The sequence below is a fragment of the Macaca mulatta genome, chromosome 11, assembly GCF_049350105.2.
Source record: "Macaca mulatta isolate MMU2019108-1 chromosome 11, T2T-MMU8v2.0, whole genome shotgun sequence".
In the NCBI taxonomy this organism is placed as follows: domain Eukaryota; kingdom Metazoa; phylum Chordata; class Mammalia; order Primates; family Cercopithecidae; genus Macaca; species Macaca mulatta.
The window spans coordinates 33,512,156-33,800,513 of NC_133416.1; the positions used below are offsets into that span (position 1 = coordinate 33,512,156).

At 41.9% G+C, this 288,358-nt stretch overlaps 1 protein-coding gene, 3 non-coding genes and 2 pseudogenes across 15 annotated transcripts; 4 read left to right on the forward strand and 2 right to left on the reverse strand.

Moving 5' to 3' along the window:
- Positions 1 to 19,398: 19,398 nt before the first annotated feature.
- Positions 19,399 to 19,500, forward strand: LOC114671150 (U6 spliceosomal RNA). Its single transcript, XR_003721045.2, has one exon. It is a non-coding gene; the product is annotated as a U6 spliceosomal RNA (small nuclear RNA).
- Positions 19,501 to 29,915: 10,415 nt separating this feature from the next.
- On the reverse strand, positions 29,916 to 238,492 carry DENND5B (DENN domain containing 5B). 12 transcript variants are annotated; one of them, XM_077953821.1, is made up of 23 exons: positions 238,185 to 238,492; positions 171,638 to 171,733; positions 150,046 to 150,111; positions 146,256 to 146,365; positions 129,327 to 129,993; positions 111,722 to 111,909; positions 103,792 to 104,328; positions 100,022 to 100,253; positions 95,539 to 95,689; positions 84,580 to 84,673; positions 77,845 to 77,976; positions 76,090 to 76,242; positions 75,148 to 75,226; positions 65,899 to 65,980; positions 63,962 to 64,090; positions 59,792 to 59,913; positions 53,190 to 53,335; positions 50,011 to 50,129; positions 48,545 to 48,732; positions 43,695 to 43,777; positions 43,348 to 43,474; positions 40,105 to 40,279; positions 38,015 to 38,581 (listed from the first exon to the last, which is right to left on the reverse strand). In XM_077953821.1, exons 4-23 carry the CDS (start codon positions 146,256 to 146,258, stop codon positions 38,398 to 38,400), a joined length of 3,591 nt encoding a protein of 1,196 aa, XP_077809947.1. In that variant the 5' UTR covers positions 146,259 to 146,365; positions 150,046 to 150,111; positions 171,638 to 171,733; positions 238,185 to 238,492; the 3' UTR covers positions 38,015 to 38,397. The 12 variants fall into 12 exon arrangements, with proteins under 12 accessions (XP_077809950.1, XP_077809951.1, XP_077809947.1 ...); XM_077953822.1 differs by lacking the exon at positions 238,185 to 238,492 and adding an exon at positions 172,224 to 172,517; XM_077953826.1 differs by lacking the exon at positions 171,638 to 171,733 and having other exon boundaries at positions 129,858 to 129,993.
- Positions 46,777 to 46,884, forward strand: LOC114671114 (U6 spliceosomal RNA). The gene has a single exon (XR_003721010.1). It is a non-coding gene; the product is annotated as a U6 spliceosomal RNA (small nuclear RNA).
- On the forward strand, positions 102,015 to 102,118 carry LOC114671217 (small nucleolar RNA U13). Its single transcript, XR_003721102.1, has one exon. It is a non-coding gene; the product is annotated as a small nucleolar RNA U13 (small nucleolar RNA).
- On the forward strand, positions 127,193 to 127,833 carry LOC144332971 (large ribosomal subunit protein uL30m pseudogene; annotated as a pseudogene).
- Positions 238,493 to 241,397: 2,905 nt separating the features above from the next.
- Positions 241,398 to 241,507, reverse strand: LOC114671250 (U5 spliceosomal RNA; annotated as a pseudogene).
- Positions 241,508 to 288,358: the final 46,851 nt, after the last annotated feature.

The following is a 288,358-nucleotide window of genomic DNA, read 5'->3' on the forward strand; positions in this document are numbered from 1 at the left end:
ATCACAGCATTGCATTCTAGCCTGGGAGACAAGAGCAAAACTCCATCTCAAAAAAGAAAGAAGAGAAAGAGAAAGAGAGGAAGAGAGGAAGAGAGGAAGGAAGGAAGGAAGGAAGGAAGGAAGGAAGGAAGGAAGGAAGGAAGAGAGAGAAAGAAAGAAAAAGAAAGAAAGACAGAAGGAAGGAAGGAAAGGAAAGAAGGAAAGAACTTGAGAAGCTTTTTCTCTTCTACACTTTCAATTGGTTGGATGAGGTCCATTCACATTATTGAAGATAGTTTACTTAAAGTCAGCTGATTGTAGACATTAACCACAGGGTACCTTCACAGCAACACCTAGATTAGTGTTTGATTAAAAACATTACAGCCTGGGCATGGTGACTCACGCCTGTAATTCCAGCCCTTTGGGAAGCAGAGGAGAGTGGATCAGTTGAGGTCAGGAGTTGAAGACCAGCCTGGCCAACATGGCAAAACCTTGTCTGTACTAAAAACACAAAAATTAGCCAGGCATGGTGGTGGGCGCCTGTAATCCCAGCTACTCAGAAGGCTGTGGCAGGAGAATCGCTGGAACCCAGGAGATGGAGGTTGCAGTGAGCCGAGATCGAGCCACTGCACTCCAGCCTGGGTGACAGAGGGAGACTCTGTCTTGAAAAATGACAACAACAACAACAAACAAACAAACAAAAAAACAATAAATTAGCCAGGTATGGTGGTGCACACCTGTAGTCCCAGCTACTTGGGAGGCTGAGGCAAGATGAGCCATACCTGCACCATTATACTCCAGCCTGGGTGACAGAGTAAGACCATGTCTAAAAAAAAAAAAAAAAAGAAAAGAAAAGAAAAGAAAAAGAAAAAAGAAAGAAAGAAAAAGAATGTCCAAAGTTTTTAGGCGCATCCACATTCTTCCCTTGTCCTACTCTTAACAATTGCACACATATTTCTAACAACTGGTTGGGGTTAGGGATGCAATGTGTGGCTATGTAAGGAAGGTCTGCATAGGGATTACCAATGACCTTGGCCCTATACATACAATACTTGAGATAAAAGTAATCCCAATGAAGTATTACCCTGCCTGTTAGAAAGAGCAGTCTGTTGACCAAGAAATGAATAATCAGTCACTGACAAGAGTAGAAGAAAGAGCAAGAGGCCAGGCACAGTGGCTCATGCCTATATTCCCAGCACTTTGGGAGGTCGAGGTGGGTGGATCACCTGAGGTCAGGAGTTTGAGACCAGCCTGGCCAACATGGCGAAACCCTGGCTCTACTAAAAATACAAAAATTAGCCGGGTATGGTGGTGCACGCGTGTAATCGCAGCTACTGAGGAGGCTGAGGAAGGAGAATCGCTTGAACCCAGGAGGTGGAGGTTGCAGTGAGCCGAGATCACGCCACTGCACTCCAGCCTGAGCAATGAGAGCGAGACTTCATCTCAGAAAAAAAAAAAAAAGATAGAAGAAAAAAAAAAAAGAGCAAGAAATTCTGTGAGAAATTTTTCTGAAACATGAAGAATTGCCGCCTTCGTTTGGGCAGGGACATGCTGACTGGTTAATGCACTTGCTTCAGTCAATTGAAATTTAAGCAATTAATGTAACCGTGAGCACAGGTTTACAAGTTTTCTCCATTTGACATAAGATTTATTTATCTGGGTTGATGTTTTCCTGAGTTTCATTTCTATTTTTAGGTTTGGGTTTCTTTCTAAGGGACATGTGGATACGACTTGTAAATTATAAGCTTGGCGTTTTGGCAACTGCAACAACAAAAACCTGAAGCATGAAGATTAAAAACCCCGCCTGGCCTGGACGCACTTCACTTACTCTGTTAGATTGGTAACTTGTTGCCAACAGAAACTTAAATAAGCACTTTCTGCAATTAATATGGTAACTACCATTAATGGCTTTGTTTTCTCCAGACAAGCCAAAAGCACTGGCATTAGTCTTTAGTCTCGATGAACTGGTTCTGACAAATGAAAAGCATGGGAAACAGACTAGCACCCAGCAGTGAATCTAGCTGCAAAATGCTTTTTGGTCCTCCAAGGTGAATTAAAATCTTGAACTTAGAAACCAATATGACAGACTTTATTTAGTGTGTCAGAAATGACTGGTGACACAAGCTTTGTAACCTCCAGTCCAAAACTTACTAAACATGCAGACCACTCTCCACAACCCCTGGGGCACCAAGCCTCAAGGACGCTCCCTGGCTCTCCAGAGCCAGATTGGTGGCACTTCATCCTCTCCCAAAAGACTTCCCTTGGATTCTTCATACCTCTAGGGGTCTCTAACCCACTTTCCTACATGCAGCTGCAGACCTACAGCTAAGGTGGGACTCAGGGACCGGGAGAATGAATGTTCTCTTTGGGCTTTAGTCCAAGTACATTAACTACTTTATCTACTTTATCTCTACCTCACACTATCCCTGTAAACTAAGCATTATTCTTATCATCCTCATTTTATCACTGAGCTAAATGAGCTTGAGAGAAATGAAGTAGCACACTGCCAGTCTCACAGCTAGTTAAGTGGTGGAAATGGGCTCCTACTCAGGTCTCTTGAATTCAAACATGGCAGGCTTCATTAATCTGCATTGTAAACCAGGATTTTACCTACTTAGTTTATACCAGATAATTTCCTGAGAAAGGGTTGCCTCTTCTCAGTTTGTCTGTACTAAGTGTGTGTGGAGGAGTCCGACAGCTTACCCACGCAGTGAACATCTCCCAAGACATTTTGTACTTAGTGCCAACAAGGGAGGACCAACCTGGGCTTTAATCTCCTTGGTGTGATAAGAGAGAGATGGATCATTTAATAAGCATAGTGCTGCAGTTAGGGGGTGCAGGTAGGCACAGCAGCTTCGGGGGAGATGAGGTCCTGGCTCACAGGTCCTGAGTTCCCAGATAGCGCGATGAGCTGCCAGTTCCCTTCCAGCGCCAGCAGTAACACATCACAGGGCAACGTGGCTTTACCTTTCTCCAGGGGAATTTCATACCCATGGTCTCACTTAAACTTCAAACACCATACTCAGAAAATAAAGTTGCGAGGAAACTTTTTCTTTCTTCTTTCTTTTTTTTTTCTTTCTTTTGAGACGGAGTTTCACTCTTGTTGCCCAGGCTGGAGTGAAATGGCACGATCTCGGCCTGTTCCTGGCTAATTGCAGTTAATAAATGCATAATACTAGTCTGAGTGTCCACAGGAACCAGACTGTTTCTTAGTCTCCCTTGAACTTGTGAGGACATGAGCTGAATAATTTGCAGTGACAATTGATCTATGAAAGATTCCCAAATGACAAATTCAGGACACTCACTCACAAGTGCCATTCGGAGATGGTGGTACCCCCACCACTCCGCTGAGGAAGCTCTTGATATGGCCATCAGAAGCACTTCTGTTGGCCAAATCCAGTAAAAAATTTTCTGTTTATTTATTTACGTTTTTTGGCAAGGTCTTGCTCTGTCGCCCAGGCTGGAGTGCAGTGGCGCGATCGCGGCTGATGGCAGCCTTGACCTCCTAGCTTCAAGCCAGCTTCCCACGTCAGCCTCCTGAGTAGCTGGGACTGTAGGTGCAAGTCACCACACTTGGCTAATTTTTGGTAGACATGGAGTCTCACTATGTTGACCAAGCTGGCCTCGAGTTCCTGGGGCTCAAGCGTTCCTCCCATCTTGGCCTCCCAAAGTACTGGGATTACAGGCACAAGATACCATGCCCAGCCCAATAAACATTTTTCTTTTTTCTTTTTTTTTTTGAGACGGAGTCTCGCTCTGTCGCCCAGGCTGGAGTGCAGTGGCCGGATCTCAGCTCACTGCAAGCTCCGCCTCCCGGGTTCACGCCATTCTCCTGCCTCAGCCTCCCGAGTAGCTGGGACTACAGGCGCCGCCACCTCGCCCGGCTAGTTTTTTGTATTTTTTAGTGGAGACGGGGTTTCACCATGTTAGCCCATGTTGGGATGGTTTCGATCTCCTGACCTCGTGATCCGCCCGTCTTGGCCTCCCAAAGTGTTGGGATTACAGGCTTGAGCCACCGCACCAGGCCAACATTTTTCTTTTCTTTTCTTTCTTTTTTTTTTTTTTTTTTGAGATGGATTTTTGCTCTTGTTGCCCACGCTAGAGTGCAATGGTAGGATCTCGGCTGACTGCAACTTCCGCCTCCCAGGTTCAAGCGATTCTCTTGCCTCAGCCTCTCGAGTAGCTGGGATTACAGGAATGCGCCACCACGCCAGGCTAATTTTGTATTTTTAGTAGAGAGGGGGTTTCTCCATGTTGGTCAGGCTGGTCTCAATCTCCCGACCTCACGTGATCCGCCCGCATGGGCCTCCCAAAGTGCTGGGATTACAGGCGTGAGCCACTGCGTCCGGCAATATTTTTCAATCTTCATCATATTGGAGGTTAGTAATTCACACATGTGACTAGTGGCCTCCTTATAACACTCTTTTTGGTACCTGTGACACTATACTGCCTTGGATTTTCTGTCACCCGTCTGCGGTACCTTTTCCGTTTTCTTTGTTAACTCTTTGGCTTGTACCCAACAATTTATTTTATTTTATTTTATTTTATTTTTTGAGACGGAGTCTCGCTCTGTCACCCAGGCTGGAGTGCAGTGGCGCGATCTCAGCTCACTGCAAGCTCCGCCTCCCGGGTTCACGCCATTCTCCTGCCTCAGCCTCCCGAGTAGCTGGGACTACAGGCGCCCGCCACCAAGCCCGGCTAATTTTTTGTATTTTTAGTAGAGACGGGGTTTCACCGTGGTCTCGATCTTCTGACCTTGTGATCCGCCAGCCTCGTCCTCCCAAAGTGTTGGGATTACAGGCATGAGCCACGGGGCCTGGCCGTACCCAACTATTAAATGTAGTGAATTCCTCCAATGTCAGTCTCAGGGTCCTCTTCTTTTCTCATTATATACTTTCTGCTTGGGCAGTCTCACCCCTTCCTATTGGTTTTTTCAGTGATTCGCAGATTTATACCACTAACCTAGTTTTTTCATATATCATGAGATACATATATCTAACTAGTGTTTAATATCTCCACTTGGAAGTCCTACAGGCATCTGACACCTAACATGACAAAACTGAAGCCAGTCTTTGATCTTCATTGCCCTTCTCCTTGCAGCATCCTTCGTTACTTCTCAACTCAGCTAATGGCACTACCAACCCCCAGAAACACAAGCCAGTAACCTGGAAGCCATCCTTGATAGCTCCCTCTCCGTCACCTACCACATCCACACCATGTCTAGTGTCATTGGTTCTATCTCCAACATGTCTCAAATCCATACTTCTCTGCCATCACCTGGTCCAAACTAGCATCTTCTCTCCCCTTACCTATCTCCTATAATCTCCTAACTGGTCTCTCTTCTCTTTTGTCCTTCTTCCATTAATTGTCTTTTTTAAAGGTAATTTAGAGCATGAATTAAAATTCGTCAGTAGCTTTCCATTGCACTAGGATAGAATCTAGAATCCTTACTCAGGCCTTTCTCTATTCCTCTAGGCTCTTTTCAAGCCATTTTTTCCCTCCCTAACTATGCTTCAGCCACACTTCTCCTTCATTTATAGCCAAGCTCTTTCTGACCATAGGGCCTTTGCATACACTGTTTCCTTTGCCTGGAATTATCTTCCCTCCTCTTGCCTTGCCTTGCCATTCTCCTTCCCCATACACTAGTTGCCTGGCTAACTTCTACTCCCTTTCAGGCCTCCATATTCTCCACTCAGAGAAACCCTTCTTAACCTTCCAATCTAAAATAGGTCCTGCTGGGTATGGTGACTGATGCCTGTAAACCCAGCACTTTGGGAGGCTGAGGTGGGAGGATCACTTGACACCAGGAGTTCCAGATCAGCCTGGGTTACATAGCAAGACCCCATCTCTATAAAAAATAAAATACATCCCTCCTTGTCCTTCTTTCTCATAACTTTTCATTCATAATGTTTACTACAGTTTGAAATTATAATTGTACATTTATTGGTATATTAATTTGTTCAGTATCTTTTTTCCCCATAGACTGAAAGTTCCCTGGGAGCACAAATCACATGTCTTCTGTGTACTGCAGTGTGCCCACCCACACTTACCAAAGTGCCTGCGACATAGTAGGCCTTTAATAATTGTTGAGCCGGGCGCAGTGGCTCAAGCCTGTAATCCCAGCACTTTGGGAGGCCGAGATGGGCGGATCACAAGGTCAGGAGATCGAGACCATCCTGGCTAACACGGTGAAACCCTGTCTCTACTAAAAAATACAAAAAACTAGCTGGGCGAGGTGGCAGGCGCCTGTAGTCCCAGCTACTCAGGAGGCTGAGGCAGGAGAATGACGCCTCCCTCCGCCGGGAGGCGGAGCTTGCAGTGAGCTGAGATCCGGCCACTGCACTCCAGCCTGGGCAACAGAGTGAGACTCCCTCTCAAAAAAATAAAATAATAATAATAATAATAATAATTGTTGAATGAATAAATTCATGTCCTCCTGATAGGCATACTTGATGGTGAAACTAGACATCAGAGCCTGATGCCAGTAAATATTTAAGTCAGTTATATAGTTTGACTGTGTCCCCACCCAAATCTCATCTTGACCTGTGGTTCCCACAATCCCTACATGTCGTGGGAAGGACCCAGTGGAAGGTGATTGAATCACGGGGGCGGTGACCCTCATGCTGTTCTTGTGATAGTGAGTGGGTTATTTTCCCTGGCTTTGCTCAGCACTTCTCCTTGCTGCTGCCATGTGAAGAAGGACATCTTTGCTTCCCCTTCTGTCATAATTGTAAGTTTCCTGAGGCCTCCCCAGCCACACTGGAACTGAGTCAATTATACCTCTTTCCTTTATAAATTACCCAGTCTTGGGTACATTTTTATTACCAACAAGAGAATGGACTAATATAGTCAGCTTGTGTAGATCCCCTTGGCTGGGATTCTAGGCTCACCAACCAGCTTTTTGATAATTTCCTTTTTTTTTTTTTTTTTTTTTTTGAGCGAGTCTCACTCTGTCGCCAGGCTGAAGTGCAGTGGCGTGATCTGGGCTCACTGCAACCTCCGCCTCCTGGGTTCAAGCGATTCTTCTGCCTCAGCCTCCCAAGTAGCTGTGGCTACAGGCATGCGCCACCACGCCCAGCTAATTTTTGTATTTTTAGTAGAGATGGGGTTTCACCATGTTGGCCAGGATGGTCTTGATCTATTTACCTCATAATCCGCCCACCTCGGCCTCCCAAAATGCTGGGATTACAGGCATGAGCTACCTCACTGGCTGATAATTTGCCTTTTCATTTTTAATTTAAATAGCTTCAGGTCCCACAGAGGCTGTAATTGATCTTTAACGCCCAAATTCCTGATATGCTGGCTGTCCTAGAGAGCCACACGCCTCAGTCCCTGAAGGATCCCCAACTACTTCTCAGGGTCCACTTCTCCACCCAGCCCTCTGCTCCTCTGGAAAGATGTTGTATGTCCCCAGGGGCTCTCCTCAGGCTTTCCCAAATGATCAAGACCTCAAGGATCCACTTAATGCTCTGTCCCTTTCCTCCTCACTATGCTACAGGTTTCTCCTAGGACCCTTTTTGTTCCAAAAACCCAATTCAAACTAGTTGACCACAAAGGAGACCTGGTTAATTCTCATAACGCTGGATGCACCAGGGCCAAACCTTAAGGAAAGCTGGAATCAAGAACCTCTAAGCTATCTGGCTCTTGCCCTCTGCCTCTCATCCCAGCTCCTCTCCTCCTGTTGGCTTCATCTTCTCTTTTTTCAGACAACTTCTCTCCATGTATTTGGGGATGTAGCTGCTGCAGTTCCAAGGTTTTGTGCCCAAGTCCTGCATCCCAGACAGGAAAGAATCTTCCGCCACCAGGTCCATTTAGAAAAATCTGAGGGAAGGTCATTAATTGACCAGTCACATGCCCAGCTTGGGTTACATCTCAGTCCTGTGTGGCCAAGGGTGTGGACTCGCAGGTGTGGAATGGTGAGGAAGTTTCCCATAGGAAGGGAGGAGGGAGGTGCAGTGCCAGAAGAAGAGAAAAGATATGAAGCAGTGTGAGCAGATGCCCACTACACTATCCTTTGTGCAGAAATAATGAGATTGCCTTTATGGGTTGAATTGTGTCCCCCAAAAAGATACGTTTAGGCCATGTGTGGTGGCTCACACCTGTAATCCCAGCACTTTGGGAGGCCAAGGCAGGAACATCACTTGAGCCCAGGAGTTCGAGACCAGCCTGGGCAACATGGTGAGACCCCCGTCTCTACAAAAAATGAAAAAATTAGCTGGGTGTGGTGGCGGAAGCCCATGGTCCCAGCTACTCAGGAGGCTGAGGAGGGAGGATCACTTGTGCTTAGAAGGTACAGACTGCAGTGAGCCATTATTTTACCACTGCACTATAGTCTGGGTAATAGAGTGAGACCCTCAAAAAAAAATGTTAACTTTGCTGCTAATTAATTTAAGATTCTGAATCTGTAAAGGCAAAGGCCAACCTTCCTGGGCCTGTCTGGAGGTGTCTAACAGAAAGCTAGATGACCAGACGACATCTGTCTCCATGGCATCACCGTGTTCCTTTCTATGGATAAAATGGGTCCAGGGGCCAGGCGAGGTGGCTTATGCCTGTAATCCCAGCTACTCGGGAGGCGAAGGCACGAGAAACACTTGAACCCAGGAGGCGGAGGTTTCAGTGAGCTGAGATGGTACCACTGCACTCCAGCCTGGGAGACAGAGTGAGACATTGTTTCAAAAATTAAAAAATAACAAATGAAACAGGCTGGGCACGGTGGCTCACACCTGTAATTCCAGCACTTTGGGAGGCTGAGGCGGGCAGATCGTGAGGTCAGGAGTTCAAGACCAGTCTGGCCAACATGGTGAAACTCCGTCTCTACTAAAAGTACAAAAATTAGCTGGGCATGGTGGCAGGTGCCCGTAATCCCAGCTCCTCAGGAGGCTGAGACAGCAGAATTGCTTGAACCTGGGAGGAGGAGGTTGCAGTGAGCCGAGATTGTACTCCAGCCTAGTGACAGAGCGAGACTGTCTCAAAAAATAAAATAAAATAAAATGGATTCAGGTGATAACACTCTTTCCTACCTATGGCCCCGTCCCTCTATCCTAACAGGGGTCCTCTGATTGAGGATTAGGACTAAACGTGGCTGTTTTCCCACTTTATCCCTCATGGCTGCTGTAATTTTTATCTTTATTTTTATCCTATAGAAAGTAAAATACTCCCAATAGATTAACTCTACTGTTATGTAGTTTTTGCTTCAAATGCAAAGAATATTTGTCCTTGGGTATAATTTTTTGTGACCCTACGTGGTTGCGAGTGTCTGTTGGTGTGCATGGATGCTTTGCTTCAAATGAGTTGCCTTTACAACGTGATAACCTTGTACCATATGTCAGGCAAATATCTTGGCCATAATTCACAGGCAACTGACACATCAATAGATTCTCTGCCCGTTCTCATTGTGGAGAGTCTGTGTTAGTGGCCTTTGTCTACCATGGAACTGACAGAGGGGCAGGATTAGCTCACTGACGCTCGGAACACAAGTGACGAGGGATTTCATGAAAACAAAGCCAAACAAACGAGGCGGCTTCCGCGGGCACCTGGCTGAATAAATTAAACTTGATTGAATCCTCTATTATAATGACGACAGAAAAAGAGGTAAAATATGCCTTCCCTAATGAGTTTCTTTACAGTCATTTACTATTTAAAACTTGCTATCCCAGGAAGGCAGCCATCGCGTAAGACTGCTTTGACTGGGTCTCGAAGGCTCTGTAAAATCTCTGGGCTTACAGAAGCATTGTGCATACTTCCCGCAAGCATAGTTACTGGACAATGTTGCTTTAAAGCCAAGCTAGCAAGGGAACCCTACACTCTCTTCCTCTTGGCCTGCCCTAGGTTCTGAGTGGTCACATGAAGATGGCCTCAAAGCAGGAGAAACTAATGTGCCAAGCAGGGAAAACACTTCTGTCTCCCAGGCTGGTGTGCCGTGGTGTGATCATGGCTCACTGCAGCCTTGATCTCCTGGGCTCAAGCAATTCTCCTGCCTCAGGTCCCAGAATAGCTGGGACTACAGGCTGCGCCAGCACACGCCACTACATTTTGTATTTTTAGTAGAGACAGGGTTTAGCCATGTTGCCCAGGCTGGTCTGGAGCTCCTGGGTTCAAGCAATCCACCCACCTCAGCCTCTCAAAGTGCTGGGATTACAGTCGTGAACCACCCCACCCAGCCATTTTTTTTTTCTTTTGAGACAGGATCTTGCTCTGTTTCTCCTGCTGGAGTGCAGTGGCACACTCATGGCTCACTGTAGCTTCGACAGCCCAGGCTCAGGTAATCCACTTCAGCCTCCAGAGTAGCTGGGACAACAGGTGTGCCCGCTAAGCCTGGCTAATTTTATTTTTGTAGAGATGGGGTCTCACTGTGTTGCCAAGGCTGGGCTTGAACTTCTGGGCTCAAGTAATTCTCCTGTCTGGGCATCCTGAAGTACTGGGATTAACAAGTGTGAGCCACTGCACCCCGCCTCCAATAAAACTTAATAAATTCTAACAGTTACTTCCCCAAGCATTGAAAACTCTTCTACAACACGAGTTTTAATGATGGCATAACATTCCATATAGATTTTCATGATTTATTTAACAAAGGCTTTAATGTTGGACATTTAGTTTCTCTTTATTTGCTTACCTCAACTGGTGCTCATAATTATTTTGTAACAATTTTTTTTTTAAGACGGAATCTCACGCTGCCACCCAGGCGGGAGTACAGTAGTAAGAGCTCAGCTCACTGGACCCTCCGCTTCCTGGGTACAAGTGATTCTCCTGCCTCAGCCTCCTGAACAGCTGGGACTACAGGCGCCCGCCACCACGCCCAGCTAATTTTTGGATTTTTAGTAGAGATGGGGTTTCACCATATTGGCCAGGGTGCTCTTGAACTCCTGACCTTGTGATCTGCCCGCCTTGGCCACCCAAAGTGCTGGGATTACAGGCGTGAGCCACCATGCCTGGCCTATAGAAATTATTTTTAAAGTGGGGATGAGAAAAAAAAAAGAAAAAATAAATGAAGTGGGGATAAGAAAAAGAAAGATTGCTCATAGGCCATTCAGAGATTATAACTGCCCTCATTATTATATATGCTTTTCAGGCTTATGATTACCTTTATTATTTATTTATTTATATTTTTTATTTTCTTGAGACAGAGTCTTGCTCTGTCATCACCCATGCTGGAGTGTGGTGGTGCGATCTCAGCTCACTGCAAACTCCACCTCCCAGGTTCAAGTGATTCTCCTGCCTCAGCCTCCCAAGTAGCTGGGATTATAGGCATGTGCCACAACACCTAGCTAATTTTTGTTTTGTTTTGTTTTTAGACGGAGTCTTGCTCTGTTGCCCAGGCTGGAGTGCAGTGGCATGATCTTGGCTCACTGCAACCTCCACCTCCTGGGTTCAAGCAATTCTCCTGCCTCAGCCTCCTGAGTAGCTGGGATTACAGGCATGTGCCACCACGCCCGGCTAATTTTTGTATTTTTAGTAGAGACAGGGTTTGACTATGTTGGTCAGGCTGGTCTCGAACTCCTGACCTCGTGATCTGCCTGCCTCGGCCTCCCAAAGTACTGGGATTACAGGCATAAGCTACCACGTCCAGCCTAATTTTTGTATTTTTAGTAGAGACAGGCTTTGCCATGTTGGCCAGGCTGTGTTATCACCTTTAAATAAAGCTGGGGTTACATTGTACATCCTATTTTGTAACTTGAATTTTCACTTACCACAGTGATAAAGGTCTTCTTCCCCTCTGAGGTCCTAAACTTAGAATTGCTGGTCTCTGACTTCCATTATTCTAGTTTAACTTCTGTCTTCCGACTGTCTCACATCTACTCCCATAAGGGAGACTGCACTGACCATCTGGTCCTCTTGGCATTTTATTTCTTACTATAAAACTACAAATTGGCACCTGGCTTGCACATCAGTCTCTTAGGAGTTTGGTTACTGTTAGCTCCCACTGTGAGCCTGAGTGATCACCTCAAGTATTCTAGCAAAATAGGAGGGTTGGGGCCCTCCAAAGCTGAGAATTTGGGCATTATGACCTAAATAAAGTAACACAATACTGTCTGAGCAACTAGTCAAACCCAACCAGCCTCCTTCTCTGACAACTTTATTTTGCTTTCTTTAAGTGCCCTACCAATTATTATAAGTGATGACTGGTATGTATCATTTTAAATGGCAAACAACTCTAAATGGCTTGGTGGAGGGCAAGTTCAGACATCGTCGCTGGAGACTGGCTGAGAGTAGAAGCCCCTTTGCAGTGTTCTTTGAAGTGCTGACTTTAGTTACACAAAATGCTAAATTGCCTCTCCCACTGTCAAAATAGCCTTTTATACCTCTTCCTGTTTATGCTATCAATGAGTTAATATGTAGGCTTCAGAACTCAATTTTGATCTGCTCTTGATAAAACCTTGGTTTACAGAACTACAGTAGTTTTTCACATTGTTGAGAAAAAGTTGAACTATTGTAGTAATGGATTTTCTGTGTGTATAGAAACTCCTATGATTGATTTAATTTTTTTTTTTTTGGAACGAAGTTTCGCTCTTGTTGCCCAAATTGGAGTGCAATGGCGTGATCTCAGCTTACTGCAACCTCTGCCTCCCGGGTTCAAGCGATTCTCCTGCCTCAGCCTCCTGAGTAGCTGGGATTACAGGCGCCTGCCACCACGCCTAGCTAATTTTTTTTATATTTAGTAGAGATGGGGTTTCACCATGTTGACCAGGCTGGTCTTGAACTTCTGACCTCAGGTGATCCACCTGCCTTGACCTCCCAAAGTGCTGGGATTATAGGCGTGAGCCACCACGACTGCCTGGCTTTCTTTTTTTTTTTTTTTTTTGAGACAGAGTCTTGCTTTGTCACCCAGGCTGGAGTGATCTCAGCTCACTGCAACCTCCACCTCCCGGATTCAAGTGATTCTCCTGCCTCAGCCTCCCAAGTAGCTGGGATTATAGGCACCCACCACCACGCTAATTTTTGTATTTTTTGGTAGAGATGGGGTTTCACCATGTTGCCCACGGCTGGTCTCCAACTCCTGACCTCAAGTGATCTACCCTCCTCGGCCTCCCAAAGTGCTGGGATTACAGGCGTGAGCCGCCGCACCCAACCTTGATTTAAATTTCTAAAAATCTCAACATAATGTGTTTGGCTGTTATTCTTATTATGCTTAGACTCAGGCACTAGCACATACTAGACCTAATCTTGACTGATTTGAAAAGACTGCTGAAATCCATGATTTGCTACCAATTCTCTGTGTCTGCTGTGGCCAATATAAAGAAACTTGGATGCACTTAATTTATGAAGACAAGCATTTGCTGATCTGGAAGTTGAATGATACATGTGAATCCAATGATGCTGTACCCCTGCAGATAATGGCAGGCTGGATGTAGCGTGTTAGCCGTCATATTCTGTGTGATCCCTGTAATGGGGGCACTTCCCTTCCATCGTGGCGAGGCCAAAGCAGAGGTACACAGACCTGAACACAAACATGAAAAACACCTTATCACGTGGGAGTCCGGGGCAGGCTCGGGCACATCCATTCCTCTGGCATTTGAGCAGCTGTTTTCCACAGCATTAACGCAGCACAGCAGGGTAAGTCAGATTAAAAACCAATAAGAGTAGTCTCCTCATACCACCCTCAACTTCTTCCTACTTCACCAAAAAACCAATAAAAGACTGAATGTGGCCCTTTGTCAGCTAGACCTCAAAATCTTCTTTGCTTTATATGCGTATTTCCAATAAAAAACTACAAAGATTGTTAAAAGTCCTTTTATTTTTATTTATTTATTTATTTATTTATTTTTAGAGCCAGGGTCTCACTGTGTTGCCCAGGCTGGAGTTCAGTGGTGCAATCATAGCTCAATGCATCCTCCAACTCCTGAGCTCAAGTGATCCTCCCACTTCAGCCTCCAGAGAAGCTGGGACTATAGGTGCATGCTACCATGTCAGGCTAATGCTTTTGGTTTTTTAAGAGTTTTGTTGAGTCAGGGTCTTGCTATGTTGCCCAGGCTGGTCTCAAACTGCTAGCTTTAAGCAGTCCTCCTGCCTCAGTCTCCCAAAGGGTTGATATTACAGGCATGAGCCACTGTGCCTGGCCTTATGGTCCTTTTGAAACACAAGACAAGAAACATTTGGCCGTGTGTGGTGGCTCACGCCTGTAATTCCAGCACTTTGGGAGGCCAAGGTAGGCGGATCACCTGAGGTCAGGAGTCTGAGACCAGCCTGGTCAACATGGTGAGATCCCATCTCTACTAAAAATACAAAAATTGCCAGGCGCGGTGGCTCGTGCCTGTAATCCCAGCACTTTGGGAGGCCAAGGCAGGTGGATCACGAAGTCAGGAGTTCAAGACCAGCCTGGCCAAGATGGTGAAGCCACATCTCTACTAAAAATACAAAAAATTAGCTGGGCATGGTGACACGTGACTGTAATCCCAGTTACTCGGGAGGCTGAGGCAGAGAATTGCTTAAAATCCAGGAGGCGGAGGTTTCAGTGAGCCAGTATCTCGCCACTGCACTCTAGCCTGGGCAACAGAGCGAGACTCTGTTTCAAAAAAAATAAAATAAAATAAAAATAAAAATACAAAAATCAGCTGGGCACCTGTAATCCCAGCTACTCAGGAGGCTGAGGCAGGCGAATCGCTTGAACCCGGGAGGGCGGAGGTTGCAGTGAGCCGATATCACACCATTGCCCTCCAGCCTGGGCAACAGAGCGAAACTCAATCTCAAAAAAAAAAAAAGGAAACATTTATTGAACACCTAGTACATTCCATGCACTGTAGTGTGTGTAGTTTTATTTAATTTCATCTCTGCACAACCCTGGGAAACGGTCTATTAGCAGACGCAGAGGATAAGGCATAGGACAATCAGGTAACACACGCAGGGCCAAATATCGTAAGTGGCAGAATTCAAATTAAAGCCACCTTCCAAGCCATGTCCTTCCCATCATCACAATACTGCATGTCTACAGCACAGTTGATGGGCATAACCCTTCTTAGCAACAGCAAGCAGCTGAGCAGAAAGTAATTGCAGGAGGCAGAGCCAAGAGGAAAACTGCTGAGAGTGCTGACAGTAGGTGGAGAGAACAGAAGCACACACCGTAGGGTGCAATCTTAGTGAGCTTTGTTTTCCTCCAATAGAGGTGAGTTCAGACCCAGGCGTGTCTCTCAAACATTCATTCCCCCTGCTTGGGCACCGTAGACTTGAAGGATTGGACTCAGGAGTGGGGGAGGACACAGGGGAAGTTGCTTTCCTGGCGTGAGGACTCCGGCCACAGTGGTAGTGTATAGCAAGTACAGGGTAACAGAAGGGCCAGCAGGAGGACACGGTGCAATGGTGTACCAAGGGACAGGAGAGTGAATCAGAGCCACAGGACAGAGCTCCACCCGTTTCCAGGGAGGTGCCTGGGGGGCTCCCGGAAGCCAAAGGCAGCGCCCAGAGGCAGTGTGAAGAGGCCTTCCTCAGACCTCAGGGTTTGGGCAGGGATAGTGGGTGACCTGTGTGCCGGCTCTCCGGAAACTGAAAGCAGCAAGAGACGCTTGGGCTCCATTTTTAGTTTTTCTGGTTTGTTTTGTTTTGTTTTTTGCAGGCACTCAGTGGTTAGCTGGAAATAAAGGTGGAGGAACTGGGCAGTTCAAAGGTAGAGACGGCTTCCCCCAGCCCCGCCCCACCTCCCCTTTCACTCAGAAAAGCCACAAAAGCGTGGCCCCAGGGTGTGTGTGAAAGGAGGGAGGAGTGACTCCACCTAGCTCCTCTGGAGTAGAGGGAGGCTGTGGGCCTGGTGTCGTGCGCGCATGCCTGCGTGTGCCTGTGTGTGTGCGTGCTTGCCAGGTGCTCAAGGGTCGGGGGAGCTGGCCGAGAAGACTGAGGAGATGGAGGAAGGTGGAGGGAAGTGTAATAGAAGGAGGTGGAGGAAGGTGGAGGGAAGTGTAATAGAAGGAGGTGGAGGAAGGTGGAGGGAAGTGTAATAGAAGGAGGTGGAGGAAGGTGGCTGCTGTAGAGCTTTGGCTCTGGCTGGCCCGATCCTCTTTCTGAAGTTGCAGCTGCACTTCGGGGCCAGGCACTGTTGACACTGTGGGTATAAACGTGTGGCCAGCAGCAGAATAGAGACTCAGTCTTGAGAAAGAAAGTGGTGACTTCCCCCTCCTCCTTCCTTCTTTCCTCTACAGAGTCTGCCATCTGGGGGCAGAGATATGGGCAAGCCCTCATTATAATACTAGCAGTGAAGGGCTGGGCATGACAGGTGGAAACCCCATTGGCTCTAGAACTCAGGGCATGGAATTTGGTATGGTGGCAGGCAGGGGTCCAGAGGTGGTGTTCTCTTTTTTTTTTTTTTTTTTTTTTTGAGACGGAGTCTCACGCTGTCGCCCAGGCTGGAGTGCAGTGGTGCGATCTCGGCTCACTGCAAGCTCCGCCTCCTGGGTTCACGCCATTCTCCTGCCTCAGCCTCCTGAGTAGCTAGGACTACAGGCGCCCGCCACCGCGCCCGGCTAATTTTTTGTATTTTTAGTAGAGACGGGGTTTCACTGTGGTCTCGATCTCCTGACCTTGTGATCCGCCCGCCTCGGCCTCCCAAAGTGCTGGGATTACAGGCTTGAGCCACCGCGCCCGGCCGAGGTGGTGTTCTCTATCTCTGTGTAACGAAGTAGCTTAAGGTATAGCAGTTTGAGAGAAGAAATGTTTATTATCTCACAATTTCTTTGGGTCATAAATACGGGTATGGCTTAGCTGGGTGCTTTCTGGCTGAAGGTGTTTCATGAGGTTACAGTCATGCCACCAGCTGGGGCTGCCATCTCATCTGAAGGCTCAACACTGGGGGACCGAAGTCCAAGCTCCCTCACTGGTCACCAGCAGGATTCAGTTCTTCGAAGGCTGTCATTTAGAAGCCTCCCTCTGTCCCTCCTTACAGGTCCTTCTCACAGGGCACTTCGTGACATGGCAGTTGACTTTCTGGAGACCATCCAAGTGAGAAAGAGCCCTTAGAAAGAAGTGACAGTCTTTATGTAACCTAATCTCAGAAGTGATGTCTCATCCCTTCTGCAAGGTTCTATCATTCAAAATTGCATCAGTAAATCCAGCTCACTCAAGGGAAAGGGATTCCTAGGAGGTAGGGGTCACTGTGGGCCATTCTAGAGGCTGCATGTCACAGCATCCAAGCTGAGCCCTACAGAGTGACAGGAGTTCATCAGGCAGCGAGGCAGGAGGGAGCTGAGGGACGGCAGGTGCAGTGAACCGTGGCTGTAACTCAGTATGGCCGCACAGAGAGCGCTGCCTGACGGTGAGGGGTGCCGTGGAGAGCCCAGCAGGGCCCAGAACTTGTACCATCTTTTAACCCGAGTTTGCAAGGGTGGACTTTATCCTGCAAGCGTGAAGAGCCTAAAGCTGGAGGCTCACAGTTAAGATTTGGCTTTAAAAAGATTACACTCCTGGCCCAGCTCGGTGGCTCATGTCTGTAATTCCAGCACTCTGGGAGGCTGAGGTAGGCGGGTCACCTGAGGTCAGGAGTTCGAGACCAGCCTGGCCAACATGTTGAAACCCTGGCTCTACTAAAAATACAAAAAAATTATCTGGGCAAGGTGGTGGGTGCTTGTAATCCCAGCTATGAGGGAGGCTGAGGCAGGAGAATCGCTTGAACCCAGGAGGTGGAGGAGGTTGCAGTGAGCCGAGATGGCGCCGCTGCACTCCAGCCTGGGTGACAGAGCGAGACTGTATCTGAAAGAAATGAAAGGAAAGAAAAAGAAAGGAAAAAAAAAGAAATGAAAACAAGGAAGGTTACCACTGCTGTGGGAGAATGGATTGAAGGGAGTAAAAGAGCAGAGGGAGGCCAACTGGCGGGGTGAGGCGGATGCGGGGATTGCACTGAGGAGCTGGAGAGGCCAAATGGCTGGCGGCAGTGCTGCTGCAGAGCTGGTGTCACTGGGTGTAGGAACTGACTGCTATGTCTGTCTTCCTCCTCGGGAACATAAGCTCAATGAGGACAGGGATACTTGTTTGTAGTCTCTGGTATCCCCAGTGTTTAGGACAGTGGTGCTAGATGGATGACTAGGACACCCCCAGGTTTCTGGCTTGAGTAACTGGGCGGAGCTATTCTCTAAGCTGTGAGGCACAGAGGGCAAACATGGATAGGAACTTAACATTTGAGAAATACTGAGCTTGAGGTGCTTTGTAGGCCATCTGAGAATAAATGCTTAGTAGGCAGTTGACGTGCGGGGATCTGGAAAGCCTCTCAAAGAAATGGTGAGAGATGGAGACTTGAGAATCCAAGCACCTAGACACCAATGATGGGAGTAGTTAACATGGCCCTAGGACCCTTCCCCAGAGTTTCTAGGACACCTTATGCAGCAACGTTGCTTGCTTTGAAAGATAGTAAAGGAAGAAAGTCTTGCCAATTGTCATTCACAAAAGAAAGTCGAAAATATGTTGCCAGAGAGGGGAGGAGAAAGCCAGGAATCACAGGAAGCCAGAAGAGAGTTTCAGGTACTGTGAGAACAGCACAGTAGGTTAGATAAGGACTGAAAGGAGGCCAGTGAGTTGAAGCCCACTGTGGGTGGGGAGGAAGGAGAAAAGGAATGTTTTCCAGAAATGCAAAGCACTACTTAATATTTATTTTATTTTATTTTTTTGAGACGGAGTCTCGCTCTGTTACCCAGGCTGGAGTGCAGTGGCGCAATCTCTGCTCACTGCAACCTCTGCCTCCCAGGTTCAAGTGATTCTCCTGCCTCAGCCTCCAGAGTACCTGGGATTACAGGCACCCACCAACACGCCTGGCTAATTTTTGTATTTTTAGTAGAGACAGGGTTTCACCATATTAGCCAGGCTGGTCTCGAACTCCTGACCTTGTGATCCGCCCACCTCAACCTCCCAAAGTGCTGGGATTACAGGCGTGAGCCACCGTACTCGGCCTATTTTATATTATACTTATTTTATTTTATTTCTCGCTCTGTTATTCAGGCCGAAGTGCAGTGGTACAATCATGGCTCACTACAGCCTCCACCTCCTAATTCTCAAGCAATCCTCCCACCCCAGCCTCCCAGAGTGCTGGGATTACAGATGTAAGCCACTACACCTGGCCTCCATTACTTAAAAATTGTTTAAATTAAAGGCTGGGCGCAGTGGCTCACACCTATAATCGCAGCACTTTGGGAGGCCGAGGCAGGAGGATCACCTGCGGTCAGGAGTTTGAGAGCAGCCTGGCCAGCATGGTGAAACCCCGTCTCTACTAAAAATAAAAAAATTAGCTGGGCATAGTGGTGGGTGCCTGTAATCCCAGCTACTTGGGAGGCTGAGGCTGGAGAATCCCTTGAACCCAGGAGGCAGAGGTTGCAATGAGCAGAGATCATGCCATTGCACTCCAGCCTGGGCAACTGAGTGAAATTCTGCCTCAAAAAAAAAAAAAAAAAAAAAAAGATTAAAATTAAAACTGTCACTTCTGAACACCATTAAAAAACAAAGTGCCTGCTTCGGCAGTACATATACTAAAATTGGAACATTGGAACCATAACAGAGAAGATTAGCATGGCTCCTGCAAAAGATGACAGGCAAATTCATCAAGCATTCCTCTTATTATTATTATTTTTGAGACAGTGTTTCACTCCTATCACCACAGCTGGAGTACAGTGGTGTGATCTCAGCTCACTGCAACCTCCACCTTCCGGGCTCAATGGATTCTTCTGCCTCAGCCTCTGGAGTAGCTGGGACTATAGGCATGCACCACTGTGCTCGGCTAATTTTTGTATTTTTGGTAGAGGCGGGGTTTCACTATGTTACCCAGGCTGGTTTCGAACTCCTGAGCTCAAGCGATCCACCCGCCTCAGTCTCCTAAAGTGCTGGGATTACAGGTATGAGCCACTGTGCCCAGCCTCATATTTTTTATATTCATTTTGAAAAAAAAAACAACATACAAAATATAGATAAGCATTTAGATCACAAGTTCCTCAAACTGGTCTTTGTCGCAGCAATTTAGGAATCACCTAGGTGGTTTTTAAAAATACATGTTCTGCCGGGCATGGTGGCTCATGCCTGTAATCCCAGCACTTTGGGAGTCCGAGGCGGGTGGATCATGAGGTCAGGAGATCGAGACCATCCTGGCCAACACGGTGAAACCCCGTCTCTACTAAAAATACAAAAAAATTAGCCGGGCATGGTGGCGGGCATCTGTAATCCCAGCTACTCTGGGAGACTGAGGCAGGAGAATGGCATGAACCTGGGAGGCGGAGCTTGCAGTGAACTGAGATTGCACCACTGCACTCCAGCCTGGGAACAGAGTAAGACTCCGTCTCAAAAAAAAAAAAAAAAAAAATACAGATTCTGGGTTTGCCCCAGTTCCATAAAATTCACCTCTCAAGGGTGAAGCAGGAGAAAACTATTTTTTAATGTGCCAAGTGACTTTGAAGTGTGACAAGTTTTTCAAACATTTTATTTGGAGTTTTCTGCTTTTATTATTTTTAATTGACACATAATAATTGCATATATTTATGCGGTGCCATGTAAGATTTTGATATAGGCACACAATGTGTAATGATCTAATCAGGGTAATTAACATATCCATAACCTCAAAGGGTTTTGAATCACTCATTTAAACCTCTAATACTCATTTTTGCTTTGACTTTAAGCCCTTTTAGAATAAATAAAGCGATACAAAATATTCATAGATTACTAAACTGTTAGAAGCCAATTGTTACATTTAAGACTTTAATAGGGAACTTAAAGCAATCAAGAAAATAAACTCTCCACAAAGTTTTAAAAAACAACTATAAAATACATCCTGTAGGCCAGGTGCAGTGGCTCAATCCCAGAACTTCGGGAGACGGAGGCAGGCGGATCACCTGAGGTCAGGAGTTCCAGACCAATATGGAGAAACCCCTTCCCTACTAAAAATACAAAATTAGCCGGGTGTGGTGGCGCATGCCTGTAATCCCAGCTACTCGAGAGGCTGTAATTCCAGCTACCCAGGAGGTGGAGGTTGCGGTGAGCTGAGATTGCACCACAGCACTCCAGCCTGGGCAACAAGAGTGAAACTCTGTCTCCAAAAATAAATAAATAAATAAATAAAATCTTGCAGGTTTATTATCAAGAAAATGCTGATGACTATAATTAGGACTATAAATTTAGTTGAGAGTGAGAGCTAGATTAGTAAATAAAATTGTCTGTAAACATTTGTAAATCAGTCATCCTCCTGGGTACGGTTTGTGCTTAAGTGAAGAGCAGGGACAGCTACTGGCTCTGGATGGGGGAGAAGTCTTCCTTGTTTCATAGTCAAGGAAAGCTCCCAGCTGACCACCAACCTCTTCTCTTGGAAAACGCCACAGCTACCTTCTTGCCATTTCTAGAGCAATTTTCCAGCCTGAGTTGCACGACTGCCTCCATTTCCTCACCACTCTTGTTTGTCCCTGGCAGTTCACTTTGATTCTCAAAAGTCCATTAAAAACCCTTTCCAGGTCCTCGGGGATCCCTGGCCATGTAAGCTCTGCAACCAACAAGCAGCTTTTCTAGTACAAAGTCTCTAGAGCTTTCCACAGCCTCTAGCTCGGTCTCTTCCTCTCCAGGCTGGCCACAGACCCCCAGGGACCTATCTGCCATCTCTTGTAAATATCTTTCTAAATTCCCCACTCCCCCTCCCGCCTTTTCCACGACTTTTGAGTTGCAGTAGTTTGCCCAGTTCCCCTTTTCCTTGTAGTCTTTAAATATAAGTCCACAGGTTTTTCATTTGTTTATAGGATTTACTCTCCATCAGGAAATGAAAATAAACATAGGGAAGTTGATAAGTCACAGCTCCCCACCCCCAGCCCTTGCTCAGGGGAAGCCTCTCTAGCAAGGCTCAGATGTTTCCATCTTAAGGTTAAATCACACCGAACAATAGACGCCCTTTGGTTTCACCTCAGTGGGCGGGATGTGCCTGGTTTCATGGATCTCCTGCCCAACACAGGATTTCTCTGGACTCCTTAGAGTGTTTCTTCAAAACTAGTTCAATCTTGATCTAATTAGTCCCCAAAGAGATGCAAACCAAACGAGATACAATTTTTGTTCTCTCAAGAGGGCACACAAATAAAAAATAAAAATTAAGCCTGATAATAGCCTGTTTGGGCCAGCTTGCTGGGAAGCGGACTCCTTTTTATACTGCGGGAGGGGTTCAGAATCAAGAGTCTTAAATATGTGTATCCCCTTCAACCCAGTAATCCCACTTCTAGGAACATATCCTGAGGAAATAATCAAGATGTGCAGTCAAGAACTGATGAACAAAATATACTCACTGCAGAGCCATAATTGAGAAGAACTGGAAAGGACTTACATGCCTCCCAGGTGGGGCTTGGCTCTGCAAATCCTCATCTGACTATGATGGAATGGGGTGCATCCAGTCATGCAGTCATCCGTGCCACAAGTAGTTATTCAGTACCTACTCTGCGTTAGGTAAACAATGCAGAGTATTGTTAACTTGGCTGGGTAAACAGGTAAGTTTTCGGCCCCTCCCCCGCCGGAAAATCCATGATCTCCTAAAGTAAAGCACTTTAAAATTGTTCACATTATTTTTGTGTGTGTATGTGTGTGTGTGTGTGTGTGTGTGTGTGTGTGTGTGTGTGAAGGGGCACTTCATCGCCCTCCACCTCTCATCCCCCACACCGCTAGCAGTTGCCAAATTCAAATAATTTTTCCTTCAATGCCTTTCCCATGTGACCTCTCCTTTTCTTTCAAAAGCAAATCCTAAGTCTGGGAGGTAACCCGATCACCGCGGAAAGAACGCCGACATGGAAATCTTCGGATTGGTTTCTCGTTCCAGGAAGTTGCGCTACTTTGGGCAAATCACGTCATCTCTGGGACTGTTTCTAATCAGAATAAAGAAAGGGCTGGACCAATCTTTCAGATCCTTTGAATCCAATGGACTTTTTGGCCTTATGACGGAACCGTCTGTAGATGAGAGTATCTGAACCCCAGTTAAAGGGAAGGGGACAGTGAAGCCCTGGAAGATCTGGGGCATTTTCCTGGACACCAAAAAGGCAAAGGGCTGTCTAGAGTGAAAGTATAAGACAGACAGGCCCTGTTACAGGAAGGTCCCTGCACTCTGCTCTTCTCCCCGAGCCAACCCCAAACTCTATCAAGCAGGCCTGTCATCCATCCAGGTGCGATGTAATATTAAGAAGCATCAGCTAACGATTATTGGTGCTACTAGGGGCAGGCGATTTGCGGTTCCTTCACTTTCGCACAAAAGTATGAGGTCTGTTTTACTATTCCCATTCTAAAGGCAAAATGGAAGCTCACAGCGGTTAGAGAACTAATGGGAAGTGACAGGTCTATTTGCCACCTTTATACTGGCCAGTCTTCTTTTTTCTCAAAGGGCGGGATGGGGGAGCAGCCTCCCGTGTTATCACCCTCTCCGGCAGAACACAGAAGCATAGGTCATTATGGTAATAAGGGTTTGTTGATTACCAACTGGGAGACAGATATGAGGTAAATCACAAGCATGTAGGTTAGCAGGGCTGCAGAAGTTTGTAAATAAATGATCTCAGAATCTCCTGCAGCCCCGTTCTTTCATTGGTAACCTACCTCCTCCCTGCCCTCATCCCCGTAGCGCCCTTCCCCCATTAGGGTGAAGGGTCAGCTCTAAAAATGCAGTCAGGAAGGAACAATGAGAGTCCTCTCCCCTCCTGGGAGAAATGCAATTTGCATCCCAGATGAGCTCAGATTGGTGAAGCCTCGTTTGGACTCTGATCCTTGCAGTAAGGATCTGCTCTGGGAATCTCCTGTGACCTATTGAGGTTTGCTGCTCCAAAGGAATAAGGAGTCTTTGACATTAATGTCCATTTAACTCAGGGATCTAAAAAGGCAGGTTAGTGTTAGAGTTCTATGGGCACCCCAAAATTGTACCTAAGAGTGTGTGTGTGCATCCATAATGTGTGTTTTCCTGGGGATGGTGTAGCTTTCTTGAGATTGTCAAAGGAATTCAGAGCTGCCCAAAGGTTAAAAACTTGTGTGACAAGTGAGTGTGATGAAGGAGGAACAGTGGTGCAAATCCTGTTGGGGGGGGGAATGACTTAACAAACCCAGACGTGGGGGTGGGAGGGAAATAATTCAGGTGAGACTCCATTCACAGGTAGGATTCTTTTTTCTTTTTTGTAGGTAACATTTTTTGTTTTCTTCCGTGTGCCAGGCATTGTTCTAAACTAAATATACAAGGCCAGGTGCAGTGGCTAACTCCTGTAATTCCAACACTTTGAGAAGCCGAGGTGGGTGGGTCACTTGAGGTCAGGAGTTCGAGACCAGCCTCATCAACATGGTGAAACCCCAGCTCTACTAAAAATAGAAAAATTAGCCAGGCATGGTGGCTGGTGCCTGTAGTCTCAGCTGCTTGGGAGGCTGAGGCAGGAGAATCTCTTGAACCCCGGAGGAGGATGTTGCAGTGAGCTGAGATTGCACCACTGCACTCCAGCCTGGGCAACTGAGAAGACTGTCTCAAAAATAAAAACTAAAAAAAAATAAAGATAAACAAATAAACTAAAATCTATGAGAATTAGGTAATTCTGTATCTCTCTTTTTCTTTTTTTTTTTTGAGACAGAGTCTCGCTCTGTCACCCAGGCTGGAGTGCAGTGCTCCTATCTCGGCTCACTGCAAGCTCCGCCTCCCGGATTCATGCCATTCTCCTGCCTCAGCCTCCCGAGTAGCTGGGACTACAGGTGCTCGCCACCATGCCCGGCTAATTTTTTTATATTTTTAGTAGAGACGGGGTTTCACCGTGTTAGCCAGGATGGTTTCGATCTCCTGACCTTGTGATCCACCCGCCTCGGCCTCCCAAAGTGCTGGGATTACAGGCGTGAGCCACCGCGCCCGGCCTCCTTTTTTTTATTTTTGACATAGTTTTGCTCTTATCCCCCAGACTGGAGTGCAGTGGTGCGATCTTGGCTTACTGCAACCTCCACCTCCCGGGTTCAAGTGATTCTCCTGCCTCAGCCTCCCAAGTAGCTGGAGTTACAGGTGCACACCACTAGGACTGGCTAATTTTTGTGTTTTTTTAGTAGAGACGGGGTTACACCATGTTGGCCAGGCTGGTCTTGAACTCCTGACCTCAGGTGATCCACCTGCCTTGGCCTCCCAAAGTTCTGGGATTACAGGAGTGAGCCACCGCGCCCAGCCTAATTTATTTATTTTTTTTTTAGAGATGAGTCTCGCTCTGTTGCCAGGCTGGAGTGCAGTGGCGCGGTATCAGCTCACTGCAAGCTCCACCTTCCAGGTTCAAGCGATTCTCCTGCCTCAGCCTCCCAAGTAGCTGGGACTACTGGCGCATGCCACCATGCACAGCTAATCTGTAATTTTAGTAGAGATGGGGTTTCACCATTTTGGCCAGGATGGTCTTGATCTCTTGACCTCGTGATCTGCCCACCTTGGCCTCCCAAAGTGCTTGGATTACAAGCGTGAGCCACCGCGCCCGGCCTAAATTTTAAACTCTTTGTAGAGACAGGGTCTTGCTATGTTGCTCAGAATGTTCTCAAACTCCTGAGCTCAAGCAATCCTCCTGCCTTGGCCTCCTGAAGTGCTGGGATTAAAGGCATGACCCACCGTGTCCAGCCTTTTGTGGGCTTTTTGACATTGTTTTATGTTTTTCTTTGGTGAAGTGCCTTTTCAAATCATTTGCCCTTTTTTTGTTGTTGGGCTGTTTATCTTATTACTGCATTTTGAGGGTTCATTATATACTCTGGATACAAGCCCTTTGCCAGATATGTGTGTTGCTAATATTCTCTACCAGTCTGTGGCTTATCTTTGCATTCTCCTAAATTTCTTTCAGAGAGCATACATTCTGGCAGAAGAGTTCTTAGTCCTGGGCCTGGCAGATTTATTTCTTTCAGGACCCGAGGCCTCTGCTGCAAACATGTACCACCAGATCTTTGGTCAGAATATGAAGCATATGAGCTTGATCATTGTTATGGTCACAACTTTTGTATCCCCTCAAAATTCGTATGTTGAAACCTAATCTCCAATGTGATAGTGTTAAGAGTTGGGGCCGTTTGAGAGGTGACGAATGGGCTTCGCGCCCTTATAAAAGAGGGCCAAAGGAGATTGTTTACCCCTTCCACCATGTGAGTGCACAGCTGTAAGACACCATCTGTGAGGAATAGGCTCTCACCAGATACTAGCACCTCGCTCTTGGACTTCCCAGCTTCCACAATTATGAGACATAAATGTCTGTTGTTTATTTTATTTATTTATTTATTTTTGAGACATTGTTTTGCTCTTGTTGCCCGGGCTAGAGTGCAATGGCACAACACTGCAACCTTCACCTCCCAGGTTCAAGCAATTTTCCTGTCTCAGCCTCCCGAGTAGCTGGGATCACAGCCACCCACCACCATGCCCAACTAATTTCTGTATTTTTAGTAGAGACAGGGTTTCATCGTACTGGTCAGGTTGGTCTCGAACTCTGATCTCATGTGATCCGCCCACTTCGGTCTCCCAAAGTGCTGGGATTACAGGCGTGAGCCATCGCACCCAACCTGTTGTTTATTCTTTATAAGTCATCCCGCATATGGTATTTTTTTTTTCTTTTTTTGAGACAGGGTCTTGCTCTGTCACCCAGGCTAGAGTACAGTGACATGATCACGGCTCACTGCAGCTTCAACCTCCTGAGCTCAAAACAATGCTCCCACCTCAGCTTTTCAAATATCTGGGACAACAGATGTGTGACACCATGCCTGGCTAATTTTTTGATTATTTGTAGAAATGGGGTCTCCCTATGTTGCCCAGGCTGGTATTTTCTTATAGAAGCCTGAATGGACAAAGACACTGTCCATCTTTTTCTTTTTCTTTTTTTTTTGAGACAGAGTCTTGCTCTATCACCCAGGCTGGAGTGTAGTGGTGCAGTCTCAGCTTGCTGCAACCTCCACCTCCTGGGTTCAAGTGATTCTCCTGCCTCAGCCACCCGAATAGCTGGGATTACAGGCACGTGCCACCACACCCGGCTAATTTCTGTATTTTTAGTAGAGACGGGGTTTCGCCATGTTGGCCAGGCTGGTCTCAAACTCCTGACCTCAGGTGATCCACCTGTGTTGGCCTCCCAAAGTGTTGGATTACAGGTGTGAGCCACTGCGCCTGGCCCATCTTTTTTTTTTTTTTTTTTTTGGAGAGAGAGAGAGAGAGTTTTGCTGTGTTGCTCAGGCTGATCTCAAACTCCTGGCCTCAAGTGATTCCCCCACCTTGGCCTCCTACAGGATGTAATCCCATGCCTGGCCATTCTTAAATTTTATGATGTCCTCACACTTGTAATCCCAGCACTTTGGGAGGACAAGGCAGGTGCATCAACTGAGGTCAGGAGTTCGAGACTAGCCATGCCAACATGGTGAAACCCCGTCTCTACTAAAAATAACAAAAATTAGCCAGATGTGGTGGCTAGTGCCTGTAATCCCAGCTATCCCGGTGGCTGAGGCATGAGAATCGCTTAAACTGGGAGGCAGAGGTTGCAGTGAGCTGAGATCGCGCCACTGCACTCTAGCCCGGCAGACAGAGAGACACGCTTTGTCTCGGAGAAAAAAAAAAAAGTTTTGTGAAGTCCACTTTATCAAGTTTTTATGTACTGTATTTCCTTGTTGTAGCTAAGAAATATTTGGTGAAAAAGATTTTCCCTGTTTTATTTTATTTGTTTCAGTGTCTCGCTCTGTCACCCAGGCTGGAGTGCAGTAGTATGATCTCGGCTGAATGCAACCTCCAACTCCTGGGTTCGAGTGATTCTCCTGCCTCAGCCTCCTGAGTGGTTTGGGATTACAGGCCCTTGCCACCACACCCAGATTTTTTTCACGTAATTTTTGTATTTTTTGGTAGAGATAGGGTTTTATCACGTTGACTGGGCTGCTCTCCAAAGTACTGACCTCAAGTGATCTGTCTGCTTCAGGCTCCCAAAGTGCTAGGATTACAGGCATCAGCCACTGCGCCCAGCCTGACCAATCTTGATAAATGATTTTTGTGTACTTGGAAAGAATGCGTATTCTGCTGTTGTTTTGTTGGACAATATTTCTTTTTTGAGACGGAGTCTCACTCTGTCACCCAGGCTGGAGTGCAGTGGCATGATCTTGGCTCACTGAAACCTCTACCCCCTGGGTTCAAGCAATTCTCCTGCCTCAGTCTCCTGAGTAGCTGAGACTACAAGCGCACGCCACCATGCCTGGCTAATTTTCGTATTTTTAGTAGAGACGGGGTTTCACCATGCTGGCCAGGCTGGTCTTGAACTCCTGACCTCGTGATCCACCCGCCTCAGCCTCCCAAAGTGCTGGGCTTACAGGTGTGAGCCACTGTGCCCGGCCCTGATTTTCTATTCTATCAATTATTGACAACAGGATCTGACTATAATTGAAGATTTGTCTATTTCTCATTGATTCCATCAAGTTTTTTTTCCTTCTTCATGTTTTGAAGCTTTTTTTTTTTTTTTTTGAGACGGAGTCTTACTCTGTCACCCAGGCTGAAGTGCAGTGGCGCGATCTCCGCTCACTGCAAGCTCCGCCTCTCGCGTTCACGCCATTCTCCTGCCTCAGCCTCCCCAGCAGCTGGGACTACACGCACATGCCGCTATGCCCGGCTAATTTTTTTGTACTTTTAGTAGAGACTGGGTTTCACCGTTGTTAGCCAGGATGGTCTCGATCTCCTGACTTCGTGATCCACCTGCCTCGGCCTCCCAAAGTGCTGGGATTACAGGCGTGAACCACCACACCCAGCCTTTTTTTGTTATTTTTGAGTAGGATATAAGTGAGAAATTCAAGAAAATTTTGAGGCATTTAAGAACACAGGTTGGCCAGGCGCGGTGGCTCATACCTGTAATCCTAGCACTTTGGGAGGCTGAGACAGGTGGATTACTTGAGGTCAGGCGTTTGAAACCAGCCTGGCCAATATGATGAAACCGTGTCTCTACTAAAAATACAAAAAAAACTAGCCAGATGTGGTGGCACATGCCTGTAATCCCAGCTACTTGGGAGGCTGAGGCAGGAGAATTGCTTGAACCCGGGAGGCAGAGGTTGCAGTGAGCCGAGATCATGCCACTGCACTCCAGCCCGGGCGACAGGGCAAAACTCCATCTCAAAAAAAACACAACAAAACAGTTTATAGGTTAAGCAAATGACAGACCTCAGGATTATATTATTCTAGGGAACACAGAGCATCTGGCCCACAAGCCAGCCCTCATCAGAGTGACTTATTTTTAGGCTTTGCAACCCACATTAATTGCTCTTTTTTTTTTTTCCTTTTTTCCACGTTTTAAAATTGTATATATTTGAATCGAAGTACATGTCAGGATAAAGAATCAAAAGAATTATCAAAAATATTAGGCTGAATCCTATGAAGTTGTTAACAACGCCTTTGACCTTTAAAAGAGGTAATTTCTTTTTTTTTTTTTTTTTTTTTTTTTGAGACGAAGTCTTGCTCTGTCACCCAGGCTGGAGTGCAGTGGCCGGATCTCAGCTCACTGCAAGCTCCGCCTCCCAGGTTTACGCCATTCTCCTGCCTCAGCCTCCCGAATAGCTGGGACTACAGGCGCCCACCACCTCGCCCGGCTAGCTTTTTGTATTTTTTAGTAGAGACGGGGTTTCACCGTGTTAGCCAGGAAGGTCTCGATCTCCTGACCTCGTGATCCACCCGTCTCGGCCTCCCAAAGTGCTGGGATTACAGGCTTGAGCCACCGCGCCCGGCAAAGAGGTAATTTCTTACAAAATAAGGATATTTGTTCATTATAGTTTTTTTGGAATAGAGAAACACTGGGAGCTATTTAGATGTCTTCTTTTTCTTTCTATTTATTTATTTAATTTATTTATTTAGTAGAAAGACAGGGTCTTACTATGTTCCCCAGGCTGGTCTTGAACTCCTGGGCTCCAGTGATCCTCCTGCCTCATCTTCCCAAAGTGCTGGGATTACAGGCTTGAGTCACCGTGCCTGTAATGTTTTTCATCATAACATTGTTCAGAATAGTGAAAAAAATGAGAGTAATCTAAATGTCAAACAAATAAATCATGCCACATCCATATCACAAAATTAAAATCAATGTTTTAGATTTAATAACTCACTCCCTTTGTGTTCTCATGAACACATGATTTAATATTGGTTTCATGACATTAAGTTCCATTTATACATGCTGGAAACTTCCAAATTTATATCTAACGTCCAACTATAGCTCCCCAAATCCAGCCCAAGACATTGAATTTCCTCTGTAGTGTCCCGGCAAGTTCTGGAGTATGTCACCTCCTCATGGATGCATCCTTGGCACCTGGGGGCAGATTCCAAACAAGTCCACTTCTTTTAAATGTCTCAGTAAACTTTTTTTTTTTTTTTTTTAGAATGGGTCTCACTCTGTTGCCCAGACTGGAGTGCAGTGGCATGATCTCGGCTCACTGCAAACTTTACCTCTGGGGCTCAAGCGATCCTCTCACCTCAGCCCTGCAGGTAGGTGGGAACACAGGCACATGCCACCACGCCAGGCTAATTTTTTGTATTTTAGTAGAGACGGGGTCTTGCCACATTGCCCAGGCTGGTCTCAAACTCCTAGGCTCAAGGAATCCGACTGCCTCAGCCTCCCACAGTGCTGAGATGACAGGTGTGAGCCGCTGTGCTCAGCCTCAGTAAACTTCTTTGCCACCGGGTCTGGTTCAACCTCAGGCAGGGGGGCTCATTTAGATTTGCCTTGACTCAGCCCTATGGTTTTTTTTTTTTGGTGGGGGGATGAAGTCTCACTCTGTCACCCAGGCTGGAGTGCAGTAGCGTGATCTCGGCTCACTGCAACCTCTGCCTCCCAGGTTCAAGCGATTCCCCTGCCTCAGCCTCCAGAGTAGCTGGGACTACAGGCTCGCGCCATCATGCCCGGCTAATTTTTTGTATTTTTAGTAGAGATGGGGTTTCACCGTGTTAGCCATGATGGTCTCGATCTCCTGACCTTGTGATCCGCCTGCCTCGGCCTCCCAAAGTGCTGGGATTACAGGTGTGAGCCACCGTGCTCAGCTGACTCAGCCCTATAGTTAATAGCTGCTCCCCATAAATGCTTTTCTTATAATCTTTAAGAGTTTTGTTTTCATCACCTGGCATCAGATCCTCCATTATTCCAATTTCTTGTTATTGTTTGTGATAGGTAATCTTAGGTCAACTTTGCTGGGCCAGGGTGCCCAGAAACTTGGTCAAACATTATTCTGGATACTACTGTGAAGGTGTTTTTGGATGAGATTATACTTTTTTTTTTTTTGAGATGGAGTCTTGCTCTGCCACCCAGGCTGGAGTGCTATGGCGTGGTCTCAGCTCACTGCAACTTTTGCCTCCTGGCTTCAAGCAATTCTCTTGCCTCAGCCTCCTGAGTAGCTGGGATTACAGGCCTATGCCACCATGCCCATCTGATTTTTGTATTTTTAGTAGAGGCGAGGTTTCACCATGTTGGCCAGGCTGGTCTTGAACGCCTGACCCTGTGATCTGCCCACCTCAGCCTCCCAAAGTGCTGGGATTACAGTGCCCGGCGAGATTAACATTTTAATTGGTGGACTTCGAGTAAAGCAAATTACTATCCGTAATATGGGTGGGCCTTATCCAATCAGTTTAAGGCCTTAATATAAAAAAGACTGACTTCCTCCTGAGCAAGAAGAAATTCTGCCAGCAGACTGCCTTTTGGCTTGAACTGTCTCTTCTCTGATGGCCCACAATAAAGATTTAGACTCCCCAGGCCTCCACAATTGTGTGAGCCAAATCCTTAAAATGTTTCTCTATCTATACATGTCCTATTAGTTCTGTTTCTCTGGAGAACCCTAACACATTAATCTTTTATTTTTATTTTTTTGAGACAGTCTCTCTCTGTTGCCCAAACTGGAGTGCAGTGGCATGATCTCGGCTCGCTGCAACCTCTGCCTCCCAGGTTCAAGCGATTCTCCTCCCTCAGCCTCCAGAGTAGCTATGGTTACAGGCATGCGCGACCACACCCAGCTACTTCTTGTACTTTTAGTAGAGACAGGATTTCACCATGTTGGTCAGGCTAGTCTCGAACTCCTGACCTGGTGATCCACCCCCCCCCCCCCCACCCCGCCTTTGGCATCCCAAAGTGCTGGGATTACAGGTGTGACCCACCGCGCCTGGCCTACATTATTCTTTACATTCAGCTACCCCAGTTCAAATTGCTGTGTGGTTTCTGTCTCCTGATTGGACTGTGATGAATACATTATTATTCTCTCCTCAACTCCCAATCCATATGTGCAGATACTTACCTAGCATCTCTATCTGGATGTCTAATAGGTATCTCAAAAGCATCACAAACTTCTTATCCCCAAAAGTAGCTCTTGATGCTCCTCCTACAAACTTGTTTTTTTTTCTTTTGAGTTGCAGCGAGCCAAGATTGTGCCACTGCACTCCAGCCTGGTGAAAGAGCGAGACTCCATCTCAAAAAAAAAAAAAAAAAAAAAAGAATTTCATGGGTTTTTTTTTTTTTTTTTTGAGACGGAGTCTCACGCTGTTGCCCAGGCTGGAGTGCAGTGGCGCGATCTCGGCTCACTGCAAGCTCCGCCTCCCGGGTTCCCGCCATTCTCCTGCCTCAGCCTCCTGAGTAGCTGGGACTACAGGCGCCCGCCACCGCGCCCGGCTAATTTTTTGTATTTTTAGTAGAGACGGGGTTTCACTGTGGTCTCGATCTCCTGACCTTGTGATCCGCCCGCCTCGGCCTCCCAAAGTGCTGGGATTACAGGCTTGAGCCACCGCGCCCGGCCAATTTCATGGGTTTTTGTTTGTTTGTTTTAAGTCTCACTCCTGTTCCCCCAGACTGGAGTGCCATGGCGTGATCTCAGCTCACTGCAACCTCTGCCTCCCAGGTTCAAGCGATTCTCCTGCCTCAGCCTCCCAAGTAGCTGGGATTACAGGCGACTGCCACCATGCCTGGCTAATTTTTGTATTTTTAGTAGAGACAGGGTTTCACCATGTTGGCCAGCCTAGTCTTGAACTCCTGACCTCAGGTGATCCACCCGCCTTGGCCTCCCAAAATGCTGGGATTCAGGCCTTCCCCTTTTAATGATATATTTTGATGACCAGAAATTCTTAATTTTTATATAGTCAGTTGTTTTTTACAGCAAAGCACCTGTGAGCATAGTCAAATTTATCACACTTATCCTTTATAATTTAAATGTCTTACTTAAGAAAACTTCCCTTTCCCAAGTTAATAAGTACATTTGATATTTTCTCCTAAAAATTATGTTCCATCTTTCACATTTAGGTTGTTAAGCCACCAATAATTGATTTTTCTGTATGGTGTGAGGTAGGGTTCAAATTTTCACCCCTTACTCAGAAGGCTGTTTTTCTACATAATAGTTTCGGTTTGATCTCCCTGCTTTCTGGAATCTCTTATCCTATGAAACACTATCAAGATTCTACAACAATGAAGCAAAACAAAGTATCAATCCCACAGTTTTATTTGTAAAGAACAAAGCATGAAAAGTCATATTTAAAGGTACTCCCAAACCTGAAAAACCCACGTCAGTTTATCTGATATGTATGTTAAAGTGCTTAATATCACAATACTCTTTTAAATTTTATATTATGTTCAGATGAGAAAAAAAATCCAGTTCTGATGCATTTTGTTAACAATACAAAGAAAAACAATATAATTTAAATTGAGAAATGCTAATTTGAAAAGAAAGATACACAGGGTACATTTATATATGATTCAAGTGTAACACAGAGCATTCTAAATGTTTCACACCCTCATTTGATTGACAACAGGAACTCCTTACTATACTTCTCTATTGTTGACAAGACTTGGTGTTTAGAATCAAGGTTGGATTCACACACAAGTACATTCAGGTAAATTAGAACAAGCATGATTCCCTCCTACATAATCCAAGGATACCCTGGATCCCTTCGAATGAGGAAAAATTTTATTTGAGGTTTTTTTCTTCCCTTTATCTTGATGTGATATATCTCTGAAGCCAATCTTTATCTTGTCCTTGAGAGGGTGAACAACTCTAATCAGATTTTGGAGATGAGGTTCTTCTTAGATTCTTTTGATCACACTACATCAGCAACCACTTCAAAAAGCTTAGAATTCAGCTGATTCAAGGGATTTGTAAGTTTATTTTAATAGGAATAAAGGACCTAGTAGTTTATTATCCTTTTCTGTCTCCTATTTATGCTAAACATTAAAGTAATAAATACTTATGTAAGAAACAGACTTCAAAAGACATGGATGACTTGGAAATAGGATTCACTATAAAAGTAGAGAAGGGCTCAAGACTCTCAATCAGTGAAGGTGTGTTAATACTGAAATATAAATAGCTAAAGTTCAGATTGTCTTTTCAACATAGTGAAAAGGATAGACTAGTTTCTGTAAACCTCACAGAAAATATTCACAGTTCCCTAAATGAAAAAATCATAATTTTTAGCAGAAAGAAGGTATTTCATTATGAAGATCCACACTCCTAATGTTGTGAAATAAATATTTCCCTGGAAATTTGAGGTCCTTGTCTGTCACCTCATGTTTCAAAATACCTTAGGGATGTCAACGTATACTACACATAAGCTGTCGTATAGTCTTGAACCTCTCTTTTTCACTTACATGAACATATAACGGTGCTTTATTGCCAAAAAAGGAAATATGAGCAATTCAGTATTTCCCCCATATCATTCATATAGTGTGATAGAAGTTCATTAAAATAATTTTTTAAAAAGCCATGTGAAAGTAAATACCACAGGGTTACAAAAGGTACAAAAATGTGTGAAACATTTAAATTTCAGAGGGAAATCCACACTTCTGCAAGGTTTAAGTTTCTCATATCAAATTCTCATTCCCAGTGGAAAACAGGGCAGGGAGGGTTGGGAGGCTTTTGTCCTCAGTAGCCTGCTTTTTCCCACTTAGGACTCCACTTTATACTACTTCACACTGACTCGCAGTCATTTTTAAGGCATATGACTCCCGACCAGGGCACAGATCTCACACATACTTCCAACGTCAGTGTAATGCCACTGTGTCATAAAGGTCGAGATTAGGGGTTTCAGGACATATGAAAAACATTGGGAAAATAAATATTTCAAGAGGTAATACTTTTGGCAATTTAATTTTAAAACAACTTCTTCACCAGCTATTACTATGCAAAAATAATCATTATGGTCCCAGGCATTTAATTTATTTGCAGGAAAAAACAAAACAAACTAAATGTTGATTTTTTTATTTAACTTTTGAGACATGATCCTAAAGCAATATATTAATTTGAAAAATTACCACAGCAGAAAACATGCCTCTATGTGGGTATGGTCCTTCCAAAAGTCAGCTTAAAAGTCAAGCATTTATTCTAAGCATTCTTCTACTACAGTTGTACTCAAACTTTTGGTATAACTTAGAGACAGTTATGAGCCACATAAAAACTAAGTCCTTTGTTCTGTTATTTTGAGATGGGATTTCCATATGTTACCCAGGCTGGACTCAAACTCCTAGGTTTAAGTGATCCTCCTGCCTTGGCTTCCCAAGCAGCTGGGACTACAGGTGTGTACTGCCATGCCCAGCATGTCTTATTTCTTTATAGCTGCACTTCTTATGTGACCCCAAACTCAGCCTAAGCATCCTTTTTATTGATCAAACTTGGATCCTAAGGACTATTTCCAAATATTTAAATTTATTCTTAAAGGCCAGGATTGACCACCATTGGGAATATTCAAAAGAATGGGGGTACCGGCCATTCAAGCAGCTCACACAAAGAGGGCCCCACACGTTTATAGCATGGGCTGTATCAACAGAATAAGTACATGGGCTCACAAGGTGACTAAAGGACCCATCATCCAAGAGGATGTGTCAGTTCTGATGTGTTTTATTAAAATCATTTCACTATTACAGTCATATTACACAAAGGCATGAAGATGAAATTTTAGGTGTAACTTTTTTGGGGGTATTACTTTTTAAAGTAACGGTTTTATTCATGGGCCCCAAATCCAACTTTGCTCTCAGTTTTTTTTTTTGAGACAGAGTCTCACTCTTGTCACCCAGGCTGGAGTGCAGTGGCACAATCTCGGCTCACTGCAACCTCCACACCTCCTGCATTTAAGCAATTCTCCTGCTTCAGCCTCCTGAGTTGCTGGAATTACAGGCCCTGCCACCACCCCCTGGATAATTTTTGTCTATTTTTTTTTTTTTTTTTTTTTTAGTAGAGACAGGGTTTCACCATGTTGGCCAGTCTGGTCTCGAACTCCTGACTGACCTCAGATGATCCACCCGCCTCAGCCTCCCAAAGTGTCGGGATTACAGGCGTTAGCCACTGCACCTGGCCTGCTCCCAGTTTTTACAAGATGTTAATTCCCAACAATCTGAGAGCAATGTGTTAATATGAATATTAATTCTACTAAATGAATATTCATCCTTATTTCCTCCTTGTGTAGGTAGATGAATAAAGATCCAATAGTTTAAATAGAAAGACTACTGGTAAGAATGCCAGAAGGTCAGTCTCATGCCGCCTGGTGAAATCAAACAAACAAACAAACAAACAAACATGAATTCTAGAGCTTGTGTTGTCAGTGACCAGCTGTGGGGTAAGTGTAAGATTTAATCTCTCTATTCCTTAAGTGTTCCCTTCTACAAAGTAAGAAGGCTGGACGAGGTGCGTCAATCCTAGCACACTAACCTAAGTCATCCCCCTGGTTGCCTAGACCTGTCAGGAGCATGGCCTTATGAAGATACAAGCATGAAATCCTGGGTTGGACCCCTCTATAGTTTCTGATCACTAAACACAGTAGGAGCCCAGTGTAAAACAGGTTCTGGATATCTCCCACGATAGACTTCCCAGGTCCCTGGAAGAGCTGTACCATTGTAGACACACTTTAGCCTCAGGCAAACAAATTTCTGGTCTACCAAGAACCATCTTCTTAAACCATTTCCATGGGTTTTTAAATACAGCTGTCAACTCTCCTTTTCCTCAAGCATGAAGTCAATGTTAAAAGAGGCTGTCCTTGGCTGAATACAGTGTTTGATAAAGGGAGTTAGGCACTTGTTTCACTAGTTTCTTCCTCCAGGAAATAAGGTTAACAATACAGTTGGTCAAAGCTCAGCACCCTCAGATTGCACAAGGATACTGACGCCATGGCTTTGCTTTTCAGCCACAACTGGGAATAAAACTAGGAGCTCTGCTGAGGCAATTTTGCTGCTAAAAATGTACAAATGCCTAATTAGCATTACAGGACCTACCAGAAGATGAGGACTTAAGAGTAACTAGCCAATACTACATTTACTTAACTTCTTTATAAACTATCAAACTGGAAAGTTACTCACAACTTTTGGTCCTTCAAAATTGTTGCCACCTCTTGTTTTGCTTCCATTTTATCAGCCTGTGCCGCCAGTGGCTTTTAGCTTCTCTGGGTCAGTTGTTTTACATTATTACTCCCCTTCCTACAAAGGAACATAAAGCTTGCCCTGAAACACCCAGAAAGGGTTCATTCTCTCTCTCCTTCTGTTATTTGCATTATCATGGTCAACAAATGCTTCCACAAAAACATTCCAAGCCACACAGAACCCTCCTCCTCCTTAGACATTCCTTCCATTTCCTGAGGGGGGATGGGCCCTGGAGAGGTGGGTGATTAGGCCCTAAAAAAGACAGAGCTCGTGGTTATCCTTAAGAGGTAGACCACTGCAGAGTTTAGATGGCCACATTAAAAGTACAGAATCAAACTGCTGTTTGCAATTCTTATGACTATGAATCTAACACTGAAATTCACATCTCCCCAACATACCTCAAATAACAAGAATAAAAATGCCAAGAATGAAGTTAGTCTAGGCTAATCTTTCCAAAGTGTAAAGAAGTTATAATCCCACAATTGAACACACTTCTCAGGGCTTTGTATGTTCTCTTTCCAGTTCAGCCAAGCTCCTGGGGTCTAGTGTTAAAAATACTCCAATTCTATCATCTTGTGTGGACTGAAATTTTTTTCCAAAAGACTGGAGAAGTGACTAACAATTCGAATATATAAAACAGTTTGTAACTTAAAAGATACAAGTGCAGACTACCAGTACAGTAGGTAAACATGTGTGCATTCACAATACAAAGGATCAGACTCCAAGATGGATGGCTACTACGTAACAATGCATTCTGGGTTTCTTTGTGATACCTGGAGGAAAAAAAAAGCCCGACTGGGTTGCACTGTATTTACATCTTTACTGGCTTCTTCCTGGCTAGCACCACTCTTCCCCCCCAACCCCCAACATTTTTAAGCTACTTATTTTAAGTCACAGGAATATTCAATCTAAGAAAAGCATCTTATTCGAGTAATATAATTTCTTAAAGAAGATAGCATATTTACACACATCTAACACATGAAAATACTCTATTTTATACTAAATTCCAGGTTCAAATGAACTACAATACAACATTTTGCCTTGTCTGTAGAGTGAGGATTGTTCCAAATGGGGCATATGTTGGACTGCCCCTGCAGTGACTCACTACTGTCAGACAAGTCCAAATCGGTCCCCTAGTTGGGGAAGGAGCAAGGTTTGGACTGAGAGTTTCTAGACAGTTGGGTTACACGTCCACTCCTTTGATGAGTGATCCTTCTAGGACTATGGTGAAGTCCTGAATGGTCTGCAGAATTCGGATAAGGGAGTTGACAGTCATGCGGTCTCGCAGGAGAGCGCTCTCTTCATACATTCGAGTGATGGCTGGACACTCAGCTAACAATGGAATCCACTGTGGGAGCAGGCGATCCCTACAGATCCAAACAGAAACAATTCCTAAGCACTGCTGGCCTCACTGCAGAACAAGGCACACAGTGGAGCCTGTGTGAATGGGTAAGTGTGGGGCCTGATGGTACAAAATCTATCTAAGCTAAGAGGTCAGGAGAGAGGAAATCAAAGCCAAGAAGTTGAATATTTTCTGGTAAAACAAACAGTGATGAGATAGTGTAAAGCTAAAGGGAAAATCCATTATTTTAAACCCAATTTAATTACATTAGAGAGTCTATGCACATTAAAGACATTCTCTATTCTGATTTTACCACCTTTAGAAAGAGGCAGAATGTCATTTTCTATGTCTTTTTTTTTTTTTTTAATAGGAGTGTTACTCTGTGGCAAGGCATGCCACAGTATACTGACCTTTTGGAAGAAAGACTACACTAAACTGTAGAGATTTGCTTTTTATTTTTTTAACTTATACAACGTAACAGGGTGAGGAACAAAATCAAAGCAGAAAAACATTAAGTAGATTTTATAAACCAGATGAGAGTTTGCATTGGGCTAATAAATCAGGAGAGTATAGAGATAAAAGGAGATAAAGATCATGCTCAAAAGAAATTTTAAAAGCACAGCTAAAACTGGGCTCCTTTTATGAAGAAGAAATACAGAACTTAGTTCTGTAAACCAGCTGTTTCAGGAGGATAAAACCTCACATCTTCAATTTTTCCTGATCAAACCTGACATTAGTAACCCATTGCTAAGTTCCTAAGACATCCTTATTGAGCATCCCCAACCAGGCCATCTTCAGTCTCAGGTTGGGGCTCTTAAGGTTCAGGAAAAAACAAATACTACATGGGTAACTTAAAAAAAGAAAACTAAAGGTCTCTATGTTTCATTTCTTACAATTCTGAGAGCTGTTTTAAAAGTAATGGATTGTATCGCTCCTATGTGCTACTTTCAAAAAATAAAGGGGTAGGAAATAGTCTTAGAGAGAAGATGATATATAGCAAGAATCCCATAACATTATTAAATGTAAATATAGTGGTATATATACACTATATAAGGTTTACATAGCAAATATGTACGGTGTATGTGTCTAATTATCTAGCAACCTCTCTACTACCCATCTATCTGTGGAGCCAGTATAGAGTCATGGTGGAGACCTTGGGCTCTGCAGTGGGACAGGGTGTGAACTCAGCTCTGTCCCATTTTTCTGTGTGTCCTTGGGAAAGCCTGCTAACTTATGTGTGCCTCATCTATTTTCTACTTTCTTATCTTTAAAATGAGAAAATCGTTCGCTACCTCATGTAGTGGTAGTGGTGAATTAAACTCGAGGGAGGAGGCAGAGGTTGCAGTGAGCCAAGATTACGCCACGGCACTACAGCCTGGGCGATGGAGTGAGACTCTGTCTCAAAAGAAAAAGTAAAAGGAAAGAAAGTAACCCAAAGGAGAGCTCTGGAAGGGGTATGATCTGGTATAACCTTTTCTGGACTCTAGTTCAACATGTAACAGTTCAACGTGTAACAAAGATAGGAAAAATAAAACACTGGTTTTGTACCTTGTTCCAAGGCAAACTAAAATCTGGAATTTGCCATCCTTCCCAATGTTCCTGGGTGCAGTATTAATAGCATTTACATAGTGGCAGAAAGTTTTACAGGATGATTTCTGAATAAGGACATCATCTTCATTATCTAGAATCTGGTCAGTTGTTTCAAAATAAGCAACCACTTTCTCTGAGGAAAAAAGTCAGAATTACATCACAATATATGTCAACACTTCATATATAGAAAGATTCATCACTTAATTTATTATGGAAACACTAATGATGCTTTGCATACAGTCAGTGCTGAAGCCAATATCATTACTTTATCATTGATTTCAGGGGTCCATGTTTCATGGTAGAACAATAAATACGTTCCCAGGAATTTCTTTTCTTTTTCTTTTTTTTTTTTTTTTGAGACGGAATCTCGCTCTGTCGCCAAAGCTGGAGTGCAGTGGCCTGATCTCAGCTCACTGCAAGCTCTGCCTCCCGGGTTTACGCCATTCTCCTGCCTCAGCCTCCTGAGTAGCTGCGACTACAGGCGCCCGCCACCTTGCCTGGCTAGTTTTTTGTATTTTTTAGTAGAGACGGGGTTTCACCGTGTTAGCCAGGATGGTCTCGATCTCCTGACCTCATGATCCGCCCATCTCGGCCTCCCTAAGTGCTGGGATTACAGGCTTGAGCCACCGCGCCCAGCCAGGAATTTATTTTCTAATCTAGACTGCATTCCAGAAGACTATAAAGTTTACTCCCTTTAAAATACTTTCATGAAACAGAAACTGGCAAAAAAGAAAAGAAAAATAGCATCTTCTGTTGAGACTGGAACCTTCTAGGAGTAACCAGCAATGACGTGGTAGCCACTGAAATAATACCCCCTGTGTTCTACTTACAGAATGACTTGCTAACACTTTGCAACAAGACCCTTGAAATGTACCTGAATAAGTATCTGACAAAGACAGACATATGTATATACACAAGAAGCAGAAGCAGTAAGATTCTAGGCATTCCAGAAGAAAAAAAACCTGTGGGCCTATTTCTATCAACTTTCCTTTTTTTTTGTCTATTCTAAGTTAGAGGAAATAAACTACTTCATCTAGGCCTTATTTAGAAAACACAAAATGATTAATTGCCCATTTAAAGAAACTATGAATTCTGGAAGAGCTGCATACCAAAAGAAAGATTACAAAGTTTAGCAAGCTAGAGCAGAAACACTCCAAAAGAGCTTTCTGTGATTATGAAAATGTTCTCCATCTACAAGGTCCAATTTGGTAGCCACGTGTGGCTACTGAGCACTTGAAATGTGGCCAGTGTTATTAAGAAAATGAAATTTACATTTGATTTAAATTAAATACATTTGGCCACGCGTGGTGGCTCACACCTGTAATCCCAGCACTTTGGGAGGCCAAGGCGGGCAGATCACCTGAGGTTAGGAGTTCGAGACCAGCCTAGCCAGCATGGTGAAACCCCGTCTCTACTAAAAATACAAAAATTAGCTGGGCGTGGTGGCAGGCACCTGTAATCCCAGCTACTTGGGCTGAGGCAGGAGAATTGCTTGAACCTAGGAGGCAGAGGTTGCGGTGAGCCAAGATCACACCATTGCACTCCAGCCTGGGCAACAGAGTGAGACTCTGTCTAAAACAAACAAAAAAATTAAATAGATTTAAAATTTAAACGGCTATGTGTGGCTAATGGTTACTATACTGGACAACACAGAGCTAGAGAAATCCTTTTACAAAAACTGGCCAGGTGCAGTGCTCATACCTGTAATCCCAGCACCTTGGGAGGCCAACCTGGGTGGATCACTTGAGAACAGAATTTGGGACCAGCGTGGCCAACATGGCAAAACCCCGTCTCTACTAAAAATACAAAAATTAGGGGTGTGGTGGCAGGCACCTGTAATCCCAACTACTCAGTGACTGAGGCAGGAGAATCGCTTGAACCCAGGAGGCAGAGGTTGCAGTGAGCTGAGATGGGGCCACTGCACTCCAGCCTGGGCAGCAGAGTGAAACTCCATCTCAAACAAACAAAAAAGTTCTATCATGTCACTCCTTAGCTCAAAGCCTTCCAACAGCTTCCAATTTCATTCAGGATAAAGGCTGAGGTCATTCCAATCACCTAGAAGGCCCTACACAACCTGGCACTGACACTAAACACCACCTCCCCGAGTCTCCTACTCTCTCTCTCTCGCTGTGCTCCAGTCACACTGGTCTTGGAGTTCCATGGAAACACTTCCGCCTTGGGGCTTAGCACTCGTAGTGCTGTCAACCTGGAGTCCCTCTTCCCAGATATCTACATGGCTTACTTCCTCACCTACATGAAGTCTATGCTCCAATATACCTTGACATTCAGCACAGTCTAAAACCACCCATTAAAAAGACCACCCGTTTAAATCCCCACTTTATTTCCTTTTATACTGCTCTATTTCTTTCCAGATCAATGGTCACATTTCTGACATACCATATGAATTACATTATTTGTTATGTTTTTGTGTATTGTTTGTTTCCCACACTAACCTAAGTTTGTCAACCACAGGGATTTCTGTTTTGTTTATTAATGTATATCTTGAGCAACTCGAATAATATTTGGAATATTGTACATATTATAATTTGTTGAGTGAATGAAAAACAAAGACAGTACTTGATATTTATTATTATTATATATACTTTTTGAGACAGGGTCTCACTCTGTTGCCCAGGCTGGAGTGCAGTGGCTTGATCATGGCTGACTGTAGCCTTCACCTCCTGGGCTCCTGGGCTCAAGTGATGCTGCTGCCTCAGGTTCTCAGGTAGCTGGAACCACAGGTGTTTGCTAGCACACTCAGCTAATTTAATATTTATTTAAAAATATATATATACCTTTGCCAGGCACGGTGGCTCATTCCTGTAATCCCAGCACTTTGGGAGGCTGAGGCGGGTGGATCACGAGGTCAGGAGTTCAAGACCAGCCTGGCCAATATGGTAAAACCCCTTCTCTAGTAAAAATACGAAAATTAGTTGGGCATGGTGGTGCACACCTGTAGTCCCAGCTGCCTGGGAGGCTGAGGCAGGAGAATCGTTTGAACCCAGGAGAAGGAGGGTTGCAGTGAGCCAGGATTATGCCACTGCACTCCAGCTTGGGCAACAGAGTAAGACTCCGTCTCAAAAAAAGAAAAAAATATATATATACCCTTATCACTAACCCTTATTCACTCAGATTCCTGGGTCTGTGAGTTCCTAAGAAACACTTCAGTGACCTTAAAGTATATACATCTGCTTTATTTACCTATGAAGTCCCAGATGAAGACATTCTTGTGAAAGATGCGGGCAGATTTGAACCCATGGTGGAAAACCTGCTCAAGGGCTGCAACCAGGCCATTTTCTCCACATAGCAACACGGTGAGGCTTCCTCTCTGTGGGGCATAACACACAGTGTCAAAGAAAAATCTCCTGCATCTATGTCTAAGAAAAACACTAGAGAAGCAAGTGCTGAATGTAGCTATATGAAGCATATTTTTACAGCTACCAGAAAGCTTACAAATGAAAATTCAAGCACCCCATATTGCCTTGTGTATCACATATAAAAGCATCTTTAAAAGTCCCACTATACTAAGTTTTATAGCCCATAAATACCTCTTTTTCAGGTTTATGAAAATGTTTCACAATATTATTCACAGCTTCTCCAATTCCTTCTTGGATCTGCCCAGCATTGGGTTCTGTAAAATAATAAACAGTGGCTGCATTCTCATGGGAGATAAATAAACCAAAGTACTATGGGACATCAACTGTGTCCACCTAGGCAGGAAGTACATCACCAGAGCAGGCTGGCTTTGCCAGGGGCTCTATAGAACTTGCCTCTGGCCAGTTTGGCCAAGTGGGAGGCATCCTGGCAAAATGGAAAATAATCCAAGAGATCCCTAGATTCAAATCCCAGCATTACCATCTGCAATCTATAACCCTAGCCTAGTGTCTAACTTCCTCTGAGTTTTCAGTTTCCTCAACTGAAAATAGGGAAAACACACACCTCATTGGGAAAACTGGTAAGTTATAGGAGTAAACAACTTAGCATGGTGCCTGTCACAAAATGCAAGCAAGCCCCCAAATATGAGAAGCAAGGCTGGGAAGTCCCAGCATCACTCCTCAAATGTTCCCTTATGCTACGTACCTATGAGCCCGTTAGTGAGCATAGACTAAGGCTTGAGGCGCTCTGGATAGCTAACCTGGAGTTTGAAGATTTGTTATTGTGTTTAAAATAAGGGGAAAATGCCAGGTACCCTGTGGCATCCAGGCCTGAAGCCCAGAACTCCCTCCCTTCCTGGCTAGTCAATCTGTCTCAGCACTGCTTCCTTCTGCCAGCCAGCACTTGCTCTTCTAGGCTACTTTCCTGAGGGATAGGTTGGTGGGCTGCTTGAATGGGACCTAAATCACTTTTGTCCACCAAATCTAAGGAATGGTTTGTTTTTTAAAAAAGGTGGTAAACATTTCAGAAGTAGGTAACAAGAGAAAAGGTATATAGTTTGGATTTTCTTGTAGTTCTAATTTACTTATCACACTATAAAGGAAAACCCATACATCCTCATGTTTAAGAATCTCTGAATTCATACTGCTGAAGGATTTCTTGCATAAACATTTCTTTCAGTGAAATTCAAGGTTTTTTCTACACTAATGCATAAAAATTGTTAAAATGAAAACCTCCTATAATTGAAGTACTGATACTACGACCTCTTGTTCCTAGTAGTTTCTTTACCCAGTAGCTTTTTGTTTTTTTACCTTTACCTTTCTCTATTTCTTCTTTTAGACATCAAGTCTATTTTGAAACCTGTCACCCATTCCAAAAGAGCCTTGATCAATATTATTTTAAAACTGACTTAAAAAATTTTCAGTTCTCTGAATACCATCTTACATATAACATACTGTGAGAAAATACCGTTATCCATTTCTGAGTCTTGGGTCATTCAGACTTTTCTGCTTATAGAGTGAGAAAAGAAAGTATGATAAAAAAAAATGGGGGATAAAAGCCTTTCAAATAATACCCCCATAAAATTGGACTGACTCAGCTGTTATAATAATTTGGATGGATTGAGCTGAAACCTACTTTTAAATTTTAAATCAGCATAATTAAAATTCACCATATACTAAAAGTCACCAATTTTGATGAGCTTTGACAAATGGACAGTCATGTAACCACCACCACAATCATGATATGGAACATTTCCATCATTCCTGAAAGTTACCCTGTGCTCTTTTCAGTTACCTTCCTTAGCTCCTAACTCCTGGCAACCACTGATCTGCTTTCTATTATTATATTGCTTTTATAGAGATCTGATATATAAACAGATACATATCACTATCTGTTTATCCTTTCACCAGTTGACGGATATTGGGATTGTTTCCATCTTTGGCTATTACGAATAAAGCTCTAAGAACATCTGCGTACAAGTCTGCATAGATATATGTATTCATTTCTCTTGTGTACATATCTAGGAGTGAGATTGCTGGGCCAAGGGTATGGTAAGCGTACATGTATCTTTATAAATGCCAAGATGTTTTTTATTTTGTATTCCCACTAGCAATGCATGAGCTTTCTGTTACTCCACATCCTTACCAATATTTGTTGCTATAAGTGCTTTAAATTGGTTGGGCGCAGTGGCTCGCGCCTGCAATCACAGCACTCTGGCAGGCTGAGGCGGGAGGATCATCTGAGGTCAGGAGTTCAAGACCAGCCTGGCCAACATGGTGAAACCCCATCCCTACCCAAAATACAAAATTAGCCTCTCGTGGCAGTGCATACCCGTAATCCCAGCTACTTGGGAGGCTGAGGCAGGAGAATCGCTTGAACCTGGGAAGCGGAGGTTGCAGTGAGATGAGACTGTACCACTGCACTCCAGCCCCGCCAACAAGAGCGAAACTCAGTCAAAAAACAAACAAACAAAAACAAAAACAAAAAAACTGCACACATGGTTAATACACAATCATGTGCTAGCAAATGGATAGAGACTAATAGAACCTAGGGAAACTACTTTGTTAATAAACTAAGGACCTATTAGGTACCTTTGTTATTCTACTTGTGGTTATAATCTATAGCTAAAAAGCCCCGTCACTGATAAACTTCTGTAACTTTTCCCTAAATACTGCCTCTATATTCATGTTCTGTGGCTGCCTTCTGTGGCTGCTGTAACAGACTCAAAAATTTGGTGGCTTAAGTGACAGAAATACATTTTATTGCAGTTCTGGGGGCCAGAAGTCAAAATTTAGTTATCACTGGGCAAAAGAAAAAAAAAAAAGCAAGGTGTCAGCAGGGCTGCATTCCCTTGAAATTCTAGGGGAAAATCCCTTCCTTGCCTCTTTTAGCTTCTGGTGGCTGTTGGCATTGTTTTTTTTTTTTTTTTGAGACGGAGTCTCGCTCTGTTGCCTAGGCTGTAGTGCATGTAGTGCAGTGGCCAGATCTCAGCTCACTGCAACCTCCACCTCCCAGATTTAAGCAATTCTCCTGTCTCAGCCTCCCAAGTAGCTAGGATTACAGGTGCACGCTACCATGTCCGGCTAATTTTTGTATTTTTAGTAGAGATGAGTCAGGCTGGCCTCAAACTCCTGACCTCAGGTGATCCAACTCAGCCTCCCAAAGTGCTGGCTGGGATTACAGGCGTGAGCCATAGCGCCCGGCCGGCATTCCTTGGTTTTTTTTTTTTTTAAGACATAGTCATGCTTGCTTCACATATACTTGCAGCACATATACTAAAAAATTGGAACAATACAAAGAAGATTATTAGCATGGCCCCTGCACAAGGATGACAAGCAAATTTGTGAAGCATTCCATATTTTCCTCAATACTTGAATATGGAACATACGCACAGGAGAAGGAAATAACATTGCACTTTATAAACACTGTATTGTAAGTGGAAAATGCAATGTCTTAAATAAAACTATTTAAAATTGGCACCAAAAAAAAAAACCAAAAAAAGACAAGAGTGTCACTCTGTCACTCAAGCTGGAATGCAGTGGCATGAGCTCGGCTCACTGCAACCTCTACCTCCTGGGTTAAAGCAATCCTCATGCCTCAGCCTCCTGAGTAGCTGGGATTACAGGCATGCACCACATGCCTGGTTAATGTTTTTTTTTTTTTTTAGTAGAGACGGAGTTTTGCTATGTTGGCCTCAAACTCCTGACCTCAAGTGATCTGCCCACTTTGGCCTCCCAAAGTGTTGGGAAAGAATACATATGATTGCATTTAGGGTCCATGTAGGTGATCCAGGACAATCTCCTTATTTCAAGATCCCTATCACATCTGCAAAAATCCTTTTTCCAAATAAGGCAACATTTATAGATTCTAGAGGTTAGAATTTTACATTTTTGGGAGACATTATTTAGTCTATTAAAGCCTACATTAGTAATTTAGTCTATTAAAGCCTACATTAGTATAAATTAGGAAGTTTACTATATGCTAAAAATGGCATGTGAACATAGTATAATACTCATAAAATTAACTCCTTTATAGTATTTTGTTTCATCCCTACTATAGGAAGAAAATTGGAACAGAAGGGGTAGAAGGAAATTTTAATCTCTTAGAATAAGAGACACTGGGGCAGGCGCAGTGGCTCACGCCTCTAATCCCAGAACTTTCAGAGGCAAGGCGGGCAGATCTCAAGGTCAAGAGATTGAGACCAGCCTGGCCAACATGGGGAAACCCCGTCTCTATCAAAAATATAAAAAATTAGCCAGGTGTGGTGGCGGGCACCTGTGATCCCAGCTACTTGGGAGGCTGAGGCAGGAGAATTGTTTGAACCTGGGAGGCAGGGGTTGCAGAGAGCTGAGATCGCACCACTGCACTGCAGCCTGGGTGACAGAGCAAGACTCCTTAAAAAAAAAAAAAAAAAAAAAGGCTAGATATGGCTATCTGGGAGTACTGTAACATACAACTATTATTATTTCTCCTTTAAGTTTCAGGCAAGGCCAGATGTGGTGGCACATGGCTGCAATGCCAGCACTTTGGGAGGCTGAGGCAGGCAGATTGCTTGAGCTCAGCAGTTCAAGACCAGCCTGGGCAACATGGCGAAAGGCAGTCTATAAAAAAAATACAAAAATTAGCCGGGTGTGATGAGGTGTGGCTATAGTCCCAGCTACTTGGAAAGCTGAGGTGGGAGGATCATTTGAACACAGGGGGCAGAGGCTGCAGTGAGCTGAGACTGTGCCACTGCATTCTAGCCTGGGTGACAGAGTGAAATCTTGTCTCAAAAAATAAAAGTTTCAGGTAAAATATTTACTTATATTTCCACAGCTTAATAAAAACAGAGCATGCAGGTTTTCTAAAAAGATAGATTTTAACTCTAAACTCTTCCAGCTTTTGAATATTTATGAATTTTCCTCAACTTTCAAATTCTTTTTTAAATCTCCTCACTACATTCATTAACACAACTGTTTTCTATCAAATGGTCACATGAAGCCTACATCATATGAGCACATAGGAAAAATTTAAATATACTTACTGTTGTTTTTTCCTGTCAGTGAAGTGATGCTCAATCTCCTAGCCGTGGTGGGTGACTTCTGCTGGGGTGGAGTCCGACACTGCTTTACTAGATCATCATCTGATGCTGATGTCATCAATTCTCCAATAAGAATTCTCTCCAGGCTCCCATCATCAATGCCTTTCCCCAGCCACCGTCCACATGGGAATCTGGTAGGACAGAGAACAAATTTTTTATTTTTATTTTTTTTTTGAGACAGGGTTCTTGTTCAGCCCCCTGAGTAGCTGGGACTACAGGTGTGCACCAACACACCTGGCTAACTTTTGTGTTTTTCGTAGAGAGAAGGTCTCATTACATTGCCTATGCTGGTCTTGAACTCCTGGCCTCAAGTGATCCTTCCATCTCAGTTTCCCAAAGTGTGGGGAGGATTACACAGGTGTGAGCCATTGCACCCGGTCAGAGTATTTTCAAACTAGAAATTAATTTGGGAGTTAAGGCACAGAAGAAAAGAGGACAATGTTTCCACAGAGTAGTATTGGCTGTGATTAGTGGAATCCAAGAGATCTTTTCCTCCTACTGAAATTATTTTAGGCTCTTTTTGATTTTCTTTTATTCTGAGAGTTATATTAATCTTTCCAACATTTGTGGACTAAGCAATAGCAGCAAACATCTGTTGTTTTAAAGTTTTTTGAGGCTGGGCATGGTGGCTCATGCCTGTAATCCCAGCACTTTGGGAGGCCAAGGCGGGTGGATCACTTGAGGTTGAGACCAGCCTGGCCAATACAGCGAAACTCCTATCTCTACTAAAAATACAGAAATTAGCCGGGTATGGTGGCGGGTACCTGTAACCCCAGCTACTTGGGAGGCTGAAGCACGAGAATTGCTTGAACCTGGGAGGCAGAGGTTGCAGTGAGCCGAGATAGTGCCACTGCACTCCAGCCTGGGCAACAAGAGTGAAACTCTGTCTCAAAAAAAAAAAAAAAGAAAAAAAAAAGAAAAAAAAAGAAAAAAAAGTTTTTTGGGGGGCAATTTTGTATGACATAAACAAAAAAAAATTGTCCCCCTCCCCTGGAAAAAAAAAAAACCCTAAAATTCAGAAGGCAGCAGAAGAACTCAAACGATCTTTTTTTTGAGATAGAGTTTCACCTTGTTGCCCAGGCTGGAGTGCAATGGAGCAATCTCGGTTCACTGCAATCTCCGCCTCCTGGGTTTGAGCGACTCTCCTGCCTCAACCTCCCAAGTATCTGGGATTACAGGCATACGCCACCATGCCCCACTAATTTTTTTTATTTAGTAGAGATGAGGTTTCACCATGTTCGTGAGGCTGGTCTCAAACTCCTGACCTCAGGTGATCCACCCGTCTTGGCCTCTCAAAGTGCTGGGATTACAGGTGTGAGCCACCGTGCCCAGCCTACAATTCTTAAACTTTTTCTTATCTGAAGAGTCTTAAAACAAAGAATTCTGAGTTCCCAAGGCCATTTACTTACCTGTATGTATGTCCTGTGATTTCATTTCTGACCATGACACAATCCACTAGCCATTTGGCTAACAGTCCAGAGTTATCGTGACCAATCTGAACAGTGGTCAGCTTCCCCAAGTTCTGGCACTGTAGGGACAGGACTTTAGGTTATTTAGTACTCAATCCCATCCTGTTACATCTCAGCTTTACAGGTACTTTGGTTCCGTCTAATTTAACAACTGCATAGACAAACCCTGAATAATGTATTCAGCTATGCACTAGAGAAATATATTCACATGTATTCCTTGCTCTCAGAGAACTCCCACATAATGAGATAGGAGACATATGGACATTAACTACCAAATGAGGGGGACTGCACACAGTGCTAGATTAGAGATATAAAAAGTGCTAGAAGAACGCTGGGGAAGGAACAGTTACTTCTACTTGGGGAACCCACAAACAACATTGACACAGTGACTTGTGCCTTGAAGGATGAGAAGAATTTCAAAAAACAGGAAAAAGATGCTATTTAGATTTAGTTACAGAGAGGCCAAGAAAACAATTATAGGTTTTAAAAATCACTGATTTTTTTTTTTTTTTTTTTTTTGAGACAGAGTCTCGCTCTATTGCCCAGGCTGGAGTGCAGTGGCTAGATCTCAGCTCACTGCAAGCTCCGCCTCCTGGGTTTACGCCATTCTCCTGCCTCAGCCTCCCGAGTAGCTGGGACTACAGGTGCCCGCCACCTCGCCCGGCTAGTTTTTTTTTGTATTTTTTAGTAGAGACGGGTTTCACTGTGTTAGCCAGGATGGTCTCAATCTCCTGACCTTGTGATCTGCCCGTCTCGGACTCCCAAAGTGCTGGGATTACAGGCTTGAGTCACCGCGCCCAGCCAATATTCTTTCTTTAAAAAAAATTTTTTTTGTGTGGGTACACAGTAGGTATATATATTTATAGGGTACATGAGATGTTGACATTTTTCTGTTCCAATAAGATACTCAGGCAGAACTGACCTCAGACCTCATATACTAGAAGTCTTCGAAGCTATTTTTTAACAGGCATAGCTATCAGTAAGTTATCTTCACTGGCCCTTTGTGGACAAGTACAAAATAAAGCAATGATAATAGGAATAGTAAAAATGAATACTAATTAAATTCTGACTTCTAAAATCTGATAATGAAAAGATCACTGACCCCAACTATGTGCTGGATGAGAACATCAGAATTATAAGTTCTTTTTTTGGTTAATTTTAATTTTTAATTTTTATGGGTACCTAGTAGATGTGTATATTTATGGATTAATTGAGATATTTTGATATAGGCATGCAATGCCTAATAACTGTATCAGGGTAAATGGGGTATCTGTCACCTCAAACATTTATCATTTGTGTGACAATCCAATTATGCTCTTTTAAGTTATTTTAAAATGTACAGTTAAATTATTTTTGACTATAGTCACCCTGTTGTGCTAGTGAATACTAGGTCTTATTCACTCTATTTTTTTGTATCCATTAGAGCTACGAGTTTTTTTTTTTTTTTTTTTGAGATGGAGTTTCACTCTCATTGCCCAGGCTGGAGTGCAATGGCGCAATCTCAGCTAACCACAACCTTTGCCTCCCGGGTTCAAGCGATTCTCCTGCCTGAGCCTCCTGAGTAGCTGGGATTGCAGGCATGTGCCACCATGCCCGGCTAATTTTTGTGTTTTTAGTAGAGATGGGGTTTCTCCATGTTGGTCAGGCTGGCCTCGAACTCCCGACCTCAGGTGATCTGCCCTCCTTGGCCTCCCAAAGTGCTGGGATTACAGGCGTGAGTCACTGTGCCTGGCCAGAGCTACGAGTTCTTAAAGCACTTTTTTCTTTGTAGCTCAGTGAGAAGGTATCACCATACTCTAGCTTAGGGATGATGGCATCTTGAATTAGTTGTACTGTAGAGATGGAAAGAAGTAGGTAGACATGACAGACACAGCTTAGAAATGGCAATGATGGGGTTTTTTAACGTAGTTCCATTATTGGTAGATGAAGAAAAGCCAAGGGTTTTAATATTTTATATACAGGTGGCTTTGAGTCTACTGCATGGATAAGGCCAAACTGGGCTCCTGGGGCAGGGGGGTGGTATCATGACTCTAAGTGGAAACTGCTATTTCGAGACCCCAAGGAACATGAGAATGGGACATTCAGTTAGTACCATTTCCTTCCTCAAACACAACAGTTATTTGTCCTCTTCCTCCACCAAGATCAACCTGTGTACAGGCTTAACCACATGGAACTATCTCACCAAGTAAGACCTGGAAATTGACTACAATATTAAAAGGTTGTTTATTTTGTTTTTTGAGACAGAGTCTCACTCTGTCATCCAGGCTGGAGTGCAGTGACACAATCTTGGCTCACTACAACCTCTGTCTCCTGGGCTCAAGTGACCTCAGCCTTGCAAGTACCTGGACTACAGGTGCATGCCACCATGCCCAGCTAATTTTTGTATTTTCTGTAGAGATGGGGTCTCACTATGTTGCCCAGGCTGGTTGTCTCAAAGTCCAGGGCTCAAGCAATCTGCTTGCCTTGGTCTCCCAAAGTGTTGAGATTATAGGCATGACTCACTGCGCCTGGCCAAAAGGCATTTTTATAGAATCACTCTATAAATGTCACCATGTGGTCTAAAATCTGTAAGTAGACGCTTGAACCCAAGAGGTGGGGGTTGCAATGAGTGGAGATCACACCACTGCACTCCAGCCTGAGCGAAAGAGCAAGACTCTGTCTCAAAAAAATAAAAATAAAAATAAATAAAAAATAAAAAATAATAAAATAAAATCCATAAGCGTGAATATCAGCTCTCCTGTCCTTTTGCCAAAGGATGACCAGGTTTGGGCAGAAAGCATTTTACAGTAGGGAAGAGAACCACTGTGGGGAAAACATTTATTTGAACATTTCTTGCTTGCTAGGATCTGTGCTAGGCCCTGAAAATAATGGGAGAAGACCTGGAAAGCCTCAAAGCACACCACTACAAGTGAAAAATAGAGCTTAACAATGAAAATGTAAAACAAACAAATTAGTATAAGCTGCTTAAGACAACTTTTGACATATAATCACAAAAATGATCCTGCACGCTTTGAATGTTCCTCTGTTTTGATTCAAGGAAAAATGAAAAAGCCAGACAGAATCCATCTGTAAAACTACACGTGATACATTCTGCTAGGAAAGGTGTTAGCTGAACCTACCTCAAAGGTCATTTCGAGGAGGTTTTTGGGAATCTGCATTACTCCTGTGTCTCCTAGCTCTCCTGATACACAGATCCAAGGGTTTGATGTGATTATTGCATTGCTCAGCTTTTTGATTGGGATGATCACTGACCTATATGGAATCACTGAAAGAAAAATGCAGAAATTAATAAAAAAGTGGGAATAAAATTCTCCTTATAACAATATATTAAGAACTCTATTGGTTTTCATTGATAATTTGCTTTTTATGATCTATCAAGATGTACTTACATGAAAAGTTGATATCAAAACCTTTCAGTCTAGAAAGATGAGATCTAGTTTGCAAACCAGAAGTTTCAATACTTGCAGCAATGGTTTTCACAGCATGTGTATCATCATGTATGTATGATGCATATATCACCATTAAATGTATGAACAATCTCAAGCATTAGTACCAGAATACCTAAAGATATGAACACTGACTGTGTATATTGTGTTTTCATTGCTTAAATTTTCTTAAAAACTAATTTTGTACCAAAATTGAGTAGAAATGAACATGATTATTGACATGGTTTTATATAAAAAGAGGGGTGGATGACTTTTTGGACAGTACTGTTTCTTGGGCAATGCTTTAAAGCGCTGCATTTCAGAACTTTCCCGTCCCAAGTTTACAGAACAATATGCAAAAACCACAAATAATAAACAATGGCACCTCCACTCTGGACATACCGTGAAGTCTATAAACCACAACTTGGAAAGCTATTAAGGTGACTCAGGTGCAAGAGGAGCCCGGGGAGGCTCTTCCACAGACACACCACTAGATGTCACTGCCCTATTACCGTCCTTTGCTCAAATGTGGAAGCACGAGAGGTCAGACGTTACGCATGTCCTCCCTTCTTTTTTTTTTTTTTTTTTTTTTTCAGACAGTCTCGCTCTTGTTGCCCAGGCTGGAGTGCAATGGTGCGATCTGGGCTCACTGCAACCTCTGCCTCCCAGGTTCAAGTGATTCTCCTGACTCAGCCTCTTGAGTTAGCTGGGATTACAGGCGCCTGCCACCACACCCGGCTAAATTTTGTACTGTTAGTAGAGAGATGGGGTTTCATCATGTTGGCCAGGATGGTCTCCAACTCCTAACTTCAGGTGAGCCACTGTGCCCATCCCTCCCTTCTCTTTTTAAAAAATGGGAACAGGGCCGGGCATGGTGGCTCAGGACTGTAATCACAGCACTTTGGACGGTAAAGGCAGGTGAATCACTTGATGTCAGGAGTTCGAGACTAGCCTGGCCATCATGGTGAAACCCTATCTCTACTAAAAATATGAAAAAAAAATTAGCTGGGTGTCGTGGTGTGCACCTGTAATCCCAGCTACTTGGGAGGCTGAGGCAGGAGAATCGCTTGAACCTGGGAGGCAGAGGTTGCGGTGAGCCGAGACTGCACTACTGCACTCCAGCCTGGGCAACAGAGTGAGACTCTGTCTCAAAAAAAAAAAAAAAAAGAAAATGGCTGGGTGTGGTGGTTCACGCCTGTAATCCCAGCACTTTGGGAGGCCAAGGTGGGTAGATCACAAGGTCATGAGTTCGAGACCAGCCTGATCAACATGGTGAAACCCCGTCTCTACTAAAAATACAAAAATTAGCCAGGTGTGGTGGCACACACCTGTAATCCCAACTACTCAGGAGGCTGAGGCAGGAGAATCGCTTGAACCCAGGAGGCAGAGGTTGCAGTGAGCCGAGATCACGCCATTGCACTCCAGCCTAGGCAACAGGAGTGAAACTCCATCTCAAAAAAAAAAAAAAAAAAAAAAAAAAAAAAAAAAAATTGGGGACGGGCCAGGCACGGGAGCTCATGTCTGTTATCCTACCTAGCAACTTGGGAGGCTGAGGTGGGCAGATCACTTGTGCTCAGGAGTTCAAGATCAGCCTGGGCAACAAAGTGAGACCTTGTCTCTATAAAAAATAAAAAAAAATAATTAGCCAGGCCTGGTGGTACACACTTGTAGTCCCAGCTACTCAGGAGGATGGGGGCGGGGAATCCCTTGAGCCAGGGAGGTCAAGGATGCAGTGAACTCTGATCCCACTACTGCACTCCAGTCTGGGCAACAGAGTAAGACCCTGTCTCAAAACAAAAAGGGGGGAGATGGCTTAAGCACATAAGCATTTTTGTCCATCACAGCCATACATTTCTGGTTTTTTGTTTGTTGGTTTTCTGGAGACAGGATTTAGCTCTGTCACCCGGTCTGAAGTGCAGCAGCCCAATCAGCGTTTACTGCAGCACTGACCCCTGGGGCTCATCCACCTCAGCCTCCCCAGTAGCTGGGACTATAGGTGCATGCTACCACACCTGGCTAACTTTATTTATCTATTTAGAGATAGAGTTTCGCTCTTGTCGCCCCGGCTGGAGTGTAGTGGCATGTTCTTGGCTCACTGCAACCTCTGCCTCCTGGATTCAAGTGATTCTCCAGCCTCAGCCTCCCAAGTAGCTGGGATTACAGGCGTCTGCCACCTTGCCCGGCTAATTTTTGTATTTTTAGTAGAGAAGGGGTTTCGCATAGCCGGCCCCTAGCTAACTTTTTAATTGTTCTTTTGTTGAGACAGGGTCTCATTATTTTACCCAAGCTGGTCTCGAACGGGACTCAAGTGATCCTCTTGCCTTGGCCTCTCAAAGCGCTGGGACTCCAGGCATGAGCCACTGCACCTGGCCTGTTTTGAAATTTTGAAATTTTTTTTGAGACAGGGTCTTGCTCTGTCACTCAGGGTATAGTGGCACGATCTCAGCTTACTGCAATCTCCATCTCCTAGGCTCAAGTGATCCTCCCACCTTAGCCTCTCAAGTAGCTGGGACGAGAGGTGTGCACCACTACGCCCAGCTATTTTTTTGTAGTTTTAGTAGAGACAGGGTTTTGTCATGTTGCCCAGGCTGGTCTCAAACTCCTAAGCTCAAGAGATCTGCCCACCTTGGCCTCCCAAAGTGTTAAGATTACAGGCATGAGCCACCTGCCATGTATTTATGTATGTATGTGTGCATGTATTTATTTTTGAGACAGAGTTTCACTCTATCTCCCAGGCTGGAGTGCAGTGGTGCAATCTCGGCTCACTGCAACCTCTGCCACCCGGGTTCAAGCAATTCTCCTGTCTCAGTCTCCAAAGAAGATGGGAATACAGGGACCTGCCACCGTGCCTAATTTTTGTACTTTTAGTAGAGGCGGGGTTTTATAATCTTGGCCAGGCTGGTCTTGAACTCCTGACCACGTGATCTACCAACCAATGCCTCCCAAAGTGCTGGGATTACAGGTGTGAGCCACCGCACCCGGTCACTATTTATTTATTTTTTGAGAAGGAGTCTTGCTGTCATGCCCAGGCTTGAGTGCAGTGGGGCGATTTCAGCTTACTGCAACCTCTGCCTCCCAGGTTCAAGCAATTCTCCTACCTCAGTCTCTGGAGTAGCTGGGATTACAGGCGTGCGCCCAAAACGCCCAGCTAATTTTTGTACTTTTAGTAGAGACAAGGTTTCCCCATGTTGGCCAGGCTGGTCTCGACCTCCTGACCTCAGGTGATACACCGCCTCGGCCTCCCAAAGTGCTAGGATTACAGGTGTGGGCCACCATGCCCAGCCATTTTGTTTGTTTGTTTGTTTAAACTAGGGTAGAATCAATATTTTTTGTTATCCTTGGGATTTCTGCCCATTTGATCATAAGCGGGGGTGTTAGAAGCCCTCCTTGAAAGATCTACAAGTAGGATGAAAAACATTTACTGAAGAAGATGCCTAGATACAGCCTCACAGTATGAGCTCATGGTTCAGTGCACTCTTAGATGAGGAAAACAAATGAAATAAATGGTTCATTTCCCTAATTTTACATAAAATACTTTATGTTAGGTGAATAGTCTCCCTTTGTGTCCTTTTATTTTGCTTTAGGATAGGAAAATGTCAGAGAAAAGGCCATACTTTCATGGTTTAGTAATCATCAGAGTCAAATGGGTTTTGAAACTGAAAGCAGAAGAGGTTAGCGTAAGACTTTATTTTAGGTGCCAGAGGCTTCTCTCATTTCTTGCACTGATAAGAAAATCTGCAGAAAAAAGGCATGTTTAGGGTCAGCAGTTCTGTGGCTGCAAAAGGCCCACAGATGCACAACGGTGATTTCATAGTTCAAGTATGAAAAAGCAACATGATTAAAAATTTCTTTCATGAAGAATTCCTCAAACTGAGAGTTACTCAGATGAAGAGACATCTACAGATATAAGAAGGATCTTAGGACTCCTCTACTGCTATTTCTTCTTATTTATTTAGAGACAGAGTCTCACCCTGTTACCCAGGCGTGATCTTGGCTCACTGCCACCTCTGCCTCTCGGGTTCAAGTGATTCTCCCACATCAGCCTCCCGAGTAGCTGGGACTACAAGCATGTGCCACCATGTCTGGCTAATTTTTATATTTTTTGGTAGAGATGAGGTTTCACCATGTTGACCAGGTCAGTCTCGAACTCCTGACCTCTCACGTTATCCACCGCCTTGGCCTCCCAAAGTGCTGGGATTACAGGTGTGAGCCATTGTGCCTGGCCTCTTTGATTTTAAAACTGTATGTAACGTTTTAGTTTCTTATACCTGCAGTAACCTAATCAATGCCTTGACAGGCATTACAGGCTGGCCTAATCCCCATTCCAATTCCCTTTTCCTTTGTCTGCCATTACCAGAGACTGGAAAGCCAAAACCTACATAATTCTGGTCAGTGAAATGTTAGTGATATTTATTGAGATTTTTTGGAAAATTATGTCTTTCTAGCACAGATCCTGCCCCTCCTTGGCACTCTCTCCTTCCTGTTGGAAGGTATACTGAGAACAGCCATGTTGAAACCATGAGGTAACTAGCACACACAGAGCATGTCTAAGGGGAAAAAGACAATGAGCCTGGGTCCGTGACAGCACTGCCCACTGCCTACTTTGAGACCTTTATTATGTAAGTGAAATCATTAAGCTGTAAACCACTGGTTTTCAAGTTTCTGATACTTGCAGCTAAATGCAATTCCTAATTGATACAAGTAAAAATTCTCCAAAGTAAGGAAGAGGACCCACTGCAAATAAGAATTAGCAACGAAGGAAAGAATAAACACTATCATTCAGCTTTCTATAAAAAATACATCTCTTGGCCAGGCTCGGTGGTTCACGCCTGTAATCCTAGCACTTTGGGAGGCTGAGGCGGGTGGATCACCTGAGGTCAGAAGTTTGACCTGGCCAACATGGTGAAACCCTGTCTTCACTAAAAACACAAAAATTAGCCGGGCATGGTGACACATGCCTACATATAGTCTTGTGATTTGGGAGGCTAAGGCAGGAGAATCGCTTGATCCCAGGAGGTGGAGGTTGCACTCCAGCCTGGGTGACAGAGCCAGACACCATCTCAAAAAAACCAAAAACAACAACAAAATCTCCAGGTCAAGCGTGGTGGCTCATGCCTGTAATCCCAGCACTTTGGGAGGCTGAGGCAGGTGGGTCACTTGAGGTCAGGAGTTCAAGACCAGCCTGGCCAACATGGTGAAACCCCATCTCTACTAAAAATACAAAAATTAGCCAGGTGTGGTGGGGCGTGCCTGTAATTCCAGCTACTCAGGAGGCTGAGGCACAAGAATCCCTAGAACCCAGGAGGTGGAGGCTGCGGTGAGCTGAGATCATGCCACTGAATTCTAGCCTGGGTGACGGAGTGCGACTCTGTCTCAAAAAAAAAAAAAAAATCTCCAATCAGCATTTCCTTCCAAAGTTGAATGATGTCCAATTATATAAGTTTATTATTATCACACAGTTACTTTCAACTTATGTGTTAAGATATTGGAATATTTACTTAATAAAACATTCCGGCCGGGCGTGGTGGCTCACGCCTGTAATCCCAGCACTTTGGGAGGCCGAGGTGGGCGGATCACAAGGTCAGGAAATCGAGACCATGGTGAAACCCCGTCTCTACTAAAAATAGAAAAAATTAGCCGGGCGCAGGGGCGGGTGCCTGTAGTACCAGCTACTCGGGAGGCTGAGGCAGGAGAATGGCGTGAACCCGGGAGGCGGAGCTTGCAGTGAGCCGAGATCGCGCCACTGCACTCCAGCCTGGGCGACAGAGCGAGACTCCGTCTCAAAAAAAAAAAAAAAATAAAAAATAAAACATTCCTTTTCACATCTGTTGTAGGTAACATTTCCTATCCAAGACTGGGTTTCTTGGGAAGCAATCTCTGAGTCAGAAATTAGCATGCACAATGCTGCTCCTGGGACCAACATGTGAGAAGGAAAGCAGGATTGGTTAAGCAAGATGTTAAGCTTCAACGCAGTCTCAATGAAGTTCTCATCTATCTAACCCCCATGGTGAGCTCCCGGACAGCTCTTTGTTCAGTCATGGGATGCTGGCTGGCACTGGCAGAAGGGATCATCTTGTGAGGTACTTTTCTTCAGTAAGGCATTCTCCACAGCCTGACAGTCAAGGGTTTCCTGTAGCACTCCTAGCATTTGGGGAATATCCTTTATTCCTAAACATAGATCTGGGGGGATGTCACAATGTCACATACACTATGGCATATCTTGCTTTAAAAAACATAAATGCTTTTATTCCATTAGCCACCTCAGTAACCCTTAACAGTCAATTCTCTAAACTTACTGATAGTAGTGAACACACTGGTGAAGCAGAAATAGTCCACAGCATTGAGAGAAAGAAGGTGGTAAAGAAACTGCTCTCTTTCTTCTTCACAACGTAGAAAAGCGTATCGCTTATAAAGCTTCCTAGGAAAGGGTAAGACAAGCACAAGACAGTAGTATCAAAGAAAAAAAAACAAGACAGTAGTATCATGTATTTTTCATTATGTCTTTTTTTTTTTTTTAAGACAGAGTTTTTCTCTTTTTGCCCAGGCTGGAGTGCAATGATGCAATCTCAGCTCACTGCAACCTCCGCCTCCTGGGTTCAGGTGATTCTCCTGCCTCAGCCTCATGAGTAGCTGGGATTACAGACATGTGCCACTACGCCAGGCTAATTTTTGTATTTTTAGTAGGGATGGGGTTTCAACATGTTGGCCAGGCTGGTCTCAAACTCCTGACCTCTGGTGATCCATCTGCCTCTGCCTCCCAAAGTGCTGGGATTACCGGTGTGAGCCACTGGACCTGGCCATTTTTTTTTCTTTTGTTTCTTTCCCATTATGTCTTCTTTTTTCCAAGATGGGGTCTCGCTATATTGCCCAGGCTGGTCTTGAACTCTTGGACTCAAGTGATCCTCCTGCCTCAGTCTCCCAAAATGTTGGGATTACAGGCATGAGCCACTGGGCCTGGCCCTCATTAAGCCTTGACTAAAAATAAATAGCTCCTCTTAGACAAACACCTTTAATCTTGAAAAAATAGATTCACATCTATTTCAATTCATAAAATGGATATATAAACAGTTAATAAAACATTTTTAACCTAAAGAGTAATTAAGAAAAAAATGCATCTATTTTATCAAACTAATAAAGACTTAAAAGTGATGACCAGTATTGACAAGGAAGAAATGAATGCCATTCTCACAGTTGGTGGGACTGAAAATTTCAGGAAAGCAATTCAGGTAACAATTATTTTAAACCAATCATACCCCTTGACTCATCAACTTCACTTTTAGGACTCAGTCCTAAAGATACAGATGAAATGGGGCAAAGATTTCATTAAACAGCTACATTTAAGCACTTTCCCAAGTGTTTTATAGGTATTAATACATTTCATTCTCACTCTATGAGGTAAGTCTATCAGTGCCTTTTTTATTTTTTTGAGATGAGGTCTTGTTCTGTCACCGAGGTCATGGTAGTACAGCGCCGACTTAGTAACAGCTCACTGCAGCCTCGACCTCCTGGGCTTGAGTGTGCCTCCCACCTCAGCCTCCCAAGTTGCTGGGACCACAAGTGCATGCTACCACGCCCAGCTAATTTTTTATTTTTAGTAGAGATGGGGTCTCACTATATTGCCCAGGCTGGTCTTGAACTCCTAGGCTTAAGCAATCCTCCCACCTTGGCCTCTCAAAGTGTTGGGATTACAGGAGTGAGCCACCTGACCCAGCCTAGTGTCATTTTACAGATGGGGAAGAGATACAGGAAAGTTAAATATCTTGTCCAAGGTCATTCAAACACTAAATAGGGAAGGCAATATTTGAACACAAGCATTCAGACCTCAGAGTTTAAACTCTTGTGATATGGTGAAATGTTTATGGTACACTGTTAAGCTAATAAAAAGGATGATACTGAATTGCAAATACAGTATATCTTAGTAAGAGAACATGCATAGAAGAAAAGTACAGAAGAAAATGTGAAATATTTAGTGTTCTTTATAAGCAGGATCGTAAGTGGTTATCATTTTCCTCTTTGTACTTTGGCCACTATGAGCATAAATCACTTTTTTTTTGGGGGGGGGACAGAGTTTCACTCTTATTGCCCAGGCTGGAGTGCAATGGCACAATCTCGGCTCACTGTAACCTCTCGTCTCCCAGGTTCAAGTGATTCTCCTGCCTCAGCCTCCCAAGTAGCTGGGATTACAGGCATGTGCCACCACGCCCGGCTAATTTTGTATTTGTAGTAGAGATGGGGTTTCTCTATGTTGGTCAGGCTAGTCTTGAACTCCTGATCTCTGGTGATCCGCCCGCCTCAGCTTCCCAAAGTGCTAGGATTACAGCTGTGAGCCACCACACCCAGCCTGTTTTTTTTTTTTTCTTTTTGAGACGGAGTCTTGCTCTGTTGCCAAGCTGCATGGAGTGCATTGGCGCGATCTCGGCTCACTGCAACCTCCGCCTTCGGGTTCAAGTGATTCTCCTGCCTCCCCTCCCGAGTAGCTGGGATTACAGGCGTGCGCCACCACACCCAGCTAATTTTTGTATTTTTAGTAGAGACGGGGTTTCACCATGTTGGCCAGGATGGTCTCGATTTTATGACCTCATGATCTGCCCACCTTGGCCTCCCAAAGTGCTGGGATTACAGATGTGAGCCACTGTGCCTGGCCAGTAACTTTTTATAATTGGAAAAAAAAAACCACAAAACCATGCCAGTTTTAAGAAAACAAGGTCAGATTCGCAGGCTGTATGTGACACTTCATTCTTTATCAAATCTACTCTTTGGACATTAAGAATCATCTGAAAATGCTCCAGGGGGTATGTAATCCAAGTGTGATATGTACAAATACAAAACTACAAAAAGCACCGGGTTACTATGATGGGACTCTAATAGACTGTCATGTTTGAGGTCTTTGTTTAATTCTCTGCCTAACTTTGCTCCTGAGAAGTCAAAGTTCTTAGCCTTCAAATTAGCACTAATGTAAATATAAGCGCAATATATTTCATCCAAGATAGCTTTTTTTTTTTTTTTTTTTTTTTTTGGAGACAGGGTCTCGCTCTGTTGCCCAGGTTAGAGTGCAGTGGCACAACCTTGGCTCAAGTGATTCTCCTGAGTGTCTAAGTATCTAAGAGGCTTCTCCTGAGCCTCTAAGTAGCTGGGAATACACGTGCATGCCACCATGCCCGACTAATTTTTGTATTTTTTGTAGAGACAGGGTTCTGCCATGTTGGCTAGGCTGGTCTCAAACTCCTGACCTCAAGTGATCTGCCCACCTTGGCCTCCCAAAGTGTTGGGATTACAGGTGTGAGCCACTGCACTTGACCTCGAAGAGGGTTTCTTGATAGAGTAAACGGAAGAAATTAAAACGGTTAACAATTAATTGACATGTACTTGACTGGTTTCCTGGCTCTAAACCAGTGGTCCCCAACCTTTTTGGCACCAGGGACCGGTTTCATGGAAGATAATTTTCCCACGGCTGTCGCAGGGGCTGGGGAGGGGGAGGTGGATTCAGAATAAAATTGTTGCACCTCAGATCATCAGTCATTAGAGTCTCATAAGGAGCAGGCAGCCTAGATCCCTCACATGCGCAGTTCGCAATAGGGTTTGTGCTCCTCTGAGAATCTAATGCTGCTGATCTGACAGGAGGTGGAGCTTAGGCGGTAATGCTTGCTTGCCCTCGGCTCATCTCCTGCTGTGCAGCCCTGGTTCCTAACAGGCCACGGACCAGTACCGGTCCGTGGCCCAAGGGCTGGGAACCCTTGCTCTAAACTGCTGAATGCAAGGCTCTCAGAAGAAGCCCTTTACTGGGACCTCCTCACAGAACTTGATTATTTTTTTCTTTTTTTACTCCAGGTTTTATCTGTGTATTTTACAATATAACATAAGGTTTATATAAACTTAACCTATCTTTTGGATGTTACTGTCAGCTTGTATGAACTAGCTAGCTTTCTGCCTGATTCTGGCAGGGCTTTTTCTTTTTTTTTTTTTTGAGACAGTCTCGCACTGTCGCCCAGACTGGAGCGCAGTGACGCGATCTCGGCTCACTGCAACCTCCCACCTCCCAAGTTCAAGTGATTCTCCTGCCTCAGCCTCCTGAATAGCCATGACTACAGGTGTGCGCCACCATGCCCTGCTAATTTTTGTATTTTTTGTAGAGATGGGGTTTCACCATGTTACCCAAGCTGGTCTTGAATTCCTGGACTCAAGTGATCCGCCCACTTTGGCCTCCCAAAATGTTAGGATTACAGGCAACAGCCACCACACCCAACTGCAATCTGGCCTTTGGCTGTTATGTTTGGTGTGTCCTCCCTGAAACGATCAAGTATTACATCAAGACAGAGTTCTCAAAGCACATGCCTGTTAGATAAAGAAGAATGCACGTGCACAGGAAACAGCACTTCATACTGAAGAAGCCAGTCTGTCAGTTTACGCAACTTGCTTTGTATGCACAAGGGTATAGAAACAGAAATGTATCAAAGATGGTATCTTACTTGGTAAGTGGTTGGTTAGAAAGCAACTGCTTAAGATGCTGGGACAAGAGCTTCTTTTCTAGAGACAGTCTTATCCATGCCCGAGCTCGTCCAACATCAGTCTTGATCTCACTCATGTTTTGAATATGCCTAAAGAATAGTGGTAACAGCAAAGATGTAGATCTTAAGGATAATGCTGACTAGAAAAGAAGTAAAGAGTGAACAGTACTGGGCACAGAAAGGTTATTTTATACTTAAAGGGAGCAGTCGATAATATACAATTGATGTTGATTAAATCTTTGAAGGTTCCATCTGAATCATGAAGTTAGTCTCACATCATAATTGCCATTACAACACAAGCACACAGACAATGTCATAAGATAAAGCATTTAACACTCATTCACTCTTTCAGGCTTCATTATGTCCTTGTTGAAGAGTCATAGATACCTGTAAATAAATATTTCTGATTCTCAAAAAAAAGTAATGAAACAGGGTGAATACTTAAGTAGCTTTTCAAAGTAACTGTTCTATATCATAATTAAATATCAGCCACAACTTTAATCCACTGAATTACTTTTCAAGTTGCACTGGACAACATATGGAAAATATGAAATCTTACGTTCTATGGCATTAGAGAAAATAAGCCAGACTGCACTGATAATCTTTAATTGGCTAATTATTTAAAAATACAGGGTCTCGCTATGTTGCCCAGGATGGTCTCAATCTTTCGGTCTCAAGTGATCCTCTTCCCTCAGCCTCCCAAAGTGTATGACCCACTGCACTCGGATCTTATAATATTGCTTTAAACCCACACATTGTAAAGGTTGACTAAGTATTGTACCTAAAATATTTAAAAGATAAAAGCCTCTGCCTTCCTCATTCAATAAATCTGTGTTAGGTATCTTGATGTCTTCTAACGATTTCTTAACAGTAATTGCAAGTGATGATTCTCAGATCTGTATTTGCTTCAAACTAAGTCTACCTGATTGCAATTGTTCTGCCACATATCCTGCCATTATTTGCAGATTTTTTCTTCTGTATCGGTGGGCAGCAGGTATTTAAGGCAATTTAAAAAACTGAACAAAAGAAGCTATAAAAGAGTTTAGGATGGGCACAATGGCTCATGTCTGTAATCCCAGCCCTTTGGGAGGCCAAGGCGGGAGAATCACTTGAGGCCAGGAGTTCAAGGTCAGCCTGGGCAATATTAGATCCCATCTTGGCCGGGTACAGTGGCTCACGCCTGTAATCCCAGCACTTTGGGAGGCCCAGGCGGGTGGATCACGAGGTCAGATCAAGATCATCCTGGCTAACATGGTAAAACCCTGTCTCTACTAAAAACACAAAAAATTTGCCAGGAATGGTGGCACATGCCTGTAGTCTCAGCTACTCAGGAGGCTGAGGGAGGAGAATTACTTGAACCTGGGAGGCGGAGGTTGCAGTGACCTGAGATCGTGACACTGCACTCCAGCCTGGACAACAGAGTGAGACTCCATCTCAAAAACAAAAAACAAAAAACAAACAAAAAAAACCCTGTCTCTAGTGAAAATCAAAAAAATTAGCTGGGCGTGGTGGCAGGTGCCTGTAATTCCAGTGACTTGGGAGGCTGAGGCAGAAGGATTGCTTGAGCCTGGGAAGTTGAGGCTGCAGAGAGTGGCGATTTCACCACCGAACTCCAGCCTGGGTGACAAAGCAAGACCCTGTCGCTAAAGTAAAATAAAATAAAAAAGTTTAGAGATGCTTTAAAACTCTTCTCAGCTGCATCTTCCATTTGAATTTAATGTCAGGAAACAATACAATGGTACAAAAATAAAATAAATGAAACCATAAAAATACTTTCTTCAGAATTACATAAGCCAAAAATACACATAGCCATAATTATTTGAGCAATTTAGTTAAAAGCCACAAAATACTTCAAAAAGTTATCACCACATGCTAACACATGTACTAATAACAAATACCTCATGTCCTGGATAAGAGAGACCCTGAGTGTTGGCAACATAACTCCTGACTCAGATTTTCTTCTTTCTGGTCCGAGGGCAACTATGTAGAAAAATATCAGCAAAATATTAGAAAAGTAAAAAATATACATGGTTCATACTAAATACTTTGAAACTGCTTTGATAAGAAAAAATTTTAACAATTTATATCATCTAGCCCAAAATGTCAAAGAACAAATTTTAAAGAAAATAGGGTCTTGCTCTGTCACTGAGCTTGGAGTGCAGTGTGCAGTGGTGTGATTGTGGCTCACTGCAGCCTCGACCTCCTGGGCTCCAGCAATCCTCCCAACGTAGCCCTGTCCAGAGTACCTGGGATTACAGGTGTGCACCACCACACATGGCTCATTTTAAAAATTTTTTGTAGAGACGGGGTCTTCCTATGTCTGGGCTATTTTATTAACACAGTAAATCAGCTATTTTCTTCTCTTTTCTTTTTTTTTTTTTTTGAGATGGAGTTTTGCTCTTGTTGCCTAGGCTGGAGTGCAATGGTGCGATCTCAGCTCACCGCAACCTCCACCTCCTGTGTCCAAGTGATTCTCCCATCTCAGTCTCTCGAGTAGCTGGGATTATAGGCATGCACTACCATACCTGGCTATTTTTTTGTATTTTTAGGACAGACAGGGTTTCTCCATGTTGGTCAGGCTGGTCTCAAACTCCCAATCTGAGGTGATCCGCCTGCCTCGGCCTCCCAAAGTGCTGGAATTACAGACGTGAGCCACTGTGCCCAGACCCAGCTATTTTCTTTCTATGTAATCTGGAACTGCTTTTGGAAATTTTAAACGAATCACAAAAGACCACCTAGCAAACGATGCAATGCATACAAATTCTGGCCATAAGGACCAGGCACTTTTTTTTTTTTTTTTTAAAACATAGTCTTGCTCTTGCCCAGGCTGAAGTGCAGTGGTGTGATCTTGGCTCACTGCAACCTCTGCCTCCTTGGTTCAAGCAATTCTCATGCCTCAGCCTCCCGAGCAGCTGGGACTACAGGCGTGCGCCACCACGCCCAGCTAATTTTTGTATTTTTTAGTAGAGACGTAGTTTCACCATGTTGACCAGATGGTCTTGAACTCCTGAACTCAAGTGATCCGCCCGCCTTGGTCTCCCAAAGTGCTGGGAATACAGGTGTTAGCCACCATGCCTGGCCAGTTACTTTCTAGTTACTCATTCTAATAGCTCTAGATGATTACATGAAAGCAATGTATATAAATTAAGCTACTAAAAATGTGAAACATCTCTGGGCTCATGAATTGAAGTCACACAATTAAACTCTTGAAGAGTGAAAAAAAATCCTGTGTGCTCAGTCCTGGAATCCCAACACTTTGGGAGGCCAAGGCAGGAGGATTACTTGAGCCCACGACTTCAAGACCAGCCTGGGAAACATAGAAAGACCCCGGTTTTGCAAATAATTATATGGGTTTGGACAATGGGAAGCTAAATATATATATATGTCTTTTTTTCAATTAGCTTTTTTTTTTTAATAGCTGAGCATGGTGGTGTTCACCTGTAGTACCAGTTGCTTGGGAGGCTGAGGTGGGAGGATCACCTGAGCTTACCACTGCACTCCAGCCTGGGCAACAGAAGGAGATTGTCTCTTGAAAAAAAAAAAAAAAAAAAAAAGAGGCTGGGCACAGTGGCTCACGCCTGTAATCCCAACACTTTGGGAGGCCAAGGCAGACGGATCACGAGGTCAGGAGATCAAGACTACCCTGGCTAACATGGTGAAACCCCATCTCTACTAAAAAATACAAAAATTAGCTGGGCTTGGTGGTGGGCACCTGTAGTCCCAGCTACTCAGAAGGCTGAGGCAGGAGAGTGGCGTGAACCCGGGAGGCAGAGCTTGCAGTGAGCCAAGATTGTCCCACTGCACTCCAGCCTGGGCGACAGAGCGAGTCTCTGTCTCAAAAAAAAATCTAAGATTTCAGGCTCTTCAGTCTGGTAAGTTTCTACCTTGAAGTTCAGAGTCCAAACTACAGTAATTATAGCATGCAAAGTGAGTAATCTAAATAGACACTAAGTATAATGTCCATGAGTATTCTCTTATGAAGCCTTAATAGCTAACATTTATGAAAGAATAGCTAACATTTATGATAGCTAACAATTATGGGATTACAGGTGCATGCCACCACACCTAGCTAATTTTTGTACTTTTTGTAGAGATGGGGTTTTGTCTCTATGTATGAAAGAAGGAAAGATTATTCTCATACAGCAACAGCTAAGCAAAGATCTATTGGCTAATATATTGTAGTTGCAGTGTTTGCTCTCATGCTCAAGGAGAGGCCATGGAGTTTAGGCCTTTCATTTCTATCTTCTCATCTATAAATATAAATGAAATTCCAACATCATACTCAGCAAATACACCTATATAAGTAGAACTGAGAATGCAAATTTTTGCTATATATTAAACCTATCATTTTCTGAGTTTTTAGATTCTTTCTACTTTGGGGGGCTGGGATACAATACCAAAACACATAAATATATATGAAGTTGGCACTAAAGGAAGATAGGGAACATTTTGGTGTATTATGATCCCTATGCTTTTGACACTGGCAGGTATAAATGAGTACCGATGGGGTTGCCAGAAGGAAGAGGCCAATCTAAAAGCACTACTTTCGAGGGTCTTCCATACCATGTGATGATAAATAGGACATTCGTTGTGGCGATTTTGGGAGTTTCAGTGGGGCACTAGACCCATTCATCTTGACACCCAGGAGGTAATAAATGCTGAGGAAACTGTTCCAGACTTGCAGGGAATGTGTTATGTGTTACTGAACAAAGCGCATCTTTTTTTTTTTTTTTTTTTTTTAGATAGAGTCTCACTCTGTAGCCCAGGTTGGAGTGCAGCAGCATGATCTTGCGTCACTGCAGCCTCCATCTCCAGGCTCAGTGATCCTCCAACCTCAGCCTCTTGATAGCTGGGATTACAGGTGCGTGCCACCACACCTGGCTAATTTTTGTATTTTTTGTAGAGACAGGGTTTTGTTTCTATGTTTATGTTGCTCAGGCTGGACTCAAACTCTTGGACTCAAGCAGTCTGCCTGCCTCGGCCTCCCAAAGTGCTGGGATTACAGGCACGAGCCATCACACCCGGCCACATCTTTCTTTTTGAGGACAAAGTGAGATGGCTCAGAGAATGCCTCTGTACTCCAGATGATTAGACAAAATGAAAGATGGCCACACAGGCGGTAAGAAATAGATTGACGGAGGAAAAAAGGGGATTTGAAACCATAATTAACAAGTTGGCTAGAAGGAAACATGACAACCAGAAGTAATCATGCCTCTCAAACTAGAGAGCAAGTGAGAAACTTCGTTTTAAATAATAAGAGATGGGGGTCTCACTATGTTGCTCAGGCCGGTCTCAAACACCTGGCTCAAGGAATCCTCCCATCTTGGCCCCCTAAAGTGCTGGAATTACATGTGTGAGCCAGTGTGCTTGGCAATTCCTGTTGTTTAAACTACTCAGTTTGTGGTACTCTATTATGGTGGCCCTAGGAAATGAATGTGGTAATTTATTAGTGACTCTGGAGAGAAGAGTTTAAAAGCCTGTGAGCAGAGGGCAGATTTGGGGTTTGGAAATGGAACCACTTCTTTTATCTAGAGACCTAAAATCTAAGATTTCCATGAAGCCTACTCCAGCTAGAAGAGAATTTTATAAACTATTTAAATGTATACTTCCATTACTATTTCTTAATTGAAAATACTCAAACAATAGGCCACTTTCTCCTTCAAAATAAAGATTCATGGATTTAATTCTTGGCTACAAGAATTTGCTCATCTGCCTGAATCAAACTACAAAATTAGCCGGATGTGGTGGCGCATGCCTGTAATCCCAGCTACTCGAGAGGCTGAGGCAGGAGAATCGCTTGAACGTGGGAGGTGTAGGTTGCAGTGAGCCGAGATCATGCCATTGCATCCAGTCTCGGCAACAAGAGTGAGCGAAACTCCGTCTCAAAAAAAAAAAAAAAAAAAAAAAAAAAAGAATGAACACAAGTTAAACATTTTGTTTACTTTCTATTTGGAGTGGTGAATTTTATAAATGTAGCACAGATAGCAGTTTTTGAGGGCAGAGATTGTATATTTCTACAGAACCATGTACAGTCTATAGGTAGGTAAGTAATTAATAGAAAATTTCTGATGAAGGTAAGATGAAGAGTGACTCAAAATTCCTGCGTTAGATCCAGAAAAAACACTTAAAAGCAGCATTTCTGGCCAGGCGCGGTGGCTTACACCTGTAATCCCAGCACTTTGGGAGGCTGAGGTGGGTGGATCACCTGAGGTCAGGAGTTCAAGACCAGCCTGGCCAACATGGTGAACCCCGTTTCTACTAAAAATACAAAACTTCACCAGGTGTGGTGGCACACGCCTGTAATCCCAGCTACTCAGGAGGCTGAGGCAGGAGAATCGCCTGAACCCAGGAAGTGGAGGTCGCACTGAGCCAAGACTGCGCCATTGCACTCCAGCCCAGGCAACAAGAGCAAAACTCCATCTCGAAAAAAAAAAAAAAAAAAAAAAGGAAAAAAGGCAGCATTTCCATTCCCTTCAGTGGAAGGGTTCTACACCTACACCCTGCCAAAATCCATTTCCAGTTACTAGTAGAACCTTGTCTGAAGGTGCAAAGTTTAAGAACTGGCTCAACATTTTTATTTATTGTTACTATTTTTTGGAGACAGGGTCTTGCTCTGTCACCCAAGCTGGAGTGCAGTAGTGGGATCACAGTACTCACTGTAGCCTCAACCCCGTGGGCTCAAGCGATCCTCCCACCTCAGCCTCCCAAGCATCTGGGACCACACATGTGTGTCACTATACCTGGCTAATTAAGACAAAAAACATTTTTTTTTTGTAGACAGGGTCTTACTATGTTACCTTGGCTGGTCTCAAACTCTTGGGCTCAAGTGATCCTTCCACCTCGGCCTCCCAAAGTGCTGGGATTACAGGACTGGGTCACCATAGCCAGCCTCCTAATACTTTTTTTTTTGAGACAGCATCTTGCTCTGTTGCCCAAGTTGGAGTGCAATGGCATGATCTTGGCTCACTGCAACCTCTGCCTCCTGGGTTCAAGAGATACTCATGCCTCAGTCCCCCGAGTAGTTGGGATTACAGGTGTGTACCACCATACTCGGCTGACTTTTATATTTTTAGTAGAGACGGGGTTTCACCATGTTGGCCAGGCTGGTGTCGAACTCCTGGCCTCAAGTAATTTGCCCTCCTTAAGCTCCCACAGTGCTGGAATTACAGGCATGAGCCACCACATCCAGTCCTCTCAACAAATTTAAAGGTTAAAACTTCTGAGTGATGTGTCAAGAACAGTCTTTGTTCTAGGACCAATTGTATTCTGAAATTCTTTCTCTAAAATAGGATGTCAAACTACTAGGTGCAGTGATCACTAGGTCAAAATTAATACTGCCTACCCACTATGGTCCTCTTGCTATCTTTCCATTCCTCTACCACCCTTAAAATGTCTCTGACTCCTGTTCAGTGCTGCTTCTGAAGACTCACGATAATAATCCAGCATCTAGTTTCATCAGGATTCAATGCTAGTAAGAGTAATGTTCAAACCCATCATAAATCTTTTTTTTTTTTTTTGACATGGAGTCTCACTCCATCGCCCAGGCTGGAGTACGGGGGAGCAGTCTTGGCTCACTGCAACCTCCATCTTCCAGGTTCAAGCGATTCACCTGCCTCACCCTCCTGAGTAGCTGGGATTACAGATACCCGCCACCATGCCTGGCTAATTTTTGTATTTTTAGTAGGGAGGTGGTTTCACCACGTTGGCCTGGCTGGTCTCCAACTCTTCATCTCCAGTGACCCATCCACCTCGGCCTCCCAAAGTGCTGGGATTACAGGCATGAACCACCGTGCCCGGCCCATCATAAATCTTCAAGGATTTTTCCTAAATATGACAATGCAGACTGTATTGCCATTAATTAGGAAGCTTAATAATTGGCAAAAAAAAGTACTTGGTAGAAAAAAATTCAGATTTTAAAAACTGTTAATTTTTGCATAATTACAACTTACTCCTTAAGAATGAGAGATTTCAATTTAAACTGATGTTTTAATACATATTTTATATTCTTATAAATATATATATATTTCGAGACGGAGTCTCACTCTGTTGCCCACGCTGGAATGCAGTGGCGTGATCTTGGCTCACTGCAACCTCTGCCTCCCAGGTTCAAGTGCTGGGATTACAGGCATTGAGTCACCACGCCTGACCTCATTTTTGTTTTTTAACAGAAAAAGTGGCAGAGGAGATGGACACTAGAGAATGCTTTTAAATTTGATCTGAATCTTTATAAATATAGTTACAGTCAGAGACAGCAGAACCTTGGCATTCTGATTGCAGGAGCTCCAGGGCAATGTAGTCAACTCATATTCCTAGCTGTCTGATTAAATACATTTAAACACTAGGTTTCTAACAATAAATACTACATTTAGGGTAGTGTTGCCCTCTAGGGGCAGTGAGGGAAAAGAAATTAGGGTGAACAAAAGGGTCTTCAGGCTGGGCGCAGTGGCTCACGCCTGTAATCCCAACACTGTGGGAGGCTGAGGCAGGTGGATCACGAGGGCAGGAGATCGAGACCATCCTGGCTAACACAGTGAAACCCCGTCTCTACTAAAAATACAAAAAATTAGCTGGATGAGGTGGCAGGCGCCTGTAGTCCCAGCTACTCAGAAGGCTGAGGCAGGAGAAGGGTGTAAACCCAGCAGGCAGAGCTTGCAGTGAGCTGAGATTGCGCCACTGCACTCCAGCCTGGGCGACAGAGCGAGACTCCGTCTCAAAAAACAAACAAACAACAACAACAAAAAACGGGTCTTTAAGGCCAGGCATGGTGGCTCACACCTGTTATCCCAGCATGTTGGGATGCCAAGGCAGATGGATCACTTGAGGTCGGAAGTTCGAGACCAGCCTGACCAACATGGAGAAACCCTGTCTCTACTAAAAATACAAAATTAGCTGAGCATGGTGGTGCACGTCTGTAATCCCAGCTACTCAGGAGGCTGAGGCAGGAGAATGGCTTGAGCCCAGGAGGCAGAGGTTGCAGTGAGCCGAGATTGTGCCACTGTACTCCAGCCTGGGTGACAGGAGCAAAATTCCATTTAAAAAAAAAAAAAGGTTTAGTTTAAATCATATTTGTAATGCACTCTTTTTTTTTTTTTTTCCTGAGATGGAGTCTTGCTCTTGTTGCTCAGGCTGGAGTGCAACAGCACAATCTCAGCTCACTGCAACCTCCGCCTCCCAGGTTTAAGCGATTCTCCTGCCTCAGCCACCTGAGTAGCTGGGATTACAGGTGCCCGCCACCACGCCTGGCTAATTTTTGTATTTTTAGTAGAGATGGGGTGTCACCATGTTGGCCAGGCTGGTCTTGAACTCCTGACCTTGTGATCCGCCCGCCTTGACATCCTAAAGTGCTGGGATGGTAGGTGTGAGCCACTGCACCTGGTCAATGCACCTTTTTTTTTGAGATGGAGTCTCGCTTTGTCACCTAGGCTGGAGTGCAGTGGCACGATCTCGGCTCACTGCAACCTCCGCCTCCCAGGTTCAAGTGATTCTCCTGCCTCAGCCTCCTGAGTAGCTGGAATTACAGGCACACACCACCATGCCCCGCTAATTTTTGTATTTTTAGTAGAGATGGGGTTTCACCATGTTGGTCAGGCTGGTCTCGAACTCCTGACCTCATGATCTGCCAACCTCGGCCTCCCAAGTACTGGGATTACAGGCATAAGCCACCATGCCCGGCCCCTGCACTCTTTCTTAAACTGTGTTAGGCTTATGACTTGTTGTTGTTGTTGTTGTTGTTGTTTTGAGATAAAGTCTAGCTCTGTCACCTAGGCTGGAGTGCAGTGGCACGATCTCAGCTCACTGCAACCTCCACCCTCCCGGGTTCAAGCGATTCTCCTGCCTCAACCTCCCGAGAAGCTGGGACTATAGGCATCCGCCACCACCTGGGCGAGGTGGCTCATGCGTGTAATCCCAGCACTTTAGGAAGCTGAGTAGGGCTGATCACTTGAGATCAGGAGTTTGAGACCAGCCTGGCCAACATGGCGAAACCCCGTCCTTACTAAAAATACAAAAATTAGCCGGGTGTGGTGGTGGGCACCTATAATCCCAGGTAGTTGGTAGACTGAGGCAGGAGAATTGCTTGAACTTGGGAGGCAGAGGTTTCAGTGAGCTGAGATCACACCACTGTACTCCAACCTGGGTGACAAGAAGAGACTCCATCTAAAACATTTCTGAATATCCAAAGTAATCCATACTTTATGAAAAGGTTCCAAAATGGCTGATTCAGTATAAAGCATTTTATCTCAATTAGCTTACCACAGTTACTTCTACTTTTTTGTGAAATAGATGGTTATTTTATATAAAGAAAAGCATGTGCTGTTGTGAAAAATACACAGTAGGTAAGAACACTTAAAGCTTAAGAAACCCTACATAATTCTAATTAGCTAAAAAATGACACTTCTAACTTATTTTCTATAAATTGAAGAAGAGATTCAACTCCTGAAATTTTTCGAGACATATGTACATATTTTTTCCCTGAAAGATCACTAATGATGGTTATAAAACTTTTTATTTTTGAGATGGAGTCTTGCTCTGTTGCCCAGGCTGCAGTGCAGTGGCACCTTCTTGGCTTACTGCAACCTTTGCCTCCTGGGTTCAAGCGATCCTCCTGCCTCAGCCTTCCGAGTAGCTGGGACTACAGGCACCCACCACCACGCCCAGCTAATTTTTGTATTTTAGTAGAGATGGGGTTTCACCATGTTGGCCAGGCTGGTCTTGAACACCCAACCTCAGGTGATCCGCCCATCTTGGCCTCCCAAAGTGGTGGGATTACAGGTGTGAGCCACCGTGCCTGGCATAAAACTTTTAAGAAAAAAAATATTCTGATGCTACTGAGAGTAATGTATCCTTGCATGGCCATTTACAATTCATTGGGGGTTTTCGCATGATACCTTGCTTGATCAGCATGACCATTCCAGCCTAGGTAATCTCATTTTCCCTGTTTTATAGATGATGAAGCAGGACTTCAGAAAGGGCAAATAACTTTTTCCAGGTCTCACAGTTAGTCAGTAATACTGCTCCTTCTACTTTATCCCATTATTGGCAAAATGAGTAAATTTTAGCTTGAGAGAGAAAGAGAGCAAGACAAGGCCATATAGTATTGAGTCTTCTCAGAGTCCAATGCTGCTAGTTCTTTACCAATGATGTCATACCTGGTGATTCTGCAAGGTGCTCTTGTTTCTCTTCTCTGTCCTGAAATTGAATTAAATGTGACCACAAAGCCGACTTCCCCTGGAAGCACAAGGTGTGTAAAAATTTCATAAGAAATAATTCATCATAAAATAATTTCTCATCCAAATCATTCATATTCCAATAGCCATTTAGAAGTTTGGTGACCCAAGCTTATACATTCCTAGCTGTATGACATTCTGAGCATCTTCTGCATGTATCATAAAGGTCATCCTTTGCCTCACTGAGAAGACTGGCAAGAGCCTGGGGAAAGGAAGCAGCTAAGCAAAGGGCCAGCATGGCAGGCAGAAGATTTCTGATGTCTGCTAGGTTGTTACTTAGTTGTATATAATTAGGGCTGTCTACACTGGGTACATCAGTAACCATGGGATTAAAATGCTCTAGCAGCACAGAATGTACTTGTGTACGTCTATATGTAAAATATGTTTGGATATATGGAGTGGCAATAAGACAAAAAAATAGAGGTGAGAGGAGAAAGAGAAAAAGGGAAGAAGAAAGAAACACGCACGCATCAGAAAAAAATCAGAAAGGGAGACTAGAGAGACGAAAGCAAAGAGACCATTTGAATTTTTTCACCCTGAATTATTAGATCTAACTTAAAATGGCAAGGAACTGTTAATTCTGGACAGTGACAAAGGCAAACATTTAATGGAACTTACTAGGGATACAGCCTCTGCAATGATGTGCTATTTCATCCTTTCCTGCTTAGCAGTAAAGATCCCCAAACCACCTCCTGCTCATGGGTTATATTTTCTTGTTCTGAAATTAAAATGTCTGTGGCATTTTTCTAGTCCCCTTGTGACAAAAGAGCCTATTTGTTTTTTAATGACATATTTTTCTCCTTGTTACATTTCTTCACAGGGCTCTTAACTGGCCATGTCACCAGGACCTCCTAAAACTGTTACCTGCTTGACCTGCAAGCCATGGCTCCATATCCTTTCCAGCAGGTCACAGAGGCTGGCGATCAAGGTGTTCTCCTCCAGGCCGGTGATGTTTGCTTCTCCATGGCCAAGTTCCACTGCTTCGTGTCCCATCTTCTCCACCAACATGCGCTTTGTCTAAGAATATCACGTGTAGTCATAAGGCACCCCAGTAGTGAAACCAAAAACCAACAAGTCAATTACTGAAGTAGGAGACTTGGTTTCCCTTCATTATACCTCTGTTTGCAGATTTGTAATCACCTTGGGAAAAATCTCTTAATCTTGGTGGTCAACTAATTGGAGTAATATAATTTATATGTTACTATTTTGTCAGAAAAAATGGAGTGTAACTAAAGAGAAAATAAGATAATATTTGTAAGCATCCCCATGTTGAAAAGATGCTTATGTACAACAATTGTCAAATTATTAACTTCTGTGATATTGGGGAATTACAGCAGACCTAGAAAATGTACTGTCAGGGTTGGGTATGGTGGCTCACACCTGTAATCCCGGCACTTTGGGAGGTCGAGGCAAGTGGATCACCTGAGGTCAGGAGTTCGAGACCAGCCTGGCCAACATGGTGAAACCCTGTCTCTACTAAAAATACAAAAGTTAGCCGGGTAGTAGTGCCACACTCCTGTAATCCCAGTTATTTGGGAAGCTGAGGCAGAAGAATCGCTTGAACCCAAGAGGTAGAGGTTGCAGTGAGCTGAGATTGTGCCACTGTGCCAGCCTGCTGGGTGACAGAGCGAGACTCTGTCTCAAAAAACAAAAAACAATAAAAAAAGAAAATGTACCGTCAGAATATGGAACCCCATCCTGCCACCACAACTTGCCCTATCACTGCCCCAGCATCTTAGCATACTAAAGATTCTTGCACTCAGTTTGATTGCACTTAAGTAAAAACCAGAATACAAATGGGCAGCTCTAAATTTTTTGAGAACTCTAATTTGTGAATGAACCAGGACTTTCCTTCTCTTTTCCTTTTTTATCTTTTCTTTGTTCATCAAGCATACACCAAAAAATGCAAAGAAAATGGAAATCAGTTTCATGTAAGTTAATTTGCATCAGTCTTAGTAGCTTTTATAAAATGTAAAATGAGAGAGAATCTAGCTCTTTTAGGCAAGAACTTTAATTCACCACTATATTCTGATGCTGAAAATAGTGCATTTATTGAATATGCAGAGAAGGTACTCAAGAAATGACTGTCAAATAAATAAATAAAATTATTAGCTAAAATGATGTTTTTAAGTTTTGTCAATTTGTACTGCTACCTCCAAAAAACACAAGTTTCTGAGAGGAGAATGCTGTGCAATATACACAAACCTACAACACAGCCAAGGTAGTTTTCCTTATGGGGATGAAAACCATGTATAGGCACAAATAAGGCTGTACACAGCTGCACACACAGACACAAGTGTTGCCTTTCACATAAGATGACAACATTCCTGACACAAATTATGAGTGGCTTAAGACATCCGTTCATGTTGGTGAGGAGGACAGCAATGTCTGAAAAGGGGAGAAAAATGATACAAGGCTCTCATGTCATTGATTCTGTGGGCAATGAAGAACCCACGGAGGTTCAATACCCCAGTAAAGAGTACATGAGGTCAATGCCACAATAAGAGTTTTCTTCTAGCAAAATTACATGCTTAAATGGGGGTTAACTCAGTTCATCTTAGCCTCACACATGGTGTAAACATGAATGCACACTGTCTGGCATCAGTGAATAATACATACCTTCATTCTACATTCTTTTAATAAGCCTTCTACGAATTTACAGTTGGTCTGTGCAATCACTGCAGGAGAGAGGTCTGACAGTTTGGGTTGCCTCAGGTTTTTTCCTAAACTTCGTGCCTCTTGCATATATTTCTAAAAATTAAGGAGTATTTTTAATGCATAAACATTAGCTATTCTTCTAATCTTCTTAACCTTATACAAACAAGTGCAGAGACAAATGAAATGCAAAAAAGTCTGTAAGTGTATGCGCATAACAACAATTAATGTTTTAGTGCACCAAAAGACAGAGGACACTCATATGCCACCCCACAACAACTGTTAACTCCTGTGAGAAGTAAAGTGACAGAAATCCCATCAAATTAAAACTTATTCAAAGTGAGATGACATTTCATTTTGTTTAGTCTTTTCACTGGGAATACAAAAGGTTGTGATTAGTCAGGATTGTGGTTGGGACAAAAAAATTTAGGTGTTTAGATTACAAATCCAAGGTTTTGCAGGAGCCCAGTGGTTCTCAGATCACCGATTTCCTCCACTCCTTTCCCCATACAGCAAGACTTAACATACCTCTAGCCTCTTGGGCAGTGCGCTCCAATCTAACCCTTTGCTCTATAATCAAGTCACAACAGTAAAATCAGGAACTTTAGAATCTGGTTGTAACTACTTTTATGACTCAGGCATATCAACTAATGTTTGTGCACCTCAGCTTGTTAAATGGGCATAAAACATGCCCCCCTACCTTCCCAAAAGGCTATAAGATCACTCTGAAAAGCACGATGTGCTCCAAGCGAAGGTGGCCTCTTTCTGTGATGTTTTTGCTAAAGCCCTTCCTTGCCTTGTTCTATAATCAAGAGAAAGTGAATTACAGTTACTTTTGGGGTTTTTGGTAACTCTAAGGTATCACAGAAACTTAACCAAATGCTCTTGAGCTTTGGTTAGTGAATTTCTATTAAAAAGAAAATCACTACATGTGATTAGTGCAAGACACGTGCTCTCTCTCTCCTTTCTATGCTGTCTATAAAGGTTCATCCAGGGGCTGGGCGGTGGCTCCCGTCTGTAATCCCAGCACTTTGGGAGGCCCAGATGGGTGGATCACCAGAGGTCAGGAGTGTGAGACCAGCCTGGTCAACATGGTGAAACCCCGTCTCTACTAAAAATACAAAAATTAGCCAGGTGTGGTAGTGGATGCCTGTAATCCACCTACTCGGGATTATAGGCTACTCCCCAGCTACTCGGGAGGCTGAGGCAGAACAATCACTGAAACCTGGGAGGCGGAGACTGCAGTGAGTGCAGATGGCGTCACTGCACTCCAGCCTGGGCAACTGAGCGAGACTCCATCTCAAAAAAACAAAACAAAACAAAACAAAACAAAAAACCAAAAAAAAACAAAACAAACAAACAAACAAAAAACCCATCTGGATACCTTGTGTTTACATCAGGATCACAGGGCAGAATTTTCCAAAAAGTCCAAGTGTCTTAGGACCATATCTAGAAAATAACTGCTCTACAATACATAGTAAAAGAAGCAGTTTATTGGCTGGTAGTTGGGGGCAGCAGGGAGACTGAGACGGCAAGCCAGCACATCCTCCCACAGGCACATATGTGAAATCTATCCTTACTATCTTCAGAGGAGAGCTTGATATTATAAAAGAAGATGTGTAAAATCCTTTGCATTCTTTAAAAAAGAGAGTTTGTACATTTAATATATTTCTCATTTGGAAGAAAACTAATCTGCTAAGTCTGGTACAAATAAAAAAAAATCCCACTGATTAGGGATTCAACTAATCAGTTTACCTGCTACCTCCCAATCCTTGTGATGAAAGGCAAAATTAACAAAATAATGTTTTTTCCAGTCCAATCACTTTTACAGTTGTCTCTGATTCTCAATTTTCCCTTATTTCTTTGACCCTCTTAAAAATGTTTGAAGCAGAGGCCAGGCGTGGTGGCTCACACCTGTAATCCCAGCACTTTGGGAGGCCGAGACGGACGGATCACAAGGTCAGGAGTTCGAGACCAGCCTGGCCAACATGGTGAAACCCCGTCTCTACTAAAAATACAAAAATGTGACAGGCGCCTGTAATCCCAGCTACTTGGGAGGCTAAGGCAAGAGAACTGCTTGATCCCGGGAGGCAGAGGTTGCAGTGAGCCAAGATCGTGCCATCGCACTCCAGACTAGGTGACAAGAGTAAGACTCCATCTCAAAAAAAAATGTTTGCAGCAGAAAGAAGTATAAATAAATGTTATGGGAACTGCAGAGTTTATTTTTATTTTATTTTTTGGGATGGAACCTCGCTCTGTCGCCCAGGCTGAAGTGCAGTGGCGCGATCTCAGCTAACTACTACCTCTGCCTCCCAGGTACAAGTAATTCTCCTGCCTCGGCCTCTTGAGTAGCTGGGATTACAGGCACGTTCCACCATGCCCGGCTAATTTTTTTTTTTTTTTTTTTTGAGACGGAGTCTTGCTCTATCACCCAGGCTGGAGTGCAGTGGCGTGATCTCGGCTTACTGCAACCTCCGCCTCCCAGGTTCAAGTGATTCTCCTGCCTTAGTCTCCTGAGTAGCTGGGATTATAGATGCACATCACCATGCCTGGCTAATTTTTATATTTTCAGTAGAGACTGGGTTTCACCATGTTGGTCAGGTTGATCTCGAACTCCTGACCTTGTGATCCACCCACCTCGGCTTCCCAAAGTGCTGGGATTACAGGCGTGAGCCACCACGCCCGGCCATAATTTTGTATTTTTTAGTAGAGACAGGGTTTCACTATGTTGGTCAGGCTGGTCTTGAACTCCTGACCTCGTGATCTGCCTGCCTTGGCCTCCCGAAGTGCTGGGATTACAGGCGTGAGCCACCGTGCCTGGAGAGTTTGATTTTTAAAATCTATCAACCATTACCAGCAGAGAAGTCAAATGTAACAAGGTCTATAGAAATGGTCTGAAGGTTAGTTTTATTTATTTATTTTTTTCTTGAGATGAAGTCTCGCTCTGTTGCCCAGGCTGGAGGGCAATGGCTCAGTCTTGGCTCACTGCAAACTCCGCCTCCTGGGTTCAAGCAATTCTCTTGCCTCAGCCTCTCAAGTAGCTGGGATTACAGGTGCTGGCCACCACACCTGGCTAATTTTTGTGTTTTTAGTAGAGATGGGGTTTCGCCATGTTGGCCAGGATGGTCTCGAATTCCTGACCTCAAGTGATCCACTCACCTCGGCTTCCCAAAGTGCTGGGATTACAGGCATGAGCCACCATGCCCTGCCTGTTTTTTGTTTGTTTGTTTTTTAAAGACAGAGTCTTGCTCTGTCGTCCACGATGGAGTGCAGTGGTACAATCTTGGCTCACTGTAACCTCCGCCTCCTGGGTTCAAGCGATTCTCCTGCCTCAGCCTCTCAAGTAGCTGGCATTATAGGCACGCACTACAATACCTGGCTAATTTTTATATTTTTAGTAGAGATGGGGTTTCACCATGTTGGCCAGGCTGGTCTTGAACTCCCGATCTCAAATAATCTCCCTGCCTCGGCCTCCCAAACTGTTGGGATTATAGGTGTGAGCCACCGCCCAGCCTGAATCCTTTTTTTGTTTGGTTTTTGCTTTTTTGAAACAGAGTCTTGGTCTGTTGCCCAGGCTGGAGTGCAGTGGCGTGATCTTAGCTCGCTGCAGCCTCCGTCTCCAAGGTGCAAGCAATTTTCCTGCCTCAGCCTCCTGAGTAGCTGGGACTACAGGCACATGCCACCACGTCCAGCTAATTTTTGTATTTTTAGTAGAGTCAGGGTTTCACCATGTTGGCCAAGCTGGTCTCGAACTCCTGTCCTCAAGTGATCCGCCCACCTCATCCTCCCAAAGTGCTGGGATTAAAAGTGTAAGTCACTGCGCCTGTCCCCTGAATACTTTTTAAAGTCAATTGTTGGATTAAAAATTAACCACTGTCAGCTGGTTGAGGTTGCTCATGCCTATAATCCCAGCACTTTGGGAGGCCGAGGTGGGAGGATCACGAGGCCAAGAGATAGAGACCACCCTGGCCAACATGGTGAAACCCCGTCTCTACTAAAAATACAAAAAAAAAAAAAAAAAAAAAAAAAAATTAGCTGGGCGTAGTGGTGCGTGCCTGTAGTCCTAGCTACCTGGGAGGCCTAGGCAGGACGATGGGGAGGTGGAGGTTACAGTGAGCCGAGATCATGCCACTGCACTCCAGCCTGGTGACAGAGGGAGACTCTGTCTCAAAAACAAACAAAAAATTAAGCACTGTTTAAAGTTTATGTCCTGTTTTACATAAATGAAAACAAGCTAGATTGTGCCTGTCCTATGAGTGACCAACTTACTGAGCCCCCAGTACATATGGGGCAGGTACAGTTATTAGCCAACAGTGGATTCCATAGGGCCATGTGCAAAGTCTCCTTCTGGGCATCTCTGCTGGAGACACAGAACTAGCAACATTCCATGGACATGCACAGAAAGGATACAGGGGGCGGCAAAAGGCCTCTCTTCACAGCAAGAAGGGAGGCTGCCTCTGCAAGTTGCAAAAACAGAGCAACTGCCTTTAAAATAAACAAGTGATGATAAAAATATCATCTGAAGGAAAAAACATATTTCAAGATGAAAAATACAGAACAGAGAGACACTTTTCACAAGAAATGCTTTTATAATACAGTCTAGAAGTAACCCCAGATTTCTTCTGAGATTACTATTGCGTTCTTCTTTATTTCTGCTTAAGAACAAATGAAACAAACCACTAGGAACTACCTATGAAAATATATCCTGTTATTCAATAAAAAACACTGAACGAACTGCTCTTTAATACAGGCTCTCCCAGAATTTTCTAATAAACACCCTAGCCCTTTACCTGGTGTTCAACTTGTGAAGAGAAGACCATTGTACAATAGATTTAAGCTAGTATGACATAATGGGCAGAAAATATAAGCAAGATTTCTAAGTGACTTGTTGCCTCAAGTGAACAGCAGTTAGTGAAAGCCGGCATGCAGGGTAAATGGAAAGAATATTGGCCTAGAAGTCAGGAGTCCTGGGCTATAGGCCCAGCTCTGTCTTTGTGTGCTTTTAACTCTGGGCAAATCTCTTGGACTTCAATTTAATCATGTCAAATTGGACAAGATGACCTTAAAGATTCCTCTTGGCACTGAGATTCTATGTTGATGACTGAACTTTCTGACCACATAAAATACAGACTAGGAAGGGGAAATTAAAATTCTGTGGAGATAAAACCTGGCAAAAGAAAGGCTATTTGAAATTGAATCACATCTGTACTTCTGGAAAACGCTTAAATAAAGGGGAGTTTGTATATTTAATACATTTCCCCCTTTGAAGTAAGGCAATCTGCTATCTAGCACAAAAAAAATCCCACTGATTAGAGACCTGAATGATTAGTTTTACATGTCAGCAGCATAGAATTACTCATATCAGCACACACACAAACAGAGAGGGAGTAAACATAACAAGAAACAGCAAAATGGGGAGTGTGAATTCACATCGCAAGGTCATGTGAGGCATTCTAGAGCTATGTGCACTCACACATGTGTAACATTCAAGTAACACCAAAGACAAGATTGAGGGAACATCTGGTAAAGCACTTTCAAGCAAAGAACATACCAGGCAGCACTCAGAGAAGGATTTTTTAGGAAGTCGTGCAGGAGGAGGTGGACCCTGATCCCACTCCCAGAATGCCATGGAGTTCTGACAGACCAAAAGTTCCCCGGAAGGCTAAGAGGATGGAGAAGTGCCAATGACAGAAAAGCAAAAAAGAAAAGGATAGGGAGAAAGAGACAAGCAGAACAAGCATGCATATGATAAAATCACAGCAAAAGAGAGGGAAGGGAAGAAAATACAGTAGCCAAAAAAAAAAAAAAAAAAAAAAAAAAAAAAAAAAAGCACTACACAGGTGATGTTTCAGTTCTTAATAAAATGTTTAAAATCATACATGTACGAACACAACAAAAACAAAAGATGTTTGGGGTTATGTTTTCTGCTTTGTTTTTACAAATTTGATTCTAGAAAACAGTTAACAGGTCTTCTGACTGGATTTCTCTTTTGATCATAAGAAACAAAACAATCAGGCTGGGCATGGTAGCTCATACCCGTAATCCCAATACTTTGGGAGGCTGAGGCAGGAGCACTGCTTGAGCCTGGGCAACACAGCAAGGCACTATATATATGTATACTGGCATATACATATAGTGGCAGATTTCACACAGAAAAAAATCAAAACTTACTTGTAATTATTCAAATGGATAATTATGGTCTTATTTTCAAACAGTACAAATAAAGTGTAAGGATCTTAATTTAAAAATAGTTTTCAAACACTTTCAAAAATATAAAGTAGATTTAAAGATTCAAGAAAAAAAAATGGTGCCAGCAAGCCAGGAACAAAGCATAGGCAAGTACATCACACTACTTATTACAATTATGCTTGAAATTTAGAAATGTCTAGGCTTCTCATGTAGACAATTTTTCTCCCAATATGAGACATAGTAACTGAAAATTTATCCTAAACTTGATCTTTACTTGATGTAATACACAGAAAGTCTTGTTTTAGAGCCTTATTACAGATGTCTTAAAATTACAAAAATGGAAAAAAGGGTGTTTTCTGCTATATGCCCATACAAAAGGATTAATATTTTAAACTAAACAGTTCTTTTTTTTAAAGAACATTAAGAATCTATACAATGACATCTGCTGGAAGGAATAAGCCTAGTTCATGGCACTTGCTGTGAGGCACCCCAGGAAAGTAGATCACATACCTCCCTCAAGTCATTGTCCAGCCCAACATGATCAGAATGCTGGCGAAGGCGTTCTTTCCTGCGCTGTGCAGTGGCACTCCGACTTACCCAGCGACTGAAACAACCAAATTATTTAAAAATGTGTTCCTTATATTTAAAATAGAATTAACCATTCAATACAAAAGACTGACACACACATTTTTTAATCAATTATTTAAAAATATATAGCAGCTTTGTTAAAATATAATTAAAATACCATACTATGCACCCATTTAAAACACACAACCAAACAGTTTTTAGTATCTTTCCAGATACATGCTGTCATCATCACAATCAGAACTTTTAAAAACTGAGGTCAAAAAGGCACAGAATCAAAACACTTTAGATACTTACATACATAACAATAAGTCAAATATTAACTGAGTTAGTCCTTGATTATATTAAGACATATAATAGTAATGCCTTGACTTGTTCAAAGTATTACGAATATTTTTTAATACAAAGGAGAATATTCTCAAAACCCATAATTTAGAATTACTTAATTCTAGTGTCCTAAAAGAACAATAGAAATGTACGACGCTTCCAACTTTTTAAGGAAAGATTTCTATCAAACTTGGCTGGGTGCAAAGGCTTACACCTGTAATCCTAGCACTTTGGCCTGATTACTTGAGGCCAGGAGTTCGAGACCAGCCTAGGCAACATAGTGAGACTCTGTCTCTACAAAACATTTAAAAAGGCTGAAGTGGGAGAATAATTTGGGCCCAGGAGTTTGGGGATGCAGTGAGCCATGACTGCACTCCTGCATACCAGCCTGGATGACAGTGATATCCCGTCTCAAGAAAAATAAAAAGATTCAAACTCAGAAGAGTACTCATCTGTATAGTCTTAAGGGTTGCGCTCAAAGACCCCTGTGATTCCTTTTTGCTCTAAAATTTCATGATTGTGTTTCTGAAGTGATAGCTTGTGTTTATCAGTTGTTTTAGAAAATATTTATAATATAAACTCAGTATCAAAATACGCAGGACAAATGAGTTTAAAATAAAACCTGAGCTCTTTTCCATGGCCTATAAAACTCTAAATATAAACAGACCTCTGCTTCATTCCCTCTGATCTTATATCACTTCTCCCCTAATTACTATGTTCTAGTATAGTAACCTCTATTCTGTTTCTAAACGATTAATAAAATCATTGCTAGTTCTATAATAATTTTCTCCGCTACTGAACTGCTGGTATTGAAACTGCCTTTCAGATGAGATCAGGTGCGTTCAAGGTGGTATGGCCAAAGATGTAAGAGTTGCCTTCCAGCTCAAATACCTTTGTTTTTAGTTAATAATGATTCAACTCACGTGCCCTAGACCCAGACCTGCCCTAGATGATATGAGGGGCTTAAAAATATGTGTTTCCCTTATTCAAAGGTCCTTTTGTGGCCAGCCTAGCTACCTACAGACTCCAGCTTAGTGTATATGACTCAACCACCCAGCGATTATCCCTAATCACTCCTTTCTCTCTACCATCTTCATTCAGCCAAGAATTTAGAACCTGGCTCAGTTTTCTTCCCTGCTACGGGAAGTACAAAGACTATATAGATAACTTTGTCTTAAAATTCTGGGGTTGTCTAATATGCAACTTTACCTCCACTGCGCTTTAGACGCAACCAGGACATCACACTAAATCAAATGGTAATCCAGAACTCCTCTACCTGAGAAATCCCAAACTCCACCATCTTAGCCACTGACCCCCATCTCCCATTACATTAGCTCTTCCATGCCTTGACTCTCACTTAAGACCCCTTGTGCTTTCTCTTCTTTCTGTTATGAGCCTAAATTCTGTGGAAAGCCACCTAAACTACTCCCATTCTAGCACTCTCTCCTCTGTAATAATTCTCTATTTCCCTCCTTACCTGCCCACTAGAGCCCCAAACCCTGGATGAAGACTATCCCCTCATTTCCCTATTCCTGTACCCACACAGACTAGTTCCCAATTTCCCTCACAACTACCTATGAATCACTTCACCTGTCTTTTATCAACTCTTCCCCATTCTCCTCAAAGACTACTGCAAACTCTTTACCCTCAGGTACCCTCGCTTCTTTCTTCCTGCCTTCCACGTAAGACAATGCATGCACATAAACATCCTCATCTTTCTTCTGATCTCAAAGTATAAAATATATTAGCCACGGCTCAAAATTGTGTCTTCCACCTGCATCCTTGACCAATTCTCGTCTTTTCAACCCGCTCCATTAGTCACCTCCTCTGCTGTATCACCACTCTTTCTCTCAGTGGAATCTCTTCAGCTGACAAGCATGTTGGTCTTCCTCGTGGCCCTCTGTAGTCATGTTAACATCTGTTTCTTCACACCTCTCATGTAAAAATTCTTAAAATATTTATACATAAGACTTCTACTTATTTACATTTGGATCTTCAGTTCATTTCAAACTAGCTCCTTCCCTTGAAAACACTTTTTAAAGTTTTTTTGTCTGTTTGTTTGTTTGAGATAGAGTCTTGTTCTGTCACCCAGGCTGGAGTGCAGTGGTGCAACCTCAGCTCACTGCAACCTCCGCGTCCTGGGTTCAAGTGATTCTCCTGCCTCAGCCTCCCGAATAGCTGGGATCAAGGGGGCACGCCACTACACCCAGCTAATTTTTGTATTTTTAGTAGAGATGGGGTTTCACACCATGTTGGCCAGGCTGATCTCGAACCCCTGACCTTCATGTGATCCGCCCACCTCGGCCTCCCAAGTAGCTGGGATCACAGGTGCAAGCCACTAATGCTCAGCTAATTTTTGTATTTTTTGTAGAGACAGGGTTTTACCATGTTGCTAGATCAGTCTTGAACTCCTGAGCTCAAGGCGATCTGCCTGTCTCAGCCTCCCAAAGTGCTGGGATTACAGGCGTGTCTGTTCCCAGTTGCTTAACCCCGCCCCCCCACTGCCTTTTGTTTTTTTGGGATGGAGTCTCAGGCTGTCACCCAAGCTGGAGGGCAGTGGCATGATCTCAGCTCACTAAAACCTCCGCCTCCCGGGTTCAAGTGATTCTCCTGTCTCAGCCTCCCAAGTAGCTGGCTACAGGTGTGTGCCACCACACCCGGCTAATTTTAGTATTTTTTAGTAGAGACAGGGTTTCATTATGTTGGCCAGTCTGGTCTTGAGCACCTGACCTCAGGTGATCTGCCCACTTCAGCCTCCCAAAGCGCTGGGATTACAGGCATGAGCCACCGTGCCCAGTCCTAAAAATCCTCTTGATGAAGCCACTGAAATCCCTAACTGCCAAGTCCAATGGCTATTATTTGATCCTTAGCTTACTCAAACCCTCTTCTACATTTAGTACTGCTGATCACTCTTTCTACTTTAAAGCTCCTGCAATTTTTTCTTTTTTTTGGAGACAGAGTTTTGCTCTTGTCACTCAGGCTGGAGTGCAATGCCGCAATCTTGGCTCACGGCAACCTCCACCTCCCGGGTTCAAGCAATTCTCCTGCCTCAGTCTTCCAAGTAGCTGGGATTACAGGCATGTGCCAACATGCCCACCTAATTTTTGTATTTTTAGTGGAGACGGGGTTTCACCATGTTGGCTAGGCTGGTCTGGAACTCCTGAGCTCAGGTACGTGATCTGCCTGCCTCCGCCTCCCAAAGTGCTGGGATTACAGGCGTGAGCCACCGCACCCGGCCCACCTCCTGCAATTTTCAACCTCAGTGTTTCCAATGAAATAAGCTCTCTCACCTCTGAGACTATGTCCATGAAGTTTCCTCCCAACTTTCATTCATCTTTCAGATAGATTAGAGGCCACTGCTTCCAGAAAATGTTCTATGACTCTTCCAAATCTAAGTTAGCTACCCATCCTGTACACCTCAATTATAGTATCTATCACAGAGTATTATAGTTACTTATCTCCATTTTCTATAAAATCTCCTCTAGAAGGGCCAGTATCTTGCCTCTCAGCTATCTTACTAGCAAAGTCTACTATATCACCTGCCCCTTCTCTCTTTTTTTTTTTTTTTTTGAGACTCAGTCTTGCTCTGCCTTCCAGGCTGGAGTGCAGTGGCATGATCTCAGCTCACTGCAAGTTGCAAGCTCCGCCTCCCGGATTCACGCCATTCTCCTGCCTCAGCCTCCCGAGTAGCTGGGACTACAGGTGCCCGCCACCATGCCTGGCTAATTTTTTGTATTTTTTAGTAGAGACGGGGTTTCACCTTGTTAGCCAGGATGGTCTTGATCTCCTGACCTCATCATCCACTCGCCTCGGCCTCCCAAAGTGCTGGGATTACAGGTGTGAACCACCATGCCTGACCATCACCTGCCTCTTCTATAAATACAATTAAGTAAACAGAGATGCAATCTAACATGTAGGTTTACAGATGTTCATCACAGCATGTATATATGTAATAACAAACTGTATTTCCTTTATTCCAAGACTCACATTTGGGCTTTTAAATGTTCCTGAAATTAGGATGCATCTTTCAGTCCATATGCACGTTTAATATATAATTTTTCCTAAAAGCCTTTGAGTTAATTGCAGATCTTACAAGAGTAGAATCAATATACTCAAAACAACCGAAATGTTCAACAGTAGAGGGTAGTATACAATGAAATCTCATGCAGTCATTAACAAATTCAAATTTCTAATAAATATGAGAATCCTCATGATACAGTAATAAAAAAAGTGTAACATTCTATAAACATTTTAATTTCATTTCAAAAACAAGATGTGGGCCAGGTGCAGTGGCTCACACCTGTAATCCCATCACTTTGGGAGGCCAAGGCCGAGACAGGACAATCACGAGGTTAGGAGATCGAGACATCCTGGCTAACAGGGTGAAACCCCATCTCTACTAAAAATACAAAAAACTAGCCAGGTGTGGTGGCGGGCACCTGTAGTCCCAGCTACTCAGGAGGCTGAGGCAGGAGAATGGCGTGAACCTGGGAGGCGGAGCTTGCAGTGAGCCGAGATCGTGCCACTGTACTCCAGCCTGGGTGACAGAGCGAGACTCTGTCTCAAAAAAAAAAAAAAAAAAACCCCAAACACAAGATGTGTCCACTCCTGTTCTCCTGCTCCCTCATCTTTGCTATGTAAGAGCATAATATCACATTTTAACATTCCATGGTGATGGGATTCTGAGTGGTTAAAAATTAACCCCATCACTTTCTAATCCAGATTTTTTTTTTTTTTTTTTTTTTTGAGATGGAGTCTCACTCTGTCACCCAGGCTGGAATGCAGTGGCTTGGTCTCAGTTCACTGCAACTTCTGCCGCCCGAGTTGAAGTGATTCTCCTGCCTCAGCCTCCCGAGTAGCTGGAATTAGAAGCTTCAGCCACCGTGCCCCGCTAATTTTTGTATTTTTAGTAGAGATGGGGATCCACCATCTTGGCCAGGCTGGCCTTGAACTCCTGACCTCATTATCCACCCGCCTTGGCCTCCCAAACTGCTGGGATTACAGGCATGAGCCACCGCGCCTGGCCAATACTCCATATTTTTAAAGAGCAAACATTATATCAATCTATTTTAAAAATTTTTCTCAGCTCTTACCTATCATCCCCATGACCTGTACTCATTAACACTATCCTAGGAATACTTACTTTTTTTTTTTTTTTTTTAAGGCAAAGTATCACTCTGTCGCCCAGGCTGGAGTGCAGTGGCACGATTTTGGCTCACTGTAACCTCCACCTCCTGAGTTCAAGCGATTCTCATGACTCAGGCTCCCAAGTAGCTGGGATTACAGGTAGGCACCACCACGTCAAATTAATTTTTGTCTCTTTAGTAGAGGCGGGGTTTCACCATGTTGGCCAGGCTGATCTTAAACTCCTGGCCTAAAATGATCCACCATCCTCAGCCTCCCAAAGTGCTGGGGTTATGGTGTGAGCTACCATGTCTAGTTGAATACTTACTCTGGAGTGTATCTTAGACAGCACAGAGCTAGATATAATTTAAAAAATTATCACTTTTGCCACTCAGAAAAAGTCATGTTACATTACTGAAAACAATTTATTATTTTTATTATAAAGAATCCAGTGTGGGAAAAGCTTAAATGAGAATAATGCTTCTTTTGCTGCTTTAAAACTAATTTACAGCTGGGCATGGTGGCTCATCTAATCCGAGCACTTTGGGACGCTGTGGCAGGAGGATCACTGAGCCCAGGAGTTCAAGACTAGCCTGGGTAACACAGGGAGGCCGTGTCTCTATAAAACACAAAAAGTTAGCTGGGCATGGTGGCATGTGCCTGTGGTCCCAGCTACTTGGGAGGCTGGGGCAGGAGGATCACTTGTACCCAAGAGGTTGAGGCTGCAGTGAGCCATGATCATGCCACTGCACTCCAGCCCGGGCAACATAATGAGACCCTGTCTCTAAAAAAAGAAAAAAAAAAAATTACATATGCCTTTGGTATCAAGCTTGTGAATAATCTTATTTCAGTTAGTTATTTAGGGGAACACTGGATAATCATTGTTACAATGGTATCAAGGAAGGTAGCCCCTCTCAAAATAGTTTCTTAAGAAGAGGAATAGGTTTATGGTTTATATCAGGGAAAAATGTGCAAAGATCTAGTTACAGATCTTTGAAGTGGAATCCTTGGAAATATCTCCAAAGCAAAAGATCAATGTAAAACTGTAAAAAGGATACAAAAAGAATCGGGGGTGAATGAAAATTATGATCCATAAAAAAACACATTAAGATTCTGAAACAGAATACAAATACAACCTGAAGATCTTTAAGGGGAAAGAATAGAATATAAATAACAAAATGTACAAACACCTGGGTGTAGATATTTGATATGGAGGCCTTGAAAATAGCCCTGTAGCAAAAAATGTCAGTATAACACAAGTTTGCTCAGGAATTTAAAAAATTAGGGTTAATGGGCAAGATAGTCCAAATAAATAGTAAAAACATGAAACAGAATATAAATACTAACTAATGGACTTATATAACAAACGAAAGTAAGGCGCAAAAATATAAATGGCATAAAACTGTGCCCTTGGCAGGCAGAAAAGGATAAAGATTAACTTAAATATAACCAGCTCTTACTATATGCTCTGTGGGACAAAATGGCCTACTTAATTTTATTTTCAAAACAGGGAAATGAGCACTGCTTAAAAAAATTGCTATGAAGTCCACACATTCCTGGTCTTGTTAAGTAAGTAATTTATTCTTTGCATTAAACTTTATTTACTGAGCATAATTTTACCAATGATAATCACAACTGCTGAAATACTAAAGACTGCTTATTTGGTTCTGTCTTGTAAACAGCATATGAAGTTCTCTCTAACAGTTGATCCACCATATATACAGGCATGGTTATAAATCCATTTACCCCACAATTGGGACACTGTGGCAGGAGGATCACTGAGCCCAGGAGTTCAAGACTAGCCTGGGTAACATAGGGAGACCCTGTTTCTATAAAACACAAAAAGTTAGCTGGGCATGGTGGCATGTGCCTCTGGTCCCAGTTACTTGGGAGGCTGGGGCAGGAGGATCTTTTCTCTGGACTATATCTACCTGAAATGTAATGACTGAGGCTTAGTGTGGAAATGGGAAACCGTAAGATTATATATAAGGCAAAAGCAAGAAAACAAGGCTATAAGATTTCAAAATTAAACTCCTTCCTAAGCACTCCCTATTTTTCTTTCCCACTTTGTTTTTCTTCATACCTCTTACCATCTGACACGTTATTTGACATATTAAGTTCCTTTTTCTGTTTATTTGCACTTGAAAGCAGAGATTTTTGTTGTTTTGTTCATTAATAAACTCCTAGTAACTAGGACAGCCCTCACATACAGTAGGAGTTCCATAAATATTTGCCAAATGAATAAATGAACAATCTAATGCCATCAAAAGAGCCAGGCGCAGTGGCTCACGCCTGTAATCCCAGCACTTTGGGAGGCTGAGGCGGGAGGATCACCTGAGGTCAAGATTTCAAAACCAGTCTAACCAACATGGTAAAACCCTATCTCTACTAAAAAAAAAAAAAAAAATTATCCTGGCATAGTGGCGCATGTCTGTAATCCCAGCTACTTGGGGAGGCTGAGGCAGGAGAATCACTTGAACCAGGGAGGTGGAGGTTGTGGTAAGCCGAGATCATGCCATTGCACTCTAGCCTGGGCAACAGAGCGAGACTCCGTACAAAACAAAAAGAAAACAAAAACTGTTAAACTAATAGTCTAACCAGATCAAAGTGATTTGAACAATTAGAATACTTCACAAATAAAAGAAAAAATAAATAAACTGATGGCTAATCTGCCTTATGGAAAATTCTCCTAGTTATCATCCACTTCTGAAAAATAGAACATTGTATCTAATATCATTATCTGTAAAGTTTGAACCCTAACAACCATCAATATCTATTAGCGCATTTCTTTTCTTTTATTTATTTATTTTTAAAAATAAAGATGAAACCTCACTATGTTGCCTATGCTGGAGGTTATTCACAGACACAATCATTGCACACTGTGGCTTCTAGCTCCTGGCCTCAAGAAATACTTCCTCCTCAGCCTCCTAGTAGGTAGTACTGGGGAGTGCCACCACGCCTCACTTCTTAGCACAGTTTTTAAGTTCAGTGTGTATAAAAGCAGGGCCAGCCCTTCACTGGAGGGTGAAACCCTGCAAACTAAGGTAAGTACAATAAAAAGTTCAGTCATTAGTTATTTGCTTCTGTCTTGTAAGTAGCATGTTAAATCCTCTTGAACAATTTTCCTCCCCAAGACTTTAGTATAAACATTTGCATTTTCTACAAGAGGAGAAAATTTCATTCTGAATATATAACTTTTCCATATTTCTAGTGAACCATCCTCTAATACTGTCTTCATTAAAGTTGAGACAGCCTTTTAAATGAAAGGTCAATCAAATGAAGGGTTTTTTGTTTTTGTTTTTTTGAAAGAGGGTCTTTGCAAGGTCGACCAGGCTGGAGTGCAGTGATGCCATCACATCACAGCTCACTGCAGCCTAGACCTCTCAGGTTCAAGTGATCCTCCCACCTGAGCCTCACTAGTAGCTGGGACTATAGTCGCATGCCAGCATGCCTGACTGCCTCCCAGGCTCAAGCGATTCTCATGCCTTAGCCTCCCAAGTAGCTGGCATTATAGCCTCCCAAGTAGCTGGGTATGCACCACCACACCCAGCTAATTTTTGTATTTTTAGTACAGATGGGGTTTCGTTATGTTGACCAGGCTGGTCTTTAACTCCTGGCTTCAAGTGATACACTCGCTTAGGCCTCCCAAAGTGCTGGGATTACAGGCATGAGCCACCACACCCGGCTTAATTAAAAAAATAAATTTTGTAGGAGCTTGGCCCGGTGGCTCACACCTACAATCCCAGCACTTTGGGAGGCCAAGGAGGTCAGGTTGCTTGAGCCCAGAAGTTCAAGACTAGCTTGGGCAATAGGACAAAATCCTGTCTCTACAAAAAACACAAAAATTAGCTAGGTGTGTTGGCATGTGCCTTTAGTTCCAGCTACTTGGGAGGCTGAGGCAGGAGGATCACACGAGCCTGGGGAGGTCAAGGCTACAGTGAACCAGGATCAGGCCATAGCACTCCAGCCTGGGCAACAGAGTGAGACCTTGTCTCAAAAAAAAAACAAAAACATGTATTTTTTTTGTAGAGACAGGGTCTTCCTATGTTGCCCACGCTGGTCTCAAACTCCTGGGCTCAAAGTGATCTTTCTGCCTCGTACTCCTAAAGTGCCAGGATTACAGGCGTGAGCCACCGTGCCTGGCCCAAGTTTTTTTTTTTTGAGACAGGGCCTCGCTGTGTTGCCCAGGCTGGATAATAGTGGTGCTCATAGGTCACTGAAACCTCCAACTCCTGGGTTCAAGTGATCCTCCCACCTCAGCCTCCCAAGTAGCTAGGGATACAGGCATGTGCCACCACACCCAGTTCCAAATGAAGTTGTTGTTGTTGTTTTTAATCTACAATTCTTTTTAATACTATTTTTATTTTTTGAGACAGGGCCTCTCTCTGTTGCCCAGGCTGAAGTGTAGTAGTACAATCACGGCTCACCATAGCCTCAACCTCCCGGGGCTCAAGTGATCCTCCCACCTCAGTCTCCTGAGTAGCTGGGACTATAGGTGCACACCACCATGCCCAGATAATTTCTGTATCTTTTTTGTAGAGACAGGGTTTCACCACAGTGGCTAGGCTAGTCCTCAACTCCTGGGCTCAAGCTATCTGCCTGCCTTGGCCTCCCAAAGTGCTCAGGTTACAGGTGTGAGCCACCATGCCTGGCCACAACTCTTTCACTTTACTGTTTGGTATTCCTTTTCTAAGTATTTAAAAGGATACTAATACTAAAAATTCTTTTCAAAAAATTTTCTCTTTAGCTCTTCAAGAGGGAAGATGGAGCCTAAGAATATATCTTGCTACCCAAAGTACTACCCTGTCTTCTCTGGAACCACTCCTCTTAACAAAACCCAGTTTAAGGCAGAGGTGAGACATCTGAAGGCTCTTTAATCTGGAAGGATCTCATTAGACTGGTGTGACAGGCTGTTGTTAAACTCTCTTATGTTCTCCTAAAAGCTGGAAAAGGCAAGGAAGGATCATTCCCTAGAAGCCTCGAAGGGAGCACGACCCTGACAATTCCTTGATTTCAAATTTCTACCTCCCAAAACTGTGGAAGAATAATTTCTGTTGTTTTAAGCCACTGAGTTTGTGGTTCTTTGTTATAGCAGCCCTAGGAAACTAATACAGATGATAAAGGTCTAACCTTTCTAAATTCCATTAGATAGTATTATCATTATATTTAAATCGCCACTTAAGTGTGGCTTTTCCAAGTGTACTTTGCTTGAAAAAGAAAAAAAAATCTCTAGACTTTGGTTTTTTTTAAATGATGGATTTAAAGGTCAAGCACTCACAGAAGTGTCAATCCATATTTTAAATGCATTAATGTGGTCTTGAAAAAAGTAATCAGATAGATGTTTAATAGTTAAGCATTGTCCATTTGAGTTGCAGAGCACCCCACCCTTCATTCATTCCTTCAACCAACTACTCAAGTGAAGAACATGCTTACTTGTTATTGGTTGGTCCTGTTGCCAAGACATCGGACTGTAACTTTGGAAAGAACCCCTGCTCATATTTGCCTTGACCAATTTTCATATCAAGTAGATGTGGGTGGATTGCAGTGTGATCCATTTTCATCAGTCTCTGTTCAATTGATTGGGCTATAAATTAAATTTATAATAAATTAGAGACATTTCATTGCTAGCCCTTCAAAAATAATGTTTCCTCCACTCATGCACCTACAGAGAGCCCAATCACTCCAACACTCTGAAACAGACTGTGTGTGTGTGTGTGTATGTGCACGCGCACGCGCATGCGTGTATGTTTCGAGACAAAGTTTCGCTCTTATTGGCCAGGCTAGAGTGCAATGGCACAATCTTGGCTCACCGCAATCTCCGCCTCCCGGGTTCAAATGATCCTCCTGCTTCAGCCTCCCAAGTAGCTGAGATTGCAGGCATGCGCCACCAGTTCCAGCTAATTTTGTATTTTTAGTAGAGATGGCGTTGCATCATGTTGGTCAGGCTGGTCTCGAACTCCTGACCTCAGGCGATCCACCCTCCTTGGCCTCCCAAAGTGCTGGGATTATAAGCGTGAGCCACCGCGCCCGGTCTTGAAACAGATTTTTACAAAGGCTCTTCAGAAATTAGTATAATGTAAGTATAAAAACATTAACTTTAAGTAAATATTGGATGATTGATTTTCATGGTATTTTCTGCCTTTGTCAAAATCAGGGCAGCGGGGCTGAAAAACCTACAATTTTGTATTGAAACAGTTTCCCTTAAGTGAGAAATTCAATATTCTTACACAAAAATATGGTTGTAAGTACAACATTAAAGAAAATGATAGCAAATAAAATATTTTTCTTGAGCTGAAATACAAGTTAAAGAGAAGACACAAGCACAATGGCCTTATTAACTTTACTTCTTTGTACAAAGACCTATTAAATATTCATGGTTCTCCATCTGTAAAAACAAGCAACGGTGTGAAGTTTATTACCTCACTTTTAGCAGCAGTCACATTCTCATTAGTAGGAGTCATTTACGAGTGTTTATTAGATCAAGAGGGTAATACAGCAAAAGTTAAATAACCAGGCATTTAGAATGTTCAGAGGATAAGAAACTGGCCTTTGGAAGAAAAAATAGGTCAGTGTTAAGATGTGATTATTAAACATTTCTATTTTAAAGCCACTAAAAGTCAGGGATGTTGGAAGATGTCTCAAAGACCCCAGAAACAGTGACCTATTTCTCAGGTAAACAAACAAATAAATAAAACCTGATCTTAAACATTTTAATCAACTGAATTGTCAAGAGAAAATATAATATTTTAGAAGCAAGACTAGGTCTCCGATCCTCTGCCTGGAGATTACTTAAAAGGGGAGAACAAGCAGTAATGGTAGTTGTGTGATAAACAGAACACACTGTGGGAGCTGCTAATCTTGTGACTTAAGAGAAGAACAAGGTGCCTTTATAAATATTTCATAGAATCAGTTTATGTTGCCCCTTTTCCTTTTTTTTTTAGATGGAGTCTAGGATGGAGTGCAATGGCGCAATATCAGCTCACTGCAACCTCCAACTCCTGGGTTCCAGCGATTCTCCTGCCTCAGCCTCTCGAGCAGCAGGGATTACAGGCACCCACCACCATGCCCAGCTAATTTTTGTATTTTTAGTAAAGACAGGGTTTCACCACGTTGGCCAGGCTGGTCTCGAACCCCTGACCCCAGATGATCTGCTCTCCTCGGCCTCCCAAAGTGCTGGGATTACAGGCGTGAGCCACTGTGCCTGGCCACAGTGGTATATTTTCAAGAGTATTATATAATTTCTGCGATGACAGTGGGAGTACCAAACTGTCTGAGAGGCTGAAAGAAAATCTATTTTAATTGGAAAGACTTTCTGGAAGCACACAATTAAGGTATTGGTGTTTAGTTCCATCTAAAAAATTCCATCAGGAAGGGAGAAATGAAATTTGTGCAACAAGGCATTATGCTATTCAAATGGCTATTAAGACACTGGAATTCATTTTATTCTCTGAACAAGGATAGACAATTTCATTAACTCTACTTCCTAAATTTCCAAAACCACATAGGTAATTGCCACTTCCTGAAGGGGCTCCAAGGATCTACCCTGATTCGTGGGAATACGACAGGGTGATGTTTCTATGGTTACATAAAAGACATCATTTACATACTTCTCCCTTACATACACTAACGCTTCAGCATCATCATTCCTGACTTTGATCTATTTAAGTGAAGTGGGAAAGGCAAGCAAACAAGACAGGCAGATCAAGGAAGTTCCACATTTGCTGCCTCTCCTTTTTCTCCAGAGGAAAAGTTGCTATCAAATAACTCCAACATTTGAAGGGAAAGAAACAAAAGGGAGGGCCATCAGGTGACAGGTATCTGCTTATGTGGCAAAGAACAGGTTAGGGACCAGGCATAATTGTATAAAATAAGTGTGGACTAGTACATTTTACATAGTTCTTTCTTGAATGAACAGCTAACATGATGTTAAGGCTTCCTGTGCCAGAAATCAGTCAGACCTGGATTCAAACCATGGCTCGACCAATCACCAGCTATGCAACCACAGGCAAGTTACTTAACCTCTCAGTTTTCTCAACTGTAAAATAAGGGCAGTAATAAAACGAAATAAAAATAAGTATTCCAGGCCGGACATGATGGTTCATGCCTGTAATCCTAGCACTTTGAGAGGCCAAGGCAGGTGTTTTGTTTGAGCTCAGGAGTTCGAGACCAGCCTGAGCAACATGGTGAAACCCTGTCTCTACCAAAAATACAAAAAATTAGCCGAGCATGGTGGTGTGCATCTGTGGTCCCAGCTACTTGGGAGGCTGTGGTGGGAGGATCACTTGAACCCAGGAAGCAGAGGTTGCAGTGAGCCGAGATGGCACCACTGCACTCCAGCCTGAGTGACAGTGAGATTCTGTTTCAAAAAAAAAAAACGGGTGCTGGGCCAGTCACAGTGGCTCACACCTGTAATCCCAGCACTTTGGGAAACTGAAGCAGATGGATCGCTTGAGCCCAGGAATTCAAGACCAACCAAGATAAGATAATTACCTTAGTAACACGGTGAAACCCTGTCTCTACAAAAAAAATCACCCGAGGGTGGCGGCACATGCCTGTAGCACCCATTCCCCAGGAGGCTGCAGTAGGAAGATCACCTGAGCCCAGGAGGTTGAGGCTGCTGTGAGCCATGATGGCGCCACTGCACTCTAGCCTAGGCAACAAGTGAGACCCTGTCTCAAAAGAAAAAACAAAAAAAAAATTCATGAACACCACCTGGCATGATGACTGACATAGCAAATACTCATGTTGGCTATTAATATGATTATTTATTTAATGGACTATATTACACTCCTAGACGAGACTGGTTAAGACTTAATTTCTTTCTTTTTTTTTTGAGACGGAGTCTCGCTCTGTTGCCCAGGCGGGAATGCAGTGGTGCCATATTGGCTCACTGCAACCTCCGCCTCCCAGGTTCAAGTGATGCTCCTATCTCAGCCTCCCTAGTAGCTGGGATTACAGGCACACGACACCACACGTGGCTAATTTTTGTATTTTTAGTAGAGATGGGGTTTTGCCATGTTGGACAGGCTGGTTCTGAACTCCTGACCTCAACTGATCCGCTGGCCTCGGCCTCCCAAAGTGCTGGGATTAAAGGTGTGAGCCATCACGCCCGGCCTGACTCAGATTTAATTTCAATAAATGAAGCTATTATAATTAATGGCACTACCAAAGCAAAGATACTGTTTTAGTATGTAAATTAAGCAGAATCTAAGATTTACTGTTTTAAATAAATACTTACCCTTTCTTGGATATAGAGAAGAGGTGAGAAGTAAAAAGGAAACATAAGTAGCAAGACAGAAATTAAAAATTTTTCCATTAGACAATAAAGAGAATAAAACAAAAGTCAGGCTGGACACGGTGGCTCGCACCTGTAATCCCAGCACTTGGGAAGGCTGAGGAGGGCAGATCACCTGAGGTCAGGAGTTCAAGACCAGCCCAGCCAACATGGTGAAACCCCTGTCTCTATAAAAAATACAAAAATTAGTCAGGCATGGTGGCGCATGCCTGTAATCCCAGCTACTTGGGAGGCAGAGGCAGGAGAAATGTTTGAATCCAGGAGGCGGAGGTTGCAGTGAGCCAAGATCGCACCACTGTACTCTAGCCTGGGTGATAGAGCAAGATCCATCTCAAAAACAAAAACAAAAAAAACAAAAACAAAAATCGTAGCAACCTTCCAGTCATACTTGATTCAATTTATTATTGTTTTTCCTCTTCTGACTAAAAGATAAGGAAAGTCAAGTAGGAGTGGGACTCAGAAACAGAAACAAAAATTTACAAAGCATTTTGTGATAATCGGACCAGGATTAGCCATGAAGTCTAAAACTGAAAATTAATTTTGTTGTACATAAGGCCAACAATTTGTGAGGAAAAAGCGATCATGGATTTTAATTTAATTTAAAAGGCATGGCAAATGTACCTGCTTCTTTTAAAGTGCTGCATTTCTGATATATAGACGTCCGCAAGGTGGGTGCCCTTACATTATACAGCCTTATCTTATCAATCCGAGAGTCAAAGACCCGAAGCAAAGGATCTTTCTCTTCCCACTGAGACATAATTTTATTATCAATAAAGGTGGCAAACATCTGTGTTTCAATGAAGCGTGAAAGAAATGGCAGGTAAGGCTCAGGCTGGTCAGACAGAAAGGAAGCCTGTAATGAGATAATTAGGAAATTATTAGTGCAAAGAGATCATCTCAACACTACACGATAAGCCTGAAAATTATGTTAACTCAGGACATTCTTTTTAAATCTTATAAAACTGACACTTGAAATTCAAAAATCCTTAAAAATCCACTTTTCTTTCCATTTTCCTAAATTCAGAAAATGTAGGTCACTTAGGTCTTTACCACTGATCTTATTTTACAAAATTGATTTACATTCTGATCCTTATGACCATTATGTATAAGAGAGGGCATCAGTAATGAAAGATGGCAGAGAAGTTGCTATACAATTTTCAATCATCCACTTCACTTGCAGTTAAAAATTTTTATCCCTTTCCCCAATGGGTTGTAATTTCTTCTGTTCTCTATTCCTAGCCTATGAAATATACTTTCAAGCCATAGGTAGTGAGATGATTAACTGATACAATAAAGATAAACATATCAGCATTAATCTTAAAAAAAAATACATGGAATTTATGCTTATGGGTGAAATTCTTTTGTTCTTCTTCAAGTGAATGCTTTTCTAGACTCTTTAACTCTGTGAGAAATCAATAGATGAGTGTTAAGCCAAGGTCAAATTCCTTCCACACCTGTGCTGACACAACAGTCCCAGCCTTAACAACTAAAAAAGGCACTGCCTGGAAGCTGGGCATGGTGGTGGCCACCTATAGTCCTAGCCACTAGGGAGGCTGAAGCCAGAGGATCCTGTGAGCCCAGGAGTTCGAGGCCAGCCTGAAGAAACATAGTGAGACCCCGTTTCCAAAACACAAACAAAAAAACCAAAGCACTGCCTGAAAAACCATCAGAAGCAAGCCTTTGGAGAACATGTATAATAAGCTGTACACCTTTCCTGTTACTAGCCTGTCTGATGCATGGGATGGTTCAGTTCCTAATTCAAAGTGTCATTTTTTTTTGTTGTTGTTCTTCCATGTTCATGTGTGTACAGGAATTCTAGACTCAATGCAGTACTAAAATCTGGAAGTAAATTTAGAAGTAAATTCCTATTTTGGTTGCTGGGTTGGTTTTTATTTTTGTATGGCAGAAGCTAGAAGGCAAAAGGGGAAAGAGGGAGTAAGTTCTGACATAAGGTGACTTTTAAAAATACTCATCAGCTTGTTGCTAGCATATTTATTTTCATTCTGAAATTTAGGAGGTCTTTTTAAAATTTCCTTAGAGAAATCCACTTATTCACTTTAAGTAGTTCCATAGTTCAGGTGTATATACATAAATCCAAATAACCACAGATTCACAGTAGTCTCTAGAAATCAGTTCACCTCCACCAATAAACATCTTACTTTTCATACAGCAAATAGCCTTTTTTTAAAAAAGTGGGCCAAAGATCTGGCTTTTGATATTCAGACCCTCACAGACTATAAAATTTTAGGTCATCAAAGATTTGGCTTGTAGGACTAGTATGTCCTGCAAATTTTCCTAGTGAAGGTAATTACAAGCCTTCTGGAATCCAACAGAAAATTTTCATTTCTTTAGGGGTTATATAAAAAGAATTCCATTTATATAGTTTGAGGCTACATAAAGATTAGGAAGGAAGGAAGTATCAGGGCTTCATTTAGGTAAGAATTTGAATTGCCCCAAGGATAAACCATGGATATACACAGATTAGTTCTAAGATAGATAGGAAAAAGTATGGAAAATTGTTGAGTCTAATGAGAAAGGAACCTAAGGGCATACACTTAAAGAAGTGAAGTCTTGTTAATATTAAAGAAGTTTTCTCAAACATAAGTGCACCAGGATGCTTTTGTAGTTCATAAATGTAACAACTGGCTTTTCATGCTCATGTGTGAGATATACCTTCCTCAAACTTTGTTACCATGTTGGCACATTACCTGTCTGATGTGGGGAAAAACAAAGCACACCAGAACATAACTGTTCAACATACAATATTATCCTCCAACAGAAAAAATATCTCATGAAGTAAAAAAATTATCTTTTTTTTTTTTGAGACAGGGTCTCACTCTCTAGCCCAAGCTGGAGTGCAGTGGCATCATCTTGGCTCACTGCAGCCTCAACTTCCCAGGCTCAAGTGATCCCACCTCAGCCTCCCTCCCAGCCTCCAGCACTGGGACCACAGGTGCACACCACTGTGCCTGGCTAATTTTAAAATTTTTTGTAGAGATGAGTTCTCACTATGTTGCCTAGGCTGGTCTCATACTCCTGGCCTCAAATGATCCTCCAGCCTCAACCTCCTAGTGTTGAGATTACAAGTGTGAGCCACCATGCCCAGCCACTATGTACCTTTATGAAAAATTTTAATTATTTCCAAAAATTCTCCAATATTGTAAATTAGCCTCTTGGAATGCATCAGCCCCTTTAGAAGGCCTTTCATGAGAGGCCACTTAGTGAAATCCATGATACATTCCAATACAAGTATTATACCTCAGCAATCACAGAGGCAGAGAACTAAACTACACCCTGGTGACTTAAAAGAGTTAACATACAACCCTAAGTGCACCTGTCTGAAAAATAAAATCTGGGAGACAGGTGAAATAAAAACTGGCAGAAGAATCCAGTACCCCTTAGAAATCACAGGACAAGAAAAGTTGGTATTACTTTCTGACTTCCCTTTCCAAAATCTTTGGAACCGTTTTACACTTACAGTCATAAAACCTAATTTAGTCACTCTTTTTCTCCTTTGATCTTAGAATGAGATAGAGAAATTTGGCTTCTGAAACCAAGCTGTTAACTTTACATGGACAAGTTGTGACTTCTGATAGGATAAAGACTAAATAAATGATTTCTAGACTAAATAAATAGATTTCATAGAAAAGGAGTAGGCTTATTTAACTATACTTGATCATAAAATAAGAGTAAATAAAACTGTTACAAGGTCAAACAGTATTAACAGATTTGGAAAACCTGCAAAATGTAAGTTTCTATAACTTCTTTCTTTTTTTTTTTTTTTTTGAGCTGGAGTCTCTGTCTGTTGCCCAGGCCGGAGTACAGTGGCGTGATCTCGGCTCACTGCGACCTCCACCTCCCTGCCTGGGTTCGAGTGATTCTCCTGCCTCAGCCTCCTGAGTAGCTGGGATTACAGGTGTGTGCCACCATGCTCGGCTAATTTTTTGTATTTTTAGTAGAGACGGGGTTTTGCCATATTGGCCAGGCTAGTCTCAAACTCCTGACCTCATGATCCGCCCGCCTCGGTCTCCCAGCGTGCTGGGATTACAGGCATAAGCCACCATACCCAGCCTGTTTCTATAATTTAAGCATCTTTAAGGTAAAGAAAAATTTTAAATAAGATTACAGGCAATTTAACACACAATTTAATGACCAGCTCAATGAGCTGGTTGATTTGCTTTCTTGTAAAATTATTTTACCTAATGTAAAAATACTTGGTAAAGCAAAGTTCCTAATGGGCTGGAAGATGAAAAGTCTGCATTTAAAAAAGGTTAACAAAATCAATAATATATGAATAAGCATAGGCACAGAAGAAGAAAAAACTTAAAAATTTAAAATATCAATAATAAAGCCACTAATAACCACAAAAGGAAAACTATGGTTCTTTTTACTTTGTCAAAGTTCTGCATCTGTTCCCGGTTGGTCAGCCAGGATTCCATATCCTGAGCAGTCTGAATGACAAACGCTTCGTAATCTGCAAACATCTGTGTAAAGCGGTTAGCAAAGACCTCTCGGAGCTGTACATTGAGCTGGTAGTCCCTTAGTTCTGCCTCTTCACACTGCAGTTTTAAATCCTTGTCTTTTTCACCCAGAGAAGCAGAAAGGTCCATTTTTTCCACAGCCACACCAGTCCGCTTGGCCAGAGCCTGCAAGCGGGCTATGGTTTCATTGCCCTTCAGTAACTCATACATGCTGATGTTATTAGTGGAGACATTGCCATTCTTTTTGTCATTGACCAAGTCTTTCAGAACCATATTCTTCAGTTTGCTGGTACTCTCACTGCAATGTAGGCTGCCCTCAGGAGGGATCCCAAATTGAACAAGAACCTCAGAGAGTTCTTGGATAAAATCCACTTTATTGGGGAACTGTGGAAATTCTTCAGGCAACTCAATAAAATGGTTGTCAATGTCCACAAAACACAAATTAGCCTGAAAGAGAAAATAGAAAGGTTTAAAATAAAGAAACTGTATGTTCTAAAATATTCTTGCCAGCCACAGTGGCTCACACATAATCCCAGCACTTTGGGAGGCCAAAGCAAAAAGACTGCTTGAGCCCAGGAGTTCGAGACAAGACTGGGAAACACGGCAAGACCCTGTTTCTACAAAAAGAAAAGAAAGTCTTGCCAACTATTACAAACAAAAGCATAGATTATGGCGTCTTTTGTTAATCTTTGCAAGGTTTAGAATTTCTTATTCTTTAAAAATAACCTCTTTTTCCATCATTTTCCCCTATATGATTATTTTTATACCATACTTAATATATATGAAAATTTTCTCTGGGTCTCAGCAATATATTATAATCTGAATATGATTTTCTAACATTTGGCATCCATTAGGCATTCCTATGTGGGTAAGGGTGCCCAGACTCATAAGACCTTACACATACATGGTATTAGGTAAAATGCTCACTGAATGCACTTGAACTTTCTTTGCCACTCCACTGCTCTAATATCTGTAATTTAGAATTGACAATAATCACTAAAAACCAGCAGCTGTAGTATCTCCCAATAGGATGAAACTGGCAAAATCAATCCAATTCACAGATAATCCATAAATTTTAACTTTACTCAAAATTCACTGAACCTCCCAGAGCAAAACCATTTCAGAAGTCATTATAGCTAATGCAGGAGGCAGAGAGAGGTGGTAGAGGCAAGTGCATATATAACTGTGCACTTGATTGACCTTTGAATAATTAAGAGTTCACACAAGATATTTTTGAGTTGAGAAAAAGAGGTGACAGAAATCAGAAGAAATGTTTTTTTGAGTTTGTTTATACTTCACATTTGGAATTTATTTTGAATAAATATTTTAAATATTTTTCAAGTAGATATAGAAAGTTCAAGAGGCCAAAGCATATGTATAAAGTTCTGATTATCCCTCAGGTATCTGTAGTAGACTCTAAACAGTATTTTACCTTTACTGTACACACTCTCTTAATCAGGACAAGGTTGTTAGTTTAAAAAGAAGGTTGTGCTTCTAGATTGGGGGTGTGGTGCCAAAATTGTAGCCCATCACATAAAAATAATATTGATTACATTAATGGTTGAACACAAGACATGGGGTGGAAGTCAATAAACAAAATAGGAAGCTTCACTGTGTTTTTCTCCCCGGCTCCCCCACCCCTAGGTCACCAAGAGGAAAATTCATACTGTTCTTTGATCTAGATGGCAAAGTAAGGGAAAAGGGGAAAGCAACCAGTTGGGTCTTTGTTTTTCTCTTTTGATCTTTGCTCTTCATGTTAGATACCAATTAGCAAGCAGCATACATAAATTCTAAATTAAGTTCAATAAAAACTCAAAATGAGGCCTGGCATGGTGCCTCATACCTGTAATTCCAGCACTTTGGGAGACTGAGGTGGAAGGATGACTTGAGGTCAGGAGTTTGAGACCAGTCTGGCCAACATGGTGAAACTCTGTCTCCACTAAAAATACAAAAATTAGCTGGGCATGGTGGCATGCACCTATAATCCCAGCTACTCGGGAGAATGAGGCAGGAGAATCACTTGACCTCAGGAGGCAGAGGCTGCAGTGAGCCAAGATCGTGTCACTGCACTCCAGCCTGGACAAAACACAGAGAGACTCTGGCAAAAATAAAATAAAATAAAATAAAAAAAATAAAGTAAAATAAAATAAATTGATTTTCCTCCATTCAAAGCCAGATGATCAACAATGATTCCTAAAGCCTGATGTAATCTTTGAATCCAGCCTTTTAATTTTGCAGATGAAAAAACCGAGGTCAAAGAAGTTAGGTGACTTTCTGGCACCTGTTCCAAATGTGCACCCTCAAACAGACTGGTGGTTTATGGCCTTTCCCTGATATTTTTCCTCACCTCCAATGTCAGTAGTTTTCTCTAAATAAATTAAGAGCTGAAATGACGCATCTTGCTGAGACAGTAGCACTGCCTACACCATTCTTTTCTTTTCTTTTTTTAAGATGGAGTCTTGCTCTGTCGCCCAGGCTGGAGTATAGTGGTGTGATCTCAGCTCACCGCAACCTCTGCCTCCCGGGCTCAAGCAATTCTCTGCCTCAGCCTCCCGAGTAGCTGGGATTACAGGTGTCCGCCACCATGCCTGGCTAATTTTTAAATACTTTTAGTAGAGATGGGGTTTCACCATCTTGGCCAGGCTGGTCTTGAACTCCTGACCTTGTAATCCACCTGCCTCAGCCTCCCAAAGTGCTGGGATTACAGGCGTGAGCTACTGCGCCTGGCCGGCCTACACCATTCTTTACACTGAAAGGTTTAAATGGAAGGTCACATAATTTGAATGGATGATTCAGTATCTCTAAAACAGAAGAAAAAATTTACTAATTTGCTAATCTAAATGTTAACCAACAACCTCCCATCACTTAGATTTTGTACTATTCCCTTCATTTAATGCCTTCCTACTACCTTTTTCTATCCCTCTCCTCCTCCTATGAAAAGGGAAAATGATATATTTTCTGAAATTTTAAAGCTTATTACGGTCATGAAATCACTGCTGAGCTGAAAGTGTACTACAAGGTAGGAGTTCCAACACCACAGCTACTGGTCTGTCTTCATGATCCCACAAAAGTCTCCTATGTCTGCTTAGGAAGGGCCCAACCTGGGGCTTTGATTATCACAAAGTAGAACAGGAAATACAAACTGTGTTATGAAAATGTATTGAAGAAAACTAAAAAGAAGCCCTTTCTCCAAAATAAACAAGAACTCTATAATAGGGCATTCTGATAAGTTGCTTCTCACTTTTAACACTATTAAATTAGAAAAAAATGAGAAGAGTATTGCATGATAAAAATTTACTCAACACCTCAATCTGACATTGCTTTAGGACTAAATATTTCTACTTATCAACACTACTCACAAGCCTTCATGATATGTAACTACTTACTTCCTATTAAAAACAACAAAAGTGGGCTGGGCTCGGTGGCTCACACCTGTAATCCCAGCACTTTGGGAGGCCAACGTGGGCGAATCACGAGGTCAGGAGTTTGAGATCAGTCTGACCAACATGGTGAAACCCGGTCTCTACTAAAAATACAAAAAAAAGCTGGGCGTAGTGGCAGGCGCCTGTAATCCCAGCTATTGGGGAGGCTGAGGCAGGAGAATCACTTGAACCCGGGAGGCAGAGGTGCAGTGAGCTGAGATCACGCCACTGCACTCCAGCCTAGGCAAAAGAGTAAGACTCCGTCTCAAAAACAAAACAACAACAAAAGTGGCAGGGCACAGTGGCTCACGCCTGTAATCCCTGCACTTTGGGAGCCCGAAGTGGGTGGATCACTTGAGGTCAGAAGTTCAAGACCAGCCTGGCCAACACGGTGAAACCCCATCTCTACTGCAAATACAAAAATTAGCTAGGTGTGGTGGCGTGCACCTGTAATCCCAGCTATTCAGGAAGTTGAGGCAAGAGAATAGCTGAATCTGGGAGGTGGAAGTTGCAGTGAGCTGAGATGGTACCACTGCACTCCAGCCTGGGCAACAGAGTGAGACTCCGTCTCAAAAAAAAAAAAAAAAAAAATTCCCTCAAAAGTAAGAAAACAAAGGCTTAAAGCTTAATCATATCTTCTGCCATGAAACCTTCCTATACCCTTACCCTAAAGGCATTCTGATCTCATCTGTATCTTCTCTGTTCATTTATTCCTCTTACTAACTTACTTTTTAACTTGTGTTATTGGTATTTGTAAACGACTTTTTTGAAAAGCAGAAATCACCTCTTACTTGACTTGATGTCTCCCACTGTATTCTACACAAATAGTGTATGAGACAACTGTTCGGCAAATGAAAGAATAAACTCTGAGGAGATGGTCGTTTCTGGGAATCCTAAAACTGCAGGCTGGAGCAGGAAGTATCGAGACTAATGCAGCTCTCTTCATGTTTAGTAAGTGATCTCACTTCTCAGTGTCTGAAATTAAGCCAGCTTGAGGGTAAGCCGGAGAGAGGAGAGCATTTAAAATATTCCCTCTGGACCAGATGCTGTGGATCATGCTGGTAAGCTTTGGGAGCCCAAAGCCGGAGGATCACTTGAGCCCAAGAGTTCAAGACCAGTCTGGGCAATGTAGCGAGAGTTCATCTCTACAAATAATAACTTTAAAAAATTAGCTGGGTGTGGTGGCATGTGCCTCTTGTCCTAGCTACTCACAAAGCTGAGGTGGGAGGATCTCCTGAGCTCAGGTCAAGGCTGCAGTGAGCTGTGCGACCACATTCCTGCCTGGGTGACAGAGTGAGACCCTGTCTGAAAAATAAAATAAATAATTCCCTCAGAATCTCTGGGCAAGATATGACAAAAACAAAGTTGCAAAAGCAACTGTTTCAGTTTTTCTCTTAACTTTTTGTTTACCAGTTACCGTGAAGATGAGTAAGAACAGTAGAAAGTGAGGTACATTCCATGCAATTAATCTTCAGTGCCTTCCTTCCACCCTCACTCTCTATATCCTACTCCCTAAAAAACAGTATTACAAATGGTTACTTGTGGCTATCACTTTTAAATCATGGGGATAGCTAGTTGATTAATTTACAAATCTATGTAGTTACATTAGTTAGCTAGCAACTAAAATCATACCTTCTTAAAATAATTATTTTGCAAACTTGTCATTTTTTTAAACTATGTTTAGAAGCCTTGTCACTATTTTTAGCCATTATTTTATTTTAGAGTTTTCAGGGAAAGGTGGAGGGAAGTATTACTAGTGAGTGCATTTAAGTCATTTTTTTAAATGACTATTTTTATATCTACTTCCTTCCCAAAATTATGTGAAGCAGATTATTTCATCTCATTGTAAAATGATACCAGAACAAAGTGATAGGCTGTTAGCCTTTTCTTATAAAACAATGATGCCCTAATTTATAGTTTCTACACAGAAGCACTGCTATTTTCACAGCGAATTCAGGTTATTTCATATTATTCTACTCTATGAACAGATGGGTATATGTATTTATTAAGCAGTGTAGATCTCATGAATGAAAAATTAGAAAATCACAGACATTACTTTAAGAGCTTTCAGAATCCTTACATTTGTTTATCTTCAGTGGATACACACAGGCACAGAGATGGAAAAGTTTCCCAACTACAGATATGTCAAGGTGGCACTGAAAAATCTCTCAACAATTGTTACAAAAAATGGAAAGACAATATACATAAAGTTATCTTATAAAATGTTACATGATTAACATACACAATAGATCAGACACTCAACAAGAAACCAAAATATCATTAGGTCTTCAAAACAAAATGCATTTGGCTAGTCTATTTCTTTTTCCTTGAAAATTTAAAGGATTAACTTCTTTGAGCAAATAACATACTAGACTAATTTAATGAAAGTGAAAACAAGAACATTTAAGGAATAGAGAAAAGAGGTAAAACAGAGAAGAAATACATGCACAAGCCCAAAAAGAACAACAGTCTGTATATGTATCTTAGGTGATCTGAATCAAGTTATTTTCCTTTGGGTAAAAATGTTAATTTTTGTGGGGAAATATTCATTAGAATAAAAGTAAGCAGTGGAAGATTATGAGAATCACTACAGAATACAATGGCTGTGGCTTAGTGTTAAATTCACTTATTAAAATGAGAATCTCTGGGAAATAAGAACAAATAAAGGTGAATCTCAGCATGATATTCTATTAAGAAAGATGTGAATTAAATAGCTAGTGACATAATGTAATTAATCAGCTTTTTAAAAAAGTTGTGGCACGTTCTCATCCATATTTCATTTCAAAGACTTTACATGGTAATCCTCAGTACCATTAACAATAGGTAAAAATTAGGCCAGGTGTGGTGGCTCACACCTGTAATCCCAGCATTTTGGGAGGCCGGGGTGGGCGGATCACCTGAGGTCGGGAGTTTGAGACCAGCCTGATCAACATGAAGAAAACCCGTCTCTACTAAAAATACAAAATTAGCTGGGCGTGGTGGTGCCTGTCAGCTACTTGGGAGGATGAGGCAGGAGAATCACTTAAACCCAGGAGGCGGTGAGCCAAGATCCCGCGATTGCACTCCAGTCTGGGCAACAAAAGCAAAACTCCGTCCCAAAAGAAAAGAAAAGAAAAGAAAAAAAAAAGTAAAAACAACACATGGGAGGTGTTATTATTCTTATTTTATAGATCAGAAATATGCTTTCAATAATTCTTGTTTATTTATTTATTTATTTATTTTGAGGCGGAGTCTCGCTCTGTCGCCCAGCCTGGAGTGCAGTGGTGTGATCTTGGCTTACTGCAACCTACACTTCCAGGGTTCAAGTGATTCTACTGCCTCAGCCTTCCAAGTAGCTGGGACTACAGGTGCGTGCCACCACACCTGGCTAATTTTTGGTATTTTTAGTAGAGACGGATTTCATCATGTTAGCTAGGATGGATCTCTTGACCTTGTGATCCACCCGCCTCAGCCTCCCAAAGTGCTGGGATTACAAGCATAAGCCACCGCGCCTGGTCTATTTTTTTAAACATTTGAAAGTACAACACACAGAAAGTATAATAACTTTAAGGTGGCATAAAAGTTAGGTGTTAGAATTTTTATCTCAACCACCAAGCCAAGCTGACATTTAGAACAGATAATGGGCCCTGTATCTGAAAACAGAGAATACTGAAGTATTTGATATTTCCATTATCCCTAGTTTGCTGCAACATGTTACTTTTCAGTTGACAGAGGTCAAAAATCAAATTCACCTCAAATGATAATGATTTTAAAGGATGTTAAAACCTGAGTTGTACTGTTTAAAAACAAAATTTATAACATGAGTGAAGAAAAAAAATGTTACCAGAATAAAGCAATGAGATCATGCTACCACTGCTCCATCTTCACAAATTTATAGTTGTGAAAATCAGCCACTGTCTTGTTTTGAACCAGGTTTAGTTAATGACTATGTGGTAGTTATCATCAGGAGTCTGCATTCTATAGCTGAGGCTCTCCCCTAGCCATACTTGGAGATTCAGGAGAGTCAAAAAGACAGATAAAATTTGGACAAAGGCCGGGCGCGGTGGCTCAAGCCTGTAATCCCAGCACTTTGGGAGGCCGAGACGGGCGGATCACGAGGTCAGGAGATCGAGACCATCCTGGCTAACACAGTGAAACCCCGTCTCTACTAAAAAATACAAAAAAATAGCCGGGCGAGGTGGCGGGCGCCTGTAGTCCCAGCTACTCAGGAGGCTGAGGCAGGAGAATGGCGCGAACCCGGGAGGCGGAGCTTGCAGTGAGCTGAGATCTGGCCACTGCACTCCAGCCTGGGCGACAGAGCGAGACTCCGTCTCAAAAAAAAAAAAAAAAAAATTTGGACAAAGACAATGTGATCTAGCAAAGTCGCCTTGACCTAAATCAGCAAACAGCAAATGCTTCACCATTCATTGTAGTTTTACCTCTTGAGGAAGTTCTAGTTTAGAACGGTCAGTTCCTTCTTTTGACTGAAGGCCCATCAGATAAGGGACAGGAGCATCAAGAAAATGTAGCAGAGAAGCAGGTAGGATGGGCACATAAACATGTTGCCATTGAAACGGGAACAAAAGTGTGGTGATGCCTTCCGCCACAGTCATCAGGCGTTGATAATCTGCACAGAACAAGGAAAAAGAGAGGGGAAGAGTGCAAGGAAAAACATAATCACTTAATTAGGTTGGAAAATGTGGATTTTAAGAAAAAAATTTATGCATTAAAAGTAAATATTTCTTTATGATCATGCAGAAAATAGCTCAGTTCTATTCCACTATAATTAAATAATTAAATGGTTTCATTTGAATAGTTTTAAGGGAGTGTGGGTAGGTGGGAAACATCACACTCTTTGCTTCTTAAAATCATGGGTAGGCGAACTTATATTCTCTTAAAGTGTGGCGAAATCAAGAACTAATAAAACTGCTCTTGGCATTTATCCCACTAAAAATGTACAAGATACAGTGTAACATTATTATGATGATGATTTTTGAGATGAAGTCTCACTTTGTTGCCCCGGCTGCAGTGCACTAGTGCGATCTCAGCTCACTGCAACCTCCGCATCTTGGATTCAAGCGATTCTCCTGCCTCAGCCTCCCAAGTAGCTGAGATTATAGGTGCCCACCACCACACCAGGCTAATTTTTGTATTTTTCGTAGAGATGGGGATTCTCCATGTTGGCCAGGGTGGTCTTGAACTCTTGACCTCAAGCAATCCGCCCATATCAGCCTCCCAAAGTGCTGGGATTACAGGCGTGAGCCACTGCGCCCGGCCAGTATAACATTTTTGATCACTTCTTTATACATGCATGCTCACACAATTCGCAATTCAGAGGCATTTTTCTTTTTCTCTTTTTTTTTTTTTGAGACAGTCTTGCCCTGTTAACCAGGCTGGAGTGCAGTGGCATGATCTCGGCTTATGGCAACCTCCATCAGAGGCTTTTCTCTTATATGGTATATATGATCGTGGCTATAGCTTTTGGTTAGCTGATTACACTTATTTTAGCCTTTACTTTGGGAGTACAAGAAGTCAAACAGATACATGCATTCATAGTCACACTTCCTATGTCTACCCCAACCACAAAACTATCACAGCTGGGTATTCCTGAGTTAACAGAAAATTAAGGATTAGTGTTTTTGTTACGTTTTATTTACATGAACTCATTAGTTTACCAAATTTAAAAGCTCCCCACAACAGTAAAGTAGCCTTTTAAACCACTCTGCAACGGCTGCTTTATACTTACGTATGTCCATAATTCCTATTTAAATGTTTAGAAGTAGATACGTTGGCCGGGCGTGGTGGCTCACGCCTGTAATCCCAGCACTTTGGGGATCACAAGGTGATCCGCCAAGGTGGGCGGATCACAAGGTCAGAAGTTCGAGACCATCCTGGCTAACATGATGAAACCCCATCTCTACTAAAAATACAAAAAATTAGCCGGGCGTGGTGGTGGGCGCCTGTAGTCCCAGCTACTCGGGAGGCTGAGGCAGGAGAACGGCGTGAACCCAGGAGGCGGAACTTGCAGTGAGCCGAGATCGTGCCACTGCACTCCAGCCTGGGCTACAGAGCGAGATTCTGTCTCAAAAAAAAAAAAAAAAAGAAGTAGATATGTTTTAGAATTCAGATTTTTTAATTAAAAAAAGCAATATGGTGCATATACCACATACATGAACTATCTAGGGCAGTATCCTATAATCAAATACATTAGAATTTCTGTAGCAAACCATTTATGTCCCAGTAGGACAGATAATCAAAGAATATGAATAGGGTCACTCTGGTTCAGGTCTGGTTTTGCTGATGAATGAGTTACAAAAAGAATGTTTGGTTTTTAGAATTTTTTGGATTTAAGAATTGAAGACAATGGATTGTGAGCTTGTAATAATCCTTTCACAGAATCCATTGTGAACAAATACAGTAAAATCTTTGGGAGGAAGAATTTAGGGGAGTCTTTTAAAAAAGGTTAAGGAAATGATCAGATGTTACTTGAGTCACATCAACTCAAAGACCTGACCAAGCATAAACAGGATGTTTTACATTTAAATTTTTTCTTGTGTCATTTTATAATTTTAAATGACTACCTTTTTGGTAATGAATCATCAGTTATCCACAGCCCAAGTTTACTTAAAATTTTCCTTATTTGATTCATAAAGATTCAAATTTTAGGTGAAAACCTGTTTACAGGAATAACTTCTAAAACAAACACCAGGTGGCCTGAAAGGTAGGGGTCAGCCATACAAGCACAAAGAGCTAATAACCTAATTACCTGGGGTGGACACACACATTTTATCAGCTGAGGCCCACTGAAGAAGCTAGGCTGAGACAGCTGGCACTCTCTGTGCAGGTGAGGCGGGTAGTAGAGGAGACCAGACAATCAGTTCCTACCACTCTGCTAGGAATAATCAGGCAGATGTTTGAACTGTAGGCAATAAGGGTCTTTTATCCCAGGGGCGGAGATGGGGTGAGGATGAAAAGTTGACCTGAAACCCCTGAAGTCGGCTGGATGCCCCCTAGGTGTAGAAGCTGTGCCTTAATTAGAACTAACTGAAGTTCTGCACCATCACAGGACTCGATTATGGCCCCTGACTCCTGTACTGTCTCTCCTCTCTGTGAGTTTCCTAAGGACAGAGTGGCACCCATTTTCTCTGGTTCTACCCATAAAGCACAGGGCCTACTTCACAGCCAGTGTGGACTAACACTTACTGACACTACTAAATGTTATTTTTTTTTCCTCTTAAGTTCAACAAAATCCTAACAAAATACCAAAAAAGGCTGGCCAGGCGCAGTGGCTCATGCCTGCGATCCCAGTACTTTGGGAGACCGAGGTGGGAGGATCACCTGAGGTCAGGAGTTAGAGGCCAGTCTGGTCAACATGGTGAAACCCTGACTCTACTAAAAATACAAAAACTAGCAGGGCATGGTGGCAGGCACCTGTAATCCCAGTAACTTGGGAGGCTGAGGCAGGAGAATTGCTTGAACCCAGGAGACAGAGGTTGCAGTGAGCCCGGATTGTGCCACTGCACTCCAGCCTGGGCAACAGCGAGACTCCGTTTCAGAGGGAAAAAAAAAAAAAAAGAAAAGCCAAGCACAACACCTGTAATCCCAGCACTTTGAGAGGCCAAGGCAGGTGAATCACCTGAGGCCAGGAGTTCAAGACAAGCCTGCCCATCATGGCAAAACCCCATCTCTAGTAAAAATACAAAAATTAGGCGTAGGGGCACATGCCTGTAATCTCAGCTACTTAGGAAGCTGAGGCACGAGAATCGTCTGAATCCAGGAGGCAGAGGTTGCAGTGAGCTGAGATCACACCACTGCACTCCAGGCCTGGGTGACAGAGTAAGATTCTGTCTCAAAAAACCAAAAAAACACACAAACAAAAAATACTCAACAACAAAAACCCACCAGGAGTAGGAAGAGACAATTATGTACAGTTACAGACCATGAAGACGAAATCCAGAGAAATCTCCTTAGATTCTACTCTGTGGTCATCATTTCAACCAAGGATTGGGGCCTTTTATATTCTTGTAACCTCAGTATTTACCACAGTATCTGACATATAATAGAGGCCAAAACAATATTTTTGAACGAATAGATGATGAGTGGGAAAAGAATATATATAATCTTGCTAGACAGCTATAACTTAAAAAGACATGCGTAGATTTTATTCCATCCATGTGTTGTGGGTGTTCTATGTCTATTCTTCTTTCCAGTTCTGCATTCTCTTCAAGACTGGTTGAAGTACCACACACATTTTTTCTTTTCTGAGATGGAGTTTTCACTCTTGCTGCCCAGGCTGGAGCGCAATGATGCAATCTCAGCTCACTGCAACCTCCACCTCCTGGGTTCAAGCGATTCTCCTGCCTCACTCAGCCTCCTGGGTAGCTGGGATTACAGGCACCGCCACCATGCCTAGCTAATTTTTTTGTATTTTTAGTAGAGATGGGGTTTCACCATGTTGGCCAGGCTGGTCTCAAACTCCTGACTTCAGGTGATCCACATGCCTCGGCCTCCCAAAGTGCTGAGATTACAGGCGTGAGCCACTGCGCCCGGCTCACACATTTTTTAATAATGCAATTATTCAGCAGAAACAAGACAATTCTTTTTAACTGAATCAAGAAATAAAAGGCAGATTTTTCTTCTTTAAGCATTTTTTTTAAACTTAAGTATTTTAGGAAAGTCTTTTTATAATTGATACTCAAAGTGATGAATGCATAAAAGAAGTCATTTTAATATTTAAGACAGGCCTCAGCATGGCACATGAGGCTCTTCATGATTTGGCCCTTGTCTGCCTCATTCCTTATCACCACTCTATATGCAGTAAGATCATCTGCTTGCAGTCCATGTTTTCACAGGCCCTGTGCCCCTTGTATATTGTTTTCCTCTGCCCAGAATGTCCCTTCCTCTCGCACTGCCTGACTAGGTTCCACTTTTTCCTCAGGCAATTGCTTCTTTGGAAAGCCTTTCCTAACACTTCTTATCACCACCAGGCTACTATCTACATGCTTCGACAGTACCCTATCTGTATTTCCATCACAGGAATTACTCATCTCACTAAAACATTACAATTCTGTCATAATTCTCTCTTTATGGTTTCTCTTCCCCAATACACCATCATCTCCTACAGAGCAATATCTGTATTATTCTTTTTATTTATTTTTGGAGACAGGGTCTCACTCTTTCATCTAGGCCGGAGTGCAGTGGTGCAGTCTTGGCTCACTGCAGCCTCTGCCTCTCAGGTTCAAGCGATTCTCATACCTCACCCTCCCGAGTAGCTTGTATTACAGCTGTACACCACCACACCCGGTTTTTTGTGTTTTTTGTAGAATGGAGTTTCGCCATGTTGGCCAGGCTGGTCTTGAACTCCTGACCTCAAGTGATCTGCCTGCCTCCGCCTCCCAAAGTGCTGAGATTACAGGCATGAGCCACTGCGCCTGGACATATCTGTATTTTTAATCTTAGAATTGTTAATATTCAACATATGACCTACTACATGGTCAGTAGCCAGCAAATATGCTTTGGGAAATTAATATGTTAACATCCAAGGCATGTAAAATGAAATAAAAGTAGACATTAAAAAATTATGCTTGACTATATTACACAATAAAAACATACTGTCAAGAATTTGCCTACTGGTGGCTCTGGCACAGATCCCAAGGTGGCAATGGCCTCTGCTGCCGCAGTCCCTGCCATGCTGTCCATTAGCATTACTGTGGAGAATAAGATCAGCCCCTCGAGGGCAACAGAGGGGGATGGGTCTGGAGCTGCAGTTGGCGGCACAGGAACCATGGTGGTGCAGATCAGGAGCTGTGTCTAGCAAGCTTTATGCCTTGCCAAGCACTGCCAATGGAGATGTGAAGCTGCTGGTGGTATTCAGCATGCCTCTGGTAGACTTCCTGATGTAGCTGGAAGATTATACACTTATGATCCTGGATGCTGTGACTACTTTTTATTTTTATTTTTGAGACAGAATCTCACTCTGTTGCCCAGGCTGGAGTGCAGTGGCATGAACTTGGCTCACAGCAACCTCTGCCTCCCGGGTTCAAGTGGTTCTCCTGCCTCAGCCTCCCCAGCAGCTGGGATTACAGGCGCACGCCACCAGGCCTGGCTAATTTTTGTATTTTTGTAGAGATGGGGTTTCACCATGTTGGCCAGGTTAGTCTCAAACTCCTGACCTCAAGTAATCCGCCTGTCTCAGCCTTCCAAAGTGCAGGGATTACAGGCGTGAGCCATGCGCCCGGCCCAATGTGACTGAGTATTATCTGAATTACATTGGCTTTGAGGTCTCAGACACATGCATAACTTGGTTTATCTCCCTAGTTTCACAGAAATTTATCTCAGTCATTGCCAACAATGACTTACGGCACTGGAAAATGAAAGGCACAGCCTCTGGCAGCTCCTGAAGTAAGAGCAAAGACTAATCATGGAGTACTTGACCCCTGTCCTCAGTATGACATCAATGTGGGGCCACCACACCACCTAAGCCACCCAACCTAAACATGTTTGTCTGTAACAAGCTTCACTGTGACCAAAAATGTCAAAGAAAGGGCTAATTATAGATTAAACACAGGTAAAGAGAGAATTCATAAAGTAGGAGACAGATGTGGAGAAATTACCCAGAATGCAGCACAGAGACACACAGAAAATGGGAATGAGGCCGGGTGTGGTGGCTCATGCCTGTAATCTCAGCACTTTGGGAGGCCCAGGTGGGTGGATCACGAAGTCAAGAGATCAAGACTATCCTGGTCAAAATGGTAAAATCCCATCTATACTAAAAATACAAAAATTAGCTGGGCGTGGTGGCATGTGCCTGTAGTCCCAGCTACTCAGGAGGCTGAGACAGGAGAACTGCTTGAACCCGGGAGGCAGAGGTTACAGTGAGCAGAGTTCACACCACTGCACTACATCCTGGGTGACAGAGTGAGACTCTGTCTCAAAACAACAACAATAACAACAACAACAACAACAGCAAAGATGTTTAATTAGAGTTTCAGGAGGATTAAAAAAAGATACATGAAAGCAATATTTACCAAGATAGTCGAGAATTTTCCAAAATGGGTAAACGACAGTTCTTAAATTTCAGGAAACATAATGAATCACAAGCAGAACAAATAAAGCAAGCCTCATTCAGATAAATCAGTCACAATATTGGACACCAAAGACAGAAAATCTTAAATATAACCAGAGTTGAAACAACAGATTTCTGGCTAATGAATAATAATGACAGTCATTCATTAGAACGACATTAGAAGTGATAGCTGACTTCTCAACAGCAACACAGGAAACCAGAAGATGATAGAATATTATCCTCAGAGTACTAAGAGAAAAAAAAAACCTTTTAACATAGAATTTAACATCCAATGAACTATTTAAGATGACAGAATCTTAATCTTCAGTGTATTAAGAGCCGAAAAAGAAAAACTTTTAATATAGAATTTAATATCCAACGAACTATTTTTCAAAAACAAGGAGAAAACAAAATCTAACAGAGAAAGCTACCTCAGGAAAGGAACTTCTAAGAATACATGTTAGGAAGAAGACTGATCTCAGAAGAAATCTCTAAGATTGAAATAAAATTGTGAATTTTCAAAAAATAATAACTGAGGCTGGGTGCAGTGGCTCACACCTACAATCCCAGCACTTTGGGAGGCTGAGGCAGAGGACTGCTTGAGCCTAGGACTTCGTGAGCAGCCTGGACAAGATAGTGAGACCCCCATCTCTACCAAAAAAAAAAAAAAAAAAATTAGCCCAGCTTGGTGGCGTGTGCCTGTAGTCCCAGCTATCAGGAGGCTGAGGCAGTAGGATCGCTTGAGTCCAGGAGTTCAAGGATGCAATGAGTTATGGTTGCATCACTGCACTCCAGCCTAGGTAATAGAGTGAGACCTTGTTTCAAAGAAAAACAAAATAAGGTCACTATGAGTAAATTTAAACAAAACCAAGTGTATAGAATAAAAATGTCTAATTTGAGGGATTACTAAAACTGAACAATCATAACAAGTAAGCCACGATGAGCATGGAGTTAAAGCATTTTATAGTATCTGTAAAGATTCTATAACATAAGAGTAACTGTTCATGTTGAAATCTCAAAATTTACCATTAAGAGCATACAACATCTAAACAGAAAAAACTACAATGAGAAAAAAATTTAAATCAATTCAAAACATCAAAAACAAAGAGAGAGAGAGAGAGAGAGAAAAGCAAGACAAATGGCCAAAATAAATGAAAATTTAAAAATTCTTAGAATGAGCCAGGTATGGTGGCTCACACCTCTAATTCCAGAACTTTGAGAGGCCGAGGTGAAAGGATTGCTTGAGCCTAGGAGTTCCAGAACAGCCTGGGCAACATACGGAGACCCCCACCTTTAAAAAAAATTAAAAATTGGCCAGGTATGGTGGCGTGCACCTGTAGTCCCAGCTACAAGGGAGGTTGAGGTAGGAGGATGGCTTGAGCCTGAGAAGTTGAGGCTACAGTAAGCTGTGATCACACCACTGCATTCCAGTCTGGGTGACAGAGAAAGACCCTGTCTCAAAAAAATATATATATATTTTTAGAATTCAATGATAATGAAAATATCAGATACTAAGACTTGTGGGATGCACCTAACACAGGACTCAACTGCTTAAGATGCTGATTTTGGTGGGCAGGTGGGGAGAAAGAAAGGTTTAGTAAGCCCAAAGAAAGTAGCAGAAAGAAGTGAATAATAAAAATAAAACCATAAATTAATAAAACATAAAACAAAGGTACAATAGAGGATACCAATGAAAGTAAAAGCTGGTTCTTTAAAAAGAGTAATAGGGCTGGGCACAATGGCTCATGCCTGTGATCCCAGCACTTTGGGAGGCCAACACAGGAGGATCGCTTGAGCCCAGGAGTTTGGGACTAGTCTGGCCAACACAGTGAGACCTTGTCATTTCAAAAAATAAAAAAAATTAGCCAGGCATGGTGGCATGCACCTGTAGTTCCAGCTACTTGGGAGGCTAAGGCAGGAGGATTGCCTGAGCCCAGGGAGGTCAAGACTGCAGTGAGCCTTGATCATGCTATTGCACTCCAGGATGGGCAACAGTGTGAGGCCCTGTCTCAAGAAACCAAACAAACAAAAAGAAGTAATATAATTGACAAACTTCAGGTAAAAATAACTGGGGAAAAAGAGACTGCACAAACAGTATTAGGAATGAAAAGGAGGACAAAACTACAGATATAACAGGGGTCAAGAAAATAAGGAAATATTAAGACATTTTACTAATAAATTGAAAGCTTAATAAAAATTTTCTTAGAGAAAATAGTAAGGACAAAAATTTATTCAAGAAAAAAATAGAGGTGGCCAGGCGCACTGCCTCAGGCCTGTAATCCCAGCACTTTGGGAGGCCGAGGCAGGTGGATCACTGGAGGTCAGGAGTTCAAGACCAGCCTGGCCAACGTGGTGAAACCTGTCTCTACTAAAAATACAAAAATTAGCTAGCTGTGGTGGCATGTGCCTATAATCCCAGCTACTCAGGAGGCTGAGGCAGGACAATGACCTGAACCCGGAGGCAGAGGTTGCAGTGAGCTGAGATCATGCCACTGCACTCTAGCCTGGGTGACAGAGCCAGACTCCATCGCAAAAAAAAAAAAAAAAAAAAAAAGAAAGAAAGAAGAAGAAATACAGAGGAGCTTCTGGACTGGCAAACACATTAAGGTGCTGGATAAGTCCAAAGAAAGCAGAGCAGCTCTGCACCCACCCCTACACGTACTTTTATACCTCTCTTCCATTTGGCTGTTCCTGAGTTGTATCCTTTACAATAAACCAGTTACAGTAAGTAAACTGCTTTCTTGAGTTCTGTGAATCATTCTGGGAATTTATAGAACTTGAGGGGTTGGGGGATGGTGGTGGAGAACCCCTGATTTTGCAGTCACCCAAGAAAAAATGTATGTGGCCTGGTGCTATGGTTTGGACATGGTAGTTTGTCCCCAATGTTGGAGGTCAGGTATTTGGGTCCTGGGGGGGCATCTCTCATGAATGGCTTTGTGCCATTCTCATGGTTGTGAGCGAGTAGTTTTCACTCTTACTTTCCATGAAAATTGGTTATTGAAAAGAGTCTGGCATCTCCCTCCTCTCTCTTGCTTCCTTCCTCTTGCCATGTGATTCTGGCTCCCCTTCACCTCCTGCCATGAGTAGATGCTTCCCAAGGCCCTCATCAGAAGCAGATTCTAGCACATGCATAGAACTGTGAGCCAAATAAACCTCTTTTCTTTTTTCTTTGAGACAGGGTCTCGCTCTGTCATGAGGCTGTAGTACAGTGACATAACCATGGCTCACTGCAGCCTCTAACTCCTGGGCTCAGGTGATCCTCCACCTCAGCCTCCCAAGTAGCCGGGACTACAGGCAAACACTACCATGCCTGGCTAATTTATTATTATTATTATTATTTTTGAGATGGAGTTTCACTCTTGTTGCCCAGGCTGGAGTGCATTGGCGCGATCTCGGCTCACAATGCAATCTCTGCCCCCAGGGTTCAAGCGATTCTCCTGCCTCAGCCTCCTGAGTAGCTGGGATTACAGGCATGCACCACCATGCCTGGCTAACTTTGTATTTTCAGTAGAGATGGGGTTTCTCCATGTTGGTCAGGCTGGTCTTGAACTCACAACCTCAGGTGATCCACCCACCTCAGCCTCCCAAAGTGTTGGGATTTACAGACATGAGCCACGGCACCCAGCCTGAAACGAAAGTCTTTTTTTTTTTTTTTTGAGACGGAGTCTCACTCTGTCGCCCAGGCTGGAGTGCGGTGGCCGGATCTCAGCTCACTGCAAGCTCCGCCTCCCGGGTTTACGCCATTCTCCTGCCTCAGCCTCCCGAGCAGCTGGGACTACAGGTGCCCGCCACCTCGCCCGGCTAGTTTTTTTGTATTTTTTAGTAGAGACGGGGTTTCACCGTGTTAGCCAGGATGGTCTCGATCTCCTGACCTCGTGATCCGCCCGTCTCGGCCTCCCAAAGTGCTGGGATTACAGGCTTGAGCCACCGCGCCCGGCCTACGAAAGTCTTAATATAGCATTAACAAAGGTTGCATGGACTATAAAGACCCTCAGATGGTTTCCCAACATTAAAGGGCCAAAACAAATCTGCTCTATTTGCCCCAGCATAGAGAAATTTTAAATGTAAGAAGGCAAAGATTATAGTTAGAAACATGATCTGGAATTGCTTCAGGATATAGTAAGGCAAATTAATCAAAATAAAGACTGACAAAAGGGCCAGGATACCTTGCTGAACTACCAAAACTAATGCACAGGAGTGGGTCAAATAATCAAGGGTTGGAGAAGTTTCTGGGGACTCATTTGAGAGCCTTATACGCTGTTACACCAAAATCTTTTGGTGAAGTCTTTTTTAAAAAAAAAAAAAAAAAAAAAAAAGATAGGGTCTTACTCTGTCACCCAGGCTGGAGTGCAGTAGCACAATCTCAGGTTACTGCAACCTCCACCACCCAGGCTCAAGTGATCCTCCCACCTCAGCCCCTGTAGTAGCTGAGACTACAGGTGCACACCACTATGCCTGCCTAATTTTTGTATTTTAGTAGAGATGGGGTTTTGCCATGTTGCCCAGACTGGTCTCAAACTCCTGGGCTCAAGTGATCCTCCCGCCTCAAACTCCCAAAGTGTTGGAATTACAGGCACGAGCCACTGCCTCAATACAGTGGCTTGCAGCCTTAGTGCAGACTACAATTAGAATGATAATATATTAAAGTGTTAAAGTTGACAGGATTAAGGAGGAAGTCTGAATGAAATTGGAACATTTAAACAGACTTTACCTAAATGTTTCATGGGAGTGGATCTTACGTTTGACTTTTTCACCCCATTTCTCCTACCTAGTACAGTAAAACAGAGGACACAGTGTCAATCTACCTTTCAAGCAATATTAATTGGACATGCTAAATGGGAATGAATTAGATTGCCTGAGCTCACACAGTGTAGAACAGAGAAGCTGGAGCACTGGTACAAATTCTCTGTATGTGGAGTGTGGGCTAGGGCTATGTCAAAAGCCTGTGAGTGCCTCCCAGTGACAACTATCAGGGTGCTGGACTACAGAATTTCCATTTGAGGGGCAATTACTAAGTATGCTATTGGATATTGATTTAAAGTGCCCCTATGGCTGAAGGACATAAAATAATGCTGAAACTTGAAATATCCATGGTATCTAGGGGGATTTTGGAAAAACACTCAAATGGGAGAGGACACTGCCCAAAAGAGTTCCCTAATGAAAAAGAAATGGTTTATACTGGATCTTGTTACCAGAGGAATGCAAGGAAGAGATTCTCACATATAGGGAGCCTCTTTTTCCCTAGGACTGACTTTGGAACTGTAAGAGAAGCTTCTACATTTAATTGTCACTTGGACAATGCATTATAAACACCTCTCAGTTGACCAACAAAGTACTGCTTGGTTTATGGATGGCAGTTCCAAGGAGAATGATGATGTTCGCTTGAGCATGCCTAGCAATTTGTGATGAGAAAGCTCCCAACTTTTTCAAGAAAACTTCAAGTAGCTTCCACTTTCTGACAAGGTTAATTCACATACGACTCAGAGGGATGAAAGAACAGAGGGATGGCAGAGGAGCACTGCAAAGGCACACAGGCATGCAGTGTGGTGTGGGCGGTGGGTAGTGGTTTATTTCAACTATGAAGAACCAAAGGAGGTAAGCAAGGCCCAAAAATGTTCCTTAGACTTTTGTACCGGTATCAAAAGCTAGACATTGGTGTTTAAATTCCCCTTTTATTCTTCCACTAGTTCTTTGTAAAAAGTATCATACTCTGATTTTCATACTGAGCTGCTCCAGGTATTTCCCAATTGCAGAACAAAGTGCCCATTTCTGATCTGGGGTCCTAGAAAAGAGCCTTCACATCCTGGGTACGTTTTCTCTACTTAGAATTTCTAGCTAGTTATCACTGCAAAGTGACAGTGATATACACACTTCCTAAATAACAGATTGAATTGGTTTAAATGGGCTGTGGATCGGAATTTCAAATCAGTCTAGAAGGACATTTTCATTACTGAAATCCATGTACTTTGATTCACTTTGGGTTTTCATGGTAATTCTTCAGCACATGCAATGTTTTCAAATTTATGGCATAGCTTTATCAGTGAGTAAGAAATGAAGTATCACATGTTATTAGAACTCCCTTAACACAGTTAAGAAGAGTAAAGGAGGGCACCCAAGTACAAATCAACATAAGCACTCTTATTTCATTCATTTAAATGAAATATTTCTAATAAAAGAGACATTGTCTATTAAAATCTAGATTTACACAGAGCTTTCATTTTATACTCTACAATTATTTCACATGACACCTTTACAATAGACCCACAGAATGAGTTAATCATTTAAAAATAAATATTGAGATGGATAAGGAGAGGTTAAGTGTAGTGCCCAATACAGTTAACACAGTGGTTAAGCATCTGAAAAAAGACTGATGAAACCCAATTCTTAGTAGTACCATACTACTTACTAGCTGTATCATCTTGGGCAGATTACTTAGTTTCCCCAAGCCTCAATCTCTTCCTCAACAAAAAATGCAGAACAGTACTAACTCACTGTTGAGAGGATTAAATGTAGGGAAAAGATCCAAAATATACAATGCCTTTTTGTAGCACAATTCCTAACATAGAATGATTTTAGTGAATGGTTATAAATTCACTGTATGGGAATTTTTTGGGGTATGACACTTTAAATTTTTAAAAAACCCAGTTCTATAATCTAGGGATTCACTCTGTTGTTCGCAGCATACAGATTACAAAAATATACTCAGAGTATAAAACCATATCCATAAATGCTTATTCTTCTTCATTTGAAACTGAAATAAATTAGTAGATATTAATGAACTAAAACCCCTGAATTGACTCGATAAACCAAATGGGACAAGCTAAGCAGTGGCTCACACCTGTAAACCCTGAATTTTGGGAAGCTGAGGCAGAAGGATCACCTGAGCCCAGGAGTTTCAAACAAGCCTGGGCAGTGTAGTGAGACTTCATCTCTACTAAAAATAAAAAAAATTAGTCAGGTGTGGTAATGCATGCCTGCAGTCCCAGCTACTCAGGAGGCTGAGGGGTGAAGGTTGCTTGAGCCCTGGAGTTTGAGGTTGCAGTGAGCTACGATCATGTTGCTGCATTCCAGCCTGGGCACCAGAGTGAGACCCTGTCTCAAAACAAACAAACAAAAAAAGAGCAGAAATAGGAGAGCTCAGGACAGATCACAAACGGTGAGACATAAAGTGCTATTTAAAAGAGGAAGTGTGGGCCGGGTGCGGTGGCTTATGCCTATAATCCCAGAACTTCGGGAGACTGAGGCAGGCAGATTACCTAGGGTCAGGAGTTCGAGACCAGCCTAGTCAACATGGCAAAAGCTCATCTCTACTAAAAATACAAAATTAGCCAGGCATGGTGGTGCGTGCCTGTACTCCCAGGTACTTGGGAGGCTGAGGCACGAGAATCGCTTGAACCCAGGAGGTAGAAGTTGCAATGAGCCGAGATAACGCCACTGCACTCCAGCCTGGGCAACAGAGTGAGACTCTATCTCAATAAAAAATAAAATAAAAATAAAAAATAAAAGAGGAAGTGTGATAATGGAAGGTTTTGGGTTTTTTTTGGTTTGTTTTTTGACTTCTAAAAAAAGCATGGTACACAATATAAAGGAGCATATGTTAGGTTCTTTGGAATAAACTCTTGACTATATCATTTAAAAAGGTTTTATGTTAAATGTAGTAATATGTTGAACCTTCACAACTCAGAGATAAGTATAATTTATAGAAGATTATATGGGACTAATAAAACTAGTAATTATTATAATAGCATCAGCTATAATTTAGTCAGTGTCAATTATACCCTAAGTATTTTATACAGGTTTTCTTAATTAATTGTCATAATAAATCAGTGAGAAAGGAGAAAAAAAAAACCCAAACTATTATCCCTATAGAGATGAGACAACTGTCACACAGGAGGATTACCTAACTCACTCACGGGTATAGTTAATGAATGATAGAGTAGATATTTGAACCCAGGATTGTTATGACTTCAAAAACCAATACTCTAAACCAGGCATGGTGGTATGTGCCTGCAGTCTCAACTACTCGGGAGGCTGAGGTGGGAGGATGCTGTGAGCGGAGGAGTTTGGGGCTGCAGTGTGCTATGACTGTGCCTGTGAATACGCTGTACTCCATTCTGGGCAACACAGTGAGACCCCATCTCTAAAAATTAAAGGCAAAACCAAAGAACCCACCCACCCCCAATATTCTTTCTAACCCAAATTGCTTCTCTAGTCAGAACATAAATAAATTGAACTTTAAGATTTAAGAAAATGGCCTTTAAGATTTCTTCTAAGTCTAGAATATAAAGTTTTTTTTTCGGCCTGGCACAGTGGCTCACACCTGTAATCCCAGCACTTTGGGAGACTGAGGTGAGTGGATCATGAGGTCAGGAGTTCAAGACCAGCCTGACCAACATGGTGAAAACCCTGTCTCTATTAAAAACACAAAAATTAGCTGGGTGTGGTGGTGCACACCTGTAGTCCCAGCTACTTGGGAGGCTGAGGCAGGAGAATCGTTTGAACCTGGGAGGTGTAGGTTGCAGTGAGCCAAGATCGTGCCACTGCACTCCAGCCTAGGTGACAGGGCGAGACTCTGTCTTTAAAAAAAAAAAAAAAAAAAGGAAGTTCTTTTTTTCTAATGGGCTAAAACATCAGAAGGTATTAAGCTCCAAGCCTCTGCCCCTTCTAGTTATTCTCTAATCCCTACCCTATTCAAGGGGAAAAAAAGGAAGAAAGGAAGAGAGAATTACTTAAAGTAAAATTTTTTAGATACAAAAAGGTGATCTGTAAGTAATGATGGAAGGAGTGAGTCCTCAGCTTCTGCTGCTGGGAAGTCCTCAGCTTCTTCGTGCTGAATATTTAGCAGATGCTGCCTCTAAAGAGAACAATCACTACACTTATGGCAGGGATTTTGCTCTCAGTAGCTCAAGAGGCAAAATGAACTACAGACTGGGACAAAAGGTGTGAAGTCTCTCATTTACATAGATTGGATTCATCACAAATTTACCAGGTCAAGATTTCCATATCAAGTGTTTCAGCCTTCACTTGCAGATCATGAAAAATATGATGGAGATCCACAGAATCTTCAGAAACTGCATGTTGTTACCAGAATAAAAAGTACAAAAAGGTGTCCATATATTGGGAAAAATATATAATAAAGATGCTCAGATTAGAAAACACACATACCCCTCAAGTTCACAAGCATATCTCTTAAGTGAGTGCAAAACTGAAAGTGGTTAAACAGTAAGAATCAAGCCCCTGAAGTTGCCACAAGGACTTCCAACTGAGGAGGACATGTCTAAGCTCTGCCTCAAGAGCACTGGGGAATTAGTGCAGTGGCATCTGAAATCTGTGGAGCAGAAAGCAATTAAGTCCTAATGCCCGAGGAGCTTCAGATTAAAAAATGGAAAATTTTTTTTTTATTTAAAGATGATGAGAAAGTGTTTCATTAAAACATATGTTAAATATATATAAAAAAAGAAAGTGGGCGAAAGAAGAAAGGAAGAAATTTAGATTGGTCATTAGAGAATAACTTCCTGACAACAAAAATTGAGACATGGAACACATTATCAAAGAACATTATGTTGGATAAACTGAAGAAAATACAACCTTGTGAAGGGCTGTCAACACACAAATAGTGTCAACATACACACAAGATGGGGAAGTACAAATATAGTCTACTTGGCTCAGCCCCACTTATAATTTAAAATAGAAAAATAAAAAAAGGAAAGTGGTAAAATAAACTTCACGGCACCAGTCACGACTGCACTACAATTCCGCCAGCTTAAATACAAGTTAGCAAAATGCTAACCCCAGCCGGGTGCAATGCTTCATGCCTGTAATTCCAGCACTTTGGGAGGCCAAGGCGGGAGGATCATTTGAGCCCAGGATTTTGAGACCAGCTGGGGCAACACAGTGAGAGTCCATCTCTACAAAAAATAAAAAATTAGCTGATGTGGTGGCACATTTCTATAGTACCAGCTACTCAGGAGGGTGAGGTGGGAAGACAGCTTGAGCACAGGAGGTTGAGGTTGCAGTGACCCATAATTGCACTACTGCACTCCAGCCTGGGTGACAGAGTGAGAACTTGTCTTAAAAAAAAAAAAAAAAAAGAATCCAAACATTTGTGCAACATTTTTTTTGAAGAATCTATCAGTGCACAGGTACTATTTTATAATTTCCTTCAATTCACTATCCATTATGACATAGCATCTCTATTTTCTCTACATATTCATATTCAGATGAGAACTAGTATCCTAGTCTAGGCTCAACATTAGTCATCACAAATGTACTGGTAAAATAAAATCCATAGTTTGTAAGTTTCTTAATATGTGTTGGAAGAACTCTGAATGAAAGATACCACAAAGATAACTTCCTTCTGAGAGTAAAAAACAAAAACAAAAAAACAAAAAAACCACACACACACAACTCTGGCAGAATTGTTAGACCTGGGAAAGTCATCTGTCTCATGCCTGCTCACCTTTTCTCTCACTCAGATGGAATGCTCCCCCAGGCAAAGATCCAAAGTTGATTGCCTCAGGAAGCTGCAGAGTCAATGATTTCATTTATCCTTTTTCAATGTTTGCTGAATTTTGATGTGAACCTTTACCAAACTACAAAGAATGGGAAGTCTACACGTTTCTAGTAGTAACAGAATTCTCTCACTCTCATTATGAAGAAGAAAAAATGTTTTCTTAATGACGATTATATATTATCAGGAAAAAAGAGCTATTTCCATTAAGAACTAAATATGCCCAAATCAGCGAAGTTAACGCATGTATTCCTTCCTACTTCTCTCTGCAGTCACTGACTGCCACCTCAAAGAGAAACAGCACAGTCACATCTCAGCCTTTGGCCCCACCATACCTGCTCCCTTTATACAAAACAGAAAAGACTGTGATCATTATTTATTTGGTTCTAATAATACACCCCATGGAAACACAGTAGTTGGGAGCATAAGTACTTGTTTTTGGAAAATGTAAAATCCAAGGAAAACCTACCTTGTGAGTAGAGAAGGATTTGCATCTCTAAAAGAACACAGGTAAACACCTGCACCAGGTTCTCTAATCCCAGGAGCTCAAATGCCTCCCGAAGGGGATAATCAGAGAGGGGGAGTTCACTGGGCCCAGGCCTCTGGCAGATGACAGGTTCATAAACACCATAAAATTTCAGTGACCTCCCTGGAGGTGGAAGGGGTACTTCATAAAGAATATTGTGGATATAGCTTTCAAGTGGCAAGGGTGGTGGCTGCTGTGAGGTAACGGCCTTGTAAAGCTGGATAAGGAATTTCTTGCAGGCCTGCATGAATGGTAATGGTGTGATCAAGCATATACTTTTTGAAACATACAGGGTGTCTCTGCTAATATCATAGGAGTTGTACCGCTGGAGTTTCAAAAGGGAAGTTGTATCTCCTTCATCAAGACTACTTGCCAATGAGTCCATGCTGCAGGAAGATGAAGCATACACACTGCTATAATGCTCAGCGTTGTGCATCTGGTAGAGTGTCTGCATGGCTGTGCAGATTTGCTTACTTGTAACTTCTTCATAAAAAGTGAGAACAAAACCATAGGTGCGAGAACCATCTTCTCTGGTAATTATAAATGAGTGAAACTGGGGGTCTTTATTGTCAGTTTGTGTCCTGAAAGATAGCCCTTTAGGCATGCACAACTGTGAAAGAAAGAAAAAAAAGGATCAGAATGCAGTACACAAATAACTTCAAGCCAGAAACAAATGTTGTTTTTTAACATAACAGGATTCAAAAGGACAGGTTTTATCCAGATTTAACACTGGCAATAGCCTTAAATTAGAAATACATTATAAGTTCCTCATATATATACATATAAAATTATTCTTAAAAGGAATATATACAAGGGAAAAACTTTTATTGTGTGATGTTACATGCAGAGGGCTTTACTAAGAACAAGACTATCACTGATTTAGTCCCAGAGTAAACCTCTAACCAAGCTTGTGGCCTTTAGCAAGCCATATAACTTCTATGAGCCTCAGTTCCTTTATCTACAATAGCTGTTATATCAATGACTTGAAGACAGAGCAAAAGCACTTCACAAATATTAAAAAGCACTTTACAAAAATAGTACTTAAGTACTTACTTAAGTACTATTTTTGTATTAATGATGAAAATGTTTCAGGGGAGCAGGGAAATAGGAAAAGGCTCCTTTAGGAAGTGGAAAAAAGTTAAAGAATAATAAAAACAACAGTATCATCTTTGCTATTTTGAATAGTATGGTATTTTATGCAAGAAAAAGACACTTTGGAAATTGAAAGCTTTTTGATCCACTAAAGCAGAAGCACAGAAACAAGGCATTTCAGATTACTTCTAGTAGACATTATGCTCTAGTTCTTGGGAACTACCCAGGATTGAGTCAAACTTGAGAACAAAAGTACCCAGAGGAGCTAAAGATGCTATATTTAAGATACTTAAAATGCACAGAAAATTAGAATTGATTCTTTAAAACATTTTAAATAAAAGAAATGAAATTACAGAAAAATTGAAATATACTAAGGAAAACAGAACTTGTAATTCAACCACCCTAACTAATAATCATTATTCATATTTAGATATTTCTATTTTTGTATTGCAATATGCTTTTCACATAGAAATAATTTAACCATATATTACTACTTTCTAGTTTTTTCTACATTTAATAACTGATATGGTACAAAAGTTAGACTATCTCCCACATCCCCACATTACCAAGAAAAACACAGTTCCTTTATTCCTTCATTCAAACCATCAAAAAGCATTTATTAAGTGCGTTTTATGAGAGGGGCCCTGTGATACAACGGTGGGAAGGACAGTCATGGCCCATGATCCTATGGTATTTCCAGTCCAGTAAGGATAACAGATGAGTTTTAAAAATCATAAACTATAAAGTAAGGGAAAGGCTATGGTAGGGTAAATAAGGGTTGCTAGGGGAAAAATATGTAATAGTAGGAAGACATACATTAGAAAAGAAGGAGCTACCAGGAAAAAATGAAGCCCAACTGAAACCTCAAGACAAGTATAGGTCTTAGTGGATAAAGAAGATTCTAGTCAGAGAGGACATGTGCAAAAGCCCAGAAGAGTTTGAGGAACTGAAACAGGTCAGTGTGGGTGGGGCACAGAATGCAAGGTGGGAGGACGTGAGAGAAAGTAAGAGAAATAATTAGGGGCTAGCCCATGAAGGGCCTTGGTAGGCCATGATAAAACTGTGGGGAGGACAATGGGAAACCTCTGAAGGGTTTTTAGGAGAGGGACAGAATTAGATGTGTCTCTTAGCACATGCATCTTGGAACACTAAGGGGAGTGGTTTTCAAAGGGGTTCCAAGGAGGCAGCAGGAATGTCTCAGGGCCTTGGAAGGGAGTGAGAGGCTAGAGGAAGAAGTTGAGAGGGCCAGTGTCCCTCCTTCCCCTATGAACATTCCACTTTCTTTTATTTTGTAGAGTAGAATTCTTTCGGTGTTAAGATTTCCTGGTTCCCACTGCTTAAAAACAAAATCTTGATGGTGGGATAGGATTAATGCAACACAACTGTCATTAAGCATGAAGGTGGGTGGGTGTCCAAACTGCTCCTCACAGCCATTTCAGATCGTGGTCCTTCCTTTCACCCTAAAAACTCTTGGCATTGAAGCTCATGTCATAATTGTGCCACCACATTTTGTGTTTCTTTTCTATCCAAGTTCATTTCCGGAGCAACTTCTTCCATGATTTTAAATATACTCCGTCAACTCCCAAATCTACAATCTCGTGAACCTGACTCTTAAATAACTACTTGACAATCCCATCAAGATGTGTAATAGGCAATTCAAACTCACTGCGTTCCAAACTGAAGTCCTGATTTCTTCCTCCTCCAAATCTGTTTCTCCTTATATCAGTCTTTTCTGTAATTCCATCCATCTAATTTGCCCAGGATAAAAACCTTGGAGTCATCTTTAACTTCTTCCTCTCTTTCTCACTTACCCCATTATCCAATCCATCAGCAAATACTATCAATTTTATCTTCAAAAATATATGCAGAAACTAATTGCTGTTGCTTCTTTTTTGTTTTTCTTTTTTAGAGATGGGGTCTTGCTCTATCACTCAGGATGAAGTGCAGTGATATAATCACAATTTACTGCAGCCTCAAACTCCTGGGTAAAAGCAATCCTCCCGCCTCAGCCTCCTGAGTCAGAAAGTAATTGTTTTGATCTTTACTCTTACCACTCTAATCTAAGCCACCCTCTTCTCTTGTCTGGATGTAACAGCCTGCTTACCAATCTCCCTGCTTCTGCCCTTGTTTCCCATAATCTACTTCCCTTATAAGAGCCAAAGCATGGCCGGGTGCGGTGGCTCAAGCCTGTAATCCCAGCACTTTGGGAGGCCGAGACGGGTGGATCATGAGGTCAGGAGATCGAGACCATCCTAGCTAACACGGTGAAACCCCGTCTCTACTAAAAAATACAAAAAAACTAGCCGGGCGCGGTGGTGGGTGCCTGTAGTCCCAGCTACTCGGGAGGCTGAGGCAGAAGAATGGCGTGAACCTGGGAGGAGGAGCTTACAGTGAGCTGCGATTCGGCCACTGCACTCCAGCCTGGGCGACAGAGTGAGACTCCGTCTCAAAAAAAAAAAAAAAAAAAGAGCCAAAGCAATCCTTAGAAAATGTTAGATCTTGTCACTCTTCCCAAAATTCTCCAATGGACTCTCATCTCACTAAAAGCTCATGTCCTTATAATGCCCTACAAGGAAGCCCTGCATGACTCAGCCCCCAGCAACCTCTCTGCCCTCATCTTGTACTCTCTAACTCACCCACTCTGCTCTAGCAACAATGGCATGTTACTATTCTACAAACACACCCCACGTGCTCCCATCAAAATCTGCTCTTCCCTTTCCCAGCAACTCTCTTCCCCTCGGTATCCACATGACTCATTCCTTGTGGCAGATATAGCTCCAATAATATTTCTACTTTCACACACTCTTCCAAACCTTGACACTTCCACATTAGGAAGTGGAGCTCACTCTCCTTGAACCTAGGTGGGCTGCTGAGAATGCCTATACCAGGATCTGGGAAACTTTTTCTATAAATAGACAGATAAGTATTTCAGGCTCTGGAGGCCGTACAGTCTTTGCCACAACTACTCTATTCCACACTGTATTAGGTGAGTGCAAAAGCAATTGTGGTTTTTGCATTGTTGGAATTTGCCATCTGATATTAGAATACATGTTTAAATAAATGTGGTTATGTTATACATCTTTTTTTTTTTTTTCTTTTTCCGAGACGGAGTCTTGCTCTGTCACCCAGGCTGGAGTACAGTGGCGCAATCTCAGCTCACTGCAACCTCCACCTTGCAGGTTCAAGCAATTCTCCTGCCTCAGCCTCCCAAGTAGCTGGGACGACAGGTGCCTGCCACCACACCTGGCTAATTTTTGTATTTTTAGTAGAGATGGGGTTTCACTATGTTGGCCAGGCTGGTCTCAAATTCCTGACCTCGTGATCTGCCTGCCTCATCCTCCCAAAGTGCTGGGATTACAGGCATGAGCCACTGAGCCTGGCCCATCATTTTAACAGGCATTTCTTGCTTTATGTTTTTCTGCTAATGACTCATTACTTGCTGTGTATTTTAGGTTTATTTTAGACTATAAAAATGTTAAAAAGCAATTAGAGCAGTTTTCTTTCTTTCTTTTCTTTTCTTTTTTTTTTTTTTTTTTTGAGATGGAGTCTCACTCTGTCACTCAGGCTGGAGTGCAGTGGCGCAATCTCAGCTCACTGCAACCTCCGCCTCCCAGGTTCAAGTGATTCTCGTGCCTCAGCCTCCCGAGTAGCTGGGACTACAGGCCTGCATCACCATGCCCAGCTAATTTTGCATTTTTAGCAGAGACAGAGTTTTACCATGTTGGCCAGGCTGGTCTCAAACTCCTGACCTCAAGTGATCTGCCCATCTTGGCCTTCCAAAGTGCTGGGATTACAGGTGTGAGCCACCCCATCCAGCCCCAAGCAATTTTCTTATTCAAGTTCAAAATGGGTAGTAAAGCAGTGGAGACAACCCACAACATCGACAATGCATTTGGCCCAGGAACTGCTAACTAATGCACAGTGCAGTGGTGGTTCAAGAAGTTTTGCAAAGGAGATGACAGCCCTGGAGATAAGGAGCATAGTGGCCGGCCATCGGAAGTTGACAATGATCAATTGAGAGCAATCATCAAAGCTGATCCTCTTAGAACTACATGAAAAGGTGCTGAAGAACTCAATGTCCACCATTCTACGGACGTTTGGCATTTGAAGCAAACTGGAAAGGTAGAAAAACTCGGTAAGTGGGTGCCTCATGAGCTGAGTGGAAATTTTAAAAAATCATCATTTTCAGCCAGGTGCGGTGGCTCATGCCTGTAATCCTAGCACTTTGGAAGGCTGAAGCAGGCGGACTGCCTGAGCTCAGTTCGAAACCAGCCTGGGCGACATGGTGAAATCCTGTCTCTACTAAAATACAAAAAATTAGCCGGGCATGGTGGCATGTGCCTGTAGACCCAGCTACTCAGGAGGCTGAGGCAGGAGAATTGCTTGAACCAGGGAGGTGGAGGTTGCAGTGAGCCGAGATTGTGCCACTGCACTCCAGCCTGGGCAACACAGCGAGCCTCCATCTCAAACAAAACAAAACAAAACAAAACAAAATAAAATCATCATTTTCAAGTGTCATCTTCTCTTATCCTACACAGCAACAACGAAACATTTCTCAATCGACTTGTCATGTGCAACAAAAAGTGGATTTCATTAGAGAACCGGCAATGACCAGCTTAGTGGCTGAACCACGAAGAAGCTCTAAAGTACTTTCCAGAGCCAAACTCGCTCCAAAAAAAAGGTCATGGTCACTGTTTGGTGGTCTGCTGCTGGTCTGATGCACTACAGCTTTCTGAATCCTGGCGAAATCATTACATCTGAGAAGTATGCTCAGGAAATCGATGAGATGCACCAAAAACTGCAAAGCATGCAGCAGGCACTCATCAACAGAAAGGGCCCGATTCTTTTCCACGACAAAGCCCAACCACACATCGCGCAACAAACGCTTCAAAAGTTCAACGAATTGGGCTACGAAGTTATGCCTCATCCACCATGTTTACCTGACCTCTTGCCAACCGACGACCACTTCTTCAAGCATCTCGACAACTTTTTGCAGGGAAAACGCTTCAACAACCAGCAGGATGCAGAAAATGCTTTCCAAGAGTTCACCAAATCCCAAAGCACAGATTTTTTATGTTACAGGAATAAACAAACTTAGGTCTCATCAGCAAAAATGTGTTGACTGTAATGGTTCTTATTTTGATTAATAAAGATGTGTTTGAGCCTAGTTATGATTTAAAATTCAGTCCAAAACCACAATTACTTTTGCACCAACCTTTAAACACATAGGTATGGCTTTGTTCCAACACAATTTTTATTTGTAAAAACAGTCAGCTGGACAGATTTGGCCTGGGGGTCATGTATGCCCACCCCTGGCCTAGTCAAAATGCAACAGCAGTGACAAGTGACAGAGTAACTTTTGAGCAGAGGCTAAAAAAGGCAATACAGCTTCCACCTCCTCTCTCTCTCTCTCTCTCTCTCTCTCTCTCTCTCTCTCTGGTAACCTGGTAACATACTCTGGGAGCCCTGAGACAACATATAAAGAGTTTAGCTAGCCTGAAGCTGCCTGACTGGTGAGACCAAATGAAATACCACACAGAGACAGAAGGAGCCCCAGCTATATGCCTGGTCGAGGAGACAGGTCTGTGAATGGGTGAGCTTTCAGAGATTTCAGTCCTCAGCCTTCAAACCTCCCAAACTGACATGGATTAGAACACAGGCGCGGCCAACCAAAAGCTACCTACGTTGCAGATATGTAGGCTGAGTAATGATTTTGTTGCTTTAAATTAAGGGTCAACAAACAACAGCCCTGCTATGGGTTTAAATGTATGTGTGCCTCCAAAATTCATACGTTGGAACATCACTTCAGGGTGATGGTATTAAAAGGTGGGGACTTTTGGGAAGTGATTAAGTCATGCAGGCTCTGCCCTCATGAAAGGATTAGTCCCTCTTATAAAAGGTTGAAGGGAGCAGCACCCTAGGGCCTTTTCTCTGCTTCCATCCTTTCTGCCATGTGAGGACACAGCATTTGTCCTCTCTTGAGTACACAATAACAAAGTACCATCTTAGAAGCAGAGACTAGGCCATCATCAGACCCTAAACCTACAGACACCTTGATCTTGTACTTTCAGCCTCTAGAACTATGAGAAATAAATTCCTATTCCTTGTAAGTTACTCAGTCTAAAGTATTTTGTTTTAGCGGTAGGTATGGACTAAGAAAAACCCTTAGGTCAAATACAATCTGCCACCTGATTCGTAAATAAAGTTTCACCGGGACTCAGTCACATCCATCCATTTATGTACTGTCTATGGATGCCTTCACACTACAACAGCAGAGCTGAGTGACTGTGGCAGAAACTGTATGCCCACAATACCTCAACTACTTACTATTTGGTTCTTCATGAAAAAAAGTCATGAAAAAAAACTGCCCTATTTTAAGCCATTAACTGGTAGGGGGATGGATTGTCATGCAGCGACAGATAATCAAAACACTTCCTTACTTCCCTTAAGTCTCTGCATAAATACTACCTTAGAGAGGTCTTCCTTTACCTTTCCATAAAAAATAGTGTTCTCTTCATCTTTTGCATGCCATAAAATGTTACTCCTCTAGAAAGTATTTATTGTGGAGAAGCAATTAAAGTCTTGCACCACTGTAAACATATGTACATTACATAAACATACACATTACTAGTATTGCATAATTCTGTTTGATCTCTAGATTGCCAGCTACTCAAGGGCTAGTACTATATTTCAATAACTTTAAACATTCAAGGGAATTGCAATGGAATAATATACTATTTGGGGCCATAACAGGTGGTGACTGATAACAAGGGTAAAAAGAAAAAATTGTGAAGCTCAGCATTAGTGCACCAGTGAAATGTCTTTATATTTCATATCACCGAATACGAGATGTGGAAAGGACTAAGGCAGATTTACTCAATTCTTTTACATATTAAATTACTATGTATATTTGGATAGAATGAGATACAGACTTAGGTAAAAGCTATGAATACCTGGATTTGGTAAGGGGTAAAGACCACTTATTCCTAGTCTTAGGAATAACTGTATAAGGAAAGGCTATGGCAGAATCTTTTAATAATTCTACCTTCAAATTAAGGCTGATTTCATCATAGCAAGCTAATGAGTTGTTCTGCTGATAGCATGAATAAAAAACTCATGTGGCCGGGTGCAGTGGCTCACAACCACAATCCCAGTACTTCGGGAGGCTGAGGCGGGTGGATTGCCTGAGTTCAGGAGTTCAAGACCACCAGCCTAAGTAACATGATGAAACCCTGCCTCTACCAAAAATACAAAAAATTAGCCGGGTGTAGTGGTGCACACCTGTAGCCCCAGCTCCCTGGAAGGCTGAGGCAGGAGAATCGCATGAATCCAGGAGGCAGAGGTTGCAGTGAGCCAAGACTGCGCCGCTGCACTCCAGCCTAGATGACAGAGTGAGACTGTCTCAAACAAACAAACAAACAAATAACAACAAAAAACCCCAAAAACCCAAAAACCTCATTCGACACATTTACTGTAGTCAATAAAGATTGTAGAAGGGATGATTTGAATTATTCTTGCTCCAGGCTAAACTCAAACTTGTTTAGCACAGTGCATGGCATATAACAATTGGCTGAATGAATAAATGAATGAACAAGAAAACAAACAAAAACAACATCTAGGGGTAAAGCACCAGGCTTAGTTCACCTCTTGATCTGGTCTGTAATTCACTTTTTTTTTTTTGAGACGGAGTCTCGCTGTCACCCACTCTGGTATGCGGTGGTGTGATGTCGGCCTATTGCAACCTCCACCTCTTGAGTTCAATGGATTCTCCTGCCTCAGCCTCCCAAGTAGCTGGGATTACAAGTGTGCGCGATTATAGGCATGCATACCCGGCTAATTTTTTTTTTTTTTTTTTTGTACTTTTAGTAGAGACGAGGTTTCACCATGTTGGCCAGGCTGGTCTCGAACTCCTGGTCTCAAGTGATCCACTCGCCTTGCCTCCCAAAGTGCTGGGATTACAGGCATGAGACACAGCCCATGGCCTTCAGTTTGTAATTGTTTTTCCCTCAAGTAGGCAATACAGAAACATAGTGACCTCCAAAGTCAACATAAAGATTTAACTTAATTGATAGGCGTTCCTGTCATCCTAAATCACAAAATCATAGCTCAACTGCTGTTGAACAGCTGCCAAATATTCCCTTACGGGTTTGTAGCTTTCTTGAGCACACATTCAAACATTTATAGAAAAAGCTTGCCAAAAGTTGTACTCAAAGTGAAGAATGGCTTTCTATGCTACAGACAACAGATGTAAGAAATTTTCCTAAATGCTCTTCCAACAAATCAAAAAGAGTAAGAATTATATTTCTAATCGGGAAACATTAACTGCAAAATGCTATTATTTTTCCATTTTTAAAAGCTATACAGTATTGTTTTATATCAGGAACTACAAGATACTTTCTCAGAAAATCTGAGTTTCGTCACAATTGTTAAATTGTCAGGAACTGCAAGAAATCTCAGAAAACCTGAAATATAAATCAAGATTTGTCATGGTATTAAATATCTCTAATTAACCCATAACACTGCTATCTACTAACAATACCCCTTCACCATCCCACAATAAAACAACTAAAAATTAGAGGTGTCACTGATGATGAGATTACTACTAGTAACCAGGTTACTTTAGTCAAAGCAGGCTTATAATGACAAGTGTGTAACTTTCCCAGTTTGAGTCAGCAAATGTTCTTATATTTCCCTAGACTGGTTTCAGGCAGTTTGGCTAGAGTTTTAAAAATCCTTTTTCCACATTTTGTAGTTCTATGACTTACATGGCCTCTCCCTCATTATGCAAACACAGTCATATACTGCTGTTCTGGTCAACAATGGACTGCATATAGGACGATGGCTGGAGCAAAATGTTATACCATATAGCTTAGAAGTATAGTAGGCTATACCACCTAGGTCTGTGTATGTATATACACTCTGATGTTCGCACAACAATAAAATCACCTAACAACACACTTCTCAGAATGCCTCCCTCCCTACCTCTCTCCCCTCTCTCCTTCTACAAACACTTATTTTGTCCCATGTTTTGCATTAGATCTTGGTAACTCAAAAGACAAAGATGAAAATAATCCTTTCCTTTAGGGAGTTCACAGTCTAGTAGGAAAGACAGACATGGAAACCAGTTACCAAAAAAATGTGATCAGTGTTGCTATGGACTCTGTTCAAGATATCATAAGAAAAGACAGAGTAACTGCTTCTGCTTAAGATATGGTTTTATAAGTGGAGGTCACACCTAGTCAAGGACAGGGAAGAGAAGTATTGTAAGCAAGTAAGTATCACTTCATTTATTCAACAATTTGAACATCTACTATGCGCAAAGCTAGGGATACAGCAATGAAAAAGAGAAACTGTTCCTGTTCTCATGGTGCTTACATTACAGCAGGAGATACACAGTTGACTACTAGCTATGTAATTGGTTAATTGCAACTGAGATAGGTGCTACAAAAAGGTACAAGGTACTAAGAGAACCTAAGGTGACCTGAGTGCTGGGAAGATGGTGGAAGGTGGTGGTCAGGAGCGGCTTCTCTACATAAATGGTTACAGTGAAGTCTGAAGGAACAGTAAGAATTCACTAGGTGAAGGAGAGGTGGAAGAGCCTTCCAGAGAGAAAGAACAGCAGAAGAAGCTATAGTATGAAGAATGAAATGGACAGGTTACTGCAGGAGTCCAGGTAAGAGATCTTGATGGTTTGGACCAAAGTGAGTATATGGAAACAGAGAGAAGTAGACAGGTAACTGATTCTATATGGGAGAGGGTGAGTAAGTGAGAACTTTCAGGGTGATGTGTACATTGCTAGACTTGGCAAACAGTGGATGGTTGTACCATTCACTGACAAAGATTGGTGGGAAGAATAATGAATTCAGTTTCGGATATGTTGTGTTTGAGATGCCAGCGAAATATTGTAGCTGCAATGTTAAGGAAACAGGGGAGAGGATGGGGCTGGCAGGGGCAGAAGGGTCCTCCGGCAATGGTCCTCCAGCAATGAAAGCCCCATTCCTATAATTTTACTGTGAGATATGGCTAGGCGTGGTGGATCACACCTGTAATCCTAGCACTCTGGGAGGCCGAGGTGGGCGGATTGCTTGAGTCCAGGAGTTCGAAAGTAGCCTAGGCAACATAGCCAAACCCCGTCTCCACAAAAAGTACAAAAATTAGCCAGGCGTGGTGGTGCACACCTGTAGTCTCAGCTACTTGGGGGGCTGAGGTGGAAGGATCGCTAGAGCACGGGAGAGGTCAAGGCTGCAGCGAGCCAAGATTGCACCAGTGCACTCCAGTCTGGACGACAGAGCCAGAGCCTGTCTCAAGAAAAAAAAAAAATTTTTTATTGTGAGCTATGAACCTAAACTTGGCTCAAAATGAGGGCTTACCTTCATTCTAATGTCAAACCTATGAATGTAATTTGGGGTTATCCATTTCAAATTCAAGTAATTGCTAAGTCTACAAAAAGTATGTGCAGCCCTTTTTCCTTTTAATCTTACAAGATAAGCATCTGAATAGGTTTCTTCAGCCAACCTTTCACCATTTATTCTTTGCACTTCTTTCCACTATATCCTTCTCTGTGATCAAAGTAAACAGCAAATTGTAAAGCAAGACTTATAATAGTTATTACTGTTTAGTTACCTAAAATAGCATATTTATGATGTTTCATTTAGGACAGACATATAAAATAGAATCTTTATATTTCCATGCAGTTTGCTTAAAAGTTATTAACTCTGTTTTCTTCCTATGAATTCTTAGGTACAACACAGGCTTAAAGATAAGATCTATCAACTAGAATATTACATAGCCATGGATGCCAAAGCAAATTACCTCAAAGAGATGTTAAAGTGGGGTAGGGGACCTTCAGCTCTGTTTGCAATGCTTTATTTCATTTAAAATGAAATGCAGACCTGGCAACGGTGGCTCACAGAGGTTGAGGTGGGCAGATCACTTGAGGCCAGGAGTTTGAGACCAGCCTGGCCAACATAGGGAGACCCCGTCTCTACTAAAAATACAAAAATTAGCCAGGCATGATGGTGAGCGACTATAATACCAGTTACTCAAGAGGCTGCAGCATGAGAATCACTTGAACCCGGGAGGCAGAGGTTGTAAGCAAGCTGAGATTGCACCACCGAACTGCCTGGGTGACAGAGTGAGACTGTCTCAAATAAATAAATTAATTTAATCAAATGTACTGCACTCCAGCCTGGGAGACAGAGCAAGACTGTGGAAACAAGGGAAAGAAAGGAAAGAAAGGAAGGGAGGGAGGGAGGGAAAGACAGGAAGACAGGACAGGATAGGACAGGACAGGACAGGAAAGGAAGAGATCTGAAGCAAACATGTCAATGTTGGCATATGTTAATTCTAGGTGATTTACATACATGACTGTTTATTGTATTGTTCTTTCTGTTCTGTGATATTTATATTCTTTTCATAAAAATCTCTGAATCAGCAACTGAGGGAAAAAAACTAATTCAGGATTATTTCACCTGTCACTTGTATTTATTTTTTATTTTATTTGCACTGCACTCATACACATTAAACATTTTACTTAACAAAGTTCATTGCTTTGGGTACTTAATTTATGTATGAAATTAATGACCTTTTATTCAAAGCACTACTGTTGTTTGTTAGAGGAAGGACTAATATTACAGAAGGTGATGACTCACTGCAGTGGAATTTTGCTAAAGGCAAGACAAAGCTTTATACCTTTAGGTGGGGATAAATTACAGCTTCATACAAACGCACTTACTAGTAAATCAAAGAGGAAATTAAAGGCAGTAAATCTATGACCCGAATGCAAACTAATGGGATGCTTTTCAGAGATTTTCCAGGAGTACAAGCAAATCCTTTTAGATTTGCAGCAATAAAAAAAACGCTACGTGGTGCTTAACAATCGAACACAGTCTTTGCAATTATTCTTCAGGGGAAAACTTTTGCTGCTTACATAGAACAACCTCAGGGGCAAGGAGTAAAGAAAATATCAAAGACAGATCAAGGAAGCTGATAATTACTTTAAAGATTATTGTTTTGCAGATAGAGGCAAAAGCTACCATGGATATCTCACTATTAATTCACTCAAATGATTAAAAGAAAGAAAACACATCAAGGGCGGCATTTTGCTCCAAATGACTGTGGATTCATATAGTAAGAAAGTACTTGTGCCCAGGCCCCAGTGATCTTCCCACCTCAGCCTCCAGAGTAGCTAGGACCACAGGCATGTTTCCACCACATTCAGCTATTTCTTTTTTTCTTTGTGGAGAGAGAGTCTCCCTATGTTGCTTAGGCTAGAAACTCATTTTGAACACCATTCTGATTTCTCACAGAGTAAGTTATATTTTGAAATATCTTACTAATTTAAGAAGATTAAGTATTGTGATCTATTCACATTCTTACCCAGTTTTCTACTGCTTGATTTAAACATTCTTTTCCTAAATGCCTTTCTATTAATTTGCTACATAAGCAGCTCATAAGTTATTTTTTTGTCACTGCTGTTCGACTATTTTAGTCAGATCTTGTCTGGACTCTTCCAAGTCTTATGAAGATAACTAACAGTTGTGTTCTACTTAATATCTATAGTAGAGTCTTCACCAAAGATGATGCTAAGCATCTACAATATTAACTTCCAGCAAAATGGCATCTCTGATTATTTTAGTATTGGGTAACAGTTTGGGAAAATAACCACATTGTACTCTGTAAGGAATCAAAGTCAAAGTGCCAAGTGCTTTAGGCATTTGTCCTTACAAAAAGCACCATGCTATCCCCTCCCTAGAGCGAGCCCAGGCTAGAAAGAGTTTACTGTGATACGAAAATATCACAAAGGGTCCAGTGTGACCCATAACATTTCTAGTGCAGATCAAAACTAAGTTATATAGTTTTTCTTTTGGGAAGGCAGCAAGGCAGATGAGAAAAAAAGTGAGCTAGAGTAAAAATGATCTGGATTTAACTTCTGAGTTCTGCCTAACTTTGGGCAAATTACTTAACCTTTGAAAATATCAGAATTCTCACTGGGTACATGTAAACATGTATGTGAAAATAACATACATAATGTACCCCAGCAGACATCTAGTCAATATTAATTTCCTTCTGTTAGATTATCAGGTTATAATGGAATCTTTTAACACTATCTTTAAAATACTCAAAAAGACGCCGGGCACAGTGGCTCATGCCTGTAATCTCAGTGCTTTGGGAGGCTGAAGCGGGTGGATCACTAGAGGTCAGGAGTACAAGACCAGCCTGGCCAACATAGCAAAACCCTGTCTCTACTAAAAATGCAAAAATGAGCCACGTGTGGTGGCATGTGCTCACAATACCAGCATTCTGGGAGGCTGAAGGAGGGCATATAATTTGAGGCCAAGAGTTCAAGACTAGCCTGGCCAACATGGTAAAACCCCGTCTCTAGTAAAAATACAAAAGAATAGCTGGGCATAGTGGTATGTGCCTGTAATCCCAGCTACTCAGGAGGCTGAGGCAGGAGAATTGCCTGAACCCAGGAGGTGGAGGTTGCAGTGAGCCAAGATTGTGCCACTGCACTCCAGCCTGGGCAACAGAGTGAGACTATCTCAAAAACAAAAACAAAAACAAAACAAAACAAAACACCTCAAAAAGAGCAATGGCTATCACTGTGTCTCAGTTCACCTTTAACCATTTCTGTTTTTTTTTTTTTTTTCCATTCTTATGTATACACCCAATTCATTTCTGTATCTATCATGCCTGGTATCTCCTTACTTTGGGGCCCCCTGAATTATATAATCATAGAGTTTATGGACATCCAAAATATTATTCAGGCTTCTAAGAAGAGCCCTTTAAAATAATCTGAAAACTATGACCTACTTTATTTCTAAGAACCTCTCAAGGAGACTGACTGTCTATCTATCTATCTATCTATCTATCTATCTATCTATCTATCTATCTATCTATCTACCTACCTACCTACCTACCTACCTACCTACCTACCTACGTACCTATTTTGAGGCAGGGTCTTGCTATGGTGCCCATTCTGGTCTCAAACTCTTAGGCTCAAGCAATCACACTGCCTCAACCTCCTGAGTAGCTGCGATTATAGATGCACACCATCATGCAGGGATAAAAGAGACATTTAATCAGCACTGGTAACTCATTATGAGGCAGGAGAACAGGGTCTGGAGGCAGGGAACCTAAGGCCGATTCATGCTGACTTTCTAGAACTAAATCAAAAGGAAAACCCCGACTTTCCATGCCCAAGTAGCAAAAGGACCAGTGGCTACTCCCTTTGTACTCTCCCCCCACCCTTTTTCTGCATGGCAGACTAAAAATTGAAAGTACCGGGTGCGGTGGCTCACGGCTGTAATCCCAGCACTTTGGGGGGCCGAGGCAGGTGGATCACGAGGTCAGGAGATGGAGACCATCCTGTGAATGGTGAAACCCCGTCTCTACTAAAAATACAAAATAACAGCCGGGCGTGGTGGCAGGCGCCTGTAGTCCCAGCTACTCAGGAGGCTGAGGCGGGAGAATGGCGTAAACCCTGGAGGCGGAGCTTGCAGTGAGCCGAGATCGCGCCACTGCACTCCAGCCTGAGCAAGAGACGCCGTCTCAAAAAAAAAAAAAAAAAAAAATTGAAAGTACCTCTGATCGTTCCCCTCCCACAACCAATCAGGATGGTCGGGGGCCAAATCTTCATTTGCACAAGAGTATAACTTTGTAACTTCACTTCAGTCTCTGATTGGTTGTATGTTTATGTAGGGTGTAGCTTTGCTTCAGCCTCTGACTGGTATCCTCCCACAACCAAACAGATTGATCGTGGGCCATTACTTCATTTACACAGAGTGTACACCAAGTAACCAATAGAAAACCTCTAGAGGGTACTTAAACCTCAGAAAAATCTGTAATGGGCTCCTGAGCTGCTTGCTCGGGCCTGGTCCCACCCTGTGGATTGTACCTTCATTTTGAATAAATCCCTGCTTTTGCTGCTTCATTCTTTCCTTGGTTTGTACGTTTTGTCCAATTTTTTGTTCAAGACGCCAAGAAGCTGGATGTCATTCACCGATAACAATTATACAAATTCAGATTTCTACTATATCTAAATAATACAATTAAGTTGCTTTTCATCTTTACATTGTCTGCAAAAATGACAAATCACAGGACTACCATACAACTTTCCTTGAAATATGAAAACTGTATCAGGCTCTTACCATCAGGCTCCTCTTAGGCCAATAAAGTAGTATCACTGTTTATCAAAGCTTCTATGTATTAATACAAATGCACAACACAGTTTAATAGTAGGAAACTAAAATGGGCTTTTAGGATCTACTGTATAAACTTATTAGCTATGGAAACTCTGGGCAAGTAACTTGCTTCTCTGAGCTTCTGCTTCCAGATCTTTAAACTGAGGACAATATCACATTTCTTTTTTTTTTTTGAGACAGAGTCTCACTCTGTCACCCAGGCTGGAGTGCAGTGGTGTGATCACACAACCTCCACCTCCTGGATTCAAGCAATTCTCCTGCCTCAGCCTCCCGAGTAGCTGGGATTACAGGCATGCGCCACCACACCTGGCTAATTTTGTATTTTCAGTAGAGACAGGGTTTCACTATGTTTGTCAGGCTGGTCTTGAACTCCTGACCTCAGGTGATCCACCCGCCTCAGCCTCCCAAAGTGCTGGGATTACAGGTGTGAGCCACTGCACCCGGCCTCACATTTCTTATAAAATCACTTAAAGAATAAATGAAATAAAGAATAAATTCAAAATACAGTCACTACCTTCATCTTAATAAAGTAAAAACAAGGCTAAAGAGAAAATGAGGGGGAAAAAACACATACCATGTTAACCGCATCTTGATCAAAAGGATTCCATTCTATATTCTGAGGATAATGGGCGAGAACTTTGGATTTGAATGTTCTTCTCAAAGGACTCTGGTCAAAATTTTCACCTACAACAAATAATTAATACATAGTTAATATCTAGAACTTTTCCAAAAGCATGTCATAGTTTTATATTTATTTTATAGACCTACTACTGACTGATAATGTTGAGATCTGATACAATTTCTGCCTCTAACCATCTGACTTGTAAAATCCCAGTGGACAACTGAAAAACTTAACAACAGAGCAGCATTTAAAACTTCAGAATCTGAATTTTAAAATCCTGGTCACTCAACTGATACTAAAAATCAAAATATGGTAATATAATCATTGCTGTAACCTAATTATGGTCCACATTTCAGTGTGTGGTAATAAAAAAACTATATGAAAACATTTACTTCAGAAAATAAATGTCTTGTATTAAACGAATCATATGTCTTATGATCCTAAAATTTTATACACACTTAGACCCCCAAGCTATAGTGCTCAAAGGAGGCAATTTGGCTTGAGTTTCCACAAAAATCTCTGAGAAATGTGACTGCATATCCAGGATGTTAAGGAACAAAACTAACAGAATTACAAACATCATTGCTGAGTCATCCTGTTTAGTAGACAGAACACATTAAACATACTAACCTTTTAAAATAAATGAGCTATCCTAAGTTAAATTCATTATCTGGCAAAATTCTGGAAAGATAAAAGTAGGCTACATTTTAATTACATATAAGAAAATTCAGGCCAGGCACAGTAGCTCACGTCTGTAATCCCAGAACTTTGGGAGGCTAAGGTAGGAGGACTGCTTGAGCCTAGGAATTTGAAACCAGCCTGGGCAACATGGTGAGACACTGTTTCTTTTCTTTTTTTTAAAAAAATAAATTTTTGAAAAGTAAAAAATTGAAAATTCAATAATAGCTATCAGATTAGTTTTTTTAACCTCCTCAACCAGAGTAATTCCCTTAAGACCTATTATCCCTAAATGTTTCATGAAATATTTTAAGATAGATGGATATGAAATTCTCGATGTCAAAAATCTGGGATCAAGGAACTAGAAGACCTTGCAGCAATTTTATTGTGTTCTGTGTTTTCCTACTTTTAGAGTTCTAATTAAGTACAAAATACTAGCTGTTACAGCAAAAGATAAATGTCACTTAACAGTATTTATACTATTAAAAATATCACAAAGCAATTTGATTTATGAGCTGTATTTGACTTCCAGTTAGACTCAGTTTCTATTTTGGGTAAAAATATGAAAAAAAAAAAAAAAAAGAAAAGAAAAAACACCTTGGAATGCAAAACAGATCACAGAAGGAAGAAAAAGTCGCACTCAAAAATCTTGCTGGAGACTACAATATAAAATACATAGGAACTTTTTTGAACGAGGACACATAATTTAAGTATTTGCTGAGGCAACTAAACTACTATTTCTAATTGAAGTCCTTGGCTAATGATGATTATTTTATTTAGATTCCTCTGACTTATTTAGGCAAACATTTCATCTCTGTATTTTTCTACTCTATACTTCCATCTTCTAAGAGTTGAGAGCACTCATTTCTAGAAGAGAAATTGTCAAAGATATCCCTAAGTAGAGTTTATCAATTTTTGCACCATGCTTCTAGAGTATGTAAGCATCAAAAAGTCAGCAGAGGAATGTGAAACTGTCCATGAGAGTCAATGTGGCCAAAGAACAGATTCAGGGCTCAGAACTGATTTTAGGAAGAGTCCATGATGTTTTTAAGCTGATGCTACATTTTCCTGTGAACACTAAGAAATTTTAAATTACTCACTTCTTCAGTAAAAAAGTTACTTGGCCAGAATATGGTGGCTCATGCCTGTAATCCCAGCACTTTGGGAGGCTGAGGTGGGCAGATCACTTGAGCCCAGGAATTTGAGACCAGCCTGGGCAACACAGTGAAACCTCATCTCGAAAGAAAGGAAAGTAAGGGGGAGGGTGGAGGCTGGAGGGTGAGAAGGAAGGAAGGAAGGAAGGAAGGAAGGAAGGAAGGAAGGAAGGAAGGAAGGAAGGGAGGGAGGGAGGGAGGGAGGGAGGGAGGGAGGGAGGGAGGACGGACAGAGGGAGAGAGGACAGAGGGAGGGAGGGAGGGGAAGGGAAGGGAAAAGGGAGAAAGAGAGAGAGAGTAAAGAAAGGAAAAGAAAAGAAAGATTTTTAAAAGTTACTTTTCATTTACTTTAGAGAAAAAAACAAAATTCTTCCTAGTTATAAAGTCTATGCTGCTGATTGTGCACTGACAAAGCAACAGTGCATCTTCATGGTATACAGCCATCGAGAAACCCTCTCCTTCACCTACCCTCTAACACCAGAAATACTTGCTTTTATTATCCATAAATGTAAATAAAATATGAAATACTGCAGAAGCAGAAGAAACATGACATAACCTATCATATAACTCCTTGTAACACTTACCTTTTAATTCAGTTCTGCCTGTGTATAGTTAAAATAACATTATCTTCATTCATGTATCAAGTTAGTAATGGAACAGGAGATATATCAGAAAGGTCATAAAAGTGCCATTCTCAATATAATTGTTCTATTAACTAAGGAACACTGCACCTTCTTGAGGCACAAATAATCCACTAGAAGGAAACCACTTCCAGAAAGAAATAATGTTACAAAAACAAAAAAAGCCACAAAACAGTAACAAATGTAACAAAAGAAAAGCAAAACCACCACCACTCCACTTATTAGATTGCTTAAAAAAGGGATAACAGGAAAGATCATTGCTATATATACACAGCTGTCTTGGCAAATATGATTTGGAAGGATATTAGAGGAAGAACCAATTATTTTGGAATTCTGGTATCACTGTTAAGAATTTAGAAATGGTCCGGCCACAGGGGCTCATGCCTGTAATCCTAGCACTTTGGGAGGCTGAGGCGGGTGAATCACTTGAGGTCAGGAGTTCGAAACCAGCCTGGCCAATGTGCCAAAATCCTGTCTCTACTAAAAATACAAAAATTAGCCAAGCATAGTGGCATGCAACTGTAATCCCAGCTACTCAGGAGGCTGAGGCAGGAGAATCAGTTGAATCCGGGAGGTGGGGGTTGCAGTGAGCCAAGATCACACCACTGCACTCCAGCCTGGGTGACACAGTGAGACTCCATCCCCCCCAAAAAAAGAATTTAGAAATGACTGGATGCAGCTATTCCTACCAGCACCAGCCAAAATAAGAGAATCTTGGTGATGACTTTTGGGGATGAGAGATGGGGGAACAACCTATACTTCTCATTTTAAACACATGTTTCATAAAGCTCTAACTTAGAATTTACTGCTGGGGTGGGGGGAACACACACACAGGAGAATAACTAAGTCTAAGAATTTGGATTCCCAGGAAATGAAAATTACATATGCATCCTGTACTTAAAATTTACCTTTTAAATATTATCTTAAAACAAACAAGGACTATAAATTTGTACAACTACCACAGCTACATATCAGCTTAACTCCAAGTAATACTGCCAAATAACCTCCTACTAAATTGAAGCTTTTCCTCCTAAGAAAGTAGGAAATATCTGCCAAGAGAGCTTAAAGGCTACTGAATACATGTTTTCAAGGCTTGAAGCAAATGAGGTCTTTATGAAAATTAAGATGCAGATGAGAGAAGAGAAACATAAAATAACATCTGTAAGTCTGACCAAGCAAAACTGAATAAAGAAACATTTACAATGGGCTTGGGGTCACTTAAAACAATGATTTATAACAGCCCATCCTTGTTTTTAATTTTATTTTTACCTGAAGTCGTATTTGCAGCATCTTGGCTCTTGCCATGACGATCTGCTTCTAGCCATTGGTACAAAACTACATAATGTAACAGAAACAAAAAAGCTTTATGAACAAATAAAAACAAACAAAAAGCAAAAATGACTTTGAAGAATGGAAAATGAGAATAAATAATTAACCAAAAGCAGTTAAACAGGAGACATTAACATCAGAGTGTAGCTTAACACCAATGGAATGTAGCTGATAAGGGGTTAGTAATGAAAGCAAAGAGAACAGGTAATTTTAACAAAATAAGTGAAATGCTATTAAATATCTGTTAACACATTCTCTTCTTAATGCTTATTTAAAGAGGAATATTAGGAGAAAGCTAATGCTTCTATAGTCAGTTATCACACAAGTTGAATATCCCTTATCCAAAATGCTTAGGACCAAGAAGGGTTTTGAATTTGATTGTATCAGATTTTGAAACATTTGCATTATATTTACAGGTTGAGCATCCTTGATTCGAAAATCGGAATACTGGCACTCAAAAAGATCAAATTTTTGAGCATTTTAGATCTCAGATTTTTGGATTAGGAATGCTCAACATAAAAAGTATGACAGTAAGACTAAATGACCAACTTTAAAAATTACATCCTGGTTGGGCATGTTGGCTCACAACTGTAATCTCAGTACTTTGGGAAGCTGAGGCAGGTGGATTGCTTGAGGTCAGGAGTTTGAGACCAGCCTGATCAACATGGTGAAACCTCATCTCTACTAAAAATACAAAAATTAGCTGGGCATGGTGGTGGGTGCCCATAATCCCAGCTACTCAGGAAGGCCAGGCAGGAGGATTACTTGAACCCAAGAGGCGGAGGTTGTAGTGAGCTGAGATAATGCCACTCGCACTCCAGCCTGGGTGACAGTGAGACTGTCTCAAAAAAAAAAAAAAAAAAAAAAAAAAAATTACATCCCAACCACTGCATATTGACTAGAATGGCTTAAGTCCCAAAAGCTGACTCTACCAAATATTGACAAGGATATGAAGTGTCAGTAATTCTCATTCACTGCTGATGAGAATGTAAAATTGTACGGCCACTTTGGAAGAGAGTTTGGCAATTCCTTACAAAGTTAAAGTCTTATCACATAATCCCACAACTCCAGTCTAATCATGAGAAAAACAACAAATTCCAAGAGGAGTAACCTATAGTATATCTGTTAAGTACTCATCAAAACTATCAAGGACAACAAAAGCAATGAAAGTCTGAGATTCTGTCATAGCCAAAAGGAGCCTAAGTAGACATGACAATTTATGTGGATCGGATACTTCAGCAGAAAGAAGACTGATATGATTTGGCTGTGTCTTCATACAAATCTCATCTTGAATTGTAGTTCCCATAATCGCAACACATCGTGGGAGGGACCCAGTGAGAAGTAATTGCATCATGGGGGTGGCTGTTCTTGGGACAGTGAGTTCTCAAAAAATCTGATGGTTTTATAAGGGGCTTTCCCCCACTTCACTCTGCACTTCTCCTTGCTGCTGCCATATGAAGAAGGATGTGTTTCCTTCCCCTTCCACCACAATTGTTAAGTTTCCTGAGGTCTCCCCAGCCCTATGGAACTGTGAGTCAATTCAACCTCTTTCTTTTATAAATTGCCCAGTCTCAAGTAAGTATATCTTTATCAGCAGCATGAGAACAGACTAATACAAGAACATTAAGTAAAAACTAAAGAAATCTAAATAGAGGCCGGGTGCAATGGCTCACGCCTGTAATCCCAACACTTTGGGAGGCCGAGGCGGATGAATCACCTGAGGTCAGGAGTTCAAGACCAGCCTGGCCAACATGGCAAAACCCCATCTCCACTAAAAATACAAAATTAGCCAGGCATGGTGGTGCATGCCTGTAGTCCCAGCTACTTGGGAGGCTGAGGCAGGAGAATCGCCTGAACCCAGGAGGCGGAGGTTGCAGTGAGCCGAGATCGCGCCATTGCACTCCAGCTTGGGCGACAAGAGCAAAACTCCATCTCAAAAAAAAAAAAGAAAAAAAGAAATCTAAATAGACTGTAGACTTTAGTCAGCAATAATGTATCAATATTTATTCACTAATTATATCTAATGTACCATACTACTACAAGAGGTTAATGATAGGTGAAATTGTGTGTGTGGAGTGAGGCAAGTATATGGGAACTCTATTCTTAATTTTTCTGTAAATATAAAAACAACTTTATTTTAGAAATTACATTCCAATATTTAAAGTAAAAACACCAGCAACATTATATCCAATCTTATAAGTAATCTACCTTTTATAAATCATGTTTATCAATGCAAACATAAGCTGAAATTTGCTTTATACTGATATCCCATTTAATCAATAATATTCCTAAGCATAATTATGAAATGTCAACTCTTGGAGGAAAGTTTATTACTGTAATGACACAGGCTGTAACTTAGCAGCTTTGAAGGGTGTTAAAACTTCTGAATGTCTTTTATTGTAGTCAGATGTCTACAACTTTCAGACATCTTTAAAGAGATGTCAGAGTCTTTCTTTTAAATAGTCAATAATGATAATGTAGGGTACCAATGGCCAAGAGAGCTTGCTATCCACACCCCAACGTTTGATGATCCAAGGACAGCAACAAATACTAAGCTTCTATGCTGGGGGGCTACTTACCCACAGATACTGTGAGAATTGAATATCCCAAACAAGGTTTACAGAAACTTTCCATGCTCTCCCCTCAACAAAAACAACAACTAAGGGCTGAGAAAGCTGCCTACAGAACTCCTGAACTGGAATAAAAAAGGAACCGATTTATTACAAATATCTAAGAGAATCCTGAAATCATCAAAGTGGTTACTTAGATCTCTGAGGAACAGCCAGGGCTGTGAACTGACGTCCATGGTCATGGATAGATAGCTGAAAGACCTCTGAGCAGACAAACATCTAAGTCCTTGGTTAAGGGTGCCCCAGAGGGCACAGAAGTCAGCACCCTCCTCCAGAGACACACTTCTGGGAGGCAAACAATTGTTACAAATGGGACTAGCATGAAAGAATTCAAGAAGTAGACCTCAATAATTAAATATATACTACAGGTATTTCTCTTCTCTTTAGTTTACAGGGATAACAGCTACTCATTAGAGGAGGAGAGAGGGGAATTATATCATGACACAAAAATCTTCCCATTAGGAAAAGCAAGCATGAGCTTTACAACTGACAGTGAAGGCTGGGTGCAGTGGCTCACGCCTGTAATCCTAGCACTTTGGGAGGTGGAGGTGGGCAGATCGCTTGAGTTCAGGTGTTTGAGAACAGCCTAGGCAACATGGTAAAACCCTGTCTCTACAAAAACCATAAAAATTAGCTGGGCATGGTGGCAAGCACCTGTAGTCCCGGCTACTCAGAAGGCTGAGGTAGCAGGCTGGCTTGAACCCAGGAAGTGGAGGCTGCAGTGAGCTGTGATCCACTCCAGCCTGCGCAACAGGGCCAAACTCTGTGTCAAAACAAACAATTGACACTGAAAATCACTTCCACAAAATGAGATGCAAAGTAGGGAAACAAATCCATTAACTGCTCTAACAATTTTGCCCAGCTCCTATCTTAAGCCTAGATTTTCCCCTGATTAAGGTAGAAACTCTTGGCTATGTTCAGGTTATCACTAGGAATATTTACCAGTAGTTCCAATTACTTCATATAGCCCTCGTTTCTAGTTTTACCAGAGAAGTTTATCATGTTTGCTTTCATGTTTCATTGATAAAATCATAGTCTGTTTCTAACCAGAGACTCTCCACAAAACAAAGCTAAGTCTCACACTATTTCCCTCTCTTCCTGTCCTGACAGGTAACCCCAGAAGCCTAGTTTTAAAGAAAATCATTAATAAAATGAGACATGAAAGCTATTCCAGGTCACTTTAACCAGTTATATAAAGAACGACACATAAGCAAAAATCATTTTAATAGATTTACATATTCAAATATTTCATCCTTGCCTCTAGATTACCAAAGTCCAATTAACTTCAGTTTAAATAATTCAGAGAATTTCCGGTGAAATAAGTGCATTTGATTCAAGAACACTATAATGTAAATCACCATTTATATAAAGTTTGGACTTTAAAGTCTACTTTATAGGACATATATTTTAAAAGATAATGTATAATTAAAAAAGAAGTGTGACTAATTTTTTAACTTAACATACTAGAATGTACATGGGCAGCTGTGGAAATACTGAACTCCCAAAATTTCTCACTCTCCATAAAATACATGAAATATATCATAGCACAAAAGGTCTGCTACTATGAATGTAGATGATGTTAGAATGCCAAGAACACACCTCTCTTCACTACAGAAACATGAGATCTGGCCTTCCGGTTGCTTCATGCTTCCTCTCAGTTGGCAGTGGAAATAGGGACCCCATCCCCAGCTCAAAGCTACTGGCAGAGAGTTCTGTAGCATGTTTGTGGGGTTGTAAGTGAAGAGGAAATTTCGAGATTTATGAACCTTGGGGGCTATTTTTCAGCCTGATCATCACGGTTAAATATTTCTTCACTCACTTTCCTCCCTAAACCTTCCCACTAGGAGGGCCCCAGTTCCCTCCTGCACTATCCACTTCCATCATAGCCTGTTTGTAACCAGAGACTTTCTCCAAAAACAAAGCTAAGCCTCACACTATTTCCCTCTCTTCCTGCCCTGACAGGTAACCCCAGGAGCCTAGAAGTCTTAAAGAAAATCTGCTTCTGGGTGGGGGTCAAATGACTAGTTCTTGCCAGTGAAATGTGGGCAGCAATGACATCATTTCCAGGTCAAGGCACACAATCTGTATTTCCCCAGCCATCTATCAGCTAAACGCAAAGGAGGCCTTAAAAGATGGAAAGTTCCCGAAGTGGAAGAAAGTTGAGTCACTAAATGTCTCTGTGAAGTAGAGGGCCTCCCACCTTGGCCTACATTACACTAAACGTGAATGAGAAAAACTTGTATTGCCTCATGCCACTGAAGCATTATGGGGTTGTTATTACAGCAGTTAGCTATTTATGTGTTTATTAGCCTGAGTTTTTATTCGTGTTAGTTTTGACCTTCTGTCTATAATACTAACCCCTGACTATATCATACCTTCTATTGGTAACTTCTCTACATTGCTTGTTACATGTTTAAATACATGAGTACAGTTCTCCAAGTATAAGGACAGAATTTGCCTTTTTTTTTTTTTTTTTTAAATTTATTTATTATTATTATACTTTAAGTTGTAGGGTACATGTGCATAACGTGCAGGTTTGTTACATATGTATACTTGTGCCATGTTGGTGTGCTGCACCCATCAACTCGTCATTTACATCAGGTATAACTCCCAATGCAATCCCTCCCCCCTCCCCCCTCCCCATGATAGGCCCCTGTGTGTGATGTTCCCCTTCCTGAGTCCAAGTGATCTCATTGTTCAGTTCCCACCTATGAGTGAGAACATGCGGTGTTTGGTTTTCTGTTCTTGTGATAGTTTGCTAAGAATGATGGTTTCCAGCTGCATCCATGTCCCTACAAAGGACACAAACTCATCCTTTTTGATGGCTGCATAGTATTCCATGGTGTATATGTGCCACATTTTCTTAATCCAATCTGTCACTGATGGACATTTGGGTTGATTCCAAGTCTTTGCTATTGTGAATAGTGCTGCAATAAACATACGTGTGCATGTGTCTTTATAGCAGCATAATTTATAATCCTTTGGGTATATACCCAGTAATGGGATGGCTGGGTCATATGGTACATCTAGTTCTAGATCCTTGAGGAATCGCCATACTGTTTTCCATAATGGTTGAACTAGTTTACAATCCCACCAACAGTGTAAAAGTGTTCCTATTTCTCCACATCCTCTCCAGCACCTGTTGTTTCCTGACTTTTTAATGATCTCCATTCTAACTGGTGTGAGATGGTATCTCATTGTGGTTTTGATTTGCATTTCTCTGATGGCCAGTGATGATGAGCATTTTTTCATGTGTCTGTTGGCTGTATGAATGTCTTCTTTTGAGAAATGTCTGTTCATATCCTTTGCCCACTTTTTGATGGGGTTGTTTGTTTTTTTCTTGTAAATTTGTTTGAGTTCTTTGTAGGTTCTACCTTTTTTTTTTTTTTTAAGACAGAGTCTTACTCTGTCACCCAGGCTAGAGTGTAAGGTTGAGATCTTGGCTCATTGCAACCTCTGCCTCCTGGGTTCAAGCGATTCTCCTTCCTCAGTCTCCCAAGCAGTTGGGACTACAGGCACGCTACCATGCCCAGCTAATTTTTGAGACCAGGCTGGTCTCAAACTCCTGACCTCAGGTGATCTGCCCACCTCAGCCCCCCAAAGTGCTGGGATTACAGGCATGAGCTACCATGCCCAGCCCAGAATTTGCCCATTTTTAATGCATGTTCTCTACTTTTCATAGAAAAAGCCATATATCCTACTAAGCTACTTATGAAGACCACAGGTTCTAGCCCATGACAAGCTTGTTATCCTTTCTAAACACACAACCCCCAAATCTAGTCAGCAAAGTTGAAGGTCTAGGGTGATAGTCACGTAAGGAATCAAACAAAAGAATCTTGGAGGGGTCTCTGCAAATTCATTGACCCGATTGAGGAATTCAACAATACAGAAACTTAAATCCTGGTAATATTAAAGTTTATTTTAATTAATTTTTTTTTTTTTTGAGACACGGTCTCACTCTGTTGTTGTCCAGGCTGGAGTTCAGTGGCATGATCATGGCTTACTGTGGCTTGGACCTCCCAGGCTCAAGTGATTCTCCCACCTCAGCCTCCCACATGGCTGAGACTACAGGCATATACCCTCATGCCTGATTAATTTTTAAAACATTTTTGTAGAGGCAGGGTTTCGCCACATTGCCCATGCTGGTCTTGAACCACTGGGCTCAAGTGATCTGCCCACCTCAGCCTCCCAAAGTGCTGGAATTATAGGCATGAGCCACCTTGCCTAGCCTTAGTTAAGATTTCAGTAAGAGTACATCAACATCAATCCAGTAAGCTTTGAATTTTTAAGACATTCACAATATCTTTCCTCTTGATTACATCAAAATTAAAGAGCCATGTTATATTTAGCTAACACTAAATATACTTTCTCTTTTTAATTTATTATTATTATTATTATTTTTTAAAGGCTAGTCAAGTGAAGCAGTGTGAGTGGAGAAGGAACAAAGAAATCTGTAACTGATTGTGATGAATTAGTTATCAACACCTCTGCACTCAGACTAGCCTAAATACACTTGCAATTACTAAAATTTATTCACTGAAAACCAAAAGTTCACAACACAGTTATTCTGTTTCAATCTCAACTGAGTATACTGCAATCCAATTCTCTCATTAGCCACCCAAAGTTAGCACAGACCCCACAAGTAAAAGGGTATGCTCTCAAATAAGAGTGCCCTTATTTCAGACACCAGTCACACTTTGGGAGTCCCAGGCTACCTGCACTTCTAACAGGCTGGCTATAAATTTGAGTTTCCACAAGCCCCTCAGGTATGCTAAATTCACTAGAGCTTGCAGAACTCAGGACAGTGCTACATTTACAATTAGTTTTCTTACAAAGGACACAAATCAGAAGGACCAATCAAATGAAGAGATATATAGGGTGAGATCAAGAAGAGAATGCAGAGTTTCCATGCCTTCTTCTTGTGGAAAAAGGGCATGTCACCTGCTTTCCCCTGCGCATACATCAATGTGTTCACCAACCAGGAAGCTCCACCAAATCTCAATGTCCAGAGTTTTTGCTGGCTTTACTACATACGCACGACTGATTAAATCATTGGCTACATGACTAAGCTGAATCTCCTACTTTTTTCCCTCTCCAGAGGTCAGGTTGGTTCAGAGTCCCAACCACACAGTTGGTCCTTCCAGAGATAGCTCCTATCCTGAAGCTATCCAGAGGCCCATCATTAGTTACCTGATTAGCATAACAATCCCGTGGTCACTCAGGAAATTCCAAGGGTTTGAGAAGTTCAGGAAACATGGACAAAGATCAGACAAATTCTCCTTTTTTTTAAAGACAGGCTGCAGAGCAGTAGTGCGATCATAGCTTAGCAGCCTCAAACTCCCGCCTCAGCCTTCCTTGTAGCTAGGACTACAGGTGCACGCCACCATACCCAGACGAGTTATTTTTATTTTTCATGGAGACAGAAAAATAAAAGTGTTTCTTGGCCTCACTCCTGGCCTCAAGTGATCCTGCCTGGGCCTCCCAAAGCACTGGCATTAAAATAATTTGCCACTGCACCTGGCCAAATTATTATACAACAGTTTTAGGCACTGCGCAGCTTACCACCAATCAAAGAACATGACAGTAGATTATATACTTGCAAAAATAACCTTAGCAATAAATTAAAGATCTAGAGTTCTCTGATAATAAGGAATAAACAAAGTTTTTGATCCTACCCCATATCTGTCATACTAATAATAAAATCTGAAGTGAGAAAACAATTTTAAAAAGTAATTTAAGTATTGTAACTGCTATCATGAAACTCTAAGAGGAAAGAGTCCATAATTTTTAGATTAATAAATGTCATGTGCTTGCCAGTGCTTAGTAAATAATTTTTATTATTCTGAAGAACATCTAAGTGATTTGCAAATACTACATACAGCCAAGAAAACAAGGTTCTAGTTCTGGCTGAATACGCTGGTCTAGTAGCCTAGTGCAAATCACAATGTCTTTTAGCAAGGGTTTTCCCTTATATAAAACATTATTTTATTACTAAATTAGAAACACATTATTAATTATTCTTAAGTATCTACCTTCTACGGAAATTTTTTATCCAATGTATTTCTGGGAAAGCATATTATTATCCATGTCACATTTTATTATACAGTATAAAACAAATCTTTCCCCGTTACTAAAGAACATATTCTTTGCTAAAGAGACTCCAACACAGCCACACTTTGCCTTCCAGAACAAAACAAAGTAACTCAACATTAAAAAACTTATGGCTGACAAATAACACTATGGAGCAACACTGCTAAGGTGATTCAAACAAACTTTCCTGAGGTATGTCTCAAAGAAGCAGTCATCTGGTCAGAGGTAAAGCAGACCTTTCCCTCCATTTCCATTAACTACTTTTGTTGCCAATACATGCTATCACCAAAAAAATTTCTATAAGAAGTCAAAAACACAAGGAACTCAGTTAAGCTTACATAGGGATATCAGTGATTTACACAAAAATACCACTTTCTTCCTCCTACATTAGAAATCAACAGTTCTCTAAAAGAAAGATATAAATTACAAGGTAGAGAAGGGGGTACATTTGTTCTACTAATGTAAAACATCACATTAGTCAATGCAGTCTTTTAGTAAATAGACTATCCTGTTTCATGGTCTATGAAATTATCCTAACATGAGCAAACTGAGCTAAATATGTTAGAAACAAGACTCACTGGAAAAGATAATCTTCCTGCAAGAATCAAACAGAAGTCTCATTATTCTAACAATTAACTGAAGTTGTTAGTAGCTTAAAATGGTTCAGTTGATGTGATTTTTGCTAAACAGAAACAGTTATCTGAGTCTCTGCATTAGTGTGTGGCCTTTTATCTAAAGGCCTTCAAGGCCCTCCCCTACTATGTTTGGTGTCAGAAGATCCAGATTTTAAAATAGTATTGAGGTTCTGCACAGACTGAAAATCATGCATCACATATATCAGGAGGAGAACAATGACCTACAAGATGACAAAGACGCTCCCAGTTCTATAAGAGACTGTGATTCTCAAAGCTACTACCCAATGTACTTTTTTGAAATAGAAAGAAAAAAGTCAAGTCACCTTTGGGGCGGGGGGCGAGGTGTGAGCCATTTTAACCACTTTTTGATGTTCGCAAAATTAACATAAAACAAAGCAACCAAAAAGAAAAAAAGTGAGGTGAAGGGAGCAGAATTTTCCTCTTCTCGGTGGGAAAAACAAAGTCTTCCTTCCTCCCTCCATCAGAAAAACAAAAAGAAAATCTTCAGGCCGGGCGCAGTGGCTCACGCCTGTAATCCCAGCACTTTGGGAGGCCGAGGCGGGCGGATCACAAGGTCAGGAGATCGAGACCACGGTGAAACCCCGTCTCTACTAAAAATACAAAAAACTAGCCGGGCGAGGTTGTGGGCGCCTGTAGTCCCAGCTACTGGGGAGGCTAAGCCAGGAGAATGGCGGGAACCCGGGAGGCGGAGCTTGCAGTGAGCTGAGATCGCGCCACTGCACTCCAGCCTGGGTGACAGAGCGAGACTCTGTCTCAAAAAAAAAAAAAAAAAAAAAAAAGAAAAGAAAATCCTCAAGATGATCCCCAGACCTGAGTTTCAATTCATGACTTTTACTATACAGCAAGAATCTCCACTTGCTGTCTCAGACTCAGCAGTCTCAACATCAATGTTTCCACAACTGAGCTCATTTTTCCCCTCAAAGCTTTTCCTCTGTTGACAGTGCCACAATTCATGTAGCCATCTAAGCATTATTATCCACTTATTCATCCCTAAAGAGGAGTTGATTTGGCCAAGTGTGGCGGCTCACACCTATAATCCCAACACTTTGGCAGGCTGAGGCATTCTAAGGGGAGAGACCCATAGTTTTGCATGCCTATAGGCCTAGCTACTTGGGAGGCTGAGGCAGGAGGACCGCTTGAGCCCAGGAGTTAAGAGGTTACAGTGAGTTATGATTGTGCCACTGAATTGCAGCCTAGGTGACACAGCCAAGACCCTTTCTCAAAATAAATAAATAAATAAATAAAAATAATTTTAAAAAACTATTGTTGTTTTAAGTGGCTAAATTTTGAGATGGTTTATTATGTAACAATAAATAACTGGAAAAAATAGTGAACAAAATATCCAAAAAAATCCTTGCTCTCACAGTTTACATTCTGAGAAGGGAGACAATAAGTATAATAAATTATATAGTATTGCTGGAAGAAGAAAAGTGCGGTAGAAAGTTAAAAAAGAATAAAGTGAGGAAAGCTGGCAGTACACAGTACAAGTTGCAGTATTAAGTAGGACGATCAAGTTGGCCCTCATTGAGAAGATGATGTTTGAGCAAACTTGGAGATAGAGAATTAATCTTACCTCCTTGGGAAAATCAACGTGAACTAAGATACCAGTCTCACAAATTCAGTCCCTGCCAACTAAGGTCCAGATTCCTTAGACAGCATTTGAGGACCACCATGATCTAGCCGAACCTACTTTTCCAGCTTTAGTTTCTGAGGCTCCTGCACTTGAGCTATGCCAAATGACGCAGGGTTCCCTTTTAAGTACGATATCCTATGGGTCCTTGCTAGAATTCATGTGTCTGAAACATCTTCTCCCCTGTAATAATATTCTGTTGTCTCAAGTTATTATGCCAAATTTAGCAGCTTAACACACCCACATTTATTACTTCACATTTTCCATGAGCCAGAAGTCTGGCACAGCGTGGCTCAGCTGATTCCTTTACTCTAAGTCTGACAATACTGACACCATCCTGTTGATAGGGCTGCATTCCTTTCTGGAGGCTTTGAAGAAGAATCCACTTTCTTTATTCTTTTTTTTTTTTTTTTTTTTGAGATGGAGTCTCGCTCTGTCACCCAGGCTGGAGTACAATGGCACAATCTCAGCTCACTGCAACCTCTGCCTCCCGGGTTCAAGCAATTCTCCTGCCTCAGCCTCCCCGGGAGCTGGGACTACAGGCGCCCACCACCACACCCAGCTAAAGAATCCATTTTCAAACACACTGAGGTTATGGGCGGAATTCAGTTCCTTGTGGTTGTAGAGCTAAGGTCCCCATTTCCTTGCAAGCTGTTAGCCAGGTGCCCTTAGCACCTAAGATCTCTCTTTGGTCCTTGCATGTGACACCCAACATCTCAGATCGAACTATCTTGTACTTGAAATCTAATTTTTTCTCTCTTCTGCAGCAGCTAGCTGAGTTTTCTGCTTTTAAGGACTCGTGATTATACTGGACACACGTGGATAATTCAAGCAACTCTCCCTATTTTAGGGTCGGCTAATTAATAACCTTAATTAAATCTGTAAAATTCCTTAACAGCAGAACCTAGACTGCTCTTTAACTGAATACCCAGAAGACAATGTTTGGGAATACTTTTAAAATTCTGCCTACCACACCCCTCCTTCCATGTCTGCCTATTAGGCTCCTGCACATCTTTAAGAATTCTACTCGGGGCTTCCTTGATGTTTTGGCCAGGCACGGTGGCTCGCCTGTAATCCTAACGCTTTGGGAGGTCAAGACAGGGGTAATCACTTGAGCCCAGGAGTATGAGACCAGCCTGGTCAACACAGTGAGACCCCATCTCTGCAAACTTAAAAAAAAAAAATTAGCGCAGCATGGTGGCAAGCACCTGTAGTCCCAGCTACTCAGGAGGCTGAGGTAGGAGGATCTCTTGAGCCCTGGAGTTCGAGGCTGCAGTGAGCTGTGACTGCACCACTGTACTCCAGCCTGCAGGCAGACCCTGTCTCAAAAAAAAAAAAAAAAAGATTCTATTCAGAAGAGCCCTCCTGGGGAAACCTTTCTTGACCTGTCCAGAAGAAAGGAGTTTCTTCCGTAACACTACAAAGTCTACAAATTAGAACAGATTTTTATGGTCCAATATTTTAAAAATTCCGTATCTTAATTTTTAAATGAACCACTATCGTACAAACACTGTACTAAACAAATATTAATTGATGTGTTAAAATAAAAATTTTTCTCAACAGTAAGGTTCGAGATAAAGCATTTATCTTCCTTTCTTGGTTATCTTATAATACGTGAATATGATGTCTCTTTTTTTTTGTTTGTTTGTTTTTTTGGGAGACAGCACTGTGAAGTTCTTGGAACTTTGTTCTCATAATTGCTATGGCATATTGCTGTCTGCTTACCATATTACATTAACACTGTTAAATTCTATCTTCCCCTTTAGAAATTAAGCTCTTCAACATATTACTCACCCTTACATCCTCAACACCTACTTAATATTGTGCCTGGCAGTAAAAATGTTTGCTGAGTAAATGGATAGATGAATAAAAATTGTACTCTTAGGTCTGAATTATATAATCCAAAATTTTTAAGACACTTATTTAAAATATTTGTAGCTTTAAAAATGATTCATTTCAAAGCCTTGACTACATAAACTAAAATATAATTTAAGAAATAAAAACATCCCCTCCACTATCTTTTTGTTTGTTTGTTTTGAGACAGAGACTTGCTCTGTTGCCCAGGTTGGAGTACAGGGCTCGGCTCACTGCAACCTCTGCCTCCTGGGTTCAAGCGATTCTCCTGCCTCAGTCTCCTGAGTAGCGGGGATTACAGGCACGTGCCACCACGCCCAGCTAATTTTTGTATTTTTAGTGGAGACGGGGTTTCACCATGTTAATCAGGCTGGTCTCGAACTCCTAATCTCATGATCTGCCCGCCTTGGCCTCCCAAAGTGTTGAGATTACAGGCGTGAGCCACCGCACCAGCCTCCACTGCCCTTTTCTTTGACATAGGTCTTGATCTGTGACCCAGGCTGGCGTGTGGTGGTACAACCACGGTTCACTGTAGCTTGGACCTCATGGGCTTGTTAAGCGACCCTTGCACCTCAGCTTCCAGAGTAGCTGGGATTACAGACACACACCAACACACTCCCTGGTTATTATTATTATTATTATTATTATTATTATTTTAATTTTTAATAGAGATAAGGTCTTGCTATGTTGCCCAGGCTGGTCTCAAACTCTTGGGCTCAAGGGATCCTCCTGCCTTGGCCTCTCAAAGTGCTGGGATTAGAGGCATGAGCCACTGCACTCAGCCCATTTTCTTTAGAACATTTTAGTCCTTTAATAATGTGTTGATTTGTAAATTAAAATTTGATACCTACCTTATTTCAAACATAGAGATATTATTATTGTACTGTATATGCATCATGGTGTCACATAATCAAAATTTCATTAACCTTTGCTTTGAATCCTAGATTTCATGGTTATCTTTTTTCTTCAGCTTTGTATTGGTCAAACTCATTTCATTGTTTTAAGAAACTTTTTAAAAAGTGAATTTAATTTTTAGAATGGTATTAGATTTACAGAAAAATAGGGAAAAGAGTAGAGTTCCCATATACCCTAAACCAGTTTCTCCTAATAGTAACATCTTACATAAGTATAATACATTTATTAAAATTAATGACTAGTATTTGGTACATTATTAGCGAAAGTCGAAACTTTATCTAGATTTTCTGAGTTTTTACCTAAGATCCTTTTTGTATTCAAGAATCTCATCCAAACTACCACATTACATTTAGCAGTTAGGCCTCCCTAAGTTCCTCTTGGCTATGACAGTTTCTCAGATATTCCTTGTTTTAGATGACCTTGATAGTTTTGAGTAGTATTGGTCAGGTATTTTGTAGAAGGTCCCTCAACTGGGATTTGTCTGATGTTTTTCTCACGATTACACTGGGTTTATAGGTTTGGGGAAGACCACACAGGTCAAGTGCCATTTTCATCACTTAATATCAATGGTTCATACTGTCAATGTGACATCACGGTTGATGTTAACCTTCATCACTTGGCTAAGACAGTGTTTTTCAGGCTTCTCCACAGTAAAGTTTTTTTCTCTCCTTTTCTATATTGCATTCTTCAGATGGAAGTCACTCTACCCAACCCACATTTTAGGAATAGAGAGTTATACTTCACCTCTTGAGGGTAAAGTATGTATCTACTTCAATCATTTGGAATTCTTCTGTAAGGGAGACTTGTCTCTTCTCCCCCCATTTTCTAATTTATATGATCATTTATTTACATCAGTATGGACTCATACATATTTATTTTATATTTTGAGTCATGACAGACTTTTATTTTTCTGCTCAGTATGTTCCAGTTTTGGCCATTAACAACTCTTTTATTTGGCTCCTATGCCCGTTTGATGCACCCCCATCTATGTGTTGTGTGGCTTCTTTGTTCTTTTTTAGGTTTTTGAGCACTTCCTTAATTGCCAGCAGTATAAGGCTCATATTTCTTGGCCCATTTCTAGAAATCAGTCATTTCTCCAAGGACCCCCTGCTCCTTTAATTGCAAAATGGTATTAGAAATTAAGATCTCTGGGGTGTCATTGCTTGTAAGCCCCTTGGATAACATTTTTTTTTTTTTTTTAAGAGACAGCATCTCACTCTGTCATCCAGGCTGGAATGCAGTAGCACAATCATTGTCCATGGTAACCTTGAACTCCTGGGCTTAATCAATCCTCCTGTCTCTGCATCCCAAGTAGCTAGGATTATAGGAATGTACCACCACACCTGGCTAATCTTTTAAAAAAAATTTTGTAGAGCGACACAGAGTGTCACTGTGTTGCCCAAGCTGGTCTCAAACTCCTGAGCTCAAGCCATCCTCCCACCTCAGCCTCCCAAAGTGCTGTGATTACAGGTATGAGCCACTACACAAAGCCAGGATAACTTATTTTTACTTCTTACCTAAATATGCAGAATTAGGGGAAGGTTGGCAATACCAGTTTATAAATAAAATGTTTAAATCTTTTATAACAATAAGAGCAATAGGTTGTATCATATAGTCAAGGTTTGTAGTAGGCTATGCTATCTAGTTTTATGTAAGTACACTCTATGATGTCTGCACAATAACAGTATCTCTTAATAGTGCTTTTCTCAGAATGTATCCTCATCATTAGGCATATGAGAATAAATGAATAATTATGAACATGGGCTAGTTGAAAGAACACAGGAATACTACCGACTTTGTGTAAATATTTTTACCTTGTTTGTACAAATTCTAGAATAATGGTTTTATAGGACTATGAAGGTTATTTAATAAAAATTTAAGGCTGGACGCAGTAGCTCATGCCTGTAATCACAACACTGTGGGAGGCCAAGGTGGGTGGATCACTTGACATCAGGAGTTCGAGACCAGCCTAGCCAATATGGTAAAAATCCGTCTCTACTAAAAATACAAAAAAATTAGCTGGGCATGGTGGCGTGTGCCTGTAATTCCAGCTACTCGAGAGGCTGAGGCAGGAGAATCACTTGAATCTGATTCAGGAAGGCAGAGGTTGCAGTAAGCTGAGACTGTACCACTGCACTCTGTCTGGGTGACACAGAGAGACTCTGTCTCAAAAAAAAAAAAAAAAAAATTTAAGATTTGTGACACTGGGTGCAATGGCTCACGCCTGTAATCCCAACACTTTGGGAGGATGAAGCAGGAGAATCACTTTGGACCAGCCTGGGCAACATATCAAGACCTTTTTCTCTATCAAAACAAGTTTTAAAAGAGTTTAAATTGAGTAGCTGCAGTCCTAGCTACTCAAGAGACTGAGGTGATAGGATTACTTGAGCCCAGGAGTTCAAGGCTGCAGTCAGCTACGATAGTGCCACTGTACTCCAGCCTGGGCAACAGAGTGAGACCCTGTCTCTAAAAAGAAAACAGAACATAAGATTTGCGATTATAGGCCGGGCGCGGTGGCTCAAGCCTGTAATCCCAGCACTTTGGGAGGCCGAGACGGGCGGATCACAAGGTCAGGAGATCGAGACCATCCTGGCTAACATGGTGAAACCCCGTCTCTACTAAAAATACAAAAAACTAGCCGGGCGAGGTGGCGGGCACCTGTAGTCCCAGCTACTCAGGAGGCTGAGGCAGGAGAATGGCGTAAACCCGGGAGGCAGAGCTTGCAGTGAGCTGAGATCCGGCCACTGCACTCCAGCCTGGGCAACAGAGCGAGACTCTGTCTCAAAAAAAAAAAAAAAAAAAAAAAGATTTGCAATTATAAGCCGAGTGTGGTGGTGCGTGCCTGCAGTCTGAGCTATTTGGGATGCTGAAGTGGAAGGATCACATGAACCCGAGTTCAAGGCTGCAGGGAGCTATGATTGTGCCACTGGACTTCAGCTTGGGTGACAGAGTGAGACCCCATCTCTAAATATATACACATATATTTTAAAAAATTGTGATAATAATTATACTGAAATTATAAGTTTAAATTATCATTATGATTACTGTAACAGTATTTGATTCTTTTATAGTATGATAGAGAAATAGATGAGAAATAACCTGGGAAACTACATTATTAATTTTGTGCTTCTGTAAGACCATTCCACATACTTACAGTTTTGTAGATATACTTACATGCTGGGTAAATTTTATTGCCATAAATGTTTATTAAGTTGTACTTCTGTGAGAGACTACAGTATGTTAATTCCTTTCAGGATGAGTTCTAAACAACCTCCCATTTTGTACGAATGAATGAACAAAAAAAGCAATGAACTTGAGATTTGTTCAATTATATACAATTAATCAGTAGAAAAACTGTTACATAGATATGCTTTTTGCACTAAGATTAAACTCATCTATTCACTAGCAACACAATATTACTGGTATAAACAGACTACTCAAAATTCTGTACTGCCAACCAACAAATATATTAAGTCTTGCTATAAGCTTAGCCAAGCATATGGGGAATATAGAAAATTTACCAGTAATGGTTCTTCCCTCAGTACTTACAGAAGAAATTCTTGAAAAGGCAAAAATTCAACTGTTAAGAGACAATTACAGCACAATAGACAGACTTTAGAGCATATTTTAAAATAATTTAAATATATGCATTAAAAGCTACTCTTTCAGAAAAATGTGATTACACTTATTTTTCATGTAGATGTATTGGCTGAACTTGCTCCTTTTGATAATTACTAAAGTATGTCATTTATTTATATTCATTTTCTCTAATGATGTACAGCATATTCTCTGTGTTAGTATATCTCACACCTAAACAAATTAAGCATGGGTGGGCACGGTGGCTCGCATCTGTTATCCCAGCACTTTGAGAGGCTAAGGTGGGCAGATCACCTGAGCCCACGAGTTTGAGAGAGCCTGGGGAACAGGGAAAAACCTTGTCTCCACAAAAAAAAATATAAAAATTAGCCAGGTGTGGTGGTGCATGCCTATAGTCCCAGACAGCTACTTGGGAGGCTGAGCTGGAAGGATCACCTGAGTCTAGGGATGGTGAGGCTGCAGTGAGCTGTGATCACACCACTGCTCTCCTGCCTGGACAACAAGAGTGAGAACTTGTCTCAAAAAAAAAAAAAAACAAACAAAAAAAAAAACAGTTAACTCCAAGCCATGAAGAAACCTTGGCCCATTATTTATTTTTTCCATTTCTTCACCACATTTGAGCTTTCATCATTGATGATCGTAGTCATTTTTCCATTCTTGGTTGCAGAACAATATACTATTTATGTGCTCCTTCAAGACTGATAGAATAACTGACTGCCATTAACACCTACCTTTTCAAGAGCTGACCATCTGATCTATATATTATTCAAGCTCTCTCCTTTGTCTCCTGAGTTGCTCGACTTTAATGCAATTTATTTTCCTGTCTGTAATTTTAAAATATTTCAGGCTGGGTCCTGTGGCTCACATCTTCTAATCCCAACACTTTGGGAGGCTGAGGCAGGAGAGCTGCTTGAGCCCAGGAGGTTGAGGCTGCAGTGAGTCCTGATCGTGCCACTGCACTCCAGACTGGGCAACAGAGTGAGATTCTATCTCAAAAAAATTAAAAAGAAGAAATTCAAGCATATAGAGAAGTAAAACAGAATAATGAACACTGTGTGTAGATACCTTCCTCCTAAATTCAACAAATGTTAACACTTTGCTATATGCATTTCACAACTTTTCAAAACAGAAATATGAATCTTAAATTCAGCTGGGGAAAAAAAACAGAAATAAAACTTTAGATGAATGAAAATTCCCTCAGCTGGAGCTCAGAACATCAGCCTCCATTCTGCACATCCATATCTTTCAGGACTGTTTCCTACATGTATAAACTACCCCACTACAACCCATGGTGATTCCTTTTTTCTCTAAGCCCTACCTACTTGATTATCTAATATAGGTAATGTTTGGTTTTTTTCTGTGAGAATTTCCCCTATCCTGAGCTTAAAGCGGACTATGAGTAGTTAGCACCCTGATCACACACTGCTCTATGCCCTAATTCTGTATTGGCTGTTTGCTGCCTTTGTCTAGAGACTTAAGGTGAAAACCATCTTAGCTGAGGTGAAGGGCAGTGAAAAGTATAGCACAGTACTGAATGAGAAGTACATAGAAATATGAATTGATAAAAGAAAGGATCTCTCCATAACTATACAAGCTTCAGTTAAATTAACAGTTGTAGCCTTAGTTTTACTAATGATTGGATTTGGACATTAGTCTATAAAATAATTCACCTCCCATAGGAACAATGTTACAAGATGATTAAGTCTCCTCATTTCCCAGCCCTAACCTAGTAGGGATGCTTTTAATGATTGAAGACTGGGATGTGGGAAAGTCAGCGAGGAGAAAGTGACAGAGATCAAGTTCAGAAGTCCTTGAATCCAGAGTTGATGAAAGGCTGGGAGGTGAAGCACAGGGGTTCTGGGAGTCTAAGAAGTCAAATGACACTTTGGGGATCATCAATCACTATGAAGTTGATCCTTTACTGTGCCTTTCTGCCTCACACTGTCCCTTCCTATAACTTGTTACCTGCAGCTATGTACTCTGCCTTTGCAGGTGGATGAGAAAGTGGGGGCTCCTTCCCTCAACCCAGCCTTGCATGGCTGGAATAAAAAGCCTGAGTTCCCAAAGGTGGATCCATGGGCAGTCTCTGCAATGGGAGCAGTGCAAAGTGGAGAGGTAGGGAAAAAGAGCTTTGTAAACTGAAGCTCTGGAAGTCAGAAACCTCTCACGTTCAGCTTCTCTGATTACATAGCTCATCTTTCCTCCTCATCTAGACTGGATGTCTCACTGTCAGAGACAATGAACACATAAAACTTGATTGAAATATTTTAGGAAATAACACTACACAAATAATTCAAAAGATATTAGACTTGAATTATCTTTAAAAGCCCGAGCAGTCCCTCTCACTCTCTCACTGCTTACATTAGGAGAACACAGATGCTCAGTTAACATCGTTTGCCTAAGGTGAGAATTAAAGACAGAGCTGAGGCTTGAATTAAGAGTCTCCAGAAACCCAGTCTCAAAGACAGTGTCCTCCTCTATTAAATGTCCACCTCTATACCCTTGTGCCGGACCATGGCTAAGCATGAGGCACATACTCAATATGAATGAGTCAACTGACTTGTCTAAATGTAATCTGTGGGCTTTGAAGCCCTATTCAAATATACCTTTTTTTTTTTTTTTTTTTAACTAAGATCGTTAGCAAGCAAGTATCTTCAAGCAGCTTTTAATCAAGCTTTTAGTACTGTATATTACCTTCCCTTCTCAAACTAACTTAAACTCACTTTAATTCCACACTCACTGCATCATACTCAAAAGCATTGCTAATTTTTTCTTTTTTTTTTTTTTTAAATCTTTCTTTTGCCTCATGCTGTGCTAATTTAACCTCATTTTGGTAAACAAGAAAATGGTCCTTGTTTGACAGACTCTAGCTGCAGCAACTGCAGCTGGCCTATATGCAAACCAATTTTGTTCATTCTTTATCCTGGCAGGGAGCCCTGCCCTAGAATTGTTTTAGGGCTAATCAGCATTAAACCTGCGTCAGAAAGGTTGCTGAAAGCAGCCCTAGAGCAAGACCACAGCAACAAGACTCTTCAGGAAAGGGATGAAGACAAATGCAGCAGCTGTGTAGAAATCTATGGGAAGACTTTTGTTCATGAGAGTAAAAGTGGAGCCTAGCTTCTTTTCTGTGCTTTAGCACTTATCCTGTGGAAATGACTTCGAAAGGAGATATGGAAGAAAACAATGCACCAAATTTGCTCTATTTCTTTCTTTCTGAGTGCTTGGTGATTAGCCAGAAAATGTTACTAACTTCAGATGGTAGCAAATGGTAAAGAAATTAAATGTGCATCCTCTGCTACTCTCTGAAGTTGAAAATACTGCATGACTCGTCTTCGGATATTCTTGTGAGTTAGCATGATTTTCTGTAAGATGAACCTGAGGTACAAGAAACAGATGTGCATAACACCTTGAGTAGATATAAACAACTCTGTCTAAAAACTGTTAATGGATAAATTTCTCAACAACAAATGATTAAATATTGGAGTGGTTTTCTTTCTACTCAAAAGAAGGCCACTACGCTTCCCTAAATGCCACCAGATCTGTGGGGCTCACATAGAAGTCAAAAAAGGACAGTCCATTTTTGTCTGATCACCGTAGTTCTTGAACATACGGTTGCTTTCTGTCTGCTCACTTAACTCTCATTAAATGACTAGTAAGTCAGTAACTCCAAGAGTTAAGCATGTTCAGATTGTTTTTTTAATAACAGCTTTATTGAGCTATATTGCACATACTCTAACACCCACCCTTTTTTTTTTTTTTTTGAGATGGAGTCTCTGTCGCCCAGGCTGGAATGCAGTGGCTCAGTCTCGGCTCACTGCAAGCTCTGCCTCCCAGGTTCATGCCATTCTCCTGCCTCAGTCTCCCGAGTAGCTGGGAATATGGGCACCCGCCACCATGCCCAGCTAATTTTTTGTATTTTTAGTAGAGACGGGGTTTCACCGTGTTAGCCAGGATGGTCTCAATCTCCTGACCTCATGATCCACCCGCCTTGGCCTCCCAAAGTGCTGGGGTTACAGGTGTGAGCCACCGCGCCCGGCCACACTCACCCTTTTAAAGTATACAATTCAGTGGTTTTAGTATATTTCTAGAGTTGTGCAAGCATCACTACTATCTAATTTTAGAACATTTTCATCACCCCAAAAAGAAACCCTGCACCTCACCTTAGCAGAGAGACTTTTTGATATGGCAGCCAGCCCTGTTTCCTAGGTGTGTTTGTTACCGGTACAGGCATTTCTTGGCCTGTGTCAATTGGAACACTGCAAAAAAATTTTAGTGTTTAGACAATAAATGAAAACCCTCATAAAATGTTTTTCAAATAAGCTTTTTCTCTAGTCCAATCTTATTCATGTACCAGCTTGGAGATTTTCATTGTAGAAATAATTGATCTGCAGAAGAGTTAACAAACACTATCCAACTTACAGATTTCAAAATGAATTGTGATAACATCTACAAAAATCAGTTTCCTGTAGATAGTCTGCACTGAAGTTCTTACTAATAAAATCAACTATAGGGTGCTACAGAACTTTTTAACCTTGTTTCCAAAATACGGGAAGACAATTTAGCATTATTGCAGTTTCCAGGCACTTATAACGAATTAAAATGAAACAGTTGTTAATCATATGCAGCAAATCACTAGCTAGCATAGAAGTTAGGCAGCTAGCATAGAAACTAGGCAGATAATGGAACTGAAATAAACTTAGCAAAGAAAGCAATAGAAAGATAATGTGAGCCATATAAATAACTTACATTTTTCTAGTAGCTACTTTTTTTTTTTTGAGACTGAGTCTCGCTTTGTCTTCCAGGCTAGAGTACAGGGGTGCGATCTCGGCTTACTACAACCTCCGCCTCCTGGGTTCAAGTGATTCTCCTGCCTCAGCCTCCTGAGTGGCTGGCACTACAGGCGTGTGCCACTACGCCCGGCTAATTTTTGGTATTTTTAATAGAGACGGGGTTTCACTGTGTTAGCCAGGATGGTCTCGATCTCCTGACCTCATGATCCGCCCACCTTGGCCTCCCAAAGTGCTGGGATTACAGGTGTAGCTACATTTAAAAAATAGTTAAAAACAAAAACAAAACAGGAAAATTTCATTATGACAATAAATTTTACTTCTTGTAGCCAAAATAATGCTCCAACATGTAATAAATATACAAAAATTTTAGTGAGATTAAGTCTTTGAAATCTAGTGAGTATATTACATCTCCACTCATCTCATTTTGAACTAGTCAAATTTCAAATACTCAAGTCACATGTGGCTAAGTGGCTCTCATATCAAATAGCAGCACAGCCTTAGATCATTACAGGTTTTTTTTTTTTTTTTTCCCAATTACTCATAAGGGATTGCCTGGCTATAAGGATGCCAAGGAAAATAACGCTAATTGAATAAAATAGGTGTCAAAAACAATAGAAAAGGTTATATCACTGTTATGTATAGTAAGTTGAGAGATAAGGCATTAGAATTCCACTGTACATTCTGTGGGGTGTGCAGATAAAATTCTTTCTGTTTTTTAATACTTAGAGACAGGGTCTCACTGTGCTGCTCTGGCTGCACTCGAACTCCCGGGTTCAAGTGATCCAACTGCCTCAGCCTCCAGAGTAGCTTGGAAATACAGGCATACACCACTGCACCTGGCTATTCTACCAATACTTATTTTTGTAGACTGAACTGTACAGGGTTAAGTAAAATTATAATTAGAAAGTGGGTGATTGTATTTCAATTAAATTTAAGAAACAGTTTCATTTTTGTCTGTCCTATACAAGATGCCTACATAAAACAGAAACGTGTGTGGGGTTTTTTTAGTGGCTTTTCTACTCCTGTATATCTAGTGTCAGTAAAGACCACTACCATCCATTCAAACCATTAAACCAAGGAATGATTCTTGCTTCCTCCTGCTTCCCTAGCCCATTTCAATAATTGCCTGTGATGCTAAGTTCCTCTCCATCCCCATGCCTTAGTTTAGGTCCACATCATCTCTAGTCCAGACTACTTCAGGAACCTCCTACCTGGTCTCCCTATCGACCAGACTCCATACTATTGCCAAAATCATCTTCTTAACACGCTAATCTGATCATTACAATCCCCTGCATAAAATCTTTCAGTGGCTCTTTATGATTGGATAAAATTTCCTTAGCTTGTAATATAAATTTATATTTGGCCCTTGGCTACCTCTTCAATTCTATTTATTACCCTTCCCCTTCTCTCTCATGTTAGCTGTAGTAAATTATTTGCTGTCATATACTCACCCCTTTCTGCTTTTACAAATGTTTTCCCTCAGTTTAAGACATTCCCCTTCAATCCCTGCCCACTTAGCAAACATCTGCTCCTGGTGCAGTTACATTCTCAGTGAAACTTTCCCCATCTCCCACTAGGAAAAGTTAGATAAACACCTCTAAACTCCGATTTACAGCATCTATCACATTGTGCAGTAGAAAAGGCTAAACTGAGAGTCAATTACCTTTGGAAATTTCTTAGGAAAGCATGGCCATATCAGGAACTAAAATTTGCTGTACTCTGCAGTCCTTCCTAAATTCATGTACCTCCCTTTGAAAGCTAGACTGATCCCAATTTCATAGGTCAGGCAAATACCAAAGAGGTTCTAACTAGTTCAAAATTTAAAAACTACTAAAATTGCTATTATTATTATTGTTTTGAGACAAGGTCTGGCTCTATCACCCTGGCTGAAGAGCAGTGGCACGATTTAGCTCACTGCAACCTCTGCCTCCTGGGCTCAAGCCATCCTCCCCAGTTCAGGGTCCCAAGCAGTTGGGACTACAGGCACACACCACCATGCCTGGCTAACTTTGTATTTTTTGTCGAGATGAGGTTTCACCATTCTACCCTCGCTGGTCTCATTACTCGTGAGCTCAAGCGACACACCTGCCTGGCCTCATACTGGGATTACAGGTGAGCCGCTGCATACGTCCTTTTTTACTCTTTAACTCTCCAATAGCTTACTGCATTTGTTCAGTTCTTACCTGATCCCAGTAAAGTATCCATGACAAAAACATCTAAATACCTTTCCTTTTCTAGGCAGGAGGGAGAGGGGCTTATATGCAGGCTTTGACTTCCAGTTTTATTGAGGGTGGCTTCATCCCTTAGAACAACTTTGTTGTTGTTCTCAGACCTACAGTGGTGCTGTGAAACTCCCAAGCATTGGGTTATAGGGGACCAATTTGGGACATTCCCTGAGGATGTTAGCATCCCCAGAATAGGAGGGAAGGTGAGATAAATGTGCCTTTTTTTTTTTTTAAAAGAAAAAGCTTCACTCTCACCCAAGCTGAAGTGCAGCGGCGTGATCTCAGCTCACTGCGCCCTTCGCCTCCCAGTTTGAAGCAATCATCCCGCCCGAACTTCCCAAGAAACTGAGATTACAGGCATGCACCACCACACCTGGTTAATTTTTGTATTTTTAGTAGAGATGGGGTTTTGCCATGTTGTCCAGGCTGGTCTCAAACTCCTGGCCTCAAGTGATCTGCCTGCCTTGGCCTTCCAAAGTGTTGGGATTACAGGTGTGAGCCACCACACCCGGCCTATTCTTGCAATTTTGGAAGATTTAGGGGGCTGGCAGGAGATAAGACTGAGATTGTTTAGGCCATGCTGTTGCTGACACAACCCCGGCACTTAAATGGGAATGCAGTGGCCTAAGTGTAAGGCAACATATCTCTCAACCATTTCACCAAAACAAAACAAAACACAAAAAACATTTCTGAGTGAATGTCTGGCCATCTTAGTAGCATCTTATTAATCTGTTTTGACATTATCCTAAAAATAAGCTTTTCCTCAAAAAAAAAAAAAAAAGAGTTGTACAACACTGTGAATGTATTAAATGCCATTAAATTGTACACTTCAGAATGGTTAATTTTATGTTATACAAATTTTGCCTCGATTTTTAAAAATGAAAAAAAGAGTATATGACAAGAAGGGTTACTATAGGATTACCAAAGCCATTACATTTTCCCTCATTTGTATGTACATGACACACTGGTTCTATAATGTTGCCCAAGAATAGATCTTGAATCCTAAGACTGCTGCGATGGGGCTCTGAGAGAAGAGATTATAATGTCAGAATACTTAGCTCCTAGGATGTGATTAAGTTTATTTGGTTCATCACTAAAGTGGTATCATAGCATTCTTTCTACCATAGTAAAGGAAATGAATCCTAATTAACATCTGTAATAGTTCAGTGGGCCTCTTTGTCTTTTAAGTGAAAACTACTGAGCCCCTTTGTTTTTGGATCATGTCATAGAAACATTGGTGGTACAATTCAAGTGGTGAGGAATCAATTAATGCATGGAATAAAAAAAGAGCTGAAAAGACAGTAGTAAACATAGGGCTAATTTATGAATTATCGTATTTTTAATGAAATTACCTTTTATTAGGAAACTCTAAGAGGTCTATTTCTCTCCTTTTGAATTTGGGCTTGCCTTGTGACCAGCAGAATATGGCAGAAATGTCACTGTGACAGTCCTAGGTCCAGCCCTTAAGAAAGTCCTGGCAGCTCCTATTGTTTCTATCTTATAATTCATTTAAGAAGCCTGGTTGGGACGGGCATGGTGGTTCACACCTGTAATTCCAGCACCTTGGGAGGTGCAGGTGGGCAGATCACAGGTCAGGAGTTCAAGACTAGTCTGGCCAACATGGTGAAACCCCCTCTCTACTAAATATACAAAAAATTAGCTGGGTGTGGTGGCACACACCTGTAATCCCAACTACTCGGGAGACTGAGGCAGGAGAATCGCTTGAACCCAGGAGGCGGAGGTTGTAGTGAGCCAAGATCATGTCATTGCACTCCAGCCTGGGTGACAGGGCGAGACTCTGTCTCAACAAAAAAAAAAAAGAAGAAAAAAAAAAATACAGAAGCCTGGGCTAACCTAGAATAATAAGAATGACATGTAGAAGTGGGGAGAGGCCTGCCTGGGCCCCAGACATTACAGTCACCCAAGTCAAACGACAGAAGATATTGTGAAAATCCAGCCACATTAGTTACCCCAGCTGACACCATGTGAAGCAGAACGTCATGAGAATTTGCATTTGATAAATCAGAATTTTAAGAAATAGTATCTCACTGGTGATTTAAGCCACTGTTTGGAGTAATCAGTGAAACCTCAACAGATAACTGATCTATCCCACACATTTCTTAACCAATTTTCAAGTAGAACCATAGATTTAGAATTAGAATTGTATCTCTGCTAGTTAAACTGACGATCACTCTGATCCCAAAGAATCTTTTTTTTTTTTTCTGAAACGGAGTCTTGCGCTGTCCCCCAGACTAGACCACAGTGGCACAATCTCAGCTCACTGCAACCTCCGCCTCCTGGGTTCAAGCGATTCTCCTGTCACAATTCTTCTGTCTCAGCCTCCTGAGTAGCTGGGATTACAGGCGCATGCTGCCGCATCTGGCTAATTTATTTTGTATTTTAGTAGAGATGGGGTTTCATCATGTTGCTGCCCAGGCTGGTCTCAAACTCCTGAGCTCAGGCATTCTGCATGCCTCAGCCTCCCAAAATGCTAGGATTACAGGCCCGAGCCACCGCGCCCAGCCAAACTTTTTCATTTTTGTCAGCCTAGTCATATTATTGAATTATACTGAGCTTGGAGTCAATTAATTCATTTTAAAGCCAATATATAACTATATGCCAAGTATATACTAGGAACTAGAAATACAATGAGTATACTGCTGCCCTCAAAGACTATGAAATTCCATGAGGAAGACAAACAAATAAACAACTAGAGTAGTGAAATAAGTTTTCTGAAAGAGGCATCTACAGTGTGATGACACAACATAGCAGAAGAGTACTTAACCTGGAATATATAGAAGCTTTCCTAACCAATCCCCCACAACAACATGGACTCAACAACTGCTTTGTTTCCCTTATAATACATAATAGCTGGTGTCTACAGTGGACCAAATGCTCATGGCAGTGAACTTCCGCTTCCTCTACTTGGATTTGCTTACCAAGAGCCACTCCTAACCTGTTTAAGCAGTTGTACATAATACTGAATTAATAACTTAATTAATTTTAAGTAAACCTATGAGGCTGGATGTGGTGGCTCCTGACTATAATCCTAGCACTTTGGGAGGCCAAGGTGGGGTTTTTCTAAGAAAGACCACAAAATACTAGTCAGTAAATTCTTACTCAATGTGATGCAGGGTTCACAAGTCCCATCTCCTACTCCAAAAAGAAAAAGCCTTGGTCCTAAAACAAAAGGTTGATGAAAACACACCTACATGGTAAGAATGTTTAAAATATGCATGCGACCTTTTCTTTATAGTTTATCAGGCTTTTCATTAGTTGGTATGGACTACAGTGGAAAAATACACTTCAACTGCAACAGTCTCAGAAGAGAGAAATAAGAATGCCAGGGGGGAAATTCAGGCTGCTGTTGTATGAGGGATGACCAATGATCAAAACATAAGTCTTGGCCTGTGTGGTGGCTCATGCCTGTAATCTCAGCACTTTGGAAGGATGAGGAGGGAGGATCACTTGAGGCCAGGAGCTGGAGACCAGCCTGGGCAACATGGTTAAACCCAGTCTCTACTAAAAATATAAAAATTAGCTATGTGTGGTACACATGCCTGTAGTCCCAGCTACTTGGGGGGCTGAGGAAGGAGAATCGCTTGAACCTGGGAGGCAGAGGTTGCAGTCACCCGAGACTGTGCCACTGCACTCCAGCCTGGGCGACAGAGTGAGACTGTCTCAAAAAATAAGTAAAACTGAAAATAAATAAATAAAACGTATCTAAAAAGATGGAAGCTGAAAAGGACTATGACCCAATCCAGTAAAATCATCAATAGCATAAACAAAGTAGACCCAGATTTGTTTATCAAATGCTAAAAGGCTGGAATAAAGGCAGCCTTTAACAAGGCAGGTTTTTTTTGTTTTGTTTTTTTTTTTGAAACAGAGTCTTGCTCTGTTGCCCAAGCTGGGATGCAGTGGCACAATCTTGGCTCACTGCAACCTCCCGGTTCAAGCGATTCTCCTGCCTCAGCCTATACGCCACCAATCTCCCCAAACCCTCCACATCCACAGCTGGGACTACAGGTGTGCACCACCACACCTGGCTAGTTTTTTTATATTTTTAGTAGAGACGGGGTTTCACCATGTTGGCCAGGCTGGTTTCAAACCCCTGACCTCAAGTAATACACCTGCTTTGGCCTCCCAAAGTGCTGGCATTACAGGAATGAGCCACCATGCTGCACCATAAGACAGGTTTTTACTGGTACAAAATCATCCTTACTAGAAAATAAGCTCTATGAAAAGCAAGGACTTTGTCTATTTTTGCTCACTGATCTGTTCCTCTCACTAACAGGGCCTAGAAGGCCTGGAATAAATAAAGACCCTAAATAATTATTTAAAAGTTGAAAGAATCAATTGAATGACCTAGCCACGATACTCTCTGACATTTACAAAGGAAGGAATATCCTTGAAAATTAAGAAAAAACAAAAACAAAAGAAAACCCAAAAGCAAAGAAAAACAAAAACAAAAACAACAAAAAAAAAAAAGAAAAAGAAAGAAAGAAAGAAATTTGAGCAAGGTAAGCTTAGGATAAGCAGAGGACAGTGTGACTTGACACATCAACTTAGAGACCCAGTTTTCTATAGCACTCTCTTAATTCCCATTATCTGAGAACCCTACTCTCTCTTTTACTGATTCTCTCACCATTTCTCAGGCCTTTGTCCCTGTTCTCTTGCTCCCTTCCATTCCCCATTCTTCCTCTACTAAAATTATATGCTCAAGATAACATCTACAAATGACCAATAGGCACATGAAAAGATGCAACATCATTAGTCATTAGGGAAATACAAACTGAAACCACAATTCCACTTCACACCCACTTGCATGACTAAAATAGAAAAGACAGACATTAACACATGTTGGCTTGGATGTAACGAAATTGGAAACCTCATCCATTGCTGGCGGAAATGTAAAAGAATAACTGCTTTGAAAAATAATCTGCTAATTCTTCAAGTGGTTAAACATAGTATATACCCAACATTAATGAAAACATATGTCTGTCCATGCAGAAATCTGAATGTTCATAGCAGCATTATTCATAATAGCCCAAAAGCAGAAACAACCTAAATCTCCATCAACTGATGAATGAAAAACCAAAACATAATTCTATAAAATAGAATATCTGGCAATAAATAGGAATGAAGTACTGATAGGTGCTACAATGTGGATGAATCTTGAAAATGTTATGCAAAGTGAAAGATGTCAGACACATACTGTACAATTCTAATTATATGAAATACAAGAATAGGCAAGTTTACAGAGATATAAAGAATATTTGTTGCCAGGAGCTGAGTGAAGGGGAGAATGGTGAGTGAACACAGGTATGGTGTTTCTTTTGTGGCTGATGAAGATGTTCTAAAATTTATTGTGGGATGGTTGCACAACTCTGTGAATATATGCATAGGCAATTGAATTGTTTGTTTTAAATGGTGCACTTGATATGTATACGTTAATAATATCTCAGTAAAGCCATTTTAAAAAATTATATGAGGTCAGGCATGGTGGCTCACACTATAATCCCAGAACTTTCAGAGGCCAAGATGGGTGGATTGGCTTGAGCTCAGGAGCTCAAGACCAGCCTGGGCAGCTTGGAGAAACCCCTTCTCCACAGGAAAAAAAAAAAAAAAAAAAATAGCCAGGTGTGGTAGCAAGTGTCTGTGGTCCCAGCTACTCTGGAGGCTGAGGTGGGAGAATCACTTAAGCCCAGGAGGCAGAGGTTGCAGTGAGCTGAGATTGCACCACTGCACTCCAGTCTGGGCAGTGGAAGTGAAACCCTGTCTCAAATAAATTTCTTTTTCTTTTCTTTTTTTTTTTAATTATACTTTATGTTCTAGGGTACATGTGCACAATGTGCAGGTTTGTTACATATGTATACATGTGCCATGTTGGTGTGCTGCACCCATTAACTTGTCATTTACATTAGGTATATCTCCTAATGCTATCCCTCCCCCCTCCCCCCACCCCACAACAGGCCCCGGTGTGTGATGTTCCCCTTCCTGTGTACAAGTGATCTCATTGCTCAATTCCCACCTATGAGTGAGAACACGTGGTATTTGGTTTTCTGTTCTTGCGAAAGTTTGCTGAGAATGATAGTTTCCAGCTGCATCCATGTCCCTACAAAGGACACGAACTCATCCTTTTTCATGGCTGCATAGTATTCCATAGTGTGTATGTGCCACATTTTCTTAATCCAGTCTGTCATTGATGGACATTTGGGTTGGTTCCAAGTCTTTGCTATTGTGAATAGTGCCGCAATAAACATACATGTGCATGTGTCTTTATAGCAGCATGATTTCTAATCCTTTGGGTATATACCCAGTAATGGGAGGGCTGGGTCAAATAGTATTTCTAGTTCTAGATCCTTGAGGAATCACCACACTGTCTTCCACAATGGTTGAACTAGTTTACAGTCCCACCAACAGTGTAAAAGTGTTCCTATTTCTCCACATCCTCTCCAGCACCTGTTATTTCCTGACTTTTAATGATTGCCATTCTAACTGGTGTGAGATGGTATCTCATTGTGGTTTTGATTTGCATTTCTCTGATGGCTAGTGATGATGAGCATTTTTCATGTGTCTGTTGGCTGCATAAATGTCTTCTTTTGAGAAGTGTCTGTTCATATCCTTTGCCCACTTTTTGATGGGGTTGTTTTTTTCTTGTAAATTTGTTTGAGTTCTTTGTAGGTTCTGGATATTAGCCCTTTGTCAGATGAGTAGATTGCAAAAATTTTCTCCCATTCTGTAGGTTGCCTGTTCACTCTGATGGTAGTTTCTTTTGTTGTGCAGAAGCTCTTTAGTTTAATTAGATCCCATTTGTCAATTTTGGCTTTTGTTGCCATTGCTTTTGGTGTTTTAGACATAAAGTCCTCGCCCATGCCTATGTCCTGAATGGTATTGCCTAGGTTTTCTTCTAGGGTTTTTATGGTTTTAGGTCTAACATTTAAGTCTCTAATCCATCTTGAATTAATTTTCGTATAAGGAGTAAGGAAGGGATCCAGTTTCAGCTTTCTACTTATGGCTAGCCAATTTTCCCAGCACCATTTATTAAATAGGGAATCCTTTTCCCATTTCCTGTTTTTGTCAGGTTTGTCAAAGATCGGATGGTTGTAGATGTGTGGTATTATTTCTGAGGGCTCTGTTCTGTTCCATTGGTCTATATCTCTGTTTTGGTACCAGTATCATGCTGTTTTGGTTACTGTAGCCTTGTAGTGTAGTTTGAAGTCAGGTAGCGTGATGCCTCCAGCTTTGTTCTTTTGACTTAGGATTGTCTTGGCAATGCAGGCTCTTTTTTGGTTCCATATGAACTTTAAAGTAGTTTTTTCCAATTCTGTGAAAAAAGTCATTGGTAGCTTAACGGGGATGGCACTGCATCTATAAATTACCTTGGGCAGTATGGCCATTTTCACGATATTGACTCTTCCTATCCATGAGCATGAATGTTCTTCCATGTGTTTGTGTCCTCTTTTATTTCACTAAGCAGTGGTTTGTAGTTCTCCTTGAAGAGGTCCTTCACATCCCTTGTAAGTTGGATTCCTAGGTATTTTATTCTCTTTGAAGCAATTGTGAATGGGAGTTCATTCATGATTTGGCTCTGTCTGTTACTGGTGTATAAGAATGCTTGTGATTTTTGCACATTGATTTTGTATCCTGAGACTTTGCTGAAGTTGCTTATCAGCTTGAGGAGATTTCAAATAAAATTTTTAAAAAATTCTATTAATACTTGAAGGGCAAGTTTAAATGTGATCTTCTCCCTATTTCTCACCTCACTCAGTTAACATTAATAATTTCATCTGTGCTATCTAACCAGTTGTTATTATAATCTGTTAGTTATATATTACCTATATTAGAACCCAGGCTAGTAAAAAACTTATTCAAATTTCTTTACATCCCCCTTCACAAGGAGAAGTTCCATACAGTTCATTACACAGGGTAGGTACCTAACACATCTTGATTTTGCTACAGAAATAATTACATTTACCCATTAAAATGTCACAAACAGTTAATGGTTATGCTAGGATTCACTTCTTCAAATGACAACATGAACAGGATTGGGAAGCTCTGATGGCAGAAGAGAAGAGACTAGATAAACTCTGCATTTGACCCAGAAAATATGTCAAATCCTGTGATCACATATAAAGTTCAACAACGCCCTGTGGCTATATATTCTAGTGCTCCTAAGCTTTACCTTTCTTTCCTTTAGAAATATTCACATGATGTGAATGCTGAGGCATAAATAAACAAAAGAAATATTCACTTAAGCAAATAATCCACAAGAATCTTTCAAGAAATAGTCTCTGCACAGATTAGGGGAGACTAAAGAGACGTAACTAAATGCAATGTGGGCCGGGCATGGTGGCTCATGCCTGTAATCCCAGCACTTTGGGAGGCCGAGGCAGGCAGATCAACTGAGGTTGGAAGTTCGAGACCAGCCTGAACAACATGGAGAAACCCTGTCTCTACTAAAAATACAAAATTAGCTGGGTGTGGTGGCACATGCCTGTAATCCCAGCTACTAGGGAGGCTGAGGCAGGAGATTCACTTGAACCTGGGAGGTGGAGGTTGCGGTGAGCCAAGATCGTGCCATTGCACTCTAGCCTGGGCAACAACAGCAAAACTCCGTCCCAAAAAAAAAATGCAATGTGGGATCCTGGATTGGACAGTGGAACAGCAAAAGGGTATTAGTGGAAAAATTTGTGAAATCCAAGTGAAGCCTGGAGTTTAGTTAGTAGTATTATTCCAATGTTAATTTCTTAGTTTTGATAAATGTACATTGGTTATGTGAAATGTTAACACTTGGACAAACTGGGTGAAGGGCAAACAGGAATTCTACACCGTCTTTGGAACTCTTCTGCACATCCAAAGTTATTTTGAAACACAGTTGTGACTCTATTGTGAATTAAGGCAAAGAAGGATATATTCATCCTGAAGTATTTGCATATTCATCCATTCAACAAATTATTTTGGGCCTGCTATGAACATAACATCATGGGATGACTCTGGGAACAAAACAAAGATTCCTGCCACCATGGTGCTTATAATTCAGTAGAGAAAGCAGGCAATAAACAATAAACATAGTAAGTTACACGGTATGAGAGAGGATAATACGGAAAAACACAACAGTAAAGCAGCATTGAGGGATCGGCAGTGGGAAGCCGGTGGAGAATCACAATTTTAAAAATAGTCATCTGGAAAGGACTCACTGACACAAGGCATTTAAGCAGACATGAAGGAGGTGAGACAGTGAGCCAAAAGATACATGGGGGGAAGAGATTTCCGGACAACCAGAACAGCTAAGGCAAAGGTCATAAGACAGGAGCATGCTCAGACTGGGAAATGGCAAGACAAAAGCAATACAATTAGTGAAGGGGAGAGAAAGCTCCAGAGGTTACGGGTGGTCAGATCATATGAGGGATCTGGCTTTTCCTCTGAACAAATGGGAGGCTACTGGAGACTTTTGAACAGAGGAATGCCATGCTTCGACTTAATGCTTTAAAAGAATCACTCCAGGCCGGGCGCAGTGGCTCAAGCCTATAAGCCCAGCACTCTGGGAGGCCGAGGCAGGCCTAAAAATACAAAAATTAGCTGGGCGTGGTGGCCCGCGCCTGTAATCCCAGCTACTCGGGAGGTTGAGGCAGGAGAATTGCTTGAACCCGAGAGGCAGAAGTTGCAGTGAGCTGAGATGGTGCCACTGCACTCTAGCCTGGGTGACAGAGCAAGACTCCATCTGGGAAAAAGAAAAAAAAATCACTCTGGCAGTTGTATTAATAATATGCTTTATGCAACATCACCTACATGGTATTCTCGGAAAAAATGTTTAACATGAATCTAATTATGAGGAAACAATCAGATAATTCCACAACATGGGATAGTCTGCAAGACAATATTCCCAGACTCTTTAAATTAAAAACAGTCAGTGTCATGAAAAACAAAAAAGGTGAGGGGGATATTTTAGATTAACAAGGTCATAAAACCCAAACACAATGAACAACCTTGATTGAAATCCTAAAAGGGGAATGTATTAATTTCCAATGGCTGCTGTAACAAATGACCTCAAACGATATGGCTTGAAATTTATTCTTTCAAGGTTCTGGAGGTCAGAAGTCAGAAATCAGTATTACTGGTCTGAAATCAAGGTGTCAGAGAGGCCGAACTCCCTCCAGAGGGTCTAGGGGAAAATTCATTTCTTGTTTCTTCCAAGTTCTGGTTGCTATGGGCATTCCTTGGCTTACAGATGCCTCTCTCTAAACTCTGCCTCTGTCTTCACGTCACCTCCTCCTGTGTGCGTCAAATCTCTCTTTGCCTCTCTCTAGAATGGTACATATGATAGCATTTAGAGCCAACCAGGATTTCTCCGCATCTCAACATCCTGAATCACATCTGTAAAGATACTGTTTTCCAAATAACATTAACATTCAGGTTCCAGGTATTAGGACCTAACATTTAATCTACCTAATAGGTAAAAGTGGTAGCAGTGGAGATAGTGAGAATGTATTTGAATTCTGGATATATTTGGAAGGGTGAGGCAACAATACTAACAGACTAAACATGAAGTAAGAGAGAAAGAGAGGAATAAAGAAAGGGTGCAAGGCTTTTGAGAGACTGCACTGTCAACTGACAAGAGGAAGATTACATTTCTGAGGAAACAACAGGAATCCAGTTTTGAACATACTGATTTTGGGATGCCAATTCAAACTGGAGATGTTAAGACAGCAGTCAGATATATTTAAGTCTGGATTTCAGGAGAGAAGTCTGGGCTGGAGAGGTAGATTTAGGACTCATCTGTAAAGAGATGATATTGGATCATATTAAAGTCATGAGGTGGTTGGGCGCGGTGGCTCACGCCTGTCATCCCAGCACTTTGGGAGGCTGAGGCGGGTGGATCATGAAGTCAGGAGATCGATACCATCCTGGCTGACACAGTGAAACCCTGTCTCTACTAAAAATGCAAAAAACTAGCTGGGTGTGGTGGCGGGCGCCTGTAGTCCCTGCTACTCGGGAGGCTGAGGCAGGAGAATGGCGAGAACTCGGGAGGCGGAGGTTGCCAGTGAGCCGAGATTGTGCCACTGCACTCCAGCCTGGGCGACACAGCAAGACTCCATCTCAAAAAAAAAAAAAAAAAAGTCACGGGGGTTGGGCACGGTAGCTCACACCTGTAATCCCAGCACTTTAGGAGGCTGAGGCAGGCGACCACCTGAGGTCAGGAGTTCAAGACCACCCTGGCCAACATGGCGAAACCCTGTCTCTACTAAAAAATACAAAAATCAGCCTGGCATGGTAGCGGGTGCCTGTAATCCCAGCTACTCAGGAAGCTAAGGTAGGGTGAATTGCTTGAACCCAGGAGGCAGAGGTTGCAGTGAGCTGAGATCGCGCCACTATACTCCAGCCTGGGTGACAGAGCAAGACCCTGTCTCAAAAAAAAAAAAAAAAGTCATGAGGTATTGGATGAGATAACCAAGGGAGATAATGACACCAATCTATGAAATCACAAGATGCCTGACAGTGCAGAAAAAAACTAGAGAAAATCTTATAACCTCAGTCATCCTAAGACTGAATGGATCCAGCAGTTCTTTAAGCAAACTGCATCCAAAGGAGTCCACAGCACTCAAAGATCTTGGAAGATTTTCTGGTTCCCCTCAATTTAAAAATGTATGCAGCTAATCAAATGGCAGGTCCAGGATCCCTGAGATAGGAAACTTAGAACCAATATTCCACTTAAACATTCCACAAAAGCATTTCAAGTCCTACCAAAATAATTCAACAGCCATCATTCAAGAAAACATCCTTTAGGCTGGGCGCAGTGGCTCACACCTCACTTTGCAAGACCAAGGTGGGTGGATAGCTTGAGCCCAGGAGTTCGAAACCAGCCTAGGCAACATGGTGAAACCCCATCTCTACCAAAAATACAAAAATTGGCCAGTCTCATAGCCCGGTCTCAAAATAAATAAATAAAAATTTAAAAATAATTTTTTTTAAAAAAGAAAACATCCTTTAAAAAATGCCCAACAAAATCATTTTATTAAGAATCTCTTACATTTTTAAAACATAGATAAAAACTGCTATAAATGCCATACAAATAGCCATTGCTTAAAATTCTGCATTCTCCCAAAAACCCACTTAGCACAACTGCATTTTTTTATTTTGTTACTGGCTTCTAGAAGGATCTAGAAACTTTGTGTTATACAAATTAAACACTATAGCACTATAAATCAATTTTAATGAAACTGAATACAACTGGACATGTTAACTAAACGACAATATACTAGTCACATATCTAAAGAGGAGCAACATTTTTCAAAAACAATATATGCGGCCGGGCGCGGTGGCTCATGCCTGTAATCCCAGCACTTTGGGAGGCTAAAGCAGGAGGATCACTTGAGGTCAGGAGTTCGAGACCAGCCTGGCCAACATGGTGAACCCTGTCACTACTAAAAATACAAAAATTAGCTGGGCATGGTGGCACACGACTGCAGTCCCAGCTACTTGAGAGGCTGAGGCAGGAGAATGGCTTGAACCCAGGAGGGGGAGGTTGCAGTGAGCCAAGATTGTTCCATTGCACTCCAGCCTGGGTGACAGAGCGAGACTCCGTCTCAAAAAAAAATAAAAATAAAAATAAAAACAATATATGAATCAGTTTCAGGATTATTTGTGAAAAGTGAAACACTGTGTACGATATTTTGAATATACAAACATTTTTCTAGAAAGAAGGTTCAAAACATTTTATTATATTCTCAATGGGATCCATTATTCCAACATAGTTTAAAACTCTCAGGTTTGAATTAACATTGCTAAATACCTGAAAATGAAAATAAACCATAGTTGAATATGTCAGAATTGAAAAAAATTAAATATTAAAAATAGAACACACATTTTCCCACTCTTTAAAAATAATTATACTAAACAAAGAAGGGAAATTTGGCAAGTTAAAGCCATGTTCAGACATAATGAAAATTATTGAAGGAAAAGAGTCTCTAAAGAATTTCCTTAACAAAATAAGTACATTTACTTCTGAAAGCTTTAAGCCTTAGAGGAACCCAAGCCTGGGATCTCAAGTGTAAGTTGCTGCTATCAAAGTTGCCAGTGAGGTAATCAGCTAAAATCTTCCTATTTCTAGTAATTCAGCCAAGATTCATCTCCTATTTTACTCTAGGATCTAAAAAGGGCTTTTAAATGATAAGAATGGGTAAAATTGAGAAAGCTCCTAAACACAAAAGGGAAGCAGAAACTGGCTAAGTAATTATTTTCAACACAGTTCAGTTTATGCAGTGTTCAAAGAAATGCATGCTTTCCTGAATTAAAAAGTTCTTAATACATTTAACATTAGGTATAATGTTGACTCAAAGTCTCTTTGGCTCTACACACATTACCTAACACTTTTATATCTTACTATGAGTTAATAACTGTGCTTAGAACTAACCTTTTTTTTTTTTTTTTTTTTGTCCTTTTTACTTTGAGATGGAGTCTCGCTCTGTCGCCCAGGCTGGCGTGCAATGGCGCAGTCTGGGCTCACTGCAATCTCCGCCTCCTGGGTTCAAGCGATTCTCCTGCCTCAGCCTCCTGAGTAGCTGGGATTACAGGCACGTGCCACTAAGCCCCGCTAAGTTTTGTATTTTTAGTACAGACAATGTTTCACCATGTTGGCCAGGCTGGTCTCGAACTCTTGACCTCAAGGGATCTGCCTCAGCCTCCCAAAGTGCTGGGATTACAGGAGTGAGCCACTGTGCCGGCCAGCACTAACTTGTATTAACTCATTTAATTCACATATACTATGGTAAACTGATTTTTTTTTTTTTTTCTGAGATGAATTCCTTGGACTGACAATAAGTACTATAGGTTTACTTTGGGGTTTGATTCAGAAGTTACTTCCACAAGAAAAGCCTTTTAAGTCCTGATTCCTGGCATCATGCTATTGTGGCTATAATCAACCTAGAATTACATTTCTTCCAGAATGAATTTAAGAATCTCATTAAGTTCAAAATTCACTTAAATACTGATGGACCCTGCAACTGCCTTGATCTCTCCCGGCGAAATTGAGCTTATAACTCCATTCTACTCACTGTATCAGAAAAGCTGGAACTGGCCTAAAAGTAAAATCAGAATAGAGAGATACTTGTAGGCTACTTATTTGGAGACATGAAGGTCTTCAGCCAGACCTTACAGAGAATTACTTCACTTACTCAGGTAATGTTTATGGAGCCATTTCACTGTGCTGTGTACTGGAAATACAATACAGGATAAAAAATACACTAGGGGACAAAAAATAACAAATGCCTGCTCTTGTGGAATTTCCAGTTTGGGGAGAAGACTGACATTAATCAAAGGATTGCAATTATGACTATATGGCTCTAAAGTGAGATAATTCTCTGAAAGAAAGAAGCACAGTTTACTTAATGTTGATTAAAATAAAGCGGTGGCATGGAGTACTCTGGGATGTCAGAGACTTCCCTGAGTGACAGATGCCTGACCTAGGACTTAAAGAATAGTCATTAATTAGGCAAAGACTGGGGGATGGGGGGAATAGGTAGGAAGCATTCCAAACTCAAAATAACCCAATGTGTCTGGAGGGCAAAGACACAGGGAGAGAGGGGAGGTTTAAGACAAGAGGGTGGGCAGGGTTTGCTAAGAAGTTTAGGCTCATAGATCTCAATATAACAGCAATGGAAAAATCATTGAGGTGGTTTTAAGTGGTGTAGAAGAGACCAGGCACGGAGGGGGAAAAATTCTCACTTTAAAAAGATCATTCTGGCTTCACTATGGAGAACACAGATGGGAGAATGGTCAGGATAGACTTGTGAGAAAATTAGTGAGTTATATTGTAGTGAAATAGGGAGGTGTGAGAATGATAGAGAAACGGGTAGATTTGAGACCTATATAGGAGATAAAACTGATGGCACCTGATAAGTTATTGAAGATAAAATCAGATATGGGGGATGGGGAAGAATGAGGTATTCAGATAACTTATAAGTATCTGGCTTTAGCAACTAGTTAGATTGTGGTACTAACTTGTTCCAAAAGGGAAGACTGGAAGAGAATCTGGTTTGCAATGAAAGACAGCATGTTCCATCTTAGATATGTTGATGATTATTTCACTGGCTGAATATTTTGTACAATGAGAGAAAAGTTTACCGTGGGACCAGAAGACCGAGGATCAAGTTCTGGGTTCAGACATTACAAATAGGACTCTGATTTTAACAAGTCACAATTTGTAGGCATCGGTTTTCTGAGGCTTATTTCATTGACTTGGACTACATCACCTGCAGTTCTTTCCTAAGCTTTGGAGACTAAGAGCTTGCACAAGTCATTGGATAATCATCCTTTTGATCTGATTAAAGAAACTACATGTAAAAAAGCTCACATTAAATATTGTGAGCTATTAAATATTGTTAAAATACGAATGCTTAAATTTGCCCTATTACAGTAGGCTTTCCAAATCTACGGATCTGCATCTGAAGACATGACCAACTGTGGATTGAAAATATTTGAAGAAAAAAAAACAATTTAAAAAGCCAATACAACAACAAAAAATATAGTACAACAAATAAAAAATACAGTACAACTGTTTACATGGCATTTACATTGTATTAGATATTATAAGTAATCTAGAAATGGTTTTTGTTAAAACTTATACTTTATTTTCTTGAATGTTTATATTATGCTTTTTGTCACTATCTATACTGTTTTTTTTTTAAAGCCTGAGCCACTTTGTGGTTTTAGCCTCAATATAATAATAATCCCCTACTTTTAGAATTCCTTTTCCCTTATCACTTTGCCTTTGTATGGTTTCTATAAAATGAAGACCTTGGAAAATCAACATTTTCTGTGAACTCAAGAGATTATATAGGCAGTCCTCAAATCAGCAGGATTACGCAGGTAAAACCAGTTGGATAGTAGATACACTATGAGCTCTTTGACCACAATGTAGTTGTATGCATGTCTAAAAGGTCATACTGATTCACCATTAAAATAAAGATTACATGTAGGTTGACCAGGGAGGACTATCCATAGAATTGTGTGAACTGTGGTAGGGTAGGCAGTATACAACACTCATGGATGAAACACCTAGCTAACTGCTTTCCTAAAAATTATCTATTGTCTAAAAGACAAACATCTAGGTTTTTTTATGTTTTTTTTTTTCTTTAACTTACGAAGATTCAAGTCACTAATATGTTAGTTCTTCTGGTTTAAAATGAAAGTAACTGGCTATGGTAATGTAGAGAAGGCAGATGACTGCATCAGAATATTTAAGACTTAAATTTTGAGTTACCTCACCTTATAAAAATATATATCAATATACTAAATGCTCAACAAAGATCCAGGATGTACAATATTTAAAAATACATTTCTCTTGGATCAGCACCAAGAATAATGTTTCTGTTCAACCTGCGTCAAGTTTGTTTTTTTGTTTGTTTTTTGGGGCAGAGTGTCTCACTTTGTGGCCCAGGCTGGAGTGTAGTGGTGCGATCTTGGCTTACTGCAACCTCTGGCTTCCAGGTTCAAGTGATTCTCACGCCTCAGCCTCCCAAGTAGCTGGGATTACAGGCATGTGCCACGATACCCAGCTTTTTATTTTTATTTTGTATTTTTAGTAGAGACACGGTTTCATCACGTTGGCCAGGCTGGTCTCGAACTCCTGACCTCAAGTGATCTGCCTGCCTTGGCCTCCCAAAGTTATGTCAAGTGTTTAAGTTCAGGCGAGTTAAAATTATTTCTCATAAAAATCACAAGCTCCACAAAAATCATTAAAAATATATCCAAACACGTTTCAAATACATTCCGATATCAGGTCAGGCATTTCACTTGAAAGAACATAGTAACAACTACCTTACCACTGAATTTTTGCAGTAAGATGTTTTAAGTCAACTTTGTCTTACGGGAATATTTTACATCTTACACAAAGGAGCCACTGGCACTTAAGACACTTAAAATTACTAGAACCATTAAGACTGAGGTGAAGAATTTGTATAGCCTTCTACATATACTTGTCCTCCTGGCAATATCAAATGCCGTGTCTTCGAAGTTGTTTTTCAGCCCTGGTTTGATGTAATGGTTCATCAGGAGGAGCTCTAGGTTATCTGTGCTATCTCCTTTCCCAGCCACAAGACGCAAGGCAGTCAAGAGGCTTTGGTTTGATTAACTGGGTGTGGTGGCGTGTGCCTGTAGTCCTAGCTACTTGGGAGGCTGAGGCAGGAAGATCACTTGAATCTGGGAGGTGGAGGTTGCAGTGAGCGCAGATTGTACCATTGCACCCCAGCCTGGGTGACAGAGCAAGACCCTGTATCAAAAAAAAAACAAAAAAAGGCTTTTGTTTGGGCATTGATATCTGCATCATGCTGAAGTAAGAAAGAAGCCACTCTGGTACCACTTGCAAGTACTGTGCAGGGGTGTCCAGCCATCCACCATCACTGCATGAACATCTGCCCCTTATGCTATAAGCTCAGGGACCTAAGTGTCCACTGTAGGCTGCTCAATGAACACTAAGGATAAAGACATACTCATGGCTTCAGGTCTGACCCAGCATAGTCCCAGTGGTGGTAGCCACAGGAGTGACTCCGTCACCCTACCCCAGCTCCAGGTGGATTAGCACAGATAGACACACATACACACACACACACACACACACACACACACACAAACACACAGACTCAGTTTGTTTGGGAGAAAGTAAGTGAAGAGAACCAGAGTCTCTGCCTGGTAATCCAGAGAATTCATTCAGGTCTTATCCAAAACTACCAAGGCGGTAACTCTACAAATCCGTAAGAACCACAGGTTACTAGGTTTGGGGTGCTCCCTAATGCAGATACGACTTAGATCACAATACCCAAGTTCAAATACCTGGAAAGGCTTCCTAAGAAGAACAGGTAAAAAAAAGTCTAGACTGCAAAGGCTACAATAAATACCTGACTCTTCAATGCCCAGACACCAACAAACATCTGCAAGTATCAAGACCATCCAGGAAAACATGACCTCACCAAATGAACTAAATAAGGCAGCAAGGACCAATCTTGGAGAAACAGAGATATGTGACTGATCTGGTTTGAATCTGTATCCTCACCAAATATCATGTCAAATTATAATCTCCAGTGTTGGAGGTGTGGCCTGGTGGGAGGTGACTGGATCATGGGGGTGGTCCTTAATGAATGGTTTAGCACCATCCCCTCAGTACTGTTCTCCTGACAGAGAGATTTGGTTGTTTAAAAGTGTGTGGCAGCTCTCTGCCCCTCTCTTCCTCCTGCTTCTGACCATGTGAGACGCCTTGCTCCCACTTTGACTTCCACCATGATTGTAAGTTTCCTGAGGCACCCTCAGAAGTCAAGCAGATGTCAGAATCATGTTTCCTGTACAGCCTGTGGAAACATGGGCCAATTTAACCTCTTTTATTTCTAAATTTCCCAGTCTCAGGTATTCATAGCAATTTGAGAATGGACTAATACAGTGACCTTTCAGACACAGAATTCAAATAGCTGTTTTGAGAAAACTCAACAAAATTCAAGATAACACGGAGAAGGAGTTCAGAATTCTATCAGATAAATTTAACAAGGAGATTTAAATAATTAAAAAGAACCACGCAGAAATTCTGGAGTTGAAATATGCAACTGACATTGAAGAATGCATCAGAGTTTTTTAATAGCAGAAGGATCAAGCAGAAGAAAGATTTAGTGAGCCTGAGACTATTTGAAAATGCAGTCAGATGGGACACAAGAAAAAGTAAGAATGAAGCGCACCTACAGGATCTAGAAAATAGCCTCAAAAGGACAAACCTAAGAGTTATTGGTCTTAAGCAGGAGGCAGAGAAAGAGATAGGAATAGAAGGTTTATTTTTTAAAAAAAGGTTTATTCAAAGAAATAATAGCAGAGAACTTTCCAAACCTAGAAAAGGTCATCAATATCCAAATATAAGAAGATTAATGAACACCAAGCAGATTTAACCCAAAAAAGGCTATCTCAAGGCATTTAATAATCAAATTCCCAAAGGTCAAGGATAAAGAAAGAATCCTAAGTGCTGAAGGAAAAAAACTTTTACCCCAGAATAATGTATCTGACTAAAATATACTTCAAACATAGAGAACTAAAGACTTTCCCAGACAAACAAACACTGAGGGATTTCATCAACACCAGACCTAGCCTAGAAGAAATGCTAACAGGTATAGTTCAATCAGAAAGAAAAGGACATTAATGAGCATTAAGAAATTATCTCAAGGTACAAAACTCACTGGTAACAGTAATTACACAGAGAAACACAGAATAACACTGTAACTGTGGTGTGTAAATTACTCTTATTTTAAGTAGACTAAAAGATAAACAAATAAAAAATACAACAACTTTTCAAGACACACAGTACAATAAGATATAAATAAAAACAAAAAGTTAAAAAGCAGGGGGATGAAGTTTAGGTGTAAAGTGTTTATTAGTTTTCTTTTTGCTTGTTTGTTTATGCAAACAGTGTTAGGCTATTAGTGTAAAATAATAAGTTATAAGATAGTATTTGCAAGCCTCATGGTAACCTCAAATCAAAAAGCATACAACAGATATACTGAAAATAAAAAATAGGAAATTAAAATCATACCACCAGAGAAGATCACCTTCACTAAAAGGAAGACAGAAAGGAAGGATGGAAGACAAGACCCACAAAACAACCAGAAAACAAGCAAAAAAAAAAAATGGAAGGAGTAAGCCCTTGCTCATCAATAACAACACTGAATGTAAATGGACTAAGCTCCCCAGTAAAAAAAACAGAGTGGCTAAAGGGACTAAAAAACAAAACAAAACAAAACAAAACAAAACACAAGACTCAGTGATCTGTTGTCTGTTGCCTACAAGAAGCACACTTCACCTACAAAGACACACATAGACTGAAAATAAAGGGATGGAAAAACATATTCCATGACAATGGAAATCAAAAAAGACTAGCAGCTACACACATATCAGACGAAATAGATTTCAAGACAAAAACTAAGAAGAGACAAAGAAGGTCACTATATAATGATAAAGGGGGCAATTCATCAAGAAGATGTAACAATTGTAATTGTATATGGAGGCAACACTGGAGCACCCAGATACATAAAGCAAATATTGTTACAGCTAAAAAGAGAGACAGACTCCAATATAATAATAGCTGGAAACTTCAACATCCCATTTTCAGCATTTGACAGATCTTCCAGAGAGAAAATCAACAAACATCTGACTTAATCTGCACTACAGACCAAATGGACCTAATAAATATACACATAATATTTCATCCCAAAGCTGCAGAGTACACATTCTTTTCCTCAGCACATGGATCATTCTCAAGGACGGACCACATGTTATGTCACAAAACAAGTCTTAAAACATTTAAAAAAAATGAAATAATACCAAGCATCTTCTCTGACCACAATGGAATAAAACTAGAAATCAGTAACAAGTGGAATTATTGAAAATTTTATTGAAATAAATTATAAAGGAAACACAACATACAAAAATCGATGGGATACAACAAAAGCAGTACTAAGACGCAAGTTTACAACTATAAGTGCCTACATCAAAAAAGAAAAAAAACCCTCAAATAAACCACCATTTAACGATGCACATTAAAGAACTAGAAAAGCAAGAGCAAACCAAACCCCAAATTAGTAGAAGAAATAATAAAGATCAGGCCGGGCATGGTGGCTCACGCCTGTAATCCCAGCACTTTGGGAGGCTGAGGCAGGTGGATCACTTGATGTCAGGAGTTCAAGACAAGCCTGGATAACTTGGTGAAACCCCATCTCGACTAAAAATTCAAAAAATTAGCCGAGCATGGTGGTGTGCGCCTGTAATCTCAGTTACTCGGAAGGCTGAGGCAGGAGGATAGCTTGAACCTGTGAAGCGGAGGTTGTAGTGAGCCAAGATCATGCCATTGCACTCCAGGGTGGGTAACAGAGCGAGATTTCATCTCAAAATACAAAACAAAACAAAATAAAAAATAAAGATCAGAGCAGAAATAAGTGAAACTGAAACAAAAAAAATTTGCAAAACTTCAAAGAAACAAAACGCTTTTTTTTTTGGAAAAAAAATTGACAAACTGCTAGACAGACTAAGAAAAAGAGAAGACACAACTAAGTAAAATCAGAGATTAAGAAGGAAACATTCAACTGATACCACAGAAATTCAAAGGATGATCAGTGGCTGCTATGACCAACTATACGCCAATAAATGAGAAAATCTAGAGAAAATGGATAAATTCCTAGATACATACAACCTACCAAGATTGAGCCATGAAGAAATCCAAAACCTGAACAAACCAATAATAAGCAACAACATCAATGCCATAATAAAAAATCTCCCAGAAAAGAAAAGGCTGGGACCTGATGGCTTCACTACAGAAGAAAACCAGACATTTAAAGAACAAATACCAATCCTATTCAAACTATTCTGAAAACTAGAGGAGAAGGGAATAATTCCAAATTCACTCTATGAGGCCTGTATACCAAAATCAAAGACATATTACATATTAAAAGAAAAAAAGCTACAGACCAATATCACTGATGAAAATGAATGCAAAAATCCTCAACAAAATACTAACAAACCAAATTCAACAACACATTAAAAAGATCATTCATCATGACTAAACAGGATTTATCCCAGGGATGCAAGGATGGTTCAACATATGCAAATCAATCCATCTGATATATCATCATATCAACAAAACGAAGGACGAAAACCATATGATCATTTCAATTGATGCTGAAAAACCACTTGATAACATTCGACATCCCTTCATAATAAAAACCTTAAAAAAACTGGGTATAGAAGAAATGTACCTTAACATAATTAAACTATATATGGCAGACTCTCAGCTAGTATCATACTGATGAGGAAAAAAAAAAGCCTTTCCTCTAAGATCTGGAACACAACAAGAATATCCACTTTCACCACTGTTATTCAACACAGTACTAGAAGTCCTAGCTACAGCAATCAGACAAGAGAAAGATATAACGCGCATCCAAATTGGAAAGGAAGGAGTCAAGTTATCCTTGTTTGCAGATTATATGATCTCATATTTGGAAAAACCTAAAGACTCTACCAAAAAACTATTAGAACTGATACAAAATCAGTAAAGTTGCAAGATACAAAACCAACCTACAAAAATCTAGCATTTCTATATGCCAACAGCAAACAATCTAAAAAAGAAATCAAGAAAGTAATCCCAGTTGCAATAACTACAAATAAAATTAAATACCTAGTAACCAAATAAATGAAAAGTCTCTACAATGAAAACTAAAACACTGGAGCAAGAAATTGAAGAGGACACAAAAAACTGGAAAGATAGTCTATATTCATGGGTTGGAAGACTCAATATTGTTAAAATGCCCATTCTCCCCAAAGCAATCTACAGATTTCATGCAATCCCTGTAAAAATACCAATAATGTTCTTCACAAAAGTAGGAAAAACAATCTTAGGCCAGGCGTGATGACTCAAGCCTGCAATCCCAGTACTTCAGGAGGCCGAGGTGGGCGGATCACTTGAGGCAAGGAGTTCAAGACCAGCCTGGCCAACATGGCAAGACATCGTCTCTACTAAAAACACAAAAATTAGCCAGGCAAGGTGGCGAGTACCTGTAATCCCAGCTATTCAGGAGGCTGAGGTACGAGAATCGCTTGAACCTGGGAGGCAGAGGTTGCAGTGAGCGGAGACTATGTCACTGCACTCTAGCCTGGGTGACACAGTGAGACTCTGTCCCGCCCCCCAACCTCCCTCGAAAAGAAAAGAAAAGAAAAGAAAAGAAAAGAAAAGAAAAGAAAAGAAAAGAAAAGAGAAAAGATCCTAAAATTTACACAGAACCACAAAAGACCCAGAATAGCCAAAGCTATCCTAAGGAAAAAGAACAAAACGAGGAATTTCATTACCTGACTTCAAATTATACTACAGTTAGAGTAACCAAAATGGCATGACACTGGCATAAAAATAGACACATTAGACCAGTGGAACAGTCTAATAAAGAATGCAGAAATGAATCCATACATCTACAGTGAACTCACTTTAGACAAAGGTGCCGAGAACATACAACGGAGAAAGGACAGTCTCTTCAATCAATGGTGCTGGGAAAACTAGATATCTTTATGCAGAAGAATGAAGCTTGACCCCCTATCTCTTTTTTCATTTGATAAAAAAATCAAATGAAAATGGATTAAAAACTTAAATTTAAGACCTAAACTATGAAACTACTAAAAGAAAACATTGGGGAACCTCTCCAGAACACTGGAGTGGGCAAGGATTTCTTGAGTAATACCCCACAAGCACAGGCAACCAAAGCAAAAATGGACAAATGGGATCACATCAAGTGAAAAACCTTCTGCATAGCAAAGTAAACAATCAACAAAAGACAACCCACAGAATGGGAGAAAATATTTTCAAACTACCCATCTGGCAAGGGATTAATACCCCAAATACAAAGGGAGCTCATACAACTCTACAGGAAAAAAAAATCTAATAATCCAATCAAAACTGGGCAAAAGATCTGAATAGACATTTCTCAAAAGACATACAAATGGCAAACAGGTATATGAAAAGCTGCTCAACATCACTGACTATTGGAGGAATGCAAATCAAAACTACAATGAGATATAATCTCATCACAGTTAAAATGGCTTTTATACAAAGTCAGGCAATAACAAATGCAGGCGAGGATGTGGAGGAAGGAGAACCCTTGTAGATGGCTGGTGGAAATGTAAATTAATACAACTACTATGGAGAACAGTTTGGAGTTTCCTCAAAAAACTAAAAATAGAGCTACTATATGATCCAGTGATCCCACTCCTAGAAATATACCCAAAATAAAGGAAATCAGTATATCAAAGAGATGTCTGCACTTCCATGTTTATTACAGCACTATTCACAATAGCCAAGATTTGGAAGCAACCGAAGTGTCCATCAACAGATGAATGGATAAAGAAAATGTGCTACTTATACATAATGGAGCACTATGCAGCCATAAGAAGAATGAGATCCTGTTGTTTGCAACACCATGGATGGAACTGGAAGTCATTATGTTAAGTGAAATAAGCCAGACACAGAAAGACAAACTTCACATGTCTTCACTTATTTGTGGGAGCTAAAAATTAAAGCAATTGGCCGGCACAGTGCCTCACACCTGTAACCCCAGCACTTTGGGAGGCCGAGACAAGTGAATCACAAGCTCAGGAATTCAAGACCAGCCTGGTCAATATGGTGAAACCCTGTCTCTACTAAAAATACAAAAACATTAGCCAGACATGGTGGTGGGTGCCTGTAGTCCCAGCTACTCAGAAGGCTAAGGCAGGAGAATCCCTTGAATCGGGGAGGCAGAGGTTGCAGTGAGCCAAGATCGTGCCACTGCACTCCAGCCTGGGCAACAGAGTGAGACTCCGTCTCAAAAAAAAAAAAAAATTAAAACTATTGAACTCATGAACATAGAAAGTAGAAGCATAGTTATCAGAGGCTGAGAAGGGTAGGAGGTAGGATGGGGGGAAGTAGGGATGGTTAATGGGTACAAAAAAACAGAATGAATAAGACCTAGTATTTACTAGCACAACAGGGTGCCTATAGTAAAAAATAATGTAATAGTACATTTTAAAATAATTAAGAGTATAACTGGATTGTTTGTAACACAAATGGTAAATGCTTGAGGGGATGGATACCTCATCTTCCATGATGGGATTATTATGCACTGAATGCTTGTATCAAAATATCTCAGGTAACCCATAAATACTTCTGCTACGTATCCACAAAAATTAAAAATTTTTTAAAAATGGGTTGGGCACAGTGGCTTATACCTGTAATCCCAACACTCTGGGAGGTCAAGGTAGGCAGATTCTTTGAGCCCAGGATTTTGAGATCAGCAAGGGCAACAAAGCAAAATCCCATCTCTATGAAAAAATATAAAAATTACCTGGGTGTGGGGGTGTGCAACTGTAGTCCCAGCAACTCAGGAAGCTGAGGTGGGAGGGTGGCTTGAGCCTGGGAGGCGGAAGTTGCAGGGAACCAAGACTGTGCCACCGTAATCCAGCCTCGGCGACAGAGCCAGACCCTGTCTCAAATAAGTAAATAGTATTGAAAAAACTTTTGTAGTGAGACAAAAAAGGTTTTTTGGTACACAACATTTAAATCTCTACAAAAAATACAAACATTAGCCAGGCATGGTAGCCCACACCTGTAGTCCCAACTACTTGGGAGGCTCAGTAAGCTAAGGCAGGATGATCCCTTGACTCCAGGAGGTTGAGGCTACAGTGAGCGTTGATCGGGCCACTGCACTCCAGCCTGGGTGACAAAGTAAGACTTTGTCTCAAAAAACGAGAGATTTAATACCAAATGGTTCATAAAGATGCAAAACTGCTATGTAAAGTTTCCATATGTTTTGTAACAGAAAATGTTAGGGGTAAGATGATGTGTGTGGTATCACTCTTTACACTCCAAGTCATTAGCTTGCTTCTTTCACAGTACCTACTACTAAGATCTGACTTTTTATAAAAGTAATTTATGTCCCTTGCTTGTTAGCATAGATACCTTGTAAAAATTTGTATAAGGTAAGCGGCTTATAAAATTTTATCTGAAAAAAACCTCACTAGGCTATCATGGAGGTTTAAGATCAAAGATACTATGCTACCCTTTTGAAACAGGTGAGAAATTAGAAAAAGGTTAGTCCAATTAGAAGTTCTCTTACAATGTTATGACAATCATCAAAAGTGTAACAGCAGCACAGGAATAAACAAGTTGCTAGGAAAAAAAGAGAAAACCCACAGACACTAGTATATGTAATTATTTAGCGTGTAATAAAAGGAAAATCAGAAAACAGAAAGGGAATGTTTATTCAATAAACAGGGACTGGAACATGTGGCTGGTTTTTGAAAAATAATCTACTCAGATCCTTACCCTACAGCAAAATAAATTCCAAGTATATCACATCTCTATCTACTCTCTATCCATAAGATACAAACAATATATAAAAAGTGATTTAAATTTACTAAATATGGCTGGCACAATGGCTCACGCCTGTAATCCCAGCACTTTGGGAGGCCAGCCAGATCACTTGAGGTCAGGAGTTTGAGACCAGCCTGGCCAACATGGTGAAAACCTGTCTCCACTAAAAATACAAAAACTAGTCAGGCATGGTGGCACAAGCCTGTATTCCCAGCTATTCAGGAGGCTGAGGTACAAGAATCGCTTGAACCTGGGAGGCAGAAGTTGCAATGAGCCAAGACTGCACCACTGCACTCTAGCCTGGGCAACAGAGTCAGACTCCATCTCAAAATAAATAAATTAATGAATTAACTAAATTAATGAATTACTAAATAAGTAACTTTAATACACATTAAAATATATTTTAAAAGTCGATACATAAAAATATTTTAGAAGATACTATATCACATTTTTTATTTTTATTTTTTAATTTTTGAAACAGGGTTTCACTCTGTCACCCACGCTGCAGTACAGTGGCGCAAGCACAGCTCACTGTAGTCTCAACCTCCAAGGCTCAAGCAATCCTCCTGCCTCAGCCTTTTAAGTAGATAGAACTGCTGGCATGTGCCTCCACATCCAACTAATTTTTATTATTTTATATGTAGAGACGGGGTCTCCCTACATTGCCCAGGCTGGTCCCAAGGTCCTGGGCTCAAGTGATCCTCGCACCTCAGCCTCCCAAAGTGTTGGGATTAGAAGTGCGAACCACCATGCCGAGCCAATAACTATCAAATCTATGAATATTAATAGAATGAAACTGAAATTACAATGAAAGAAAAATGAAAATATTAATTCAATTACAAAAAAATTTAAATATCCTATGCATGAAAAGGAAAACTACCAAAAGTGGAAAGGCCAAGAATAAACTAATGAAAATATCTACAGCTTGAGACAATCAGACATTATGCCCTCCTAATAGGATGCACTATGAATTACATAAAACCACTAATAAAATATTCATTCTTTCCCCAAAAAAATGTTGAACCTGAATCTAATTAAGACTTTAGAGAAGGCTGGGCGTGGTGGCTCACGCCTGTAATGCCAGCACTTTGGGAGGCCGAGGTGGGTGGATCACCTGAGGTTGGGAGTTCGAGACCAGCCTGACCAACAAGAAGAAACCCCGTCTCTACTAAAAATACAAAAATTAGCTGGGCATGGTGGCGCATACCTGTAATCCCAGCTACTCGGAGGCTGAGGCAGGAGAATCACTTGAACCCAGGAGGCGGAGGTTGCAGTGAGCTGAGATCAAGCCATTGCACTCCAGCCTGGGCAATAAGAGTGAAACTCCGCGACCCACCCCCCACACAAAAGACTTTAGAGGAAAGGTGTTAACAAATCCAGGAGATAGAGAAACAAGTTAACCACCAAGAAATAGACGATAAACAAAGAATCCAAAATATGGGACATTCTACAGGGAAAATAACCCAGTTTCTTGAAAAAAATCAAATGCATAAAAACAAAGGGAAGGGGAATCAGTTTTTAGACAATCTCCCCCACCACAGGCACACAAAAGCTTCTCAGTCCATTCATAAAAAACTAAAAAGTCCTTATCAGAGCCAGAGCCTACGTCCTTGGGATTTTACCCTGTGAAAAAGAATCCAAAAAACTAAAAAATTCACATACAAAAAGATGATGTTCAGCATGTTTTTTCATTTCCTTTCCTATTTACCTATTTTTGTTTCTTTTTCCAACTTTTATTTTAGATACAGGGAGTACATGTGCAGGTTTGCTACTTGGGTATATTGTATAATGCTGAGATTTGGGGTACAAATGATCCCATATCACCCAAGTATTGAATAAAATACCCAATAGGTTTTCAACCATTCCCCTCCTTCCTTTCTCCCCCATCTAATAGTCCCGAGTTTCTGTTGTTGCCATCTTTATGTCTACGAGTACCCAATGTTTAGCTTCCACTTACAAGTGTGAACATGTGGTATTTGACAGCATGGTTTTAACAGTGAAAAATTATAAATGACAAAAGAACGTTAAGCAAATTAAGGGATATCCAGAATATAATATTATACAGCCTCCAAAATGTTTATAGTAATAAAAAGGACATATAATAATGAAAAGTGCATATTTTAAATGTTTAGTGAAAAATCAGGATAAAAGGATATATATGGGCCAGGCGCCATGGCTCACACCTATAATCCCAGCACTTTGGGAGGCTGAGCCAGGTGGATGGCTTGAGCCCAAGAGTTTGACACCAGCCTGGACAACATGGTGAAACCCATGTCTACAAAGCAAAACAAAATAAACATTAGCCAGGTATGGTAGCACATGCCTGTATTTCCAGCTACTCAAGAGGCTGAGGTGGCAGGATCACTTGAGGCAGAGGTTGCACTGAGTCAAGATCGTGACACTGCACTCCAGTATGGGCGACAGAGTAAGATGCTGTCTCAAAAAAAAAAAAAAAAAAAAAAAAGTGGTGGGGGGATATATAAGGTAACAAGAAAACATACACAAAAGCATATTAAAAATGGAAAGGAAATACAGTAAATATTAACACTGTATGCCTAGTGTTTCCACTTTCAAGTTATTTTTTCTTTGCTTTCTAGTTTTAACAGCCAGGCATTTTCTGTGATTTTAAAAATCCTTTCTCAAATTAGAAACTATATATATGCTATATATATGTGACCCATATAATAACAAATCTAGATAAGCTAGCTTTATGTTACAGCGTATTTGTTTTTCCCATTTCAAAATGTTATTTATTAAGCACGGTATCATTCTATAACCATTTTCTGAACATTTCCCCAAATCTTTACCAAAACAAAGCTCTCTTAAATTCTTTCTCCATTGTATTTCTTTTCAACTCCTCCCTGAGTAACTCGTATTTAGTGGGAATAAAGTTTTTATTTTGGCCAGGTGCGGTGGCTCACGCCTGTAATCCCAGCACTTTTTTTTTTTTTTTTTTTTTTTTTTTTTTTTTTTTTTTTGAGACGGAGTCTCGCTCTGTCGCCCAGCCCAGGCTGGAGTGCAGTGGCGCGATCTTGGCTCACTGCGAGCTCCGCCTCCCGGGTTCACGCCATTCTCCTGCCTCAGCCTCCCGAGTAGCTGGGACTACAGGCGCCCACAACCGCGCCCGGCTAATTTTTTGTATTTTTAGTAGAGACGGGGTTTCACCGTGGTCTCGATCTCCTGACCTTGTGATCCGCCCGCCTCGGAATCCCAGCACTTTGGGAGGCTGAGGCAGGTGGATAATTTGAGGTCAGGAGTTCGAGATCAGCCTGACCAACATGGTGAAACCCCATCTCTACTAAAAATACAAAAATTAGCCAGGCGTGGTGGTATGTGCCTGTAATGCCAGCTCCTCAGGAGGCTGAGGCAGGAGAATCGCTTGAACCGGGAGGCAGACATTGTAGTAAGCTGAGATCACACCAGTGCACTCCAGCCTGGCCAACAGAGCGAGACTCCATCTCAAAAAAAAGAAAAAAAATTTTTATTTCAGAGTATAAAATTATTCTGCATTTAAAATCAACATTATAACCCCACATCTAAAAGACCCATGGAGGAGTGAAAAACATTTGTTGAAAGTGTACTTTCTGTATACTATTTTAAGTTTCTTTGTTCTATAAAAATATGGTAATATTTGTTTGATACATTCGATGACAGCAACCAAAATTTATTTTGAGTTTACAGTCTGCAACGTGAATTTCTAAAAATATCAAACTAACAGTCAAGTTTAATTGGCACAGACATATCTGTTATGTTCAACAGAAACAAAGACACGTGTGGGGAATGACAGTTCTGAGTTTTTCTCTCTTTCCAGCAAATATGCTTCATTAGCCATTATTCTTTTTTCCTCTAGAGTGTCTCTGAGGTCACTGCCACATTGCTTCCTATCAGACAAGTTAACACTGAGGAACCTGTGCCTGTGTGCAATCTCAGCAGATTTGCACTTATTGGTGTTACTTTTTTTTACATACACATCTTTAAACATATACCCAAGGCCAGAGAATAAGGGAAAAGTATAATGAACTCCCATGTACTCACTACCCAGCTTCAACAATTATCAACAGTTTACTATTCTTGTTTTATCTACTATCCTCCCAACTTTTTAAGACAGGGAGCAGGAGTTGGAAGTATTTTAAAACAAATCTTAGACATGATTAGATGAAAATTTTTGGCTAGCAAACTAAAAAGGTTTTTATTTTGTTTTGTTTTGTTTTTGAGACAGAGTCTCAGTCACCCAGGCTGGAGTACAGTGGCACAATCTTGGCTCATTGCAACCTCTGCCTCCTGGGTTCAAGCGATTCTCCTGCCTCAGCCTCCCTAGTAGCTGGGACTACAGGCGCATGCCACCAGGCCCAGCTAATTTCTGTATTTTTAGTAGAGATGGGATTTCACCATATTGGTTATTGGTCAGGCTGGTCTTGAACTTCTGACCTAGTGATCCACTCGCCTCAGCCTCCCAAAATGCTGGGATTACAGGCGTGAGCCACCGTGCCCGGCCTCAAACTAAAAAGTTTGTTTTGTTTTGTTTTGTTTTTTGAGATGGAGTTTTGCTCTTGTTGCCTAGGCTGGAATGCAAAGGCACGATCTTGGCTCACGGCAACCTCCACCTCCGGGTTCAAGCAATTCTCCTGCCTCAGCCTCCCAAGTAGCTGGGATTACAGGTGCCTGCCACCAAGCCTGGCTAATTTTTTGTATTTTTAGTAGAGGCGGGGGTTTCACCATGTTGGCCAGGCTGGTCTCAAACTCCTGACCTCAGATGATCCATCCACCTCGACTTCCCAAAGTGCTGGGATTAAAGGCGTGAGCCACCCCACCCAGCCTCTAAAATGTTTTAAAGGTACTTGTCTTCTCTTGCTTAAAACTTAAGATGTTAAAAATATTAAGATATTAAACTTAACATCTAATATAGTTCAAATTAAAATCCAGCCAGGCACAATGGCACACACTTGTAATCCCAGTGCTTTGGGAGGCTGAGGCAAGATCACTTGAGCCCAGAAGTTCAAGACCAGCCTGGGCAACAAAGTGAAACCCCACCTCTACAAACAAAGTTTTAAAAATTAGCCAGACATGGCAGCATACACCTGTAGACCCAGCTATTCAGAAGGCCGAAGTAGAGGATCACCTGAGCCAAGGAGGTCAAGGCTGCAGTGAGCTGTGATCGCTCTACTGCACAGCAGCTTGGGCAACATCTGTCTCAAAAAACAAAAAAAAAAAAAAAGAAGAAGAAGAAGAAGTTAAGAGTTAAGTGACTCTCTCACCAGAAGCAGAACCTAGAGTATCTGATTCTAAGACCAGACTGTTTTCCTCACAAGACATACTGCCACTTTAAAAACTTGACTACATCACAAGACCTCTTGGATTTATGACTCTAGATCAATAAACAAATAAATGTTAGATCATACTCCATTTTGTCAAACAACAACAATAAATAACTTTTAACTCATGAGAACCTAACATTTTCTCAAATGTTGTGTTATACACCAGAACATAATCTGTAAATTAAACCTCTTCCTCCTTTGGGTAAAAGGACAGACCTTTCAGCAAGTGTCCTTTCAAGAAGACCAATTTAATTAATTAATGGCTATGTATTTCTCTAAGGTCAGAACTACAGTCCCCATATGCAGAGAATACATTATTGGGTACAGCTGCAAAGGGGGTCCTTTGAGCATAGCATCAATAAACAGTACCGAAAGCCAAGGGTTTTTTTCCTTTAGAGACTAGGTCTTACTTTGTCAACCCGAGCTGGAAAGCAGTGGCACGATCATAGCTCACAGCAGTCTTGAACTCCTGAGCTCAAGTGATCCTCTTGCCTTAGCCTCCTGGGTAGCTGGGACTACAGGTACCTGCCACTACGCCTGGCTAATTCTTTAAAATTTTTTTTACAGACACGAAGTCTCACTTTGTTGTACACACTGTTCTTGAACTCCTGGCTTCTGGTGATCCTTCCTAGTGGACCTCCCAAAGTGCTGGGATTACAGGCATGAGCCACCATGCCTGGCCAAGTTCATTTTTAAATTCTGACTTTAGTAAAAAAGTTTAGAAATGAGAGATAAAATGTAGCATCTGCCCCTATCAGCAATGATAACCACATCTTCTTGTTATCGTAAAAAGGCACTGACTTTTTCCTTAATTCTAAGAAAAGGAATCCTGATTTTTTAAAAAATGTACATAAAACTTAAGGTTACAATTTTTAAAATTATTCTGAAACAAATATTATTTTAATTATGATATCTATATGGCTCTGATTTTCTATTCTTTAGAAAATTATTACTTTCTTGGGTCCTATGGGTTTCCATAAAAGGTCATTCTTTTTTTTTTATGTGACTATTTCTTTTTTTTTTTTAATTTTTATTTTTATTTTAAGTTCTGGAGTACAGGTGCAGGATGTGCAGGTTTATTACATAGGTAAATGTGTGCCATGGTGGTTTGCTGCACCTATCAACCCATCACCTAGGTATTAAGCCCAGTATGCACGAGCTATATTTTTCTTAATGCTCTCTCCCCCATCCCAACCCCAACAGATCCCAATGTGTGTTGTTCCTCTCCATGTGTCCATGTGTTTTCACTGTTCAGCTCCCATTTGGAAGTGAGAATATGCAGTGTTTGGTTTTCTGTTCCTGCATTAGTTTGCTGAGGATAATGGCTTCCAGCTCCATCCATGTCCCTGCAAAGGACATGATCTCATTCCTTTTTTATGGCTGCATAGTATTCCATAGTATATGTGTACCACACTTCCTTTAACCAGTCTATTGTTGATGGGCATTTGGACTGATTCTATGTCTTTGCTACTGCAGATAGTGCTTCAATGAACATACGCAAGCATGCATCTTTGTAACAGGATGATTTATATTCCTTTGGATATATACCCAGTAATGGGATTGCTGGGTCAAATGGTATTTCTGGTTCTAGATCTCTGAGGAATCACAAAAGGCCATTTTTTCTTTTTTCAAGACGGAGTCTCGCTCTGTCACCCAGGCTGGAGTGCAGCAGCACAATCTTGGCTCACTGCAACCTCTGCCTCCTGGGTTCAAATAATTTTCCTGTCTCAGCCTCCCAAGCAGCTGGGGCTAAAGGCACCTGCCACCATGCCCAGCTAATTTTTGTATTTTTAGTAGATATAAGGTTTCACATTGTTGGTCGGGCTGGTCTTGAACTCTCAACCTCAGCTGATCCACTTGCCTCGGCCTCCCAAAGTGCTGGGATTACAGGTGTGAGCCACCGTGCCCGGCTAAAAGGCCATTCTTAATTTTCAAAAGAGAACTTTATGACATCTGGGAATTTCAGAGGCTTTGCAGAACAATATTAAGAAATCTACAGTTTGGTAGGCTTGAGATCGGTTGTTCAAGACCAGCCTTGGCAACATAGCAAGACCCCATCTCTATTCTATTTTAAATAAAAAATAAAAATAGAAAACAAGAAAAGAAACCTACTGTTTATAGAATAGAGTGAGTTTAGGTCTTTCAGTGAGGTCTGTTTTCTTAACAAAATACACATTGAAGTGTAAAAATACTGCCCAACTGATGATATTCCTTCAAGAATACTAGCAGATGAGTAAACTGGCAATATGATTAAAAAAAAAAAAAAAAAATACATGCCTCTTGACCCAGCAGTTTCCTTAGAAATGTGACCTAAAGGACTCATTAAAAATGTGTGCAAAGATTTTCCCACTAGGATGTTCTCCTCAATGCTGCTTAAAATAACAAAAAATTCAAAACAACCTCAGAATCTATAGTAAGAGAATCTGTAAATAAGGATGTAGCTACAGTGAGCTATGATCTCACCACTGCACTAAAGCCTGGGCAACAGAGATCCCGCCTCTTAGAAAAGAATTCTACCAACCCCAAACGAAAGTAATTGCATAGACTAGTCTTAGAAGTTCACTATCTTGATAATAGCGCTAGTAGAGATACTAAGACACTGAGCCCTTTCTAAAATAATGTAGAGGTGTATCAAAGACCAGAGAGTTTTATTGTTCTTTTCAGTGATTCCTCAAAGATGGTGGTCTTAATTTCCCTATACATATATGAATCAGAACCCACCCCCCAAATCCCTTGTTTTCTTTTTCCTGGGCTTGAAGCAAGAGGCAATTGCACTGGTGACTCTCCACAATGTCATGAGTTCTCAGTTGTTCCATTAAAGATTATCACAGTGCAAGTAAAAGAACAGCACAATAAGAGAAATGGTTCTCACCTGTTTGATCTACAGAAACATATAGACCTCCAAGGCTCAATAGAAAAATTTTCCTGGAACTCCTAAACTTCAGAAATAAGACCCAAATAACTTCATTCCTAGCCTTTTAGTTTGTACCAAGGTATCACAAACTTATTTACAAAGTTTATTCTGACCAATGCAAATAAAATTGGGCACTTCGTTAAAACGTCCTTGAATCTATTACTCCATGAATAGAAGATGAAAAATACTCATACTGATGGATAAACACTTTACACAACACTGAATCAACTCCCCTTTGCTTGCCTCCTTCTAAAGGACTGGCTTAATTACAGTAGTAGAACCCAAACATGAATCAATCTCATGACTAAGAATTAACTATGCATCCATTTAGCAAATGAAAGTTTATTTTAGCATTTGAAATTCTGTGGTTCCTCAGGAATATAGCCAGATAATGGATTTTTACTAACAAATGCAACTAACACCATTTCATCTCCTCTCTAGGAATGACTGAAGACTCTTGACTGTCATCTATTCAGCACCTAGAAGTATTATCTTTTTGTAATAAGAAAAGAAAACTAGCTGAAAGAAAAGAAAATATACTTGTTCCTTCAAATATAGATCATACAATCAAATACACCTTAATTCACTGGTAAACATGTCACTTGTAATGTAAGTTCTAACTCCAGATGAAAAATGAAAAGTAAGCTCTCTACCATCCTAGTATTGATAGGAAATCCTCACTGTAGAGTAACGGAAAACAGTCAGTCTTTGGTCTATTTTAGTTGAATCTTTACATTAGTAGAGGAAACAATGAACTCAAGGCAAATTAAGTTACCCTCCCTAAGTTATTTTTCCTCAACAAATCAAGCTCAAAGACAATCTTACAAACTAGAAACACAGAATAAAAGAATAGAGGAAGATACCGTCTCCTATGCCATATTACAGCCCAGAATTAGTTAATCTAATTCAAAGTATTGGCAAAGATTTTCCATCAACTAGACCAGGTGTTTATCATTCATTACCATGTACTGCTTAAGCTTGTAAAGTAGGTGAAACACAAATAATTTGGAGTTATCTCCAGAGAAAGAGTAAAAACACAAGAAAAATGTTAAAATCCTATTATGTTCAACAGCTGATTTTCAGAATTTACATAATTAATTTTTATTAACATTAGGAATGATTTGCCTACACTGTTCAGCTTAATGAAAGTGTAATGGAAATGCAAGAATCTGACAGCACTTATTAATATCTGTTTAGCAATTATACACTTGAAGTTTAATCATGGATTTAAGAACTTCAATAAACTAGTGAAAGAAGAAATTTTAAAAAAGAAAACAGTGAAAGAAATAGAATCAAGGCATTAATCCACCAAGAAAAGGGTTCGCCGTGTGTTCACTCTGACCTTGAGTCTATCACCACATGGAAATTTTTTAGGCATTTTACCAGGGAAGGAAAAAAGGGAAGAAAAAAGAGATACTCTTAGTGCTGCTGCTGCCTTCCTTCTTTACTGTTCTAGTCTCCATATCTTCAAAAAATACTTAGTAATTTTTCCCCTAAAATGTTGTAAATGTGCTTACTGATCCAATCTTACTGTTAGAGTATCCATGAACAATCCTTGGCCCGCTTCCTCTTCTCTACCCACATTCTCTCCCTTGGTGATCTTATCTAAACTTAAACTCAAGGATTTAAATACTTTGCCTCAAGGATTTAAATACTTTGCCTCCATAATGTATAATTCCAGCTCAGTCTTCTCTCTTAACTCCAGACTCATACATCTAACTGCCCACTTGATCAGAATATCTTATAGGCGTCTCAAATTCAGAATGTCCAAAAATGAATTCCTGAGCTGTGCCAACCCTCCTCCAACCTAAGCAACCCATACTATGGTATTCTCCAGTTAAGTTGATGGTAATTCCTTTTTTCTTCAACTTACTGAAGTTTAAAACCTTTAGAGTCATCTTTGATTCATCCCCTTTCTCTCACACCCCACCTTTTGATAACAAAATCCTACTGTTTCAATCTTCCAAATATGTGCAGAAATTGACTACATCTCACTACCTGCACTGCCACTACGTGGCCTGAGCCACCACCATCATTTCTTTCTTAAATTACCGCAGGCTTCCCAACAGATCTTCCAGCTTCTACCCTTGAACCTCCTCGATACACACATACAATTTAGTCTTCATACAGCTAGCTGCCAGGATGATCCTTTTAAAACTAAGTCAGAGGTCTCTCTACCCTGTTCAAATCGGGCAATGGCTGCCCAGCTCTCTTAGAGTAAAAACCAAAGTCCTTCCAACAACATAAGGCCCCATCATAGAAGGCCTCCCCTTCTATTATTTGTTCCTCTTGTTCACTCCTCCAGACTCTTTAGGGTTACTTGAACTCACCAGGTGACCGCTTGATGTTTTCTTTGGGATACTTTTCCCAAATATCTACTTGGCTAACTCCCTTACTTTCTTAAGTCTTTGTTCAAAGATCACCTCTCAGCGTGGGCTACCCCGAACACCTTGTTTAAAACTGCAATCAGCTCCTTTACTACCAAAAAGAGAGAGTAAACTACGCTTAGTGAACTCATCTCACCTAGCACAGACTGTGGAAGAAAGTACTAAGATCAGAGGGAGTATTCTCATGAGGAAATAGAATAGGAGATTAGCTGGAACCTTTGTCAAGATCCCAATTATGTTCAGGGATTTAAAAAGAGAATTCCGTATGTTAAGGGATGAAGAAATGAGGAGATCAGTTACCAAAAAGGATCTATACTCAGGATCTGTCTGAGTCACAGATACACAGCTGCAACATACTCATATATGCGTCTCAAGGGGGAAAAGCCCACACTTTAAAGCACAGCAAAGTATTTCCTTATCCATACATCACAAAAGAGAAACAGCAAGAAAATATATCCCAGCTTAAGCATAGCATATGCAAATGAATTTAACAATAATTTCTTAAGCCAAGCATGGTTGCACACACCTATAATTCCAGCTACTTGAGAGGCTGAGGAGGAAGGATCACCTGAGCCCGAAAGTTCAAGAACAGCCTGGGGAACACAGTGAGACTCTGTCTCAAATAATAATAACAATAATAACAACAACAATTTATTCTCCACATGCCTGCAACAGTTCATCTCTAGGAAAAGGGGCTTACTTGAGACTAGATGCTTACATTAAAAATATGTATACGCATTTTGAAACCTGATTAGCCAACATCTAACCACCTCAATTTATAGTAAAAAGGATTCCAAAAACTCAAACCTGTTTAGCATAACATAAAATGACAAACAGAAAACCTTGCCATTTCCAGGGAGAATAAAAAATCAATAATTTATTCAAACATGTATTGAGCACCTACTATTTGTCAGGCCTGTGACAGGAGCCAGTATGGCATTAAGAGTGTAGTAACTACAGTCAAAATGAGGTATAAATATCAAACACATGAGAATTTTTTCTCTTTGTAATAGATTTATCAATCATGTTGACAATGGCTACATATTCTGGAACCTTCCCTTTAAGTTTAAGCCATATCATTCATTCAACAAAGTTGCAGTATCTATTAAGTGCAAGCACTGTAGTAGATGCTGAGGGATTACAAATATAAATAGCAGGTTACATTAATTGGGTACTTCCCATGTACCCCAGATTCTGTATATTATCTCATTCATCAACTCAGCAACTTTATAAATTAAATACTTCCCTGTTTTAGAGATGATAAACTATTATGCTAAACTGTTTCTCTCAGGTAGCTTCAAGTCTAGAAGTCAGAAAGATATGCTTAGAAATAATATTAATACTATCTGGCCAGCTCTACCTCATTACCACCCAAAAGTCTAATAAATAAAAATGGCAATTTATGTACTCACAGGTAAAGAGTACACACATTCTATACTACAGAATTGCTTTCTAAAGGACAAATTTAAATTACAATAAATAAATGGGCCAGGCACAGTGGCTCACACCTGTAATCCCAGCACTTTGGGACGCTAAGGCAGGCGGATCACCTGAGGTCAGGAGTTCGAGACCAGCCTGACCAACATGGAGAAACCACATCTCTAATAAAAATACAAAATTAGCCAGGCGTGGCGGCAGGCACCTGTAATCCCAGCTACTAGGGAAGCTAAGGCAGGAGAATCAGTTGAACCCAGTAGGTGGAGGTTGTGGTAAGCCAAGATCACACCATTGTGCTCCAGCCTGGGCAACAAAAGCGAAACTCTGTCTTAAAAACTAATAATAGGCCGGGCGCGGTGGCTCAAGCCTGTAATCCCAGCACTTTGGGAGGCCGAGGCGGGCGGATCACAAGGTCAGGAGATCGAGACCACAGTGAAACCCCGTCTCTACTAAAAAAAAAAATACAAAAAATTAGCCGGGCGCGGTGGCGGGCGCCTGTAGTCCCAGCTACTCAGGAGGCTGAGGCAGGAGAATGGCGGGAACCCGGGAGGCGGAGCTTGCAGTGAGCCGAGATCGCGCCACTGCACTCCAGCCTGGGCAACAGCGTGAGACTCCGTCTCAAAAAAAAAAAAAAAAAAAAAAAAAAAAAAAAAAAACTAATAATAATAAATAAAATGAAATAAAAGGCTTGTAGTTGTATATGATCTATGTAATGATAGCAGTTTTGTAAGAAAAATAAAATGAAAGGAAATAATAGACAATGAAAGCAACTAATGACTGATTTCTAGCTTCTTCCTTTCTACTCTAAAAAAGCTGCTCTGTAATTAATTACTTCAGTGACAAGACTTCTAATTCTGTCCAACTCATTTTTTCCTAACACATTTCATCCTAACACATGGGAACAAAATCAGGTGACTTGTACAAAACGAAACACTATTTTAAGTATTTATCTATAAACTGCTTTCCTTTTTTTTTCTTTTTTTTTTTTTTTTTTTTTTACAAATTCTAAAATCTTACGTAGATAAGGCTTCCTCTGCCCCTAAGTAAACTTTCTGCACATTAACTGCACCTAGCTTGGTGAGACAGATGGAGACCCTGCAAGGTCTACAAACTCTTTGTTTAAAAGGTGGCAAATGAGTTCTACTGACCATCAAAGCTAGGTTTCTTGGAAGCACTGACCCTGGGGCCATGTTTTTTCACCTTGCAAGGCCAAATCAGACAATGGATTCAAAGCTAAAAGAAGAGAAGCCAAAGGAAGATTGGACTTAAACATGAAAATCCGTACCATACAAATTTATAACACAAACAGCCCATCTTTTTCAACACTACCATCAGTGTTAATTTACAAAAATGGAAAGACTGATCCTACTCTTTCCAAATTCTAAATCTATCACTCAACTAGGTAAAATCTCAGCATTTTTTTATGAACTCCAACTGCTAACCTCCTTTGGGGGTAAAAACAAAAATAAAAACTGAGGATTCCATTCCTGCGTAAAGCAGAGTTAATGTAAAAAGATCATACTTTAACTGTGAAGACAAAGCAGCAAAGTTTCTTCCTAAAATGGAAGCAGGAATACCTAAGTGAACTCAAGTTACTATTCAGTACAAAAAGCAGTCTTAGGAACTTTAAGAGGAGTTTGTAAGACCAATTTTTAGAAACATTTTTGAATCCTAGATAAACCTAGTATCAATGATCTGAAGATAATTTAATGTTTAAAAATAAAAGGATTATTTACTATCTCTCTTGATCTACATCCTAAATGATTTCAAGAGATCTCTTGGAAACTAATAGGAAACATGCAAATAAATGCCTTTTGCAAATAAAAAAATTTAAGTTGACTTTTAATCATATGCTCTAAATAAAAAAAATTTCTTTAATGAAAATGGGCTGGTTATGGTGGCTCACGCCTGTAATCCCAGCACTTTGGGAGGCTGAGGTGAGTGGATCACTTGAAGTCAGGAGTTCAAGACGAGCCTAGCCAATGTGGTGAAACGCCATCTCTACTAAAAATACAAAAATCACCTAAGTGTGGTAGCGCATGCCTGTAATCCCAGCTACTTGGGAGACTGAGGCAGGAGAACTGCTTGAGCCTGCGGGGGCAGAGGTTGCAATGAGCCAAGATCACACCACTGCACTCCAGCCTGGGCAACAGAGCAAGTCTCCAGCTCAAAAAAGAAAAGAAAATGAATGTTACTGTTTAATGACTAGAATAGATTCATAATTCAGAGATAAAATATTCTATATACAAATAAAAGCATAATAAAATGTAGTGATTACTTTGGCCATTATTTGTAAGTGAATTTGAGTATCCACAAACTTTACCTTGAGTATCTACTCTTTATTGATTACATCCTCAGCAACAAGAAACAAAACAAGGGCAACCCACTGCAACTACAGATTGGTGGCCAGAAGGTAAGAGTACATGAGGATCTAGTGCAAACAAGGTAAGAACTGTTAGAGCCCATGAATATTTCAGAAGAATAATGAAAAAGTGTGCCAGATGGGTGCACTTGCAGCTAGCTGGCTAACAACAAAATTTCTGACCAAAGCCTAATGCTTCCTTACATAATTTATCAAGCACTTTTCAGTTCCCTTCCACTACCACCCTTCTCTTTTCATTGTGATGATGATTATTATTATTTTGAGATAGGGTCTGGCTCTGTCACCCAGTCTGGAGTGCAGTGGCGAGATCTCTGCTCACTGCAACCTCCAACTCCCAGGCTCAAGTGATCCTCCCACCTCAGTCTCCAGAGTAGCTGGGACTACAGGTAGGCATCACCCCCCTTGGCTAATTTTTGTATTTTTTTAGAGACAGGGTTTTGCCATGTTGCCCAGGCTGATCTCACACTCCTAGCCTTAAGCGATCCTCCCACCTCTGCCTCCCTAATTGCTAGATTACAGGTGTGAGCCACCACAACCAGCCCATGCCACACTGCAATTCTAAAGATAGCAGATTGTATTATTTCCTTCAGCGGAGATGGCATCAAAATCCTGCACACTACTATTGCTTTAGTATGCTCTACTTAAAACCACTGCTGAAGATTATAGATCCTAACAGATTAACCAATGTGGCAGTCAGCCTCAAGATGACTCTCAATGATTCTTGGTTCCTGATATTCACAACCTTGCCACTTCAACTATTGCATCTATTGCCGGTAATCCCAGCACTTTCAGAGGCTAAGGCAGGTGGCTCACTTGAGACCAGTCTGGGCAACATGGCAAAACTCTGTCTCCACAAAAAAAATTAAAAACCCAGCTAGGTGTGCAGGCACACACCTGTAGTCTCAACAACTTGGGAGATTAGGATAGAAAGATGCTTGAGCCCAGGAGGCGGAAGTTGCAGTGAGCTGAGATCGTCTCACAAAAAAAAAGAAAGAAAGAAAAGAAAGGAGTATATCTATTGAATCCTTTTACACTTACGTTGTTGAGTCCTCTTAAGCAATTTATACATCTTGCTTATGTGGATACCTCTGGTCACTTACATGTAGATAGTATACTCCTAAAACAGATGCGCAACCAACAAAATCTGTAATTTTCATACATAAAAGGCTCAAAGTTAGTCCTGTTTTCATTTAGAATGTGATTTAGGTTAACACATAATAGGTTTATTAATGTTCCTTTTAAGTATATAAATGCCCTGCTCTCTATCAGATTAAAAAGGTGGGCTCTTTTACACATGAGAATGATTTAAGTTTCTGAGACTGTTCTCTTTAGTTAAAGGGGCCTAGATTTGGACCCAGAAGAATCTGTGTTGTGGTTCTAATTCTGCCACTAGCAATGCAAACTTAGGTAAGTCATTTAATATCTCTAAACATGATTGCCAACTGCAAACTAGGGACTATATTTGACTGGCTCTAAAAACTAAAAAATAGTGGCTGGGCACAGAGGTTCATGCCTGTAATCCCAGCACTTTGGGAGCCTAAAGCAGGTAGATTGCTTGAACCCAGGAGTTCGAGACCAGCCTGGGCAACACGGTAAAGCCCCATCTCTAGGAAAAAAAATATAAAAATTAGCTGGGCATAGTGGCATGCACCTGTAGTCCCAACTACTGGGACTTGCAGACTAGGGTGGAAGGATCGCTTGAACCCAGAAGATGGAGATGGCAGTGAGCTGAGATCACACCACTACACTCCAGCCTAGGTGACAGAAGTGAAACTCTTGTCTCAAAAAAATAAAAAAATATAATTTGAAGCCAGTCATGGTGGTGTACACCTGTAGTTCCAGCTACTCAAGAGACTGATGCAGGAGGATTGCCTGAGCCCAGGAGTTTGAGGCTATAGTGTGCTGTAATCATGTCTGTGAACAACTACTGCATTCCAGGCAGGGAAACATAGTGAGAACCTCTCTTAAAAACAAAACTCGGCCAGGCGTGGTGGCTTACGCCTGTAATTCCAGCACTTTGGGAGGCCGAGGCGGGCATATGCATATTCCTATTGCAACACCTTATTTCCAAATAAAAATAATTTTCTTTTAGACAGCCTGTCTCTATTTGTTATTTAGGTTGACAAACCCAACATACAATAAAGTTGCCAAATTCATTAGCTGGGTGTGGTGGTACATGCCTGTAGTCCCAGCTATTTGGAAAGCTGAGGTGGGAGGATCACTTGAGCCCAGGAAATGGAGGCTGCAGTGAGCTGTGATAGCACCACTGCACTCCAGCCTGTGTGCCAGAGCAACACCTTGTCTCAAAAAAAAAAAAAGAAGTTGCCAAATTCAATTTACTTGTGCATCCTATCTTTCCCATCCATCCCCCATCTTCTTTACTCCCACCACTACTATTCTGATTTAGACCCTTTCCTTCTAATTTGTCTTATAGTAATAGCCTCCTGAGAGGTTACAGTGAGCGAAGATCGCACCACTGCACTCCAGCCTGGGCAACTGAGTGAGACTGTGTCTAAAAAAAAAAAAAAAAAACCTCCTAATTGGTTTCCCCACTTCAAATCTCATCCCAGTTTAATTCCATTCTATATCCTCCACCCAGAGTGATATTCCTAAGGCTATGGTTTTGAGCAAGCCATTCCTTTGTTCAAAACCTTTAGGGTGATACATACCTGCAGTCCCAGCTACTTGGGAGGCTGAGGTGCGAGAACTGCTTGAGCCCAGGAGATAAACGCTGCAGTGAGCTATGGCCTCACCACTGCATTCCAGCCTAGGCAACAGGGCAAGATTCCACCTCTTTAAACAACAACAACAACAAGTCACCTCTCAGTGGCTCTTTTCTGTTTTGGGGGGGTTGTTTGCTGTTGTTTTGTAGAGACAAGGTCTTGCTTTGTTGACCAGGCCAGTCATGAACTCCTGGGCTCAAGCCAAGCCATCCTCCCGCCTCCGCCTTCCGAAGTACTGGGATTACAGGTGTGAGCCACCACAACTGGCCTCTGTTCTGTCTTTCAGAGGGCGCTCATCTAGCATTCAACGAGTAGAGAACATAGGTTGAGCATCCCTAATCCAGAAATATGAAGTGCTCCAAAATCTGAAATTTTTTGACTGCCAATATGACACCACAAGTGGAAAATTCCATACCTGAACTAAAGTGATGGGTACACAAAATCATTTAAAATACTGTATAAAATTACCTTCAGGCTACATGAAAAAGGTACATATGAAATGTAAGTGAATTTCATGTTTAGACTTAGGTACCATCCTTAAGAAATCTCATTATGTATATGCAAATATTCCAAAATCTGAAAAAATACAAAATCCTAAATACTTTTGGTCTCAAATATTTTGGATAAGGGACGCTCAACTTGTATTGGGAATGCTTCCCAGCAGCCACCTCCCTCCCTCTTCTACTGTGAACTAGCTATGTAGTTTTCATCCCAAATTAGTCTCAGCAATCAGTTTAATCCCATTTTACTTGCCACACTGATTTGTTAAAGGACAGGCCACAGCAAACACCCATATTTTTGTTTCCTGACAGGAGTGAAGGCTAGAGGAGGAAAGTTAAATTCTCTTCTAAGGAAGGTGTGATGTGCAAATACAAACTTAACTTCTGCTGCCACTTAACCACTCTGAGAGAAGCCACCTGAAGAGAAGTCAACACTGTGTAAAGGTTGCGCCTAAACAGCTGCAGTGAAATGGAGCTGGAGCCACATTCAAATTACACTCTGTACACATGGACCCCAAAAACTCCTTTTAAATGTTGTGAACCAGCCAAATTCCTTTATTTCCTCTTTGACCTATAAACCACAAGCATTCTAACTGATAGAGAACTCCAAAGGCTGATTCAATCTCTTTACCCAAGTCATCTCCCACCACTTCATAAAATGTTGAAGTGGGCTAATCTATATACCTCTTTTTTTTTTGAGACAAGGGTCTGGTATGTTGCTCAGACTGGTCTCAAAACTCCTGGGCTCAAGCAATCCTCCCACCTTAGCCTCCCAGGTAGCTGGGGTTACAGGTACATACATGCCACCACACCCAGCAACATATTTTTTTTTTTTTTTTGAGACGAGGGTCTTACTGTGTCACCCAGGCTGGAGTACAGTGGTGAAATCTTGGTTCACTGAAATCTCCGCCTTCTGGGCTCAGGCCATCTTCCACCTCAGCCTACCAAGTAGCTGGGACCACAGGTGCATACTGCCACACCCAGCTAATTTTCTGTATTTTTGGTAGAGATGGAGTTTCACCACACTGCTCAGGCTGGTCTCGAACTCCTGAGCTCAAGCAATTCACCTGCCTCCCAAAGTGCTGGGATTAAAGGTATGAGCCACCGCACCTGGCCCACATACCTCTTTTATGTGTGTAACATATACATCTGGCTCTGGAAACAAAAAGTAGGAGCAGTGAGCTGGGCATAAATAGACCTTCTTCTCCACAATTTGCTCTCTTACATTATTTTGTGACTGTGTTATATTATCCACCCAAAATTTTAAAGAGCCAGTGCCAGCTGGGAGCAGTGGCTCATGCCTATAATCTCAGCACTTTGGGAGCCGGAGGCAGGCAGATCACTTGAGGCCAGGAGTTTGAGACTACCCTGGCCAATGTGGTGAACTCCATCTCTATTAAAAATACACAAAAAATTAGCCGAGTGTGGTGGTACATGCCTGTGATCCCAGCTACTCAGGAGGCTGAGGCAGTAGGATCGCTTGAGCCCAGGAGGCAGAGGTTGCAGTGAGCCATGACTGTGTCACTGCATTCCAGCCTGGGCAACAGAGTGAGACTCTGTCTCAAAAAAATAATAATAGCCAACACCAGTCACAGTACACAGTACTTAGGAACAACTAAAATTCATCTCAATTCAACTCATTCTAAAAGATAACCAAAAAATGGCCGGGCTTGGTGGCTCGGGCCTGTAATCCCAACACTTTGGGAAGCTGAGGCAGGCAGATCACAAGGTCAGGAAATCGAAACCATCCTGGTTAACACAATGAAACCTCATCTCTACTAAAAATACAAAAAATTAGCTGAGCATGGTGGTGAGCACCTGTAATCCCAGCTACTCAGGAGGCTGAGGCAGAAGAATCGCTGGAACCCGGGAGGTGGAGGTTGCAGTGAGCTGAGATCACGATACTGCACTCCAGCCTAGGCGACAGAGCAATACTCCGTCTCAAAAAAAATAAAAAAATAAAACCAAGAGAAAAAAATTATAAGCAATATCTCTCTGGATAAGAACTAATCAAAATTCTTTTTTTTTTTTTTTTTTGAGACAGAGTCTCGCTCTGTCTCCCAGGCTGGAGTGCAGTGGCGCGATCTCAGCTCACTGCAAGCTCCACCTCCCAGGTTCACACCATTCTCCTGCCTCAGCCTCCAGAGTAGCTGGGACTACAGGCGCCCGCCACCACGTCCGGCTAATTTTTGTATTTTTAGTAAAGACAGGGTTTCACTGTGTTAGCCAGGATTATCTCGATCTCCTGACCTCAAGATCCACCCGCCTCGGCCTCCCAAAATGCTGGGATTACAGGTGTGAGCCACCGCGCCCAGCCAAAATTCTCTCTATTTAAAAAAAAGAAAAAAAAGTTTTCTTTTTTAGGAGTTTGGCTTCATTTACTCAAAAAGATTTTAGTAATTTTTTTGGCACTGTCATTACTAACAAAAATCATATTCATTTTCAGTAAATTGATAGGTTTAAAGAAAATGAGAAATGCACATTTGTCCTTGCAGAAGGTTTTCCAATTACTGTAACTCCCTTCTCAGGTTATACCTTCTTAGGTTATCTTAAGGTCTTTGTTATTTGGTTGATTGGTTTAAACATTTGAAACTCACAGGTAGGTTTTGGCAGGAAAGTCATTTACAGAAAGGGTGAGAAATGTTACCTACCTTAGAGCAACACAAACTGAGAATTTTAAAAGCACCAACAGCCAAAATATAATAAGACAATCAAAAGATTGTCCCTGTTATTATTCTGCTGCATGAAAGGGGAAACTGCAGGCAATCTCTGCGTTCTCAGCTGCAAGTGCCAGCACTGATCATGAAATGTTTACCGAGCCCTTACTATGGGAGACAGGAAGGGGAGTTGTGAAGGACAAGTGTCAGATCCGCTGCTACTTCAAGACTCAGCCTCCCTGAAATATCACTCTTTCTTAGCAACCTGCAGGGAGACAACCAGATTTTTCCATAAGAGGTTTCTTATACCATATAAACATATTTCCATTCTACGTGACAACACACAATTCGGATCAGTAAGATAGAGATCAAGAGGTTATCTTGTCACTGAGTTGCCTCTTCTGCTAACTAGCTTCTTCCTGTCTTCCCATCTTATTTATCACTAGTGTTTTCCCCTTTCCATAATAGAAAAAAAGAATTTTAATAGATTATTTTAGCATTAAACTGAGATTCAAAGCTACTCTTTCTTTTCACATTTCACTTTACTGATTGTAGAAAGGATTTGGGTTTTTAAAAAAAAAAAAAACAAAAACGTTGCAAGAACTATGATTTAATTTCTAGCTCTCAAAGTAAACACCTGAATTAGAAAACTCCATTTTATCCATTCACTCTTTTTTAGAAAAATAATTTAAAAGCCACAATCTTGTTTTGTTTTGTTTTGTTTTGTTTTTTGAGACGGAGTTTCGCTCTTGTTACCCAGGCTGGAGTGCAATAGCATGTTCTCGGCTCACCGCAACCTCCACCTCTCGGGTTCAAGCAATTCTCCTGCCTCAGCCTCCCGAGTAGCTGGCAAGCCACCATGCCCAGCTAATTTTTTTTGTATTTTTAGTAGAGACAAGGTTTCACCATGCTGGCTAGGCTGGTCTCGAACTCCTGACCTCAGGTGATCTGCCTGCCTTGGCCTCCTAAAGTGCTGGGATTACATGCATGAGCCACCATGCCAAGCCAAAAGCTGAAATTTTTTAAAAGCACATATTGCCAGGCTGGATGCAGTGGCTCACGCCTGTAATCCCAGCACTTTGGGAGGCTAATGTGGGTGGATCACGTGAGCTCGGGAATTCGAGACCAGCCTGACCAACATGGAAAAACCCCATCTCGACTAAAAATACATTAGCCAGGTGTGGTTGGCGCATGCCTGTAATCCCAGCTACCTGGGAGGCTGAGGCAGGAGAATCGCTTGAACCCGGGAGGCGGAGGTTGTGGTGAGCCGAGATCACGCCATTGCACTCCAGCCTAGGCAGCAAGAGAGAAACTCTGTTTCAAAAAAAAAAAAAAGCACATACTGCCTTTTGTTATTTCAAACCAATCATTTTATTTATCCTTATTTATTGTTGAGTAGCAAGAATGCGCCACATAAACCACAGCCCTACAGCTTCATTGTTATAAATCTTTCTGATGGTGTGTAAAACAGACATTCCTCAGAAATTCCTATTAAAAATGTCTGAAACAGAGCAAATGCTTAATTTTCTGGATAATCTTGAAGACAGGATGTAAAACAATAACAAAATAAATATAAAATCCCCAAGCCCTTATTTTTGTCACTAATTTTACTCTTTCTCAAAAAGAACTCACATGAGTTATTAACACAAAGCCAGTGAAATCAGTCTCCTTTTCTCTGCCCTTGTTTCTCTTCCTACTCTATTTTAGGCATCTGAAAAAGTATCTAAAAAGTATCTATTATAAGAAGGTTAAAGCACTGATTCTCTCTGAAAATAATCTCCCGCTCTTGTTTGACACCCTCTGAATCCAGATTTTAACTTCACATACCCAGAGACAACAAATAGGGAATAAAGAGTTGAATCTCTCTTGGATTTTCTTATCCTAGAAAGCTCTAATGGTTAGCCTCTCCCGAAATAAACCATTTTAGAAAACATAATTAAATAGATTTGGGGGACAGGAAAGCATTAAGGAAGAAAAAGACTTTTTAAAGAAAAAATATTTACGAAACTCATGCCAATTAAATCTGAGTGTTCTCTTTAATTCTAAGAGCATCTTTTAAAGAAGCTTAAAGCTTTATATGTTGCTGTGTAAGGGAACCTGAGCAGACTAGAGAAAAGCTCAAAGGCCTATCTATAATCCCATCACAAAGCGACAGGGTCAAAAGGCAGAGGTCAGGGAACAGGGTACAAGATAGTTCCCACACTTGAAAGAAAACTGTATCTCATTTGTTCAGAGACATTAAAAAATATTCAATTGTGTTACTAAAATAATACGACAATTTATACGTTAAGTCCCAAGGCAAATTTGAATATTTTGAAATAATGTACTTTTAAGAGCAAAAAATTTGTTACCTCTTCTACATTTGAAACAAAACACCAATCTCTTGCTCACACACATATGCCAGTGCTTCAACTGTCCCTCAAAGACTGATGTTCAGATAAAAGCTGTCACCTGATCTATTCAACAGAGTTCAATAAGGCACTGAAATAAATACTGAATGTGCATACATGTCAACAGACATTTCATATCTGGGCCTCTGCCGCATAATGATTCAACAAGGTATGTCTACTTCATGGCCTTAAGTTCACATTCAGAAAAAGCTAAATTTTTACTCTTGCTTAGAGATTTCATTCCAGGGAAAAGTGAATGTAATTTTGCTCAACGGTCATTAAGCAGGCTCAACACTTGTGCAGGAGACTCTTAAAACGACTCCATGACTCTTCAATCGGCAATTAAATCTACAGAAGCTCTGGGGTCTAGGGCATTTGCTGGCTATCCTTCTACTACTTCTCCTACTCTAACCACAAATTTTGTGTTCTAAGTGGCACAGAGGGTGATAGAGGTATCAATGAGATAACTTAAAGAGAATTTTGGCCAGGCACCGTGGTGCACGCCATTAGTCCCAGCTATCCCAGGAAGCTGAAGTGAGCTATGATGGCCTGTTAATAGCCACTGAGCTCCAGTCTGGGCAACACAGGGAGACTCCATCTCTTAAAAAAAAAAAAAAAAAAAAAGGCACAGTGGCTCATGCCTGAAATCCCAACACTGGGAGGCCAAGGTGGAAGAACCATGTGAGGCAAGGACCATTTGAGACCAGCCTGGACAACACAGTGAGATCTTATCTCTACAAAAAAATTAAAAAAAATTAGCCAGGTGTGGTGGCATGTGCCTGTGGTCCCAGCTACTTGGAAGACTGAGGCAGGAGAACCACTTGAGCCCTGGAGATAGAGGCTGCAGTGAGCCACGATCGCGCCACCGCACTCGAGCATGGGTGAGAGAGTGAGACCCTGTCTCTAAAAAACAATAATAAAAAAAAAAATTAAAAGGGGGGTGGCCAGGCGCGGTGGCTCATACCTGTAATCCCAGCACTTTGAGAGGCCAAGGCGGGTGGAGCTCTTTAAGTCAGGAGTTCGAGACCAACCTGGGCAACACGGCAAAACCCAGTCTCTACTAAAAATACAAAAGTTAGCCGGGCATGCTGGTGTGTGCCCGTAGTCCCAGCTACTTGGAAGGCTGAGGCAGAAGAATCGCTTGACCCTGGGAGGTGTAAGATGCAGTAAGCCAAGACTGAGCCACTGCACTCCAATCTGGGCGACAGAGCGAGACTCTGTTGCAAAATAAAAAATAAAAAAATAAAAGGGAGGTGGAGGGATTTCGGACTTTTGGAATCACCAGTATGGTTCTTACGTTTTTGTTTTCTACCAACTTCTATCTTCTCCATACACTCAATACTTTAATTATTTCCCTATTGGCCCCATCCACCAGAAACAAGATGATTTACAAGTGGTTCACTGTAAACGAGTCCTGTCAGTTCTTCGCTCTGAAGAATATACAAGATTTTACATTCTAGTACACACAGCTTTCATGTATTTAATTAAAATCAGATTGTAGCTAGAGCTGCCAATAAAAAAATGAAGCACTGCCAGACAGGAGTGAGAATAACCAAACAAAATAACCTATTTTAGCATAGCCACCTCAAGTACCAATGCCTGTGTTTTAATTAACTGAAATCATGGTCATTGTTCTAGTGAACAATGGCACAAAACAAGTGAAGTCTAGTGTGAAAGTTCATTTTCCTGGAGCTGAGCCAGAATATTTTGAAATCCTGACAAAAGTTTATTTATTAAGAAAAAGCATACACTTGAGACAGGAGATAGGAAATAGTTTTAAACAATCTGTTATCTTATTACCCCGGCCATTTACATTTCCTTAAAAGTTAGAGTTGAAGTTGAGGATAACTTAACTAAAAATAAAAAACACTGTGGTTCTAAAAGTAAATCATCTACAAGCTTTAAACCTATAACCAGCCATAAATTCCTACTGCTCAATGTATTCTTATTAAAGTTAGTATCTCATTCTCATGGAATTCCAATTGATATGTTGGTGCTGATTCTTGTGACAAAGGAGGACTTCTACATCAGGGAATTACGTAAGAGTAGATTGTGACTACCCACTACCCCTTCAAAAACAATTCACATCTCTGCCCAAAGGAAACAATTCCTTTTTGCTATTTTAGTCCTGATCTACAGCAATAAAAAATTGATATAAATTTACTATCTAGAAAGAATACCGTTAGACTAGCAGATTGTCCTTGTTTTCTCAAAGGACCACAAGAGAAGGAAGAGGAAGAAAACTGAAGGGATACTGGAAATAAAAGGTACTAAACCTGAAAAGGTGTGAGATATAAGAAATTTCCCAGTTTCAGGCTGGATGTGGTGGCTCACACCTGTAATTCCAGCACTTTGGGAGGTCCAGGCAGGATCACTTGAGTCCAGGAGTTTGAGACAGCCTTTGCAACACAGTGTAACCCCATGTCTACAAAAAACTTAAAAATTAACCAGGCACATAGCAGGGCATGGTGGTACATGCCTGTAATCTCAGCTACTTGGGAGGCTGAGGCACGAGAATTACTTGAACACAAGAGGCGGAGGTTGCAGTGAGTCAAGATCATGCCACTGCACTCCAGCCTGGGTGACAGAGCAAGATTGTCTCAAAAAAAAGAAAGAAAGAAAAAAGTTAACCAGGCATGGTGGCATGTGCCTGTAGTCCCAGCTACTCAAGAGGCTGAAGTGGGAGGATTGCTTGTCTTAAAAAAAAAAAAAAAAAAAAAAATTCTACAACCCTAACATTATTAATTCCATCACGTTTTTGTTTGTTTGTTTTTAGCACACATCACCTTTTGGATCTTTTTTTATTGTAATCTATAAATGCTCTTTCCAAAATACTGTCACATTGTAGAAACAATCCAGCTCAGCAAAAGTGTTGAGAAACACATTCCCAAGGGTATCCTCAGATAATGCACAAAATAGTTTTCTAGAGGAAAGTAAAGCAAACAAACTGACTACTTCTGCAGTGATATTCCTAAAGGCTTTATTAATATGTGGAAACTATTCATAACTCATCAGTAACAGTAGCTTACCAGTAGCATAAAATAGATTTCCCATTATGTATGGGGCTATGTACAATTACTGGTTTGATGCATACAATGCCACCTTTCTCTCCCATCCAATAAAAGCACATAGGAATGGAACTGAATAAAAATGATACCATTAGAGGGAAGAACTTGAATCCATTCCACTTATTTTAAAATATATATCGTAACCTCAGTATGTCTGCTATTGTTAGTAATTACTTGTGACCTACCTCATGAATGGTAGGCCCATTAATGTGTCACCAACCAGCAGTTGAGGACAGCTGGTCTGAAGGGGCAGCAGGGCATAGGAAAAAGGGCTAGTTTGCAGCCAGACACCCTGGGATGGAATCCGAGCTACGGCCTTTCCTGTCTTTGGGCAACTCACTGAATGTCACCCTTCTCATCTACCAAATGAGAAAAGTAATACTTTCAAGTTATTGTGAGAATTAGTGTTTATAAATCACCAACCACAGTTCATGCTTCATAAATGTTAGCTATTTTCATAGCTTCATAGTATAAGGGGGACTTCCTGGGATTATTTCTGACTTAATAATGCTAGCACATATCTTTGAAAGTCATTTAAAAAAAGCATTATTTCAAAATTAGCTTTCTGCAGTGATATATACCCGTTTTTATCAGAAAAATAAAAAGTAACCCAAGAAACCCATGTTAGTAAAAACAGTTACAATATTTAATTTCAAATAAAGTTAGTAAAGTCATACATGCTCGGAAAAGGTGCAGAACATCTGAGAAAGCCAATCCTCCAGCCTCTTCCATCCTCAGGATGTGCTGTCTCAGCAGCAGATAAAATACTAACACTTTCATTCCTAGAATTCTCAGTTCTTACCTCGTCACACTCAACCAGCCATCCCCGCATTTTGTTTGAAAAGTAATGGAGGCCAGGCGCAGTGGCTCACGCCTGTAATCCCAGCACTTTGGGTAGCTGAGGAGTATGAATCACCTGAGGTCAGAAGTCTGAGGCCAGCCTGGCCAACAAGGTGAAACTTCTCTACTAAAAATACAAATATTAGCCAGGCGTGGTGGTGAGTGCCTGTAGTCCCAGCTACTTGGGAGGCTGAGGCAGGAGAATCACCTGAATTCAGGAGGCAGATACTGCAGTGAGGCGAGATAGTGCCACAGCACTCCAGCCTGGGTTGCTGTTGTTGTTTTGAGACAGAGCGAGATTCTGCGAAAGAAAAAAGGAGAAAGAGGGGAGGGGAAGGGAAGGGGAAGGGGAAGGGGAACGGGAAGGGGAAGGGGAAGGGGAAAGGGGAAAGGGAAGGGAAGGGACAGAGAGGAAGAAGGAAGGAAGGAAGGAAGGAAGGAAGGAAGGAAGGAAGGAAGGAAGGAAGGAAGGAAGGAAGGAAGGAAGGAAGGAAGGAAGGAAGGAAGGAGAGAAAGAGAGAGAGAAAGTAATGGGGAAAGACAGTCCCATTTAATCCCATACATAGGATTAAACTTTATAGAAACAAAGAGAACTGTACTGGCTGACTGTGCCCAAAGCTGATGTAGGTGCCATGAAGAACAAATCTGTATATGCAGTTTCCTAAGATATTCCTTTAAAACCACAACTGAAGCTACAAGTGCTCTTTAGTACAACCACTTTCTGAAATTTCATAAACACCATCCATCGTTTATGTGCTCAACACTTGACACTAGTTTATAAATAAATAAGACATGTTTGCTTAAAAAAAATCAAAGCCTTGTTGGTACCTGCATGCTTGCTTGCATATAACTGGTTAAAAAAAAAAAAAAAGGTTAATTTTATTTACTGTATCTTATTTAAAGAGGGAAGGAATAGGCTAATATATTTTGTAGTTAGCTCTTCACAAAGTTGTTAGATACCTTTTTTAAAAAGTCATTTACCCATTCTCTTGCTTTTTCATCAATCTCAAGTTTCCCATTTTTAAGGAAACTCTAGCTTCCATTTTAGGGTTTTTATTTATTTTATTTTATTTTTAATTTTTGAGACAGGGTCTCATTCTGTTACCCAGGCTGGAGTGCGGTAGCGCAATCTCAGCTCACTGCAACCTTGACATCTTGGATTCAAGCGATTCTCGTGCCTCAGCCTCCCGAGTAGTTGGGATTACTGGCAAACCCCACCACATCCAGCTAATTTTTGTATTTCTAGCAGAGACGGAGTTCCGCCACCTTGGTGAGCATGCTCACAAACTCCTGACCTCAAGTGATCCACCCATCTTGGCCACCCAAAGTGCTGGGATTACAGGGGTAAGCCACCGCAGCTGGCCCATTTTAGCGATTTTAAAACCCACACATAGGCCAAGCATAGTGGTAATCCCAGCACTTTGAGAGGCCAAGATGGGCAGATCCCTTGAGCCCAGGAGTTCAAGACCACCCTGGGCAACACAGATCCCATCTCTACAAAAAAAGATTTTTTTAATTAGTCAGGCATGGTGGTGTACACCTATAGTCCCAGCTACTTGGGAGGCTGAGGTAGGAGGATCACTTGAGCCTAGGAGGTTGAGGCTGCAGTGAGCTGTGATCGCAGTACTGCACTCCAGCCTGGGCAACAGAGCAAGATCCTGTCTCATTCTTGTTATAAATAAACAAATAAATGTAATATTTTTTGTTATAAACAAATATCTACAAGTTTGAACCTTATTCTAAATACAAAGGAAGTTATTAGAGAATTTTAAGTAGAAAAATATTATTCTAAGATCTCACTATTATTTGGGAACTGGCAGTGTCATCCATACTACAGTAATAATCTAGAGATTAGCAATGGTAATTTCAAACAGGAACCCCTGGGTCCTTAAAAGTCCATGAAGATAATAATTGGGAGTCCATTAATTGACATTAAGATTTCAAAATTCTTCTTAAAAATTGTAGCTTTCGGCCAGGCACAATGGCTCACGCCTGTAATCCCAGCACAGAGGCAAGCAGATCACCTGAGGTCGGGAGATCGAGACCAGCCTGAACAACATGGTGAAACCTCCATCTCTACTAAAAATACAAAAAATAGTGGGGCGTGGTGGCACATGCCTGTAATCCCAGCTACTCGGGAAGCTGAGGCAGGAGAATCACTTGAACCTGGGAGGCGGAGGCTGCGGTGAGCCGAGATCGCACCATTGCACTCCAGCCTGGGCAATAAGAGCGAAACTGTCTCAAAAAAAAAAAAAAAAGTAGCTTTCCTGGAAAGAGAACAGTATAAACTAACTGATTTTCTCCCTTTCCTGATGGCTGATTTTGTAATTCCTTAATTGCTCCTCATGTGGTACAGTTATCCTTCAGTATCTGTGCGGGATTGTTTTCAAGACTCCCAAGATGCTTGAGCCCCTTACATAAAATGGTGTAGTATATACAGATAACACAAGCACATTCTCCCGTACACTTCAAATAATCTCCAGGTTAGTTACAATACTTAATACGATGCAAATTCCATGTAAATGGTTGTTATGCTGTATTGTTTAAGGAACAATAGCAAGTACAAAAAACTTGTACGTGCTCAGTACAAATGCAACCACCATTTTTGGTTTTTATTTTTTTGGAACACTGTATTTTCAATTTGATGACGGTCGAACCCACAGACGTGGGACCCACACACAGAGGGCTGACTATACATGTGGTATGTACTGGTCCTCTTGTTCTATGACATTTAGGATTTTTTTTTTTTTACGGATAAACTTAGTTTTTTTACTCAAAAACAATTTCAGACCCCAAGGGTGGTAGTTAGAAATCATTCATCTCATTTAACCCTTTTCAAGACAGACAAGAACACTGATGCCTGCAGCTGTCATAAGTGACAGGCCAGGACTGGAATCTCAGCTTCTGACTGTGTATCCAGCTCTAATTGCTGTACTCACTGCCCTGCCAGCTATGGTTTCACAAGCATTCATACATTCCTTTAAAAAACTATAAACTCACCTAATAACAAATTATTTATGCTAAGAAATAATAAAACCCAGTAAGAAGAGCAAGAGTTTTTTTAAAAAGTTAAAATTTCATAGTAAAAGCCTTTATATAGTAACACCTTATCTTTAAAAATATTCATTGACAAAAGCAAAAATATCATTAAATATATACTCTTCTAACTCCCTGATGAATGAATGAAGAAATGCATGCAAGAGAAATTAGTAGTGCTAACTAAAGAAGAAACAAGCTAGGTCAGGTCATAAACGTCATAAAGGCCCAGTAGTGTCGCCTTTAGTATCTTTACCATATAGAGGAATAAAAAAATAATTTCATTTGATGATAAGGTTACCCATTTGGGATCTCTATACTGGTAGATTTTACAATCTGTATGATACAGCATATGTTACTAGGAAGACAGCAAATACACTGGTTATGGGTATGGATGAATTACATCAAGCAGACCTTCAATCTAGGCTTCTTTCTTATTATATGAACTGGAGTAAAGTACTTAAATTCTCTAGACTCAGTTTCCTCCTGTGTACAAAAGAGAAAACAGGCCGGGTGCAGTGGCTCACACCTGTAATCCCAGCACTTTGGGAGGCCAAGGTGGGCGGATCACAAGGTCAGGAGTTTTAGACCAGCCTGACCAACAACATGGTGAAACCCCATCTCTACTAAAAGTACAAAAAGTAGCCAGGCGTGGTGGTGCGTGCCTGTAATCCCAGCTACTCAGGAGGCTAAGGCAGGAGAATCGCTTGAACCTGGGAGGCAGAGGTTGCAGTTAACAGAGATCACACCACTGCACTCCAGCCTGGGCAACAGAGTGAGACTCAGCCTTTTTTAAAAAAAAAAAAAAAAAAAAAAAGAGAGAGAGATGGGCCGGGCATGGCGGCTCACGCCTGTAATCCCAGCACTTTGGGAGGCCGAGGTGGGCGGATCACGAGGTCAGGAGATCGAGACCATCCTGGCTAACATGGTGAAACTCCGTCTCTACTAAAACACACAAAAAAATTAGCCAGGCGTGGTGGTGGGCGCCTGTAGTCCCAGCTACGCAGGAGGCTGAGGCAGGAGAGTGGCGTGAACCCCGGAGGCAGAGCTTGCAGTGAGCCGAGATCACGCCACTGCACTACAGCCTGGTTGACAGAGTAAGACTCCGTCTCAAAAAAAAAAAAAAAAAAAAAAACGAGAGAAAAAACAATGCCCCTAAGGTTGTTGTCTGGACTGAATGAGGTAATGACTACGAAGAATTTAGCACAGTGGCTGGGTGCGGTAGCTCACGTCTGTAATCCTAGCACTTTGGGAGGCCAAGGCAAGCAGATCACCTGTCAGGAGTTCAAGACCAATCTGGCCAACATGATGAAACCCCGTCTCTACCAAAAAATACAAAAATTAGCCGGGCATGGTGTCACGCACCTGTAGTCCCAGCTACTCGGGAGGTTGAGGCACAAGAATTGCTTAAACCTGAGAGGCGGAGGTTGCAGTGAACCGAGATCACACCACTGCACTCCAGCCTGAGCAACAGAGCAAGACTGTGTCTCAAAAACAAACAAACAAACAAACAAACAACAACAAGAATTTAGCACAGTGTCTGGCATGTGGAAAGCACTATAAATATGTTAGCTATTTTACTATTACTATTTCATCATAGATTCTTACAGAACAGAGACCATCACTTATGTATGTAGTCCAGAATCTAACACACTGTAAGCATTTAACATTAAATAATCCAAAATATAATAGTTAGTTATGGTTTTACCAAAAACAAAATTTAGGTCATTATTAAACAAAAATGCTAAGGATCAGGCATATGGTACACGTTTCCTAAAGCGTCCTGTATAGAACCATCTCCACCATTCAGTAAATTATAGAAGAGGAAAATGTTTTCTCCATATGAAGCTTTACGGAAATCATGACTAACAAAGCATTGTATTCTAGATATTTACTTTTATTACTCTGAAAGTATCTGTGACCAACAGTGGAAATACAAGGAAAAGGATGTGCACAGGAATTTCAGGACAGTCTGTCTTAACATCTTAGCAGCAAACAGAACTTGTACTCCTTCAGGTTCCTTTCTCTCTCCCTGTCCTCTTTTCTTTCCCTTTCTCTCCTCCCACAAAGACACTATTTGTCTCACCCTCTTCCCCTCTCTTGTCTTCCCAGTTGTCTATGCTGGTGTGTCCTGCATTAACAAAATGTGCCATAAGCCTGAGCCTTGGGGTTATCATAAAGAATTTAGCGTCACTCACTTTGGGGCCAATTTCACTATAAAGAGTTTCATTTCCAGTAGATTTCCAAAACTGAGTGATCATTATACCACAGCATCTTAGTCTGTTTTCGTGTTGCTATAAAGAAATACCTGAGGCTGGGCAGTCTATAAAGAAATGGCTCAGCCAGGCATGGTGGCTCACTGCCTATAATCCCAGCACTTTGGGAGGCCAAGGAGGGGCGGACTGCTTGAGCTCAGGAGTTTGAGATTAGCCTGGGCAACATCTTTGTACAGATGGCAAAACCCCACCTCTACAAAAAATACAAAAATTAGCCAGGCATGGTGGCACACGCCTGTGTTCCCAGCTACTAGGGATACTGAGGTGAAGGACTGCTTGAGCCCAAGGAGATTGAGACTGCAATGAGCCAAGACTGCACCACTGCACTCCAGCCTGGGTAACAGCGGAGGCTCTGTCCCCCACTCCCGCCCCTCCCCTCTCCCAAAAAAAAGAAAAAAAAAAAAAAAAGAAAGAAAGGAAGAGAGAGAGAGAAAGAGAGAGAAAGAGAGAAAAAAGAAATAGTTTGCGGTTCTACTACGCCAAAGGCATGGCACCAGCATCTGCTTCTGGTGATGGCTTCAGGCTGCTTCCTCTCATGGCAGAAGGCTAAGCAATTAGCGATCACATAGCAAGAGAGAGGAAAAAAGAGGGTAAGGGAGGGGTGCCAGACTCTTTTTAACAATTAGCTCTTCCGGGAACTCACAGAGGGAGAACTCACTCATTACCTCCAGGAGGGCACCAAGCCATCAACGAGGCATCTGCCCCTATAACCCAAAGATCTCCCAATAAGCCCCACTTCCAACTTTAGGAATCAAATTTCAACATGAGGTTTGGGGACAAAGAGTCAAACTAGCACACAGCAACCAGATCTTGAATCTTCTTTGGCCTCATTAAAATGAAGGCTGATCCCTGTACTACTCCTTCCCCAGCCCCCGAGCTACCCGGAGCAGACCTTCCAAACTCCCAGGAATCTACTGTGAGCCTAGGATGTCAACAAAGCTAACAACTGACACAGTACCAATGGTATTTGGATCAGGGTAGCTTCTATTCCACCTAAGCCTATACACCCGGCCACTGTTTTTAAAAGACACACTTCAGCACAGTCTTGACTATGACATTCAGTTTGGAATAAGGGCAATCCTGAAATGCTTGTTGAATGAGTCAAGCTCATCTTTTTTCTGAGCTTAAATAGAATAACTACGGAGCATAGTGCACTGGAACCACCAGGCACTGGTCAGGTGTCTACTGCTGATCAAATGTAATCTGAGAGGGCCCTTAATCTCTGAGCCTCAGTTTCTTTACCGTAAATATGTTTACGGTCCCTTCAAGAACTAATGTGACATATTCTGTCAGTCTCGACTAAATTTTATACTTATTTGAATTCAGATCATGGTCCCACTGTCTCTACGCTCTTTTGAAAACCACACCCAATACAACCAAAGCTAAAAATAGCTGCAGAGAGACACCAAGGAAAAGATCTAAACAAAGCTCTATGGCAGAGAGCTCATCTATCAGACTTCAACAACTATTAGGAGGGCTGAATCCAGACTACCAAGGGAACACTAAGAATATTCTGGTCATCACATAATTTATAGACTCATATGTAAACTTATATTCATTCCCTTATTAAACACTGTGTACTGTATATAAGACACTATGAAAGAGACAAACTCCCTGCTCTCTTAGAGGGCCTGTATATTTATGTCACTTAATAAAGGCCTTATCATGTCCTTCATTTTCCCATTGCTCAAAAGATTGCTGTAAATTAAGCCATGTGTATTCCTATAGCCAGGTTTTAAAGGAAATAAGAGCTATAAAATAAGATTTCAAAATGATGTCTGCCTTCCCTGACATCAACTAATTGCATGATTTACCTCCATTTATACCTCCTTTCTTCTATATGCAATAAAGAATTCCGCTTTGAAACTTTTTCCTTATCTTTAATATTTAAAGGAAATTTAAACATTTCTCCCAAAGGATATTTTGTTTATGGACAAAGTGCCTCTTGAAAATATACAATGAGTAGGAGAAGCATAACAACTAAGATGTGGTACAGAAAGGACAACAGGTAATATGAGTATATCAGTATATACATGTGGACATCACCATAAAGTTTCTAAGTCCTCCATTTTTAAATATATTTTTATGTATATAGTTAAATTATTTTCAGCTATTAAGAGATCTATGTATTTGAGATGAAAGAAGTCTTTTCCATTGCTGTTTAAGCTGGGTTTTACTAGGAGTGTCTAAAAACTATTTGAAGCCTTGATAAGTTTTATTATAAGGTCTTAGTCTATTTAACTGTTACTGTCTTTACTTTGATTTCAATGTCCCACCACCTGCAGTGTCAATTCTAGGAACATGCATATGTTAAGAAAGTCTATGAAGCAAACTGGTAGAATTTATGTTTAATAGAAGTCAATTAAGACCTTCTAGAGGCAGGGTGACAACTTGCTAAGAAAGTGTGATAAAGACAGATCAGCTCCAGCAAGGCAAAATAGAAACTTAACTATCATTAACTTTGAAATTAATGCAGCAAAACAGAAACCACCTTCTGGCTCATTTGCCTAACACAGTTTCATGATCCCCAAATGTTGCTCTACAGAAATAGTCAAGAAAATTCTTAGTTGAGAACATGATACGACATTCTTCTGTTTTCCTGCCATGTCACTATCCATACTCCTCAATCTCCTCAGTTGTCTCCTCCTCATTCTCCCCACCTATGCATGCTAGAATGGCCCCAGGGCTCAACCATTTGAGTGTCCTCCTCTCTTTTCTATCTATACTCAACCCTCAAGTAATTTCATCTAATTTCATGGCGTTAAATTTATACCTACAGTCCAGATCTTCCCCCAAGAGATGTCTTGTCTATGTGACATCTCCATTTGAACACCTAATGGACACCTCCAACTTAACACATCCAAAACTGAACTGATTTCCAGGCTGATTCTCCACCAGTCTTCCTATTTCAGGAGAGAAGCTTACAACTGTTCAGTCCAAAAATCTTGGAGTCATCTTTGATCACTTTCTTTCAATATGACTACCATATTCATAGATTTCATACATATTCATACAAATCATCAGCAAATCTCATTGGGTCAACCTTCAACATCTGTCTAGAATCTGAGTCCTTCCTGCCACTTCACCAAGCCAACAACATCTCTCACCACAAACACCTTTTTTTTTTTTTTGAGACAGAGTCTCCCTCTGTTGCCCAGGCTGGAGTGCACTGGCACAATCTCAGTTCACTGCAACCTCCACCTCCTGGGTTCAAGTGATCCTCCTGCCTCAGTCTCCGGAGTAACTGGGATACTGGACTCCTTGCTGTTACCAGTACAAACTAGGGACTGTCCCACTCAGGGTCTTCGCACTTGCTGTTTCTTCTGCCTGCAATGCTGTGCCCCCAGGTGATCCATCTGGCCTGCTTCCTCACCTCCTTCAAGGCTCTGTTCAAATGTCACCCTCCCTGTGAGGACTTCCCTAAACCATCTTATTTAAAATCACAACCCCACCATCCTACCACTCTGCTGACATGTCCCTAAATCTACTCCCCTGCTTTATTTTTCCTCATAGCACTTATTAACATCTGGAGAACTATATACAGTCAGCACTTCATGTGGACTCCACATCCACAGATTCAACCAAGCACAGATTGAAAATGTAGTTAGCCCTACAATAGCTGCATCTGTAGTGAACATGCACAGACTTTTTTTCTTGTCATCATTTCCTAAACAATACAGTATAACAACTATTTACATAACATTACAATGTTAATAGGTATTATAAGTAATCTAGAGATGACAAAGTGTATAGGAAAATATTCATAGGTTATATATGCTACACCATTTTATTATAAGAGAGTTGAGCATCCGATGATTTTGGTGTGGGGGACACTCTAGAATCCATCACCCATGGTTACGGAGAGATTATTGTATTTTCATTATCTCTTTACACTAGAACGTATGCTCCATGATGGCAGGGATTTCTGACTGCTTTCCTCACAGCTGTCCCCAGCGCCTAAAAAACCAACTACAGATAGACGCTTTCAAAACTGTTGGATGAATGCTACCGAAATATTACCAGGCAAAATACATTATTACCTGATTACATTAAATATTATGAGAAGCAGAAATCCCAATCACCCACACTCACAGTTTTGCAAAAAGAGACATCAGAGTTTGTTTCTTAAAAATGCATTAAAGTCTGATGGTATTGTTAACGTCATTCTCACTGTGCCTAAAGAGTCCTAGGTCACACCTAAAAGGTACTGTTTTAGCTTCAGGAAGCAAATGGAGAAGAAAAAATACAGGCTTTTTTCCTTTCATCAGTCATCACTGACAGAAGGCCTCCAAGTGACTCTGGTGCCACAAATGTTTAGGATCTTTAGGGAAGAAAGGAGTCTAGAAAAATAAGAATATTCCTTCACCAAGTTTGAGAAGAATCTCCCCTAATCTCTCTGCAGACATTTTTTCTTCATATCCTTTGACAAAGCCATTCTTAAGATGTACATGAAATCTTAGTTGAAGAAACAATGTGATTACATAATTACACATACAGAAAAACCTGGTATTCTATTAGTTCTCCAAAATTTAAAACTAGACTTACAGTTTTTGTTGAAAATGTTTTGTGTTTCTACCTCCAAAGAATATGAAAAAAAGAAAATGTTTTGCTGTGAAGCTGAGTTAAGAAAAAGATAGCCAAGACGTGGGTTGATCGGACTGTATTTTAAGGCTTAACAGTTTTGTTTACTATTGTTTATTATTTAATATATTCTTCCCAGTCTCCCCACCCCCACCAAAGGAAAAGCGAAAAATTTACGTTGGTGCAATCAATAAGGAATTATCTGTCCTAAGGAAGTTGTTCTGAAAGGCTATGACCTAAGTCTTTAACACTGACACAAAGTTCAGGCGGTAGATGTCACTTCTCTCACCCATTTAACGACAACAACATATCAAGATTCAGATCCCGCGGAGGCAAGCGGAAAGGAACATGGGTGAAAAATGAAATCAGTCGTTTATCCCCGGCCTCCTCTCGACACTGCGCACTCCGCCGCCCCTCCATTGCCCTTTAACGGCCCCTTTTCCCCGCATCGTTTCCCCAACACAGCCCCGCACTGCGCCATCAAATGAATCAAGCAGAGGGACCGGTACCCCTCCGGGAAAACCAGGCACTAACACACGGTGCACCCAAGTGAGTTTAAACTCGGGAACAGTGTAGGCAGTGTCAACAAAGCGCGGTGCTGGATCCCGAGCGTCCAAAGGTCCCCGTCAGCTCCCAGACGCGGCCAAATCCACAGGATTCCAAAAGGTGACTTGGCCGGCACCGCAGAGCGGGAGGCGGCGCAGAGGGCAGAGTCCACGATGAAGTCCGACCGGCCTCCGCCCCGCGCTCGCACCGCACGGCCACCGGCGCCTCCGCGGACTCTACCCCCGCGGCAGCCGAGCTGAGTCCGACTCCCCCTCCCCCAAGAGGCCCGAGAGCGGCGTCACGTGCGGGGCCGAAACTTCGCGGCCGGGGCTGGGAGGCCGGCGGGTGGGAGGCGGGCACGGCGGCCGGGGGGCAACCCGCGCTCCCGGTGAGTCACTGGCCGCCTCCGCGTGCGGCTGCGGGCGAAGGGGCCGACGCACCAGGCGGGGACCATGCCCTTGGGGCCACCCCCGCGCCCGTTATTAATAACCCAGCGCCCGGAGGCGAAAGCCCGGGTGGGCGCAGCCGCACAGCCCGCACGCGGAATAAATAACAATGTCATTAAATCGCGCCCGAGCGCCCGTTCGGCCAGAGAGAGGCGGGGGGACGCCGCTGGGAGCTGACTTTGTCTGGAGCCCGCACCCCGCCTCCCGCGCGTCCCCGCAGCGTCCCCCGCGCCCCTGAGGGAACCCAGCGCCGCCTGAGGGAACCCAAGCCCTAGCCTTACCCGCCAGCTCGTCAGGCTCCAGCCCGCTGTCCGCGTCGATCCCGCACAGCACGAAGTAGTGCGCGAAGCGGCAGGCGGCCGGGGAGGAGCCCGAGCCCGGGCCGGGCGCCGCGCCGCTCCCGCTCATCCCGGTCGCGCTGCTCTAGTGGCCGCCGCCGCCGCCCGGGAAGGCTTTCTGTGGAGGCTGCCTCCACCGCTCCGGCTGTGGTACCTGCGCCCGCCCTAGGGCGACACTGGCGCGCCCATGGCCGCGCAGCCGCCTCTCGCCGCCGCAGCCTGCCTCCTCGCTCGGCGCGGGGGAAGCGGCCGCGGGCTCGCGCGCGGCGGGTCCGGAGCCCGGCCAGGTGGGGGAGGGGCGCGGGGGGAGTGTCGCCCTGAGAGGTCCGCGCCGCCGCAGCTGCGCTCGCGAGCTGAGAGCCGCCGCGTCTGGCGCCCGCGGGTCAGCTGAGCGGCGCTCGGGCTGTGGGAGCGCGGGGCAGGCGGGGGCACCGGGGCTCGGCGCGTGCAACGGTGAGGGGTGGGGGGCGCGCTCGCGAGGGGCGGAGGCGCGCGCTTCTACCGTGCGCGCGCGCCCAGCGGGCTAGAAGGCCGAGCCTGGCGTGGGGCCGCATTCATGCCCACCTGCTCCGGCTGCGGCATCGAGGGCGACCCTGCACACACCCCTCCTCGCCCTGGCCAGCCGATAAGAGGGCTAGTCTCAGTGTGGGGGGTCTGTCTTCTAAGGGGGATGTCACCCATCCTAATTTTTTTTAATGCAGCTTTGGGGAAGGTGAACAGCCACTCTGAGATCATTTCGCATAACGGTCTGAACCATCTTCTTTTAAACTGTGACCTGTGTGGGGGGTGCCTGTCTCACTTTAAGTCCCTCCCTTCCGATTTACAGGCCATCCTTCCTCAGTGACTTAGTGATAAGTCAACGGTGAGGGGGAAAAAACACAACTCAATACCCACAAAGCGTTGAGACTTCTAGAAGGAGTGCAGTCACCAACCCCCGCCTTCTGTCATTTATCCTGACATTTTCCAGGTCAGTGTAAATAGCCCAGGCGCTCCAGTTCCGCAGCCCTGTACCCATGCGATGTTATCGGCTCTCCCGGCAGGTAGCAATCGGAGGCTAAAGCAACAGGAATTAGACCCTGAACTCTGCTCCTCCCAAGGGCACGGCTTTCTTGCCCTGCTCAGCTCTGTCTTTTGCCTCTTCGGAAAGAGCTCGACAACCACTTCTTTTTCCTTTGAAAGGAAACTCACTGGGCTCAGTGGCTCACGCCTGTAGTCCCAACAGTTTGGGAAGCCCAGGTGGGAAGATCCCATGAGACCAGGAGTTCAAGACCAGCCTGGGCAATATAGGGAGACTCTGTCTCCACCTAAGTGAAGATAAAATTTATTTATTTAAAAAAATAATGTTTTTAAGAGACGGAGTCTCACTATATTACCCAGGCTGCTCTCAAACTCCTGGGCTCAAGCGATTCTCCCGCCTTGGCCTCCCAAAGTGCTAGGATTACAGGCATGAGCCACTGTGCCCAGCCATGTAAGTAAAAATAAAACTTAAAAGATAGAAAACTGAATCCAATTCATCTCCACATGGCAACGCCTTCCACACCACTCCCTGCTTTCTTCTTTGGGGATTTGGGGTATCTACCACCAGACACACAAGCAAACCTTCCAGAGAGGTTGCCTGAGAGAACCTCGATTATTTGACTGAATAATATTCTTCCTGGAAGATAAATGTGCATGCATACCATCATTTAATGTAGCTTGTATCTTCACTTTCTTTTTTCAATTTTGAAATGGAAGTGGCTGGCCACGTTGGCTCAGGCCTGTAATCCCAGCACTTTGAGAGACGGAGGCAGGAGGAGCACTTGAGTTCGGGAATTCAAGACCAGCCTGGGCAACATAGTGAGACTCTGTCTCTATAAAAATAAAATGAGGCCGGGTGCAGTGGCTCAAACCTGTAATCCCAGCTCTTTCGGAGGCCAAGGCGAGAGGCTCACTTGAGATCAGGAACTCGAGAGGAGCCTGGCCAAGATGGTGAAGCCCCGTCTCTACTAAAAATACAAAAAATTAGCCAGGTGTGGTGGCGGGCGCCTGTAGTCCCAGCTACTCCGGAGGCTGAAGCAGGAGAATCACTTGAACCTGGTAGGCGGAGGTTGCAGTGAGCAGAGATCACACCACCACACTCCAGCCTGGGCAACAGAGCAAGACTCTGTCCCCCGCGCCTCCCCCCACCCAAAAAAAAGAAAAGAAAATACAAGAAGAATCAAGAAATCAGGGTGAGCCACAGTCTGGGTAATTTACCTTTAGGTCCTATTGCACCCTGTACTTCTTCAAAAACACTTGTAATGACTTTTCTGTGTCTTCTTAGCTGTGCTATAAACTCCACAGAGCAAGAGTTGGACTCTGTGGTTCTTCACTTTTCTGGTATGTAGCAGAACTCTGGTCCTATATAGCCCCTCAATTTATATTTGAGTGATGAAAGAAGGGTGGTTATCTAGGTAATAACAGGTTGTTGATGCTACTAGGAAAATATACAAACTTTAATATCTGTAACATTTTTTAAAAAATAAGCCCTGGGCCAGGCATGGTGGCTCACACCTGTAATCCCAGCACTTTGGGAGGCCGAGGCGGGTGGATCACATGAGGTCGGGAGTTCAAGACCAGACTGGCCAACATGGTGAAACCCTGTCTCTACTAAAAATACAAAAATTAGCCAGGTGTGGTGGTACATGCCTGTAATCCCAGCTACTTGGGAGGCTGAGGCACGAGAATCACTTGAACCCCGGAGGCAGAGGTTGCAGTGAGCTGAGATCATGCCACTGCACTCCAGCCTGGGTGACAGAGTAAGACTCAAAAAATAATAATAAAAAAATAAAAAATAAATAAAAATTAAAAATAAATAAATAAAAATAAGTGCCACATATGCAAGGCCTCAAAAACTTGGTCAGGCCGGGCACAGTGGCTCACACCTGTAATCCCAACACTTTGGGAGGCCGAGGGGGGCAGATCACCTGAGGTCAGGAGTTCAAGACCAGACTGGCCAACGTGGTGAAACCCTGTTTCTACTAAAAATACAAAAATGAGCCTGGCATGGTGGTGAGTGCCTGTAGTCCCAGCTACTTGGGAGGCTGAGGCAGAAGAATGGCTTGAACCCGAGAGGCGGAGGTTGCAGTGAGCCAAGATCACACCACTGCACTCCAGCCTGGGCAACAGAGCAAGACTCCGTCTCAAAACAAAACAAAACTTAGTCAGAAACTCAGAATTGTTCCTTTCCACAGAAATCTTTAGTAAAAGACAAAAGATGTATACGATCTGAAGAGAAACCAGAGTATGAACCTAATTGTGAACACTTTAATTACTCTTATACAATATTGCTTTTCCTTGCGTAGAAAGTACTGAGATGCATAACATTTCATTAGTAAGGAAGGAAGTGCCAGGCTATCTGTTGGTAGTGACTTCTTACAGAATGTTTGTTAGATTCCAAGCTAATCAAACAAACACAGTTAAAAAACTGTTTTACTGTTTGCACTAGCCAAGGCACGTCAGTTTTTTTTTTTTTTTTTTTTTTTTTGAGACGGAGTCTCGCTCTGTCCCCCAGGCTGGAGTGCAGTGGTACAATCTCGGCTCACTGCAAGCTCCCCCTCGCGGGTTCACGCCATTCTCCTGCCTCAGCCTCCCGACCAGCTGGGACTACAGGCACCTGCCACAGCGCCTGGCTAATTTTTTGTATTTTTAGTAGAGACGGGATTTCACCGTGGTCTCAATCTCCTGACCTTGTGATCTGCCCGCCTCGGCCTCCCAAAGTGCTGGGATTACAGGCGTGAGCCACCGCGCCCGGCCGGCTTTTTAAAAAATTTGAACAGTAACTGATTTATGAGCTTGTAAGCCCCACATTAATATTTTTAAGGTGAAAAAAATTGAATCACCAACAAACAATGTGGGCAATTAAAATATACTAATCTCATAAAAATAGAATTCCTAAAATCTTTCCTAAAGCTTTTAAGAGAATAGTCACACATTATAAAACTAAACACGAATTTGAAAATATCCGTATGCTTTTCTAATTGTCACTTCAGGATGACACTGTGTAAGTATATTCTGCATTAAGCTACAATGAAACGAAGTTTAAAGGATACTCAAGAATTAGCTATGTATCATTGTATGCAGATTGTCCTCTAAAATAATGACAGAGAAGTAAATTAGCTCAGTGAACAAAAATCTGAGCAATGATCTGCTGTCTCCAAAGGACTTACTGGTAAAGCCTCAAATGGACTGCATGGCATGCTTGGGATAGCTGAGTCCTGCCATGGTCTGTGAAAGTGGAGGAATGAGAGATTGATAGCACTGCTAAGCTAGTGGCACATGGTGACTGACTACTAGTACAATGTGGTCCAATGAATGTTTTGGGCTCTAAATAGTTACATTAGCAATCAATCCCTTCTTTCTTAGTTTGTTTGTATGTGGCTAGAGTGTGGTGGTGAAGAATGGTGTTGACAAGGATTGTCATAGCATCAAAAGAGAAAAATAACCTCTCCTCTCCTTAACACAATTTAAATATTTTGGAGAGTCCACTCTCCCTCACTGTACTTGCTGCTTCTGGATCCCTTACAGCCCTCTGTTTCTGGGCGGTGGGCGGGTCACTCACCCAGGCTGGAGGGCAGTGGCACAATCTCGGCTCACTGCTTCCTCCACCTCCCTGGCTCAAGCGATCCTCCCACCTCAGCCTCCTGAATAGCTGGGACCACCCACAGGCATGTGCCACCACACCCAGCTAGTGTTTTGAATTTTTGGTAGAGACAGGGTTTCACCCTGTTGCCAAGGCTGGTCTCCAACCCTTAGGCTCAAGCGATCCACCTGCCTCAGTCTCCCAAAGTGCTGGGATTACAGGTTTGAGCCACCTTAGAACCCTCTTTTACCCCTTGTTGTTGTTAACCACTTTTTACTAGCTAACAATTATAATACATTTTCCTGTTCAAATTACTGGTTTCTATCTCCTGACTGATCCATAAGCCAAATGTCCATCACCAGATGAATGGAGAATTAAATTGGTATCCTCATACAAGGGAACAGCACTTAGTAGTAAAGAGGAATGAACCACTGATACATGCAACAGGGTGCTTGGCTGTCAAAAATATGCTAAGCAAAAGATGCCAGGCACGGAGGAGTCCATAGTGTATCACTCTACCCATAGGAAATTCTAGACTGGACAGGAAGCAGATCAGTGGTTGCCTAGGGCCAGAGGTGGGATGTGGTGGGAAATTGACTGCAAAAGGGCAGGAGGGAACTTTCTGGAGCAATGGGAAAATGTTATATCTTGATTGTGGTAGTGCTTTCACAGATGGATGTATTTGTCAAAACCCAATGTGCTCTTACAGCAAATACATTTTGATATATAGAAATTGTACCTCTTAGCTGGGCACGGTGATGCATGCCTCCGGTCCCAGCTACTTAGGAGACTGAGGTGGGAAGATCGCTTGAACCCAGGAGATGAAGGTTTTGATGAGCTGAGTTTGCGCCACTGCCCTTCAGCCTGGGCAACAGAGCAAGACCCTGTCAAACAAACAAACAAACAAACAAACAAATAAATAAATAAATTGTACTCACAAACCTATTTACAAACAAAAAAGAGCCAAAAGATTTATGTCCAGTTTTTATTGCATCCTACTCATTTTCAAAAAATTTTGTAAAGTTTCAAAACTTTACATTTCCTAAAATTCTGCTCATTTTAGTTGATTGACAAGGACTGATCCAAATTCTTACAAAAATTTTATTCGATTTTGCTTTTTTTCAACCAGTATGTTTTGTGGTGGTTTGGTGTGCTGATGAAGGGGACAGCCTCCAGACTCTCACTACCTAGGTTCAAATCTCACTTCTTTTAGTATCTATAAGACAATCTGCTTAATGTTACTCTAGCTTTAATTTCCTTATTTGTCCAGTGTGGATCAATATTAAGTTATTGTGAAGTTTGAAGGGGATAATACATGTAGAGTGCTTATCACGGTCCCTAGCATGTAGAAAGTATTCAATATATGTAAGTCATTGGTTCTGTGTGCCAGGCATTGAGCTAGACATTTTAACATACTCTGTCTCATTATTTTCATTTTTTTTTTTTTTTTTTTTGAGACAAGGTCTCTCTCTGTTGCTCAGGCTGGAGTGCAGTGGTATGATTTTTTTGTTTTGGAAGGCAGTTTTATAATTTTATTTGATATATTTGATGATCAGCGGTTAGTTCTCATCCACATTGACTGTAGATTTTTGAAAGCTTGTTTGGTGAATCTTCATTCTCATTACGTTTTCTGGACAACTGCATAGGGATGCCGTATGGGACATTCCTTAATCCTTTGGTCAAGACAGCTTTGTTAAGCCTGGTATCAGTGTGCACATCTGCAGTTCCCATGTCCTTGATGGCAAATTTCCAGATCTCGTTGAGTGCCCAAGGGGCACACTTCTTGAAGCCAGCTCCATGAATGCACTTGTGAATGTTGATGGTATATTCTCTGGTCACCAGTTCATTGATGGCAGAACTGTAATTCTTCTCGCCACCCTTCTTTGCAGGACGCATTCTGAGGGGCCCAGGTTGGAAAGGAGGAGTGTGAGGGATTGTGGGCGAAGTGCAGTGGTGTGATTATAGCTCACTGCAGCCTCCATCTTCCAGGCTCGAGTGATCCTCTCATCTCAGCCTCCCTAGGAGCTGCAGCTGCAGGCACATGCCACCATGCCCAGCTAATTCTTTCTTTCTTTTATTTTTTGAGGCAAGGTATCACTCTGCCACTAGGCTGGAGTTCAGTGGCACGATCACAGCTCACTGCAGCCTCCACCTCCTGGGCACAAATGATCCTCCCACCTCTCAGCCCCCTGAGTACAGGAACCACAGGCACAAGCTATCACACTCCACTAATGTTTGTATTTTTTGTAAAGCTGGGGTTTTACCATGTTGGCCAGGCTGGTCTCCTAGGCTCAAGTGCTATGCCTGCCTCAGCCTCCCAAAGTGCTGGGATTACAGGCGTGAGCCATCCCGCCTGGCCAATTTTTTATTTTTATTTTTAATAGAGATGGGGTCTCCATACATTACCCAGGCTAGTCTCGAACTTCTAAACTCAAATGATCTTCCTGCCTTGGCCTCCCAAAGTGCTGGTATTACAGGCATGAGCCACCACGCCCAGTCATGAAAATCAGTCCAAGAGGTCTAGCACTTCTTGCGTAGCATTTCAGAATACAACAGGCTGTGATCACTTTAATTAGATAGAACCAATGGAGATATGCAGACCTAGTTCCAGGCCCACTCAATGAGATGTGATAAATTCTGAGAGGGGTATAGAGGGGTTGGGGGCACTGAGCCTGTGCTGTGTTGACAAGAGAAGTTCAATGTGGCAGTCAAACTTAGCATCCAAAGTGGGCCACAATCTCTAGACGGCATCTACACAGTCAGCAAAAGGGGCCCTAAGATTTAGTTGTTGCAAATGGTGACAGAAAGGAGCATCCAAGGCATCTGGCATTCAGAAATCCAGGCAAGCAAGGCGGGGCACAGCAGCTTACACCTGTAATCCCAGCACTTTGGGAGGCCAAGGCAGGTGGATCAGCTGAGGCCAGGAGTTCAAGGCCAGCCTGGCCAACATGGGGAAACCCTGTCTCTACTAAAAATACAAAAATTATCCAGGTGTGGTGGCGCACACCTATAATCCCAGCTACTTAGAAGACTGAGGTAGGAGAATCGCTTGAACCCAGGAGGTGGAGGTTGCAGTGAGCCGAGATTGCACCAGTGTGCTCCAGCCTGGGAGACAGAGTGAGACTCTGCCTCCAAAAAACAAAATAAAATAATATAAAATTCCAGGCAAACAGCTTCAGGAAGTCTATCAAGGAATCATGGGTTCTATCCAGTTGGAATAAGAAATGAAGGGGATATAGTGGATTGAATTGTGGCCCCAAAAAAGTGTGTCCAAGTCCTAATCCCTATACCTGTGAGTGTGATCTTATTCAGAAATAAAATATTTGCAGATGTAATTGAGGATCTCATCCTGAGATCCTTAATGCAGTGCAAGTATAGCTGAGTGGGCCCTAAACCCAATGACTGGCGTCCTTATAAGAAAGGGAGATTTGAGATATTGAGACACACAGATGCAAAAATCATGTGAAGACAGAGACAGAGCTTGGAGTGTTGTTGCCACAAGCTAAGGAGTGCCAAGTGTTGCCAGCAGACACCACCAGCTAGAAGAGAGGGTTGGAATGGATTCTCCCTGGGGGCCCCCAGAAGGAATCAGCCCTCCTGACACCTTGGTTTTAGCCTGTGGCATCTAAAACTGTGAGAAAATTAATTTCTGTTATTTAAACCACCAAGTTTGTGGTAATTGGTTGCAGCAGCCCTAGGAAATTAATATAGAGGGTAACCTGCAAGGGCCCAGCCTGAAAAAGGAACTGGAGACCTAGGTAGGCTACCAGAGCAGAACCCAAGATACTATGACTGAGGGCTCCTGGAGAGAGATACTTGCGTATAAGGTAGAAACTCAATTTTAATGACCTAAGTACAATGACGAAGTCTAAATACAAAAGACAGGGACAGGACTTGGTAGAAGGTCCAAGCAGAACACATTTGAAGCCGAAAACAGGGCAGGGATAGGCCTGAAAATCAACATCAAGTGTCTTCATCTATGGGAAGGAAAAGCTCTAAAGAGACCAGAAGCTGAAATAGGGTAGTATTGTGTTTTTTGTTTGTTTGTTTTTTTTTTTAAACAGAGATGAAGTCTTGCTATATTGCCCAGGCTGGTCTCAAACTCTTGGGCTCAAGCAATGCTACCACTTCAGCCTCCCAAAGTGCTGGGATTATAGGCATGAGCCACCACACCCAGCAGGGTTTGGGTTTTAAAAGGTCAATCAACATCTTCATCTTTCTTCCCTAAGATTGGAACCAATTGCGAAATAAGATATAGGATGCCAACAGGTAGAGAACAGGTTCTATTATTAAATGTAGCCTCTGTTAATGCTAAAGCTGGCTGGGGTGCGGTGGCTCACACCTGTAATCCCAGCACTTTGGGAGGCTAAGGTGGGCAGATCACCTGAGGTCAGGAGTTCAAGACCACCCTGGCCAACATGGTGAAACCCCATCTCTACTGAAAATACAAAAATTAGCTGGGCGCAATGGTGAACACCTGTAATCCCAGCTACTCGGGAGGCTGAGGCAGGAGAATCGCTTGAATCTGGGAGGCGGAGATTGTAGTGAGTGGAGATAGCACCACTGCACTCCAGCCTGGCGTGACAGAGAGGACTCGGTCTGAAAAAAAAAAAAAAAAAAAAGCTGAAACTGATCCGAAGAAAGAGCAGGTCTGTGGCCAAGAAGGTTTACTACATTACTTTCCATCCTTCCAATCTTTTTCTTCCTGCTAACCAAACCCTGGCTCAGGCCACCGAAGGGGATATTTGACTCTGTAGAGCATCTACATTTAGTTCAGTATTGCTGTCCCATGTAAGGCCCAGGTGGAAAGAAAATGGAAGACTCTCCAATGCTTGCTACCTTTAATAAGATTAGCGCCATCCAATGGAAAAATGAAGACCATGACAACTTTGCTAACCTAGCAGGCAGGGGAGGGGTGAAGTGGGGGCCAACAGTGTTACTGTAGTAGAAGTCCCTTTACATGGAAACGTGACGCAAGAGGAAAGAAAGTTCCTCCCTAGTAGGTGACTGTTTAATCAGAATCCATCCCCTCCTCCTTCATTGTGTAGCGTTCAGATAGGATTGGGCTTACACCTAGCTCTAGGGTGAGTCTTTGTGAACCTATGCTCCTTGTAAGAGTTACTGACTCAGGGATGAACAATTATCCTAAGCTGTTCTAATTAGGATGAGGTTCAGAACTTTTGATAGTTGGAGAAAGGAACATCTTCTCACCTTGGGTGTAAATAGGATATACACAGTCCCAAAATTATCAGTGGCCTTACAAGGAAAGCCAGGCCAAGGATGAAGCCAATATATGGAATGGAGCAGAGCCAAGAATATCACTGAAAAGCGATTATATTATAAATCTGGCTCAAATCATACAGGAAGCCTACTCAATATCCGGAATTTGTCAGTTAATGTGAGCCAATGCATTTTATTTTTCCTTTTATTGTTTCAGCCAGTTTGAGTTATTTTATTTAACTTTCAACCAAAAGTTTACTCTCAAAATAAGGGGAATGGTCTCTAAGATCCTGTCCAGTTAAAAATATCTTACAAATCTAAAAGGAAAGAAATATATAATTCCATATTCTAGAAAAAGTCCCAGAACTAGCTCTTCTTAAGGATGTGACAGTGATCTGCACTAGAGCTTCAGGCAGCTAAGGTAGGGTCTCCTGGAAATCAGTGCATAAGATGAGGAAGAAATCTTATTTATTTATTTATTTATTTATTTTGAGAAGGAGAGTCTCACTGTGTCACCCAGACCGGAGTGCAGTGGTGCAATCTCAGCTCACTGCAACCTCTGCCTCCCGGGTTAAAGCAATTCTCTGCCTCAGCCTCCCCAGTAGCTGGGATTACAGGCGTCCACCCCCACACCCAGCTAATTTTCATATTTTTAGTAGAGACGGGGTTTCACCATATTGGCCAGGTTGGTCTTAAACTCCTGACCTCATGATCCACCCGCCTCAGCCTCCCAAAGTGCTAGGATTACAGGCATGAGCCACCACAGCCGGCCCAAGCTGAGGAAGAAATCTTAGCAGCCTTCTGCAGAAGGTATTTTCCTGGGTTGGCTGGGTTCCTTCTCATCAAACCGAAATCAAGAGTATGTGAATAGCAATTAAAATGCAGATTTTCTATCAAAATTTAGAATACTCATACCGTCTGATTCATCAATTCTGCATCTCAAAATTTCTCCTACGGAAATATGCAAGTAAAGGATATGTGTACAACAACATCCCCTGAAACATTGCTCATTATATTTAAAAAGTGGAAATGATCATATTTCTACTACTAGGAAATAGGAAGTAGCTGGGCGCGGTGGCTCACATCTGTAATCCCAGCACTTTGGGAGGCAGGAGGTTCCTTTGAGCCCAGGAGTTCAAGACCAGTCTGGGCAACATGATGAAACCCTGCCTCTATTAAAAGTAAAAAGTATAAACAATTTTTTAAATAAAAATAAAAAAAACAAAAAAGGAAGAGGTTAAATAGATTCTGGCATATCTAATACAATGCATGCTAAGAATGAGGTTATACTGATGGAAAAAATATCTAATATATGGCTGAATATAAAAGGCAAGAATAGTGGTGGCTCACACGTGTAATCCCAGCACTTTGGGAGGCCGAGGTGGGTGGATCACTTGAGTCGGGAGTTCAACATCAGCCTGGCCAACATGGTGAAACACCGTCTCCACTAAAAATACAAAAAATTAGCCAGGCTTGGTGGTACGCGCCTATAGTCCCAGCTACTCGGGAGGCTGAGTCAGGAGAATCACTTGAATCTGTGAGGTGGAGGTTGCAGTGAGCCAAGATCATGAGACTGTACTCCAGCCTGGGCAACACAGCGAGACTCCATCTCAAAAAAAAAAAAAAAAGCAAGAAAAGAAAAATACACAGTTCATATTTTTGTGTTAAAAATAAAGTATATACATCTGTATACATGTTTGTGCATGAAAACATGTGAACAGCTTCCATTTTTTATTTTTCATATTTCTATATTGTTAAAAAATTGACAACAGGCATCTGTTGCTTTTTGTAATTCAAAACCTTTGTTAAGTCCGTGTGTGTTTCCGTGAGAAAAGATGATCAGCATTGCGAATCATGGCTATTCTTATATAAATCACTCAAATATGTAACTATTATAATGACTAGTGAGACTAAGTTGAATAACTACACATATATGCATATACATACATGGATGCATGAACATTCATTAATTACTCAACAATTCTTATAATGCCTACTATATGCCAGGTAATGTTCCAGGGATATATCAATGAATAAAATCCTAGAGATATATAATGCTGCACATATATACATTCAAAATACTCTAAGAGTATAAATAACTGTGAAATTGAAAGGATTAGCCAGGTGTGATGGCATGTACTTATAACCCTAGCTACTTGGGAGGCTGAGGTGGGAGGGTTGCTTGAGCCCAGGAGTTGCAGGTGGAAGTGAGCTATGATCGCACCACTGCACTCCAGCCTGAGTGACAGAGCAGAGACCTTGTCTCTAAAAAATAAAAATAAAAAAAGAGAAATGAAACAAAGTATGCATAATTTTCAATCATCAAAAAAATTTGGCTACTCAGTGATGAACTTGATTTTATGTTACAAATTTGTAATCTTTCTCAAGTCCATCTAAAAACCTTAAGGTTGAAAACACTCCATTCGGTAGCCAACAGAATAAAACTATCAGTCTTGATCTGAGTATATTTTGGATCCAGCATCTTTTTTTTTTTTTTTTTTTTTTTTTTTTTTTTTGAGACGGAGTTTCACTCTTGTTGCCCAAGCTACAGTGCAATGGTGCCATCTCGGCTCACCGCAATCTCTGCCCCCAGGTTCAAGCAATTCTCCTGCCTCAGCCTCACGAGTAGCTGGGATTACAGGCATGCACCTCCATGCCCGGCTAATTTTGTATTTTTAATAAAGACAGGGTTTCTCTATGTTGAGGCTGGTCTCAAATTCCTGACCTCAGGTGATCCACCCGCCTCGGCCTACCAAAGTGCTGGAATTACAGGCGTGAGCCACCACACCCAGCCTGGATTCAGCATCTTTAAACCCTGGCCACATGCCAGATTTTGAACCTGAGTTTTCTGTTCCAGACTTCACATGTGATTTTTCTCTCTCACTCTCTTTTTCTTTTTCCTTTTTTTTTTTTTTTTTTTTTTTTTTTTGAGACGGAGTCTCGCTCTGTCACCTAGGCTGGAGTGTAGTGGTGCGATCTCCGCTCACTGCAACTTCCACCTCCCGAGCTCAAGTGATTCTCCTGCCTCCAGCGTCCCACATAGCTAGGATTACGGGTGCCTGCCACCATGCCCTGCTACATACAATTTATCTTGTTCTTTTATTATTATTATTATTTTGAGATTAGGTCTCGCTCCGTCATCTAGGCTAGAGTCCAGTGGCGCAATCATGGCTCACTGCAGCCGCCACCTCCCAGGTTCAAGTGGTCCTCCCACTCAGCCTCCCAAGTAGCTGGATCACAGGCATGTGCCAACACAAACACACCGGGCTAATTTTCTTCCTCTTCTTTTTTTTTTTTTTAATAGAGACTGAGTTTCGCTATGTTGCTCACATTGGTCTGGAACTCCTGGACTTAAGTGATCTGCCCACCTCAGCCTTGTAAAGTGTTGGGATTAGAGGTATGAGCTATGGAGCCTGGCCTCTACATACAATTTCTAACACCTCTTTTAAATCACAGAAATCTCACTTGTCTATTCTTTCCCACTTTGAATTCAGAGGCACTTGTAACTGGTCCCACACCTTTTAGTATTGCAATGTTATTCTAGGTGTATTAATTGCTTTAGTCTGTTTGGCCTGCTATGACAAAATGCCATAAACTAAGTGGCTTATAAGCGACAGAAATTTATTTACTGCAGTCTGGAGGCTGGGTAGTCCAAGGTGCCAGCAAATTCATTGTCTGGTGAAGGCTAGTTTCCTGGATGATAGATGGCACCTTCTCACTGTGTCCTCAGGTGGTAAAAGAAAAGAACTAGTTCTCTTGGGGTCTCTTTTATAAAGGCACTAATCCCACTGATAAGGTGCCCGCCTTCATGACCTAATCAGCTCCCAAAGGCCCTACCTCCTAACGCCTCACATTGGGGGTTAGGATTTCAACATGTGAATTTGAGAAGACACAAACATTCAGACAATAGCATTGTTTTCTTCCCTACTTGTGCAGCTAAGAGCTTCCGGAGATAGGGAACTGTCTTCTCTCACCTCACATCCATACATCACACAGTTTATACTTTCAGAAAATTGATTGATTAAATGCATCCCTCAGCCTCCCCAACAAAGATCGTGTATCTACTCTAAAAATAGAACACAAATCCTCCATGCTTTTTAGTCATAATCAATATGACTGTTCATAAGGCAATTATTTTAAGTTTAGCAATTTAGCCATAATCCCATTATTGAATTAGGCTTGAAATCTTAGAAACTTCAAGATGTTTATTTGCCTTAGCTCCCTTCTAAGCAAACATCATCCTCCAAGTCTATATCCTCTCCACAGGCATCATTTCTAACGAGCAATGTTAGCTTACATAATAGTTTTTGGAAAATGTTTTGGAAAGTATCTGTTCTGTTTGAGGAAAACTATGGACTGACTCTCCTCTCTCTCTCTAAAGAATTCTTCTCCTATGACTATTTCCTTTAACTTCAGACTCAAACAATGATTAAAGATGGCAAGAAAAATGCCAGGAGAAAAGCCCATTTAATTGTACTGTTGGAATAATTGTTCCTGACTTCTAGCTTGCCCATTGTAATTTTGTGGGGGGGGAAGGAAAAAAATTAGTATCAGACTCCAGCAATCTCCAAACAAGCCAAAATTATAATCTGGTGAGTGCCTATTTAAAGTAACAGAATCCAAGGCAACATAAGAGGCTTAATTTTGGCTATGCATGTTATTACCTAAGAGTAGGAGAGAGAGTTATCTAGTAGCGAAAAGCCAGGAGCATGAATCAACCACTTTAGATTTATACTCCCCTTTAGAGTTTACGATGGATAAAAAAACTTTATGTCCCTGTGTTTAGCTTCTCTGTCCTTAAAATATAAGCAAACTCTCTATCACTCAGCAAAATTGTTGTCTATATAAGCTGAAAAAAACATCAAGCTCCTCAAACAGGTTGATTAGTAAATAAATGGCCCAACACAAAAAGGGTAATCTCAGTTTAAAATTTTTTTTTTATTTTTTAAATTAACAGATAAAATTGTATGTATTTACTGTGTATAACATAATATTTTGAAGTATATATACATGGTATAATGACTAAATCTAGCTGACATATGCATTACCTCTAATCTCAATTTAAATTGGGGCAATCATATTTTTCTTTTTTTTTGAGATGGAGTCTCCCTCTGTTGCCCAGTCTGGAGTGCACTGGGACTACAGGCGTGCGCCACCATGCCCAGCTAATATTTTTTGTATTTTTAGTAGAGACGAGGTTTCACCGTGTTAGCCAGACTGGTCTCAAACTCTAGACCTCAGGTGCTCTGCCAGCTTCGGCCTTCCAAAGTGCTGGAATTACAGGCGTGAGTCACCTTGTCCAGCCATATTTTTCTTTTTCTATTTTCAATTTTAAAGAATGTATTAAGTAGAGACAGGGCCTCACCATATTGTCCAGGCTGGTCTCCAACTCCTGGGCTCAGACAATCCTTCTAACTTTGCCTACCAAAGTCCTGGAATTACAGACGGCAGACGTGAGCCACTGAACTTGCCCCATATTTTTCAAAAGTGAAATTTTGCAGGCACTTGTAGTCCCAGCTACTCAAGAGGCTGACATGGGAGGATCCCTTGAGGCCAGGAGTTCAAATCCAGCCTGATAACACAGCAAAACCCCATCTCAAAAAGAAAAAAAAAGGCTGGGCACAGTGGCTCATGCCTGTAATCCCAGCACTTTGGGAGGCCGAGGCAGGCAGATCACCTGAGGTCAGGAATTCAAGACCAGCTTGGCCAACATGGTGAAACCCTGTCTCTACCAAAAATACAAAAATTATCCAGGCGTGGTCGTGGGCGCCTGTAATCCCAGCTACTTGGGAGGCTGAGGCAGGAGAATTGCTTCAACCCAGGAGGCAGAGATTGCAGTGAGCTGAGATCGCGCCACTGCACTCCAGCCTAGGTCACAGGAGGGAAACTTCGTCCCACAAAAAAAAAAAAAAAATTCTCTAAGGTAGATTATACAGCTGATCCTAAACAACACTGGTTTGAACTGTGTGGGTCTGCTTATATACCAATTTTCTTCTGCCTTTATTGCCCCTGAGACAGCCTGTTCTTCCTCCTCCTCCTCAGCCTACTCAATGTGAAGATGATGAGGATGGAGACCTTCATGAGGAGCCACTTCCACTTAATAAACAGTAAACATACTTTCTCTTCCTTATGATTTTCTTCACATTTTCTTCTACTTAGCTTACTTTATTGTAAGAATACAATATGTAACACATATAACATACAAAATATGTTAATCGACTGTTTACATTATCCATAGGGCTTGTGCTGTACAGTAGGTTATTAGTAGCTAAATTTTGGGGGAGTCAAAAGTTAAATGCAAATTTTCTACTTGAGGAAGGGTCAGTGCCCCAACCCCTATGTTGAATATTCAAGAGTCAACTGTAATTCAAGTTATACATTTAAATTTTTTTCTTACACTAGTAAATACCAGACTGAGATTATTGAAGGTTTGACACATATCACATATCTTTGCTTGATCTCCTTAGCTCTTATAAACATTATTAAATGTACAGTCCTTTGTGATTAAATTATTATTCTACATGTGATATGAAATAGATTTCTAAGCTGGGCATGGTGGCTTATGCCTGTAATCCCAGCAACTCAGGAGGCTGAGGCCAGAGGATCACTTGGGGCCAGGAGTTTCAGAGCAGCTTGGGCAACATAGCAAGACTCCATCTCTAAATATTATTTAATTAATTCAATAAGAAAGAATTTTAAATGACTACTAAAAAAATCACAAAAATAATAGCATATTTTAGCCTTTAAAAATTAGTAGAGATTGGGATTCCCGGAGCAAGATGGCCAAATAGGAGCAGCTCCAGCCTCCAGCTCCCAGCGCGAGTGACACAGAGGACAGGTGATTTCTGCATTTTCAACTGAGGTACCAGGTTCATCTCACTGGGGAGTGCTGGACAATCAGTGCTGGTCAGCTGGTACAGCCCAACCAGCGAGAGCTGAAGCAGGGTGAACCATCGCCTCACCTGGGAAGCGCAAGGGGGAAGAGAATCCCTTTTCCTAGCCAAGGGAAACTGAGACACACAACACCTGGAAAATCGGGTAACTCCCACCCTAATACTGTGCCTTACCAAGGGTCTTAGCAAACGGCACACCAGGAGATTATATCCCACACCTGGACGGGAGGGTCCCACGCCCATGGAGCCTGCCTCATTGCTAGCACAGCAGTCTGAGATCTAACTGCAAGGCAGCAGTGAGACTGGGGGAGGGGCGCCCACCATTGCTGAGGCTTAAGTAGGTAAACAAAGCCTCCAGGAAGCTTGAACTGGGTGGAGCCCACTGCAGCTCAAGAAGGCCTGCCTGTCTCTGTAGACTCCATCTCTGGGGACAGGGCATAGCTAAACAAAAAGCAGCAGAAACTTCGGCAGAGGTAAATGACCCTGTCTTACAGCTTTGAAGAGAGCAGTGGATCTTCCAGCACAGAAATTGAGATCTGAGAATGGACAGACTGCCTGCTCAAGTGGGTCCCTGACCCCTGAGTAGCCTAACTGGGAGATATCCCCCACTAGATGCAGACCGACACCTCACACCTCACACAGCAGGGTACACCCCTGAGACGAAGCTTCCAGAGCAAGAATCAGACAGCAACACTCGCTGTTCAGCAATATTCTATCTTCTGCGGCCTCCGCTGCTGATACCCAGGCAAACAGGGTCTGGAGTGGACCTCAAACAATCTCCAACAGACCTACAGCTGAGGGTCCTGACTGTTAGAAGGAAAACTAACAAACCGATAGGACACCCACACCAAAACCCCATCAGTTTGTCACCACCATCAAAGACCAAAGGCAGATAAAACCACAAAGATGGGAAAAAAGCAGGGCAGAAAAGCTGGAAATTCAAAAAATCGGAGTCATCTCCCCCTCCAAAGGAACACAGCTCATCGCCAGCAATGGATCAAAGCTGGATGGAGAATGACTTTGACGAGTTGAGAAAAGAAGGCTTCCATCAATCAAACTTCTCAGAGCTAAAGGAGGAACTACATAACCAGCGCAAAGAAACTAAAAATCTTGAAAAAAGAATGGAAGAATGGATAACTAGAATAATCAATGCAGAGAAGGCCATAAACGAACCGACAGAGATAAAAACCATGACACAAGAAACACGTGACAAATGCACAAGCTTCAGTAACCGACTCGATCAACTGGAAGAAAGAGTATCAATGATTGAAGATCAAATGAATGAAATGAAGCGAGAAGAGAAGTCTAGAGAAAAAAGAGGAAAAAGAAATGAACAAAGGCTCCAAGAACTTTGGAATTATGTGAAAAGACCAAATCTACATCTGATTGGTGTGCCTGAAAGTGAGGGGGAGAATGGTTCCAAGTTGGAAAACACTCTTCAGGATATCATCCAGGAGAACTTCACCAACCTAGGAAGGCAGGCCAACATTCAAATTCAGGAAATACAGAGAACGCCACAAAGATACTCCTCGAGAAGAACTCCAAGTCACATAATTGTCAGATTCACCAAAGTTGAAATGAAGGAAAAAATGTTAAGGCAGCCAGAGAGAAAGGTTGGGTTACCCACAAAGGGAAGCCCATCAGACTAACAGCAGATCTCTTGGCAGAAACTCTCCAAGCCAGAAGAGAGTGGGGGCCAATATTCAACATTCTTAAAGAAAAGAATTTTCAACCCAGATTTTCATATCCAGCCAAACTAAGTTTCATAAGTGAAGGAGAAACAAAATCCTTTACAGACAAGCAAATGCTTAGAGATTTTGTCACCACCAGGCCTGCCCTACAAGAGACCCTGAAGGAAGCACTAAACATGGAAAGGAACAATCGGTACCAGCCATTGCAAAAACATGCCAAAATGTAAAGACCATCGAGGCTAGGAAAAAACTGCATCAACTAACAAGCAAAATAACCAGCTAATATCACAATGACAGGATCAAGTTCACACATAACAATATTAACCTTAAATGTAAATGGACTAAATGGTCCAATTAAAAGACACAGACTGGCAAATTGGATGAAGAGTCAAGACCCATCAGTTTGCTGTATTCAGGAGCCCCATCTCACACGCAGACACACACATAGGCTCAAAATAAAGGGATGGAGGAAGATCTACCAAGCAAATGGAGAACAAAAAAAAGCAGGGGTTGCAATACTAGTCTCTGATAAAACAGACTTTAAACCATCAAAGATCAAAAGAGACAAAGAAGGCCATTACATAATGGTAAAGGGATCAATTCAACAGGAAGAGCTAACTATCCTAAATATATATGCACCCAATACAGGAGCACCCAGATTCATAAAGCAAGTCCTTAGAGACTTACGAAGAGACTTAGACTCCCATACAATAATAATGGGAGACTTCAACACCCCACTGTCAACATTAGACAGATCAATGAGACAGAAAGTTGACAAGGATATCCAGGAATCGAACTCACCTCTGCACCAAGCAGACCTAATAGACATCTACAGAACTCTCCACCCCAAATCAACAGAATATACGTTCTTCTCAGCACCACATCACACTTATTCCAAAATTGACCACAATGTTAGAAGTAAAGCACTCCTCAGCAAATGTAAAAGAACAGAAATTATAACAAACTGTCTCTCAGACCACAGTGCAATCAGACTAGAACTCAGGACTAAGAAACTCAATCAAAACTGCTCAACTACATGGAAACTGAACAACCTGCTCCTGAATGACTACTGGGTACATAACGAAATGAAGGCAGAAATAAAGATGTTCTTTGAAACCAACGAGAAGAAAGATACAACATACCAGGATCTCTGGGACACATTTAAAGCAGTGTGTAGAGGGAAATTTATAGCACTAAATGCCCAGAAGAGAAAGCTGGAAGGATCTAAAATTGACACCCTAACTTCACAATTAAAAGAACTAGAGAAGCAAGAGCAAACACATTCAAAAGCTAGCAGAAGGCAAGAAATAACTCAGAGCAGAACTGAAGGAGATAGAGACACAAAAAACCTTCCCAAAAAATCAATGAATCCAGGAGCTGCTTTTTTGAAAAGATCAACAAAATTGATAGACCGCTAGCAAGACTAATAAAGAAGAAAAGAGAGAAGAATCAAATAGATGCAATAAAAAATGATAAAGGGGATATCACCACCGACCCCACAGAAATACAAACTACCATCAGAGAATACTATAAACACCTCTACGCAAATAAACTAGAAAACCTAGAAGAAATGGATAATTTCCTGGACACTTACACTCTTCCAAGACTAAACCGGGAAGAAGTTGAATCCCTGAATAGACCAATAGCAGGCTCTGAAATTGAGGCAATAATTAATAGCCTACCAACCAAAAAAAGTCCAGGACCAGACGGATTCACAGCCGAATTCTACCAGAGGTACAAGGAGGAGCTGGTACCATTCCTTCTGAAACTATTCCAATCAATAGAAAAAGAGGGAATCCTCCCTAACTCATTTTATGAGGCCAACATCATTCTGATACCAAAACCTGGCAGAGACACAACAAAAAAAGAGAATTTTAGGCCAATATCCCTGATGAACATCGATGCAAAAATCCTCAGTAAAATACTGGCAAACCGAATCCAGCAGCACATCAAAAAGCTTATCCACCATGATCAAGTGGGCTTCATCCCTGGGATGCAAGGCTGGTTCAACATATGCAAATCAATAAACGTAATCCAGCATATAAACAGAACCAAAGACAAAAACCACATGATTATCTCAATAGATGCAGAAAAGGCCTTTGAAAAAATTCAACAGCCCTTCATGCTAAAAACTCTCAATAAATTTGGTATTGATGGAATGTATCTCAAAATAATAAGAGCTGTTTATGACAAACCCACAGCCAATATCATACTGAATGGGCAAAAACTGGACGCATTCCCTTTGAAAACTGGCACAAGACAGGAATGCCCTCTCTCACCACTCCTTTTCAACAAATTTTTGGAAGTTCTGGCTAGGGCAATCAGGTAAGAGAAAGAAATAAAGGGTATTCAGTTAGGAAAAATAAGTCAAATTGTCCCTGTTTGCAGATGACATGATTGTATATTTAGAAAACCCCATCATCTCAGCCCAAAATCTCCTTAAGCTGATAAGCAACTTCAGCAAAGTCTCAGGATACAAAATTAATGTGCAAAAATCACAAGCATTCTTATACACCAGTAACAGACAAACAGAGAGCCAAATCATGAATGAACTTCCATTCACAATTGCTTCAAAGAGAATAAAATACCTAGAATCCAACTTACAAGGGATGTAAAGGAATTCTTCAAGGAGAACTACAAACCACTACTCAGTGAAATAAAAGAGGACACAAACAAATGGAAGAACATACCATGCTCATGGATAGGAAGAATCAATATCGTGAAAATGGCCATACTGCCCAAGATAATTTATAGATTCAATGCCATCCCCATCAAGCTACCAATGACTTTCTTCACAGAATTGGAAAAAACTGCTTTAAAGTTCATATGGAACCAAAAAAGACCCCGCATTGCCAAGACAGTCCTAAGTCAAAAGAACAAAGCTGGAGGCATCATGCTACCTGACTTCAAACTATACTACAAGGCTACAGTAACCAGAACAGCATGGTACTGGTACCAAAACAGAGATATAGACCAGAGCCCTCAGAAATAATACCACACATCTACAACCATCTGATCTTTGACAAACCTGAGAAAAACAAGAAATGGGGAAAGGATTCCCTATTTAATAAATGGTGCAGGAAAATTGACTGGCAATAAGCAGAAAGCTGAAACTGGATCCTTTCCTTACTCCTTATACGAAAATTAATTCAAGATGGATTAGAGACTTAAATGTTAGACCTAATACCATAAAAACCGTAGAAGAAAACCTAGATAATACCATTCAGGACATAGGCATGGGTAAGGACTTCATGTCTAAAATACCAAAAGCAATGGCAACAAGAACCAAAATTGACAAATGGGATCTAATTAAACTAAAGAGCTTCTGCACAGCAAAAGAAACCACCACCAGAGTGAACAGGCAACCTACAGAATGGGAGAAAATTTTTGCAATCTACTCATCTGACAAAGGGCTAATATCCAGAATCTACAAAGAACTCAAACAAATTTACAAGAAAAAAACAAACAACCCCATTAAAAAGTGGGCACAGGATGTGTACAGACATTTCTCAAAAGAAGACATTCATACAGCCAATAGACACATGAAAAATGCTTCTCATCACTTGCCATCAGAGAAATGCAAATCAAAACCACAATGAGATACCATCTCACACCAGTTAGAATGGCAATCATTAAAAAATCAGGAAACAATAGGTGCTGGAGAGGATGTGGAGAAATAGGAACACTTTTACACTGTTGATGGGATTGTAAACTAGTTCAACCGTTGTGGAAAACAGTCTGGCGATTCCTCAAGGATCTAGAACTAGAAATACCATATGACCCAGCCATCCCATTTCTGGATATATACCCAAAGGATTATAAATCATGCTGCTATAAAGAAACATGTACACGTATGTTTATTGTGGCACTATTCACAATAGCAAAGACTTGGAATCAACCCAAATGTCCATCAGTGACAGACTGGATTAACAAAATGTGGCACATATACACCATGGAATACTATGCAGCCATAAAAAAGGATGAGTTCATGTCCTTTGCAGGGACACGGGTGCAGCTGGAAACCATCATTGTCAGCAAACTTTTGCAAGAACAGAAAACCAAACACCGCATGTTCTCACTCATAGGTGGGAACTGAACAATGAGATCACTCAGACATGGGAAGGGGAACATCACACACAAGGGGCCTATTATGGAGAGGGGGGAGGGTGGAGGACTGGCATTGGGAGTTATAACTGATGTAAATGACGAGTTGATGGGTGCTGATGAGTTGATGGGTGCGGCACACCAACATGGCACATGTATATATATGTAACAAACCTGCATGTTGTGCATATGTACTCTAGAACTTAAAGTATAATTTTTTAAAAAAATTAGTAGAGATTGGGTGCAGGGTCTCATGCTTGCAATCCCAGCACTTTGGGAGGCTGATATGGGAGGATCACTTGAGGCTAGGATTTTGAGACCAGCCTGGGCAACATAGTGAGAACCCTTCTCAACAAAAAATACAAAATCTAGCCAGGTTTGTTGGCACATGCCTGTAGTCCCAGCTACTTGGGAGGCTGAGATGGGAGATGTAGAAAGTAAAAAGTTCCTCTTCAAAGTTTCCCGTCTTGTTAAAGAATAAATCATAAGTATTAGAAATAATAGTTTATTTTAAAGACTAACTTCCTTCAAGCCTCCTTGATTTATGCTAATAACTCTTTGTTAAGCCCTATCCTATGTAGCTGCTAGATATAAGGGAATGAGTATATTCTATGTCTTTGTACTTTGACCAAGATATTTGTTTCCTTTCATAAGCAACTTCCTCTTTTTCTTTGTTCTCCCTTGCTTTTACCTATTTAGGAAAGTTTTAAGTTATTACCCAGTCAGGTTAGTTTAAATTGTGAGGTCCAGCGCCAGTCAATGGAGACAGGACACATTAGCAGGGACAAGCTGTGTAAGGAATAAAAATTGCTTCCCTCCTTTGTTCGGGTGTGCTCTTGCCGTTGTTCCATCTGCGAGGAACACCCTTTCTGCAGAAAGTAAAATTGATTTGCTGAGGGAACTTTTTGTCTAAATGCTGATTTTTCCTTGTGGTACCGAGGAACAAGCATTCTATTTCTAAATAAACATTTTACTTCTAGGCCGGGCACGGTGGCTCACGCCTGTAATCCCAGCACTTTGGGAGGCTGAGGTGGGTCGATCACGAGGTCAGGAGATAGAGACCATCCTGGCTAACACGGTGAAACCCCATCTCTACTAAAATACAAAAAATTAGCCGGGCGTGGTGGCGAACACCTGTAGTCCCAGCTGCTCGGGAGGCTGAGGCAGGAGCCTGGCGACAGAGCGAGACTCCATCTCAAAAATAAATAAATAAATAAATAAATAAATAAATAAACAAACATTTTACTTCTAACAGGAAAACTGCTTGAGCCTGGAAGATCAAAGCTGCAGTGAGCCATGATTGTTCCACTGCACTCCAGCCTGGGTGTCACAGTGAGACTTTATCTCAAAAAAATAAAAAATAAATGAAAATACATAAAAATTTTCAAATACATGAAAAATAGAAATGAATAGAGAAAATAATAGGCAACGCTCAGATATGAGTTTTGAAATTTTAAGTTATTAAGAACATAAAATTCAAAAAAAAGAACATAAAATTCAAGCTTAGAATACCCACTTAAACCTTTTATAAATTCCCTTTCTACAAATCTATTATAGTTATCTATGAACTGAATCCATTATAATTACCAGTGAAAAGAGTGAAGAATATCTTACTTAGGGATATATACTATATAAGGTATAGCTAGAAATTTTAAAATATGGTGGAGCCACCTTTTCAACATCGTTGGGTAAAAAGTGAGTTCTGGAGATGCCTCTAAGACAAAATATGGCCAGATTATAATAAAGAAATAAGACAATAATAGAATTTAAAATGTTTAACTTTTAAAAAGTTACCAAAAAATGGAAAGCTTATAAGGTTAATATCTGAATTTAGCCACTAAAATATTGTCTGTTTCGTAATGTATTTTAAAATGTTATCAGTGGCTACAGGCAGGCATTAGCTACACAAACGTAGCAATTAATGTAACAGCAGTTGAGTGTTGAGGCCACATTAGAGGGAATTATTTATTCTTGTTGCTAAGATTGGAAGTGTATAGGAGGCACCCAGAAGCTACCATAAAAGAGGTTATGGTTAAATACACACTACTTTTTATATTCATATTGAAACATACAATTTCACAAAATCCTTTCAAGAAAAGCAACCCTAAAGCAAGTGAAAGGTAGAAAACAATTGCAATCTCATGTCTGTTTTGAACAAACCTCAAATAACTATTGAGCTTTTTTTCTTAAACTTTTTGTTATAGAAATTTCCAAACACACACAAAATAGAATAGAATAATGAGCCCCCATGTATCTACTACCCAGATTCAACGTTTATGAACATATGGCAACATTTATCAACATATGGCCAGTCTATTTCATTTACAACCCCACTGCTTTCACCCCCTGCACACTAGATTATTTAAAATCAACTGTTGGTCAGGGCATGGTGGCTCATGCCTGTAATCCCAGCACTTTGGAAGGTCGAGGCGGGCGGATCACTTGAAGTCAAGAGTTGGAGACCAGTCTGGCCAACATGGTGAAACCCTGTCTCTACTAAAATACAAAAATTCAGCAGGCGTGGTGGTGTGTGCCTGTAATCCCAGCTACTCAGGAGGCTGAGGCAGGAGAATTGCTTGAACCCAGGAGGCAGAGGTTGCAGTGAGCCGAGATTGTGCCACTACATTCCAACCTGGACTATAGAACAAACTCTGTTTCAAAAAAAAAAAAAAATAAATAAATAAATAAAAAATATGCCGGGCACGGTGGCTCACTCCTGTAATCCCAGCACTTTGGGAGGCCAAAGCGGGCTGATCATGAGGTCAGGAGATCGAGACCATCCTGGCTAACACGGTGAAACCCCGTCTCTACTAAAAATACAAAAAATTAGCCGGGCGTGGTGGCGGGCGCCTGTAGTCCCAGCTACTCGGGAGGTTGAGGCAGGAGAATGGCGTGAACCCGGGAGGAGGAGCTTGCGGTGAGCCGAGATCGTGCCACTGCACTCCAACCTGGGTGACAGAGCAAGACTCTGTCTCAAAAATAAATAAATAAATAATGAATTAAAAATTAAAAAATTTAATTAGAAAAATAAATTTAAAAATCAACTGTCAGGGCAGGCACGATGGCTCATGCCTGTAATCCCAGCGTTTTGGGAGCCCAAGGCAGGCAGATCACTTGAGGTCAGGAGTTCCAGACCAGCCTGGCCAATATGGTGAAACCCTCTTTCTACTAAAAATACAAAAATTAGCCAGGCGTGGTGGCAGGCACCTGTAATCCCAGCTACTCAGAAGGCTGAGGCAGAAGAATCACTTGAACCTGGGAGGAAGAGGTTGCAGTGAGCCAAGATGGACCCACTGCACTCCAGCCTGGGCAACAGAGCAAGACTCTGTCTCAAAAAAAAAAAAAAAAAATCAACTGTCAGATATCACATCAGGTCATTCCATCAGAAAATACTGTGGTATGTATATCTAGGAGATAAAACTCTTTTTGTTTCTTCAAGGCACAATCAGAATTCCAGTGTCACATCTACAAAAAACGAACCCCTTAATATCACATAACATACAGTTGGTAATATTGAAAGTCTTACTGGTCAGACACAGTGGGTCATGCATGTAATCCCAGCACTTTAGGAGTCCTAGGTGGGAGGATCACTTGAGCCCTGGAGTTCAAGACCAGCCTGGGTGACCCTATCTCTACCAAAAAAAAATGTTAAATAAAAATTTTAAGAAAAGTCTTACTTCTAGTCACATAGCTTAGATAATATTTAGTAGTAATATAAAATGTTTTCAGATTGATCTATATGGGAATCTAAATTTTTTAGATTATTTCCATGTAATACTTGAACCGTTTTGTTGTATTAAAATTACACTAAAATGAACATGTAAACCACTTTCCCATGTTTAACAGATAGGTTGGCTAATTTTATCCAAGTACTAGGAATGTAGCAAGTTGATTACAGGACAAGAAACAGCGAAACTGAAATCCAACTTCTCTGCTTTTGAAAATAACCTCTCTGAATTCAGAAAAGGAGTAATATCTCAACAGCCTACTTGCTAAAGTCATGACGACTTTTCAACCGGTTTGTACTGCTATTGTTGCACTTAATGTTAAAATATTAAAATTCTTCTGAAAAGGTTGGTAACCAGCTACTACACTGTACTCCCAACCCCAACCTACCAGATTCTCTTCCCCCACTCCCCAAACCCTGACTTCTCTGGCCCTGGGGAGAGCAGGCCTGGGCTCCCCGCTCCACATCCCTCTTCACATGACATCTGCATGTGGTCTGTACAGCAAGGTAGTTGGACTTCTTAAGTGCAGGTCAGGATTCCCAAGAGCAAAATGTGGAAGATACCAGTCTTTCCAATACTTAAGCTTGGACCTAGCACAGCATCACTTCTGCCATATTTTATTGGTTAATAGAGTCACAAGGCCAGCCCAGATTCAAGGAACTATACTGGGGCCTGCGTACCAGGAATGTTTCATGGGGTCAAGGGAGGTGGAGGTAATCAATGAAACTGGCAAGCACACCATACCAAGGCTCAGTATATTTTACCCATTGTATGACTATCTGGCAGCTGAGAAGAAAAGAAATACTCTAAATGGCTCAGCTGTATTGCAAATTATAGCATCTTTCCTAATGTAGAGCTGTACTAACTAGAGTAGAAAGGGCTCATGAACTACTTTGAGTATAGGAGTCTTTGCAGCAACTTGATCAAAAAGCACACACTTAGATATGGAAATATTTTGTTATACAAACTCTTTGTAGATATACTCATTATAATGAAAGTTCCAAGTTGGGTACAGTGGCTCACGACTGTAATCCCAGCACTTTAGGAGGCCGAGGCAGCCAGATTGCTTGAGTTCAGGAATTCAAGACCAGCCTGGGCAACATGGCAAGACCCCATCTCTAGCTGGGTGTGGTGGCTCACGCCTGTAATCCCAGCACTTTGGGAGGCCGAGGCAGGTGGATCATGAGGTCAGGAGATCAAAACCATCCTGTCTAACACAGTGAAACCCCGTCCCTACTAAAAATACAAAAAATTAGCCGGGCGTGGTGGCGTGTGCCTGTAGTCCCAGCTACTCAGGAGGCTGAGGCAGAGAATGGCGTGAACACGGGAGGCAGACCTTGCAGTGAGCCGAGTTTGCACCACTGCACTCCAGCCTAGGCAACAGAGCAAGACTCTGTCTCAAAACAAAAACAACAAAAACGAAAAACAAAACAAGAAAACCCATCTCTACAAAAAAGAAAAAAAGGAGACCACTTCTCTACAAAAAATTTTTTTCAAATTAGTCGGGTGTGGTGGCGTATGCCTGTAGTCCCAGCTACTTTGGAGGCTGAGGCAGTAAGATTGCTGGAGCCCAGGAATTCAAGGCTACAGTGAGCTATGATCACCATGCACTCCAACTAGGGTGACAGCATTAGACACTGTCAAAAGAAAGAAAGAGAAAGAGAGAGAGAAAGAAAGAGGGAAAGAAAGAAAGAAAAAGAAAGAGAAAGAAAGAGGGAAAGAAAGAAAGAAAAAGAAAGAGAGAGAAAGAAAGGAAGAAAGAGAAAGAAAGAAAGAAAGAAAAAGAAAGAAAGAAAGAGAGAGAAAGAAAGAAAGAAAGAAAGAAAGAAAGAAAGAAAGAAAGAAAGAAAGAAAGAAAGAAAGATCTATTCTCTTAACCAGACAGACAGCATAGTGTAGTAGTTAAGTACAGGACTCTGGAGTCTGCCTATCTGGGTTTGAGTCCTACCTGGGCTGCTTACTAGCCAGTGGTCTTGGTTTCTTAATCTCCTCATGCTTCAGTCGCCTCACCTGCAAAATGAGAATGGTGATAATAGGACCTACATTAGGGATGTGATACTGTGAAATATTTATTTGGTCTTCCTCCCATCTCCTGGCATAAAATCTTTGGAATCTCCCAAGTGATAAGTTTCTTTTTGTAACCCAATGAGTCGACTGATGGCTGGCAGCCCCCAGGTGGCTTCAGGATGGAGGTTGGGCACATAAAAGACCAAGACAAAATTAGAGAGTTGTGATTTTCAGCCTTATCCAACTTCTGGGAAGGGGAAGGGGCTGCAGGTTAAGTTGATCACTGATGGCCAGTGATTTAATCAATCATGCCTACATAATGAAACCTCCGTAAAAACCCCAAAGGACATAAAAACCCCAAAGGTCTGATTGGGGGAGCTTCTGGATAGCTGAACACGTGGAGGTTCCTGGAGGGTGCCCCTTACCCCATGTAGGGCATGGAAGCTCTGTGCTCCTTCCCATACCTTGCCCTATGCATCCTTTCAACTACCCTTTATATATTTTTTTTTTTTTTTTGAGACGGAGTCTTGCTCTATCGCCAAGCTGGAGTGCAGTGGCACAATCTTGGCTCACTACAACCTCCAACTCCCTGGCTCAAGGCGAGTTGAACCAGGCATGTGCCACTATGCCCAGCTAATTTTTGTATTTTTTTTTGTAGAGATGGGGTTTCACCATATTGGCCAGAATGGTCTTGATCTCTTGACCTCATGATCCACCCACCTTGGCCTCCCAAAGTTCTGGGATTACAGGCATGAGCTACGGCGCCTGGCCTTTTATTTTTATTTTTATTTTTTAGACAGAGCCTTGCTCTGTCACCCAGGCTGGAGTACAGTGGTGCAATCTTGGCTCACTGCAACCTCTGCATCCCTGTTCAAGCAATTCTCCTGCCTCAGCCTCCCGAGTAACTGGGATCACAGGCACCTGCCAATAATATTCTTTATAATAAACTGATAAATGTAGATATGTGTTTCCCTGAGCTCTGTGAACAGCTCTAGCAAATAAATCCCCCAAGAAGGGGGCCATGGAACCCCGATTTATAGTTGGTAGGTCAGAAGCACAGGCAAAACAACCTGGGGCTTGCAATTACATTGGAAGTGGGACTGAGTCCTAAGCCTATGGCATCTGACACTATCTCCAAGTAGATAGTGTAAGAATTGGATTGGATTAGAGGATACGCCCCCCTCCCCACTCCACCACCACCACCCAGCTAGTGTCCATTGCAGAATTTTTTTTTAGACAGGGTCTTGCTCTGTCACCCAGGCTGGAGTGCAGTGGCATGATCAAGGCTTACTGCAGCCTATCAACCTCTCAGACTCAAGAGGTAATCCCACCTCAGCATCCCTAGCTGGGACCACAGGCACACCCCCCTTGCCCCTCCACCTAATTTTTTTATTTCTTGCTGGTGGAGAGAAACTTCCACATATTTGTTCACAAAAGTCTTCTGTGTTGATTGTTACCATGTGAGAGAGAGGAAAAACTGTTTTTTCTACTCAGTGGGTTATTGATAACTAAATTAGTTAATGTCTATAAAGTACAGGATAATGCCAAAGAGTAACTACTACTAGGTAAGCATTTATTAAATGAAACACCAATTTCAGGTTTAAAAAAAAACCTGAAATGTTGATTCTATTGAATAAAAAGTATAGGAGGTTGTTTTTTTGGATTAAGTTTCTGTGCTAGGCTCCAACAGACAAAACCAAAAATCAAAATAGAGTCACCCATGCTAAAGTTTTGTCACCAAACTTAAATAAGTTGTTATCTGATCTTCAGAGTGAGACTGGTGGGCTGGGAGAAGTTCCCAAACACTGATGAAAACTCGACCCAGGCCAGTGTGCAGGCTCCTGATACCATGATGAGAAGGCATTCAAGGGTGAGTCAGAAAATGGTGAAAGTATGGAGATTTATTGCAAAGTAAAAAATACACACTCAAGAAAGGGGAGCATGGCCATACTCATGTGAGAGTTGCACAAAGGGGCTTGGGGTTTCTTATATGGGTTTCTTTACCCAAGGGGTGGGACTATTCATGAAGATTCCTGGAAAAAGGTGAAGATTTCTCAGAACTGTGGTGCTGCCCATTTTTACACCAAATACAGTGTTCTTGTCACAGTGTAGGTGGGTGTGTGATGTGTTTATTAATGAGTGAATAATGAGGTCCTAGGAGAAACCTAGGTCAAATCCTGCTCTGTGTTGGGTCTGGTTGGTTTTAGCCAGCTTGGCCCACACCCTGTTTTTCATGGTCTTATCAGTCCCAAGTTTATGGAGCTATTTCAACAGTTTCATTTTGGAAGCCATGTGAAACTGCTGCCTGGAATTTTCTATTCTCTTGCAACCACCGTATATTATTCCTGTCTTAAGGGAAACCGAGAGAGAGAGAGAGCCAAATTCCCAAACAGGTCAGTTAATCTTCAAGAGTCATGATAATGAAGTTCCCTCTGCTTTAATCCTTTCACACACAGAAAAAGTAGCCCCAAGAAACCTGATGTTAACTAATCAGTTATTTTTCTATTGTTCTGTCTCCTTCTCTCATCTTACAAGAAAAGTCGCTTTGAAACAATGGACATACTCTTTGCTTTTTTTTTTTTTTTTTTTTTCTGAGACAGAGTCTCACTCTGTTGTCCAGGCTGGAGTGTAGTGGTGCCATCTCAGTTCACTGCAACCTCCACCTCATGGGCTCCACCATGATCCTTCCACCTCAGCCTCCTGAGTAGCTGGGATTACAGGCATGGGCCACTACACCCAGCTAATTTTTGTATTTTTTAGTAGAGATGGGGTTTCAGCATGTTGCCCAGGCTGGTCTTGAACTCGTGACCTCAAGTGATTCACCCTTCTGGGCCTCCTAACGTGCTGGGATTACAGGTGTGAGCCACTGTACGCAGCCTGCTTCTTTCTTCATTCCTTCTTGCTCTGTAAAGCCAATGCCTTCTGCTCAGCTGGTCATCTGTTTTGTGGAACAAAGTGTTACCTGTTTCTAGAATTGCAAATAAAGCCAATTGAGATTTTTTTTTTGGTAGAGTCACATTGTGTTGCCCAGGCTGTAGTGCAGCGGCGCAATCTCAGCTCACTGCAACTTCCAACTCCTGGGTTTAAGGGATTCTTCCACCTCAGTCTGCCAAGTAGCTAGAACTACAGGCGCATACCACCATGCCTGGCTAATTTTTGTATTTTTAGTAGAGATGGGATTTCACCATGTTAGCCAGGCTGGTATTGAACTCCTAACCTCAAGTGATTTACCCACCTCAGCCTCCCAAAGTGTTGGGATTACAGGCGTGAGCCACCGTGCCTGGCCCAACTGAGATATTTAGACTAAATTAGTTGTAACTTTGTCTTTTGACAAGTCTAAGAATATCAGTAATTTTTTGGCAACCAGTAGATAGCCCCTTCCCTTTTTTTAACGTCCCAAAAGGCAATTGAACCAAATCAAAATAATTTACCAGGATATAATCTAAACACTTCCTTCATTCAGGTTTTCCCCAGTTATTAACTATATTAACATAATTAGTAGTTATGCCAACTCATGATATGTTCTTTTTTTAAAAAAATTTTTTGTAGCCAGGCATGTGGCGGGTGCCTGTAATCCCAGCTACTTGGGAGGCTGAGGCAGGAGAATCGCTTGAACCTGGGAGGCGGAGGTTGTAGTGAGCGGAGATCGTGCCACTTCACTCCAGCCTGGGCAACAAAGCAAAACTTTGCTTCAAAAAAAAAAAAAAATTGTTTTTGCAATGATTTAATCAGACTTTCTTAAGACTTTGCCCTTTATGCACTTTTACCTTCCTTAATAACTCTTCAAAAGAGGCCTTGAAAAAAATGCAATGACTAGCAAGTTAAGGGAATACTGGAAAGCAATGACTGTTCAAAGGTTGGTTTCACCCATAGCTATGAGTGTCATAGTCCCAGGAAGATGGGTTGAATTCAGGGCCACTCTAGGAATTTTGCTGCAGTTTCATAAGCATAGACTATTCCAGACTGCACACCCTTTTTACCTACAATGAGTCCCAAGGCAAATAGAACACTGTGAAGAGGGAGACCAGAATTAATCTAGCTCTCGTCAGAGTATTCTAGGATAAATTCCCAGGCCAAATTGTCACTGACAATTTTAGAAACTCTGGATTGGATAAATTCATTATGATAAAGATTAAAATATCACCTTGTGTTTATGTGTTGTGGGAGCTTTTTAAAGGGTTTTTAGTCTTATGAATAGTCTCAGCAATATTGAAAGACTAATATAGTAATAGTAATTATTGCTTCCATGTTAATCAGCATCCAAAGATAAGGGGTCAAAGCAGGTTATTAATTATAAATAAGAATATCTGTGGCTCATCTGGCCTGGAAGTTTCTCTGAATATGAGTGAATTAGAGAGTAATGCATGTCCCCTTTGCCTTGCCTGCACTTAGTACATGTACCTACCAAGTATTGAGCACTGACTATTGAAATTGTAATTCTCTTCTTTTCTTCTCATTTTTATTTTTTGTGATGCTATAACAATAAAGGAGAAAATCTAAGGCATACCTAATCTTACCACCTCAATGCAATTATCTCCATTTCTACTTATTTCCTTCTAGACTTTGTCCAGATGCGTACAGGCCTTTACATAATTATCATCACAGTGTATGTGCTTCTTAATTTTACTTTTTCTCCATTTATAGCAACTTTCGTTCAAATTGTTTCATAATCATCTTAATTACTACAGTTTTATATTCCTGTTAGTTGGTACGTGATAATTTACTTAGCTATTTATCAGGAGACATGTAGGTTTTTTCCAAATTTTTTCCCTACAAAAATTGAGATGAACTTCTCTGTTCTTATATCTTCCTTGGATTATTTCTACGTAATACATTTATCAGGATAAGATTATAGGTTGTGGCCAGGCGCGGTGGCTCACATCTGTAATTCCAGCACTTTGGGAGGCCGAGGCAGGTGCATCACCTGAGGTCAGGAGTTTGAGACCAGCCTGGCCAACATGGCTAAAACCTTGTCTCTACTAAAAATATAAAAATTTTCTGGGTGTGGTGGTGAATGCCTGTAGTCTCAGCTACTTGGGAGGCTGAGGCAGGAGAATTGCTTGAACCTGGAAGGTGGAGATTTCTGTGAGGTGAGGTGGTGCCACTGCACTCCAGACTGGGCAACAGAGCGAGATCCTGTCTCAAAAAAAAAAACAAAAACAAAAAAATAAATTATAGCTTGTGGCAGATTGTATGTTCCAAAAGCAGCCACAATGATGTCCTCCTGATCCCAGTGCTCTTCTGCAATGTGATCTTGTCACTCCCCTTTGAACCTGGGTCCTGTAACTGCTTTGACCAATAGAATATGGCAACACTGACATCGCACCTTTTCAGGGGCAGTCCTTGTTTGGCCTGGTAACATCTACTTCCTACTTCAGCAAAGTGCAACTATTCTGAAATCCCGCCCCCGCCCCAATGCTATGAGAAGTCCAAGCTACATGAAGGGGTCCTAGGGGCTCCAGTGCTAGGTATAGAACAAGAAAAGCTCCAGAGCATTTGAGAGACTGTGAGGAAAGACACCACCTGTGAAGTGTATGTTCCAGATCTCATTACCCGACAGAAAGCCAGGCAGACAAATTGTCTAGCAGAGCCCTTCCAAATTTCATACTCACACAACTGCATGCAAAAGAAATAGTTATATAGGTTGAACATCCTTAATCTGAAAATTCAAAATCCTAAATGTTCCAGAATCCAAAACTTTTTGAGCGTTAACATGATGCCACAAGAGAAAAATTCCACACATGACCTCATGTGATGAGTTGAAGTCAAAACAAAAGCTGACGGCACACAGTTTACTTAGCATTCCCAAAGGAAAACAGACCCTCCCAGTCCCCTTCAGCTGTGATATATCTTTTCTGCATCTGTTCAGAGTCCCTCGTGCAAGCACATTCACAAAGCGTAATAAAATAAAAACTTTGTTTCATGCACAAAATTATTTAAGATATTGTATGGACAGGCACAGTGGCTCACACCTGTAATCTCAGCACTTTGGGAGGCTGAAGAGGGCAGTTAGCTTGAGCCCAGGAATTCGAGACCAGCCTGGGCAACACAGCAAAACCCTGTCTCTACCAAAATAATAATAATAATAATACAAAAATTTGGCTGGGCACAGTGGTTCATGCCTGTAATCCCAGCACTTTGGGAGGCTGAGGCGGGTGAATCATCTGAGGCCAGGAGTTCAAGACCAGCCTGGCCAACATGGTGAAATCCCGTCTCTACTGGAAAAACAAAAATGAGCTGGGCATAGTGCTGTGCACCTTAATCCCAGCAACTTGAGAGGCTGAGGCACGAGAATGGCTTGAATCTGGGAGGTGGAGGTTTCAGTGAGCCAAGATGGTGCCACTGCACTCCAGCCTGGGCAACAGAGTGACACCCTGTCTCAATTAAAGAAAAAAAAAACGCAAAAATTAGCTGGGCGGCATGGCACACGTCTTTAGTCCTGGCTACTTGGGAGGCTGAGGTGGGAGGATCACTCAAACCTGGGAAGTCGAGGTTGCAGTGAGCTGAGATCATGCCCCTGCACTCCAACTGGAGTGACAGAGCAAGAACCTGTCTCAAAATAAATAAATAAATGATAAAAATAAAATATTATGTAAAACCACATTTGGTCTATGTGCATAAGGTGTATATAAAACATAAATGAATTTCATGTTTAGACCTGGGCTCCATTCCCAACAGCTCTCCTTATGTATATGCAAATGTTCCAAAATCTGAAACAGTTCTGGTCCCAAACATTTTGCATTAGGGATACTCAACTTGTATTAAGCCATCAAGTTTGTCAGTAGTTACTAATATAAAGGTATTTGAAACACAGGTCAAAAGATAAATTTTCTTTTCCCACACACTGGCAAGAGTTTCTAATAGGATTGATTCTGTTTATACAATTTGCAGTGTCCTTAAAGAGGCTGTGCTTTTCAGGGTGCAAGCCTTGGAAGGCTGTTCTCTGCCCTGATTCTCAGTTTCTTCATTTAAGGTGCCATATTGTCCCACTTTTTAGAGGGCATTTTTGCCTCTTTTCTGAGTAGATAACTCCTTACTTTGGAAGTCCTCCACTAATTTTCTTACCTTCACCAGCTCTAGTTTTTCTTCCTTCTTGTTCTCCCTACTTCTCTGTCATCTTCTGCTCTGCTCATCTTCAAACAAAAGTAAATGCTACTCGGCCGGGTACGGTGGCTCATGCCTGTAATCCCAGCACTTTGGGAGGCCAAGGCAGGCAGATCACTTGAGGTCAGGAGTTTGAGACCAGCCTGTCCAACATGGTGAAACGCCCCCTCTACTACAAATACAAAAAAATTAGCCAGGTGTGGTGACGGGCGCCTGTAATCCCAGCTGTTCAGGAGGCTGAGGCAGGAGAATCGCTTGAACCTGGGAGGCGGAGGTTGCAGTGAGCTGAGGTTGCACTTTGCCTGGGTGACAAAGCGAGACTCTGTCTCAAAATAAATAAATAAATAAAATAATAGCTACCAGTGGAACATGGTTATTCATGCCTGTAATCCAGCTTTTTGGGAGGCAGAGGCAGGGGGATCACTTGGGCCCAAGAGTTCGAGTGAGGTATGATTGCGCCACTGCACTCCAGCTTGAGCAACAGAATAAGACCCCATGTCAAATAAATAAATAAAAGCTGCCACAGAGACGATAAAATAATCATAATCACAGTAAAACCTTCCATTTATCTACCTTATTATTATTTTTTTTTCTTTGAGACAGAGTTTCGCTTCTGTTGCCCAGGCTGGAGTTCAATGGCAAGATCTCGGCTCACTGCAATCTCCGCCTCCCAGGTTCAAGTGATTTTCTTGCCTCAGTCTCCCAAACAGCTGGGATTACAGGCACCCACCACCACGCCCCGCTAATTTTTGTAGTTTTAGTAGGGACGGGGTTTCACCATGTTGGCCAGGCTGGTTTCAAACTCCTGACCTCAGGTGATCCACCCGCCTAAGCCTCCCAAAGTGCTGGGATTACAGGCATGAGCTACCGAGCCTGGCCTGTCGACCTTAAATTTAAACATACGAAGTTTTTTTTAACTCACTTGAAGAAAGGAACCAGGAAGGGCTGAAGTATGTGTGTATGACTTCGTGGTACATTAAAGATAAATGCTTGATTCACTAATTCATTCAAAGAAACTTTTTGAGGCCGGGCATGGTGGCTCAAACCTGTAATCCCAGCACTTTGGGAGGCAGGAGGATTGCTTGAGGCCAGAAGTTGGAAACAAGCCTAAGCAACAGAGTCAGATCCCATCTCTACAAAAAAACAGACAACAACAACAAAAACAAAAACCTTTTGAATACCTATTATGGGTTCCGCATACTGATTCTCTCAGGTAGGACTCTCAGTATGCAGTGTAGAAAACTAACTCAAATTGGATTAAGGCAAATGGGAATTTATTGGCTCGTGGAATTGAGGACCAGTTTCAGGAGAGGCCTGACTCAGGGCTCAACAACATGAAGGGGAAATGGATTTTTCTGTTTCGTGGCTGACTGCTCTTCTCTGTGTGCTGGTTCCTTTCTCAGGCTCTAAGTAGTTGGTCGAAATAGCATCTCTCGACTCACAGCCTCTGAGGTTCAAGTTCAATGAGAGGGAGCGAGAGAGAACTTGTTCTAGGGAACTGCAGCAAGACCTAGGATCCAACGAGTGGACCATCTTAGATGGTCCCATTTCTGAAGGGCCCATTTCTGAACCAGTCCCAGTGGCCAGCGGTATAAGCATGTTCTGATTGGCTTAGGCTTGGACACATGTTCCACCTCTAGAGCTGAGTTGGCTTTATCTGGAGTACAGGGACTGAAAGTGGGGAACGGAAGTCTCCCCAGAGCAAAATAGGAGTGCTCTGAGATGTGGTTGCAAATCAACACACCCCAGCTCTATCTGTTTGACTACTATTTATGAGTTTTCAGCAGACATAAATGTGTTAATAGTAGTAGATCAGCCGGGTGCAGTGGCTCACGCCTGTAATCCCAGCACTTTGGGAGGCCGAGGCGGGTGGATCACCTGAGGTCAGGAGTTCAAGACCAGCCTGACCAATATGGTGAAACTCTGTCTCTACTAAAAATACAAAAATTAGCCGGTCGTGGTGGCGTGCGCTTGTAATCCCAGCTACTCGGGAGGCTGAGGCAAGAGAACTGCTTGAAACTGGGAGGCAGAGGTTGTAGTGAGCCCAGATCACGCCATTGCACTCCCACCCGGGTGACAGAGCAACCCTCTGTCTCAAAAAAAAAAAAAAAAGGTAGATCACAGCCTTCTTTGACTAATACTGTATCCACATCCACTCCCCTATTTAACCAGTGTGTCCCCTCTAAGAATCTTTATCCTCATGGTTCACATGGTATATTAGTCTATTCTCATGCTGCTAATAAAGACATACCCGAGACTTGGTAATTTATAAAAGAAAGAAGTTTAATTGACTCACAGTTCTACATGGCTAGGGAGGCCTCACAATCACGGCAGAAGGTGAATGAGGAGCAAAGTCAGGTCTTACATGGCAGCAGGCAAGAGACCTTGTGCAGGGGAACTCCCCATTATAAAACCATCAGATCTTGTGAGACTTACTCACTACTACGAGAACAGTATGGGGGAAACCATCCCCATGATTCAATTATCTTCACCTGGTCCTGCCCTTGACACATGGGGATTATTACAACTTCAGGTGAGATCTAGGTGGGGACACACCGTATCACGTGGCCAAACCATATCACATGGCTTTGGAACCCTTCAGGGTGCTGGGTGCATGAATATTTGTAATGTTTTATTGCTTCTCTTTTGAGATGCCACAAAATACCCTTCTCTACTTGGAGATGCAGGCTCCAGGAAAAGGAAGGAGACCAACAGATGAGAAGTGACTTCTTTTCTTCCACTTCTAGGAAAATACATAATTAGAACCTTCCAAGATGTAAGGAAAAAGGGCCAGATTTAGATTTCCAAATGTGGAGTGACAAGTATTTTACAAAATGAGGGAGTTGGATTAGATAGCTCACTAAAGTCCCTCCTAGTAATCGAAGGATTCTATGATTCACATCCTTTCTTTTAGAACAGCAGTGTTTGTGTTGGTTTCAATAAGGTGAGAGGGCATGGGCTCCTTAAGTGGCAGGAAGGAGGGGAAGAGATGAAGCAGGGCAGGGAGGGGCAAGTGGGGACTGTGAGACAAATATCACCCATTTCCCAGTTTTAGTCGTCAGGCAACTGCTCTTCACTCCCCACTTGGATTTTGAGCATTTTCACAAATCTTCAGAATTAGTTCAAATCATCAACTTGTACTTGGTAGCTTTATTCCCTTGGCTCTTGAAAGGGAAAGGAAATCAAAGCTTGTCTGCCCAGAATCTGGCAGGAGCATTTAATAAAGATGTTCAGCTGGGCACAGTGGCTCATGCCTGTAATCTCAGCACTTTGGGAGGCCGAGGCCGGCGGATCACTTGAGGTCAGGAGTTTGAGACCAGCCTGGCCAACATGGTAAAACCCCATCTCTACTAAAACTACAAAAATTAGCCAGGCGTGGTGGCAGGCACCTGTAATCCCAGCTACTCAGGAGGCTGAGGCAGGAGAATTGCTTGAACCTGGGAGGCAGACGTTGCAGTGAGCCTAGATCATGCCACTGTACTTCAACCTGGGTGACAAGAGGGAGACTCTGTCTCAAAAAAAAAAAAAAAAAAGATGTTCATCCCAGGGTGGGGGCAGGCTTAAGGACTCTGCGGTGGTCTCTCAGGATCTACTCCAGATCCAAGCTGGCTTCTAGGAAATACTGCAAGTGCTAGGAATGCCAAGATTTATCAGCTCTGTTGCAGAATGAATTAGCAGCTCTCAAGTGAAGTCACTGCAGAACAAAAGGCTACAAAAGGAGAGGAAAGAATGAGGGAGAGATGTTATAGGCGCAAACTGGCATGGAAAGCCCTGCAACGCAAGCAAGCAAGATGTTTGAATTCTCTCAAGAGAGGCAGAGAAAGCAACACAGGAAAACACTTAGACGTCTATGGAGGCAGAGAGGACCCTGAAGCGGAAGTCTGTCGGTGAGCAGCATTTCAAAGCTGAGCCAAAGACAGGGAATTGGCCAAAGCACTAGGAAAGAGAGCTGCTGGCCTTCAGTAGCTGCTCAACCAATATGGGTTGAAACAAAGTCTAGTTTCCGCATTTGTGCTGCTGTTGCCTCATTTTATGTTTTTTTGTTTTTGTTTTGAGACGGAGTTTTGCTCTTGTCGCCCAGGCTGGAGTGCAATGGTGCAATCTCAGCTCACTGCACCCTCTGCACCACCCCGCCGCCAGGTTCAAGCAATTCTCCTGCCTCAGTCTTCCTAGCAGTTGGGATTATAGACACGCACCACCATGCCCGGCTAATTTTGTATTTTCAGTAGAGACAGGGTTTCACCATGTTGGCCAGGCTGGTCTCGATCTCCTGACCTCAGGTGATCCAGCTGCCTCGGCCTCCCAAAGTGCTGGGGTTACAGGCGTGAGCCACTGCACCTGTCCCATTTTACATTTCATTTCTTATTGATCACTTGCAGGTCAGAGAGCCACACAAGCTACAGTCCCAAGCATCTGTATTCTAAACGATGCAGCTTGGCAAGGGCGTCACAAATATGCCCCTCTACCCAGTTTCCTCTTCCACATAGTCCTGCCTCTCTAAGTAAGGACCCAGAAGTGCCTCAGGTCGTGTTAAAGCCTACATTTCACTCTTTTCTCTGAAATACAACAATTTGAGAAATAGGAAATGCATGATTTGTAACCTGACAGAGGTGAATTTTACCTGAGCCTTGTGGGCCTGGTGAACAGTGAAAGTTAAGAAATCCCCTACCGGGGCTGGGCGCAGTGGCTCACACCTGTAATCCCAGCACTTTGGGAGGCCGAGGTGAGAGGATCACCTGAGGTCAGGAGTTCGAGACCAGCCATGATTAACATGGTGAAACCCCGTCTCTACCAAAAATACAAAAAATTTAGCCAGGTGTGGTGGTGGGCGCCTCTATTCCCATCTACTCGGGAGACTGAGGCGGAAGAATCTCTGGAACCCGGAAGGCGGAGGTTGCAGTGAGCCGAGATCATGCCGCTGAACTCCAGCCTGGCCACAGAGCAAGACTCAGTCTCAAAAAGAAAGGATGGGAGGGAAGGAGGGAAGGAAGGAAGGGAAGAAGGCAGGGAGGGTGGGAGGAAGGGAGGGAAGGAAAATACCCCACCCTTCATGCTTACTGCAAAGACCACCCCCCAGCCCTTCCAGATGTCACTTCAGTAAGACTCACAGATGCTCTTCTCCTTTATCTATGTTAAGACCAGGCACAGGCCCTCAAAATTTCCTTTCTTTGCCTCACAGATGATTAGCTGAACTGCTTGACCTCACTGAAGAACTAGAGCTTCAGTGTTACCCAAACTTTGGTTAGGCTTCTCTCCTTCCTTAGGGCCTCAGAACTTTGCTTAGCATTGGCCTGATCCCCTTCAGAGAACAGAGTGGCCTCAGGGCCCAACATTCCAATTTGCTCGATTTGTTACTCTTTCATCTGCTTCCCACATCTGGTTCATCCTAGCCTTGTTTCCTCCTACCATAGAGAAACCCTTTGCAACCTTTGAGATGTTTACAGACCTTCCAGTCCCAGCTTTCCCCTCCCTCTACTACAACAGTACCCCCACAACGCCCTGGCAATAAACTGTGAATAAAGGTCTGCCTTTTACCACATCCAGAATTCTTTTTATTTGACAAACCAGAAATAGAAGACAACCCATCAGCTTGTCTTCTGAGCTCCTAGCGCCAGGAATTTCATAGAAACTGCATATTGTTTGATTCCTCGGCCCCCTGGATGGGTTTCCAGAGTGCACCGGGGCTTGCCAAGAGAATGTGACCTCTGACAAACAGTAATATGGGTAGAGAGCCTAAGTTAAATGCTTATCGTGTGCTAGGTACTATTTTATGTGTTTTATGTTTGTTATCACATTTAATTTTCCCAATTTCCATAAGAGGAAAGTATTATTTTCAGCCCTGTCTTACAAGACAGGAAACAGAGGCTCTCAGTTAAATTACTCAAGGTCACACAGTCAGTGAGTGACAGAGCTGGGATGCAAATGCAGGTCAGTCTGAGGCCATGGTTGGGCTTGTAATCACCAGGCCATGGGCTTTCCTAAGAGGCGGCTTCTTGGAAATGTTCCTTTTGGTGTCTGATGTATCTGGATAGAAGCACGTGGAAAAGAAACTGTCAGTTGGGAATTAGCCACGCACCAACAGCCAGAGCATGGTGTCCACTTGCCGAACACTGAAGGAAATCAAAATATTTCTCCCCAACATATTGAGGATTGTTAGTTGAAGACACTGAACCGCAGGGGACCGCTCTGCCTCAGCCCCTGTGTGCCTGATGGCAGGGCGTAAATCCTTCCTTACTGGAGACAACACTTGCTTTTTGGCCAAGAGAAGGCACCAGCAGGCACCAGCGGAAACTGGGAACAGATTTTACTTTCTTCCCACATGTATTAGTCAGGATTCTCTTAGAGGGACAGAACTAATAGGAAAGATATAGATAGATAGATAGATAGATAGATAGATAGATAGATAGATAGATAGATACATAGATAGATAGACAGATAGATACATAGATAGATACATAGATACATAGATAGATACATAGATACATAGATAGATACATAGATACAGAGACAGATAGAGATAAAGGGAAGTTTATTACGTATTAAGTTACACAATCACAAAGTCCCACAATAGGCTGTCTGCAAGCTGAGGAGCAAGGAGAGCCAGTTCAAGTCCCCAAAATGAAGAACTTGGAGTCCAATGTTCAAGGGTAGGAGGTATCCAGCACGGAAGAAAGATGTAAGCTGGGATGCTAGGCCTGTCTCACTTCTTCATGTTTTTCTGTTTTATATTCACTGGTAGCTGATTAGATTGTGCCCACCAGATTAAGGGTGGATCTGCCTTCCCCAGCCCAGACTCGAATATTAATCTCTATGCGGATACACCCGGGATCAATAGTTTGTATCATTCAATCCAAGCAAGTTGACACTCAGTATTAACCATCATACCACATTTTCCCCACCTTCGAAAAGACTGGAACTGCCCTCTCTTTTGTCTTGTCACTAAGTCGGATTTATGGCTCTTTGTCAAACTATGATTTAAGCAAAGCCCCTAAGCCACTGCCTTGAGAGAGAAATACTTTTGAACTGAGGCCTCTCCAGTGTGATGGGTACTGCATGCATTAATAAATTTCTGCTTGTTTTTCTTTCGTTAATCTAACTTTTGTTTTCAGGAGAGTATCTCAACTGAAAACCTAAAAAAGAAAAGGAAAACATATTATGTTTTTCTCCCCCACAATGTCCACCTGCCGAACACAGACCATTTCACAGAAAAGGAATGTCTAATGCAATGGAGTGAAACAAAGAAGAGACCGGTGTGGAATCATGCCCATGCCCTCAGCACACAGAGACAAGTGCACGCACCGTGTGAACTACAGAAACGACAAACACCTCCCTTTCCTAGCTACTGTAAGCAGCTGAGGCTTCTTTACCAATGAGGTTTTGAGTGGGGCTTGGTTCCCGCCACTTCCTAAATCAAAATCATTAAGATACTCAATCACCAAATTGCCTCCACTATCTGCACCCAGTCCAGAGCAGGCCTCACTCTGTTGAACCCTTCCCCAAGTCATCTAACATAAACTCAAATCCTACTATGAGCCCCTCCTAAAGGCCTCTTATCTAGACCACAATTCCCCAGGGTGTGTAAACCCAAATCATAAAGCTGACTCTGGCGCAGGTGAACCAAGGGACTGGTGAGCTTCAACACAAGCTTGGCACCATCTGCGTGCCTGAACTCAATGCTTTTCCATGCGTCTCCCCGTGGATATGTCCTGTAATGGAGGGTGCTCTGACTTCAGCTGGTTCAGGGAAGGCCACTCCTGGGATTGCTTCCTCTTTTCTGCCCAGCATTTCTTCTTCTTTTTCTTCTTCTTCTTCTTCTTTTTTTTTTTTTTGCGACGGAGCCTCATTCTTGCCCAGGTTGCAGTGCAATGGTGCAGTCTCGGCTCACTGCAATCTCTGCCTCTCAGGTTCGATATTCTCCTGCTTCAGCCTCCCAAGTAGCTGGGACTACAGGCATGTGCCACCATGCCCGGCTAATTTTTTGTATTTAGTAGACATGGGGTTTCACCATGTTGGTCAGGCTGGTCTTGAACTCCTGACCTCAGGTGATCCACCCGCCTCGGCCTCCCAAAGTGCTGGGATTATAGGCGTGAGCCACCACACCCAGCCTTCTTCTTTCTTCTTTATGCTCCCAACTCCCCCACTGCAACTCCCATTCTACGGAGAAGGCGTTATCTCCTTTGGGCTAATGTTTTACCATACTGAAAATACCTAAGTTAGTTCTCTTCACCTCAATTTCCCAGCTGGGTCAGAAGAGACCCTGTTCCTACCTTTAGGTTCTGAATAGGAGAAAGAACTACAGAAGCATCTCCACCAAAGCTCTTCTTCCCAAAGTTTACTTTTGTATTGTTTAGGCCCTGGAGGTGAAGGATAGAATTGTCCAGACAGTTAAATTATTATTCTTCAGGAGGCTGAGGTGAGAGGATAGCTATAGTCCAGGAAGTCGAGGCTGCCATGAGCTATGATCGCACCACTACACTCCAGCCTGGGAGACAGAGCAAGACTTTCTCTAAAAAAGAGGTTAAAAAAAAAAAAAAAAAAGAAGAAGAAGATTATGTCCTTTGCAGGGACATGGATGGAGTTGGAAGCTGTTATCCTTAGCAAACTATCACAGGAACAGAAAACCAAACACCCTATATTCTCACTTATAAGTGAGAGCTGTACAATGAGAACACATGGACGCATGGGGGGAACAACAAACTGGGGCCTGTCAGGGGGTGGGAGGAGAGAGAGCATCAGGGAGAATAGCTCATGGATGCTGGGCTTCACACCTAGGTGATGGGATGATCTGTTCAGGAAAGCACCATGGCACACATTTACCTACGTAACCAACCTGCACATCCTGCACATGTACCCCAGAACTTTAAAGTAGAGAAAAAAAGAGGCCGGGTGCAGTGGCTCAGACCTATAATCCTAGCACTTTGGGAGGCTGAGGCGGGTGGATCACTTGAGGTCAGGAGTTTGAGACCAGCCTAGCCAACATGGTAAAACCCCATCTCCACTAAAAATACAAAAATTAGCCAGGCGTGGTGGCAGGTGCCTGTAATCCCAGATACTCAGGAGGCTGAGGTAGGAGAATTGCTTGAACCTGGGAGGCGGAGGTTGCAGCGAGCCAAGATCGTGCCACTGTACTCCAGCCTGGGCAACAGAGCGAGATTCCGTCTCAAAACAAAATCAGAAACAAATACCATCACACTGGTGGTTAGTGCTTCAACAGAGAAATTCTGAAGGGACACAATTCAGTCCATAGCAAGTAGTACAATGGTTTAAAAATTTTTTTATTTTTAATTCATATGTAATAATTGTACATATTTATAGGGTACAATGTGATGTCGTGATACATGTATACATTGTGTAATGACAAAATCAGAGTAACTAGTACATTCACCACCTCAAAGATTAATTTTTTTTTGTGGTGGGAACATACAAAATCCTCTCCTCTAGCTATTTTGCGATATACAATACCTTATTGTTGGCTACGGCCACCCTACTATGCAATGGGATGTGCGAATTTGTTCTTCCTTGTTAATCGTAATTTTAAAAGTTTATTTTTGGCTGGGCACAGTGGCTCATGCCTGTAATCCCAGCACTTTGGGAGGCCAAGGTAGGTGGATCATCTGAGGTCAGGAGTTCAAAAACAGCCTGGTCAACATGGCGAAACCCTGTCTCTACTAAAAATACAAAAAAATTAGCCAGGCATGGCGGCAGGCGCCAGTAATCCCAGCTACTCGGGAGACTGAGGCATGAGAATCGCTTGAACCCGGGCGGCAGAGGTTGGCAGTGAGCCGAGATCACGCCACTGCACTCCAGCCTTGGTGACAGAGCGAGACTCTGTCTCAATAAAAAGAAAAAAAAAAGTTTATTTTTGTTGTAACATTCTTTTGTTATTTCTAGAGGCATGTGCTATGTAACAATTCAAGACTGCGGACCAGATGAAATAATGATAGCAGCACACATCTAGAACTTCTTTGGTCACATGAATGCATAATAAATGTATGAAGTAGAAACTCAAATCTATGTAGTATGACTACAGCAGACTAACAACAATAACCAGGACGGGTGGCTCACACCTGTAATCCCAGAACTTCAGCACTTTAGGAGACCAAGACCAGCAGATTGCTTGAGCTCAGGAGTTCCAGACTAGCCTGGGCAACATGGCAAAACCACATCTCTACAAAAATTACAAAAATTAGCTAAGCATGTTGATGTGCACCTATAATGACAGCTACTTGGGAGGTTGAGGTGGGAGGGAGGTGGGGACCACAGTGAGCAGAGATGGTGCCGCTGCACTCCAGCCTGGTGACAGAGTGAGATCATGTCTCAAAAAACAAGAAAAAAGAAAAAAAAATGCAGTGACCACCAAAAACTTCTCTCTACAGCAACATGGCAACGAAAATAGAGGCCATTACTATGTACTTTAACTTCTATTATGATTATTTGACATGAGATTCCTTTCCTTTGCTTTCCTTTTTTTTTTTCTTTTTCCTTTTCCTTTCCCTTTCTTTTTTTGGAGACAGGGTCTCACTCTGTTGCCCAGGCTGGAGTGCAATGGCGCCCTCTTAGCTCACTGCAACCTCTGCCTCCCCGGCTCCAATGATCCTCTTGCCTCAGCCTCCTGAGTAGCTGGGACTACAGGTGCCCGCTACCATGTTCAGTGATTTTTTTTTTTCTGTAGTTTTTGTAGATAGGGTTTCATCAATTTTTCCATGCTAGAGATTTCTTTTTTTTTTTCTTTCTTTCTTTGAAAAAAATGAAAAATAAAAGTCTTGCTGTCGCCTAGGCTAGAGTGCAATGGTGCGATCTTGGCTCACTTCAACCTCTGCCTCTCAGGTTCAAGTGATTCTCCTGCCTCAGCCTCCCGAGTAGCTGGGATTACAGGCTTCCTGCCACCATGCCTGGCTGATTTTTGTATTTTTAGTAGAGATGGGGTTTCACCATGTTGGCCAGGCTGGTCTTGATCTCCTGATCTAAGGTGATCTGCCTGCCTTGGCCTCCCGAAGTGCTGGAATGACAGGCATGAGCCACCGTTCCCGGACTCATGCTGGAGATTTCTAAGACAATGCAGTTGGGGCCCATTAATGCAGGATTCTATGGCACTGCTCTAGTTATTTTGCTAGAGCAATCATCTCCTATAATAAAATTAAGGTGATTTTTATGAGATCTGAGTTTCTTTCTAGATATTGAGGGCTATTTTAGAAAACACACCTGTATTATTCAATAAAATGACAGGTATTTTTAGTATATGATGTGATGTTTTCCAATAGCACTGTAATGGCCACTTATGTCTATACATCACTTTTTAAAATTTATTTATTTTTATTTAAGATTTTCTTTTTCTTTCCTTTTTTTTTGTGAGAGAGTCTTGCTCTGTCACCCAGACTGGAGTGCAGTGACACGATCTTGGCTCACTGCAACCTCTGCCTCCCGGGTGCAAGTGATTCTTCTGCCTCAGCCTCCTGAATAGCTGGGATTAAGGCACCTGTCACCACACTTGGCTAATTTTTGTATTTTTAGTAAAGACAGGGTTTTGCCATGTTGGCCAGGCTGGTCTCGAACTCCCGACCTCAGGTGATCCACCTGCCTCAGCCTCCTAAAATGTTGGGATTACAGGCGTGAGCCACCAGCCGGGCCCAAAAACTTTTTTAGAGGTGAGGTCTTGCTATGTTGCCCAGGCTGTCCTTGAACTCCTGAGCTTAAGCAATATTTCCCATCTCATCTTCCCAAGAAGCTGGGACTACAAGCACATAACACCACACCTGCCATTACTTTCTAAATCACACAAATAATTCATTTATATATTAAAGGTAACTAAATTGTGCAAATTGTGGTACTCATAAAAAGCAAAGCCAGACTTTGAATTCTGTGTTTAATGTCCCAAACTCTCAACTGCTACACTGTACTGCTTCCCTATGACAATTTCACTGTCACCCCCGCTGCTTTTGGGTTTGCTTACCACAGGAGTTGGCTGGAATACATGCATATGCCATGTAGGTATTCAGTGGTGGCCCACGTGGCTGAAACAATGGTCACTGGGCAACTTTGTGCAGCTGAACATGGGCTGTTGCAAAGCTTCACTGTGGTAATAACCACAACAGGAAAAAATGCTGCTAAACTTGAAGTTACAATTGCATCTAGTCTATGCCTTTACGTGTTGTCAAAAACTGGGGTGGGTTGGCCAGGCACGGTGGCTCACACCTGTAATCCCAGCACTTTGGGAGGCTGAGGCAGGCGGATCACTTGAGGTCAGGAGTTCGAGAACAGCCTGGCCAACATAATGAAACCCCCGTCTCTACTAAAACTACAAAAAAAATCATCCGGGTGTGGAGGTGGGCACCTGTAATCCCAGCTGCTCGGGAGGCTGAGGCAGGAGAATCGCTTGAACCCGGGAGGTGGAGGTTGCAGTGAGCCAAGATGGTGCCATTGCACTCCAGCCTGGTTTTAAGCAAAACTCCATCTCAAAAAACAGAACAAAACAAACAACAACAACAAACTAAGGTGGGTTTTTCAATAAAATTGAAAGTTTCATTTAACTGTCTTAGTGTATCAGTAAAATTAGATTTTGACTCTGTCTCCCAGGCTCCTGCCTATAATTCCAGCACTTTAGGAGACTGTAGGGGGAGGATTGCTTGACTCCAGGAATTTGAGACCAGCCTGAGCAACATAGTGAGACCTCGTCTCTATAAGTTTTTTTTTTTTATTTTAAGGACTCAAATATCTGTTTAAAGAATAAAAGGAAACACCCAGTGCAGCTTTATTAAGTGTTGAGACTTAAATTTATTGAACTTTCTATATGCATCAATTTTTCTGATTTAATGATACAGAACATAAGGCCAGGCACAGTGGCTCACGCCTGTGATCCCAACACTTTGGGAGGCCAAGGCAGGCGGGTCACCTAAGGTCGGGAGTTTGAGACCAGCCTGACCAACATGAAGAAACCCCATCTCTACTAAAAATACAAAATTGGCCAGGCATGGTGGTGCGCACCTGTAATCCCAGCTACTTGGGAGGCTGAGGCAAGAGAATCGCTTGAACCTGGCGGTGGGGCAGTGCAGAGGTTGCAGTGAGCTGAGATCATGCCATTGCACTCCAGCCTGGGCAACAAGAGTGAAACTCCATCTCAAAAAAAAAAAAAAGATAGAGAAAATAATGTCTGCTATCTTCTTAGCATCTTAGAGAAGTCATGAGATTGAGATAATATCCAAAGTATCTTATCTTAATGTATAGATTTATGATTTTATATATATATATATAGTTTGTTTGTTTGTTTTGAGGCGGAGTCTTGCTCTGTTGCCTAGGCTGGAGTGCAATGGCACGATCTCGGCTCACTGCAGCCTCTGCCTCCTGGGTTCAAGTGATTCTTCCACCACAGCCTCCTGAGTAGCTGGGACCACAGGCACACGCCACCACACCCAGCTAATTTTTTGTACTTTTAATAGAGACAGGGTTTCACTATGTTGTCTCGAACTCCTGGCCTCAAGTGATCCACCCACATCGGCCTCCCAAAGTGCTGGGATTGCAGGTGTGATCTCTTGTTTCTGAATCCCAAAGATTAATATCTGCTGAAAGTTTGGAAACACTGCCCTAGTTTAATGCCCTCTGTTGTGTATGGGAGGATTAAGGTTTTGCGGCCACGGAGAAGCAGAGCTCTAAAAGCAGCTGCAGGTTGTAATTATAACATGGGCTCAACTCTAAAGGTGGGAGTGGTGGGGTAGGGGGTAGTAGGGTCAGTAGTTTTTCATCTATGGAGGGTGGTCAATAATTAGAATATTCTTAAGGTTAAGAAATATTCCTGGAAATCAGCCAAGCACAGTGGCTCATGCCTATAACCCTAGCACTTTGGGAGGCTGAAGCTAGAGGATCACTGGAGCGTGGGAAGTTTGAGGCCAGCTTTGGTAACATAGTGAGACCCCTGTCTCTAAAAAAAAAAAAAGATGAGAGAAAAAAGTATTCCAAGAAATCTTATATAGATTAAAATGCTTATGTAGGTTAAAATGCTTTTAATGTCATCAGAATATGAAAGTTATAGGCTGGGAGCTGTGGGTCACGCCTGTGATTCTAGCACTTTGGGAAGCCGAGGCAGGTGGATCACGAGGTCAGGAGTTATAGACTAGCCTGGCCAAGATGGTGAAACCCTGTCTCTACTACAAATACAAAAAAATTAGCCAGATGTTGGGGCGGGTGCCTGTAATCCCAGCTACTTGGAGGCTGAGGCAGGAGAATTGCTTGAACCCGGGAGGCGGAGGTTGCAGTGAGCTTAGATTGCGCCACTGCACTCCAGCCTGTGTGACAGAGCAAGATTCTGTCTCAAAAAAAAAAAGAGTATGAAAGTTTTATTTCATTTATTTCATTTCTTCTTGTTATTAGGAATTTCATAGAATCCAACAAGTTGGAGTTGAAATGGAAAAATAAAATTGATATTTACAGAAGTTATTTATTTATTTATTTATTTTTAAGTAGTGAGGAGGTCTCACTATGTTGCCCAAGCTGGCCTCAAACTCCTGGGCTCAAGCAATCCTCTCACCTTGGCCTCCCAAAGTGCTGGGATTGCAGGCGTGAGCCATCGTACACAGCCAAGAAAGTTATTTTGACTTTCTTGGTTGACTAAATGATGACTAATGATTGTGGCAGATTCTACGTGATAATTCTATGTATTGGCCAAACTATTTCATTTTTTCCTGCAGAAGAAAACTACATTCCCCTATACTCCCTTGCAAAAAGGACCTCTCATAGTCTCTCAGGCTGGCCCTCTCTTCATCTGCATGACTGGAAATAA

Coding starts and splice junctions, on each gene's coding strand:
- DENND5B (XM_015151389.3), bottom strand. CDS start 238,311: ATGAGCGGGAGCGGCGCGGCGCCCGGCCCGGGCTCGGGCTCCTCCCCG. Junction 150,112..238,184: donor GGAGCCTGACGAGCTGGCGG/GTAAGGCTAGGG, acceptor TACATTATGTAG/TTTTGTACCAATGGCTAGAA. Junction 40,280..43,347: donor CTTCATCTGGGACTTCATAG/GTAAATAAAGCA, acceptor TTTTTTCCTCAG/AGAAAGTGGTTGCTTATTTT.